The sequence below is a fragment of the Nyctibius grandis genome, chromosome 8, assembly GCF_013368605.1.
Source record: "Nyctibius grandis isolate bNycGra1 chromosome 8, bNycGra1.pri, whole genome shotgun sequence".
NCBI classification, from domain to species: Eukaryota; Metazoa; Chordata; class Aves; order Nyctibiiformes; family Nyctibiidae; genus Nyctibius; species Nyctibius grandis.
The window spans coordinates 27,822,065-28,110,422 of record NC_090665.1 but is presented as its reverse complement, the minus strand read 5'-3'; the positions used below and the strand labels follow the sequence as shown (position 1 = coordinate 28,110,422).

Below are 288,358 nucleotides of genomic sequence, written 5' to 3'. Positions count from 1 at the left end.
TAAAAGGAATGGTGACATTCTCTGATTTTTATCTCAGCAGCAATGTGAACACTGAGCATTTCTAGCAATTGTGTTCTTTATGTGACAGGTCTATGGACTGAACTAGCCAATTAAGCAGGGAGGTGTTTTTAGTTGATTTTTTTTCTTTGCATGAATGCAATTTAAAAAATACAATGGTTTTCCAAATGTCAGTTCCTGATTAGTGCCCTGTTGTATTAACATCACTGTGGCATGTACTTGCTCTTTCTATTGAATACAAATATATTAAGACTCAATAAAATGGCAACTGTTTTATAGCAACTCAGTAAATGTATGCATTGTGAAAAATGCAGTTTGTTGCATGGTAGAAGTGAAACTGTAGACACAGGTAGTATGAAATATATAATTAAATAGATTGTGCCATATTAAATTCAAACATTAAATACAGTAAGAATGATAACAGGAAGAAAAATAGTATGTGTAATAGTTCTTATCGCAGAACTAAGATACTAAAGCTAAACTTGAGGACCTGTGTGTATGATTGCTTTTCAGCATAGCAGATCAGTATGAGGATCCTTAGCTGGCACACTTTCATGCAGCTCAGATGTCAGTGATTGTCACAGCTTTCATATCACTTTGCAGAAGCTACAGTAACTTTTATATTTTATTTCTTAAATGGTTTATCAGTGTTCATAATCCAATTAACTGAAACTACACTAGTATTTCATTCAATAACATCTTTCTGGTAATTAAATTTTTAATTTTATATCAGAATGACTGAAAGGAATTTTAGTAATTTTCAGTTTATTTCTGCTTTCCTGGAGTCTAACAACAAAGATGAAAGCTTTACCCTTTTCATCTAAAAACCACTAGTTTACAATTAAAGGCCTTTTACAGTTCAACACAGTTTAATTGACTTGCTGTATTAATATCAAAGCTGAAAACCAAAGTATTTAAAAAAATCTGAAACTTAATTATTTATCTATTAAGGATTAAATAAGGAAACCAAGGAATATAGAGAATAAATTTTTTTTACTATTTTCATAACAACATTATCCATTTTAAGAAAGAGAAAAAGCTGATTAAAACCTATATTGTAAATCCTGAAATGTCAACAAAATTAACCTCTTTGGTCATCTTATTAAGACTAAAAATGAAAAACCTACTCCTTAAATCTGAAGACTGATGTGGTCTCTACCTAGAGAGCTTCAAAAGGAGGCAGCTCTTATATATCTGAGCCTTGCTTGTAGTTTAGTTTTTCATTTGTTTATGATTCTTCTAAATAACAAAGATTTGCTGGGGGAAAAAAAGTCTCCTAAGGGATTTGGAACTATTCTCCTAGGATATATCAACATGCGTCTTTGTTGTAATTTTTCAAAATGTATTGTTGTATACAAATTGTAGAATAATAATCCTTTCCTTTTCTGCAGTGTCTTTTAGAGATTTCAGAGCGTGTTGCGATTAAGCCACAGCACATTCCTTTAAAGCAGTTGGTGTTATGTGTATTTTAGAGATAAGTTTCATAAGAAGGGAGCGGGAGGATGAGAAATAAAGACACAGGTTTCTTCTGCACTTCCGCTCTTTTGGGCACAGGAGAGGTTTGGGGAAACCAGGAAGAGGTCACGGAGTGTATGCTGGTTCCTGGGGGAGGTTTGAAACAATATCATGAAGCTTGGCAGTTTCTGAGGCTTCTGTATAAACTGTATGGTAATGAACAGTTCAGAACAGTTAGTGGCCAGTTAAGCAATAGGAAGTGTCTGGTTGCTTGTCCACTTTCCTCCTGTAGTTAAAGGAGAGAAATACAGCCCTGTTATTTGGTGAGGCTTCTGCTGAAAATCACAGAATCTCTGATGTTGAATGTTGAAGTGGCCCTTTGAGGAATTCAGCTATAGCAGTGTAACTGACGTGACTTTATAATACAAAGTACACAGGATTAGAGATGAGCCATGCTCACATCAGGACTATTTTGTGAAACTGGTGACTCTCTGGTGTATAAAGAGAAACAAGATTTTAATTACTATTTTTATTAATTTTTTGGAAAGTGCCTTGTATCAAAGGTACCCTAAGCTAACTGCCTCCTATAAGACTTCCATTATGGCTTGGTATAAAAAATAAAGAAGGTAGAGAATTGTAAGAACTTCCAGACCAAGCCAGAGTTTGGCAAAGGTAAATCCAAAAGTCATGATGTAACAGAATACAAACAAGTTGTTCTTCTTGGCTTTCAGAGTACCAGCTCCCAGATCTGAGCCTGGACAATTTCTTGTCATTGTATTAGTTTTAGATTTTGTAGGCAGATCACTTGGATGTAATTGTCTTTTAGTATGTCCCAGAATATAGTCTAAGTCCTTATTTTGAATTTAAAATACTGGCTTCTTAAACTTCTTCTGTAGCTTCAATACACCTAATACTGGAATCTCATTATAATCTTTCTGGTTTGCTAAGGAACACTTAAAGAGTTTCATTTGCAGAATTTGCAACAGTATGTGCAGCTCTGTGGACCGTAGAGCCAATGGTACAGGCATAACCTTGTATGCCTTGTTCATGTGAGTACTCCCCCCAAAAATATCACTGTAATTATTTGCATGAGAAGGAATGAAGTGTAAGTACAGGGTTACAAAGCAGAGACTTCAGGCCAGATAATCTTTAAGTTTCCACAGATGTGGACTGACAGCTAATGGGAATTTCAGAAGAACTTTGGCAACTAAAATCACCCTTGAAATTCTAAGCACCCAAATGCCTTTGTAAATTGTCCTTTTTTGGTCCATACGTGATGTGCTATACTGGATGCTGCATGTATTCTACCTTGCTTATTTAAAAGAGGAACAACATATGTATTCAAAGCTATATTCATTGGTTCAATTTTTGTCTTTAAATTCTTCCAGAATTGTCCAAAAAATTGGGTAATGTTTTTACCACAACAGTAGCAATAGCCTTTTACTCAGTCTCTAAATTAAGGAGGGTCACATTAAATTTCACATGTGCTGTACATTATTAATTAAAAATAAAGGTCCATTTGTTAGAATGAAAGGTCATTAATGTGATCATTCTGGGTCCTGATTAAACAAATGCAAATAGCTGGATCAGTAACTACAGATGCCAAAAGAATTAATACTGAAGGAAATAGTCACCAAATTGCTTGATACTCCACTGTGCAATTACATGACATGAAAGAGGTCACTGAGCTCTTTCAAAAGAGGCAAGGTATCCATCACAGAAAAAGCATGAAAAAATCGCAAGGGCTAGAAGGCTCAAAATTTTTCCACTGAATTCTGTGTGAACCATAAAATAAACTTAGACGTTTTCTTTATGTTTAAAGAACATAACAGATGAGGAGTGCATAAAGGTCAGTAATTCAGTGTGCATCAGGAAAAAGAATATCTCACCAAGGCAGAGTCAGAGGTCACTGCTAGGAGCAGTTGTATCTTTTTCATGTATGAAATGCATGAACAATTAATTTTCCTAGGTATGCAAGGTTTACAGGATATTGTGCTGAACTTACATGGGTAATGACAATATAGTTTAACATCTTGATGCCAGGATATATGAGATTTTCATGCAAATTCATATTAAACATATATGAGGCATAGATACAGGACAGGAGCTGATATTTCCTTCAGGTATTTGTAACAGGAGTTGCTATGGTATCATTCTGCTACTGTTATATAGAAGTTGGTATCTTAAGCCATTTTCAGTGTTAAGGGTGCTGAATGTCTTTAGATTGGTGGCAGTGAATACCTGGAGTAATGCTACAGACGTTAGTGGCTCTTCACTGATGGAAGAGGAGAGTCTGGATATGATTTTGAACAGTTTTGCTTTATAGTGAAATTTGCAATCTGTCTTCTGAATTGTTATCACTCAATTAGAGTAACAGTGCTACTTTGTCTCATGTTATTCATCACCACACAGTGTGGGAAAATGAACTATATATACGGATAAGAGAGAGACATGGAAGGGAACCTGTGCAGTTCTTAAAATTCTCAAATATTCTACACTGAAATGTCTCATTGCTTCTCTGTTTAATAACAGTCACTTTTGCCCTTGCTGCTCACTTCATGTGGGTTCCTATACTGCTGTTCATGAAAGAAGATGATAACAAATATAGAACTGTGAGATAGAAGTGCAAAAATCCTCAAATATTTTTGTTCTCCTTTTCAGTCTAAAATAACAAGCTATAGAAGAGGAGGGAATTTAACTTGGCTGCTTTTCCTATTCTCCCTTTAATGTCATTAACCCATGTATATCACATTAATTTAATGTAAGAGTTTTATCACTTAACTTCCCCTTCCTACCAGCTGGGCATCGAGACAGAACTAAGTGCCTAGGAGAGCCTCTGAGGTTGTGAGTAGTGTAAGGTGGTACGGTACCAACCTGGGGTGCCTGTCACAGGAAGAATGTATTATTGCCTGGAGGTACTTCTCCCCACTGGTTGTAGTGGGAACCTGCATAGCTGGGCTGGACTAGCTCCTGATTGCTTGGTGGCTAATTTTAGATGAGATTAATTTTACCTGTGGAGCTAAAGTGAAGTCTTTAGTCAACCTGTTGTTTATAACTGCTCTTTATACCTGAAAACGCTATCCAGCAAGCTACTGAAGTAGACACTTTACTTTAGGCATATACATATGCCTTACTTATTTTACTGATGGACTTGGAAATTCCAGAAATTTCTCATGGATTTCTTTATTGGGACCAATTATATTCCTGACATGGTAATCGGTATTTCCATTGTAGTCATAGGACCATGTTGTCTTGAATATCAATGCATAGCTATTCGTCCCACCCAATAATTTTCATGCTTTTAGTATGAAAATGTAATGTAGTAGAAGACTGCAAGTGTTACAAGTGTCTCTACCTTATTTTGGGGGAACAAAGAAAAAAAAAAGCTACTGTGGTTTACAAGATTGGAAGTCCCCCTGGAATGTGCAGCACAGCTGATTCCTTCTTTGTAGTGCAAAATATTTCATTATAAAGTTGAAGTATATTGAAATGGAAACTTCTGCATAAAAGGATCAATTTAAATGAAACTGATGTAATAATCTGCTTGCCAACCCTTTTGGTCTCAGTTTATGTTTTTCCATATAAATTTGTAATCTGTTTTCTTATTTTCCCCACCACCAGATAATATTTTGTGCCAATGCATGTTAGGGCTTTTCTCTTTTAAGCCATGGCATTTGAAAAAAAAAAAACAAACCAACCCTAAAACATGTCCTGTTTCAGAACTATGTGGTTTTTGTGGTGGTTTTTTTTTGGTTTGTTTGTTTTTTTTTTTTTCCAGGGAAGACTGAGTTATTTTGAAATTTTTCTTTTCTCTCTTAAAGGGATAAAAAAAAGTATCAGTAAAATCAACCTTAAATGTTTTTGTCAATGTTAAAATCCTGAGTATTTCCCAGAATATAAAAGAAAAAAAAAAAAGGAGTTTGTAGAGTTTGTGAAATCTTTTCGTGGCTGTAGGGATGTTGAACTAACAGATAACGGGAAAAGATTTTAACTTTTATGATCCCAGCTTTAAAGCAAGACATGCTCGTTAGTGGTGATAGTTAGGTAATACGAATTTTGCAGCTTTCCTAAGGGAAGGGAAGAATTGCTTTCAAAAAATTGAAAAAGCAAACTTTATCATTTGGGAATTGTTTCAGAGAGGTAAAGGGGAGAGGTTGATGGTTAGATATGTTTGGATGCTTGAGAAATAACCTTTACTCATCTTGGATTACTGTATTATGTGTAAGGTGGTAAGTTTTGTGCTTTAGTAGGTGGGAGATTAATTTTAAACTCTTATTTTTTTGTTAATTTATTATTTTTCCTGTTTCCTAGTTTTTTGAAGTTTGAATTTTATTAAAAGCAAGAGAAAAAATAAACTGCTATATATTTTTTTCCTGAAGAATTAAAGATAGTTTTTGAACTTTTTTGACTCGCAGAGAACTGCAGTAGCTACACAACAATGGATGGTTGCATAATAGCTAGCATACAATTTTCTGATGAAAATATTTTATGTGGGAGTTTTTCAAACTGCAGGATGAGAGCTAATATATATTCTATATGTATACCTGCACACAAACACACATGTATGTATGTATTTATATAAATTCAGTTAAAAAGGATAATTTAAAACTATTTGGAAATACTTTAATGAGACTGAATTTTGTATGCTTTGTATGAGTGTAGCCATCCTGTCTGAAGCAGCAAAATCTAAAAATCTAATAGACTTTTAGGAGGAACCCTTCTTTTCTTGCTTTCCCCCTGCCACTTGCTTTCCTAGCAATGTACCAGTATTCTCTCCACGACAAGCAGGTGTAGCTCACTCAGCATCTTCCCAACAATGACAGCATCCCTGACTGCTTTATGACCTCGGAAACTGACACTTCCTAAAACCAGTTTTATCTTCTCTTGAATGAAGTTCCCACATCTTTGTTCAGATACAGTCTTCTGACATGTAATGACCTTTTCATTTTCCCATGAGTGAAGTCGGACTATTAAGATGATTCTTTCTATTGTTAGAGAGATTTTATTATTATTTATGCTTTTTGCTGAAACAGCTTTGTGTTCTGTTTGGAGAAATTACTGTCCATCAGACACAAAGGTATAACAGGTATTTGATATTTATACTTTTGTATAAATTTTGTATAAATTTTGTATAAGTTTTGTATAAATTCCAGGAAACAATGAGACTAAGCTACGTAAGTTCAAAAAGGAGCTGTAGTCCTGCTTCTGACACAGAAATCTAGTGCTGTCAGTGAAATTCTGACAGTGGGTGTGTGAGTGGGAATTTAGTAGAGCTGAAATGTTCAATGCCCAAGGGCTTCTGAAATACAGATTATGCAAGCAAGATTTTGAAAATGTACGTGACATTGCTTCTTCCTGTCACACCATCCACATACATCTCTTTTCTCTCTTCCACTTCTACAAATCAGTTTGATGAGACTGCCTCTAGTTTGAGCCTAGCATGGTTTCAAGAATGGAACTTCATCTGTGATAGGGGAAAAATCTCTCTCCATAGAAAAGGCCCTGATGAGAAATCTAATGATAGCGTATTCCCTGAGGAAAGCTGCCGCTTTAGACTGTGTCCCCACAGGAGAGAAAGTGAACAACTGCAACATTCCTTGTATAAAATGTGTGTGTGCATGTGTGTGGTGACATGACACGATGCTTTGTGACAGCTCATTTTATTCTGGGTCCTTCACATGACAGATAAAATGATTTCTGTAATTATTCTTAGTTATAAGACCCAAAGTCAGTTATGTTAGTGCATGTACTTGGACTCTTTGGCATAAAATGCATCTAGATATCTCATTTAAACACCCCTCTGGAAAAAACCTCTGGAAATCAGAAGTGATTGAGTGGATGAGCTGCAACTGTATTGCTTCTTGGCCCAGGAAAAAGGCAACTATGACTGGCTGATTTTCATTTCAAATGTTTCATTTGAGGTGAAATTTCATCCTAAGGCTTACTCACCCAGACTTACTTTTCTTGTAGCTAAATTAGCTCTTGTTTTACTTCTAAGTTAAATTAAGATCATTGCCATTTTATTATAAGGAGTAGGGGAAAATCTAAATATATACTTGCTTTGGAACAGAAATGTACATGAACCATACCAGTGATAAAATACTACTTGTCATTACAAGTCTTTATCACTGCCTGTGATTAGAAATATATGAATTATATAATTAGACATACTGCTAAGGAAGTTATTGTATATATAACTATGCCTTATTTTAAAATAATTAGGTTTATAATTTGATAGGAATATAGAGTATTTTTAAAAATGCCTAATATAATTAGTAAATTAAGTAAGAAAAAATATATGTAGCCTCCTAAAGCTTGAAGGGGCTTTGTTGTGTCTGTATTTGTTGTGTAGCGATAATGAAGTATTTATTATCCGTTTAGAGAACATTCTGCTCAACTATGGTGATTTTTTTTTTTCCTCTTTCTGAGCATTCAGTGTGACTTTTGGCATCCATTTTTAGGTTTCCAGCTGGGCTGGTTTGCTTTCATTCCAGTGGTGAAATCAGCTGGTGTGTTTCCAGGATTACTGAATGGTTGAAGCTACCTCAATGATATATAAGGTCTACAGAAAAACAGTTTTGCAACTTATATGCTTAAGAGAGAGGGAATAGGTCCAAAAAAATTCACTAAGTCATCTATCAAAGGTGCCAGCACAGCCAGTGGCTTTATTTCTCAGGAAAGCAGAGAGACATGGAAGTGCGTGAGGGGAAATCTTTATATTTTTTTGTTTGCTTTCTGGGAAAATTATTCTATGAGCTACTTTTGAGAAGAATGTAATTAGCCTGAGGGACAGCAGGAATAGTATGAAAAGCACTGGGAAAAATGCATTCCTGATTTAATTTAGTATAAAATGATGCAGTTCTATCAGAACCAGAACTCTATCACAAGCTCCACAAGTATCACTAGAGATGGATGTGACTTGATGTGTTTGAAAATGTTACAGGTAACTCTTGAAAGATTTACTGAAGGAAAAACTGGAAATGAGGAGGGAGGGAGATTTTTACTTCTCAATGAGCTGTTCGTGTAATAACAAAGAAGTTATCATTTTTGCTCTGGCCTGTCTTTGCTCAGGCATACCTTGTACTAGCTTGCCAGAATGATGGATGGCATTAGACATAATCCATGTGCTTGAGACTAAAAGAGTACAGAGGCTTGGAGTTAGCACATGTGTTGCAGAAATCTGGACCCTTCAGAAGAACTAGATATATTTCATTGTCACTGTTATCAGGAGGAACTCTTGAGAACCTTAAAAAATGCCAAGCCTTGGTAGTTATATTTGTCTGGTATACACTATGTCATTACTCCTGACTCCTGTGTTGTCTGTCCATCTGAACACTCGTGAATACACAGAGCTTTTGAAAAATTCAAACAAGCTTAAAGCTTACAAGCAAAGGTAAGGCATAGGTAAGATCAAATCCAGATAAGACTGAACACTCGGGGAGAGCTATGAAGGTGTCAGTCAATAGTATACTTAGAAATTTCTCTTGCCTATAGCTTATTTTGGGAAGAGTAGGGTAGGCTTTCTTATAGAAAGATCTAGTTTGTTTAAAGTATGTCATTATTAAGGTAAGTGCTGTAACATGAGTTACATATTTTTAATGCAAATTTATATTTTGAAACGTGGTTGATGCTGCATTTGACCATTTGCTGCTTTGTTTTAAGGTGGTCACATTCAAATAGTCCACACGGATACACTGGGCTTTGCAAAACTCAGGTAAAATGGAGCTTAAATTCGTAGTATCCTGTTTTGGTTTGGAAATCAGCAGCTTGATAGATGAAATATTGCAAAAGCATATATTTACAAAAATTCCCTCCTTTCCAATATTTGGTTAATATTGGCGTGTTTTGCTATTTAAAATCTTCAAATAAGGTGAGTACTTTTAAGATGTGCCAGTTTTCGAGCTGAACATTAGCAGCCCTGGGGCTGTGACCACAGCAGGGATATGGTAGCAAAGAAAATATTGTGTTCCTTCCCCTATATAATGCTGTAGAGGCTCTCCAGTTCCAAAAGATCTCCATTTACTATGGCTGTTGGACAGGTATTGATTCTTTATTAATGAATATGACAGATATGACAGCTAGGATCAATTATGATAACATATTTGAGATGTGAAAACACTCTTCATAACTGGACTGAGAATATTAATTCATTACACATATAGAACCAGACAGCCATGGATTTAACAGTATGGTTGATCTGTTTCTTATTGTGTGGGCCAAATCAGAAATGATGACTGAGGGAAAGTGTGCTGGGTCTTAATTCTGCATAAGGTACATTTTAACTGCACAGGGATGTAAACAACACTTATTTCTTAGCATTATTTCTTTAGTATTGTTCTGTGTGGTTTCTCTGGCATTAAGTATTCATCAGTAGTTTGCTATCAGTAGTGACTATAAAGTATCAAGAATTTGACTTTTATAAATATTGTAATTCCCTTGTGTCTTTTATTCTATTTTCACTTACAGCTTCAAACAGAATTTCACACGAAGAATAATACACTTAGTGTCAGAGAAGAAAATTCTGTAGAATCCAAAAAGAATTTTCTTTGGAATGGGAGAAGAGGCCAACTGAGTGAAACCATGACTAAGTGTTGTACGTGAGAACCCTGTCTGAGACATCAACAATGGTCTGAGAAAACAAAGGAAGACAGACAATTTGAAGCTGGTAATAAGAAACAGTAAGCTATCCTTATTGTTATCCACTTGCTATATTCTCCATCTAATTAAAGGTTTTAAAACTGGATGAATAAGGACGTTTAGTCTTGTTTACTATAGACAAAGTTTCATCTGAGGCAACAGACTCTCAGAAAGCTTAGCTTTTTAAAAATTCTTCGGCTCAGTTGCTCTATTTACAGCAACCTAAAGTTTTTCAGAGGGAATTGCCGCTGTCTAAACTTCTTCCCGAGTCACTTTAGGCTTTAAAACATCTTGAGCCTGATCAGTCAGTGTAAGTTGATGAATTATCAATGGAGACAAGCAGATACAGTGCAGAAGAGAACTAGGCCCTGAAGTTATTTAATCTGTGTAAGTGTATTTACAAGTCTGTCCTGTATGGTAAATGCTGACTTCATAACTTTTAAAAGACAAAAATTTGCATCATCAGTAGAAGACCGCAGGAGGTCATAAAGATATTGATGCTTTTATTCTGTCCAGCTAATTTAGACTAAAATTTTACATATGTAAATAAATAATTGTGGGAGGTAATGCACTGACTGCTTTCTTTCCCATCTATGTGATCAAAGCCTTGAAAATCTACTAGTGCACATCTCATGATACCTTTAACCTGCACCATTATGTTGCCTAATCTAAGATCTGATGCCAAATGCAATTATCTATCTTAAACTTGAAACTGGGAGTTGATCAACTGTTATCAATTTTTCCACATCAAATTCTCTGGATATGGTTCCCAATTCCTTCTATCCATGATTCGGATATAGGCTCATCTCCTGCAAGTTAAAGAAGTTTTTTTTAAAAAAAAAAAAACCAAAAAAAAAAAAAAAAAAAAAACCAACCAAAAAAACCCCAAACAAACAAACAAAAAAAAACCAAACAAAAAAACCCCTCAGTTTACCAATTATTATATTCTTTTCTATGGATCTGTTTAATAATTATCATTGTTCATTATTATAAAAAAATCTGATCAGTGAATTGAACTTGAGAATTGAACTGTATATAAATGTTTTGTGGAGGATTTGTCTCTTGTATTTAAGGAAGTAAAAACAATTCACTACTCCTGCATGTGACAAGTGAAAGGTCTAAAATCTGCTGAAATTAGATGTCACACTCAGTTACTATCAATCCTCATTGCTCACTGTCACACTGCAGAAGAACATCATTACATTTTCTGGATTACAGAGTCTTACTCCATAGCTATACACTGACATCATTTCACACTGACATTAATGCACAATATTTGTAAAACAATCTTGTTGCTGGAAAATACTGCTTCAGTAGTCAAAGTGATGGAGTCATGTTCTGAATTTAATTTTGATGCACTGCATGCTTTCTTAAAGTAATTGCAGACTGTATACATATTTTTGTGTTCAAAATTCATGAATGTATTTACAAAAGGTGAATTGTTTTATCTTCCTCCAGACTAAGAAGAGAAACATATAATTTGAAGATTCACAAAGACAGCAATCAACGAGCTAGCTGAATTATAGATTAAGAACTGTTCTGTGGTGAGTAAACAGGCTTTCATAGGTTGAGCTTCTTATGTGAAGTGAAGATTCTGTGGCACATTCCTTCAGACAAGTGGAAATTACAAAGTTGCAGTAATTGAATGAAACCTCAAAGAATTAATCTTGCAAACATAGTATTAAAAATGAAATACTTATTACTATTTCACTACTTTCGCTAAAGTATTCCATTCTAGTGCAGACCATTTTTTTTCCGGTTTGATCAACATTCTTACATTTTACTGTCACTTTGTGACATCTAATGCTGTATATTGTAGTTGTATCATCAAACAGTATCTGTAACTGATACCATGAAGCACTTTTGCTTGCTAAAAAATCTCTTATTCTTTGACAAGCTTGTATCTGAATACTACTGAGTGTCACTTTAGGCATTGATTATGTGATGGTCTTGATCTATTCCAGTCACATTCAGCAAAGAGATAAAGCCTGTTCTTGCTGAAATTAGATCAGTTCTCACAGGAGACTGTAATGTGGCTGGCAGTGAGGATGCTCCTTGATGCATCCCATGGCCAAACAGCTGAGAAGAAGTGCTGCAGGCAGAATGGAATTCTTCCCACAGGGCTCAGTCTCTCAGTGACAGCTGGTAATGCAAGGTGCTTCCTAAATTGAATGTAGGAGTTCTAAACACTCCTCCTTTTCTCTTCTGACATGCATATTCCCTAGGACTTTTCTAGAAAAGCAAAACCTGAGCATCTAAGTGAACCTAAGTGAATGTGAAAACACTGAGCTTTGTTCCTATGAATTTAGTCTTTTTTTGGGCAAACTGTGCAGAGGAAGAAATAAAAAGGAAACTGATAATTAGGAACTTTTTTGCAAAATTGTCTTCATAGACTGCTTTACTGGGGCCTTGTGCCTGTATCCATTCAGCACAATTAGATAACATGAAGCTGTAAGAAACTGATTTTCAGGGGCATGATTCAGCCTGTATTCAAGGAAAGGGGGAATTTTCACCTGACATGGAAGACATTCAGCTGACAGTAAGTAATGCAATTTCTTCACTGTGTCATGGAATAAGGTAATATATCTAGCAAATGCATCTTGAAAACTTCTGCCTTCTCTGCTTTCCAAAATTGTGACCCTACAATTATTTGAAAGCAAGCAATTTTTACTGGAAAACAAACTAAAATAAATAGTTTTAGGGAACAGGTTTTATGGAATACAAGGAAAACTTCCTAGCTGAAAAAGATAGTTCTGTAAATCTCTTCAGGTTATTGAGATGTGTATTTGGAGAAATGTACATTCAGTAAGCTTGGAGAGAAGCAAGAATTGTAAGAATAGGCAACGTAATTTTTTTCTTTAAGTTCTACTAATATAGTTAGGAAAAATTGACAGACTTTTAAAGAAGCTCTTTTGTGGCTATCGTGGCTTCAGGAGCACTGAAAATACCTACTGGAAGACTGAATCACTGAGGCTCTTGTTTTTGGTTGGTTTTTGTTTGTTTGTTTGGTTGTTTTTTTGTTTGTTTTTTTTTTTGCTAGCCATCCTTTGAGTTACATCAAGTGTGCCCCTATCAGCTGCAAAACTTCTCAAATAGTGACCTTCAGGACAGATCTGGAATTCCAGTTAAATACTTTTGATCCTAACACTCTGTAGAATCTTTCCATAGATTTAACCTTTTAGGTGTATAGTAAAGAAAGATATTACCTACAAGTAGATGACATTAGAGACAAAGGTATAATCTAAGATTATCAGAATCATTTTAAGAGAGCTCTGAAGCATATGTGCCTTAACTTGAAAACAGGTTAAATAAAGCTAGTAGGAAAGACTGTTAGATATATCTATAGAGAGGAATAGCTGTCTCATAGGATAGAGCAAGAGGTCCATAAGGTCTTCCTTTTGTACAGAAATGTAAATACGTAAATGAAATAAAAAACCTAGGGAATGGATAGAAAACTTATAACTACATTACTAGGGAAGTGATAAATAAGTATAGGTAAACTCACATGTTTAATGCATACTGTACATGAGTAAAGGTTGTATTACCAGAAGTTTTTATCTTTGATTTTATGACTGCCCAGCATAGCAAAATTACTGGTCACTTCCATGTACAAGTCTGCTTTGATACAGCTTGTAAAACTATTAGACCTGGAGAAACTATTCAGTCACATATTTTGTGTTTAAAGTTATTTTATTATAGAAGTTTTTAATGGTGGCAAACTTCTGTAGTATTATGCCACTTGTAAGGAATAGAAAAATATTTTCAGAATCAGTGCTAGTGAAATAGTTGTCTATTTTTACTTAACAACACAAAGAAAACCCTGTGAACAGAACTTTTTGCTACCTCTGTATCTGCTCATGGATGGCTGACAGTTCATTAAAGAAATCTGATAGGTAAATCACACTTTATCTTTTATATCTATACTTTGATTCTTGCAGGAATAAATGTAACTTTTCTGCTAACACACTTTACAATGACAGCTCTAAAATTTAGAAGTATGCCCTGAGTGTTGTAGGGTATGTATCCTGAGGCAGGACTATGTTGCTTTGGGTTATCTACTGGGAGCACTGCCAGGAAGAAGCAGTGGGGGCAGGCCTGGGTGAAGGGGATGGAGCAGCAGTGAGCAGATTCTAGTCAGGGCAGGGATCTGCAACAGGGAACTGCACAGCTGCCGTTCAGTCCTTCGCCATTGTTACCTTCACATGGCAATACCTGAGAGTGGGGCAGGTGTTTACTGCCAAAGCTGGGGTAGTCTTCTGTTGAGTGTACTGTGGTCATTCATTTGGCCATTGCCTTCTTACCACTGCTTCCAACTTCACCTACAAGCTTAGTCCTACCACTCTTCCTTCCTTTCTTCCCAGGGGCTCCCTACTGACGTGCCCCTCTGCAGAGATACGTTCCACCTCAGTCCTTTTCTGCCCGTACCTCCCCACTCTTGAGAACTGTGCTTTTGTAGGCCATGTCTGTCGGATGCTGAAGCAGGCTTACTAAAAAAGTGATGTTGGAGGGGCTGCTGTTCCACCTAAACAATTCCATACAGTTAAACGTATTGATATAGATGAGTGAAAAATCACCCTGGATCAGATTTCTGTGCAGGCTAAAATTCCAGAAGGTAACTAGGCTGATTTTTTTTTAGTGGAATAAAGGGAAATGCATTCATCTGAAAATTATTTGGCATGCCTGATAACAGATTTTATAGCTGACAAAATATTTTGAGGTTCTCTTGATACTTGCACAGAAAGAACACAAAATCCAGTGAGGTTTCCCTGCTTAAATAATTCTGAAATAATATACTTGTGGGTAGCAAGAAAAATAAACCAATATTGTGATGTGCTTGCGTAACACTTTCAGACTAGTCCAATATATCCTAGGGAACTCCCTAGAGATATTATTGAAACACGGATTGAGGAGAAGTAATGATTGAGACTAATTTCCTTATAGTATTTAAAAGGAATAAGTTTGTCATATCAGAGAAAAGGAAAAATACAAGAAAAAAAGAAAATCAAAACAGTAGAACAAACGTCCTTACTGACTGGAATGGTTTTGTTTTCTGTGTAATGCCAGTACACACTATTTGTTTGGCCATAGGATTTGCTGGTTTCCATGGGATTCAAATCTGACAAAATAGTCTACTCTCCCTGCATGGCTTAATTTTAAGTCTTCACTGAAGTCTCTGGGCACCTTAGTAAAACGTTACCTGTGTCCACATTGCTATGCATAAAATTAAGCCCACATTGCCCCAGATTAATATATCTGAAGCACAAAAGAGGATGCTCTGTCAATAAAGAGCACAAAGGGGGAAAGATATCTAGGGCAAGCTGTAAATACCACACAGGATAATCTCCTTAAGAGGAAGGCCCATTTCCATTTTCTGGTAAGCATTTTCAAGCTGTAGGTGTAATGATGGCTGGAAAAATTGTTGCCCAGGTGAAAACATTTTCCTAATTCTCCTTGAAGAAAGACTCAAGGTTGGAGCTGCAATGGTTTTCTAGAACATACAGAACTCGTCTTAATGGATTTGCTCTTAATAAGAGCCGTACTGTATTGTGTGGCTTTTTTCCCTTGTAACTGCAGGAAAATGTGTTTTGCAGAAGCATTGAGCAACTCACCCCTGCCCAGCACCCCCACAAAAAACCAAACCAAACCAAAACAAAAAAAACCCAAACAAACCAAAAAAACCCGACTTTCTAGCATAGTAAGTTTTGTTGCTCACCAGCTGTTGTAGTGGACCACAGGGAGGCTGTCAGTAACAATTATGTATATATATATTTTATGCACATGTTTTGTTATTATATGTGTATGTATAGTATTTATGCTATACATATGTATATACTTAGTACATGCATGTGTATTTATATTATATATACGTACAGTTATATAGATATATATGCACATGTGTGTTAGAGAAGTCAGAAGGTGGTTTTCAAGCTCTATGGAAGAAATATAAGGTAGTGCTTTTATTTCCAATATGTGTCCCTTGGGAAATATCGTTAAGCATTATTGTTGTCTAGTAATGACCCTTTTCAATGTTTGCTCACTTCTTCAAGCAAAGGCATGACATTTGTTAGAGCTATTAAATTATTTCGTCTGTTCTTTAGTTTCTCCCTGATGTGTTGTCCCATCCAGATAGCTTTTAACTGGTACTTTCTGAATGCATTCACACTGTCAGTTCAAATTTTTTGTATTTTCTGGCAGAGATGCCTAAAATGAAAAGATCCCAGCACCTTGTGATTGAGCATGCTGCCAGCATAACAGATGGATGTGACTGTTGGCAACCAAGAAGCCTTATGAAACATCGATATCAAATGGTTAGAGACAGCATTTTTAATTCAAAAATATATGTTAGATGCTCTGGGTTTATGCACATGGTGGAGCATAATCTAATCAAGTTGATTGAGTTATTTTAAATTTTAAACTGCAATTCTGAGTGTATAGTTTGAGTATTATTTGCATAACCTTGAGCTGTTGTATTTTTATACCTTCAAGATTTATGTTTAGTTTGCGCTGAAAAAAAAAATGCATTTTAGGGAATAAGGTCAAACTGACCTACTGTTCTTTTTCCCTCTTTTTCTGCCCCACATGGAGAGAAAATATTTACACGTAGAAAACAGTGACAGTTAGGTATTTAGAAGACCCCACTGGATGCTTATCTGTATTTCTTAGTTCATAATTACCTTGCAAACAAGGCACTAAATAACTCTAGTTAAAACCATACTGATTTCATTAGGGTTTTGTGATCCTAAATCAGATAAGTGCTTTAAAATATTTACTCTCAGAAATGAACAATAGATTTCCTTTTTTTGAAAATGGTTGTTGGATATCTCATTGAATACAAAATACAAGACCAAAATACTCCGGATCTTCCGGTCATTATACCTGCTCAGCATAATCCCACTAAACCAAGTTCCTTGCGCTTTGTTATTAACATGTTATGCCTTTCTCTTAATTTAGTTCTAAGAGGGCTTGCTGTATCAGAAGGTGGGGGTTGCGATGATATGTGGAAACTTGTGGTTGTGTAATTTATCTTCACACAGTGTTCACATCCAGATAAATGAAAAGGGAATGTTTTCTTCAGGAAATAGAAAGCAAGGTGTTCTGGAAAGAAAAATTTGCAGCTTATAAATCACTGTGATATCTGTTAATTAGCACATTAAATCCGATCCCATTAATCATTTGTAAGCTAAAAACAAATAGTTCTACTTATAGTTAAAATTAGTGTCTGAGAATAATTTTTTTTAATCCTGAGATTAGTTTTCATTTCAGACTTCATAATGTCCATATTATCTTTCAATTCAGACATTTCATATTATCCTCTGAAATCTGATGTACTATTAATAGAGACAGGCAGGCCAGTAGATAGCAAGTAGAAGCATCATTCAAAGCAGGCAGTTTTGCATTCTTGTCATAAATGTGCTGAAATGACAATAGAGAATGTGCATGAGGAATTTAATGGAATTTCCTGGTGAATTCTTAGTGACCTTGGTCTTAAGGTTCAAGAAGGCTTCTGAGTTTGCATTTATTCTAGTTTTCAAGCATACTTAAGGATGCATGGAGATGAAAAATCACAAATCCTTAAGACTACATGAATATAAAGTAAAGAGAGAGAGGATCATTTATAATGCAGTGTCAGTGTTTCTGATTTTAAAACACCATCATGTCAGTTTTTCCTTCATATTAATAAGAAAAGCCATATATTACTCCATGAGAGAGGTTTACTTTAATTCAGGTTTCATATCATGCTTTGTTTATTCCGAAGCTACCTAGATGTCTTCACACCAGATACAATAATTAAATTATATTCTGGATGACAATGTATACTCAGCATTTAAAAAAATCATAATATATATATTTTATAGCCATCCAAAGTGGCAGATTCTAAGATGGCATAGTAGCAAAACTTCAATGTCCATGTAGGCATGCAGATTTGTAATATTCTTGCGTAGGCTATAAAGTCAGTCCAAATCTAGGATATTTTTTATATTAGACTTGAACCAGAATGAAATCACATAATTATTAATCATATTTTGGTTACTAGAAGCCCAGCCTGTCCCTCTTCAAATACAGAGAGAATTAGAATACGGTCTGGGGACAGAGGAGTCACCCTCAAACTGAGGAATTAATGACAATACATATCAGTGTACACATCTATACCCTATCGACACTGGAAGCAAGGGAGAGGAATTACTGGGAAGAAAATTCAGCCTTTGCATTTCCAGGGCTGACAACAATTAATAAGCATAGGCACTTGCACTCAGAACTGGGATTAGGTATTGGGCAGCTCTACAAGTCAGGAAAATCTGTGACTGCAGACTCTAGGAGCAGTATACGTGCTGTTGTAATTGTAGGTATCTTTCAGGAAATCAAGGAAAGGCTTTCAGACTTGTCCCTTGGCAAATGCCTTATGAATGAGTTTTTGCAGCAAAACACATCCGCTGCATTTCAGTTGTTACTCTCTCCAGTGCTGGCCAATGTACACAATGTACACAGACGTACTGTGACAGCATATACTCCCTCTCTTTCTTGAAATCAGCAAAGCAGCAGAAAAGGGCAGGTTGAAATGGTGTTCCTGTTTGGAAGTGGCAGAGCAATATGTCAGTGTTTTGTAGGATTCTGTGTCTCAAATGAAAGTAAAAGAGTTTGTTTTGCCCCACCCCCTGTAATAAAACACAGCTCTTTTAAATTAGAAAATAATTTGGATAAGTTTATGATTTTTTTTTTGGATGAGCTACACTGCTACTTTTAGGTGGAGGGTCAAAAAGTGCTAATTCTAGGGGAAAGGTTGAGGCTGCATCAGCAGAGGTTAAAATGCTCAGATGCATCTTTTAATTCAAGGCAATGTGCTCACAGATGAAGTGAAGTAAAGAAGTGCTGGTGTAAAGCAGTGCAGGGCACTCTGTGGGATACGGGTGTAATTCAGAGTAAGCCATAGATTGAAAAGGTGCTGCCAGGCCAAGCTAAGGACTGATGCTGACAGGTACCTGCCAGCACTTAGGTCTGTGACTTCAACAGCTGGGTAGAGTACAGCAAAGGGAAGAAGAGATTCAGGCTAGCGGAGAGTGAGGTACAGTTCCAGAAGTGCTGGTAAAGGCCAAGTTTTGTTACTAAAGTGTCTGGAGTAGATTTAAGATTTGAACATTGGACTTGCAGATACAAATGGGCTAGAATAAAGTGTGAACTCAGAAAGGGGCTATTACACTAACCTAAGACCCGAGGCTGGCATGTGCCTGTTGACAACAGCCTTTTAGGTTTGAGGTGAGAAAATATGACTAAACTAAAGATAAGAGTTTAGAGCTGGGGTTGGTGTTAAGGTTCAGGTAGCAGGGTCATCAAGTTGGAGAAATTCTTATTCAAATGGTTTGCCTATGCTTGGTATTGATGATGAAGGGTCATTGGCTGCTGGTGGGACTGGGGCCTTGTATGGGGCAAAGGATGACATGTTCAGAATGGGCTGCTTGCCTAGCTTGATCATTGAAGCTGGTAGTAGTACTAGCTACAGACTTCTGATGAGGCATGTTACAGGTGTAGGACACAGGAAAGGCTACAAGATATTTTGCTTCTTTTTGCAGTCATTCATAAAGGTGATGAATAAGTGTGTTGCACAGGGTTGTATATTCTTTCTTAAATGGAGATATGACTGCTAAGACACACACACTCTTATCCATGCATAACAGCTGTTTTCACAGTTATAGAAATTAAACATTTTCAACTGTGTTTCCCTACATGTAATATTAAGTTCATCCCTTTTTTTAATCAGTAGGTTTGCAAAAGAAAATAGCATATAAGGCTGTCTCCTTGTTATTCAGCATATATGCCATGGGTGCTGTTACAAAAGGAGATTGTGAAAGTAAAGAAAACTTAACGAAATGAGGGAAGGAGAGAGAGAGTAGAGATGACTGGATTTATGCCTTTTGATTTGAAACTGCTTGCTTTTTAAGGCTCCAGTTTTGTAAATCATGTTAGCATCTGCTTAACCTTAATCACAGTAATAGTCCCTTTGATTTCAGTGTATTTACATGAGTAAAGTTAAGGATGTGCAAGAATGTGCAAAAGTAAGATAAAGGTAGGCATGATGCTAATATATTTATACTCTCTCACCCAGTTATATCCTAATGCTGCATGTCCAAATCCAAATGAAATAACACACAGGAACAGCATGTTAGTGATAACTATTTCTAATTTTTAGTTTCTCACTAGGATTTAAATTAAAATCTATTTTGCAGATAGCCAGGCTACATTCTGAAGGCATTCATTGGAAAATCTGTCACATATTCAGTAGTTTTTCTGTGACTTACTAACTCCTTTTATATACTACTATTTTAATTATTACTACGTACTTTTTTCAGCAAAGGCTGTATCTTCCCTTCTGGTCATGCCTGCACTTCCAGCTACCATCAGTGGAAGGTCTGCCCTGTATTACAGATTTCCTCTGCTTCAGGGCTTACCAAAAGCTTGACAGCAGTAGCATTTCAGCAGGAGAGATCACTGCTTAGCATGCTCTCTAGTATTATCTCACCACTTTTGTGTGTTCCTGCATCTGTTTCTCTCAGCCTTTCTTGTTTCTGTTGAGACTTATTCCTAAAAAAAAGACAGTCACTGGAATGTGGGGTGTTGTAACACCTCACTTTTAGGTATAGTGAGAGGCACATCAGCTCCCTGAACAGACCGTAGTTGAGCTAATGCCTTAAAGTGGGGTAAAAAAATCACTGGTAGGACACTTCTGTGTGAGAGCTCTTGGGAGACACTGCTTGCACTGGGAAACTGATACAAAAGAGAATTTAACACACGCATCTGGACACATTTTTAATGCTTAAGATTTAACCTTAAATTTTAGATTTCTTGTGAAGATTTCCTTGGACGTACATGTGCTAAGGAAACTAAATTCCTGCTGCCTTCGAAGAGTTTTGGGATGCTCTTCTATGAGAGTTTTGGGACTCACTTATGCCTACGTCCTTCTCTTGTGAAATATTGTATCACAGCTGGGCTGGTCAGAAGGTGATGTCCCGGTTAGGTTTAGTTAAACCAGCTGAACAGCAAAATACGCATCTGTCGCATACATTTCTTTACCTTGTGTAATTTCATTGTGTGGGATTAACGTTGATTAATCTGTTATATAGTGTTTCTTATTTATATTAAGATGTGTTTTTTTTTCTAAATGTATCTTAAAGGAATGCCTGTATGTTCTAGTTTAATTAAAAGAAAAATAATTCTCTGAAGTAGGAAATACTCCTATTGAAAGATCAAACTATTTTACTACTTCTTAAGAGAGCTGCTCTGAAACATACTGAATTTAGCATATTCTTCTCAGGAGAACAGCACAGTTAAGTGTGCAGATTCTTATTATCTTGACTATCTATATTCAAAATGTTTGGAAGCCTGTCAAGAATTAGTGGCTCAGGGACTATATACTTGAAACCTTTGAATCTTCAGTATGACTCACAATATGTCATATATGGCATAAGTTGGTAATATGGTAATATTTCTCTGACTGCTGTTTAGATGTTTCCATTAAGTGAATGGATATCTAATTCTAACTCTTGATAACATTGTTCACTCGTGATTTAGTGCTGCAAGATGTGGAGAACAAGCTGATTTATGCAGGGAGAGCCCTGTGGGATAAAGTATGTCTTAAACAGAGCGTAGGCCTTGTGTTGGACCTCAGTGTGTGAGTGGATGTCATATTGAATGAACATTATGATCACAAAAAAAAGAACCTTTTTCATCTTAGAAAGTCTTTAATCAAATCACTAGCTCTTAATTTATTATGACTTCATCTAGAAGAAAAATTACTAAGGCTCTGGAGGTTAGGGAACTTTTCCAGAAGATGAAGAGTTGGTGGATGAACAAATATTTTATAACATGTGTATTGAAAAATTTTTTAGTTTGGAGACCTGCAATAATTATAGCAGGCATTTGGTGCTATACAGTTCAGGAAAGTCAGCCTTTGAGATTTGGTTGGTATATACCAATTGTTTAACAATTTCTTCTGTAGTTTGTAAGCTTAATGCTGTATTAGAAAACGAATTCTATTATTCCTCTTGGAAGTGTGGCACCGTGTGTGCCATTTTAAGGAGAACTCATATCCATGTGATCACATGGGAGAAAAACAGAAGGTGATCAGACAATGGTATGCTGAATATGAGAGAGGTAGTAGCAAGCTTTATATATGCCTGCTTGCAGCAGCCAGATGAATAGAACACAATTATAATGCGCCAGATACAGAGAGTTCTTTCTTGTCACTTCCTTTGGGATTTCTTGTCTTCTAGAGTGCCTGTGGTTTAAACAAAGGCTTCTGCCAGTCTGTTTGCCTCTTGCTATGCTGATTCAGGGCACCTACTAAGAGTTGTTTACTACTCATTAGGATAAATCATCATGGTGTAGTAACTGGCAGCCAAATAAATGCTGGGAGCCTGAAAGGTGAAGCTGACATTTTCTTAAGTTCATTTGATTTTTTTTTTTTATGTAGCAAACTACATGCAGATAATATAAGTCTTTAAAGGGGTATTACCCCTATAGCCATTTTCATCTCTCTGACCTTATTAGATCCATAGTATCTCTGACCCTAGCCAGTGACCTGTCAGTGCACGTCTGGGGGATGCAGAGTTAGTGTTCCTTGCTATTAGCCCTTCAGTGCGTCAGAAGCCTGTAGGGAATGAGGCTGAGAAAGTCACAGCTTCATTTCGCTCTAGTTTAATGAGGTTAGTGATAGACTTTGAAAGAGATCACTTGATTGATCTCTTGGCAAGGAGCCATTGCAGAATTCCTCATTAGGATGTCTCTTTCAATCTCTTCTAAATTATGGTGATCAAACAGTCCAGGACTGAAAAGAAAAGAAATAAACTTTTAAATTTGTTTAGGACAGAATAAAATGAACAGTTTAGAAAAGGGCTGGAATACTTACTTCATTTCTATCTAGAAACTGGTAGTTCTTATTCACGTATTGTTTAGGTCCATGGTTTTTGTTGCTGCATGTACTGTCCAGCAAACTTAAATATTGGGTTTTTTTTTTTAAAAAAAAAGTGGGGGAAGAGATTTGGTAAAGTTACACAGGATAGGATAGAATCAGACTCAGACAAAATCTCTGCTTGTATTAGGTCTTTCTCTCTTTCTCCTCATTTTACATTAAAATGGATACATATTATAATAAATAAAGTATACATGGGCAATTTCAGTTATTTTCATTCTCCTGAATCCTTCGAATCTCACCATAATACTGACACCTAAGAGATGAAAATGCTATCTGTGGTGTAAGTCCTCTACTAGCCAGTTAAGAACATATATCTGTGAAAATTGGGACTTCTCAGCTATTTGAAAGTTTGCAAGGTGTACAAATATTACTCTAGCTCTCATTGCTTGCTTCTGAGCAATTTGTTGAAGTTGCATGTGGTTGATTGTCTAGTTAGTTCAAATGGAATGTTTCTCTGTGGGGATGCAAAACTGCCAGCACCAGATTTATAATATGAATGCTCACAAGAATATTGTAAACTCTTTGCCATAGCCACTTTCTGTTCCACTGCATTTGTCCACCACTTAGACGGGAGAAGGGGAATCCTGAGGTAAAGTAATTCTAAATAAACTTTTGCAAATAATTTCTATGTTAATTTAAAATTTCTTGGACTGCTGCTCTTGTCCACAGGCTGAGTGGCTACCAAAATATAGAAAGGTCATACAAGAAGAATTCAATCATCAGCGTATACCTGTCATACTCTTCCCTAAGGGTACCTACCTTCTTCATCTGCCTATCGGTAAAAACAAAGCGCTAGGCTGAATGTATCTGTAGTTCTTACTGATATTGCGTTCCAAAAGTAAATGGCAAGTACCTGTGGGCTTTATTACAACTGCAGCTCCACATGCTTCATGAATATTCATTAAAAGAGCAAGAATATTCATGGAAAGTCAACATAGACAAGAGATCAACTTAATATAAAAATCAAAACACACAGGTGTTATTTCAATGTCATCACCATCAAAAATACCATGGAAACTATCTTACTGTATTTTTAAAGTATTTTTACTTTCTTTAAGCAACGATTTTCATCATTGTTTCCTTTTTCAGTTAAAATTGTTCTGTTTTCTAAAGGCAGATTTTTTTAGGAGATATATAAAGCATTTGGTTGGAAGACCATTTGGGGCTGATAGAGAAGAATTGAAGATTGTGTATAGTGACCTTTTAGACTACTTTTCCACTACAAACAATTCCCAGTGAAAAGTAAAGACATTTAAATAGGGTGATGTTTTTTTTTTTTTGTTCTCTTGGTGGTTCTTTCTCAGAAGGTATCATTTAACTGAGCTGTTTGATTTTCATATAAAGAGTAGCAAAAAATATCAAAAGAAGAATGTCATCATGTGTATCTCTAAAAAGGATATAGTAGAAAAAAGGCAGAGTTATCTTGTATTAAGAGAAATAGATTGCCTGCTATTTTTCTGGTGTATCTTTCTAAACCTGTTACATCTCTAGCTATTGATTCACCCAAAGGACAATAGAATTTCTCGGTTGCTCTGAAACCCCTAACAAGAAAGCAAATATCTGAGTCAGGGATAATTGGTTTCTGACTTATGATTCATGGCTTACACTAACCTGCTTTTCAAATGCCATTGTTTAAATACCCAGTAGGGGAACAAGAGTCACTGTATTAGGTAAACATACTTTATGGAAAGATGCAGGTTTTTATATTTTTGAGCTTTTTGTTGTTTTCCTTGAGTTTCTTGCTGTTCTTTTATACCTATCTAAAATCATGATAAAATATGGCAGTTACTATTAGTATAAAATGGTCAGGCTAATGGTGTTTTTGCAAATACATAATATACTGTATTTGAAATTAATCTTGTAAAAATATACACTAAAGCATTACTTAGATATTTTCTGCTTTGTTTCCCTTTATTTAACAACCAAGTCTCTCTTGTGTTCAAGGAGCCAGCCCTGCTGAACTACTGAAAGTGCACTGTTGTCAGACAGCTTTTCAGCTTTTTAGTTCTTTTAAGGCTTTTTTTTTGTAGTCCTAGGTATGTTATCTCCTTTTTTTGTTTTTAGATAGAAAATCAAGCTCATTTACCTACATATACCCAGTCTGTCCTACAACCTGACTTAGTTTTCCACATTTTAGGAGAATGATTTGTAATGCAAGCAAAGGGGTTAAGATTCTCGAGCAGGGTCAACTTTTGTCTGCTGAATGATTCCCCAGTTGGAGATGCATGACTCATTGCTGTTCTTGGGGATATTTTGAATTTTATAGCAACTTTGTAGGTTCTTTACGTATGTGTTTGTGTAGGTATTCTGTTAATTTTCAAGCTAATACATTATCCAAAGCGTAGCAGAGCGTATACATTCACATAAGTTACAGTGATAAAAGCATCATGTGATAAAAACCATTGTAATGGAATAATGCAGGTTGAGGTGACAAAGGAAGCCTGGTCATCATTAGTAGGCTTCCAGGAACATCCAGCTGTACTCCTTACAACTATGATGTTCCTTAATACAATTTTTAAAAGAATAACTATCCCTACTATTTATTTTTTAATGAAGCACTGCCTAATTACACAGCTAGACTGTTTTAGAGACTGCACAAGTACACATTATATAAAAGTTCTGAACCACAGATTTTAAAATCCGCCAACCTTCCCCCCCCAGTTTTATATTATTACAGTAGTGGTCAAACATCTGTCAAAATTAATGACAAAGCTACACTTCTATTGAATTTGAAGCTCAGTATTTGGTCCAAACCATGACTAAAGATTTTCCTTGCATAATCTGTGTTGTCATTCTACATATTTTGAAATTCTGATTACGTATCCTGTTTGTATGAGGCTACTTTAGTCAGAACAGATGCTAATAGGAAAATTAATTTTTTATATTCTTTACATATTATTTTGTGAGAGTCTGAAATTAAATGTACTATTATTAACTTCACGTGAAGGGAAAAATATTTCAATATCATATTCTGGATATATTTTCTTGACAGAAGGATTTTACTCAAAATGTTACTTCTGGAAAGATGCATTTTCTCTCACCGCGTTGTGCATATTGTCTGGTCTCTTAAGTTTGTTTTAGACAGGAAGGCATATCAGAAGGTCAATGCTTGCTTCTTCCATGCTTCAGGTACTCCCTTAGTGCAGCTGTTTAAAGGCACCTAAAGCAACCTAGCACACAGTATTTCACTTTGTGGTGAGTTGACCCAGCCTGGATGCCAGGTGCCCACCAAAGCTGCTCTATCACTCCCCTCTTCAGCTGGATGGGAGACAGAAAATACAACAAAAGGCTGGTGGGTCAAGATGAGGACAGGCAGAGATCACTCACCAATTACTGTCATGGGCAAAACAGACTCGACTTGGGGAAATTTAATTTATTACCAATCAAATCAGAGTAGGATAATGAAAAATAAAACTAAATCTTAAAAAACCTTCCCCCCACTCCTCCCTGGGCTTAACTTTACTCTCAAATTCTCTACCTCCTCCCTCCAAGTGGCACAAGGGGGTGGGGAATGGGGGTTGCGATCAGTTCATCACACGTTGTCTCTGACGCTCCTTCCTCCTCATGGGGAGGAATCCTTGGCACTCTTACACTGCTCCAGCGTGGGGTCCCTCCCACGGGAGACAGTCCTCCACGAACTTCTTTAATGTGAGTCCTTCCCACGGGCTGCAGTTCTTCACAAACTGCTCCAGCGTGGGTCCCCCGTGGGGTCACAAGTCCTGCCAGCAAACTGGGTGGTTGAGGGCTAAAGAGACCTTGAACTGAGAGAAACACTGTGCTGAGCTGTAGCAATTAAAGCAGCCTATTGAATTATTAGCAAGACTACAATCTTGCAGTAACATGAACTACTTAACTATTAGCGCTAATTCCACAGCAAGAATATTAGCTATGCATTTGTATATCACTGCTTTTATGCTCTGTTTGGCATACAGTGTCAGGAGCTGTTGATTAAAGATTTCATAACTCTTGCAATCCTAGAAAGAGTTATCTGCAGGATGCCTTTCACTGACAATTTTTTAACTAAGGTTTGCATTGATATAGTTGAATTGTAGTGTCAGATGTAAAAATGAACCTAACACCACCTTTACTCAGTTATACTTTTTAAATTCCTTAAGGACTTTGATCGTGGCTTGTGCAAATCAACTCAAACCTATCTAGGGCAGACGTAAATTTGAACCTTGTATAGTAAAGAAAATCTGGCAAAATATTTTTCCCTAGGAAAGCCTCCTTTAGCTGGTCTCTTTTTCATGAATAGTAAATTACTAGAAATGTTATAATTACTATGTTATTCTTCAGTTTCACAACGCACTTAACTGCACCTTATATTATAGTAAATTGGAATGTTTGCTTAAGGTTTGGTATTAGAACTGCTTATATATCCTGTTGCAGGTTTATTGCTGTTAGACTTTTGATCATATAATTTAGTCCTTGCACAACCTCTTTCTGAAGTTTCAATACTTAGTGGAGTAACATGAAAATTAAAGTTAAGGGGCAGCACTTTTTCAACATGATGTTCCTCTCATATCAGTTTCTGAATTCAGTAATAAATTTCAGACAATTTATTCCACAACCAAACTGATTGTCTTCACATCCCTCAGAGTTTGTAAGTGAGTACAAATGAAACTGTCAGACTACCTATCTAATTAGGTATTTATTGTCAGCCTGGTGTTCTTGAAAGCCAACTCATCAATATACTCTACGGAAGCAAAGCTACTATATTTCCATTCCTTTTAACTGCATAATAATGGAGGATCCTTTAATATCAAAGAGATTTTTAATTGCATGATTCTAGACAGCTCTCTTTGATTTTCACAGTATCTCATGCAAAGACCCACAAACCCCAAATGTTTAAAATTAAATAATTCAGCAGAACTTTATTTGATTTTCCTTGGGAATTATTTTCAAACTGAGAAATAACATTCACCAGAAGGTTGGAGACTGAGCCATATGCTCTTATCTGCTCACACAGTGCAGAGGCAAACTGAACAGCTCTTACTGTATGTATGAGAGTAGGGGATTGCTACTTGAGGGGAAAAAAAACCAGCTCCTTGTTCTTTGATTGCCTCTTCAACATGCACGTTCTGTGCATGTGCTGTCCTAAGCAAAACATTGATTTCTCAGGAATATGGCAGAATTCAGAGTGTAGTAATTTAATAAGTGTACTTCAGAAAAGAAAGGGCATATATGTTGGATTGGTATTTTTTGATAATGCCAGTAAGAATAAAGATCTAGCGTTTGGTCACTGGAAGGAACTGCCTGTAGAGACTGTCCTTTACAAGAATTTCTATATATTGCTAACACTTTAATTTTAAACTAAAAATCCAGTCCTCTCCAGAAGTATAATTTGAGATTCCTCTTTTTTAGAGGGAGAGGAAGGAAGAAATAACTTGACTCCTCAGCACAGAATGTAAAGAGAAGTTCAATGCCACTTTTCTCAGAGAATTTAGGCAGTACAGAACAGCTGTTTTCTACTTGTTACTTTTTCCCTCCCTTCTGTTGTTGCTTTCATTGCCCTGAAGCTATGCTTTAACTAAACATTAGTCAGATATTAGGACACCAGAAGTATTTTACTCGAAATCCTCAAATTATTAGTTCTGTTATGATAACAGAAAAAAATGGAGTTTGTGTTGCTTAGAGGGCATAGTATGTGGTTCTGAAGTATCTGAGGGATCTCAGACATCTTTTTCCCACTAAGTATCTCTTGTCCCACATTTCCAAATTGTTAAAGGGCCATGCCTTTCAGCAGCTAACGTGGCTGTTACCTCAACAGCTAAAAATATACCCACCTCTGAAGGGTTTAAAAGCCACACTGAAATACAATTAATGCTGCAGAGCTCTGTTGTATTTTTATCGTCACAGATTAAAGCCAGGGAAAAAAAACCAACTATGAAAAAGAGAATTTCAAATGCTACAAAGCAAGAGAGCACAGCTCTCCTCTGACATTGACCCCATTTTGGTAAAAGTGGCCCAGCAGACCTCAGGAAAGCTGAGAGGGTCCATCCGCTCTGTTTTGTAGCATTGGGTGCTGAATGTACTTTACAGCATGTAATGCCCTTTACTGCTAATAAGAGAAAATGCACTGGATTAGAAGTTATGGTTATAGCCTTATCTGTAGGCTGGATATGTTCAGGACTAGAAAGTTGGTCGAATGGGACTTTAAAAATTGTTTAGGTTTTGAGAATGTAGGGCATTTCAGTAACAACTGAATTTAGCATAAACTCATCTCTTTCTTCCCTCCCAGTTGTAAGCTTTGAGGCCATAAGCCATCCTTTTATTCTGTTTTACTAACAAAAAAGTTCCTGATCCATAGCTTATGACCCTCATCTCTATCCTAGTACACCTCAGTAGAGAAGTGGTGTTTCTTTAATAACGAACAGATTACTTTATCTGACAGTGTTTGGTGTTGGTTTTTGGTTTTGTGTTTCGGGGTTTTTTTTGTTTGTTTGGTGTGGTTTTTTTTTTTTTCAAACAACTCTTAAACATACAGGCTCAAAGACAAGCTTTTTCTTACTAATCCCTCCCATTTGAAATTGAACTGTTTAAAGTGTTACTGCAGTGGTACTTTATAACAAATCAGTATGAGCATGTTTTGAAACCAGCATTTTCTTATCTATATTAATCTTTGTTCATCCACCACCTGCTAATATGTGATAGGCTTATGCTAAATGAATCTTCATATTTTCTCCTAGTAGTATAAACTAGACAACTCAATTTTGGTTTTGTCAGTCTCTTGCATAACCTCAACCATTTGTTCTACTGTTTTGAAGTACTTATTTTTCTCTGTGACATTCAAGAACAAAAGATAGGTCTTTCCATGCTTCACTGCACAGCTTTTAGGTTTATCTTCATACTTTTGAGGGACAATTACTGTATTTTATTGATTCATTCTTCATGTCTATCTTCAACTATACAGAGTACATGGAACTGGAATACTTTGTCCTCTAAAATAGAAAATTTAATTTTAGAAGTTATTTTTCCAGTACATTTACAGAAGTGTAATTTTTTAATGTAAGTGTATTCTTTATATTTTTAGTGAAAATGAAACAAGTCTTTGCTACACCATTGTTTTTATTCAGTAGAGAAACAAGCTGTCGCTAGAGAGTTGTTAAATAGTGGTTTCTGGCTGACTGTGATGCGAGAAAGATTGAGATAACCAGCCTGTCTTGCAGTGGTGTTAATTTCTGTTTTGATTCTGATCAAAAAATCTAAATATTGGCATTGTTAGAAACTTTCATACTCAAAGGAGCTAGTCATCCTACCCCTCTGTAACTGGGCATATACTGCATGTCCTGACTGTGAACGACTGTGCCAAAACCTAATTAGAAGAACACTGAGCAGCAGAACTGCTGGAATTTCTCTTTCAGGTGGGGAACAGGACAGAGTTTCTGTTTACTTTTAGAAAACAGAAACAGGCATTTTAGTAATTTTGCTGCAAGCCACAGCATTTAAATGGTTTTCTTCATTTGCTACTATGTCACCACTGTTTTGTCCTATAAAAATACCTTATGAACATTCTGTTAAGTGACTGAGTGCAAAATCCATCCCTTTTACGTTTCTATATATTCACCTCTGCACATTCCGGTTTTTTTGTTTGTTCAGAATATTTGCAAGAAGACATATAAGCATCACTTGCTTCCTTTTCAAAATATGAGCCTTAATGATTCTAATTTATTCACAATTGCAAGCCATAAAACAAAGACATTTCCATGGTTTAAGGAGAAGTCTATGACAATGTAGGTTTCCTCTTCAGAAATCTCTCTTTGCACTGATCTTTTGTAACAAGACAAAGCAAAGCAATATATTCTCCTTTGTGTCAATCACCAGTTTGCTATTCTTAAAATAAATCACTCTTGTTTACTTTAGGTTTAATTCCTTCTGTTTATGGCCTGTCTTTTCTAATGTTCATTCTCAAGTGTAACTAAAAAAATAAATGAGACAAACGGAAGTAAAGATGGAGTGAGATACTATAACTATGTGATGATTCCTAATTGCAGTTTTCATTATGCTAATAGTAATTATTCATGTCAAATCACATGGTACATAGATAACTTCATCCTCACTATTAATATAGTGAGCTTTCTGTTTTGCAAGTCATTCTGAACAATTAACAATACTTATTTTTGTTAAAATGAAATTTAGAAAAATAAATAACTCTAATGTGCTTCTCTGCAGATAATTAATTCCACTGAAACAATGTCACTAAGTACAAGCTGTTTGTTTTGGTTTTTTTTGGGTTTGGAGGGGTTTTTTTTTAATGGAATTAAAGGCAAAATTAATATTAATCTATTAAATTCTGAAAGGGAGAAATTGCTAAAGAGCTACCACTTTTTAAAAATGAAAATAAGTGTACATCTTTTTTTTTAAATGGTTAGTAGTCATTTTAACACTAAAAGGCACTCTAATTTGGTGGAGAAAACCACTCTCATATTGTTATAACAGCACTATGAGTCTGTCATATGTAACAAACATTTCCTGATCCAGTTCTGAATAGCATAGATATTTCTGTTCTGTATCATGACAATGGTTTAAAGAAACACATTAGAATTGATGCTTCTCCATCTGAAATAACAAAGCCAATCAATTAATACATAGTCTAGCAAGCTGACTTTCTCTGTGGCCGGTACAAATGCGAGAGCATCCCACCAAAAAAATTTTTTTTTTTCCATAGATGCATAGAAATAATAAGGGTTTTGTCCGAGGCTTGTCTGGATGCATTTGCTATCACTTATAAAAATAAATACACAATAAAACTCTTATCTTTATGAAATAATTTTCCCTATATTTCTGCTTTTTCTCAAAATATCACTTGATGAGTTGTGTAAATATATGTACTTTGGTGGATGCTCTGGAAGAGTACAGACTATTGTTTTGGATATGGGGAAGTTTGTGAAGAGCTGTATCAGCACGCTTACTTTATGAGCCGGAAGACCCATACTGGCCAAGAGTATGTCAAGTGGAGGGGAGGGAAGAGTTTCTTGCTCACCCTTAGTGTTTATTAGTTACTTATCTGTCTTGGCAGCTAATAGTACAAATGTTAGGGGACAGCAATAGAAAGGTCTGACTTTCTAAGCTGTTCAATATTGGGTTCATACTGTTGGTACTGAAATTACTAGGGAAATATCCTGCAGTTTTCTTTGGGATTAGAATTCATCTGTTTTTGAAAGCTTGGGATAAATGTAACAAAATAGTGGGTGTCTCCAGGTAATAAGTGTGATAGAGCTGTTAACAGAACTCTACTTCACACCCAAACTCTTTGATGGAGGAACTAACTGTGTATTTATGTAGCTAACGTAGGGGGATCCTGCAAGGTTGGCTGCAACTGTAACTGTGTGGAGTCCAAAAGGTTATTTAGTCCCACTGATAAGTCTGGTTTGGGGGCCTTGGACTATGCCTAGCCCTGTATGTGCGCGATATAAATAAGAAATCATCAGGTAAGAGAGCTATTCATCATGGCCTTCTCATTTGTCTGCCTGTCTTTTCATTTTCTCTGGATCTCCCTTGCCCCTGCCAGGCTTTATTGCTTATGTTGTTCAATCAATACATCAAATATTAAAGGTATAGACTGACATAAATAAAAATCGTCCATGCTATTTTTGGTGGCTTGGCATCAACAGCCAGCTAAAGACTACTATTCTGAGAACTTACTAACAGCAGTTGATGAAACTTATGTGTGCACTAGGGCCTTGACATGGTAGATTGCCGTATGTGAGGTGAAGGATTTTTGATTTGGGGAGCCAGAAAGAGTCACACCAATTTCAACTCCAGTTAAAACAAGAAAAACCTCTCTTTTGGAGAAATAGAAAAGGACAAGATCAGAAAGAAAAGGCAGGAACACTTAAGAGCTGATCCCAGGACATTGCATTTTAAACACCAAGTGAATATTATGGAAATTGTGCAAACTCTTAACATAATCTGATTAGATGCTTTAGGTCTATTCAGATCACAGTGAACAAACTGAGAAATTAAGAGGACAAATTAAAATGGATTGTTCTTTAATAAAAGTAGTATGCTTAGCTTGAAGTAAAAACTAAAAATGCAGTTTAAAAAGCTGAGCCATACATTAAAAAATTCAAAATTTCTTGAGATTACTTTTGTTATAGTAATTTAAAAATAGCCTTAGTCTGTGGCTCCATGTTCATCAGTGAATCTGTGTGCAGTCATGAAGTAGCAGTACAGATTTGCATCTAGGCAAAATATGAGCATTTTGGTCAGTTTGGCCCTTCTCCTGGCAGCAGGAAGCAGTTTATCAAAACTTGCAGGGCTTCAGAAAGAAGCTCTAATGTGTCCAGGGAGACTGCTGGAGAAGTTTAAGTAAAGGGGTTTAGCTCAGTAAGATACTGTTAGTCTTCTGCCTAAAAGTGATCCCTGGAATGGAGAACTAGGTGAGAAGGGCAGCACAAAAGCTTGTGAACAGAGAGCAGCCTCAAGGATGACCTAAAATTTATCTTTTTCTAATTCTTCTTTTACACTGGTGGTATGATGCACACAACATAATAAACAGTGTTTGTATGATGGTACAGATGACTATATTCTGGAAAACTAACTGGACCTTGCTTTCCTGGATTATTGGGGAAAGTTGCATATGTTCTCATGACAGTGGCTCTGTGTGCATGTTTGGGTACACAGTGCATGGTATAATGTATAGATATATTTAATATATAAATATTAAGTAATACTTTAAATGTGTTCATATTATGAAAAATGGTGCATTTTTCTTACTACAACTAGTGGATATTACATATTAAGTGCTGTACTCTTACTTTCACCAGTTTTGTTCATAAAAGAACCAATTTTCCCACATGCACATGGCTTTCTGAATTCCACATCATTAGTTTTCATTTGCTGTTTCTGAACTGTTGGAGCATTAAGTGCACATAAATTTTGTTTTGAAGAAGTTTGACCAACTGAAAAAAAATATACAGAAGAAGTCTATGAAAATAGTCAGAGTATGTACCTGTGCTTGTGTGCTCAAGCGTCCACATTTTGGTTCAACAAATACTTGTGAATATTTTAGGCAGCTGGCCATAGCATTCACAGCAGTCCCTGCAGTTTAAGAGATTTAGTGAATCTGTTTTCCCGTCATTAAACTTACTGTGAACCCATAGGCAAGACTGAAGCTGGATTTTTTGTGAGGTGGTGGTTGTTGTTTTGGTTTGGGGTTTTTTTGGCACAAGTTAGCAGGGGTTTTTCAGACAGTTGTTACATTGGAAGTCACGTGACCTTTTCCAGCTATGAAACTGGAATGGCAGTAGCAAAGAGACAGACAGAAACTGTTTACAAATATCTAGCCAGGGCAAAAACTTTCACATCCAGCTTTGAGAAAATTCAGGTAAATCTTTGCTTGTTCTCAAACACAGATCAAACTTCAGCCAGGATGTTTGTGTGCTTGCATTTTTTGTTCCAGTAAGAATGTCTTCCATCAGTTTTGGATGAACGTTAAGTGTTTCCTCAGGGTTTGTTTGAATGATCATGTTTTAAGATTTTATTTTTTTAGTCAAAGCAATTGATTAAGACTGTGATGTTTTCAGCAGGTATGATGTACTTCTACAAATATACATACTGCAAACTCAAGACTTGGAAGAAAATTCTGGAGACAATACAAATGCAAAATGCAGAAATGCTTAAACCTTGAAGTATTATTAAATGGGATGTCAGTGGTATTTGTATGGTGCTAACAGAGAGATCTTCAACAAGGATTTATGGATTTTCACATCATTATCGTTGCTGTGGATTCTTTTTTCCCTCTATTTAGTGCAGCTTTTTTATTTCTTTCATCATATCTAAGATTCCTCCTCTGAACATGGTTTGGTGGGTCATTGTATATTATGTTTCAATCAGAAAACAAGGCATGCTAAGAAGAAAAAAAAAACAAAGGATTTGAAAACCAAATTCTTGTAATCAAGATTTTTCCACTTTTGCAATAAGAACAAACAAGAGTAGTTTGGAAATAAATGCTCTTGCATATGTTTGTGTTTGAAGATCATCATAATCAATATGAATTTTGGACCATATAATTGATGATCAGAAATAATCAACAAGATGACTGGGTTTTAATTGTCTGTTTTTAAAATAAGGTGTTGCAGACAGCTGATCCCAAGCCCAGATAGACAGACTTGTATTAGTTTCTTTTCTTCCTTTCTGCTAGGGTAGATGTTTTTGTGCTGGTTTTATAGGGATATTCTGCTTTGAATTGTAAGATAATTTAATGTTAAGGATGGGCCAAAGAAAAGTCCATAACCAATTTTATTTACGAGTAGAGATGTACCCTTTATCTCTTGCCCTTCCTATCTGGTGGTATAATACCTTGATTGCCCTTCCTGGTTATTTAACGTTCTTTTATACTACTATCCCAACACTCCTAACAGTGATGACTTGGTTGGTATCTTAATTGGAACCATTTGGTTCTTATAATCTTAACAGTATACAACATTTTGGCATGCAAGTCCTTCCTTCAGCACCTCTTTATTTCAAACAACAAGCATGCAGCACATGCAGTTCTTGCTGTACCAGAGAGTTCCTGCTTTGCAGTAATCTATGTAAGCATCCAGATCTCTGCTTCACTGATAACTGCTGGGAGACAGAAATGAGATGTGTATGTTTTCTTAGTTCTGCCTTGGTTTTATGCTATGATCAATTTCTAGGGGCTTTTAATCTTTTCATTAGCACCCCTGTATATGTATACATGTATTTTCCTCTCAAGTGGATCGCTTTTGCTGTGCTAGGGTTTTTTCCTTCGGGTTTGTCACTACACAAAGAACCTTGGTTGTCTTAAATATTCTAAATCTGGTAATACATAATCTGTTCAAGTCAATTTATTAAATCCTATCCTAATTACAATTATATGCTTTTGTCACTTCCAATTTGGTTTGTAAGAAATCTTTCAAGGACTCTATAAACAATTCAGAAGATTGTTGTTTTATCCTTTTTTTTCAATGTGTAATCTGCCTTTCCATTTAATCTGTAAGTAGCCCATTTTTAAATAGTTAATACTTTCCAGCTACTCTGTGTTTGAGGGCCCTAACATGTATTTCTTTTTCAGCATGGGCTGAAATTTTGCCAATGGTTTGCAATTTTTTGTAGTGGATACTGTGCAGAGTCATTACAGAAGTGCCGCAGTGTGCTTGAATATGCAATATATACAAACTCCTACTGGGATTTGTAAATTATTGCTATAGAAAAATTGCGAGATGCAGGACAAATGGTAGAAAAAGAAAAGCTAAGATCAGGGTAATTGGAAGAAAAGGGTGCTGTGGAGACCCTAATACTACTTTCTACCACATCACCTGTATTTTAGAAGCTCACCAAATGCCTTGTAAATCCTATGAGGGAGTGTGTGTACGTGGTACATGCAAGTGATCTACATTACCACTACAATCCATTACTGGTGACATCCCTGTGAGGTAGATAAAATGTGTTTAATTAAGGTATTTATATACCCCAGATGGTATATACCAGATGGTATATCCCTGATGACAGGTATCTTAAAAATACCCAGTTCAGAAAGATGGGCAAAACATCAGTGACAGTGTTAGAAAGACAGAATGCCCCTGAGCAAATGTTCCTATACTGTGTGTGTCAGTGTATCTTGGTTTGAATCTTATCAGAGAACTTGTAAAAGTCAATTAAGTTTCCTCAAATTTCTTCCAGAAGTGAAATCTCCTATATGGTAAAGTAAGAGGGTAGACAACTTCAAGCATGTAACCAGCCTTACTGACTTCGGTACTTTAAAATTACACACAGGTTCAATTACCTCAGTAATTTAGGACATTTGATTGTTCAACCACCAGGGAAACCTTTCCAACATTTATGTATCTTGTGCTAGACTAGGTGAAGTGATAGTGCTGTGCACAGATGAAGTCAAGATAGTAAGGTTCACAAAAAGCACCACTAAATCATTAGACTCTTTACAAAGTAATAATTACCTTAAGTGGTAAAACTAAATGCTTAAGTGTCCTTGGACGTTGTGATTGATATTGCCAAAAACAACTGTTTCTTCAGGTTGCTTAAATATCATGCCACAGCTGTGGTCCTTGGTGCAAAATTGAAACAAATACTATATTCCACAAAAAGAAGAGAAAGCTGGAAAGATACAGAATTCTTGAAAATAATTTTTTTTTTTTTTTGCCTTACGTTTATGAAAAATCCAGTTAATTCTCATTGCGACCAACTCATTATCAGCTTTCAAAAATTTGTAAGCAATGATAAAGATGGAAGGACTGAGTAAATAGATGTTTAACCACCTCTGCAACAGTTCTACATTAAAAGTTTTGAAGGGAAGGAGGAAGGAGAGTTGAAGAGATATGGATGTTCACATCCAAACAAACTTTACTACTATGTTCTGGGGGATTTGCAGCCACGACTTCTTATTACATGTCATTGAGTAGCTTTGCTGCAGAGGTGAACACTTCATCTGAACAGAGTCTTTGGTATTTGCTGAGCTGTGCATTAGCTTTCAACATCTGAAATTCTCAGCGTGGAGCCCCTAGTAGAACAAGACCGCAGCTATATAAATTCCTCCAGTATTTGTTAGTGTGACCTGTTTACCCATCATTTTCTTCTTCCCATTTCATTTAGAAGTGACCGTCCCTCTTCTTCCTTAAGTTTTAATTTAATTATTTTTTGTCAGCATTAAATGCATGCCCAGTCAACCCTACAAGCGTAACATAATACTAACCATTAAAAATTAAACTCCTTTTCTGTTTTGGCTTTTCTAATTCCTGCAGACACTTGAAGTTTCAAACTATATTGATTATGCTTACGCTAATTGCATCAAAGCTGCACATTTTTCTGACATTGCTTGAATTCTCTCAATATTGAAGCTCCCTCACTTAAGCTTTCCCAGATAATTTAAGAAATGTTGGATTAGAATATCAGTGTGTTTTTTTCTTATTATTATTTAGGATTGCTCAGGAATGATTTGGCTATGCTAGAGAGTGATTTTGTCAATATTAATTGTCCCCCAAGAACTTTTTCCCACCAAGAAATGTGTGACCTCAATGCAATTTACAGTGTTTTTGCGATGTGAATCAGGGGATATTATCTTCGTGAATTCATCTTCCATTTTTATTATTGTGGAGTCCACAGTACAACTTTCGAGGCTTCCTTAGTGCAGCTGTTCATACGGTGGACTAGCTTCCAATGAGAAGAGGTCAATACAACATCTGTCTTCTTTCTTATGTTGCCTGCACAGTAATGCACACCATTCTGCTACTTCAGGAATCTCTGGAGTATAACACAAACTGAGATTTAATGACTTGGAACCTGCTGTTTCAACTGATATTTTGGCAAACTGCTAGCCTGCTGTAGCTTATGCAAGAATTTTTTGGTTTTTTTTATAATCCTTCACAGAGAATGGCTATGTTGGCAGCAGATTTTACATGCCAGTTTAACATATTTTCCGAAGTGAACGTTCCAAGAGGAAAAAATGGTGAGATGTCCACAACTGAGAAAGTCTTGAGTACCTGACAAGAAAGTAGCCATCTAGTTGTTTGTTTATTGTATTATCACAGACACAAAGTGTTTCTTAATGTGAACTAGGATGATAAAAAGCATAAAGGTCAGCTGAATAGGAGTGTTTATAACATGCTTCTATTGTCTTTGCTAGATGTATAGACACAGCCTTCCAAAACCATTGGATTTAATAGAAATCATAATATCACTGATGATGTGAACATTATTTGTATGTTTCTAACTACAGGTGGTCTAGAGGATATTGCAGACTGTATGATATCCCTACAACATTTTTAATCACTGGTGGCAAGCTTCAGGGTAAAACTAATGGCTACAGCAATTCCTTGAAATAAAAGACGGACCAGAGTTTAAGCTCTCCTGTTAAAGTGTGTCTCAGTGTTTTAGTTAATGCTGCTTTCAGCTCCTCCTAGGTTTCACTGGGTATCTGGGAGGCATTTCTCTTCCCATGTTGATTATTAATGTTTCATCAGGGCAAAAGCGTGACATGCATTGGGAAGAACAATTGATTTTGTAACTGAAGTCATAAAGCATGTCCTATGGCTCAATGAGTTACAAGGAGCAGAAAATGAGAAGTTGCCATGAATGTCAGTACATCAGAGCCTGATCTTGTTTATGTGGGTCTAATCACTGATATGCCCGTGTGAACTATATGAAATTACTCTGATATTACCCTGCTTTTACTGAGATCTGGATGTCATGGCTTTTTCTATAAGTGCATGGTGTCCTTGAGTAAGGGTATGCTTCTCTGTTAGTGTAGTTCAGCTAAATGCTTTTTAAAAAAATCAGTTTCCCTGCTGGGTAAAAACAGCGCACAGGCTAGATGTAATCAAGGAAAACGCAGGACAGCCTTCCCTCTTTGCATTGCAGTTCTCCTTTCTGTTCTCTTTTTATCATGAGAAATGTATGTATCCAGCGGCTGTTGGATAGTGAAGTGTATGCTGTGGGTAGGAAATATTGATGTTTGGACTGGAAGGCAATGCTGTGTGCTCTGACCAGGTCTCTGTCATGAATGGAAGAGCAGAATCTGACTGCTCACTTGATTGGCATCTGCCAGTCAGTCTGGGTGTGATGCCTTTATGCCACATTAGCACAGAGCTGTTTTGGGTATGACAGAAGTGTGGGTTTTCTCTGTCAGAATAGTGTTGTAACCAGTGATTCCTGGGCGAACAATGTGGGAACAGTAACTGGAGTAAATTGTCAGAGGAAATATATGAAAAAAAGCACTTTATGTTACTGTTTTGGAAATCAGCTGTATTGTCAGAGTATGTTTTTGGGTTTATTTTTAGAGAACTAATAGAGAAAGAAACTTGACTTTAAAGACTAATTGATAAATTGGTCTCTGCTTTCCTCAGGAACCAGCAAAATTGATGTGGCTCTTGCTACTTCTGCTATAGACCGTAGCGGTAGCTCCAGATTACTATAAACAAATTATTCAGTCCTGAACTAAGGGATTCCTTACTTACCATTTCAGTTATGATTAAAGATGGTGGGAAATACAATGCATACAGGAGTTCTAAGTCCCAGGTTCCTTCAGAAATAGTGACAGGATTTCAAGTTTCTTAAACATATTGGGTTTACTTTGTTCTTTCTGTTCTGGAACATTTAAATCAGTAGAAAAGTTCTGCTTTAAAAGAGATCTTATGGTCTTTTTAGTAGAGAAGATTCTGGATTTGAATGTTAATGTAATAGTTAAAATGAATACATTAAAGAAGCATGGTCAAACCATTGTATCTGGCTTTATACGTTCAACTAATTAGTCTATCAATTAAAAAATTATTTATTTTGGTTTTAATGCAGGGCACTTAACATATTTGTCTTTTCCTAGTAATTTGCTAGTCAGGTACCTTCTCTTTGTTTATAGTTCATTAAATAAATTCCAATGCAAGTGGATTACTTCAGAAATAAAAAAGACACATTCCCCCTCAGAGCACTTTTCTGCAGGAACTAAATGTTCGCTTCTATTCTGGAAAGTCTGTGACTGCCAAAACCAGTCATGGGTTTGGATTTCTCACCTGACCAAACTAAGACTGTCTGTAAAATGGAGCAGCATCTGCAGGTGCCTTTCACAGACTGTCTCTGGAAATTTGACTTAAAATTAGTCTCTCCGTGTCTGGTGTTCTTGGACAAAATCGAGATGCCACAAATTACAAGCATAAAAGTCACAGTATTTTTTCTTTTTGAATTATAAAGCTCAAGGCCAGAATAATTCTGCTTTTCTCAAATATATAGAAATGCCTATATCTGGTTGAGAAAAACAGTGGTGTTTTTTAAATCCAAACTTCCATATGCAACCACTATGATTTTAAAAATCTTTTCAACTTGTTGTCAAATAAAATGGGAAGGTTACATCAAATTTGATTCTGACATGAACAGTTTTAAAGCTGACATAATCAGAGTACTGGGTAATAATAATAATCACTTGCTACCTAGTTTCTGCTCTGGACCCTTTCTTTGAGACATCCATATGCAGATAGACTTTGCTGCAAACAGGAGGATTTGAGAGAGGCTAGACTGAGATAAAGTGTCTGTCTGTTTCATTTTGCTATGTGATACTGCTTTACCAATGTGGTGAAAAAGTGACATTTTGTCACTAATAGAGTATTTTTTTCAGAAGCAGAAGTATTAGTGGTATCTCCTTAGAAATATAAATAGAGACTCAGGGGGCACTGTTGCAAGTTTCCCTTTGTGGTTAGATTGCTGGCTTTTTCATCAGACGTCCTGGTTATAGAATCTCGTCCAGAATTAGTGCGTGAAAGCTAGTTCAGGTATTTTTATGTCCTACTTCAGTGCAATCTCTACAAGGTATATGACTAGGCATAATCAATACAGAATTTCATTATAATGTTTCCATAGTCTCAAATTAAAAATGGGGTTTAATAGTACTCTTGAGCATAACGTTGAGGAGATGTTACCACGCTTCAGTCGTGGATTCCTTTCCTTTGCACTGAGTCTACTGATCACATGCCTTTAAGTTGAATCTGTTCAGTTTGTATATTTGCTAGAAAACTATTAAATTTTATCTGTGGATTTCTGTCAGATGTGTGAGCTGAACCAAGTCACATTGTTGGCTGCATGATCATTAATTAGATCCAGTGCAAGAAAAACAGAGGGAGAGCAAGGCCAGGGATAAGTAAACTGAAATTCCTTTTTTTGGAAGGAAACCTCAATTATCTTAGATTAGCGGTAATATGAAACTGTAAGATTTTTTTGTGATTTTTTTTTTTCTAGGTAACTGCATAGTCCAGCATGGCTACTCATGCTGATTTGTCATTATTCCCCTTTTAAAAATAAGAACATCAACTTGCAGGTAATCTTCCTATTGAATATAAACTGAAAAAACTCTTGTCTTTGTTTTTTGGGGGGAATTTCTTTGTCACTCGGGCTCTAACAAAGAAGGCCAAGCATTCTATAAACAGTATTGCTAGTGTCTGATTTATAGCAGTGTGCGATGCAGGTCTATAATTAATGTAAAACAATGTAATGGGGTTATAATATAATCATTTATGTTTGTGTGATTGATCAAACCTTTCTATTAATTTATTTCTGGGAATCTGGTAAGAAGCCGATGTGATATTTTTAACACCGTTTATTATGACAAATAGTTGAAACTTGAAATGTGAACTGAATTCCATTGTCACTTGTAATCTGCTCAGGAACCTGTAACAACAGTTTTAACACTTTGTGATGGTTCTGATCTAGCTGAGCTCACACAGAATACTACTATTAATAGGATGAATAATGACTGTAGCACAAAACCTATGCTGCCTGAACTATAGTATATTGGAACTTACTGCAAGTACCCAAATGAACAGTGACCACGTTTTTCTTAAGATTTATGGAAGATCCAGTACTACTAATAATGTATTATTCAAATAAGCTTGGAGTCTTGGCAAAAATAAATATTTTTGCTTATATTCTACAATACTACATTTAAAAAAAACTTTCAAGAATCTTTCAAATGATCTAAAAATGCATTTTAATAGTATGTGCTGTAGCTGTTATATTGATGATGTGAACCAACTATGTCCTAAAATAGTCCTCCCATAAATCACTGTCAACTATCACGTGTAGGTTCTGTTCTCTACCTTAATCTGTAAGCTCAAGAATAAGTAGTATCTATTTTAGTAAACATGTCCCTTTTTATTGTACTTGACATTCCAGATAGGTTTCAGCAAGGTTGATGTTGAGGAAATGCTTCTACCAGGTAATAAGGCAGATGAAACCTTTATTCTGGGGAAAAAAAAATGGAGATTTGGATGCCTTTCTGGTTAATGTAATCTCTAAATTACCCTGGATCCAGAGAATCTATTGCTTTTTTCATTATTCACATTTCAGGGGCTTCACCAGTCATTGCAGTTAATTTTGGAATATAATTTCAAAGGACTGAAAATTTGCAACTTTTGCCTCTAGTTTTGATTGTAACCATAAAAGATACCAGACACTGTAAAATCTAGGCATTGCAAAATCTAAACCAATTTTTGTTTCATATGTCCTCAGACTGTAATTCTATCCTGGCAGCGCTTATATGACCTTTGCCAAAATTTCAGCCATTTTTTGTTTTGGAAAGAAGTTAACAAATGTGGTAAGTCTCCAGACACACAGTGATTTGCCAGTGCAACTGAATCCTTCTCTTACTAGGTTAACACACCACTGCTGCTTCCCAGTGCAGGGGTTTACAATACTGTATCACCTCCACCATGAAATCGTGTAGGGGAACAAAGATTTTTCTGACCATACTCCATACGCTTTGAATTACTCTTGCAGTTTCCCTTTCTGGAGCTGTTCTGTGATAACCCAGCTTCCAAATATCAAGCTCCATGGGAGATGACTTATTCCATTTTGCTCCTTCTGACAATCCAAATGATAAAATTACCTTCCAAATTAGATAGTTATAGAATCATCCTAGCAATCTCCTTGGTGTCCATATTAGTCCAAACATGCTGATGAATCTAAAATGTACTCTGGTATTTTTCCAAAGCTTTTGATTTTTCACTGACCTGGAAATTCCATGTGTATGCTCAAATTTCTTGTAGTTTTTCTTTGACACAAAAGACATTGGCATTTTTAGACTGTTTCTTATAGTGAAAATGCACTATGAATATTGTCCTTGATGTCCTTTCTGGCTGATCCCAGCTTGTTTCTTCTACAGATTATCTAATTTTGTTGCAACTGTGAAACATGCGCTAAACTTGCTCATTCAGTGAACATGCCAGAAAATTGCATTTCCTTGTCAGGCTGTGTTGCTTCAATCTGTGTAGCACATATAAACCAATTTCCCTGCATCATTTTAACCCTTGCCAAGTCAAGTCCATTAAGATTTTTTGATGCAGCTCATATGCAGGAAATGATTCGCTTCCTCTTTCCATCCGTAAAAGTAGAAGTCCTCTGCAAGCACCACTGACTTTGGGGATAGGTGACTGTGTAGAATTTTCACAGTGTCAGCAAGTGTTTTCTTCATTCTTTGTAGGATCTGTAAGTCTATACAGTAGGTTTATACCTGCTATGCCTTTATTAATCTCCATTCTATTACATAAAACTGCCGTCATTTTCATAACAGATAGTATGATGGTGATGTTGGTTTGAGGAATATTTGAGGAAAGGTTTTTCAGAGACGCTGGAATGGAGATTTTTGCACTTTGCAATCTGAGCCACTTACTGATAGGCTGGGGTTGTAGCTTCACTTTTTATGGCTTTCATAGAATCATTTAGGTTGGCAAAGACCCTTAAGATCATCGAGTCCAACTGTTAACCTGGCACTGCCGAGTGCACCAAGACTTTGCAAAGCTTTTGCAACATTTCTGCATTAGAACTATGATTTGATCTTTGCAGCGGGCTCATAGTACCTGGCTTACACACACTGTAAATGTGCAGAAGTGGATTTTCACTGGTTTGAAATAATTTGTGAAGAAGCTACACTCTAGCAGAGACCTAAAATGTCAAATTTATGCCTCAGATGAGTTATTAAATCTGTACTGCTAGCCACTAGAAACCTAGAGTTTCAAGGGAAATAGGGAAAGTATGAATAAGCAAATAAACAAAATACTTTTTTAAAAATAAATTACCACCCAAAACTGTTCTCCTTTCTTTTTCCTACTCCCTACAAGACACTACTGACTGCCACAAGTCAAGTTACTTCTGATTTCTCTATCTGTTAAAAGACAAAAAAGATTTTCTCCTGCAAACCAACCATATAACCAAGAGTTTGTTTGTTTGTTTGTTTGGTTTGTTTTTGTTTGTTTGCTTTTTTCCCATTCTAGTCCAAAAAAGCCTGAGGTTCATTTTTCCTAACTCAGCAAGCAGAGGTCAGGTGCACCTTTGTAAAAACTCCATGCGTGCAGGGATGTATTTAACATGATCCTGTCATTTAAATGACGATTAGAGCTCTTTTACACAAAGAAAGTCGGAGAATTATTTAAAGAACTATTAAACTTTTCTGTCTAAGCCCATTACTCTTTGTGGTAGTTTACGATGTTCTGATAAATATTGAAATAGGAAAACATTCACTCATAGCTTAAGGGAGAAGAAAGTCAGAGATTCTTGTGATTAAACAGATTAACAAAAGTGTGATCAGGTTGTTGATACGTAGAACAAATAATTTAATCATCAATGATATTCTCTTTTTGAGGGACTAATTCTGATTTAAAAATTCCAAAGCCCTCAATTGCAACTACTGTGCCTTCACCGTACTGGTCATCTTTGTGTGTGCTAACAATAATTAGGAGTGCTCAGAGTGGGACTGAAATTCTAGTTTGCTCAGCAAAAATAATAGAGCTGATTGAAAATTATGGAAAATGTGCTAATTAGAAAATTTCAGTAGGACCTAAGGAAACATTTTAATTTACGCCTGTATTAGTAAAATGTTGTTCTGATTATGGTCAGATTTAATAATAGGCTTATATGTGTTGAAAATTCAGGGCCTGGAAGTCGTGTTGTTCTTTAATATACTAAAGCTGTATTTACATGATACAATCTAATATGGTCACTTTGAAGAATGGCACATTCTCAGCCTTCTTTCTTAGTGATCTCAGAACCTCATTGCGCTCAGCAAGTTAAAGAGAAAATAGTTACACTTAAATTCCTTCCTAAGCATTGTACGCTTTTTCTATAACAATAATAAACAACGTAACTGGAAAACAGGATGCATTTCCTTCAAAGGTTTTTAGGAATATTTCTAAAGATAAATATATAGCAAGTCATCTCAAACAAGGCAAAATTTCCAAGGGAGTCTTTATGCTTTCTCTTCTGCAACAGATGCTGTTTAATTTGCATCCTTCTTCTAATAGCTCAAGCTGTTCATTGAGCAGAATGTAACCTAGTATCATAGCACATATCTTTTATAAGCATGTCCTCTCAGCCAAAATAACTTTCAGTTGCGTGATAGTGTTTTCTATACATTCTGGAATATTGAATTTAACACAGACAAAAGAACAGGTAAAAGCAGCTATGTATAGCCTTCTTACTTGAAATATACATATGTTAATGAGTAATTCAGTTAATCATAATCAACCCCTATAGGGTTTATTTAGCATTTTCCCATGTAGTATCACATAATCACCTATATAAGTTACTGCGAAGTGTGAAAGAAGGCAATTTGTTCATTCCTTGTGTCTCAAACAGAAGGAGATGCTATATTGCCTCAACTTTTGGGAGTCAATAAATTCATGACTAGCCAAGGGCATTTCAAGTCACATTTGCAAGTGGTTATTCGCTCTTGCTGAAGAGAGTGAAAGGGGAAAATAGTCTGTATGGTGTGATGGGAAGTGACTACAGCAGGTAAGAGCACAGGGTAGGGCTCTTGGATTCTAATTTAAAGCAATGACATTTCTGACTGGCTTGTGCATGCTTTTCATTTAGCTCTGGTATAATAGATACATTGGGGTCCTACAACATATGTCAGCACCCTGCTGCACATTCACTTATTCCCTTTTCCCCATGTTTCCTTAGTATCAGCCCCAGTTACTGCTGGGGTGGTGAAAGAAAAGTCTGAGCAGTACAACAGTGAAAAAGAGATTACATTGCAGGATAGAAGAAATTTTGTTCACTCATATTTCAATGATGGTTCATACTGGAGTACTTGTTGCACATTTCCAACTGTTTCTGGTATACATTGGACTCTGTAGTTTTGTAAGCTTTTGTTACAGCAATTAAATCAACCTAGAAATAGTATGGCTCAGTCAAGTTCTCTTTGTATGGTCTATAAAGTGTGTGAATTAATACAAGCATGTCTATGAAGTTCTAGAGTCTTTTTATTCTTTTACTATTATAAGCTAGTTCCTATGGGTTTAGTAACAGAAAGTAAACACTTAGTATTCACTTACAGTATTACAAAGTCCTTTACAAAAGTAATTAATTTATACTTCATTAGTTAAATACTTTTAAGACAGACTGAATGATCCTTTAGGCACAGCACAGTCTAAAATATTTTCATTTTCTACAGCACAATATCTGTACTAATGTAGTTAAGCATGAATGTAAACACCATGTTTTCAGCCCATTCCTTGCTGCTGCAAGCATGCATTTGCCTAATCATACATTTTTTGTTTAAATGAAGTCTGTAGGACTACTTATTAAATGAGGAATATGTCTTAAGATCAATATTACAAGCAGTAACTGAAACATAAGTAATGTGATCTAATGCAGCTCCAGCATAATTTTCATACCTAAGATACAGAATTTAGCTCATAGTACATGTATAGGCTTCTTTGTTTTTCCCAATTCAGCTAGAATTGAGAGAATGGTCATGCTGAATGAGATCCGGAGACCATAAAGTTGCAGTATCCAGTTCCCAGGAGTTGCCAGCCACAGATGCTTTAGTAGAACTTTCAACATAATAATTAGGACAATCTGCTTGGTTTCCCCTGATACCTAATAAGTAGCAATTGTCTTTCGCCTCAAAGGAACCAATGTTTAGATTGTTTTTACATCCACCCTAAATCTTTGCCTGCACTACTATAACTGAACATTCTGGTAATTCATGCAAATTCTAATCCTTTTTGAATATTTTAATAGTCTTGTGTTCAATGGCAATGCTTCTTAAAGTCTCTTTCTGTGTTTTACTATTATCTTTGATCAGTCTACAATTAGCTTGCTTCCAGTTTTGAGTGTTGTCTTGTTTTTACCTTGTAAGATGAAGAGAACAGAAGTTTAATCTATCTTCATTGTTTATACTTAGTGTCTCCTTTGTGATTTATCTTTTTTCAAAATAAACTGTCCCTACATGATATTACCCTAGTCCTTGTTTACCCATTAAGCAGATTCTTTTTTTTTTTTTTGAGATCAAGTGACTAATAATGAGGTAAGTTTAATGACAATCATATTGCCATGTTTTTAGACGTCTATCTGAATTTGAAATGGTTGTTCCCCAAAAAGTCAGAGGGTTATACTGAAGACACAAATTAGATGCTCGGGATCCATTGTGCTAACAGGAGAGAGAATAATGATTTCTTTAATGGCATGTAAATATATTCCCATATTACTCTTTACCCCATTCCTTTTGATTTTTGGATTGCAGACCCATATTTTCCAAGGGACTTTATTTAGGCATCTATAATGAAGCCCAGATAAGTAGCAGGAACGTCGTATCATGCTATAGGTTTTTGTAAGGAAGAAAATAGATACATTTTTTTAAAACATATATTTGTTGGAAACATGACTTAATTTTCTTATTAAAAAAAGAGAATTTTCTTTTTGCTTAAACATTGCTGGGCAAATTGTACTGTAGGCTGTTTCTACTACATAGAGCATATTTACTAACGTTTTGAATGAGAACATTTAAATTAAATGCTCTTTTCTTTATTACACTATTTTAACTGAATGTTATTAAAATTTATATAAAAGTCACATGCCACTTTGAATAATGGAAAACCCTTGATTTCAACAGCAAGGTATCACATATCCTATTTATGCCACTGTTGTAGTAAAAATATCCTGGATTTTTTAATTTGCTCAGTTAATATACATCAATCATCCCTGCTAAAGAGCATAATTTCTTTCACACAAAAGATTCATTAAAACTTAAAAATCAGTTGCCCATGACCCAGAATGATACTGTGTCTCAGCTGGCATGATAAACACTATGGTTCGCAAACCATATTTTCTTTTTTTAATCTTTGTAACATCAACTGTTACTGATTAAAACTGGCTAGCCCTGCCAACTATCATATAGTGTAGTGCAACAGCAGAGAATCATCAGGAACATCGTTAGTCCTCAGCAATCAAACACACAAGCATATAAATTTACACCACTGTCTCTTAAAACACAGTTAATTTGTTCATGTTTTCCTAAGAGCAATTAACAGCAGGCAGGAGTTTCAATGAAATAAGGTGGTGATTCCCGCAGGGACTATTTGTAATGAACATCACTGAGTAGCAACAGCTTCAAAGTGTTTACATTAAGACCTGATTAATAACAAAGCTGTTAAGCTACACATTAGGCAAAATACAGACCCAAATTAAGGGATATTCCTAATTAAGTAATCATATTCATTGGTATATTCCCTGCCTAAGTATATTTTTAGGGAGGGAGGTGGTATTTAGGGGGTGGTGGGACTTAGCTCTTAAATTTTTTCCTGCAGAATCAACAGAATTCAGGTTATTTCTTGCACAAATGTAATTTTCAACAATGTAATGGTCTAGTGAAGTGGGATTGTACCGAAACATTTAGAAATTTCAGTTAGAGTGTCTATTTATGACAGTTACTTGGAGCTGTACAAATCAGCTCTTAAGGGAATTAATTAACTTTCTGTTAGGGTTAAACAGGACTGTTAAACATGCCAGTGGAAATTAAGTTTTGGGAGCCTATTATGAAATCTGCCAAAAGTTTAATAATCAGATTCTTAATTTCTGCATGACTGAGTATTGAATCAAACATGCTCATTTAAAAAAAAAAAAGGGAAATTTAACTGATAATTATAATTTTTTTCAAATACAGAATGTCTGATTTTAGTTTTGCTGTGTAACACTTTATTCCAGGTTTCTATGAGTTAAATAAAACCCTTGAGATAACAGCTTTAGGATTTTTCACTGTTTAGACATCTAGTATGTTTAGATTTCAAAGAGTAATATGTAATGTAAATCATGTTATTTTGCACAAGTGAAAACAACTGCGCTGGCAGCTGTTACAAAAGTGAGGTTAAAAAATCTTCAGGAGCTCTTTAGGTGAAATAATTATCCAAAACATGAGAAGCATATTTAAGAAACTTAAGTGAGATTTTTAGAAGCACCTAAGTGATTTAGAAGCAAAACCACCACTTGAAATCAATAAGATTCATGCTTCTGAGGAATGTAACTCCTTAAGAAAATCTATGACATGATGAAATAAGTGCCTGGATTTTTAAAGATGGAGTATCATTGTTCCACTAGACTCTCGCATGTTCTCTAATTGTAGTGTGATATAATTTCATAATTATTGGTATCACTGAACTCAAACTAGTATTTGACTTGGCTTACTTTGAAATAACAATGCAATTAAAATTGTCTTACTTAAGTTTTAGTAACCTGAGTTGTGAACGTCAGCCTTTTCAGTGAGGAGGGTGCCTTGATGTTTTAGCAGGTTCCTTGCAATGCCATTCAGAGCACAGTGTCTTTAATCCGATTCACTTACTCCCTGTGGCAAGTTTTAAATCAGAAGCAGTTGTGCTTGTAACTCCTGACTAAACTAAATCTGCTGTTTTGATTGCATTGTCTTGCTGCAGTCCTTTAAAAGTGTGACACTTTAAGCAAGAAATGTACTGCTTTCATTATGAATCCCCTCAAATCAACATAATCAAATAGTAATTAACATTTACATAAGGTTACTTCCTTATTTTGGATTTACAGTTTTTTCTTTACAGAATGCTTAAGCATCGCATGTACGTGAGGAAAATCAGTATAATGATACTTGGTGGTGTTTCTCTTGAATGCTTTATGTATTCACTTGCTTTTAGGACAGGAGTGCTAACAGGGACCATTAGTCAGTGCAGAGACCAAGCAAGGTAGCGCAAATGAAAAGTAGAAGTGAAGCAGTATTTGTGCTCTGCAATGGAGCTATGAAGACCAAGTAAATAATTTGGCCAGGATGCAATAATACATTGTATTAATGTAGACATACTAATGTATGTACTAATACATAATCAGTGCAGTTTACTAATTGCCACTGATTTCTAGTTAAATGAACTTAAAGCTATGCATATGCGTACATTTACCACACTAGTGCTTTTTCCACTGAATTTACTGATTGCTGTGTTCTCTACGCTACTTCAGACAAATAAAAAGCTACATTTATAAAAAGACATGAGATCATTTATCTTTACAAAAATTTATTGATTCTGATACTGGAGCTAAAATCTTGATCTGATTTTTTCATAGAAATACGGACATAATCTTTGTGTTGGTAGACAAGCCCCTAATTTTAGATTATCTTGGGGGAAGATGGATGGTTCCCTCTACTAGGACAGGTTAGCTGAAGAAGGGGCCTGAATGCATTAGATGATCTAGTCTCTTAATTAACCCTTGAGATTTGGAATTGTTTCAAATATCTATTCAAATGACTCATATGAAGATTTTCTCTGCTTCCTTAAAGATCCTGTATTTTCTTCTCGTTATGGTACTTACACACACTAGTCAAGTTCCTTCTCAAGCTTTTGACAAGATAAATATACCAATTCCCCTGTAAGGCACTTTTAAAAACATGATTCATGTTGGAGGCTACCTTCTTCTTTCTAATGTTCTCTGTTGTCTAATAATTGTTTTGCTAAAACAATTGTAAGGGAGATTTTGCTCCTTCCAAATAAATCCAGCTGAATAATTGCTGTTCTCTAGCCTTGAGTTAAGCATTAATTCCAAAGCTGTTGTAATAGCTGCTATAAAAAGCACCATTAAAAATTTTTATCATACGACTCAAGTTTTATGATGTAAACATTTGTACCTAATGGGCAAGATTATAAGTTGGGAAAATATTTTGTAAATAGAATAAAATATACTAAATATGAAGATTTTTAGAAAATACTATCAATCTGAAAATTCATTCTATTTCAGTTTATGCCCTGGTGAATATAGTACCAAAGCAATTCACAGTGTCTCTTTCTGTGTCTATTCTATAGGTCACATCTGTTAAGGAAATAATGAAAAAATGGTTTCCCATGTAATCAAGTACAGCAATTGTTTTCATAGAAGACAAAGTATCATAAGATAAACGTGTATCTGATGTGATAGACTCAAGGGCTCCTTTGAGTTAGGTTTTGGCCACAGCATTCAGATAAGTAATACACGATTCCGTCTGCATTTCCAAAGCGGTGTTAGGGTGCCACAGTCAACAAAACATTCATTCTAGCATCTTATGTGGACAGTACAACACCAGTTACTGTTTCATTAAGCACAAGTGTCTGTAAGCATAAGGACTGTTCCAGCCACAGAAATGCAATGATCTTTGATATTTCATTGCCATAAAATTAAAGCAAACAAAAATCCCCACAACATTTCCATGTAGTTGGTTATATACTAGAAATAAAGGGCAGTTCTGGAAGAGCCTGTGTTAAGCTGGGGACATTAACATTTCTAAATCTAGTAAATCATTTAAAACAGCCATTATAACAAACCAATGCCAATGTAATTAAGTATAAAGACTCTGCAAGTTATACATTAATTCTTCTTTTTAATTTTCAGCATCATTTTATCAAAAAAACCCTCAGCACATCTGTTGATATATTTTAAACTTGCTATTTATAAAATTTTGGAAAACTACTTGTCTCTGATTGCCCCATTTCCATTATATACATATTCAGATGCGTAATCATAGCAATTCAAAACCAGTCTGTATGGTGCAGTATTAAATACAAGAAAGTTTTTAATTAGAAATAGAAATGCAGGTATTGCAGGTTTAAAATATCTTTTTTGTGTTACTACTTTTTGGAGTTATGATAAAACCTGACTTTCAAAGTTGTTTCATTTATACAGAAACCAATGTTTCTGGAAGCAATATGGTAGCATGGGTCATAAGAATTGCAACCCTACTGTAGGTGAACTTTTAATATCTGAAAATGAAAATGCAGTAATTCTGGTTAAAAACGTTTGGGTATTGAAAAGTTCTCTAGTCATGCTTGTGGAACCTGGAAATTGCATTGGCATTTTTCTTTTCTTTTAAATTCTTCCAATTTATTTCAACGGTTCAAGTTGAGGAAAAAACGTTTAAAAATTAAATTTATTTCCATTTTATAGATTTAAAACAGAACGATTCTTAGTTCTTCCAAATACTATAGATAAATAAATGCATATATAGGTCTTGAGTTTAAATAAAATCACATTGAAAATTGGAAGTATTTTCTTTCTGTTTTTTTTTTAATGCTTCTAACAATAAACACTGATAACCAGTTCTTTTAATTTTCGTTTTTCTGTGTATGTATCTTTATTTTTTAATTTTTGGAGAAGAAAAATGCAAATAAGCAAAAACGGAAAAAAAAGCTATGAAGGTTTAACACTGACATTCCAAAAATCTGTAAGTGTTGGTCTTGGTGTGTTTTGTTGTCGCTGTTGAACCATGTACGTTCCTACGGGTGTGTGCATTGGTATGGCTTGGGCTCTTACACTCTTAAGCTTAGCCTTAGCTCGGGAAAATTATATGTCTGTTCCAGGGGAATTGACTTCCTAATGTTGAATAGAAAGGGAGTTACTGTTTTTTATAGCTATTTGAGGGACTATCAGCAGACAAACTGAGACTGAAGATTTCAGGGTGATTTACCATGTGTAAGTATTTGACTCAGTTTGGGAAGGAATAGAAAAGTTTGTTGAATCAAAACAAAAACATGCTTAAGTTCTGTTATTAGAAGCATTGATAATCAGCAAGAGCACAAGTACTACTGTTTTATTGTATGGAAATAACAGTAAAAATTTTTACTTGTTTTGTGTCATTAAATTGATAAGAAAATACTCGTTACTAACTGGTATATTTTTTAGGCTCCTTGAACAAAACCCAATACGTTTCTAATAAAGGAATATATACTTTCTGGATATCAAGTAAATATAGAGTGCTTTGAAGATTGTCCAGCAAGCGTGGAAAACAAACAGCAAACTCTGACTTTCTGAATACCAGATCGAATCAGGTTTGAAATGTGTGTGTGAAGGAACTTTTGGAATACCTTTCACTTCAGCTTTTGAGAAGAGGCATTTTTTGAGGTAAGATTTACCAAAAACAAACAAATGTGACTCAAAATAGGTATACCTAGGTTTGGTTAGTTACCTAAATTTGTAAAGAAATCTACAAATATGAACAGAACATTCTTTGCCATAGGGCTGGAGTTCACCTCCCTTATCTTTATTTGCCTAAAAAGCACGTATCTAGTCTAAGCCAGTTAGCCAGGACAGCTCTCCTGGGAAAGGAGATGTTGTGCATACAAGGCAAACATAGGATACAAGAATCACCATCTTGAAGAATCATCATCTTACTCAGTTGATTACAGAGGTAGCCAAGATGACTAGCCTTTAACAGATAACTCTGTGTGGTTCTTGAATCCCTCCCTCTCCAAATATTGAATATATTTTAAACAGGTGTATTTCTTTTGGACAGAATTGCACTAGTGAAATCCACCTTCCTAGCTCGAGGGTCATATACATTCAGATAGATAGTTTTACAATACTTTTATTATATTTCAGAGACACAAAATCAGTTTATAAAATATTAGTGCATGTGTTTTCCATGTAATACATAATTATTAAGTTATAGTGCATTATTATAAAACAATAAGTAGTTTATGAATTATGCATAGATGGTAACACAGAAGGAGAAACTGAATTCATGCCTATTCCTTCACCTGCTTCTTTTAACTATTTTTTTGTAATAATCCCTGTCACTTCTTGATCTGTTTCCATATAATTATATTGAAATTATCTTCCAGATCATTCAGGCTTCTTTTCCAGAAATCTCAGCTGTTCACAGTCTTTTCTGAGGCCAGGTTCTTTTCAGTTCCTGGCCATCTATCGAAGGACTTGGCCAGAACTTCTCCACAGTTAGCCAATACAGATTTTTTTTTTTAGGGCGTTGAATTGTTAAGCTAATCACTGACCTTAATGGCAATTCTGAGCCTGACAAGGACTCCTGTCACCATCATTCATGTTCTTTATCCAATATATCATACTCAGAACTCTTACTAGAAAATAGAATTTTACATCTTTAAGCTACTATGTTCAGAATATTAAGCTAATAAAGTGTAAATATTTCAAGATGTGAGTAAAACATATTAGGCTTTGACTGGAAACTATTGAAGATGTTATTGACACTTCTTACTTTATATTAAAATTTCTGCTCATTGTAGGTGGATGAACATATATGCATTTATTGACGATCTAGGCCAATATAGATAGAGTAGATTTTCTAAAGTGTATTTCTAATTTTTACTTCTATTGTCTATTCTCTATTTTTATATATTTCTGTTTCTAGGGATCTTTTTACTGAAGAGTTATTGTATATTCAGTACTCGTTAAGTTCTAATTTTATATGTACCCCAGTCCTTCTCCTGCATCTGACCAGAGGAAATCCATGTTTCCTTTTGCCTTCTTAGTAGTTTTTTTTTCTGCTTGTCCACATCTCTCTGTGTTAAATTTCATTTGTTCTGCCTGTTGCTCTGTCTCTTCATAAAGCTTTATCATTTTTTCTGAAATTTTTTAGTTTTCTGTAATATTTATTAGCTTAAGGAACAATCTTTGTTCTGTGTAAGCTATTCTTAAGGTGGCTTTGATTTAGGTATTGATACTTTGACCTGTAATGTTCGGTAGCATGTTAGGCACAAATAATTGAGCTTGTTCCTCATAGTTCGCAAATACCTCATCCCTTAAATATCTCAATGAATCATGTTTAAATAATAAAATATTTTAATAGCATGCACTTGTTTTTTTGTTTTGTTTTTGTTTGTTTGTTTTTTTATATATATAGCTCTCTATCTTTCTTCAGTGGCCTGTATGTAATTCATCCACTTGGAAATGAAGAACTGTAGTTGTGCTGTGTACGCTCAGAAAAATTATAGCAGAACAAAACTCTCCTAGTGGAATATATCTGCTTCTGAAATTTTGGGTTCCAGTGTGACAAAGGAGTGCTTATTCCCTAAATAAACATAATCCTGTGCAGAGAGCTTTTCCCTTTGAACTTGTGTGAGTTGACTAAAGCTTTGTTACAAGTCTCTCTGGAGAGGACTGACACTCAGGTTGCTGACAGAAGAACCCTGCAGATAGCTCGGGGGGATTTCTGCATCACTTCAGCTGCAGCTATAATCAGGTTTTTAAAGTTTTCCTTGACGATGGGCTGTAACAGTTCGAAAGGCAAACAATTCTGGAAGCTTCTGTGGAAGGGGGTGAGGAACACAAACAAAACACCCCAAAACTAACTCCCAACAGCTAATAACTTCTCTAGAGGACAAAAGGTGAAGTATGACAATCACACGGAAAAAAACTACCTGGATCTTTGGTGAAAAATCCTGTAAGGTGAGATTTTTACATTGTTAATTGCGTGTATGTTCTGAGATAGTACTGTCACTGCAGAAAGAAGAGCATAGCTTCAGCTGTGCTTTCTGTTGAGAAATTTGGACAGCAAAAACAGAAAAAGAAGGGATTTGGAAAAATATTTGTAAAGATTGGTCAGCACTGTACAAACGACAGGTCTTGAGTTGTTAAGTGGGACTCCTTCATGCACAAAAAGTTAGTTCAGTGGTCATCTCTTAAGGAATTTTAAATTCTTTTGAAATACCTGCTGAAAATGCTAATTTAATTTTCTACCTTTTTTTTTAATTTTGCATTTTATATAACTGTCAAATCCTTTTAAAATATTATTTTATGGTTTTACCCCAAACTCATCAAATACGTGTTCACAGCTTTTTTTTTTTTTTTTTTTTTTTGAAACGACTTCCAAAATTTCTGTTCTCTCTCTCTCTCCCCTCCTCCCCCCAACTTGTTCATGAATAAATACAATAATGTCCTGTATTGGATAATTTATGTTTTCTGAGAGGCTTCATTGTACAATAATGACTCTGATTATCTGTCGGCCCCAGATTATCCATCATAGTACAAATGGCTGTGCTTGAGAAAAGTTATTAACAGCTAAACAAATAAGTTTTATCATCTAAAGCTACTAAACTACTAGAGTACTCTTGTGCACGACTAGCCCTGAGTTCTGATTATTAACTTCAGTATTGGTTAGATGCATGCCAAGCTAAAATTAACAACAACCTAAGGAGGAAATTCTTAAACCTAGGTCCTAATGTAATGTTGGTTTAGCTGTTGCTAATATAGTTGCATGTCTGAGATTATGTAGATTGATACTAGCTCCTTCTTACAGTCAGTCATACCCTAGGAAATCCATGTTGTGATCTGAAGAATGGATACAACTCTGCCCATTCCTGCTCTTTTCATGCCAAAATGATTCACAAACATACACCTTCCATGGAAAGGAAAGGTTTTTCCCTTACAAACTAGTTGAAAATCAGGACTTATCTACCTGGGCAGTCTACTGTCCAACCCACCCTAAGTGGGACTATTATTTTTGTTAACTGTCAGCAGTAACTGCAGAGTGCAGTTGATAATGAAACAGAGATGCTGTCTTTCCTCTGCTTTCAGTTGTGCCATGCAGATCTTCCCTGACTTTATACTGAAGGAAGATGAGCAGAATCTGCTGGGGCCATGAAGAGAAAGAGTTTGGATGGGGAAATTTGGAGGAAAGAGATTAGGTCTCAGTGGAGAGGAAAGCCCAGCTATAAGTAATAGGTGACGAGGTGATGAACAGAGTGGCTAAGGAAGTTTGAAACTGCAGAAACACAAAGAACAGGAACAAAAAAGCAGTGATACAAAGCAGGTTTTAATAAGGAAATAGAACTGGGCCTGTGCCCACCATAAAAATCTGATTTTCCTGAGCCCAGAACAAAACCAAAGTTTCTCAGCTTTCTCTACCTCTATGCTTGTTAGCAAATTCCTGGGAAGTCCAGTGATTGCCCTATGTAGCTCTGGTTTTCATCTATGTTAGTGAAAGTATGAGAGATTATCCCATAGTTGTGGAAAACTGCAGCAGAAAACTGTGAGGGGTTCAAAGATTTCAGCATTGCTTATTACTTATATCAGTCATGTAATGGGATTTCTGTTTAGGTTTTGTTGGGTTTTTTTTCTCCCCTAAAAGTCTGAAAGCAATTTTGCTTGTAAATATTTTGGATATATATATCTTGGTGTCAGCCCAGGCATTTTATAATCCCGTAAACACTTCAGTTCCCAAGAAAGTACTATTCTACTTTAAAACAATATGTCAGTTTCTCATAAAGTGCCTGAACGTGTTATTCTGTGTAGTATGTTTTTGTCACAGTGTTACCAAGTTTCTCTTTTGAGAGAAGAGGAGGAAAACAAAATAAAACTTCTTCAGGGAGAAGGAAGCCATCTGCTCCTGTGCCAAAGAACACCAAGGGGATTTCATCCCTTTTCTGTTTTTTTTTTTAACCAATGACAGATTGTGCTAAGTCAGGCACCCAGTAATTTAAGAAATGCTAGTGTTTCTGATTCATGAAGCTTTCTGAAAATTGACTTGAGTGAATAACTGCTGGCTCACATTATTTTTGAAAACAAGTTCAGTGGATCTTTCCAAAGCAAACCATATGGATGTTTTAGCTGATCAGATATGAATCAAAAATAAACATTTGGGCAGCACATTTTAAAGGCGGTGTGCACAAATTAATATGGAGATAATTATTGCTAATTACTAGGCCTGGTCAAGAATGGAATTTTATCTTTTGGAAGAAAAATCTGTGTTTTCTGCAGTTTTCCAAAACCGAATAACAATACATTTTACAGAATGAAGTGAAACCCAGAATTGCGCAAAATCTTTCCACTCGATACACAAAAAGAATTCTACTTTGTTTTGTACTTCTTTGATTTTTCCAATTATACTGATTTTTATATTCAATATGATATTGATATTTATAAATACTTATTTCCGATATACTATTTTTATATTTGGTATAATATTTATACCAAAAATTACTTTTTCCATGTTGGAGAAGTTAGCCTAGGTGGCTTAGAGCTTCCACACAAAGATTTTCCCCAATGTTCTTCCCCAATTTCCTTTCTGAAAATGAAGCATTGCTGAAATTGAGCTATCCTACTAAACTTTTTCCTTTTGTGGCGTAGCCCATTTAAAAATATTCCATCATAAACCTCCCCCAAAACCCTGAATTTGCTGATAAGTTTGATGACTTTTTTTTTTTTTTAGTCTAACCTGGACCTGTTAGCAGATACTTATTTTACAGTGCATAGGAACTGCTTTTTGTGATTAGCTGTATTGTATTAATCTCAGTTTCTTTCCTGTATTTAAAGGACCGGTATTCAGATACATATACTAAGGAAGACTGAATGAAACAAAAATTATTGTCCATTTTGTGTACATATCCATGTATCATAGCATATATTTTCTGGACAGTGAAATATCATCCATATTGAAGTCATAAAGAATTTTGCCATTATCTTTAGTGGTACAACGCTTTCACCCTTGGGATGTTGTTTTAGATTTAGCTAATATGCAGAAATCTTTATTGTTGCCTCATTTAGCCCAGTTATTATCCATAGGAACCGTACGCTCAAGCAGTTCAAAGTTTTAATATTGCAGAGGAAATACCCTACTAAGTTCACTTTGCTGTAGGTTCTACTTAAATGGCAGCTGGTTGTAAAATAGGTTTTCTTTAAAGTATTCAACAAAAAATATAGGAAATTTTTTAAAAAAAAGGTTTTCTAATATTCCATTCTAGTCTATTGCCCCTGGTAAAACTTTTAAATTTTTTTATTTTGCTAAAGCAAATTAAAAAATTACTTCACTGCATCAGAGCATTTCAGGAAGGAAAAGGAATGAATTTGAATCACAAGGCAGACAATACATTTTTCAAGGGAACTTCTTATTGGAATGTTTGTCTACAGAAGTGTAAAGTAATTGGAGTTTCTTAAGACTGTTTTGAAATACTTACTTATAGATATTTTTGAAAACAAGTGAAAGCACAGCTGCATCTTAAACACATACAGGGTTAGGTTTCCAGTATTGAAGTTCATTGTTTCAGTGGAAGAGTCCTAAAAATTCTGCTACCAGAGTTCAAGTTAGAAAACAAGCATTCATAGTCTAAGTGAAAGCTCAGATGGAAGTGAAAGCCAAGCAAAATCCTTTCCTTTTCATGCATTATCACCATCCATAAATATTCTGTAAGCTCAATTGGACTCTAAGCTCTGCCTGTAGAAATTCATTCTGCAGTGAGGTGGCATAACTATAATTAAGGACAGAAATGACTCTGCAATTTGCAATCCAGTTCAGGTCCTCAGCGGGTATAAATCATCAGACGTTACCAGCTTCAGTGGAGCTGTTCTTATTTATTCTTAGTGCCTGCCACACAGTTCATAAGCCTGCCAATACTTGTTAAGAGAAAAGAAAACTTAACTCACTTTCTCATGGGCTCTTAAGGCTAATGCAATTAAAAAAATGTATTGTTTTGCCATTGAAGTAAAGAGATGAGACTCGGAATACAAAGCAGAGAGCGGAAGAGCTGAGTAGGAAGGTGACATTTGAACAAGATCCTTTGTTCTAGTGGTTCTGTATTTGTAAATTATGATGTATTATGATTTAAAGTAGATGGCTAAAGTTATAACTGTGGGATGAATTCTGTACTGCTATTGTCAGAGTAATTATTTATCTGCCAACAAGGTGCTGTAACAGGATATCAACTCTAGTTACTGTCTGCAGTAGCTGCTATTTCTGTTTGTCATTTTTGTGTATTTTGTATAACCACTAATTCTGTTGTCCTTCCGCTTAGCTGAATTTTTGTCGTTGGTTTAGCATAGCTGCATTTCACAGAGTACAGGCAATCTTGCACTTTTAGATATGCTATATATTTGAAAGAGTATATGCTGCAAAGAGATTATCCCATGAAAATAGATTTGACTCTATAGAACAAATCCAACAATGAGAGTTGGTGGACGATAGCAGTATGTACAACCTGTATTATAAAAGCACAGCCAGAGCCATTGTATGCTAATTTAATACCAGGGCACCCTTTCCTACCTGTGAGCATGTCTCCCTCCTTAGGCTTCCATTCAGCTGACAAGGGGTCCCTCATGCCCATGCTACCTCCTTTCTCCTATGTCACTATGAACCTGAATCCTTTGTTTCTGGGTGGCAGCAGGAACCATCTGTAAAATCCAGAGGGTTTGTTTTTTTTCTGTAGCCTGTGTTCCTTAAGTGGACACTCAGAGGAGATGCCCTGCTTACCCTGGCCTTTGCATGGTTCTGCTGAATCTATTGCATGGGTCTGGTATGCTTGAAACATTTTAGGGTGCAATATTTTTTCCCAGATTATAACATCCCCTGTCAAACAATGAAGAACAATGCTTAATCTCAGTTTGATTTTGTTTTTTAGGATGCTTAATAATATGAGTAAAAAGATCTGTTAAGGAAAAATATCCAGTAACCTGTGGGAAAGAGCTAAATCAGAGTCTGACTTTAAGCATGTTGTATCTGCAGCAGTAAAAAATTACGGAAATCAGAGAATAAATAATCACAAAGTACAAAAAAAAGTATTTGCACATTGCTTTTGCTTTTTAGATAAAGCAATGATATAGGATTTAGGATTCTAGGTCTTGAAATTGATAAATACAAAACAGCTTTCACTAGGTCAAACGGCATCCAAACCAACACATTCTTAGCACAGAATCTTCCAAAAATGACACTGCATGACAATACTTCTTTAAAAGATACAGTAAGCTCTATAAGTTTCCTTGAAATATGCTTCAGCAATGAAAAATCATACATAAATTATGTATATAATTACATTTTTTTAAATCTAGGCACATTAATTTAGGAAATGAGGCTTAGAAATATCATCAGAAGAGGAAAACAAAGTCGAATTTGAAGTTTCATAATCATTTTTTTGGTTCTCAATTAGAATCATAGAAAGGTTTGGGTTGGAAGGAACCTTAAAGACCATCTAGAACCAACTCCCATGCCACGGGCAGGGACACCTTCCACTAGACCAGGTTGCTCAGAGCACCATCCAACCTGGCCTTGAATACTGCCAGGGAGGGGGCAGCCATAGCTTCTCTGGGCAACCTGGGCCAGTGTCTCACCACCCTCACAGTAAAGAATTTCTTCCTAATATCTAATCTAAATCTCCCCTCTTTCAGTTTAAAACCATTACCCCTCATCCTATCACTACATGCCCTTGTAAAAAGTCCCTCTCCATCTTTCCTGTAAGGCCCCCTTCGAATAATATTAGCATTTGCTTTTCCCTCAGCTCTTTTGTGTTTGTTCAGTTTATTGTTGAAAATTTGATATCACTGCTGATAGTTATGAAAATTTGTTTCTTGCTTGTTCTAAAACATAACGGAATCTTTTGGTTTTGTTTTAAATATAGCTTGCTTTATTTTTAGAGGATTCACAGTCTTAAAGTATATCTCTGCTCTGAAAAAATCAGATTGTGTTTATTTGACACTTCGAGGCAATATAAAAAGAAAAGTCTGGATCTGAGATACTTTGAAATGAAAGCTTCTCCATGCATACACATCAGTTACACTAGATTCCAGGATCTGAGCTTCATGTGGTCTGAATGCCTAACAACTATTCCTGAGCTTCAGTAACTATGACTAAGCAATAGAATGACTATGCACTCTGCATGGAAAACAGGTTCTTACATGTGTGTTAAAGGAATAGAAAGGCATCTATAGAACAGTGCGTCAGAATAGTAATTGAGATATTTACTAGTTAAACTTTATCTTCCTAAGGGGTATTGCAAGACTCAGGTTGGCTTCTAGTTTTCATCAAGTCCAAGGAAATGAGTTGATCACTTCCTGGAAAGGTTTATCACACAAGTCATTAATACTTCCTTTCATCATGAGGGGGAAAACCAAACATAAATAATTTCTCCTGTTAAATATTTTCCCGTTATCATTCAAGACCCTTCAAATCGCTGGAAAGTAAAAGCTCTGTGGTTTGTTTTTTTTTTTTTTTTCCCAGAGGAACAAGTACAATATGGACAGCTGCCATGTAAGATTTTGTGAGAACTATAAGACTAATTTTAGAGGAAGCAATATGTTCAATAATTTTCTGTTTGCTTTTTTGCTCCATAGCAATCCTAAGAAAATGCACAGACCAGACCCTTCTGTGAAGCCAGCAGGAAAACTCCCAGTGAATGAAGAGGAGGGAAGATCAGACCCCTGTCAAAGTAAAGGTACAGAGGAAGGAAAAAAATTAATTTAAAGATTAAATCTTCTTAACAGAGCTAGTCTAAGAGACAAGGAGTATTTTACATGTGGTTTCACCTCTATGAACGAGTTGCAGAATAAAATAATGATGACACTGAAAAGTAGCTCTCCAGCTTCGGATTCAAAGATATTCATCAAGGTGCAGATGACAGAAAACTATCTTGGACATGTAACACAACAGGTACAACACAAGTAGCAAGAAGACACTGTAACTGTGTTATTCGGAACTGTGACTCGGCTTTAACAAAATAAAAGTTATAATATTCACATTTTATTGATGGAAGCATTAAAAGAAGAACAGGAAGATGTAGAATAGTAAGTTTTAGGGGTATTATTAGTCACAAAGATAGCTATGATAAAAGCAAATATGATACAAAAATGGATAGAATTAAGGCGTTTGCAGGAATGAGAGTGCTTTTTATAAAAGCTCAGCATTAAATATGAAGAGCTTGAAGATAACATTGGCACAAGAACAAATAGCTATTACCTGGCCACAAACAACTTTAGCCTGCAAATGAAAAAATGTAATGTGTGACAGGGATTTATGGCAGAAGAATATCCTTGGATCTTTCTGGAAAAGTAATCAAAAGCTGGATGTTTCTGGGTTTTTTACTTTTATTCTTTCCACGATAGGTGTGAAACCTACAGAGCAGAAGCACTGGTTTCTTAGTGAAGTTTTGTTTGCTCAAAGAACTTGTTTGCAGAGTTGTTATCTTAGCATTGAACAAACTGAATGGGCCACACTGCTTGGTCTCCAAGAATATAACTCAATCACACCAAAATAAGGCAAAGTTTACGCTGATATCGTCATACAAAAAAATCTACTTTATCATTTTCTTCAAAATGGCTTTGTGCCCTGAAGTTCCTACATGATCAGAAAGGAAAGAGCAGTGCCTGCTTCTGAGCCTGGTCAAAAGTTGGAGCATTAGCCTTCATTGCTCACACAGATGCTAAGTGCCAAGCTATGCAAAGACCTAGTACAAGTCGCCACCTGGCACCAGACACTTGTTGACGCTGCAGACCTGAGCTGGAACTAGAGGAGCCAGTTCCAGAAAAAAGCAAGTACTTGATTTTAAGAAACTTTATTGAAAATGAACCACAACCAAATGGTGCACTATAAGTATTTCATGAAAAGATATACATAAGTAGTATAATTTTATGTTCCATTAGGAAAGAAAAGATACTTACTGCTGAAATCCCAATAAACCTTACGATGTGAAGAAATACTAAAATGTGGCACAGCCTAGTAGGGCTAAATTATGCTTGTGCTTTAGATGTTTGATTGAGAGGGAATGCATGTCTTTGTGTGTCTTTTCTGAAGGTAGGTCCTTCAGCAAAAACGCGAGTGTTCCTGTTATTTATTACGTACTCACTAGCATAAAGCATCATTTTACAAATACGTTAAGTGGATGCACTTAATTCACCATCCTGTTTCTAAGGAGAGGAGTCTGCTCTTTAACCTTGTTTATATTCTATGGTTACATAAAAGAGTCTGATCATGTCTTGCCACTGGTTCTAGGTACATAATTTCTTAAATATCACCATTTTGGTTGATTCTTCTGTGCTTGACTTCTCTTTTTGACCTGACTAAAGCTGAAAACCTTAGCTTATGAAGCACTCTGCAAAGAGATCTGCATTCTTCCTTTCTGTTTCGTACTAACTCTCTACAGTAGGAGAAGTCTTATTCTCTTCTTACAGCAAGGTACATAACACAGTTTGGTCTGTGACTAGGGCTCCCAGTTGCTGCTGAAAGTCTGTATGCTCAGTCATGTTCTTATCAGCTAGCTCTGGGATAGTTTGGCCATATTTTTCTTTCTAGCAAATCAACCTGCGTATTTATCACTAACAATGATACTAGTAATAATGAGTCACGATAACTTTTCTCTGAACCTTTCTTTGTTGGAGAAAATATAAAGAATTCTTGAAAGTTTTAGAGTCATACTATTAGAAATATATTATTTGCTCTATTTTTTTGGCTAAAAACATGAAGATATTTTGAAAATATGACAAACTTTCCCTGCAGAGATGAAAGTTGGTATCAGGTGGTAAATTTTTAATTGCAATAATAAAATGCTTTGGCCTAGAAAATAAGTTTTATTCAGTAGTAAAAGCCCATAAAATGTATTAACTAAAACACTTGTGAATAAAATGCCTTGGGTTTTCTTGACAAAAGAACATTTTCAACACAATTTTAGAATTCCAAAATAAAAATACAATTTTGGATAGTGATAGTAAATGAACAAGACTTTTAAGGTAATGGACAACTGCTGCAAGATACCTTTTCTGGTAATTTTAATATTTTAAGATAGTAATTTTTAAAAATGTGCGCTCTCACAAAAATAATTTTCCTGCTATCTGGAAGAATTAAAAGAAATCATACTAAATCTAACTGTTTCCATGATAATTTCCTTCCATCTCAGAATCTGACTCTGTTTAGTCAAAGGTTTTTTTAACTGACATTATCTAGTATTCAGGGTTGTCTGCAGTGAACAATTTTTCTTGAATCCATCTTCCCTCTGTGTGAAAAGGCTCATAATACTGTTCAGTCCTCTTGAACAAAAATGCTTATTGACAACTATTTGAAAGAAATGAAAAACACCAGATAAGACATTTTAAAATTTCCAGTAGCTGTCTAGAACAGGCTTTCTGGTGTTTAGATGGTGGGCAGGTACTGTTTCCAGAATAGTACAATAGGATAGATGTACTAAAAGAACAGGCCTTGCAGAAAGAAGCATGAGAATTTATCTAGGCAGTGGCTCAAACGAATTGTGCAAAGAATTTTATATATCTATAGTGGTGTTTGAACTTGAGATTTCAGATGTTGTGTAGATAGCATACCATAATCATGGGTGGACTAGAAAATCAGTACGAACAAGGCATTTTCTTAAATCTCCCACCAGAAGTATCAGGGCTGTTCTCCATGCATGTGAACAGATAGAGAAGGACTGGGAGAAACTGGTCAACAAAATATCTTTATATTCCAGCCATTCTATTCTGGCCAGCATTAACCCAGGCTACTGCTGTACTTGAACATCAAATAGATGTTCTTCTTATGTCTGTGTATCACCTGCTGCTTAGAAATGGTACTCTGAAAACTAACCAACCAAAGCTCTGGAGAAAGATGAGAAGGGAATGGGAGAAAACAACTGGCAGCATGTTCTGGGGAGAAATCTATCAAACAGTACCATGTCCAAATATAGAGGAACATGTAAGTTATTATACAGATGACAAGTGGTGACTACTAAGGGGTCCTAAGCACATGTGGGACTTCTTTGTTAGCACTCTCTAGTCATATTATAATATAAAAATAATATTAAAAGTCCTATTATAAGAATTAAGGAATCAGAGAATTATGGAGATGGGAAAGACCATGTGTTCATCTTGTGCACCACTATGCCAACGTAGGGTTGCCCTCTCTTATGCACATTATCTGTATTCTTTCTTACCTAAATGGTTATGCAGCAGTCATCTGAGTTTCCGATATTGCTTAGGAGGAAACCATTCTGTTCTAAGAAGGGTAAAAAGTATTCTGATTTTTGTCATGGTCTCTGTTTTGATAAGTCGTTTATATTGACCCCATTGTCATAGCAAGTACTTCCTCATATTTCTCTGAATTATATTCTTGTGTTTGTTTCATAAATCATAGATGTATGTGTGTATTCTAATCGCCTGTGAGATCTTGGTGCTGAATGGACTGCAGGAAATTATGAGGCTTGGGATGAATCTAAAAATCACTTTTCAAAATTTATTGGAACGTTCAGACGCTGTTTTTATTGCACAGAAAAGACAACAAGGAAGACAGGTATCTGCATTACTCTTTCTGTTTAATGCTGTAAATGTAAAATGGGGGCTTAGTCAAAGATCCAGGTGAATTGCTGGTCCAAAATGCATTCAAACATAAAGTCTGTCCCTTGTTATGTGTCTCTAAAGCAGAAAATCATTTTAATGTAGCACACTGTAAAGAAAGGTAGGCTTTTTTTTCAAAATGCACAGGCTTTATTGTGAACCTGGTAGAACAATCAATAGACTAGTGTTTTTATTTGAAAAGAAAATACAGTTACAAAATTGGCTCCCAATAAAGTAGGATCATATATGTTTATTGCTGCTGATTTGACTACACGGGTTTTAATCTTTTCCAGTAAGATTCAGTATTCTAACTGGTGTATTCTGAAGTAGTCTATTTACATATGGGAAGAGCTACTTTTATGATAAGTTCTCTTTTCATAGTATGAAATAAAGTAGCATTGGGGTTTACGGTGTATTACAATAATCTCCCTCTTGTGTTTCAATATTTTTGAAGCATTTGGATTAAAGAAAGTACAATCAAGAAAAGAACCTTTAATACAAAAGAAAAGTGTGAGATGCAAAGAAAGGTCAAATGAAATTGTTTACCAGTTACTTGTTTTTTTTTATTGCAGCAGAATACCTGAGATTTAAGAGAATATCTTTAAAGATCTACAGGCTTCTGCACTTTCCTGATGAGAGAGGAGCAAATTAATACTTTGTTATTATAGTACTTGAATATCTGTATTAGAAGAGGACTCATTGCTCTACTTGTTGTGCAAGGCATTACAACACAAAGTTCGCTGTCTATGGAGCCATAAGAAGTAATGGAGTAGGGAGGACTGCACACAAAATGATTTGCCTGGATTCATTTAATAAGGCAGTCACCTATCCAGGGGATTATACTACAGCTCAAATCTGAGTTAATGTGTAGGAACTGGGACAGAAGAAAAATGTAGCTATCTTTCCTGCTCTTACTACGCTAAGCTCCTTCAGAGTGGAAGCACAGCATGTAAGTGCAGCTGTGTATGGGACATATTGCAGTGGATGGAAGATGAATTTCACACCAAGGTTTGCAGTATACTTGAATACTGAAGATATCATCACTGAAACTGTTGTGTGCCATATTTTGCATATCCCTGTGTGGGTAATTGTGATAAGGATCCATAGACTACTAAGCAAAACAAAGCAGGACAGCTAGGAATATGGTATAAATACTGGGTTTTGGCATCTGGGATAGGATTCAGCTTACTCTGTATTAAAGGGATTCACCTTTCCCAAATTTTGGTGCCTAAAATGTAGTTTTTATCTGATTTACATGTCTGGGTTCCTGTAACAGTCAGTAAAAATTCAATTAGTTCACTCAGTGGAGTTTAGACAGTTTCCAAGCTAACCAGAGGTACAAGCTTATTTTCAAGGGATGATAAATCACCCTCTAAACTCCACAGATGGGAGCCTAGACTCGTTTGTCGCCAAAATGCAGTTAGATGAGCTGAATCTCATACTTGGAGTCCATACTATGAGCAGTCTCTCAAATCTTGCTATCTCTTGCCCATTCATGTAGATCCTTGAATAAACTGCTTGAGCTGCACAACGTGAGGGAGGGACAGAGCAGGAAACTGCAGCTTTTAATATCTATTACTGTCTTTCATGAGAGTCTGGAGAATCTAAATTACAGTGACTATGCCCTTTTTAAAAAAAAGATTGCAGAAGTCTAGACCTGGGATTTTTTTTGCAAGAACTCCTACTGAGGTATATAGGCATTTTGACTAACTAGATACTGCTCTCTTACACGGCGAGATATCTCAGACTACCCACAGCCAGCAAGAATATCCAGTTACTATGAAGAAAAGGGACTATAGAAAAGTATGGAAAAATAAAATCACTAAATTATTTGTCTTTGTTATTTTTACAGATTTAATCACTTAGGCAATTTTGAATGAAAGTGTTGAGCTGTATATCTATATATGGATTAACAGCTTAAAATGTGTATTCAAGATCATGCAGAATCTTTTAGACACTTGCTCCACGGGGTTATAAAAAGAAAAAAATCAAGAACTGATGAACTTTTGCATTACAGAAACATTGTCCTTGGAAATTTTCCAAAGATTTATTTCAAGGGACTGAAGGCAATATTAGAGGAAGTGAATTTCCACTGAGTCATGATGACACAATTATAATTTTGCTCCTGAAAAAAAGAGAGACCTGAATGATATCAGGAATTTGCACAAGGCATTTCTTTGCTTTCCATAAAATAAGTAATTTGACATGGAGATCTAGCAAAGCCTATGAAAGCCGTAATTTGCTGATCATTTCTCTTTGCCCTATTACAGTTCCACTTCTGAGGTTTTGTTTTAATATAAGGGTTTCTACAACACTATACATTTATTGTTTTGATAATTATTTGATTCTTTCAGATCAAGAGAAATGACTCATTACATTAGTAATAAAATACTTTTCAGAATGTATGTTTAAGGGGAAACTTACACTGAATTGAAATACATTTAATAGCAACATATGAGCAACTGGGGCAGTTACATCGCTGGCCATATTGGGATGATTCATAGATTGATATTATCTTGGGGTTTTTTTAAATGTTAATGAATTTTGAAAGATTTTATTTTCTAGGACGTTAATACCTGAATGATTTAGATGTACAATCTGACAGACGTAGGCAGTTTTTCCATAGTGCAGAAAAACTAAAAGCAGTACCAGCAATATCTATAACCCACTAAGCCTTCAATAAAATAGAAAGACCTGTCTACGTCATGGTATATAAAAAGAAGCAAAGAGGGATGTTATTAACTGTTTGTGACTAAGAGTTATAATGTTACAACTATTTTGAAAAAATATCAAAAACAAAGTCTGAGTGACCAATATTACTTGCCGGATGTCTGCTGGAAATACAACATGGCAGAGAGGAAGCAATCTAGGAGGTTCCTTGAATGTGTGGAGGAAAACTTCCTCATGCAAGTGGTAAATGAGCCCACTAGAGGAAGAGCCCTGCTTGACCTGTTGTTTGTGAACAGAGAAGGACTAGGGGGAGATGTGAGGGTCGGTGGCTGTCTTGGGAATAGTGACCATGAAATGTTTTCGATATTGGGGGAAGAAAGGAGGGGCAAGAGCAGAACTTCTGCCTTAGATTTCCGGCAGGCTGACTTTAGCCTGTTTAAGAGGCTGGTGGACAGAGTCCCTTGGGAGTCGGTCCTGAAGGGCAAAGGAGTCCAGGAAGGCTGGACATGCTTCAAAGGGGAATTGCTAAATATTCAGGAGCAGGCTGTCCCGGCGTGTAGGAAGACAAGCCGTCGGGGAAAAAGACCGGCCTGGTTAAACAGAGAACTTAGGCTAGAACTTAAAGAAAAAAAGAGAGCCTACTTGCTCTGGAAGAAGGGTCGGGTAACTGGGGAGGTCTATAGGGACGTGGCCAGGTCGTGTAGGGAGAAGATTAGAAGGGCCAAAGCTCAATTAGAGCTTGATTTGGCTGCTACAGTCAAAGATAACAAAAAAAGTTTCTACAAATACATTAACAGCAAAAGGAGGGTCAAGGAGAGACTCCACCACTTGCTGAATGAGGAGGGTAGTGTAGTGTCAGGGGATGAGGAAAAGGCAGAGGTGCTCAATGCCTTCTTTGCCTCGGTCTTTAATGTCAAGACAGGTTGTCCTCAGGACACTCGGCCCCCAGAGCCTGAAGCTAGGGGCAGGGTGCTGTATGAACCCCCCGTAATCCAGGAGGAGACGGGTAGTGATGTGCTGTGCCAGTTGGACACCCACAAGGCTATGGGCCCGGATGGGATTCACCCCTGAGTAATGAAGGAACTGGCAGATGAACTTGCCAAACCACTCTCTATTATCTACCGGCAGTCCTGGTTAACTGGAGAAGTTCCAGCTGACTGGAAATTAGCAAATGTAACGCCCATCTACAAGAAGGGTCGGAAGGACGATCCAGGGAACTATAGGCCTGTCAGCCTGACCTCGGTGCCAGGCAAGGTGATGGAACAGATCATCCTGAGTGCCATTACACGGCACATGCAGGACAATCGGGGCATCGGGGCCAGCCAACATGGATTCATGAAAGGCAGGTCCTGCTTGACCAACCTGGTCTCCTTCTATGACCAAGTGACCGGCTTAGTAGATGAGGGCAGGGCTGTGGATGTAGTCTATCTAGACTTCAGTAAGGCATTTGACACTGTCTCCCACAGCATCCTCCTAGACAAACTGGCTGCCCGGGGCTTGGACGGGTGGACTCTTCAATGGGTTAAAAACTGGCTGGATGGCCGAGCCCAGAGAGTGGTGGTGAATGGGGCAAAGGCCAACTGGCGGCCGGTCACTACCGGTGTTCCCCAGGGCTCAGTTCTGGGGCCGGTGCTGTTCAATATCTTTATAGATGATCTAGATGTAGGGATTGAATGCACCCTCAGCAAATTTGCAGATGACACCAAGCTGGGTGGGAGTGTCGATCTGCTGGAGGGTAGGAAGGCCCTACAGAGGGATCTGGACAGGTTAGATAGATGGGCCGAGACCAACAGCATGAGGTTCAACAAGAACAAGTGCCAGGTCTTACACTTCGGCCACAACAACCCCATGCAGCGCTACAGGCTGGGGGAAGCGGGGTTAGAAAGCGGCCCAGCGGAAAGAGACCTGGGGGTGCTGATGGACAGCCAGCTAAACATGAGCCAGCAGTGTGCCCAGGTGGCCAAGAAGGCCAATGGCATCCTGGCCTCTATTAGGAACAGTGTAGCCAGCCGGTCTAGGGAAGTGATCGTCCCTCTGTACTCAGCACTGGTGAGGCCGCACCTTGAATACTGTGTCCAGTTCTGGGCCCCGCACTTCAAGAAAGATGTTGAGGTGTTGGAGCGAGTCCAGAGGAGGGCGACCAAGCTGGTGAAGGGTCTGGAGCGTCTGACCTACGAGGAATGGCTGAGGGAGCTGGGGTTGTTTAGCCTGGAGAAGAGGAGGCTCAGAGGTGACCTTATTGCAGTCTACAACTACCTGAAGGGAGGTTGTAGTGAAGTGGGAGTTGGCCTCTTCTCCCGGGCAACTAGCGATAGGACAAGAGGACACAGCCTCAAGCTTTGCCAGGGGAGGTTCAGGTTGGACATTAGGAAGAATTTCTTTTCAGAAAGGGTTATTAGACATTGGAATGGGCTGCCCAGGGAGGTGGTGGGGTCACCATCTCTGGATGTGTTTAAGAAAAGAGTGGAAATGGCACTTAGTGCCATGGTCTAGTTGACATGGTGGTGTCAGGGTAACGGTTGGACTCGATGATCCCAGAGGTCTCTTCCAACCTGATTGATTCTGTGATTCTGATTCTGTAATATTTGGCTGTGTGACTTAGTGCATTTCTCAGCAGGCTTATTTTAATTAATGTTTAAAACTCTGGAAACAGATCAATGTAAGTTGCTTCTCATGAGCTGAACTGCAGGTGCTCTCTATGCTACATCTCAGGGTACTACTGCCTGGCTTTCTACATGGTAGAAATTTTCAGTGCATGCAGCAGGTTTCATTTTGTCTGTGTAGCCAGACTCCTTCCTTTTCTGCAGTTCCAGGTGCATGTGGAAGAGAGGGCTTGGTTGGTAGCTGTGTCTCACTTTGGCAGTGAGCCTGTATTCTGCCTCAGAGTTGCTGAGATTAGTTGTAACTATGGATAGCTAGGAAGAAAATGTTATCAAGAAACCAGGTAACATTCTCTTTGTAGCAATTCAGCTGTATTTATGTCTTCGCTAGTATCAACAGTTATGAATAACAGAACTAGAGAACCATGTAAATATTTTCATTGGACAGTTACAGCACATGTAACTAGGATGGTAAAGGATGTCAAGAAGAGACAGTCCCATATTTCCTAGCAGAATGGTTTTCAAGCCTGAAGCAGCCTTAGAAGAGAGCTACGTACAGGAAATTCTTAGAAATATGAAGCAGTCACAGTACTCTCATGGTGTTTCAAGTATGTTTGAACACTGCAGTCAAGGACCAAACATTCACACTTGGTGCCCGGTGGCAACTCATTTGATCCAAAGGAGAAGAATAGAATTCTGTTACCACTCTTCTCTTTTGTTGAGGAGTACACAAAAGTTGGAGTCTGAAAGCATGTTATAAAAGACACATATGCAAATAGCTTAAGTCAACATTTGCAAATATGGGAGCCCAATTTTAGTGACTCAGATCCATATTTTAGCTTCTCAACTGGATGACCTGACTTTGAGAGCTGCTGTGCCATCCACAAGTCTGACAGCAGTTCAGTCGGATAATCGGGAACTGATTGTGATTCCAAATCAAACTGGCTGATTTGAAATGCATGTTTGAAAATACTTGTATGAATGTATTTTTATGTCCGTTTCCTCTTTAAAAGACTTATGTAAGATTTCACTGTTCAATTTTTCTATTTCCTTTCACTTCATTACCTTTTGGATCATGTCCCCTGTCCGCTTCCTTTTGGCTTGTTCTTGTGAGTATCAATGTAATCAGTGGATATTTACAGTCTTAAATCTCTTTTGAACAAAATCCTACACCTGTGGCACATAATATAATGCTGTTTGTAATGAGCAAACATTTAACATGCCCTGGGATCAGAGTCTCTAACTATCATTCAGTTTTCACTCAAGCAACTACAATATGACTGCCTTGAAAACTCCCTGACTCATAGGATACCTGACCCTGAAGTGCAGATATGTTCCACTCTCTGAATTGCAGGCTGAGTGTGGCCTGGTCATTGCTACCCAGATTTCTAATGGCAATGTAGGAATTTCAGAGGACGTCACAAAGATGAATTGTTATAAGAGAAACAAGTTTCCCAGGTGCCATTTTTAACTGGAGGCTCCTTCGCTGACTTACCAAGGACAGGTCTGCATCACGAGGCACGTCTTCTGGCACTAACTTTATCAAAGTGTCCAGCCCAGAATTCTGGACACCATTAATTTTGGAGCCATAAAGACCTTCCCAAAGGACCCCTGTTGTAGTGAATAGTTGGAGGATGAAAAGGACAGTGTGGGTCTAGGTATTACTCTATTTCTGATTCTTTTCTCATATGTACAGTTTCAACTACTATATGTGTCTTAGATTGAAAACCTAATTAATTTTAATTACTGAAAGGAGCAGAGATCAGTATCTGCCAGTTTATCCTTCTATTATAAGATTATCCAACTGCTGCGTAAGTTATTTAGAGGCAGCACTGGGGGGGAATCTGACCTAAATTAATTCACATAAGAACGGGCCTTAACTAAATTATGCCAGAACTGTATGAGGAATAAGTAAGAGAGAAGGTGACAGAGCTGAAAATAATCATCCTTACTTGCAATGGGATGAGCAGCTTTAAACAAGTAAAAGAGTGTATTTTGAAAAGCAATAATAAAGGCAGAATGTTTGGAAGAAGTCCCTATGGAGTCTGCAGCCTGTGTATTTTAGTTAGGTTTTTTCCTCTCTTTTTCTTTTAGAAAAGACATGCTGTCTGGATAAAAATGCCAACCTCCCAGACCTGTAGCCAACTTCAGTATTATTTTATGAATTAGTCTCCTAACATCTAAATTAGCTTCTTTATGCTTTATTTTTGTGTTGTGGAATGGAATACTAAATATGCTAAATCTTCACTTAAATTATTTTTTTCTATAACTCATCATAAACCTTCGGAAATACCTTCAGTATAGTAAACTGTGCTTAAGAATTATTTGACGGGAGACATTTTGATTCAAGGCAGGAACTCCCTCTAATGCCTTTAAAATAACGTATCTAAAATAAGTCTCATTTATGTTTTTTAACGAGACACTGTTAAGGCTTTGTGCAACTTTTGCAATATTAAGAATTTATTCTTACATCAGTAGTTAGATTGATCTCAATGGGAGTACATGTATGGGTAAATGCTAATCAGAAAGCACTGGAGTTGTTTAATTTGCCCTTAATTAAAGTAATAGGGGGAAAAAAAGCCCAGTATAAGTAAGACAAAATTGCTGTGCAGTCTGTAATTTTGGAATTTGCCAATTCTTGCTGTTCATTTTTTCTCATTCTTTTTGCATCTAATTAAGCTATTCCACTATTTTATTTAAAAATGAAGTAGCTTAGTATCTTCCTTGAATTTTCTTGAAAAGTAATTTATTCAAATTTACCTGATCTTTAAGAGTCTGAGATATATTTACAGAAGAAATCTATTTGATAAAAACACATTCAAAGTAGGGTACTGCAATGCCATAGTTTAAATTTTCCTTTTTTAAAATTTATGGTGAATATGTCAAAGGCCCAAAGGTACACAGTTCTGTTTTTCCATATACTCAGATGGTATAAATACATACACAAAAAATGAGCTTAGCGCTCTCTCCAATTAACATACACATATGACGCAGTGATACTGTCAGCTGGTTGAATTGTCAGTTTCCCAGTATAGACTGGATATTGATGGGGAGGAGGGTGAGAATGCTTAATTGCTCTAAATCTTTGAAACTAGTGATGGACCATTGCTTTTGATCACCATGTGGCCACTCTGAAGTTTCTATTGTGAGGTCTTTGATAATGGAAGAGGAAAGTAATTTCTTGATGGGAGCCAAAAAGAGCTATTCTTATCAGATCCTTCTCATTCTTGATGATCTCCAGGTGGGTACTTATAATTGGCATGTGGGGTGTCTATTTGTATTCCAAGTTGAATAGAGTAGTGTGCTCGGTTTAATGGTTTAATTGACTTATAAGTTCCTGTCAGGAACAATGTGATTATGTGATAATAGCCATGAATCTGCATGGACATGACCCTGACTGGGTTTAAATACAGTTGCTATAGCAGGCAACTACAGCAACAAAGAAAAAAGAGAGAAAAAGAGAGAAGACAAAAGTTTAAAACTGTTTCAGGCTGCCAATTTGTCATTTGGAACTTCAGCGCTTAAAATGTGTAATTTTATCAAACAGCTGTTGTGCTTTATCAGCAGATCCTTTGAATCATAAATACTTGTTTAACAGCAAGAATATAATTCCCTGAGAATTTTGTGTGTGGACGGAGGTGATTACAAATGTTTCCCAAAAGTGGTGGGAGTAAAAAAATAATTCTATTTGAGAATTTTGATCATCAAGAATTTTAAAACTTGTTGTAAAGGTAATGCTTTGGTATTTAAAGACAACAGTGAACATCTCTGTCATTTCACTGTTAAAAAAGGACTTGAGGAATTATTTAAAATGTATTGATTTATTTCTTGAAAACTTATTTCTGAAGACTGTAGCAGCATATTTACCATTTTTACTTTGAAATTGCTTAAGTAAAACTACCTTTTTGATGACTGCAGAAGTATGTGTGCACAGATACATTAAATCCAGCATAGCAATGTATACCACAGTAAGTAAAGATTCCTTGTTGTCCTAGAAGTCAGTAGGCCTACATAGCACCTTTTGAAGAAACTAGGAACATGAATGGTAAAGAACTTAGCAAAATCTGTGAAGGAATATCAATAAAATATGTGTATTTTTCAAAGTCTTCAAATACTTCTTCCAAACACTTAACAGATTTTGCTTTTTTTTAGAAAGCGCTTTTGTTGTTGTAATCAAACTACTACTGTGAATTCAATGCAGTTTTTGACCCAGATGAAACACAATGAAATTGGGTAAGAAACAACTTCCATAATGGAATCATCTCACAAACATATTGAAAGAGTACAGGAAAAATTGGTTGGTATGTATGTATTAGGCAATTACTATAAGCAAACAATTCTGTAGGAGGGAAGGAATAAACAATTTTTCCCAGTCAACCTAGATAACACATTTATACTATCTACTTAGAAACATTTGTTTTCTATTGCCTATAAAATTCTTCTTTCTTGAAGTAACGTGCATCAACACTGACACCCAGTGGCCAGAGACACTTATCTCATGTTACAGCTCACTTTTTTGTGTCTCGTTTTAACATATTAAGGCCATGAATTTAACCTAATATCGATATAATTATGCTTACATGCATGCAGGCACACAGGTCTAGGCAGACAGAGATTTGCAACTTAAAATATGGATATTAACAAATTGAGATCTTTTCAGTAGCACAAAATGACATTTGGACGTCCGCCTTCTTTTGACATTCAATAGGAATTGGTCCTTGGGCTGACATTTATGCTAGTGAAAAATCTTCTCTTACACCCTGTCCTTGTCTGGTTGCAGTAAGTAAAGAAACATGTTCATACCAGTCAAACAGAATTACTTCCCACTAGAACTAAAAAGTCCATAAAAACTGCAAGTGCCATGTCAAAAGCACAAGGCCAAAGTATTTTATCCTCTTATTTTACATAGTTCTCATGTCAGCATGTACAGAGTTGACGTGAACAATAGTCTCCTAAGATTTTTCTTCTTTAAGCCAACATTGTTGAATGAAAACTGTAGACAGATATGTCTGCAAGAAGTGGGGCAATGCTGTAAAATAGAGGAAGAATTTAAGGACTGAGGAGACAAAAATAGAATGATAGCACTTTGCACAGATGTGATAGGAGTCATCAGGCAGTGCAAGAGAACAAGGTGGCAGGCTTCCCTTTGTGAGAACACTGGAATATGAACACGAGTTGTAGCACTGCAATGGCAAGAAAATAGATTCTGGTAATTTTTTGGAAAAAAAAAAAACCAAACCAAACAACCTTTTATGTTTCCCTAAGATTGTACACTTTTCTTATGCTACTTACTTCAAAGGGCCTATTTTCCTAGAAGATGACTAGTGTAGTCGACACTACAGAAAATATTCAGAGCATAAAGCAGGGCAAGCCTGTAAGAACAATATTTGGTTCACAAGCCAGAGGCTAAGTACTTTAGATCTCAGGGCAATTAAGTACAAAATAACTAGACTTTATGAAGTGATTTGAGAAGCAGGAGGAGAATGGAAACTAAGAAAAACGCCATTTTTTATTATGACATAGGACTCTGAATAGTAACTTGTTTGAATGAGGCAGAATTTGTCATCTTGGTTCGATTTGAGACATCCCTCATCTCTTTCAGAAGAGCTAGCTGACCTGGATTGTTGGCTTCTCAATAAACTTTTGTCTCTTTATTGCAAAGTCTCATAATGGAGAGCAAAGCCCTGCCTCCTGGATTGAATATTCTGTCCACATTTCCTTTACATTTCAAAGTATTGTTCTAAATTTCTGAGAATAATGGGAGTTTTTTTGTGGAAAAATTAAAAATTAATTGGGGACTGAAAGTAAATAGATTCATGCAGAATGTAGATCTTTATGGATGTATTACTGTGGAGACAGAGAGGAGGACAAAATGGGGTAAGAAAATATGGCGACCATCAGCAACAGAAATGCAGAGGTAATTTCTTTGGTAATAAAGTAAGAATAAAGTAACATAACGAATGGCAATTCTTTTCAATAAGTACAAGAGCGACAAGCCTACTGGTTGTTGAGAGACCATCCACTGTCTCCTCGCAAGACTAAGTTGTACTAATAGATGTATTATACTAGTAGGTATCTCAGAAAGAGGAAGAGAAGCACAATAATGGAAGTTCTATTATACAGGTAGCTGAAATTAGAGTTCTTCAATTTACTTCTTGTTGTCCAAGTCTTACTGTACCTTTGACCTTAAAAGCCCTCTGCTTTGCTCTCTGATACAACTAATCCCCATGCAGATATTCCAGCAGGTACAGGCAATGAAAAAGGCAGTACTATCTTGTGCCATAAAGAATTTTTAGGCAAGGTTTGTAAGCAGTCGCAATGCCACCTAATAGGTGAAGCATCTGAAGGGTTTGTTTTGAATAATAAACTCTCAGCATATGAGCATTCCTTCATGTCTTCCAGTGGTGGGTCTAAAAACTCATGTGTTATTTCCAGGTGTGTTAGTTGCTATAGTCAAATGTACACCTCTCCCTGTAGGCTTTGTCTTTTATATAGCTTTAAGCTACTAAGGCTACAATAGCAATAAAAGCATATAATATTTTCAATAAAAGCATATAATATAAGCATTCAATATCTGATCAACTCCATGCTGAAGGACAATTTTGATAAAAGACTTTAAATTATTAGTAAAGCAAATAAATTTGTTAATTTATTACAAGTTTGCAATTTGTATTAGGTTCAGCTGGAAAAGGACAACTGAAAAAAAGAGGAGCCAAAGACAAGTTTGCATTTCCAAAACGAAAAAAGATCATTAAAGGCTAAAATAAGAAAAAGATGTTAATTCATATCCTATAACTATGAACAGATGTGATCCTAGAGACAGTGGTTTGTGACAGCATGATGACAGTACTGCTGAAAAAAAATGATATATGCATGTGTGTATGTATATAATGCCTATAGTTGCTTGGCCACTTCTGCAAGTAATTCCAACCAATGAAATGTATATTTTGACACATGGACATGACTTCAAACACTTGGCAGACTTTGCTTATGTTGTGCATCAAATGTGTTTGTTGAATGCATTACTGCCATCTAAGAACATTATAGCATCTAGTCAAGAGGATGTGTCATTAGTGATTGTGTTCTAGCTGCATTGATTTTGAAAAATAAGAAGTGTCTCCTGAATATTTTGTCCTAACTGTCTTGAAGAATGTTAGATAAGTTGCACAATTATTCTCATTAATTGAAGAATTAAATGACTGAAGAGTCATTGTTGTAGATTCATCTCTGCATGAGGCTGTTCTAGAATAGGCCAACAATAAATCTTGTAGCCTTGCTGATCTTACTAGTAACAGATCAGCCATTGGCAAGGAAATGCATGTAGATTAGATCCCTGAAATAGTAAATGAGGATAGTGGATACTTCAAGTGACATATTCATGGATTACCTGCTTAACATTAATACAATAACCTATATGTTTTCAGTGTTGGAAAAAATATGTTATATTCAGCAATTAATCATTATTCTTCAAAATCTAATGAGCCCTTAGGAAAGACATTACAGTAGACAGCATAAGCTGACTAAAAAATGCTTAGAGTGAGTGTTACTTATTATCTTTTAAGCCAAATGAAGTATAACTACTTATTAATGTGTTCCAAATGAAGTATAACTACTTATTAATGTGTTCCTGCAGTAAGAGAGAAATTGAGCTTGCCTGTATTGTGAACTTACCATTGTAAAAAAAGTGAAATGAAAAAATGAAGTTATGTTAAGGAAATATAAATGAATGCAGAGAGGAACTGGAGTTTCAAGACCTGGTTCCATATTCCTCTGCATTCCAAGACCACAATATTGTTGTTAAAAAGCAACATATTTTCAGTGTTAATCATGAGAGAAATGAAAATAAACATTCAATTACAAATAGAGTTTTAAGTGTTCCTTATAACGCTATTAGCAGGCATACCTAGGAGGTATATTTGTTACTGCTTATAGTTAAACAAAGCAGCTAAAATTAGCCAATGAGTGGTGATAAGCAGGAGCCACAGGAAGAATGATCAAGAAAGGAAGTGAAAATGCATATGACAAAGAATAGAAGAAGGTTGGTTGTGTCCTTCCCATTCATGGATCAAACTATGTGAAGTGATAATGGTTAACTAATACCCATAAAATGCTCATGTTTTATAATTCATATGTGAACATAAGTTTAGCATGTATTACTGCCATTGGAAATGTATCACAAAGGTGTCTCAGTTGGGTTTTTTGTTTGTGGTTTGTTTTTTTTTTTTTTGTATCCCTGAGAACTATGACTCAATATCAACCGAAGGGAAAGAGAATTTCATTTCCTTAATTGTAAAACTTATGCATTTCTTTAAAATGGTTCAACTTTGAAGATGATTGCAGAGTTTCAATCTGCCTGCTCTCTGAGCTAAAAAAATAGGATACCAGCCAAATGAAACAGGGCAATTTTCTTGAGTTTTCCTATGGCTGTAGAGTTTTATAGTATCTGAATTCTATCCTCGGAGGGAAAGGCAGACGCAATTTGACTGAAGTGTAGTAAAATTTGTGAGGATATTCCTGTATCTGCACTTTAATGTCAATTTCAATGCCTTTGTTTCAGCCTCTCTACAGAACTTCAGTTTTGCCCTTGAGCCATCATGGACAGGGAACCAAGGAGTCACCTTTCATTATTTTTCTTCAGTGCTTCAAAACCGTTGTGTTCAAAATATACAGAAATATTCACCAGTAGTCATGATTTTTTCTGTAAAACACGAATGAGAAGGATGACTTGGTAGTGATGAGCATTTTTATCATTTTCAACACTTGTCTTGGGAATCTTCCCTGTGGCTTTTCTTCTTTTTAACCTGTCCCAGGAATCGTTACAACTTTTGTAATGTGTGTGGTACCCCTCTTGTGGGTGGGATGCTTTGTGGGTGGTACCCCTTGCCCCCACACACTATTCCAAAAGTCTGATACAGAATTCTTGGATCAAAAATACAAGATTTCCAGTAGTGGAAATACAACAGTAACCATTTCTAAGCCAATACCAGGCCACTCAGTACAATTGCATAAAAATACAGTCAAAATACTAGTGCAGGGCAATATTGCCTGAAGGAGCAGTAACATTTCACTGATAGTGCAAGTACATTCAGCAGTCATGGGGACCCTGCCTCTTTCTGCCTACTTAAGTAGCTGTGGAAGAAAAAATGATCTCTTGAAAGCTACTGCTTCTGTTTTCAGTGCTTCCTGCACTAAATGTCACTGTCAGTTTCTGAAACTTTGTCTTCAATATATTTTGAAAAATTCTTCCGACATTGTATCAATGAACACAAATACTATGATGCACAGTGCTTATAGTCATAACACCTGTTAGTCTTTCATTCACTGGTATCTTGAAACATATTTTTTTTCTCTCATATTTAGGTGAGATCTCTCTTTTGGCAGAAATTAATTAATCTCACAACTTGAAAACTGACAATGACGCATTGTAATAATTTTGTCTAAGTATTACAATGACACTGGAAATAACAGCAACTACTTTAAAACAGAAAAAAATCACAGCATGCTGTTGCTGGGCTTGCTCGTGAAGGTCAGAGATTTAAATGACCTTTTTCAAGGCAAAAATGCACACTATATTTTCCACATGAGCAGCCTATTTTCAAGTGTGACCATGCTACCTCCTCTTGGAATTAGAAAGCAGTTTTATTTTCATGATTATTAAATTCTTTCGCTTTTCATGCTACCTGTTCCATAATATAATTAGGACCATATCTAATAGTAGCAAGATGGGTCTGCAAACCCTGTTGTGCCAAATACACAGAATTGAGCGCTGCATAGGAAGTGTAATTACTGAGCACTCTATAGAGCACTTACTGCTTGACTCCAAACTGGGAGGGGCTGCAAGCAAATTAGAAGACAAGAGTAGAATTGAAAATTATCTGGACAAGTAGGAAAAAAAAAACTGAAAAAAATTGAAGGCGATTCTGTGAAGACAAGTGCAAAGTATCATGCTTTTCATGATAGGAATCATCAGCTGCAAAGTAGATGATGAGGTATGCCTGGCTTGGCAGTAGTTTCATTGAATCTGTCATTCTTTTGCAAAGAGGAAGAAGAAAAGCAGCAAACTGTAATGGGTATGGTATAGTTTATACTTTTTTAAATATAAGCTTAACAGAAGTTTCACTATTATCTTGAGTTGTGGGTACCAGGCTGCAATATAGAGAGGAAGTTTTTAGTTTGGAGAAGGGAAACGGGAATGAGTAGGTTAGAAAACAAGATCTTTGAGAAACAATTACAAACCTTAGGTTGTTTTATTTAGACAAGTTAATTTATAGCTGCTGAAACCAGCAGAACTATTTCCTGTCAGCTAACTCACGAAAGCTGTGAGATTGCTTTCATCCTGCCCCACTTGCAAAAGCCCCTGCTTCTGGCTTAGGCTGGTTTCATGTAGTTTCCTTCACAGCGATGGCGGGGAAAGAACAGGGGAGTTATCCAAGGTGAGTTGATGGGTGGGATAAACATATGACCTGGGATAAATTTACTATTTTTTTTCAGTGGATGCACCTTGAGAAGAGACATAGTAAAAGTTTTCACATGGTAAAGATTAGGGCAAAGAGGAAGAGAATACATTAACCTCCATATTCATTCTCTATAAATGAAAAAAGGAAAGGGCATCAAGTACTGCATGAAAAATGTAGGTTAGACATTAAGAAAAGAATTCCTTTCCCAACTGTAAGGATTGTTAAACACTGCAGTGGATTTCCTAGGAAGGCTGTATAATCTCCATCAGTGGGGATAGTTAAGAGTACACTAGGGAAGTATCTGTCAAGAATTGTTTAGATGTAGTTGATCTTGCCATGAGGATTTTTTCTGCATTGTCTCCATTACTGTGGTTTTGTTTGCAAGGAGCTGTGGGATTAGACTGCCAGAGGAAGTCTACACTAGAAAGAGCTACATGTTTTTTGTCTGCCTGTTTGTCACACAAAAAAAACCCCCGCTTACTTTTGTTTTAGATCAGTGACAATGAAAACCTAAACAGTAAAATTTCAACAATAAAATTTCATATATATGTTCTAAGACAGAAAATGGCTACTGGCATCTGATCACATGTGAATTCTTTTAAATTAAATGTACTGACAATATAGGCAAGGCAGTTACATACCTAGTGATGCAAGCTATCTCAACTTCTAAAGCTTAAAGCTGGCTTTGTTAAAAGCATCAAGGACTGTCTGAAGTAAGTGTTGTTCTGTTTTGCTTTTAAAAGTAAGTTTACTCTCTGATACATATAGAACAAGGCAAAAGAGTCTCCTGCAAAACTAGCCATAGATTACTGTTTTCCTGTTGGTATATTTTTCTACAATGCCTTTGAAAAAAAAATCATATTTAGTTTCCTTCATATTTATTTTACCAGAGTAACTTTAAAAAAGACATTTAGTCAATCAATCACTGGTGTATTCTGACAAACAGACAGCTAGATAAAATGATACCAGATAATAAGAAACTCACATTTTTCAAAACATTCAGCTACACCAAAACGAAGTACTATCAATCTTTGCCTGGTATATAAATCTTCCTAGGAACATACCCTAACAGAGTAGTTTCAAATGGAACCTGCTAATTTCTCTTTTCTACCACTTGAATGCTTTTATTGCCATGACAACTAGCAAGTTTTAACTCTAGACAAGGTTGAATGGGAAAAAACAATGTTTTGTAACTAGCTGATGTGCTTCCAAAATGACATGAAGGGGAAGTTTTTCTGTCTTGTTAATGGTGCATATTCAGTACATAATTTTTAGCAATGCTAGTCAATGAAAGAATGAATATCCACAGATTAAATATCAGAGTGAGTAATTATTCATGTAAATCTGTAGGTTTATTATGAGAGATTTACTATACTACTGAAAAACCTGTGCCTGAGTAGGGAGACAAAAGTGGAAAGAAATGGCTCAATCTCACTCAAGCTAGCACATGCAGCTCAAAAAAGTGAGAAGTTTGGGCTGGTTATAAGTCAAGGTGGGCAACAGGCAACTGATTTAGTGCATCAAAACTGGTAGCTCCAGAACCATCAAGGCCTAGATCATAAAGTTACTCAAGTGCCTACGCATGCAGTAAAACTGGTATTTTGGTGCAACTGGGTGGAAAAAACACCACTTAATATGTTTCTAAACCCAGGGATGCCTTGATTTCCTTTCTGGGAAATGAAGTTCCTACGGGGGTGGGCTGAAGACTCTGTTTTGAATTAAGCGCTCCTACAATTGAACATGAGGGCCCACCGGATGGTCAGGCTGTTAATCTATCTATCACACTTTGGTGGCATTCTCTGTCATTTGTTTTTTACAGTAGAGACATGGATATAGGCACCTAGCTGCCAGCTATAGTACTTCCTGCCCTTTTCCCAGTATTTAATATGTAGCTGCAAGATCAGGTGTGTCTGTAGTTTAGGAATGCTGTGCCTTTCTCAGAAAAGAACCCTGAAAACTTAGCACCTATCTTGTGTATTAGATGTGGATTCCACTAGACAGCTGAATTTATAAGCATTGTTGAGTGTGAGGACTCAAATCTTGATCTTCTGCCACTGACACTAACGGGAATTTAGTGATTCCTTTCAAGTACATAGAAACTTAAATCCTTGGTCTCTTTCGTATAACAAGTTGTGAAGAAGGATAGCAATGAAAACTAAATCTGAAGACTGGTCTTTCTTTGAGGACACAAGGATTCAGAAAAAACATACTTATTAGGTTCTTTGGAAATCCTGACCCTTTTGTAGAGGAGGGGGGAGAGAAGAACAGAAAATCCAGCATAATGGTAGATGGCAATGTTTGTTGTTTCATAAAAAACCCTTGGAGTGTCAGTTCCCATTTCTCTCCCCAAAACCCCACTTTCTGTCAAGCAGAATGGTTAGGACTAATTTTGGGTTTTTTTTCCAGCTAAGAAGCTAAAGGACTGAGGAGGATGGGATGGCAGATGAATTGTCTTGTCTCATTAAGAGAAATTTGTGGAGTTAGCAGAGCTTGCAGGGTCCATAAGAGAAATGGAGTGAAACACAAATTGTAACAAGCTCAAAATCACACGCGAACTACTATTGAACCAGAACAAGAAAGACTGCAGACAAGATGTATAGAATCTGAAATCTGCGCTATCTGAATTTGTCACCCAAATTAACTCCCTGTGTTTCTCTGGACTCTCAGACAGAAGAAATTATTATAGCTGCTAGACCTAAATCACAGCTGCTTAAAACACTGTGACCTTGCAAAGGAAAGGAAGGTAGTATTTTTAACCTAAGCAACAGACTTGCTTAGAAATACAAGTTAGAAGTGACTTGTGTCTTGCAAAGGTGCACAGAGCTTTCACGGTGGTCTGACAAGCCTGGAGAGGGCTTGTGTACCTACTGGTGTACCTGATCAGTGCCAGGCCACCTCCTGCAATTCTCTGCTCAGTTCCCTCTACAGCTTCACCACAACTTTTCTCAGGCAGGGGGGGTGGAGAGGAGAATGGATGAGAAATAGAAGACTGTGTGTAGGAGGGAATTGAAGACAAGGGAAGGAAATGGGGAATCCGCCATATCGGAAATATACCTTTCACTTACCTGCTTAAGTCTCAGCAGACATAAGAAAGAATTAGATTGCTTAACCTAGGTCAGGAAAGGTGGAAAGGAACTGAAAAGGAAAAGAAAAAAAAGAGAAGGAGGGAGGAAGCATGTCCTGAGGGTTTGTTTGTTTCTGAGAAGATTGAAATTTACTGTCTCCTGGACAGTGTATTAATTCCCTGGGTCTGTGAACTTGAGTGGTTTCTGAAGGCTGAAAAATGTGACTTAAAGGTGAACTTTTCCCTTTGCTCAGGATAAAGGACGAGATTTCTATGAGCTTAGTTTGACCCACTTACAGAGTAATATAATCAAAGATGCACCTCTGCTTTAATGATACTTTTGCCTTTCAGGTTACAGGTGTATCAGTTGTCTTGGGAAGTTGGCAGAAGAGGGGTTAACTGCCTCTTTGTGACAAGAAGCAATACCTACAGCTGTCTGCTCTTGGGACACAGATTTTCAGGCTAGCAGGGTTAGGCCAGCTGTGAAGAATTAATTAATTTCCCCAGTTCAGTAAAAGGGTAAAGTGCTAGAGAGTATTTATTTATTTTTGTGTGAGTAGTTTTTTGTAGAAGTGGGGTAGAGTAGTTCTTGTTGTTTGATTAGGCTCACCTCTTCTCTGCATTTTAAACTATTTTCTTCTATCTAAACATCATCCTGTACTGCTAGTAGTTTGTATAGAGCAAGAGAGAACAACAGGATTTCTGATGCTTTTTCTTTTCTTGTGAAGGAATCATGTATATGTAGATTTGGATCTTGTTTTGCAGTCAGAATGCTACAGGGCATACCCTGTTAAGTAGGGCAACAAAATGCTATAGACAAACTTGACAATTTAGGGGGCTGCACAGCAAGCTTACTTGTGGGGCTAGGCATATAATTTCATGTACTGCTTCTCTTTGGAGTCGTCACAGATTTACTTTTAATGTATTATATTATTTCTTCTGGAAGTGCTATTTTTTGTGTCATACTTTCAGTCCATTTTAAAGGCCGATTTTTAACTTGAATAGACTGGAAAGAAAAATGGATGAGGGAACAAGGATATAAGTTCCTTTTTTTTTTTTCTGAAAGATGAAATCTTTGAAATCCCACTAACCAAACATGATTAATAAAGACTAAGGATAGCTACAGAGTGTGGATGAATGAAAAAAATGAGATAAAGACTGTTCAGGTGGGAGAAAAAAGTATCTCGCAACAGCTGATTGAGGGCAAACATTAAGAATCACCTTTTCTGACAGAAGAAATAGGACATTTAATTTAGTAATGGAGGAAAAAAATTGCTGAGAGCTATTGTCACGTTATTTCTAACAAACAGGGAAAAGAAGTAATAGTCAATTTTGTCAGGATTAGAATGCGAAACACATACATTTGCTCCCTGCAGCTGAACAACAGGCTAGTAGATTCAAACCAAAGAAATAATAAAGGGATAGCTGCCAAAGGAAGAGATTATATGGAGAAGTATGACGAACTTCAAAATCAATGACAAATGTCTTTAAAGGCTGAAAGAATAGAGAATGCTTTCTAATTATAAATTAGAAATGCAAAGATTCGTTTATGTCTAAACTAAAGTTTATAATTTCTAGTTATTTGGGTAAATAACACAATTCATCCAGCTATTTAACAGCTTCCTAGGGTGAATTAGTGATGAGTGCAGGGTGCAGCTCAGCTTGCCTGCATTTTCAGAGTTTCCTCAATAAGGTTTACACAGCCAGCTTATTCCAGAAACTGAGAATAAGATTCTAATATGAAAATGAAGAAATCAAAATCATTAGGCTCAGCATGTAATCTACAAATTAGTAATTGTCACAAAAGGTAGTTCTAAATCCAGAAGAAGGAAATTAGTCATTTTATAACATGACTAAACAGAAATCTTGTTCAAATGAAGATGTGTTGAATACATGCTATGGCAAGAGATGGATTGAGCCAGGAAGCCACTGCTCTGGAAGTGGCAGAATACCGTACTTGAAGCAAAAGAGCATTGTCTTGAAAAGAGATGCTGAGGACCGATTGAGAAGCATATTTTTGCCAAGAAAGCCAATTTCCAGTCTTTCTGTGCTTTGAATACTTCCAATTCTTTTATTGATTTGCAAGGAGAGAAGGGGAAAATGAATAACGAGTTTTGTCTGACAAAATTTCTTTGAGGAGTATTAAAGTACAATTAAAGTGGTTTTGCTGTAGTCCTACCTCACATTTTAGTCATTATATACATCAATTGGAGAAATGGAAGGAATAAAAGAGAAGTTTTACAGGAAAATGTGTGTTTCAATAGACTTTGCATACTGAACTGTATTTGTACTATTCTGAACTTAGAAAGGATGGGCTTTTGCAGGTATTAGTAAGCTTTTAGTTTTACTGAGTGATTATTCTTTTTGGGAAGCTTTTTTTTTGTGCTGGTAAGAACCAGTTACATTAATTGGAACATAAACTCATTTCTTGGGGAGGGATGGGAGACAGGACATTTATCAGGCTATGGTCTTGGTAGCAAAAATATAACAGCTAACAAAATTCCATAGCAGCCAGTTAATACATAATACTAAAACAAGTCCACAAATAATTAATTTTGTAATAGTTGCTGTAGTCTTACTCTGGTATATTAATCTAATAGCTGATTTGTACACTGAAGTAATTACAATACTTTAGTAAAGGAGAAGAAATAATTCATAACAATAGCAGTAGTAGCAAATTGTCTACATAAACCTAATAAAATCAATCCTGGTAGCTGAGCATGTTCTTAACTAACTGTATCCCAGTTTCCCAAAATGCAAAAGAAGAAAGGGGAAAAATGCTGACTTAAAGCCTAGTGAATACCATGTGAAATGAAGCAAAAGGTGAGAAAAGATATTAAGAACCAGTGCATCTGGCTTGTAATACATTCCCCAAAGCAATATCCTGGAATATTAATTGTCTGGCATTGTGTTTCAGGCCTAATATTAAATTTCTGTGGAGGACATGGGAACCCGAAGTGTGGCTTTGCTTTTCCAAAGCCCTGTGAAACTTGAAAAATTGGTAGGGGAAATAAACCTCTTTGAAGAACAATGATAAATGAGAGACTTCACCTTTTTGCTAGATGTGGCTGATTGGCAATGGTGGGAGGTGCAAAAGATCTTTTCTTTGCACAGTCCGAGTCTTGGTTTTTGGCTTCCTGGACACACAAAGTGTTTAGGCTGCTTAACACCAGGAATGCAAATGTAGGCTTTTTTTTTGCAGGAGTTATCCGGGAGTGGGTAGTGGCAAATCCAAATTTGTTAGGGAATTGAAGTGAGGTCCAGGACATGAAAATTTCTGCAAAAGATTGGTGATGCCTGTGCAAATACATTCACTTCCACACTTTTCCTGGAAGGTCTTTTGGAAGGTGGCTGGGAACATGGCAATGTACTCTGTGTAGCCTCTCTTGTACTGACTCCCCTGAAGAATTAGCCAAGCTGCCAAATGCCTTTGAGCCTCTTATCTTCCTCTTATGACTTCTCACTCTGAAGGCCAAGCTAGATAAGGAGGCACATCCTCTGTTTTTTCCTTTGGGGAAATCTTGGTGCCAAGTCTATAATTAGCAAGAAATTATGGAATTGTGACTACTGTTGTCCAAAATGCCTCACAGCCTGTCTCCTCAGTTCTTTGAGTACTGCATTTGTATCAAACTACAATGTATTCTATCCTTAATGAAGGTTGGTTGGTAGAAGAAATATTTGGTTGATTTTTTTTTTAATGACTTGAAGGTCACTTAGAGAAAATTTTAAAGACCTCAAATACAATCTGCAGGAATATTTTGGCCCAGAAGACAATGTTTTATACAGAAAACTAATCTGATGATAACTTGTTTGTTCCTTGGGTTCATTATTTAATGTTTTCTGATAATAACTGTAACATGCTCTGGTAACAGAAATCACTATTACTATCCCAGTGGCAATGGTTTGATGGAAAATGTGACCATGATATCATTCTGTATGAAAGACAAACTGTGAGTGTTTGATCAGTGTACAACAAAGGAGAAGAAGAAATATTTTTAGGATCATAGAATCATTTTGGTTGGAAAGGACCTTTAAGATCATTGAGTCCAGCCATTAACCCAGCACTGCCAAGGCCACCACTAACCCATGGCCCTCAGCACCACATCTCCACGGCTTTTAAATCCCTCCAGGGATGGGGACTCCACCACTGGCCTGGGCAGCCTGTTCCAGTGCTTGACAACCCTTTCGGGGAAGACATTGTCCCTGATCTCCAATCTAAACCTCCCCTGGCACAACTTGAGGCCATTTTCTCTCGTCCTATTGCGTGTGACTTGGGAGAAGAAACCAACCCCCCCCTCTCTACACCCTCCTTTCAGGCAGTTGTAGAGAGCGAGAAGGTCTCCCCTCAGCCTCCTTTTCTCCAGGCTAAACACCCCCAGGTCCCTCAGCCGCTCCTCATCACACTTGTGCTCCAGACCCTTCCCCAGCTTTGTTGCCCTTCTCTGGACTCACTCCAGCACCTCAAGGTCTTTTTTGTCATGAGGGGCCCCAAAACTGCACCCAGAATTCGAGGTGCAGCCATATGAGGGAATAAAAAATAAAACCTGGAAGGAGGGAGAAATGAAAAGCTAAAACATGCAGAAGGAGGCTGGTATAACATGTCAGGGAAAGAGGACTTCTTCCTCATCCTCTTTTTTTTTCTGCCCACTGAGGCTCGTTCGCTATCTAGTCCTGAATATTCATCTGCTGGAATCGAGTGTCATTTGTGCAAGTTAAGTAATATATCCATCAGCAGGATTTTTTTTTTAAATAGGTAATTTACTGTGTGATTGAAACATAAAAATATAAGAAGAACATGTAAGGCATAAAAGGATAGAAATCTGGAGTATATTAGATATGCCTACTGAATTCAGAAAATTAGGGTCTAGCCCCAGATACTAGCCTGAATAAACTCTGAATTCACTGACTTGAACAGCTCTGATGTGAAAGAAGTGACCCTGTCAACATGATATATATCAGGCTGCAGAGCCTATATACATCGGGGTGAAATTCAATGCTGTTCTTCAAAGAGCTGCAGCTTGTAACTCACATCTATGGAGTGGCCCATGGCATAATTTTGAAAGCCCCAAGGAGCTATCTAAATTAGCACAATCTGTCTCTGCCTACAGGCCAGCAGCGCTACCTGGTTCTCTGCAGCTCTACTTAGAACAGTCCTGTTTTTAAAAAACTTGTCCCATTTTCAGGCATGTCTCGGGCATATCCCTTTATGCAGGCACTCGTTAGAGGCTCACTTGTGACTTACCAGTACTTTCTGCCAAATCAGTTATTTTACTTAGCTGACAGTGACGAACAAAAACCTCACCCCAGGAGAACAGTATTGATGGCTTCAGATATGCAAGATAGAACTGTCTGTGTCATTGAATGATACTGGTCTATTATTACTACAAAGAAGAATTGATTCTCAATAATCCATCCCATAACATATAAATACTTAAAATTACAACTGTGTAGTGTAAAGATGAGAATAGCAGAACGGTTCATGTTGCAAGACTAGAAACCATGACAGTGCCTATTTAAGCTGTTGAAGAATCTGTACACGAATGATTTGCTGTGGTCATACATATTATGCAGCAGACTTAGATCTCTCAGGTATCTGCAGTAAAGTTAAGAAGTCTATAAATCAAGGTGTGCGGATTCTAAAATGTAAATACAAATGATTGTTTTGTACATGTTTGAGTAATTTGGGATCAAATTTTGAAGAACTGTCATGAAATTAGAGCTATTAGAATGGCTGGAAGCCATTAAATTGTGAGTCTCTGAACACACAGAAAATAATGATTCAGAACCATACTATTAGCGTAAAATTGTACTAAGTCGTCACTCAGATGATGAAGGATTAGGCTTTTAGTAAAGCCTTTGACATCATTTCCCACAGCATTCTCCTGGAGAAACTGACTGCTCATGGCTTGGTCGGGCATACTCTTTGTTGCGGAGAAAACGGGCTGGATGGCCGAGCCCAAAGAGTTGTGGTGAATACGGTTAAATACAGTTGACAGCCGATCACAACTGATGTTCCCCAGGCCTCAGTGTTGGGCTCAGTTCTCTTTAATATCTTTATCAATGATCTGGACAAGGGAATCAAGTGCACCCTCAGTAAGTTTGCAGATGACACCAAGTTGGGCAGGAGTGTTGATCTGCTTGAGGGTAGGAAGGCCCTACAGAGGGATCTGGACAGGCTGCATAGATGGGCTGAGGGCAATTGCATGAGGTTCAACAAGGCTAACTGCTGGGTCTTGCACTTGGGTCACAATAACCCCATGTACCACTACAGAGTTGGGGAAGAGTGGCTGGAAAGCTGCCTGGTGGAAAAGGACCTGGGTGTTTTGGTTGACAGCTGGCTGAATGTGAGCCAGCAGTGTGCCCAGGTGGCCAAGAAGGCCAACGGCATCCTGGCTTGTATCAGAAACAGCAAGTCCAGCAGGACTAGGGAAGTGATCATTCCCCTGTACTCAGCACTGGTGAGGCCACACCTTGAATACTGTGTCCAGTTTTGGGCCCCTCACTACAAAACAGACATTGAGGTGCTGGAGCAAGTCCAAAGAAGGGCAATGAATCTGGTGAAGGGTCTAGAGCACAAGTCTTATGAGGGGCACCTGAGGGAACTGGGGTTGTTTAGTCTGGAGAAAAGGAGGCTCAGGGGAGACCTTACTGCTGTCTACAAGTACCTGAAAGGAGGTTGTAGCGAGGTGGGTGTTGGTCTCTTCTCCCAAGTAGCAAGTGATAGGATGAGAGGAAACAGCCTCAAGTTGCACCAGGGGAGTTTAGATTGGATATTGGGAAAAATTTCTTCACTGAAAGTGTTATCAAACATTGGAACAGGCTGCCCAGGGAGTGGTGGAGTCACCATCCCTGGAGGTATTTAAAAGACATGTAGATGTGGTGCTTAGGGACATGGTTTAGTGATGGACTTGGCAGTGTTAGGTTTATGGTTGGACTCGATCTTAAAGGTCATTTCCAACCTAAATGATTCTATCATCTTCAGCTTGTAGACTTGCAAAGCATACTGGTTTCAGTGAAGCCGCATCAGTTTATACCACCTGACAAATTGGCTTTAAGGTTGTTGAATAGAAGCTAAGCTATTTGCTGTGCTCTGGGAGCCAAGGTCTTGCCTACTCTTGTTCATGTCTGTCTTAGTAAGGATACAATGTGCTAACTGAGACCTTACCACAACAGTAAGTACATAGGAATAATTATATTACAGACTGTAAGATCGCTAACTTCCTTCTTTCCACACACCTTTTAAGTATTGATTCTTTCACACCTTTTTTAGGAGGTTGTCGTTGTTGACTTATTTTCAGGCTTGTGATTCACTGTCTCCTGTATTTTCTGTAGTACTGTTACCTAAGCAGCTGTTCTCTCTTGTGTCTTGGTCACATGGTTTTTCCTCCTCCTCTTATTTCCTTTGAAACTGCTTTGAAAATTAAAGTCTGACCTCTTAAAATGCTTTCCATCTCACCATTTTTGGTATCAGTCACCATTCCTTCAACTTTTCTAAATATAATTTAAATGCCCTATTAAAAAAGTTGCATAGAAAATATAATTACAAAAGCAAACCCTAGGGTAAGTCTGTATGTCACAGACAACTGAGTTCATAGTTGATATAATATTCCTGCAGGAAAAAAAAGGTATGTTTTGTTTTCTGTGGATCAAATGTTAAAGCAAACAATGAAACCTTTATTATTTTCACTGATTAAATATTTCAAAAGTTTTCTTGGAAGCCTCCACTGTGTACACTCCTGTATTAATGCCATTCAAAGCAATAATAGAAGGTAAGACAAAACTTAATGACTAGTAAAGCAGCTCACAGCTAACTGAGGTTAGAGTGAGCTTGGCAAGGAAGGGAAGCCAGGCTTCCAAACTCCCAGGTTCAGTATCAGTTTGTAATACAAACCTGCTTATTCATCTTCTTTTTAGCACTCAGTGGAACTGAACTGATTGGCACACACTGTTTTCTGGATGGCTTTAGATGAAGCGGCAATGTCCCTAGAGACAGACGTTTTCTCTTCCATTGAAGGTAAGCTCTTCTCTCTACTGCTTTTCCTCAGAAGTTAAAACAGAGCTTTATGCTTACTTGGCAGTGTAAAAATAGCACTGCTGAATCTGCTTTTAACTCCTTAAATCTGCTTCAAACGGTAAGTTTTTTTGATCCATAACGTTACCACTGCTGTGGAGTGCTATTCTCAAAATTCACTGCAACTCTGGGAAGAGAAAGTGATCATTGTGAGAGACTTTGATTTCAATGACCTGTGAGCTGTAGAATCCATTGGGGTCTTGTTAAGCATCTCTTTTCCAGGCTATCAAGATAGATATCAATACTTTCTGGAAAGAAGGCTTTCTGTAGTGTGATACGGGCAGCATGGGCTTAGCAAATCAGGCTATAAGCAACATGCTGGTTACAAATATCCACTATTTTGAGAAATCCTTTTTGGAAGAAAAATTAAATTTAAAATTTTTTTAAAATTATCCATTCCAGTGATGGAATAACTTGCCTGCTGTCCAAAAAGAAATATTTCTTAAAAAAAAATTAAAATTAAGAAAATTCTGTAATTTCTGCTAACAGCTGTGAGGTGCTAGGAGAGACGAATCAATATTTGAAAGATGATATCATTCAGGACTGTTAAGTAATATATTTTCTTGTATGTATATTTTTCCTACCCGACAAAAACTTGTTTTCCCCAGTTTAAGAAGGTAGTTCTTCAACATAGAATCATAGAATCATGCATAGCATTAAGCACTTGAGTAGTCCTTTGGACTACAGGAGGCTGAGGAATGTATAGGAAAAGCAGCTACTGCAGTCTTCATTTTGGGTCTCAAACATTCAAATTGCTGTTCCTATGAGTGGTTACTAAATACTGCATGAGTGATCTTGAGGTAATGTAGTATTGTGTCATCCCAGCGTAGGAAGCAAATACCCAGATCAAAGATTATCTCAAAGATTATCTCAATTAGTTCTAAGACATAAGCCCTAAGTATGATAATTAAGAGAGAAATACTGAACATCTGGTATCTTGTGATAATGGTATCGTCAGATATGAAAATTACATGAGGGTATTATAAAATAATAGCATCAAAAATATTGAACTTTTAAAAGACAAACTTTGAAGGAATAAATAAAGGATGGAAAGAGATTGATTAGAACCACCTGCTGTTTACTGTGGGATGTTAGAGGTGATTATGATACAAGGAGAAAAAAAAAATCACACTTATTTCAATAAAAATAAGGATAAAAATTAAATCTGACATGGCTAGAAAGGAATATAAGAGCTGTTAACAGTGATAAAATGAAGCATCTAAAAGCTGCAAAGTATTTAGTCCAGATCAGGGTAGGGCAGAATATTACATAGCTGCAAATATGGAAAAACAGCATATGAGCAAACAGTACTACTCTTTTTTATCATCAGTAAGTAGCTTTAGGCATAAATGTTGTCCTCTTAAAATAATCTAGCAAGAAAAGTGATATTCCAAAGGTGGAGGTGCTAAGCCCATTTTATCTGTTAGCTGGAAAGAAGTGAGTAACAGTACAATGAACAAAATACGCATGTATGCAAACTGGGTAACAGAACAAATACAAAACTCCAGTCATATCAAGAGGAATTAAGATAATTTAACTTTTCTAGTTCCTTTATGCCAAACAATTATTTTGCTGTGTGTCCCAAATATTCAAGCTGAAGTTTGGCTAGGTTTCAGAAATTGATTTCTCTGTATTTTATCAAGCTTTCAGATCTCTTTGATGACAGCTTCTTAGATCAAAGTCAGTTGGACTCCTATGACTGTCTAAAATAAGATGGTAGCCAACATGATTTTCACAGACATAACCATTGCTGCCAATTGTCTTTCAGTGACTATCTGTCACTAGTTTGTCATACTTTTTATTAAGATTTCCACTTATAACATAGACCACCTTATTTTCATTTATAAAGTACTTGGATATGTCCTATATATTTACAAGGCATCAGCCACTATATGAAAATGTGGTAGCATCAGAAAAGTAAAGAAATATCAGTCATGAATGCTAAATTGCTTCTTTAAAGCATGAGGTATCTAGCCTACACATCAGTATAATTTTTTGATTTTTCAAGAATGAGGATGAAAAGCTTTTCATCTCCGAAGATGATTAAGTACCAGTAGTGTATTACAGGGTTGATTGAAAAAAAAATCCTTCAAAAATTGCCCTGTCTTTGAAACACAGCTGCGTCACAGCAACAAAAAAAAAAAGTGGACTTTCTTAAAGATGCTCACACTTTCAAATGTTATCTCAGATTACACTGGCTGTGCTAGGCACCTTTTCCTTATCAAAGGCATTTCTTTGTTTATATGTGCTAATATGTATCAGATAAAGAATTAACTACATTTTAAATTGTATTCTTTAGAACAGTTCTGATTTGAGAGCAGTCTTGATTTGAGGGGGAAAAAAATAAAACCTCAGTGTGTCATTGTTGCCAAGGCCAGTGACAATTCCTATTCAGAGAAGTGCTGTCACCTGTACAGTCCTTGTGTGCTGTCATGTACCTACCTGTCCTGAGACATTGGGATCTGGGGATCTATTTCAATATTTATAAGCCTCTTTTTACTCTGGTTACAAGTAAGGGAAGTTCTGTGTTTCACACCTGCACGCTATTAGAGCTGTCTCCACACAAACAGCAAGGGAGGTCAGGCAGGCCAATGGTCTAACAGACTTCAAGCGGACTATCATTCAAAACAGATCTGTGTGAATTATAGGAGCTTTAAAGTACTGGCGGTGGTCTGCACTTTGTGTCCTTAACACTTGGCAATTTCTGGCCTATTATGTTCCTAGAGTCAGGCATTTCTGGCTTATTACATGAAAGCTGGCAGCTTTTAATGAGCACTCCAATCAGAATGGCAGCTGCTACTCAGCACTTGGGGCTCCTGCATTGTCCAGCTGGGTATATTATGTTTTTTTAATGCTCCTCAAGGTACTGTGTTTGCTTGAATGAATTCACCTTGCTGAATTTCCCTGCCAGAACCCATGTGTCATGACAAAGATTCTAGTCCCCGGCATTATGGTTTCTCAGAAAAGTTAAGTTTTAAAGCTAAGGTTGAATATCTGATCATGGGAATACAAGAGAGATGATCCACATACTGCATCATGCTGAAAAGAGGGAATAAGTGGTTAAAATGAAAGGTTAATTATTCCATTTCCATATGATGTTATAGAACTCTCCAAAACCAGTGACAGTGGGAAAACATCATTGAGTCACTTGCTGAGTGGTAATGGCAATTCCAGATTTTTCAGCACTTTTGGAATAAAGCTAAAATGATTTGCTAATTACTAGTATGGGGAGTGTCTGAAGGGCATCAAAATCAACATCAACAGAGAATTTTGTCTCTGTAGGTATGTAGTGAAACTAAGATGTGGCCCTAGCCCAAGAGAGGGGAGGGACAAAGAAAAGGAATCACTTTCCTGTTCAACACATGGAGAAATAGAGCAAAAAGAACTCAAAGCTTTGTTAAACACAGAACAAAAAAGGTGTGGCAAGACTAGAAAATGAGCTCCTTATTTTACGCAAGATGTTTTAGACAGTGTCCCTTCTTAGGTAAGGAGTGCTCCTTGTCAAGCTCAGAACTCTCTATTGTGCCAAGATAAATTGTCAGAGTCCTTGAAGTCCTGCATATGCTTCTATAGGGATCACACTTGGATAGAATATCTTCATTGATGGAAGCTCTGCACATGTGAATCAAGCCTGTACCTTACTGAAATCTATTTCCTAGCACGCTGTTAAGTACAAATGCAGTTTGATGTGACAACTCCAAATCCTCATTGTCTACAGTCATTGAAGTTCCCATTATATATTTACTGAACCGTAAGCCATACATTCTAGTGTATGAAATTTTCAGCTGGATTCCCTTCATTTTATAATATGTTTCTCGTACGTATACTAGAGATCATGTGAACTGAAGTTAAAAAGAAAAAAAGAGAAAAGGTAATTTTTGACCTGTCTTTGTCTAGTGAAAGACTGAAAGGTTATTCCCTAGGAAATGTTGAGGTAATTTGTTATCTTGTTTTATGAGTGTGCTGTTAAACAGCTGATATGTTTCCAATGAGAGGTGGCTGCAGTGGTGAAGGGAAATCAATTGCTTTGGTGAAATAATCCCCAGAGCTTGATAATGAATTACATTTTATTTTAGGTTTGCATTTTCATTTTCTTTGCAATCAAAGGCAAGAGAGTTAGAAGGTTGCTTGTATTTATTAGTGAGGATTTTTTAGCACTGAAACTGTCCAAAAGCAAAGCAGAAGTTGAGAGAGAGAGAAATGCAGACAAATGAAAAGTCTCTCTCCACCCCTCCCTTTCTCTCTCCTTTTCCTTTGGCAATAACAGTTAATTCTCTTGGTCCAGGAAATTAAAAAAGGAAGGGGGAAAGTGAGTGCAGGCTGAAGTAATTAACTAGATGAAGATAAACCAAACAAATCTCTATCATTGCTTCCTTTTTAGGTGATATTTGTTTTAGGTGCAGCCTGATCCTAGGGACAGCACAGAATGGAGAAAAAGAACTAATATTAGCATAGTAAAATAGGTTCTAGTGGAGGATTAATAAAATCTCTGTACCTACCTCCAGACCTCACCTCTGAGACAGGATTAGTTTAAACATTACATATTAGCACTGCTAGTTACTTGAGGACAACAATATCAGATGTCTCCAGAGACAATATTGTAGTGGAACCAGTTGTTTTCATTTATCTTTTGATTTTATTAACTGCTTTTTTTCCACAGAGGAGCTCACATGAGTTTCTCTAACCAGTTCTCATTTACAGATGGTTTGGCATTCTTTGAAGTAGTAGAACATAGCAAAGTATATCCAGTGCTGATGTGGTTTCCTTTGTTTTACTTATAGACATGAGACAGACAGCAGCATGAAAACTACTATGTCTTTAGTAATTAACTTGGGCTGCCTAATTAGGAAATCTCTCCCAGAACACTGCTGCTAATACTTTGTATTGTAGCATTTTAGAGCCTAGAAATTACCAGTAAGATTATAAAGTTGTTCAAATTCTTCAGTCTACCCAAAGGGCAGCTGAGGTAAACATACTCACCAGAGCAATAATGCATAGGCACACACACAAAGCCCTTGCCTTTAATTTGCTGCCTAGCATTTCAGCTCCATATATTCTAATGCAGGCAGTCAAATTTTCAGGGAAATAAAACTTGATTTTCGAAATATTACCTGGTTGCTTGGCATGTCAATACACTATTACTAGGTTTTTTTAATTCTTACTAAAACATTCACATTTAGAGTGTCCGTTGATTAACATTGCATCTGTATTCACCACAGCTTTATTTTTCTCCAGGGTTTGCTTAGCTTGAAGAGGCAATTGTTATAAAAAATGCCAATAAAGTATTATGATACACCCATCTGCAAGAATTCCTAAGCTGCTGGTATAAGAACAATTAGAATAGCTCAGATGAGCAGCTCTGCATTGTTTCTTGGCTTATGTACATGAAGGACTTTACACATTTATACAAAAACCAGCATCATTATTGAAGAGCTGTGAGATGATCCCTAGACTCAAACTTAGGCAAGAAAGATCCTTCAAGCTCAGAAATATCCTTAGATTTTGTTCTCAAGAGGAGAACACTCATTCTGTGCACTTTTCTCGCAGGGCATCTGAAAGAGGGAATCTAGTATTCCAAATAAAGAGTAGAAATGTACCTTTCCTCCTCTTTTTTGAGGGAAAAAATACAAGTACTTAATAGGTGTTTTTATCTCACAAATCCCTCCTTTTGAATGTAAGAGTAATTTCCAGATGGAAGATTCAAGATCAGAATGGGAGGATTAGAATGATAATGCCAGACTTACTTAGCATCAAGCTTTATCTTAACTTTTGAAATTGTGACCCACTACAGAGTGAAAAAATTTAAAATCAAGTGCTTTAAGTAGATCTGGATAAAACCTTTTCATTGATAAGGATATTCTAGGCAACGATATTTTGTAATTGCCTTTAAGACATGTAAATAACTGTGCCAGCTACAAGATGGTACATAATTGCTCCCCAGATATGAGATCTGTGCCATCAGCCAGCAGAGCCACCATATGTGGATGAGATGAGCAGCCAAGCAGTAATTTGGAAGACACAAATTAAAAATATGTGGATAGTGGTATATGAGGGAGAAGGATTTAAAGCTAAAGGGGAGCAAACAGGGAGGCACAGGAAGACGATGTTAGTATTGCTTGTGGACAAGTGGAGCAGATGGTCACTTGTTTCATGTAAGGAATTGGTATCACTGAATTCTGAGTCCAGTTAATATAGATCCCATTTTCTTGTTTCACAGTGAAATCACCATGATTCAAACATCATTCTGTTTGAGGTTCCAGTCCAAAACCATGGGAAAATCCCTGTGCAAGAACAAGATTATTGCTACATATGTAATGCCTTTGATATTGGCCAGTACACAAGTTGAACCATAAATCTCCAGCTTTTAAAAATATGAACAGTTGCAGCCTGAGCCAATTCTTCCTCTTACACTGAAACTAAGTCCCTTGGAATTGCTGTAGCTGAAACTGTAGTGGACTCATGATCTATTTATTTGTTAAAGAAATAGAACATGCTTATAAGCTGGTTGCACATGTGCTTATGAGGGAGGAAAGCTGGGTTCTCTCTGTAGCTTGTCTACATTAAGGTGTGCTCTCAAGCTGATAGAGTGAAGTATCAGTTTCTTGGCCTGTTGGGAGTACACTGACCCAAGTATTAGAAAAGAATTTAACATATTTTAAAATTTTACCTGCAGAACAGGCAGCCTATCCAACTGGTTACAAACCCTGTCAGCTTCAAGAGTTGATTTGAATGTCTTTAATATAAAGGGTGCTGGAATACAGGAAATAAAATGAAATTTCTTGTTATAAGATAAAGACTTGAGGGTGAAATTTTGGGGAGGAAAATCTCAAATGGAGAAAAGTATGTTAAAGTGATAATACTTATCCTCAAAGGAATCCTATTATATAAAACTACATGATTATTTTCAAAATGCAGATGATAGTTGATGTGGGTACCTTTTATTTAATACTTAATCTGTGCACAGACTTTTGCTGTGATCAGGTAAATGTATTTGATTTCTGTTAAGGTGACTTGCAAGGAAAAAAAGCATGTGGGTCCTTTCTTTGCTTCCATTTAGTACATACAATTCAATGGAAATACTGAAATTATAAAGTAGCTTTGAGGATTGCATATATTTCCTTATTTGAATCTTCTATTTTTGCATTAGCATTTCAGTATTTGGGTTTATTTCTATATTTGGGGGGTTTTACCATATTTAACTTTTTTACTAAGACACTATAATATCTTTTCTTGGATGATTCTTGGGTAATTTCAATAATTGCAGCAGGAGGTCACCAATCACAGAACTATTGAACTATTGATTGGAAGGGACTTCTGGGAGTCATCTGCTCCAGGCCCCTGCTTGAAGTGGTACTATTATTAGAACTTGGTCCAGCCAGCCCTGGCTTTGTTTTGCTGAGTCTTGAACACCTCCAAGGTGTTCTCGCTGAGCAACCTGTCCCTGTGCAGCATTACCTTCCTTGATAAAAAGATTTTTTCCTGATGTCTATGTGACTCTGCTTCAACTTGTTTTTCTGTTATCAATTTCATATTAATCTTGAGCTTTTGGAGGGGAAAAAAGCCTTTACTGCTTACATTTCAGTTCTGTTGCCCTGTCACCAAAAAGCTGACAAAATCCTGTGGTGGTTTTTTTTTTTTTCCTTTCAGTGAATCTTGCAGTATAATCAGGGAAGAAAAAATGAGTTAATTCTAAGAAGTCTTTCTTTTATACAGACCACAAACTTTTTTAAGGAGTAAACAAGCAGAAAAAGGAAAACAAACAGATTTTCAGGCTCCTTTCTAAATGGAAAACAAGCTTTTCTTTACATGCAAGGGATATAGTGAAAACATATTTTGTGTTTTCAAGTAATAGATGCAATAACTAAATAGTTGCCAAAAATAACTTACAAACTGGTCTGAATATCTATTTATCACTTTATATTTAGAGTAAGATAGTTGGAAATGGTAATGCAGAAATCCTAGTGTAACGGATAATCTGGTACCAATTAGCTCTTTGAAATCTTTTTACATCTTCAAAGTGCAGTTCATTAACTAATCCTAACTGCATCTTGTGGGTACAGTATTCTTATGGGAACTAATTACTGGTGGCCTAAGGACACCTCCTCACAGCATGTGTTCTTTCCCAAAACTTATGTTCTTCAACAAAAGAGTGTATCTGGCTGACTTATTTTCTGACAATGAATGCAAGCCTATTAAGGCATACAAATGACTTCAGAAACCCACTCCTTACGTGTCTTCACAAGAAGGTAATCTAAATGACATTTATGGCTTTGAAAGGTACTCTGGGTTTAAAATAATTCCTTTTGTTAGAATCCTGACCATCTGAACATGTAGTTTAAGAGAATTTTTTACAATTTCTTAAACATTCTATATCCATAAAGACAAATTAGGAGAAGCTTTCAGTCAAGACTCTCTTTTAACACATCATTAGAACCAAAATTGACTTCACCAAGCAGTGGCAAACCACTTGGCTGCGTGTTTTGCAGTTCAGTTATAAAGTCTGTGCCCAGAAGCTTCTGTCTCCGGTTTACATTTTTGTTGGAGCTGAGACCTCCTGTGATCTGAGATCTCCTATGATCTTCCTACACACAGAACACAATGGTCATTAATCTGTAATGCCAACTCTGTGTCCTCCAGGAAACACTGTAAACAGTTGATCTCAGTATGTGAAGGCTGTAAAATCCTAATAACTATTTACATGATTGAATGACATATATAAAACCAAATCAGCTTCCCACCTAAAAATGTGTTACTTCATTTTACTTTGTTATGAATACTCTAGTCTGCCTTTGAGAAATGAAGATATTATGCATGCAAGCAGCTTAGAAACTCGCAGTTCTTTAAAAAAACAAAGATAATTTTGAGAACAGGTACATTGCAAGCTGGCTGCACATATCTTACTTTCTGTTGTTATCGGAGAGTTCTTATCATAACAAATATTCTATTTGACTGTTGAAATAGAATGAGAAATACAGGCCTGGATAATACTTTGATCTAGTCTGTCAAGCTGAGAGCTGATTTGAAGGTCAGTCATATATCCTTTTTCCATGTATCTATAAAATGATTATAATGATATGTGTGTAATCTAACTTGGGAAGAACAAAAAGGGTTTTCAGATTTCTGATTAAAATTCTGTTTAAAGTTTCAAAATAAATGTGGGATTTTTTAATTGAAAAAAAGTTTTATATGTTAGTGTCCTTGTACCATTAGTATCAGAGCCAGCCCCATTTTTGCTTTAAGTGTAAATGCTGACAGAATCAGAGCATGCTGTCCTGAATGAACTTGTTCCTGATTTGGTGAGATTGCAAGGGTAGGGAGATGTCAGGCTGATACTTTTCCTCTCTCCTCAGAGAGCAGAATAGGCCAAGATACTCAAGACATGTAGCTCCAGTGCCAATACTGGCGTGAGCCATTGGTAACATTCATTGGTCAGGGAATCTAAAAAGGCAGATACCTATAGACATAAATAAAAAAAAAATAGTTTAGCAGTTAGCAATTTAGCAGATTGGATTTGATTTATGTAGTCCCATCTTGGGCTCAAAACAGCAAATATGAATACTTGGGAATATATTTCTGGAAAAGGGGCGTGGAGGGGCGGGCAGGGAAGAGTTGAGAAGCTCTTGGAAGAGCTGGTTCCAAAGCTGGCCGTATCAAAAAAGCTAGGAAAAAGGTCTGTTAGCATCAGAAACATAGACTATAAGAGCTTAGTTACCATACAAGGACATAGATATATCATCCACTGAACAATGTTGCTTCCTCACAAAATCACAATTTGTGGTGGTTGTAGCTGGGAGTAGTCTCTCTTGTGGATTGGGAACTAGTAGTGATTTGACCCAGGTAATGGCTTGAGGCATTCTGAGTTTGGGTAGCATCACTCTTGTTACTCTCAGCACTGTATCTGCGATCATTTCCATGTACAGATATGTGACTGCTATGCCAGTGAGAGATAAGTAATTTCTTCTAGCCTACCCGCTGCTTATGCATGTTCTCATGAAGTTCACTTTGAGCACCGTATTAACTCCCCTGTGGCTAATGCAGGAGGAGAGTAAGGCATACAGAAAGTAGAGGAGTGCATATAGGCATCCATCCTTAATGAAGATGTTTCTTATCCTACAGATGTTTTTACTGTTAAATGTGTTTCAGAGAAAATGAAAATGACTTGTGTTTCTAACACACACCTGCATCTGATCTGATCTCATCAGGTCCTTTGATTCCTCAAGCCCATCTGCTGCTGCACAGGGACAAACCACTTTGCTTCCAAAAGAGCATTAACCTTGTTATCTATGCACAGACCCCATGAATTCATTGTATATGAGAACTGAGGAGCAAACCTGATATGCTGATAAACGTTGATTCTTTAGTGAAGTGAGGAATATTCAGTCAAATTAACGTATTTCCTTGAGTGTGCATTTTTAAAGTTATTAAGCTTAGTGCTGTACAAGGCAAAACTATCCTCTCTCATTCATACTCTTAGGCCTCAGTGGTCACATTTCTTCTATTACCAAAGGTTGGAAGCCAAAGATTGATGGTGAAAGACAACTATAATGTCAAAAGCAGCACTGGAAATGTTGAGCATGATAAGTACTGGGGACAAATTCAACATACAGACTTTGTAATGCTGTGTGGGATTAGTCTAGTGTAGGATCTTAACTGCTCAATGAATAGCACAAGCTGATTCAGAGGATAAAGCCAGCAGCTGGTACTTATATGAGACGGTATCTTCAAGAAAAGCTTTCCTTTTTAGGCACAGTAGCTAGAGATTGTAGAGGTGCTTCAAATGGCCTTGTGTTTAAAGGCTCTGTTGCATCTTTCCAAGAACTGAATATCTTGAACATCTGCTAGATATTCAGAAGTGATTCAGATGTGGTCTTTAAAGAGGAAAAGTAGCAAGGTTTTATAAATATGATCAGCTCCTGCAATAATAACTGAACATCAGTGCCAGCATTAACGAGAAAAACTAAGTGTTAAAAAGAGCTAGAAAGCTTTTAGTCCTATTAGTCTCTCTGCCAAATGAACAGCTTTAATAAGCAAGGTTTTAGGACACTCATGCAGTTAACCCAGTATGTTTTATAATGCTTGTCTTGTCAGTGAAAGATAAAGATTTCATTATAATAGAATCACTTTTAGTGAAAATACCTGCTATTTCCTGATTGATTAACAATTCTGATTCTTCTGATTTTCAATCCCATAACAAGAATTACAAGTGAAGGAGGATTCCTATGCAGTTGTTTCAGAAATTGTCTGCAGTGGCACATTTGTTTTCTATCTAAGTGTTCGCTTAAATTGCATTTCATCCCTCATATTTCTCATCTACATGATAATGTTGTGCATGCTGATGCAGTTTCTCTTGCTATCATCCACATGACTCTTCCTGATTTTATTTGACGCTGTATTAAGGTAGACCACATTCTTGTTAACAGTAATAAGCACGAAGGTGGTTGAGTGCTGCTTTGAATGAAGATGAATGGAGGGAAATGTAATGACTATACACACTGCAAAGGAAAAAGGCTGTCTTAATGGCCTGAAATCAGCTTATGAGGATAAAATGACTTCAGTAACATACAGTTGAGAGGGACTTGACTGATTCTGCCAACAGCTTGCTTAAGGTACCATATTATTACCATATCACTAAGATCTACACGGTAAAGGGTTCCCTGAGTCTGATAGCTCTGGTAGCACTCATGCCTGTAAAATCTAATTTTACTCCTGGGTAGGTACTTAAGTCTAATTTATTTCACTAACACGTGCTTATTGCAGAGAATATATTTCGGCATAACGTTTGTTCCTTAAGTGCTTTGGAGGAAAAAAAAAAAAACAAATGCACAACCCAAAGCTACCAGAATGTCCTATAAGAACAGATGTCACAAAGAGAGTGGCCAGTTCAGAGAATTGTTTTAAATGAAACTGGCTGTGAAATCACAGTAAGATTTTCTGTAGTCTAATCTTTATGCATTGCATAACTTAAACTGTTAGCTGCTAGATGGCACAATATACTTCTAGTTGCAATAAGCATTCATACAAACATTATATTATGCACAAAGAAAAAAATAATGATAATGATTTTATCATGGTTAATGGAGCAGTAGAGTTCAACATGGTGGTACAGCATGTCTGCAGACTGAGTTTAAGCCCTACTTGCTGTGGTTGGATAGCATCCACTGAGATTGAAAGAAATATCCTCTTTGACCTTAGTGGACATTCAAACCTTAGAGGAAAGAAAGCATCACTAGCTAATAGACACAAGTATTTTTGAAATTGGGGAACTTGCTGCAAGTTATATTAATGCCAATATGCAACCAGCAGTACAGAGAAAACCTGTACATGCATGTACAACACTCAAACACAGAGACTAAAAATTCTAGCCCTGAGAATGCCTTTTAATTGCTCTGTTCTTACTTTCAAAGATTAGACAGCAACATTCTACATTGACAAAGGACAAATATGGTCCAAGCAAAGCTTTAAAAGACTTTCTTGATGAATGAAAATATTATGTTAGCTTCCATTGCAGAGAGAAAAATATATATGCAGTCTTAATCCTGGTAGAAAGCAACTGGATCTGACATGTTGACAGAACAATGGCCACAGATACAGCCTGTACTAATGAGTGAACACTGGTCAGACTGTGAATAACAAATAAGCATGACAAGCTCTAGGCCACTGAGGACTTCACAGCGATTGTCACTGTGCTGCACGACATGGGCAACAAACTTCACAGGCAGTGGGAAAAGAGCTCGTTTCCCCACCCCCATAAGGCTTGAACTGCTGCAGCACTGCTGCATCGGCACTCATCCTGGTAGCGTGTGAGCCCCTGCCCTAGGATTAGAAGGAAAATGTCTGGTTAAATGCAGAGATGCAGGCAATTCTCTGTCCATTCTCTCAGCATAGGCCTGCGATACAATGACATAAATTTCTACCCTGAAAATTGCTGTTAAGGTATTTGGAGAACCTCTGTCTTCCCTCTCAATATCCCTATTAACACCCTTTGCTCACACCCTCAGATGTGCCCCTCGCTACCAGGCAGAACAGACTAAATGTGTGGAGAGAGGGAGAAGAGGAGAAAGGCCCCTGCATGACAAAATGGATCTGCTAAAGGAGACAGAAATCTCTATAAAACCAGCGTTGCTAGGCCCCAAAATTGAGTCCCAGCAGCCTCTTCAGATCTGAGATTTTGGACTTTGTCCATCTTTTTTTCTGACCTTCTCTGTAGTTCATTTCTTCAGATATTTTTTCCCATGTATTCTGAGGTATCGCCTACTTTTCAAGCCCTCCATAAAAATGAGAAAAGTAAGCTCGCATAGGTGACATTTCCTTAGAAAGAACAATAAAATGTGCATTTTTTTGGCTGTAAAAGCAATCACAGCGCTAATCTGAAAATCAGAATCTCTGGAAACCTTTACAGGTTTGATTCTCTAACAGAAGATAACTCATATCATAAATTAATTTATTGTAGCAACAATTTTTGAAAAATACTTTCACCATTTCTGTCAAGTTGTGTTCTAATTTTTATTGACCCTTATTTACATAAGTCTAGTAGAAAAGTTTCAGCCACCAATGAGGAAATTTTCATAGGAAATTCTTGTTGTTTTAATCAGAAGTAATAAACTTCTGATTAGCTATATTTCATGGCTAACACCATATGTACTGCAACTTATTGATAAGCTGATCAAAAGAAAATCAATAGTAGCTAGATAGGGACATACAATTTAATGAAGAGTTTGCATACTTGTCAATAAATGGAGGACTGTCCCGTCACATTCAGATAGTTTTTCTCACTTATGTAGATTTAAGAGTGCACAATCAGTACTGATTTGTGTCACAGTAAAAATAAGTGAGCTTTGAAAAAAGAAATTTCAAATACATTTTGATATTTTCATTGCGTTTATTCATCATATGCTGCTGCAAATGCATTAAAAAAATGGTCCAGGTAATATATTACATTGAGTCTTATCGATAAAGTAATTGCCACACTATTTCAAACTTTCCTAATATTCCCCTTCCTGCTACTAATTCCAAGCAAGCAGGCTGGTTTCCCCAGAGAATAACCGTGAGAGACCATACTATCAATGCTCCTTTGCTGTTTACGATTTGAAATTTTTTTTCCCTATGACCACAGGCTTTGAAAAGTTATTCTCCTTAGTTTATTTTCAAATCCCTAAATAAAACAGGCAAAGTGAGGAGCTGCCATCTGATTCTCCTGTAGTGCATAGTATTCCTTTGTGTGCTGAACACATCTGAAATGCTGACCTACTATTTTGGAACTTACTTTTTTTTAGCAGACTTCTCCAAAATCTCAGGCCAATAGTGAGCAAGCACTGGAGTAAATAAGTAGGTACTTGACTAGCCAGAAATTGCAGCTACTGGCTTGTTTGCTAGGGATGATTTTACGTTTCCCACCTGTCTCTGTTTAGCCCCCACCCAGGGCTAAACAACAATCAGTTGTTCTATCACCCAGTCTCCCCTCCCCAACCGAGGAAGGGAATTAGGAAAAGGAGGGAGACTTGTGGGTTGAAATTTAAACAGACTTAATAAGAAAATCAATATCAATACTAATACAAAAGACACAAAATTATACTTAGCTCATAGAGTGGTGGCAAGTCCCTCCAGGGATAGTCACCATTGAGAAGAGAAGGAGAGAGTGAAGAGCACAGCAAAGAGCCATGCCCCTCCCCAGCAGCTTTCCCATTTATAGTGAACCTGACATTTATGTTATAGAATACAGCTGTGGGCCAGCCTGGGTCAGCTGCCCTGGCTTTCACTGCTAATGGCCTTGATCACCACACCACAGCTGGCCACAAACTGAAACAAAATGTAATAGAAAATTGATTCTATAAATTTCATCCCTGCAAAACCAGGACGCCAGCATAGGTCAATTTTGAAAGTTATTGAGGGGAATTTGGACTTCCAGGCCACTGCAGAATGATGACTGAACGGTCATTTGCTGGAGACCATCACTATTATTATGGCCCTGATTCCACATCCTTTGAAGGCATTGAAGGATTAGTATTGATTTTGCAGTAGCAGTTGTAAAGGGCCTGTGCACCTGACAGCACTGGACCATATCATTAGGCTAAGGGATTTTTCATCAAATATATTTCTAAAGGTAACAGTAATAGAAGAACTCTTAACCTCTGAATCAGAAAATAGATGTGTAAGAGGGGTTAGTATTTTAGAAGAACGAACTTCAAGAGAACAGCTGGTAAAAGACTGAAGTTAAGGATCACAAACTAATGCTCTAATTTATGAAGGCAGCACAGTAACAGTTTTCTAATTAATTGATCTGATTGTTCTCAAAGGTGTTGGATTCTTAATATTCACAGGAGTCAATGAATAGCAAAAACCTATTTCTTGGCTCCAAAACAAAGTGGACCCTCAGAAAAAAAGAAAGTAACAGCTGCTTGGCCACACTCATTGCACACATGGCAGCTGATAACGCAGCATGTCAAATCCCATGCTCACGGACTGACTCACCCAACCTTCTCCTCTGACATAGTCCTTCATCTGTTGTATCTGATTTTAAACATGCCCAGAACAGCTCTGAAGCATCCTGGCTCTGATGACACTGGGAACTCAAGGCCACAGGTAGAGGGAAGTACCCCTCCCACGAGCAATGCTGCAGCTGGGGCTGTGTGTGTGACCCTTTCCCATCAGGTAGTGTGGAAAACACTGTTTTGCTTTAGGCGAACATATCTGAATGTGTTGCAGAACAATTCCTAGGATTTTGTAATAGGATCAGATTGAGTTAACTGAGCTTTAGGTGAGATTACAGTAAATTTCTCCTCTAGTTAGTTGAGCACTGATAGCACCTCAGCCAGGGAGTCTGTCGCTATTTTGCTAGCAAGAACAGATTTCCACACCCAAGTTACAAATAAAATTTTAAAAGGTTAACTTGGAAACAATGGTATCTATATCTGCCAAGCAAAGAGTAAAATGTATTTACTGCAAGGAGCTAGAATTTAAAAAATCAAATTGATACTCTTTTTCTAAATTCCTAAATTTTTAAAAAAATCAAGTACACTCGTTCAGCTTTGTCTTTTGTCTTTGATTAGTTTTAATCTCAGGTTCTCATGCAACCTAACACTGTTGCAATAAATAGAATCCAACCAGGAATGCTAGTTTTTTGAAAAGAAAATACATATTTCCAGGGTTCTACACTCAGAATCAAGTGAAAACATGAGGAATTTAGTCTTCAGTTTTAGGACTTTCCTTTCTTACTACACTCTGGTAACTATTTTGACCACCTTCTTAGCTATTTAGTTTACCTAAATACTGGTCAGGTATTATGGTAATTGTTACTGACTAAATGCTTATGAATAGCTTCCAAATTTGTGAAATTTATTAGTAAGTCAGAAATATGAACTTGAGAAAGCCAACAAATTTTTATCTTTATGAGTCTGGAAATGCCTGAAGAAGTTTGGCTTTAACAAGTCAGAAAGTTTTTGAAAATATTTACTTAAAACACAAAACTTTGTGTTTTGCTTGTAAATAAAGGATAACGTAGTGCAGAAGAAGCTTATTTAAACTGTACATACAAATATGCATGAATGCTAATTGGATTCAATTTATCCTGACTTAATTTGAATTAACTTGATGGGGTTTTTGACACAAGCTGTACTAATTGTTGCTTATTTGGGTGCACTATATCAGTGAGCATGGCAATCAAAAGCTCAGCCAGATGTTCATATTTTCTTTGATTGCCTACAGCCTCAGGTTTGAAGAAAAGTCAATCAGCAAAATTATTCTTCTTAGCATCTGTCAAGGTACTGATCGCATTACTGTAATAGCAGTCAGAAGCAGCAGGATGGCTCTGATTCCCCTTTCACCTACCCTGGTATCGGCCTTCAGATGATCTCTGCAGTCTTGGTTTGGTACCATCACAAAACATGGAAATGATGTGAAATTAGACCTAAAGTCTTTATAAGTAGTTGATATCACCACAGTGAAGAGTGAATCTATTTTTACCTTCGTATGAACTTACATTAATGTGAGTCACTTCTATAAAAGTATCTTTTATCTGTTTTACACTGGCGTATGTTTATGATGAGTTATTGACTTGAAGGGATATTTTTTCCAAGCATCAGCTAAAAGCTTTTAATAAGCTGAAAAATGAAATGTATTGCACCTGTGTGTAAGAAACCTAAGCCTATTGAAATGTTTCTTTGCATTTACTTTAAAACTTTTGGAGACCTGTAAGATACATTAAGCTTTATATTTACTGCACAAGCAATGTTTTTCACTTCAACAGTGTTTTCATGAAAGCATACACAGAAAATTAAGGGTGTTTTTTTCCTTTCTGTGTATTTTTTTTTCAGATGTTCTGAAAGCATCTAACAGAGAATTTGCATTTATTTTTATGAGGGATACAGCTCAAAACTATCTTAACCTTTCTCTCCTTTCATCCCTAGGTGTTTCAAATGTGTCCTTGCATTCCCTGCATAACTGGATCCTAGCTCATTAAGGGTAAGACTTTTTTTTGCAATCCAGATAGGAACAGTGGTAACAAGGAGGATGCATGGTTTGCAACTGTGTTAATTTAAGAATTACCATGGTCTGGAGTTCTACCCTGCTCAGGAATGTTTTAATTTACAATCCCCACCTGCCTGTCTGGCAGCCGAATACTTTGAGCAAGAATTATCATCCCATTTCTTTGCCTAGGACACCCTCAGTCCAAGGCAATTCATAGCTAAGGAGAACTGAGAGCCCAGGCTAGAACACAACTGTTAATTTGCTGCTTGTCGATGTGTAGGAGTGGTGCAGGTGTCTTTCTTTGTTGTATGTGTTACATAGAAACATCCTAGAACTGTGAACATAGAAGAATCCTTGCTATGGTCCTTAAAGGTGATGGACTGTGGACAAGATTTTCATTTATTTTCAACTGTTTATCTTAAAAGTTGTGATGAAATGTCATTTGACTTCAGTCAGTGCAAAAGCAGACCTGAGGACAGTAACTGCACTGCGTGCTGCTTCTCCCTTTTGAGTAATGAAGCTCGTACTTCTCTTTTACACTATTTAATGGGTGTCATGTCAAAAAGATGAATTTAACCTGACAGATAAAGATAATAGGGGAAAGATTCTGGAAACATTAATGTGAGTGATGAGCTCCAGCAGCAATTAATTCAGGAATGAGTTTACTGAAGGAAGCTCCCAGGCTCAACCATAAAACCCTGAATGTGGCTTAGTTTTCAATCAAAGCTTTCAGAGGAAGACATTACATGAAAGAGGAGCTACCACATCTGCCACAAAGCTGCTTAATATGACTCATGTCTCAATGGAAGAGTTTTTAGTGAAAAAACTCTTTAAATGGTGTTTCAAAACTAATGACACAAATCCCTAGTTAGTTTATAGAGTTGTTTAAATATTGTTAGTGTTTGCATACCTGCTGTCAGAAGTCCCACAGCTACTCAGGTTTTGTAGAACTGTGCAGGCCTTTCTGCCACAGAAACACCTAGGTGAAGAAAACAAATGACCCCTTTTTATTCCCTTTACTCTTTGAAAAGGTTTCTCGCCTTAGGTTGTGTACATCCAGCTCTTCAGAGAATAACCCTCGGATCGGTGCTAACTCATGGGAAGTACTTGCATGGCATGACAGGGGAGAAAACACAAGTGAGTGGGAGGTGGCACTGACCTCTGTACACCATTGACGGGGATGTCAATGGAATGGATTCGTGTGTTGAAGCAGGAGCTGGCAAGTTTCGTATTTTGTGGGGTTTTTGTTGTGGTTTTTTTTTTTGCTTACCTTACGCCTCTGCAGAGGTAGTAACTAAACTTGAACCCACATCTTCTACATGCAGAGACATAAAAATCTGTGGCTCAGCGACTGGTACATTCTTAATGGGATGTTTTTAGGAGAAATTATAATTGAGAGGAGAAAGAAACTGACAAAAAAAATAGCAGGATTTTTTGGCTAGAGATAAGCAGAGGTACATCTCTCTCACGCACACAGGCGGGCTCAGAAGTCACCTTACAAGCTTTAAAGCAGCCGCCCCCGCGCTGAGCTCAGCCCCCTCCCATGAAGCGGCGGGAAACACGACGGGCCCACGCGCCCCCTCACGGGCACACAGGTGCGGCGGCTGACGGCCCTCACAGCCCCCCCTGCAGCTGCCGGGCCTCGCGCCGCCGTCCTGCGCCTGCGCAGCGCCCCGGCCCGCCCGGCCCTGAGGGGCGCGGAGGGCGAAGGGGGCTCGAGGAGCCCGCGCTGCGCTCGCGCCGCCCTCGGCTGCCGGGGGAAGAGGGCGCTGGTTGGGCTCGGGAGGTACTCCACGTACAGAGAATTCTGCAGGCGTTTCACCCCGGTCCCTTGGGGCTTGCTGTTCTCTCGGCTGCGGGCTGGTCAGACCGCTCTGCGCACCTTGAGCGGTGCCGAGCTCTAGGCTGAGGTGCGGGCGGCTCTTCCCAGCGCCTGGGCCGCCCCGCGCCCCACCGCCCCGTCCCGGGGCACAGCCCCTTGCGGGCGGCGGCGGGCCAGCCCAGGCCGCCAGCCTTGGCGCTGCCTGTGCCCTCCTGCCGGAGCCGGGCCAAGGCAGCCGGCTGCTTAGCCCACCACGAACCCTTCCTGCCAGTTTCAACCCAAACTCCATCCTGGTGGAGGCTCAGAAAAACCATCTAAATAAGTGTCCTTACTGCCACCTGTTAAAAGAGGGCCTTAGTGTAAATATTTCCTCAGCTGTACTCGGTCATCTCTTTCATTGTAATCCTCTTTTGTTATGTGCATAGTGCTCGCAGGCTCTGAGCTTCACCCTTTTCTGCTCTTTGACTTTTACAGCCCCGTCCTCTGTGTCAGCCCGCATTTCTTCACAGCGATTTCAAAGCGTGCATCAAGCTCTGTATTCCTTCATTGTGTTTAAACAGAAAAGGGCTGAATGCTATCTGGCTGTCACTCCTTACATAATGAAAATATCCCAGTGTTGCAAGAGAGACCTGAAGTACTTTGGTGTTTTTGCTTCCGCTGAGTTATGTGTCTCATTAGAGTTAAATGTATCATTTCATACACCATCACAGCTGAGTTCCACTTGGGTAACATGCATCCAAATTTGTTGCATATCTATATGAAGTATTTATCGTTATGCATATTAAGAGGGTATTAACTAACTGTGCTTGCATATGTTTCAGCCCTTAGTTGGCTTTCAAATTTGTGATTTCACTTTCATCTTAGTTTTATAGTAGATAATTCTAACCTACTCATTAAATTTAATGAGTAATCACACTGGCTAGCTGCTCTTTCTGCATGGTACACTTGTGCATACAGTCATCAGGAAGATTATGTGAAACGTGAGAAATGAATGCACACATGCAAAACTGCATAATGTCTTGAAATAGTCGGGAATCATTTAATCAGGAAATTCTTCAGGTAGCATCAGTTCATGTGTACTGTCCTTTTTTTTAGTTTCTTCATTTCTTTCTCCAGGAAAATTGTTATGGAAAGATGTGACAGTAGTTCAAATGCGGTTTCTCAAGATATTATGGCTTTGTTTTGATGTTAATGTGTTTAGAAAATGGAATAGACCAACTTTAATGTGCCAAGGGAGGTTTCACGTGGTCATCAGTGTGAACTCATCTCCCTATTGTTTTGAACTGACTTTTGTTGCAGAGACAGTCCTCAGAAGGGCTATAGTGCTGCCTGACCCATATGCTGCTCTGTGGTAGGAAAAGGGCACAGGAATTGAGCAGCCCTTGTTATTGCCTATTGCTAATCTGGATGCCTGGATGGCCTAGACAGGCTGTATGTTTTGTGAGTCTGGCAGTATGTTAGTGTGGCTATGTATTGATTTTCCAGCCTACTCACCCTCCCCCATTGTCCTTTCTGTCTCCTTCAAGTACCTGACCTTAAAAGTTAAGCCTCTCGTCCCTCTTTTCAGATGTCCTGTACTTTTTAGTGCCACAATAAAATGTGGCTGCTCCATGAGAATAGAGCTCCTGCAGAGGAAGCAACTTCAGGAATGTCTGTTTAAGACAGAGGGGTCCTTGGGAAAGGAGGGGAGGGAGAGCAAGGGACGGGGACATGACTGCAGCCAGTGCTGCAGGTATTAGTGGCGCTGTGTTTTCCACAGAGGCTGCAGTCTTCGGTACTCTTTTTAGGGGTGGTTTTTATAAGCCAGTTTTGCTGCTGCTTCCTAACTAGGGGGCTGGTGCACCCCCCCCAACTTTGCAATGACTGTGAGAAGCAAATCTTGACCACTGCTGTATACTAGCGATCACATGGGATGCTCCCAGACTGGGCCATAAAGATTTCTCACCCTCCTGCCCTGGGCTGAGGAGAAAAGGGAGCAAAGTTTTGCTCCTATCATCCTTTTCCCACGTATTTCCCCACTGCTTCCTTGTTTCCTTTTTTCCCCCACATTTTTCTCCTTTCTGTTGTACACTGAGAGCTATTTCTGTTTGGTTTCATTGTGCATTTCTTTTATACAGATGCCTTTATTCAACTGTCAGTATTGTTCTCATCTCCTGTCCCCCAGCACACGGGGAAACATTCTCAGTGTGGATACTAGTGGAGATTTCCTCCTACAAATCAAATATTTTCAGTCAGTTTGAAGAAAAACACTTTATGAGTTCAAATGGAAACACCACAATTATAAAAAAGGGGAAAGGTGGGCAGGTGAAACATTGTTCTGTTCAGAAATGGGAGTCCTGCGGAAATTTTTTACAAATTAAAATTCCATTTTTGGCCCTTTCTGACAGTAAACAGCTTTGATCTTAGTATCTATGCATTGAGCAAGTTTAGAGGCCTAGAGCAAAGTGGGTATTTGTAAAATCTTTCTGAGGAATAATAAAGGGATAAGTGAACCCTACACATCCAAATCAGAAAGTTACTGAACAGTGAATGTTAAGAAGGTCATATATTTATGCATTCTCCAGAGCTTCAGCCTTCACTTTGTGCTGTGTGATCTGGTGAGCCTATTTGGGCAACAGGACCACAAAGCAGAACTGCTTTCTCACCTGAGCTACCATTGGGTTGATAGTCTAGTAAAAAATGGTATAGGCTTGAGAGACGGTATGAATAGAATATTTTGTGTTAATATTTGACAGAAAGAAGCTTTTATGTCGATAAAAATAACTTGATTCTAAATCTCTCCACTTCTTATTCACCTAACATACTTTACGTGCTGTAATGAACAGCGTGTGCTCTAGAAGTCATTCAGATCAGTGATAATATACCCTAGCTGACTTCTCTGGGCTTTCTGTCTAAGACACTGAGTAAACTAAGAAATAACAAATTAGTATCTCTGTTTCAGAAACACTAATTGTATTGGAATGTTGTTATTGTTACTAGTCAGATCCTGAGTTCAGTTCACAATTTCAACATTTAATATTTTCCATTTATAAACAGGTTTATGGCTCTGCTCTAGCTATGTGTACTTTTTACTTGTGCTAGGGAACTGCAGAGCTTGCAGGCTGGGTATCTGCAGGCTGCACAACACTATGGCCTAGTGTTGCTGCAGCACATGGTGTGCTGTGGCCTTTTTCAAGTTCTCTAGCTATAAGATATTTCAGGGTGAGATGAGAACTGAGCGGGAGGCTTCTGTGTTCATTCCTGGTCATTAGGATGACCTTGGGACTCTGAACAACCTTGTTGTCCCAGCCCTGTGCACTCTGGGATATTCTTTTAATTACCCGTTACATCCCCACTATAGTGAAAACACAGCAGAAGATCCAGTTTAGAGAACTTCGGGGGCTAGAGAAGAATTAATTTGGTTTTCTTCTTGCAAATAATTTTACTGACCACCATTTAAGTCATAAAGCAAACACCAGAGCCCAAAATTAGAAGATGGCTTTGCAAGCTCTGACAGGTACTTACATCCAGTCTTCTTTAATGTACACAGGAGGAGAAATGATGACAAATGAGCCATCAGCTCTTCTGCTTACTGTATCATTTGGAAAGTGATTAATTTCCCATTTTCTTGGTATCTGTTGAGGGCTTATTGACACTGTTTGTGGCAGATGCTTTTTGTTTAAAAGTCATGAAGGAGGTTGAGTGATTATCCTTGCTGGGCCTTTTGTTGCTCTGAAAATGCCAGCTGAGTATGAGAAAAGCAATAACGTGAGTCACTTGGGGGTAGAATGGCTGACAATCAGAAAATTGAAAACTACTACTGCTATTAGATTGTAATAGCTCATGAAATGAATACTACACATTGAAAGCCAAACAAGTAGTCAGCATCGCCCACCAAAATGCAAATTACCAAACAATGGTGAAAGGAAATCAGATAACAGACTCAAGGTTTTTCCTAGAGAGTAAACTCTGGACTTGAACAGAACAACTGGTACCATCAAGAAAGGGAAGAGAAAACAGACGCATTGGCTTCTTATTTGTGGATTTTATTGTAAAAAAAACTGACTGGCCCTTGATCACTTGGTCATTTCCTATTTATATAGATGATGTTTTAGTAGTGTGTAATGTAATGGCAGCATATTGGATGGACTGAATTTTAATTTTCCTCTGCATTTTAATCACTGTGCTAGCTAGAGTTGTTTTACGCGTCAGCAAGATTTAGCAAAAATGTCTTTTTGATATTAAAAAAGATTCTTAGATCATACCAGGGAGCAGAGAAGACACATCCCAGTGCTGCTGCTGAATTCTTAACAACTCCTGTCTGTCTTACTGAAGTTAGATGCGTTCTGGCGGAGATCACATCTCCACCCTTAAGAAACTGGAAACAAAGTCAAGGTTTGGCAAAGCTCCGGAGAGAACCTAGACAAAACATTTCCATGGTAGCATTTTAGGCTTTGGCTCCATCCTCTCTTGTTAGAGCAGAGCCTTCATTCACATAGCTGAGAAAAAAACAAGCACAATTTTGGCTAGAGCAGCATGTCTGAATATCTGTATGCTTTCAGCCTTCTTCACTGTAATAATCTTCAATGTCACTGAAAACAAAATGAATGAATAGCTTTAGAGCAGTCTACTCCTTTGCAATAATCTTGGCATTGCTTTTTACCGAATTAATAATGAGCCTCTCTGAAAATTTATGTGCCTAGAAAAGGAACACAAAGCACCTTTTCAGGTAAATATAATAGACATGACGTTTAATATCCTGTCTTTGTCGTTTTCAAGTTATTTTTGGTGTATGTACAATAGATGATGTTCATTCACAGAAAAATGAGTGTGCTTGTAATAGAAAATCAATTGCTATTAAGGCATCTCCTACTAGTCATTAGCATGTGAAGCTTCATTTTAAAATTAACACAGCTGTTTCCAAGGGGAAGAATGTTAAGCAAATAACTGTGCTTATTTTTTGAAACAGATGGTGGCTTTTTATGTCACAAGGTGACTTCTAATGTTAGCCATAATGACTGCCCACTTGGACTGAAAAAAGTATCTTCGTCAGATTTCATGAAGTTTTTCAAGAGATGTGCTAGTCATGATGAGTTGATATTGTTCTGTCCTGGATTAGAAAGAGGAAAAGGGGGAGAGAGAGGAGAAGAAACTCTACACCTGCACACAGGACAGTTCATACCTCTATTTAAATCTCTATCATATGTCCGTCTTATTCTGGACAGAACATTGCCTCAATCTGTAATATTTGTTGGCTTGTGTTTGCTGTGTGCCTACTTAACTTCATTTGCATGCAACATGACAGCAACAGCTGTATTTGCAGTGAAGAAACCCGATACCATCTCCAGTATGGCTTTTCTCTGTTTAGAGGAGGCTCGAAGGAAACTTTCAGTTTGCTCTGAGGTAGAGTGAAACCTCAAGATCACAGAACATCCAAGTTCTGTTTTGTCAGTTTCTAGAGGTAAACCCCAGCTGTCATATAGCAATTGCAATCTTTTTGTGATTACACAGGTTTTTAATTTGTGGTGTGAGAAATATTGATCCTTGTTTTCTTATCGGCTTAGTTGAGTAAGGAATTTAGCTTGCATATTTTGGAGTGGGTATTTTTTTTTAATAACAGCATATGATGAATCTGAGGTTTTATGTTTTTATGGCTGGTAGGATTTGACTACAGAGTCTGGAGTTTATTTCATAGAAAGACTAACATGTGACTTTTGATGTGAAATTTCTTTCTGTTCTGAAGAGTGCTCTTTCTGTTCGTTTGTTTTTTAAGCACTGCTAATATGAGATGTCCGTTGAGGGAAAAACAAATAGCATAATTTTTGCTTGAAGACAAGAATATATAGCAGCAATTTTTCCCCTTTAATCAGAAACTTTGAGAGAACAAGAACAGCACAATGACACCGAACGGACAGAGAGGAGTTAGAATAACTAGCGGTGGCGAGTTGCTTTCATGACAAGGATAAATAGTAAGGTACCTGGCTAAGGCCTTAAGAAGGGCTGAAGAATAGAACTGATAGGTCCTTGCCTGAGAAGTGTAGAAGACTCACGTTCATTTCCTCCTTTGGGATGTTGTTAAGATGAACCTTGTCAAGATACTTTGACTAATTCTGGAAAAGATTTGGGTTTGTTTGCTTCTTGCATACACCATTGCACTCTTAGAAACACTGTTCTCCTGACTGCCAAATCACAACCATCTTTATTTTTTTACTCAGATCACCCTAAAGCACCTGACCCAGAAGCATGTTTTTTTTTAGATAGGGTTGAACAGCTCAGCACCTAACTTAACCTAGCCCAATTGAGCAGCAGAAAGTAGCTGCTCCTCTGCCAAACTTATTGGAGCTGCTTTCACAGCTATCATGGACATAACCAGAGTTCATAAAGAACGGTTAGCAGATTAAAAAATATAAACCGTTTTGGAGGAGGCCCCAGGTGACATATGTCATGTCTCTAGCTTGGACCCATCACCAGTTCTGGTTCCACTATCTGAAACAAGGTAGTAGAAATTTTGTGTTCCAGTAGTTTCTAGGTCTTGGCATAGTTCTTGTCTTCCAATTTCCATCAATCAATAGGGTCATTTGCCTACCTTGTGGGATCCTACGAGTCTAAGCACGAGATTGTGAAGCACCCAGACATTGTTGGTTGTAAGAGAGTGGCGCTGGGGAAAGAGTATCGGGTTTGTTTTGGGTTTGATAGTGGTATGTGGACTGCTGCAGCTACAAATCCATACAAACTGAATGTGAACTTATCAGCCTTGCTGCATACTGCCAATGGCCAGATCAGCATCTTTTCTGTTAACACTTTCCTTCCCAGTGCTGTTGCCCAGTGCTTGCCAGGACATGTAGTAAGATTACTTTTTTTTGAGACTGGATGGTCTGGAAGCAGAGTGAAGTTACAGTAATAACAGTGGGTGAGTTTTAGACATTGAAAAAAGAGAATGACCAATCCAGGTAGACAAGACTTGATTTTATTAATAAAAATTGTATTTTCCTCTTTGAGGTGACAGTTACAAACTTTGGTTCAAAAATAAAATATGAACAGTAAGAGGTTGACTTTTGAAATCTCACTTTTACATGTATAACGTGCATAAGAAAATACCAGTTGGAAATGAGCCAGCAGAAACTAGTACTATTTAATTTAACAATTTATAAGAAATAGAAACAAACATTTCTTTTCAAGTCTTACATATATTATGAAAAATAATTACAAAAGGATTTGTGTTGTAAAGCTAAAATGTAATTTCTACTTCCAACTACCTGAATAAAATGTTCAGAGGGAAGGCCAAACCAGCTTGGTTTTGGTGAGATTTGAATAGCCAATAGTAACAGTTTGGGTGAAAGACAGCTCTGTAGGAAGCAGTCCCCTCCTATGTTGCTTAGCAACTATGTAGAATCACATGACCTAGACATATTGCATCCCTGGCCGTCAGGTGAAGTAACAGGAAAAAATAATTCTATTAATGGGATGGGCAAATATTGTATAGGACCACCCGGTGGAACTTTTAGTGTCCAGTTCAGGAAGTAAACGTCCATCTTTGCTTACATAAAAGTTTAAGTAAACACTGCAAAAACCCATAAATAACTGTTTAGAATCCAGTTTTAATATTTATGCAGACCAAATAAGACAATGGAAACAAATTCAGATGAGATTAAAAAAAAAAAGGAAAGCTACATGACTAATGTATTTCACACAGATTTTTAACAGATCTCTTGCACAGAAGTTGTTTTTTTTTCTTACATATTTTCCCCACCCAAAAATATAAACTTGTTTATTTTAGGTATATACAGGTATCTTATGAAATTGTGGAATTAGAAAAGAAAATAAAAAGTCTGAGGTATAGCACCATGGAACACAGCACCTTTGAAGGTGCTTTCATTATTGAAATTCATCATCACAGAGTGATACCAGCAGAAAAGAGTTGTTTGAGTGTGCTGCTCGCGATCTTCCAGTTTTGCCACCTTAAGTTTTGTTGGCGACTTCAAATAACAAAGCTCTTCAACAACAATATATACAAAGAGATTTTATTATTAATCAGAAATAGAATTGGCTTCACTGGCAATTACAGCTTTATTTTTTCAGAATACATACACAGTATTGACAATGTAGTTTTGTAATTATAAAATAAGAGCCAGATGCAATTCAGAGACACATGCAAGTTTTGGAAATGGACAGAGAAATAACAGTATAGTACTGTACATAGAATAATTACAGTTCATTAAACACTTTCTTAACACCTCTTTGTTGTAATGGAAGGAGCACCATGTTGTTCGTTTTTTTTACAGCACCAAAGGAATCCAAAGGGGGGTGTTCCTAAAATGAGCCCTATGTTGTCTGTCTGTGCCACAGCACCTTTGCAAAATAAGTTTAAGTCATGTGATTCTGGCCCTACAAGGGCAACAATTACTTTCTAGGTAAGACATACATACACAGCAAGACATATTTTCTATGCCATCCTTATTCAAAACTTGCATGTGGCATGAAGTGGGTTGGTAGCACCAAAGTGCAGAATTTTGTTGATCTGATTTTGTCTTAAGCTTAACCAAGGAAGCAGACAGGACCGACCTCAAATCCAAACTTCTGGTTCTGATCACCAAAGTCATTGATCATTACATCAACTATAGGCACTTGGTCTATTTTGGGTGTGTTGATTTCGATCACCGTCTTTGCATAGCCCTTTCTTGTCTGTTAAAAAAGAAGCAAAAAAAAAAAGCAAACATGGTTACAGAGCAGTAAGCGTGTGCTGTAGATCTTCATAGGTTGTCTCTGAAGTGTAGAATTTTTAAATTATTGCCCCCTCATGCACCAGATATTACAAGTTCTAAAGTTTATGTTTTCTTAGGATTTCATTTTAAATATGTGACATGGAATGGTTTTGATTTTAGAAAGAGATAGGCCCATAGCTTTTTGACTTACTAAAATAGGCCTACAAATGAAAAATTACCTAATACATTTAATGTTTCTTAGAGAATTCTGAGTTCACATCTATGCTATTTAATAAATAGTAATGGCGTTCTCATAGCAGTGTGCATGTCTTCCTTGTGAAGAAATCACTAATTAGTTCTGAAAGACAGAAGAAAGATTCACTTCTAAGAAGAAACACTGTAACCATCTCACAAAATATTACAGCAGCTTTTTGGACGTGTAATTGAATAGTAGTCTGACAGGGGACTGCCAGCTGATGCACTTAGAAACCAGGTTTGAAGGCACACCCTTACTTCCTAACAAAGGCTCTCTACCTCCTCTAAATATCATCCAGCCAAGTCATCATGTTAGTTATCAGGACTGCACTTCATTCAGATGGTCTCTTATATCTTGCTGAGACCCCTTTCAGCTATGCCAGGGTCTTGAGTTTAGATGAGCATCCAAGTTGGTAGATCTGAGTGTTCTCAGTTTAGTGATGGAGTTACACCCTAAATCGCTTCCAGCTCTCTGGAGCTCTACACTCACACACTGTGGATAACAAAAGCAAAATAAATATACAGGACATACAGAAAGGCTGACATGAAGCAGTTATGTATTAGAATTGCATTACTGAGGGGAGGAGACTCTGCATCCACCTGAGCTGCCTCTGTCTCAGAGCCAGGTGTGTGTCCTGGCACTTTCAGATCTCTGATTCTCTGTTACTGACTTCTCAGGAACTGCCTACAAAATGCTCCCATATCAAAACCCCAAATAATTAATGAGGCTTCAACTGTCACTTGCTCCTTTGATGTCTTTGTTTCAAAGTGTTCAGTACAAACCATTCTGTTTCTGAAAAGAGGTAACTTGCTATGTCTACAAAGACCCTGCTGGAGAGGTGGTCAGAGAGCTGATGCATGTTTTGACAGCTCCAGGGATTTTAGCCAAGCTAAGAGAGGATTCTGAAAGGTGCAATCCGCAAGCTTTGCCTGGCTTTGACGACCAAAAAATGAGAAAAGGAAATACAAAGTCATATATCAAACTATGCAATTAATTCACTATGTTTGGGTACATACATGTGGCTTAGTTCATATGTGTTTTTACTGTATTTACTAAATATTCTGTCTGTGTATGCCTTGATTTTGAGTATAAATATATCCTGCTGATGGGCTGCCTCCCCTGATTATGCTTTTGGGCTTCTGTTCTCCTGTACTGTGCTCATACTAGCAGATAGTCTAGTTTCAGCACATTGGTGCTGACAGCCTGTATCCATGCCAGGTTTGTTCCATTTCTGTTGCTTGGCTTATGGTTTGGCGGTTTGTTTTTTTTTGTTTGTTTGGGTTTTTTTTATTTTTTTTTTTGCACATATATGAAAATTAAATAAGGGACTAGTGTACTGTAGTTAAAAATCTACGGAAAAGCAGTCTATTAAAAATAAAGTGTTTAGAAAGCTTTTCTCAGAAGAAAGCTGTGAAAAAATAAATTTGATTTCTACTTTAATTGAAGGGTTGGTTTCATAAAGACTCTTCTGAGCCTCTACTTACTGCACAGCCGTCGTGAAGAGCTTTGATGTAAGGATTGTTGTCATAAGACATTTCTTCATCATTTGATCCTAAGAACCTTAGCGCTTTGTCATAGCTGTCAGATGATGCATCATGCCAAGCTACGGACTGATGACAGTTGTAAGTGAAATTTTGTCTGGCAGAGGCACTCAGTAGTTTAAGGAATGTCATTTGGACCATATTAATGGAATTGCCTTCAACATCCAAATAGGAAAGCTGGAAAATATAAGTAGTTAAGTGAATATTTATATTTCCTTTGTTAAAATGCAAACCAAAATTATTGTTGACAAAAGAACCACATAACTGTCCTTAATAAAAAATCAGCCAACATGTAACATTTTATGGAGTTTTAAAGTTCAATAAAGCTATGACTCAGTAAATAGATTTTCATGTTGTAGCAATATATTTAAGATGAAAAGCTACACATTTTAGCTTCATTCTAATGGGAAAGACAGAGAATTACTCCTACCATATAGTGTAAAACAGCAGAATCTCTTTGGGAATCTGTTTTTAGTTAATTATAAAGTTATGTCACTTTATAATTAATCAGAAAGCGAATGTCACTCCAGTCTTCAAAAAGGGCAAGAAGGAGGACCCGGGTAACTATAGACCAGTCAGCCTCACCTCCATCCCCGGAAAGGTGATGGAACAACTTGTCCTTGGTGCTGTCTCTAGGCACATCAAGGATAGGGGGATCATTAGGGGCACTCAGCATGGCTTCACCAACGGGAAGTCTTGCTCAACCAACTTGATAGCCTTTTATGAGGATGTTACCCGGTGGATAGATGATGGTAAAGCTGTGGATGTGGTCTATCTCGATTTCAGTAAAGCGTTTGACACGGTCTCCCACAGCATCCTCGCAGCTAAACTGGGGAAGTGTGGTCTGGATGATCGGGTAGTGAGGTGGATTGTGAACTGGCTGAAGGAAAGAAGCCAGAGAGTGGTGGTCAACGGGACTGAGTCCAGTTGGAGGTCTGTGTCTAGCGGAGTCCCGCAAGGGTCGGTACTGGGACCAGTTCTATTCAATATATTCATTAATGACTTGGATGAGGGAATAGAGTGCGCTGTCAGCAAGTTCGCTGATGACACAAAACTGGGAGGAGTGGCTGATGTGCCGGAAGGCTGCGCAGCCATTCAGAGAGACCTGGACAGGCTGGAGAGTTGGGCGGGGAGAAATTTAATGAAATATAACAAGGGCAAGTGTAGAGTCCTGCATCTGGGCAAGAACAACCCCATGTAGCAGTACAAGTTGGGGACAGAGCTGTTGGAGACCAGCGTAGGGGAAAGGGACCTGGGGGTCCTAGTGGACAACAGGATGACCATGAGCCAGCAGTGTGCCCTTGTGGCCAAGAAGGCCAACGGCATCCTGGGGTGTATTAGAAGGGGTGTGGTCAGCAGGTCAAGAGAGGTTCTCCTCCCCCTCTACTCTGCCCTGCTGAGGCCGCATCTGGAGTATTGTGTCCAGTTCTGGGCCCCTCAGTTCAAGAAGGACAGGGAACTGCTAGAGAGAGTCCAGCGCAGAGCCACGAAGATGATTAAGGGAGTGGAACATCTCCCTTATGAGGAGAGGCTGAGGGAGCTGGGTCTCTTTAGCTTGGAGAAGAGGAGACTGAGGGGTGACCTCATTAATGTTTTTAAATATGTAAAGGGCAAGTGTCAAGAGGATGGAGCCAGGCTCTTCTCAGTGACATCCCTTGACAGGACAAGGGGCAATGGGTGCAAGCTGGAACACAGGAGGTTCCACTTAAATATGAGGAAAAACTTCTTTACGGTGAGGGTGACCGAACACTGGAACGGGCTGCCCAGAGAGGTTGTGGAGTCTCCTTCTCTGGAGACATTCAAAACCCGCCTGGACGCGTTCCTGTGTGATATGGTCTAGGCAATCCTGCTCCGGCAGGGGGATTGGACTAGATGATCTTTCGAGGTCCCTTCCAATCCCTAACATTCTCTGATTCTGTGATTCTGTGATATGTCAGCCTGCAGTCTCATCTTTGCATACTCAGTGTATTTCCAGTTACCTAGAATGGGTCAGGGGATCTGTGCTCCAGCTGCTTTACTAAGGTTCAGTGGTGATGTGTGGTCTGTGAGAAGCCAGATCTCACCATCAGCTGTGCAGGTGACCATTGGGATCATTGTGGGATAATTCAGAGCAGGCTCCTGCTGTCTAGTGGCAAGAGGCCATGTAGCTGCTCTGATATTTAGGTCAAAAAGGCTGGGGCTTGAGAAGTCTTTTCATTATCTAAATCTTTATAAAATTCCTCAGGACCTGTTGATCGCTGATAACACGTACTTGATTTGTGAATAACTGTTATGTTGCAGTGACAACTTACAAGTTTGCCTCGCTTAAATTCACTAAACCAAGATCCTGGATTCTCCTTTGGCCATGATGAAATTCTAACCTGTGTGGTAAAACAGCAGAGACAGAAGTATTTAAAACATGTGTTAACAGATATGAAGGTTTTACATTACCTGGGACAAATCTCACATCAGATAGTAAAGAATGGTTCTTCTCTCCGAGATCTCAGCCTCTTTATAGCTCTAAAATAGGATGTTTTTCTTGTATAGAATGCCTTCAAATTAGTGACTTTAAATGCAATCCAAGGTGATAGCTTATAAAGAGAGCTAGTTCTATTTAAGGGAGACTGTTGTCATCTGTAAGATTCAGGTAAACTGCTGGTATAAATTGTTCCTGTGAAGAGTGTCTAAATTAGAGTTTTCACTGGTGTTGATGCTGATAGATCTCTCTCATTTAGGCAAGCTTTTAGAAAGCCTTCCTCTACACCATATGCCCCATCAGAGGTAATTTATAACAATGAGTGAGGACACTATTAATACTTAGTATTTTACATCTACTCTGCATAGGTATAAATGAATAGATATAAATGAACCCACAAGAGAAACACAGTAAGAGTTTAGCTTTTAGGTGACAAATGCTACATTATGCACTTTAACTGGCTGCACAGCTATGTTGCATTCTGAAATGCAGTGGAAGGTTAGCAAGCAGGTGCATAGATTCCCTATCTAAGCAAAAGAGTGAAAATGCTGTTTGTTAATCAGCAAGACAGATGTATGGAAATATGACAGTGTAATTATCCTGTTTAGTTCAACATTGCAACAGCGTAGTAGGATCTGTCAACAGCCAACTGAAAACACAGCTTGGTACTTACTCCTTCAGATTTCTTATCTGGGTAGATGCAAGTTTCCCCACCTGCTGTGAAATTGCAGTATACTTTGAAAGAGTCTCCAGAACAGCCCTGGTTAGGATCAATCCAATATTCCCCTAAAACAAGTGAGAAAATATTTGCCTTATATAGTAGAAATGGTATTTGGAAGATCCAGGTTTTACTACTACCTAATGGTCCCCCAAAGTTTGTAGCAAAGTTATTTTATCCAAATGATGAGACAGCAACTTTTTTTTGCCTTGTGATTTGTTGCTATTGTTGTTGTTTATGAAAGATAACACCAGGATCAAAGTCTATTTTCATCTGCGTCCTTTTGTTTTTGTCTAATTTTACTTCAAACCATGACTCTCTTGCAGGATACTGCAGAGGTTTTGGAGGAACTGCAGAGACCTCAGTCTAGAGGAGGAAGGACATTATGTGTGAAGCATACATCACAGGTCTCAACAATTTGGCCATTTCAGTATTTCAGCTAGAAGAATAATTTGTGCCTGTGGTGATGGCACTCTCAAAACCAGAGCAGAGGCAGCCTTAGGCAGAAATAAGCTATAGTTTAGGACAGAGAGCAAAATCTGGAGCAATTTTGCATACCTATCTACATAAAAGGGTGGTCTCACAGAGCTTGGTGAAGTTGTAGCTGGCACAAGTACCTAAAGCTTCCATTGAGAGATAAACCTCCAGAAAAGATGTTTTTTACTACTGGGTTATGAAGCTGCAACACTAGTGAAACTTCAGGCTGCTTTAGTTGATAAAAAGACCTTAACCAATGCTTGGTTAGGGGACATAGTGGTAAAGACAGTTAAAAAACTTGCATGAGGCTTCCCATAGTTTCATCAGTCCTACGGGACTGGCATGACTGAGAATTCAGGCCCTACAATGCTAGGGTGAATGAAGGCTGAGGATGAAAGAGAGCCGCAGTCAATCCAAGGTCCATTAAAAATCAGTGCTTTTAAAAAATCTACCATTCTAATTATAATGATGTTTTCTGTGATGTGGGTCCGTATCTCCAGCTAATTTCACAGCAGGACAGCAAATGATTTTTTGACACCACTGTTCTAATCTAATCCAGTTTCAAGCAAATAGTGGAGGTTTCGAAGAGGCATGACAAATCCTTTCACCAGTTCTGTCTTCTGAATACAGGGCATAGACAAAGCATTTATGGTGTTTTAAAATTCTGCTGATTCAGGCTGTATTTATTGAAAACAGTCTTTCCTACCTGTAAGTCTTGTCCCTGGGGAAGTCTATATTTTAATGAATGCATTTACATTTATTTTAACCAAAATAAGATTACTTTGATATGAAGAAAGCTCCAAATAATAAGCAAACACTGGTAAGTGACGAAGGTGAATGTGTTCTATAAAAAAACATTCATTAATATGGAGGTACTGAATCGTAAAATATGTACTTTTCATATAGCACATACACTGCTTAACTGCTCCTCAAGGCAACCATCTGTTTTTATCTATCTAGAGTGAAAGCAATAAAATATTATTAACTGTCAAAATCTATTTTTCCTCCAATTTAAAACTAGAAAAATATTGCTTTGAACTGGGAAAAATATCCATTGCAACTGAAAAAAAATATGAAAGGATGAAAACTCAGTGAAGGTTGGCTTTCATTTAAACCTTTTCAGAGGGGTAAACTCAATTATAAAATAAAGAAGAAAACAACAAAGAATAATTAAATCGAGGCAGTTCTTCAGAACACAGTGTCTTGTTCATGCTACTCTGCATTTTATTAAGCTAGTACTTAGTAGCATTAAATGGTATCAGAGAAACATGCAAGTCTATTTGCTGAATGGTATATAACAGTGGTCATGCAGTAGAACAAATTATTGTTTCTAAGGGTAAAAGAATAGTAAATTTTTTGAGAGTCATAATCAATAATAAATCTCTTTTTAAATTTTTTATTATTATGCTAAGCTGAAGTATACACCTACTAAAATAATTCTCGTTTCTTTTAAAAGAAGCTATTAGCTATCCCAACATGCTGACATTTGTGATTTTACTTTCCATTGATCTACATAGCATCAGTCTTCCATCCCTCTCCTGTCTGGATAGTTCTGGAAATGCAAGGCCCACTTTTCAAAACAATAACTGTTTTTTATTTAGCACTTTTAAATCTAAAATCAGATCAGGTTATGTATTTAAAGAATTTGGGTTTTTACCGAGACAATATCTCTTGTTTACATTTTATAAACTTTTATACCTGCAAAAATGGATTTAATGAGACTGTATTTATTGAGCAATGATATTAACCACCTACCAATAATTAATTATTCTGCCAAAATATCTTAGCAGATCATAACTTCAGCCTTGTTTGTCTTTGTCATGCAATATTAACATACCATCTGGGAAGTCTGGGTGGCAGAGCTGCAAGTCTTTGCAAGTTCGGGCTGGGTTATTCTGAGTGCCCATTGGATACTTCATATGCTCAATGTCTTGCTTCAGCGAATTCAATGAACCAAAGATCTCTTCCATGCCATCGGAATAATCCAGAATATTATCACCAGCATCAGATAACATATAATCAGGAGATCTTCTTGTCTTTTTGGGTGCCTGGATTGGCAGCGGCTGGATTACCTCACCTGGAGGACCCTGAGTGGAAAACAACATATCTGGTTACCTTTTCTGTTTGTTTTTCAGTTGGATACTACACAGAGGAAGACCACAGAATGTGGCTTGGAGATGCTTTGAATAGGCTTTCTTCAAATTCTTTATTTCACTTATTCTTCAGATTTACGCCTATATGCTTTGATTTACTTGCAGAAAAAGATGATTGTAGAAGGCCAGACTATTGTGCTCTAAATTCTTCGCACTACATTGCTGTTTGGGGAAGAGTGTGCTGCCCTCACGTAAGTTAAGTGTGCAGAACTGACTTGCAATTGTCTCTTTATCCCTGGCAATTCCATCAAGAACAGGCATAGGCTATGACAAATGAAAACTGTGGATGTATCCTATGATAAAACTTTAAAATTCCACTTGGGGTCTATAAAGCAATGTTTCATTTCAAGAAATTGAAACACTTCATTCAGTTTTGGACTGTTTTCATTTTAGACTGTTATGATATGAAAAAGACATAGCAGAAACAGAAGAGTATTAACAGGGGGAAACCAAAATAATTCAGTTTCCTGTGCTTCAATATAACACATTAAATAATTATTTCAAGGGGCTTTTTTTTGTTTGTTTCTTTGTTGGGGTTTTTGTGCTTTTTTTTTTTAAGTTTCTAATGGCTTTTTCAGTGCAGACAATGTATTTCTGTGTCTGGTGGATGTGTGTTTGCTGCAAAATGAATTTTCAAACAATCATTAATATTTTCTTCATCTGCAAGCTCACAAATGTTGTTTTCTACCCTTGTCAAAACAGAGTCATCATGTCAGTGTAATGTGCATGCAAGTCAAATAAGAGTTCTTACTTACTGGAGGACCAGGTGGACCAGGTAACCCGCTGTCACCCTTTTGACCAGCAGGACCCTATAAAGCAAAGAAAGAAATGCAGTGTTGACCGTGCTACACAATGTTAAAAAAATAACACACAAAAAAGTTAAGTAAAAGACCAAAAAATATGGAGGGGAATTACTCACGCTGGATCCTTTGGAACCTTTTGGACCTTGGGGACCCTACAGGCAAGAACATAAAACTACAGTTGGAGTATATTCCACACAACATAGGAGTGTTTTGAATAGGAGGACTGGATGAAATTACTTACAGGTAAACCAGGAGGACCAGGGGGGCCAAGTGGACCAGCAGGACCGGAAATTCCCTAAGAAAGAATAAAAGAGTAAGCACAGAACTAAAGTATTCTACATACTGGTCTGGATTAAAAAATGCATATCTATGAAAAAGTTAGTCCTACTAAGCATCCAACCCTGACAAGTTTTTATTTAGGCCATTTGCTATGGTCCAAAATATTCTGTAAGTTTAAAATATTATCTGACAGTTTGAGTTGCTTCTAGTTTTTCTTATGCTGCAGTACTTATAGGCATGATTGTGTTCCCCTTCAGATCGGCTTGGAAACCTCACTTTTTACATAGTGCCTTAAAACATGGCTTAATAACTAGGAGAAAGGAAGCTACTTTGGGTAGTGCAGTTAATAAACTTGATGAGATTGGCGCTGATAATTTTATCTCATCCCCAACTTAGGTGTATGTGTTTCTTTCATCTTCTGAAACACTCTATGATCTCGTTTTAAGCTGTTTAACTTCACTGTGTTTGTACAATTCCTGGGAAAGTTTTAACCTCTAGCAGGAGGCTCTGGGTGTTAAATGTTTATAGCAACTTTATGTCTCTCAAAAGAAAGACTGGAATATGTACTCTCTGCTTGCACAGAACTTGAATGAAAACACAAGTATGTTTTACTCACTGCATCACCCTTGGCTCCAGGAGATCCCTGTGGGCCAGGAAGACCCCTGTCACCCTTTTCACCCTGTTCTCCTGGAGGTCCAATCAGGCCAATCAAACCAGGATGTCCCTAAACAAGGTAGAAGAAAATATAGTTAAGATTCAATATATATATAAAGTGAATGTCCTTTGCAAACACACAAATTAGAGCTTTCAAATTTCATCACTGTTGCTAGACAATTAACCTGAAAACAAATTATTCTGAAAGCATATTCATTGTTGTTAGTTGGCCGTTAGACGTGAAGATTATTTGCAAGTTGTGACCACTTATTCAGTGAAAGAGATCTGAGTGCAACATAGTCCTTACTGAAACTGATACAGAAATAACAATACTTGTGGGTACAAATTTCATACCAACTTCCACATTTAGATGCTATAAGCATATTACAGAGCTGCACATTTTTTCCCACATGTAATATAGCTGTATAAACGGCTGATCCAAGCACATAAGCAAAACCTGAAATTCACAAGATATAAATCATATTCATATCCCTTTCTCTATACAGTTTTTCTCTAATAAACAAGCAATCAATAAATTTTTGGGACTCCATTAGAAAATGCTATCCTGGATGTCTCAAGCCATTATTTCAAAATAAAGTATTATAGCTGTTAAATATTTACATTTTGTTGTTTTAAAATAAAAATCTCAAATACTTTTTATTTCTACTTACTTTGTTTTTGTAAAACCAACAGTTCTGCTTACTTCAACGTCTTTGGGATTTTCATTGCAAGGAAGAATCACATGGGCAATAGGTTACCACACAGGCAGTAATCTTTTTTTTCTGTGTATCTCCAGGATATCAGATGTGGCTTAAAACTTCATGGTTACTATTAAGGCTATGGGAAGCTGATGGATCAGACACGGTAAGTTGTCTTGCTTTCTGATACAAAAACCCTGGTGTTTCTTTCTGCTAGTTTTATACAGACTTGTAGGCTGGATCAAAATTACAAAGGCACGAACAATGAATAACGTGTACCTTCTCTCCTTTGGAACCTGGGTCTCCTTTCAGGCCAGGCAAGCCAGGTGGACCCTAAATAAACCAAGGGAAGTAATGTTAAAATAAGTTTTAACATACTGCACAGATCATGTTTTCTTGAAATGTTATTAAAGGCAGTGTAAGTCAAAGTACAGAGTCCTTCAGTGGTTGATGGTTGTGATTGATGGCATGTGAGTTAGGGCCCAAGATAAAGTTAAAATGTATGTTTAAAAAGGCATAATGATGCTACTGTAACATTTAAATTACTTTATAGTTAGACATCTATAAAGGATCGTATTATTAGAAATCTATGAAGCTGAGGGTCAACTAAATTCTTGAAAAGCACTGAAAGCATCCAGTGAAGCAAGTGATATTTAAAAAAATATTCAAATACTTTTTTGTTGATTAGCCTAATTTTGCTTGTGGTTACATTACATGCTTTCAATTGTTACTTCCACCTTAATTGCTGTACCTTATTTTAGTTGCTTATTTTAGCTCTTTCTTTCATAAGACAGTGGAAAGTATCCTCTTAATTTGTTTTCTGCCAGTTTACTACAGCTCAGTAAGATTTTGCGGAATATAAATCAGGTTGCTGATAATAACTGCTCCTCAATATTGTTTTGTTGGAGAACTACCTCGTGTTTTGTTTCAGCACTTGGGATGTTGTCTTGCAATTATGATTTCCTTGACTTGCCACCTGAAATTCTTGTGTGACCACAAATAATGCGTTTAAATCTGTATTTTCTAAATATTCAAGCCTCTTCTACTCCACATTGCTAGCTTACTTAATGTGATCTAGGTGTGCTAGCTCCACTGACATGTACAAGCTTATGTTCCTGTGTCACTTTCGCGAATGTGATTAGTTACATGAATTACTTACGTTTTGCAATATTAGTCTGGGCAATCCTAAATGCTTTTAGGAACTGCCTCAGTCTCTTTGGGCCTCCACTCCTCATTTGCTGGACAGTGATAATACCCCTGCCTTACAGAGGTGTTAAACTGATACCTTTTTTTAGGTACATGGTTCACAGCATATAAGCAGCTTACAATTTTTAATTTGTATTTACAAGCCATCCTTTCTGCACCACAGTAAAGACATGTTACTTTATGTAACTGAATTCAAAATGCTCTTTATTCTAAGTTTTATTTCAATTATCCCTAAACGTTATTCCATGCAGCTAGATTCCTGTAAATCTATGCTGGGGTAGGAGAGAGCTGCGGACAACCAACATAGGGTCAACAAAACCATTCTACAAGCCCTTCCATATTTTTGGGGTGGGTGTGGGGAGGGGACCCAAAACACTCATTTTTTTTTCAGTTGGTTCCAATGTAAGATGATGCTTAGAGAACTATTGGAAAACTCTATTGCAGTCTTGCTACCTGGGAAACTGCTGCGAAGGATAAATACATTCATATGGATAGGTCTTACTTTCTGCACATCCCTTGCAAAAAACACTGAATAATCTTCTTGTAACTTGACACAAGCTTCTTTTCCCTGACAGTGCTTTTTTAATCTTTACTGGCGTCATAAGAGCAATCCATTAAATATACTGTTTTACCAATAGTCAAAAATGTACCTGGATAAATGGCAGAGAAAAAGATTATACATGAAGCTTGTTAAAATCTGCTTGTTTTTTTTTTTTTTCTCTAGCTTTATTTTTTTTTTAATTATTTTAAACCTTATTTATAATTTTAGAAGAATTTTGAGAGATTTGAGAAATCTTGTTCATAGGAATGGCAGTGCTGGTTTTGTGTAATTTGCACAGAATGAGGTGAAAAATTTAGGTCATGCAGCGCATATGCAAGCATAGAAAAGGCATTAATTTCTCAGAGGCTATTAATCTCACACAGAACACGTATGCATTAAGCATAGAGTGCTAGACTAAGTCAGTATCTCATCTCTACTAGTCTCCTGCTGGCAGTGGACAGCTGTGAAGTGATGATATGGATAGCAGTAATAAGTGACCTTTTCAACCTGGCACAGATTCAAAAGTGCCATAACACTTCATGTACAAAATATTATTCTGTGCGTATCCTTTCCATCTCTACTTCAGGATACCATTAGATGCAAAAACCTAGGCAAATACATAATTCATGACTGAAAAGGGAAATTTTTAAGCTTTTGGAATACAGAATCAGACATTTTCACCTGCAGTGTGTTGTGCTCTACTGCAAATCTGCTTTCATATTCTTCTCCTGATAGCAATCTACTACAGAGGGAGACCTAACCTCAGCAACTTTTACATATCAACTTTACTTTCTTAAAATCCAAAATAAAGTTTAAGTTGCAGCAGTGCAGTTCTTGTTGAGCTGACAGGAAGCCTGGGCATTTGGGAGTATCTAGTTCATTAATACACTCAGCTTCCGATTTGCATTGAATATTTAAGCTCAAATGTTGGAAGAGAGATCTTTTGATTATGTATTTGGAGGCTTCTAGTGACTGACGTGGGAAAAGGATGCTTGTTATCGCTGAATAATTTTTCATTGGCTTTTAGATTTCGGCACAGAATTGTAACTGAGGAGATCAGTTTTCAGTTCCCTGATTTGTCCCTCATGCATTTTATTTGTAAATTAGGCACATCATTTAAAAACTATGGTGGTGGCCCCATCATAAACCCTTTGGAGAGAAGAGGTTTTTATTATGGGCTTAGCACAGGGGAGTCCTTTTCATTGCAGCTTCTCATTCATTGTTCCCAACCTCTGACTTACAAGCAATATGTTATCCATGAGACTTCAGACAAAATTAGAATGTTAAAATGACGGGCAACAAAGAGCTATAGTGTAAGGTTTCCTCAGCACATTATTTGCTCATTATGGTTTTCTAAAGGACAGAGAAAAATGAAATTAAATGTAGGTGCTATTGCAATACCATCTATAATTATATACGCAGAAGTGATCGGCAGATACACCTATGCACCAGACCACTGTTCATTGGAAAAAGTGTGTGAGGCATAAAAATATATGTTTTGAAACTCTTCGCTTCTAGGTTAAGTAGCATGTTTGGAACATTTTTGGAAATGTAAATAGTTACCCAAATACTTTCACCCATGAAAATCTTTCAGTCAATGAAAGAAAAAGCAATTGCTCATGTTCACATATGCACATGAATGTGAAAGATTGGTTTAGGGTAAAAGTCTTAATTTATGCAGCATTTCAGTTTAAATTCCCCATTTTTTCCACTTTCATTTTTATATACTGGAAAAGTCTAATATGGAAATTTTATAGCTGATGTTCAGACCATGAGTTCTCACTGGGGAGGCAGGAATGCTCTTAGGAAAGATTCTGAGGTCACGTATATAGCTTAAGCACAAAAAATTTCAGTATTAAGGCTACCTGAGGACCTTTATCCTTTGTATCCTCTAAGTCCATATAAGAAAAGGAACAGGATTTCCTTCACACTTCCTACTCACAGCCTTCCTTTTGTCCTTTAAGAACCACATAATTTCTGAAGTAGAGGATAGCTCCTTATTGCCCTGTTCTCCTAAAGGGAGATCTGATTGTATATGTTGGCATAGTTAATTTCTGGCCAAAATAAGAGTGGCTTTTACTTAGGAAGTGATAACACTGCTTGCAAACTGTAAAATACCTTGAGTGTAACACTTGTTTATTTTTTTCCACCAAACTATAACCGTTCATGTTTTGTTTCGAAGCTTTTTATTCCCAGTGTGTCGCTCAACTGTGATAATAGAGGTGAACTCTACTTCAGTGAGTTTGCAGAGCAAGAGATATGAGATCTTTCCACTAAATTGGATCACCTTTGCTTGACATGGGAAGAATTAACCTGCTGGCCGTATAGTTTAGATTTGAATTTCTGCTCATAATGCTGAATAGGAATGCCAAGATTGTGTAATTTGTGCTTTTTCAGCTTGTTAGAAAAAATGCACTAAAATAGCAAGTGTAAATAGAAGAAATGATACAATTTGATAATATGTCATCTATAAGCTTCCCTTGCTTTAATTGTATTATTAACACAGAGCATAACTGTGGTATGCCCTAGATGCCCTAAAAACTGGGAGCGTGGTTCATTCAGACCCTTTTAAACACTTTAGTCATGGATTATATTTCCTGGGACTGCCAGAATGAACAACAGACATGATGCTGCTGTTCATTTTTATAAAACTAGCGCATTTTCTTCTTTGGTAGAAGTCCCCATTTGGCCCTACTTCTGATTTAATTTTTTCTTTCTCTAAAGAATAGATATGATCTAAACTTTTACCTTGTGAATAATGTTTTCCTAAACTAGCAGTTATTAAAATCAATGGATTTACCACTGCTAAGGAAACAAAATGATTTAGGGTATTAATCTTTGTTGATATGGGGACAGAAGTAGATTTTTTGATTGTAAGCTTCATTCATTTTATTTTTATTTTAAATTCTATGCAGAGGATTTCAAAAATTTGGTTTTACACTGCCTTATTCCACTTTTTACATGGTATAACTCTGCAGCGCTCAGCACAGCTGCCTACTAAAGTAGAGCAGTAAAATGAAGGCAGTCGTGTATCAGATTTTACCAGCACAGAAAAAAAGTGACTTTGTGCTAAGAACTGACTTGTAAATTCATTTTTATGTAAATGCACAGACATCCTAATGGTATATTTTAGAGGGTGCTTTTTCTATTTTGGCACTGAAAGGAAGGGTACTCACCAAAGGCCCAGGAGGGCCATCCTGACCTGGCGCTCCAGGTAGACCTTGTTCTCCCTATAAAAAAAACATAAAAGTTTGCTTTACCAGAGGATATACAAGAAATGCAACATTTAAAATATTATTATATGTTCTGCTTACTTACCACAGGGCCAGGAATGCCCCGGAGACCCTCTGGGCCAGGTTTTCCTGCAGGACCCTGTGGACCAACTGGACCTGTTTTTCCAGGAGCCCCTTCTGCACCAGGTTCACCCTAGGAAGAACATAAGCACCAGGTCAGAGAGGAAGAGCTGACTGAGCTTGGCACTGTAGGGATATACAAGCTGCAAAGTGAGAGCAAAGTTTCCTCACTCCGTTTTTTAAAAGCTATTCTTAAACAATGTTCTGCACAGGACGGTTTTCTAAACAAAATTTTGATAGCTTCATATAAAGATATGGTGGCAGCAAAGCATGCTCATCTTGCTTTTCTGCAGGGGTGAGCTAAATTGGGCCTGCACTGGTGAGAGTCCACCATGTACTCCGTTATGTATTGCTACTAATTCTGGGTCTTAATTTGGATTTTACGGTTTACTTATTATTACTTTGATAGGTTTCACACTCGGTGCATAATGAACAATTTACTTTTCATTTATATATAGTTTACATTTCCATGCTTCTGAAAAAAAGTCTTGAATGTATTACCTTTGCACCTTTTTCACCTTGTCTGCCTTCAGCACCAGTTGCTCCAGGAGGTCCCTGTAAAAGATGGAGACTAACATCTTAGTTTTCTAAAATATTACCAGTGAAAAAATTCTGAGAGTGCAATTTCCACTGTATTAATAAGTAAGAAATGCTAACAAAAGAAAATTAAATTTCTTTCTTGACATTTTATTCACAGGATAAAAATCCCAATCTGTCATATCAGCTCTTTTTCCCTTTATAAAATTTTTGGGGATTTTAGAATATCTACAAGAATATATATTACCTAACACCTCTGATGTGATGAGGTTAAAAAGAAATAGCTTGGAAAAAATCAAAACAGGATATAAAAGGAAAAGGAAAAGAACAATACTAATTTACATATACAATAACAGTTTTAAACTTGCTTTGCATTGACTTCTATCTATTCACTGTGGTTTATCCACTGATTCCAAAAGGGTCTGTCGTTCTACAGCGCACAGAATGGCATATACTTCTTTATTGTCTGAGTCAGGGATGGGCTCAGTAAGCCTTTTGATTACATTTGGACAGGCAAAAATTGATACATGCCTCAATGTTATCCAGTAAATATGAAAGGAAAAAAAAATCACATGACTAGAGGTTGTAAGTAATGAAATAAAGACACTGACTACAAATAGCTCTTGGTGTCGGGTTTCCTGCTGTTGGTCTACAAAAGCTCTGTTTGACTAAGAAAACAGAACTCAGTACTGCAGGAGGATGTAGAGATGGGATAAGGTTCAGGAGAAGGCCACAAAACAGGACTCACAGTTGTCTGGCAGCACTGTGACTACCTATTGCTGATGTCACCCATCTTTCATTTTCTTAACATTTCAGTGAAAAATAAAAAGACATTTTTCTCCTTCAAAATATCAAGGGCTTATTTTCAAGTTAGGGAATTAGTATTCATAGCTTCAGTTATGAACAGAAGCAGTATCTAGAATCTAATGTACTCTTTGAAAATGGTTATCTTCTATATACTTAGTTTAGAAAAGAAGCACTCAAGATAATGGACCAACTGTTTTCCTACAAGGTTAATTTTTAGCCTGGGAAATGTCTTTATTACAAGTAGCTGTTTCTTGCCAACCTATGAGCAGCTTAAAGCAAAAGGAGAGTGACTATGATCAAATACAAGGTGATTTTCTGAATCTATAAAACTTACTCCCTAAGGCTCATCTGTTTGTTAAGGCAAGAAGCAGTTTGTCATGTAGAAATTAAAAAAAAAAGTACTAAGGGCCAGCGACAGGAAAAATTCAATCACTTCCATTTATTAACTGCTTTTTACTTAATAACAATAGACGAAAAAAAATGCAGGCCCCTGAAAATAAATCACTAAAACACATTCTTAATTTTACAGACAAGAACTGTTCTTCCAGTCAAGCATCTACCTGTATGCTCTGTGAGCTCAGGGCTCTAGACCAGAGTTTGACCTAATAGCAATTTTTTATACTAGAGCTGAACTTAGCCCAAACTTTTTATAGCCTGGTACTTTTCACCATTCTCTACTATTGGCACATACCATGAGCAACTCCACCAGTTTTAATTTAATTCCTGGAAGTTTACATTCATTTTATTACTATTTACATAGAATTCTATTAAGATCATTCATTTGCTTCTGAAATTAAGCTTTCTCCAGGGTGGAACTGAATATCTGTAGTACTGTATGTACCTTTTGGCCAACAGAGATAGTTCAGGCTTTCCATCAAAGGTAATGCAAAATGAATTAAATTACCCACAGTGGACTTTGGTCATTTGTTGTGGGTATCAACAGGTTGTTCTCTTTGGTATTTTTAAGAGCTGTAAGAGGTAAAGAACTTAGTTTTATCTCTTCAAAATACAGAGAAGCTAAAAAGCCCTGGGCAGTGTAGTCCAATTGCTAACTCATTAAAGCAGGGAGAATAATTTAAATCGCTACTATTCCAATAATAATCTCTGATCCATATACCCCTTTGTGTAGGTTGTAATTGGTTGGGTGGATCGCAGTTCACAGCAATAACAAGAAAAATGATTAGCAGGTACATAAATAAACTCAGGAACATTTTAGAAACAGGACTTTTTTTTCTTACATGAATTAATTTACATGCCCATTGTCTTTACTGCTTGAAAATTCCTTTCACTGAAGTTCCCTCATGGATGATAATCTACCCTACCTAAGAAACTGAAAAGGGTTGAGTGTGGTAGTTTGTATTTGAGAAATATGGTCTCTGCATAATCTAGAAATGCAGCTGCAACATGAATTAGCAGGGCTAAAAACACTGTGATCGCTAAATTACAAATACAATGAAACATGATTGCTACACAAAGGGGGTGCATTCATTATCAAACCGTGCCAGTGCTGCACCAAGCGCAAAGCAGCTAAATGAACTGCTCTTTCTAACAGGCCGTGATTGCTGCCATGGCACAGATGGTGCTTCTACAGAGAAAGGCTGCTAATTATTATTTATCTTACCTTCCTGCACTTGAGTTGTTGGAGTGTCTGGTAAATTTTAACTGACAGAAAAGATCTCAATAACAATAATTTCAAATTAATGCAGGGCTCCTCACCCTCACCACCCCAGCTACCATGGTGATTTTTATGATCATTATACTTCAAGTTTGGACATATTACCTGATACATTTCATGCAGAACTGAGAAGACAAAAGAACTCACACAGAAACAAACTTGTCCTCAATTTTTGTTATGTGAACCTATGGGACATTTTTCTCTGCTCTTCTATGTTTCATAATTTCATTAAAATAATTTAAACTGTTGTTTATAGCTGTTTGCCATCTGACCAAAACCATGATTTCCAACACAGAAAACCATTACCACATTTCATCAGGCTGTTAAGATAGGAGCCTGGCGTATTGTTAGGTGTTCTGTGTATTTTCAAAGAAGAGAGAAAATCAGCTTAATTTTTAAGTGGTATGTTCACCCTGCTGAGGCAGCATGATGCTGTAGACAAAATGGAAAAAATCCCCTTCCTAGAAACCCTTCCTTTTTTTTCTAAGTTATTGAACTTTGTATATAAAGGCAAGTAACCAAATAAACTTTTGCTTCCCAAAATTTAGGGCTGGCTTTGTTGCAGTATTGTCATCTGTTCTTTTATTGAAGGCAGACAGTATGCCCTCCAGTTTAGAAAAAAAATGTATTTTAGTCTTGCACTTTAAATTCTAACATTTTCAGATTGATATATGGAGCCTTATGTGTATGTGATCTAGACATCTGATTGACTCTAATAAATAAAACAGCCAAACAGCAGAAAACACAGCTAAAGAGCATAGCACATGGTAGGGTCAAGAGGAACATAAGCAAGAAGTACTATCTGTGTTGGTTTTCATTGATGGTATATGTTGTTTTAAGAATGAATGTTGTTTGATAGTATCTTTTCCTCATGCTATTTTTAACATTTCTGAGATAGAAATCAATCAATTCAAACTAGAGATATTACTCAGTACTCTATGGCAAAACAAAAAAAAAGTCCCAAAAATATGTGCAAAGAATTAAGTCTCAGAAAAAAATAGTAACAACATAACTGTAGAGTGATTCAGTCTTTGTATCTACATCTCCAAATAAGCAGGCATTGGATCAGGAGGCCTTTGAGATGTTCCACTTCTCATTGATCACAACTCACTTATCTACTACATTAGAAGGAGAAGCTGTAAAACATCACACATCTTCAGAAACACAGTCTTCACACAGTATGCTGTTGGTCAACCCTGATGCTGTTATGAGCAACAGGAAAGCTGTACAGCTGAGAACTCTCACTGAGAAGCCCATAGCAACATGTGAACTCCTTGGTTGTCTTAAGATTGCTCCAACAATAAAGTTAACTTTATAATGCAGTTTTTGTCTTCAACATTAAAGAACATTTCAGAAGCCACATCCTTCTGTGAGGTGGCAAGTTTCATTCTTCTCTTTTTGCAGATAGAGCAATTCAGGAGGCGATATTACAAAGGTTTAACACACATATAATGGGGAAAGGATTAGAAAAGGGGTTCCTATTCCCAAAGCTGTACTAGAGTATTTGTCTCTTCAGCTTGGAATGTAATATACATTCATGTAATGCCTCAAGTTTTCTAGAGAATCTGAGCTGATTTCCATCAGTGGAGACCTTGTCAAGGGATTTGATGATGGAAAGCCCACAGTGAGAGGAAGAAGTCCTGATGAAGAGCAGCCATTCTCAAATCAGACAGAACTGGTAAGGCTAGAGTTGGGTCCTGGATAGCTAAGAAGTCAAGTCAGCGATCTGCTGTGGGCTACCTCTAATAAAAAGCCTGTAGTGCTGTATATTTTTATAAATGTAAAGTAAATATGACAGCCAATGAAGTGGTAGCCTCTGAGGTCTTGATTTGGCAAGATGCTTAAATGGGCACTGAAATCTGTAAACTGAAACAAGTGCATGTTTCCTAGCGAGCTTGTACGCTATGTTGAATCAGGAATACTAGGAAAGTTGATCAATTTTTCAAGTAGCTATAACAGATTTCTTGAAATATTATAAGTTTACTTTAAAAGTTCTTTCATTTGCATCATAAGGCTTTGATGGTTTAACATAAAAATATAAGTTTTGGAAACACTGTATTTGACTGCTGCTGAGCATTCTCCAGAAAGAGGATACAAAACTGTTAGCACTGGCTGGCTAGAATGCTAAGTTTAGCACTAAAATATTGTAGGTTCTGCTCAGGTTTTCCCAGCTATAGTTATGAAAGAACACACACACATATATATATATATATATAAAAATATATATATATTATGCAATTGATAACTTCATTTTCTGTTTGACTTCAATAACAGTTACGACATGCTTTTACTTCAACACTATTCTCATTCACATTCTATGATCAGTATTCCATTAGCTGACTATTTCTGCCTAAGAAAGAGTAGCAAATGCTTCTGAGTACACTCCTTTTATTTTAGAACTATATCCTTTTGGGGGGTTATCGAGTATAAAAAAACTTTTTCAAACCAAGGGAAATATGTTTTCCCCAAATACTTTCAACATTTACTCCTGTATTTTTATTGTTAGTATCTTCTCTTATTAAAAGTTATAAACCAAGATAGAATTTATACAGAATAAAAACCTGTCTTGACTATCCGAGTAAAGCAAGGTGTGTATATATATATTATTGCGTACAGGAAATATTGAGCATAGTCTTTTACTTCATTGACAAGATACTCTTTAAAAGAATTACTTTTTTTAAATTCATTACACGGCATTTTATCATTAAATTCAAAACCAGAGTTTAGTCAATACTAAACTAGTCCCTGAAAGGCTGATCCAATGAATACGTATTTTTAAATCAGTTGGTGTTTTGGGCCTAAATCCTCTCTTGCATTGAACTAGAGAATCTGGCCTTCCATTTGTTAATGATAAAATCACTTCAGCTATATGTTTCCCTTGACAGATTTCATAGCTCTAATTTTCTAAACAGTATGTGCACAAATCCATGCTAGATTTGCACTCACAATTACTATGATTACTTGCACTGTAGCTACATAGATGTATAAAGGCTTCTGAGCATGTATTTATCTGATCTGGTACATGCACAGATAATAATTTCAGAAGTCAGGATCTGTAAAATATTAATTATGATCTAATGAAAATTAAAAAAAAATTAAGACTCTATGTAATCACTTTGAGAAACTTTATCAATGACTGTCACAAAGTTTGCCCTTCATAGATTATGTTTTTGGCCTAGAAATCTACATATTTAATCTAGTAATTCATCTGAATATAGGACTTTGTTCTGAAGATACTTTGTTTTATAAGAGAGAGACCAGTGCATCTGTGTTATTAGGACTTTCTGAAAGGCAGTGGTGGAAATATTTTTTGGAAGAGCAATTGTTAGGTCTGAAAAGTAATATATTAATTAGGGTACACATTTTGTGGATGCTCTAATGATCCATTTTTGTTTCTTACATAGATTTCACAGAATCACAGAATCACAGAATGTTAGGGATTGGAAGGGACCTCGAAAGATCATCTAGTCCAATCCCCCTGCCGGGGCAGGATTGCCTAGACCATATCACACAGGAACGCGCCCAGGCGGGTTTTGAATGTCTCCAGAGAAGGAGACTCCACAACCTCTCTGGGCAGCCTGTTCCAGTGTTCGGTCACCCTCACCGTAAAGAAGTTTTTCCTCATATTTAAGTGGAACCTCCTGTGTTCCAGCTTGCACCCATTGCCCCTTGTCCTGTCAGGGGGTGTCACTGAGAAGAGCCTGGCTCCATCCTCATGACACTTGCCCTTTACATATTTATAAACATTAATGAGGTCACCCCTCAGTCTCCTCTTCTCTAAGCTAAAGAGACCCAGCTCCCTCAGCCTCTCCTCATAAGGGAGATGTTCCACTCCCTTAATCATCTTCGTGGCTCTGCGCTGGACTCTCTCTAGCAGTTCCCTGTCCTTCTTGAACTGAGGGGCCCAGAGCTGGACACAATACTCCAGATGCGGCCTCACCAGGGCAGAGTAGAGGGGGAGGAGAACCTCTCTCGACCTGCTGACCACACCCCTTCTAATACAGCCCAGGATGCCATTGGCCTTCTTGGCCACAAGGGCACACTTCTGGCTCATGGTCATCCTGTTGTCCACTAGGACCCCCAGGTCCCTTTCCCCTACGCTGCTCTCCAACAGCTCTGTCCCCAACTTGTACTGGTACATGGGGTTGTTCTTGCCCAGATGCAGGACTCTACACTTGCCCTTGTTATATTTCATTAAATTTCTCCCCGCCCAACTCTCCAGCCTGTCCAGGTCTCTCTGAATGGCTGCGCAGCCTTCCGGCATCTCAGCCACTCCTCCCAGTTTTGTGTCATCAGCGAACTTGCTGACAGTGCACTCTAATCCCTCATCCAAGTCATTAATAAATATATTGAATAGAACTGGTCCCAGAACCGACCCTTGCGGAACTCCGCTAGACACAGACCTCCAACTGGACTCTGTCCCGCTGACCACTATTCTCTGGCTTCTTTCCTTCAGCCAGTTCACAATCCACCTCACTACCCGATCATCCAGACCACACTTCCCCAGTTTAGCTGCGAGGATGCTGTGGGAGACCGTGTCAAACGCCTTACTGAAATCGAGATAGACCACATCCACAGCTTTACCATCATCTATCCACCGGGTAACATCCTCATAAAAGGCTATCAAGTTGGTTGAGCAAGACTTCCCGTTGGTGAAGCCATGCTGAGTGCCCCTAATGATCCCCCTATCCTTGATGTGCCTAGAGACAGCACCAAGAACAAGTTGCTCCATCACCTTTCCAGGGATGGAGGTGAGGCTGACAGGTCTATAGTTACCCGGGTCCTCCTTCCTGCCCTTTTTGAAGACTGGAGTGACATTCGCTTTCCTCCAGTCCTCAGGCACCTCTCCCGTTGCCCATGAATTAGCAAAGATGATGGAGAGTGGCCTATCAATGACTTCCGCCAGCTCCCTCAGTACCCGCGGGTGCATCCCATCAGGGCCCATGGATTTATGGACATCCAGGTTGCTTAATTGGTCCCTGACCCAGCCCTCATCAACCAAGACAGATTCCTCCTCTATCCTGACTTCTTCTGAGGCCGCAGGGGTCCAGGGCTCCTCAGGACAGCCTCCAACAGTATAGACAGAGGCAAAGAAGGCATTCAGTAACTCCGCCTTCTTTTTATCCTCTGTCTCCAGGACCCCCACCTCATTCATCAGTGGGCCTACATTGCCTCTAGTGTTGGCTTTACCTGCAATGTATTTGAAGAAGCCCTTTCTGTTGTCCTTGACCTCTCTTGCAAGGTTTAATTCCAAGGAGGCCTTAGCTTTCCTAGTTGCCTCCCTACATCCTCTGACAACAGACTTCTATTCCTCCCAAGTGGCCAGCCCCTCCTTCCACGATCTGTACACCTTCTTCTTCCACTTGAGTTTGCCCAGCAGTTCCCTGTTCAACCATGCAGGTCTCCTGGTACCCTTCCTTGACTTCCTACATGTTGGGATGCTCTGATCTTGAGCTCGGAAGAAGCAGTCCTTGAACGCTAACCAACTATCTTGGGCCCCCTTACCTTCTAGTACCCTGTCCCATGGGATTTCCCCTAGCAATTGCTTGAAAAGGCCAAAGTTGGCCCTCCTGAAGTTCAGGGTTGTGATTCTGCTAGCTATTCTGTTCCTGCCACATGAGATCCTGAACTCTACCATCTCATGGTCGCTACAACCAAGGCTGCCCTCAACCTTCACCTCTTCCACCAGACCCTCCTTGTTAGTGAGGATCAGATCCAGCAGCGCTCCTCTCCTAGTTGGCTCATCCACCATTTGCATCAGAAAGTTATCATCAATGCACTGGAGGAACCTCCTGGACTGGGGATGGCTGGCTGAGTAGGCCTCCCAGCAAATATCAGGGTAGTTGAAATCCCCCACAACAACCAGGCCCTGTAATTGAGAGACTGCTCTCAGCTGCCTGTAGAAGGCCTCATCACCCTCCTCATCCTGATCCGGTGGCCTGTAATAGACACCCACAACAGTATCACCCCTGCCAGCCTGCCCCTTAATTCGCACCCACAAACTCTCAACTCGCTCCTGATCTGCCCCTGGACAGAACTCAATACATTCTAGCTGCTCACTCACATAAAGAGCAACTCCACCACCTCTCCTTAGCGGCCTGTCTTTCCTGAACAGGACATAGCCATCCATGACCACATTCCAGTCATGCGAGGAGTCCCACCAAGTCTCTGTAATTGCCACTAGATCATAGCCCCCCGACCGAACACGGATTTCTAACTCCTCTTGTTTATTCCCCATGCTGCGTGCATTGGTGTACAGGCATTTCAGGGAGCGAGCTGGGCACACCGATTTCATCCCAGATTCACCCCCTGATTTCACCCCAGGGGGATGGGGGGCCTCCTGGTCTACCTCAACACTAGAGCGTTGCCCCAGTGGTGCAAGCCCAGCTACCACCCCATCCCCCTTCGAATCTAGTTTAAAGCTCTCCGAATGAGCCCTGCTAATTCCTGTCCCAGAACCCTTTTGCCCCTACGACATAAACCTTTCCCATGTATCACTGTCACGCCTGTTGTCTTATAAAACCAGCCATTATCAAAGAACCCAAAGCCCTGCCTGTAGCACCAGTCTCGTAGCCAGGTGTTAATAGAGAGAATCCTACTATTCCATCCCATGTCATCACCTGAAAATGGAAGGAGGGAGGAGAAAACAACTTGTGCCCCAGACTCTTTCACCAACCGTCCTAGGGCCTTGTAGTCTTTCTTCATCCCCCTCAGACTATGGGATGCAGCTTCTTCCCCACCTGTCTGGAAGATCAGCAGGGGGTAGTAGTCTGTGGCCTTCACCAGGTTGGGGAGTTGCCTGGTGATATCCCTGATTCGGGCTCCAGGCAGGCTGCAGACCTCCCTGTGATGGGGGTCAGCTCTGCATATTGGGCCCTCAGATCCCTTTAGGAAGGAGTCTCCAACCACTAAAACTCTTCTCTTCTTCCTTGTGGAGGAGGTAGCTATACGCCCGTCAGGATTTTCTGACTGTGGTGGGACCTCTGATATAGGTTGCCTCTCCACCACATCCCCGTTGGACCGGCTGTATTCCACTAGGGCTTCATATCTATTGCTCAGAGGCACCTGTGGAGGCAAGGTAGGCAAGGAGGGCACTCGCCTTTTGCCACGGCCATAGACTTGCCTCCACTCACTCTTCTCCTCTAGGTTATTGTTTTCCACCTGAGAGGGGCAGAGTACATTTAACCTTTTATTTTGATTTAGACTTGAGTTAAGTGGTCATTAGCATGCTAGTCAATTTTACCTCTTCAAAGAAGGAATCTGGAACAGGCTTATTGTTCTGATGTGTATTTTCTAAGTGGTATTTCTTAAAAGATATTCATCATACTGCTTGTCCATGAGACCCTTGCTCAGTCTGCAATGCTCTGGTACTTATTGTCAAAGCCTTTAGAGCACCACAGTAAAACAGTTTTGGTATTTGCTTATCTCACCAACTAATAGTAATCCTATTACTGTTACCCATCAATAACTAGGAAAAACAGTTTATTCTTGGCCTTCACTTGATGGTTGAATGTCACTGTAAGTATGTATATGTAGCTGAAGTCTCTTAGATACAATGGGAAAACTCTGTTTATGTCCATGTTTTTCACTAGAATTTGCTTCCCAGGGAAAGCTGGGGGAATCCCTTTGTAACTGGCAGTACTAGACACAGATTGCTCAAAACTCTGAAACCTGGTAATAAACATAATTTCATAAGACCAGGCAGTGAAACTGAGTTCAGGTCAGTTCCAAAATACAGGGGAAAAAAGGAATGAAAATGAGTAACAGAATAAATAAGGAGACTGTACAGTTGAGGAGTTCAAGGGAGTAGATTTAGAAGTATGAATCCTGAGCTCTGCCCGCTTGCTGTTTCAGAGACAGAAAAACAAAAAATGGGGTGGAATGTTGCTTTCTAGAAGTACAGCCAGAGCTGTACCCCCATAGACAGTGGTATTACTAGTGAAATGGTGTGTCCTTCTTAATCTGGATGAAAGGACACTTGTTAGGGCTTTTTGTTGAAATTGATTCTACCCTAAAAAATGCTCTTCACTAGTTTTCATCAGTTGTATGTTCATTCTGCCAGCAAAATATGAAGATTTCAATCCTTCACTGTTTCTCTCTAGTATAATATCAGTACAATATGGACTCTTTACAAGCTTGAAACATTCAGGTAATGTAGAATCTGATTCTACAAAATCTTTTCTTCAGAATTCAGGAATGGGACTGCTTGGCAATATTTAGCCATATATTTTCCCTAAATTGGAAATGTATCAAACCACAGGTCACACGATATTTGTGTTTCTAAAGTGTTTTTTTGTCTAGGTACAATCAGGTGCAATATATCCAATCTGTTAGGAATGAGCTACTGCCTTTCTGTACAATAAAGTAGGAAGTTCTAATCTGATGTCGAACAAACATACTAATTGCTAATATACAATCGAGCCCTATTTCAGTTCTAGTGATAAGGTTGCTAATGCTACCATAATCATTTACAGTATTATAAATGTTTTGCAAGTTGGTGGAGCAAATAGATTATTGTGTAAAATAGATAAAACTAATTAGGCATGTCAGTTCACTCAAGCCTATTAAATAGAGCAATTTAACACATTTTGTTAAATAGCTCTCAGCTTACATTTAATGATCCCCCCTCCCTTGTTTTTTAAAGTGTAAAAACTGCACCTAATTGCTCTCTGAAGCAGACCTCAAGGTTGATGCATCTACTACAGTTCTGTAAGTGTAACATTATTTACTGTTTTTGATTAGCTATATTTGTAAAGCCTGTGAAGCTTCAAAGACTTCAGAAATAATGGAATGGCTTCATAAGTTACAGAAATGTCTGCTTGTTAATTTTGTATGCAGAGGGGATGACATAGGTTTGCACAAAAGCTGCATTGAAATTATTTTATTTCAGAGGCTAAAGACACCAAAGCAGACACATTCTTCCTGCTCCCTGCCAGCAGTCATGTGCCTAAGGATGATGTCTTGTATTACTCTCATAATCATTCGTTCCTATTAGCAGACACTGAATTCTTACCCTAGTAGACACTGAATTCACTTGGGTGAAAAGAAAAAGCACATCTATAGATAAGGAATACATTCTTCCCTATGTATTTTTGTTCCCATGTTCCATGTAACCAATGTTAAAGGGTTTTCTCTGCTGTTTCTATTTTTGCATCTCTCCCCTTACATTACTTAAAAGAAACTTCAAACATCATATATGAGTGTCACAATGTGGAAAACAAGTAGCTGAAATTCTCTAGAACATAGTGTCTCAGAAAGACAAATGTACAAGAGAAAATGAGAAATTACTTACTCTTTTTCCAGGTGGACCAGGTGGGCCAGCTTCACCTGAAGGACCTGGTGGACCCTGCAATGGAAAATGATAAGCTCAGTCGTAACAAAGGATAAAGTTATCTTTATTAAATGCAACAAACAGCTGCAATATGTTGTTCCCTTTCGATGGACAGAAAGTAAGAACCATAAATACACACAGACAAGTATACCTGCTTGTTCAACAAATCCTTTCTTAGGGAGGTCTTTTGAAATTAACAGCTTTTGTTACTGTACAAAATGCAATCATTCTTTTTTTCTCTTCCTGTTTGCAACAAAACATTTCAGACCAGAAAGTGGCTGCACAGAAGTAACATATGCTCTTAGCCTAACGCCATTAAGAATTTTCTTGCTTTCTCAGGTGCTGAAGTTGTTACTTTTGCTAAAATTTTTCACTTATGTCTGTGAGTTAGCTGCCCCATGGGTGGCTTTCTCTTGAAAAGTCTTTTGTGCACTGATAGCCATTTGGCTACTCCATCCTGGCAAGCTGCGATACTCTTAAATATTTCAGGTTGCTGAACAGTTTGATAAGCTTTTCTCCAGGAACACAACTAAAAGTACTTACTGTTAAGTAAGACATACAGATACTAATTGCATGGAGTTTGCAGGTAAACCCCAGTTTATAATGTACTGCTAACCATATGTTTAATGTACTAGCATTTATTATTTTCAAACTGTACTGTATAGGATAATTGCCTGATAAGCAGAACTTCCAGAGCTAGAAAGAGACTTTTCAAAATGGAAACCCTATCTTTTTGCAATAAAAAATTAAATTCATGATGTTTTAATATGGGAATTACAGAAATATATGAACTTTGATGCTTAATATGGGTATTGCTTAGATAGCTCTTAACTTTCTTAAAGCAGAAATGTCAAGGTTTTGCTTCATTTCATCAGATTAGCTAATGAAGATTATTTGGCTGCAGTATTCCTTTCTTATGCTCAGAGTTGCTCTATTTGTAGTGCTCCTCAGCAGCTCCTGCACAAATCCTTAGCACATCATTTGTTTCTGCTTCTAAAAGAAATTGAACTCTTACTTCTGATTGTGACTGTAATATGGGCAGTTCTGTCTCCACAAGGAAATAAATAGATTTTTTTTCAGTATAATAGAAAAAGCATCCACACAGAAAATATTTTTAAGAGTATGAATGTATAGAAACCAGATTCAGCAAAAAATACTTTCTTAGCATAGGAGAGAACATGCAGCTGAAATAAAATGACAGAAACAACTCACAGGTTGACCAGGATCACCATCTTCACCCTTCTCTCCACCAACACCATCTTGACCCTACAGAATTCATGGGAAAATAAACAAAATAAAAAATTCAGCTAAATTAAGTAACTTAGTTTCAGAAACGAATACAAGAGCACTATTTTTCTACAGAGCATTTTCCTAAGGATACTGTTTTCAAAACTTTTTAAAGATTGCTAAACCTTTTTTAAGCCTTAAGAAATATATGAACAGAAAAGCAGATCTTACAGGCAAGACCTCATCCCCAGACAAGGAAGAGGCAGGGTTAACTAGAATCCTTATAGCAGCTTTCCAGTACCTGAAGGGGGCCTAGAGGAAAGCTGGGGAGAGACTTTTTACAAGGGCATGTAGTGATAGGACAAAGGGTAATGGTTTTAAACTGAAAGAGTGGAGATTTTGATTAGATATTAGGAAGAAATTCTTTACAGTGAAGGTGGGGAGAGACTGGAACAAGTTGCCCAGAGACGTTGTGGCTGCCCCCTCCCTGTCAGTGTTCAAGGCCAGGTTGGATGGGGCTCTGAGCAACCTGGTCTAGAGGAAAGGTGTCCCTGCCCATGGCAGGGGGATTGGAACTAGATGATGTTTAAGATCCCTTCCAACCCAAACCATTCTATGATTCTATGAATTTAGTGCAAACTAATACTAGGACCTAAAACTGTTTTTTTAAGTATACTTACAGCTGGACCAGGTTCCCCAGGGGGACCAGGATCTCCAGGAAAACCAACTGGGCCCTAGATAAATCAGGAAAAAAACCAAGGAATGTGTCATCCATTGGCAAGCAGGTAGCAATCATCACAAATATTTTACGAAGCATATAATGAATTTAGCTCAAATACAGAAAATTACATACAATTCTACATGTAGCACAACTTCAGCAGTGCTTTGTGTTAAAATTATTAAGCTCACTTACTGGGTTACCCTTAGGCCCGTCATCACCTGGAGGTCCTTTAGCACCTGGTGGTCCAGCTGCTCCAGGTGGACCAGCCTCGCCTTTTTCTCCCCTTTCACCTTTTGGACCCTGTAGAAAACATATGAACACAAAAACATCATCTGGAAATTGAATGGCTAAAAAAAGATTACAATGGCAAAACTGTTTTCCAGGCCTGGGCAATATTACTCATCAATAAATGCTGGCATGTGAATGGGAAATTAGGACCTTAGCCTCAGACTGGAGAACCTGTGAATCTCAGGTCGAGTGCCAACACCTGTGCCCAGTTTGCATCAATGAACTGTCTTCAGAGAGAAAAACATACATGTCAAAGTTAATACTTTTGGAAGAAAAAATAGGTACTCTCTTAGGAAGTCATACCATAATAAAGGTTAATAATAAGACAAACCCAAAATACTCACAGATGTTCCAGATTCTCCAGGAGGTCCAGGGTTACCAGCTTCTCCAGGTTCACCCTGTAAATGGGTGAGTAAAAATAAAAATTGATGAGTCATTAGGGAGAATATTTCTATGAATTGACTTCTGTTATTACGTATTCTTCTCATGCTTATTCATGTGAACAGCTTACAGGTACTGTCTTTTATTTGGTCTACCTAAAGGGTAGTATGGGTACATATGGTTTTGCAGAACTGAAATCTGAAATTTTAGAGAGAATATATCAAACTAAGCTTTTAGTGAGCCAGGGAGGTTAATCTTCCCTTTGGGCTTTGGAAGATCTTCCCCTTTATTATCCCATATATTGTAAATTTCCTGTTTGTTATCTTTCTTTCTAGTCACAGAAAAGGCAAAGTAGTATATTGCCCGTGTATGGTTTTTTCTCTAGAAGATACATTTTGCCTGGAAACAGGTTTCTACAAATAAGAGAATACTAATTGGAAATGAATGTCAATGGAGTGAAGATATTATTGCTATAGCTACTGTTAGAATAAAAAATGATATACAGAAAAACATAAGGATAAAATGATAGCATAACAGTAAAACTTTCACCACAGGCCACAAAGGTGTAAACTATGTACTTGTGATGGAAATTGTTTAGTAAAGCAGATGGCTTTGAGGATGACACCATATGAAAAAAATCTGTGCAAGTCAAATATTATACACTATTAAGTGAATGTTTAAGTTAATTCAGTCTCTTTTTGAGCTAATACACAGTATTGGTTCAAAAACTATCTTTGTGATTGTTCATTTTAAAGATCATTATGACTTATTATTTTCTAGCTCAGTGGTCTGATAAATAAACCTTTACAGAAAACTACTCTGTTAGTAGAATATTTAGCTATTAGTATCACAGACACACAAAACTGTGAAAGGATAACAGAATCTGCTTTGTGATTGTCATGGAGTGCTGAGGTAAGAACTATATATTTTTATTCCAAAGGATTTCTCAATGTAACTGCTAATGGGGGGGATTTTTTTCCCCCATATATTTTTTTTTTTCCAAACAAAATTAACCTTGCCAATTATTACGTCTATAAACAAGAGTAGTTCAGTGCTAAAAATGCATTTCATCCAATTCCCTCTACTGAACCCCCAAACACAGTTTTGGAATAAATTTGTGTATCCTTCATATCCTGTATGACCTGCATGCCCCTCTTCGTTCTATAACAATTCAATTAATACAACGTGCATGTCTGTCATTTCCATGTGGGCAGTATAAAAGTATAAATCATAAAATATGAATTCTAAGCAAATCTTATGGTGTAGATACTGAACTATTTTTCATAGAAGCTAATGGCAGCACCTCACTGGGTCCAGAATTTGGCTCAACGTAAATACTACATTAGATGAATGGAAGAAGATCTGAGTACCCAACTGAATTCCAGAATAGGATAATTAACAGATTACCACAATTTTAGGAGCAATATTAAAATGTCCTTTAGAAAGGGTACTTTTAAAGGGTGAATTTGCCTTTAGAAACTGTGGTATGTTTTATTAGACACACTTAGATTTGCGATAATCTTAAAAAATAATGATCCCTCTTAGTACTTAATATTGATTTGCTTCTGTGATACAGCATTCATTATTTAAAGAAAAGTCTAGTGGATACTTCAGGTCAATAAGCATTAACTCTGTTTTCTAGGAAAATTCATAATCTTCATTTCCCTATCCTCTGCACAGGGTTTACTGAATCTGCAGCATCATTAGTATTGTTTTTTTGTCCTTGCCTACTATCAATCAAATTAGATTTACGTAGCAACACAGAATGAGGTCTGGAATTAGCAAACAAATTAACGTTATTCAAGTTAGTAGATATATTATATCTACCAGAGTCCACAATATAGACCCCTTCAACAGGTCTCCCCATTGCAGGACTGAGTGACTAACTAATTGTGCCAAGTCTTGCCTGACAAGCACCTGTGCCAGTGTAATCCCCTTCTAAGTTTCTCAGAGTAAGTTCTTTTTCTGCCTTTCTGCCAAATGATATTGTAATTTATGATGATTCACATTTGATTTGCAATCCACTCTTTACCCTTCCTGTTGACAAACACATCTTCATTTATGATATTGTGCAACAAGAGAAAAGATGGGCTTTCTCTGACATATTGACCTATATTTGGGGACAATGGGGAACACTGTGCTCCTGGGATCTCAGGGGCCATGCCATAGCACGCATGTTGAAATTGGCAGATGCAGGCAGCCTCTATGAGCTCTGTGCCTAGTAACTCCCCAATAAGCAGCAGTGTGGAAGACAGCAAAATTGGAAGGGCTAGAAAATGTCAAGATGTTCCCCTTAAAGGGCATCTGTGAAAGATGAGACCAGTTAAAGTTTCATCTCACCTTAATACTTCTAAATCATTGCTCTATTAAAAAAAAGTGATGCTTCACTGTATGCAGTCCTTGTTTTTTCTGACACTGATTTTTATATTCCAAATATTAGGTACTGTGGAAGGTTGTACTTGTTTTAGACAGCTGTTAAGGGAGTTAAGCAATGTTTTGATAGAGAAGATTGTAGCTGATATATATTTAGAGAGTGCATGTTTATAGCTACTAAAAACTGTGCAATCTGTTAGGTTATTGTTTGCCCTTGTCTTTCTTTGCATTTTTTGTAAAGATGATATTAATTCAGAATCCTGTGCACCTTCTCCATGGGAAATATCTCATGTTCTTTTGGGAAATAGATTTTATGATCTAATAATAGATTATTTTATACCTCTGGAATTTTTTCCTCTTTTGTTATCAGGTCAGATCTTTTAAAAGTTATTGTGGGCTTTCTTAGGCAAAGGCAAAGCCTTCCTCTGACAGAATTTCAACAAGCAAAGACAGAAATTCTAAACTACAAAGAGTCATGTCATTACATGGACATGTTTAATTCTGAAAACCACCTTGGATTAAGCAAGCAGAATGATTTGTATCAGGCTAAGGACAGTAGTTTAAAGGTCCTTTGTTTTCCTTATTATGACCAGTTCTAGAGAACTGTCCATACAAAGCACAGAGGCAGAGAGAGTGCATGGAAGGCTGCCACCTTTTGGTTAAATTCTGGGATGTGGTGATTTATTTTGTAAGAATGAGAGGCAACTTTGCAACTGACTGGGTTGGGAAAAGGATTCAGTTACACTTTTGCTCCTTTTTGCCATCCTCACAAAATAGAAAAAAAAAAAGAGAAAAAGTGACTCTAGAAGACAATCCCTTTTTACATAAGTGTGCATATGTGACTGTGTTATATATATTATGGCTCTGTGGAGAGATAAATTTAATCAAGAGAGAAATTCTAAAGCTGTGCTGTATTTTCTGGGAGGGCTTATGTTTACAAGCATGTTGGAGAAATGGAGAAGGATGAGAAGAGATCATAGAGAGTCACGTGAAGTTATTAAAAGTAATTTGTTAGGACAGATATTCAGGTAGCATAAACAGTCATAGATACATCTTGATTAAGTACCTTAGCAATTGTCTGTACACAGACGTGTGAAAAAATTATATGCACACATAAAGATGTCCATGCAAACTTATCAGACATGATTTTAAACTTAGGGCCAGAATACTCAATGGATTTTGTCCTCTCACTTCCATCTGCAGTATAAATCAATGACTGATTAAGCATGTAAACTATTGATTTCACTTGTTTACTGTGTTGGGACTCCTTAATAGTGTACTATTTTAAAAATTATTTTAGAATGATATAATAGGAAGGAGTATGAACCCAGATGAGTGTAGTGGTTTTCTAACATCAGACTTTTTCATTTAGTAAAACAGATTTAATTCTGAGAGGCTACAGAAAGAATGCTTAGGGTCTGCAAACATTCATTTTGCATTACTCATTGACTCTGCCAGTTTAACACATGCTGTGGAAGGGAGAACGGGTGGAAGAATGGCACAGTACTCAGTACAGATATCACAGATTAGCCTAAATTATAAGGCAAATTTATTTTATTAAGCTTTATGGAAGAGAAGTATGAGGTCAATGCCACTTGTTCTGTTTCCTCTCTGTGTTGTAAATTCTTAGCTGTTGTCTAAGGCCCAGTTTTGTGAAGTCATGAACAACTTGCTGGGTATTTAGAATATCTGCATGTTAGGGCTTTGATATCAAATTAGAGATAAGCATGTGTTGGTACATTTTGGTTTTCCGCTTTTTCTTAATTATAAGCACAACAAAGGGAATGATCTCTGGGTGGAGGCTGGATTTAAGTGCTTCTGGTTGAGTGTAAATCTCAAGACTTCTAGACCGCTCCATGGAAGCTACAGGCATTAATAATGCAAGGCTACACGCACATTGTACTGCAGATGTCTTTGAACGTTTAGGCCTGTGTGTACAGCAGAGGAAACAACAAGCTAGTTAAAAATTCATGGCACTGTGACAAAAGGGTTTATTATTTGCCAGAAGATAAGGAGGCTTTGAAACCCCAGTATTAATGACAAAATATCTCCTAGTCTAACTATTCAAATATGAAAGTGAGCAAATCTATTTCACTCCCCAACAGTGACAGCAAGTATGCCGAAATGTTTTTCCACACTCTACAATCAGCGCTGGATTGTATTATCTGTAGTATGGTACATCCTTCCTGACAGGGACGCAAAGGCCAAAGCATGCTGACATAATAAGAAAAACATTGGGGCAAAAATATGGGGAAAGAAAAGGAAAAGAAAAATGCACGTTTTCTTTAAAAGTGTGAACTATTCTCCCATTGCAGGAACTCCTCCTGACAAAGCAACTCTTTATGATTTCTAAGCTTGCAGAACTCATTAAATGAGACTGAAATTAAGATGGAAGGTGTCCTAAGTAGGAGAGAAAATGGCATGTACTAAAACTTGAGAAGGAGGAGGAAAGTAATTAGGAGAAATAAAAACTTCCAAAATAATGTACTTGGAAGCTTCTCTGTGTGAATGCAGAGAATATGGGAAATAAGCAAGAGGAAATAAAAATGACAACCGGTGATAAACAGTCTGAATTTCATGTTTTTGAATTAAATTTGGTGGGCTGATTATAACAAATAGGGATTCTAAATCACATAGAGGAGTCACAGGGAGAAACAAAGGAGTAAGGAATTCAATATAAGTCAATGTTTTTACAAAATGACTGGAATATAATTTGATCATGAAACAGTAAACATTAAAAAGGTGATTGAAACCAATGGCAAAATTCCTATTGACTTCAATTGGCCACAATATTATACAAGGTGGGTTTTTTTGAAGCAGTGACTATAATGGGTGCTACCCTGGATGTAGTATTCTCATAATAAACATTTTTCTCAGTACCCTAGTGGTCACAGGAAGAATTTTTCTTTCCACAGTGCCCATTTTTTTTCTGTATTCCACTGACATACAGACTCTCTTTTTCCAATAACTTTTTTTGCCATCTCTACCAGCTCTTACATTCAGACACATTTTTGGTACTTTTCCCAGAGAGAAAAAACAAATCCTGCAGCTCTTTATGAGGCCAAGCTCTCTTTTAAGATAGGCTGGAGGAGCAACCTCACAAAACTGGAGGATTAGAGGGAATATCCTTGTTAATAACGCAGCCAAGCAGGAGGGCATCATGTTTTTTATGTCTTATGCAATTATGGGTAAAAAAGATTGAAGACACAAGAACACCACTGCTACCAAGAGGTGTGTTGATGCTCAGAGCAACATCCTAAGAAACAGGGAATGCAATGAAGCACTGTCATCTTAAAACATGACAGTTCTACCACGAAAAACCTACAGTATAAAGTTAGTATTTTCATCTGCTTGGGCTTCAGTACCCTTTGATCTCAAAAGACAAAGAAGGGAGACGAAGCAGGATGTCTTTCCATCCAGCCATGTACTATATTACATTATTCTAGTACTTTCTTCATCACATCCCAGAGCACTGGTAACTGATTTATTTGATGGGCATGTAGGATAAAATCAGGAAACATCTCAAGATTCTCTTAAAAGACTAGTTTGGTCATACTGATAAGAAGTTGGTGATTCCTTTTGACACAGCCCTAATATAAGTGAAGGGTTATTTCCCTTATAAAGAAGTTATAAAGAGGTTATAAAGAAAAGACATTTTAGTGAAAGAAACAGACACAAACCAAAACTTTATGGTGGATATCAACAATATTGAAGAGCATCATAAGAAAGATCTTTTGTTAACGCAGAGGAACAAGAAGCTTGTGAGACACTGTAGGATGAACTGCAGATTTTCATTATTTTTTTAATGATTAGTCATACAAATGATCCTGGGAAAACAATGGCAACTTTCTTATCTTGTGAAAAGACAGAATACCTAAAAGGTCTGTGAAGCAGAGTGACATGCTTTTGGACAGTGGTCAAGAAGAGGATCATGACAAATGTAAGTAATTTTGATTGACCTGGTACTTGAGTTTTTATTTGAAATTCATAGATCTGATGGATTTGTACAATACTGGTACACCGTGTCAAAGAGAATATGTGGATAAATGAAAGGGAGCAGGAGTTAAGACTTCTGAATTGCTGAAGTTCGGTAATGGTGTATGAGGAAGGTGAGGAAAAACGTACTTGTGCCTTTAATTATCTGGTGGGACAGGAAGAAAAAAGGGAAAACTTGATTCACGTTCTGAAAAGTTATTAATAGTGTGAGCTTTCTGAAAAACTACCAATACTGACATTCCTAGGGATGTCTTTTCTAGAAGTCATTGACATCAGCGTTTCATTGAACACATACAATATTCTGTGGCAAATATTTAAATACTCAACAGCAATTTACATTGTTTCTCAATAAGTTATTTATACAGGGGCCTGTAATATATTTCTATTCTGTTTCCTTCACCTTATGATTCTTTCAAAATCTTATTTCCAAATCCAAAGTTAAAGAAAAAATTCATATTAAATCTGTACTATTACAGCAAAATGCTTTTAGGCTTACATGCATGATATGGCTGAGGTCATCTAAATAGGAATTTCAAGAGACTCTCTTTTGAATTTTGTATTTGCTCAGCATTTGATAGTAGTTAATACTGGTGATTCAAATAAATCACACAAAAAAAGCCATTATGTCCATTGCATACAATATTTTTCCTTTAAGAAAAAGGAAGATATCTGACGTGTTCTTTGGGTAAGATATGAAATTAAAAAAAAAAATAACCACCCCATATACTGGTAGGATATTTTCTGAATAGATAACTGAAAATAGCAATGAAAATAATTTTGATGAATGAATGTCATACAGCATCAGTCTTAAGTCAGGTTTTCAACCAGCACAAATAATCCTCAAACCTTTGACTTTATTGGAACTATGTCTGTATGAGGAACAGATACATATTGATACTTCAGGTCTGTTTCACCTCACAGATATGTTTACCACTGATACATTAGATAATAGCTTATATTCTTAACGTTCCAGATAGAGGGCTATATGAAATTCTAAGCTACACCAGTATAAATTGAAAAACACTTGAATCCAATAATGTTACTGTAGGCATCAAACTATGTATAGTTAATGAAATCACCGTAACCTTACTTTAATCCTTTACCTGAAAACTCTCTTCTGCTACAAAGCTCTTTCCTCTGATTGTTAAATATTTTTGTGATGTAAAACATGAAATAAAAAGACCAACCATGGTAAGTGAGCCATTAGGAGTATAGGTAGGTCACTATTAACACTTACTAGGTCAATGAAGGATATTTGGGAACTGTAATATATCTATATGGCTCTGAAGAAGAATCAAAATGTATATTCCTATTCCTATTCCAATGCTGTCTCTTTCTCGGAGGATATTATCAACACTCACCTTTTCACCAACACCTCCAACAGAGCCGATTGAGCCTGGGGGGCCTTGTGGACCCTACAATGATAAAACATGTTAGTTATCCCAAATATAGTTATCCCAAATGTAGTGCTTATTACTGAATCACTGAGAGAAAAAAAATAGGTTAATTCTTACATCAGCTCCATTAGGACCCTGGGGACCTCTTGGACCTGGAGGGCCAGGTGGACCCTGTATCAAAGAGACAATTTGATATAGTTACAATCATAAAGAATAAGTCCAGTGGAGCTTTTTTGGCCAATGAAAAATAATATACTCAATCTGTAGAGGACTTTTAAACTTCACAGTGCTACAGAAACAGCAGGGCCAGATTGCTGCCCATTGCATGAGTTCACAAGGTGACAGGGGATCCAGGCTATGTTATGCAGTACCTGAGCTGGAAATGATCTGATGCTTAGGACTCACAAGGATTGGTTTCCTGCACTGTATTTTCCTTGCAGGTTACCCGCATACCCTTTCCACTGTGCAAAGACCCTGGAGTAGCTTATCTGACTGGTAACAGCCATGTGACAGTACTGCACCATGGTGCCTACAGATGAGCAATAATAAAGCATCCAGGCTTGGCACAGGGTGTTGGTGGCAAATGTATACTGTAGGTAGCTTGTATTCCAGTCAGGACCAGCCCAGAAGGCATTCTGTCAACAGTATAAACAGTTGGAAAATGTAGTCTCAAGATTACCCAGAGAAACAGAGAGAACATAGCCAAATTGTGTTTACCATCTTCTGGCCTGCAATTACCTGAAGCTAAGGTACAATGTCCTGAATTTCAGAAAAGCAGCTCCAAACCCTCTGGTGCAGTGGTCTCTCCTTTTTCTCTTTCTTTCCTGAACTTGCTTGCCACTGTCCTGTCTCAGACACACATAGCATCCGCTTTGCTACCTACTCTTCAGAGTATTGTCTTAAGTTACATAAATATTTATATTAAAGATGACAAAATAGATGTGGGAAAGCAAAGTAAAGCCCAGAGAGAGTTTATGTTACACAAAATGTTTCATACTCGGGTATCAAATTCGGGAGTAGCTTAACAAATTCTGAGCTACAAAGACAGTAATACACAGATGATATTTACGGCCCCCAGAGTGACCAATGGGGAAGAAGTCTTACCATTGGGCCCACATCACCATTTTCACCCTTTTCACCTGGTGGGCCAGGCAGACCCTAAAACACATAGAAGAGTAAAGAAAACTGTTAGTAGGGTACCTGGAATGCTGAGTTATAAATCGATATGAAACAATATAAATCAGATCTATACGTGAAACTTGGAAACTGGGGCGGGGGTAACAAGAAAAGAAAACCTATTTGCATTAAAACAAAAAATAAATAAAGGAGTTTTTTATATTACAGCAAATGTATAGGTAATCCTAGGATGTTTAAACCAGGTGAGGCAGGAAAAAAAAAAAACCCAAAACCCAAACACAGAAATGCTAGTGTAGCTGACTTCAAAAACACTGCCATCATTACCCAGATGCCAGGTGGGCATTTGGGTAATTTGGTTTATGCTGTGATACATATATATGTGAAGAAAACATGATCAGTGCAGCACAATGAAGTGGTATGCAAAGATGTCTAAGCTACTACTGGAAGCTGTATAACTGCTTTAATAAGGTGTCCAGTGGAGGTAGTAAGTCCTGCTGAGAGGCATTGCATTGGGTTATGCAAACATATCCTTAGAAGCAAAGTGCCCAAGTTTGACTAGTAACAAACACCAAGAGAAGGAAGCTGTAGCTGATGCTAATACTGATATCTAGTATAATGTTACCCTGGCTAGAAGCACTATCACCACTAAGCTGGGCATTCCTAAATGTAGGATCAAAGCAGACAAAAAGCAGATCCCCTGGATCTGGAGTCAATAGCATGATAATGATTTACATTACATTAAGATCTGGTTCTAAGTTTCACCTCCTGGGTTCTGCTACTTTCAAAGTACGTATCAAACTATAGCTAACCAGATTGGAAAGCACAATTTGCCGTCTGCTACAAAGCTGTATAAAAAAGTATGAAGTACAAACTTAGCCAATCCATTCCTCAGCTGCCCTGCCACTTTGACACAATCTGAACAGTAGAAAGAATTGTCAAAATTCAGAGATATACCTTTTCTAAAAATGATGTATGTCTCTGTTGTCTGCTACTGTGAAAACTTGGCTGACCTGTCAGTGCATTGTGGTTGTTGTGAAAGCCTGTTTACTATCAGATAATCAGCATGAAAAAAGCCAGCTTTAGTTCATGGGGTGACACAGTGGTTTTTCTATATAATCCTTCCTTATTTTAAAAGATACTAGACTGTATTCTATTAAAATGGAAGCCCATAGCTGATAATACTATCTTCAGTAACATGTATTGATTACAGTACATGCTGAGTAGTAATGCCAGGGTTATTTTAACAGATAGTTTTATTACTTTCTAACTTTCTTCATGTATACTTTTGGTAACCTTGTAATAGTTCAATGAATGAAATTTGAATTGACTTTAACTTTTTTCTTCACTGTGAAGAGTTTTAAATAACATTTTTGTAGCTAATTGTTCTAAAGAGTGATTAGAGCAGAAGCCTAGACTTGGACTAGATGACTGGTCTTTAGAGAGATGAATCCCATGTCAAATAAACCAGATCTTCCAGTTGCCAACAGACCACTAAGTTCTAGCCCATGAACGTAAAAAGACATTCAGCTTAAAAAGTTGAATGCTTTATCCATTATGATTCATGGTCATGATAAACCTAAACAGCTCATTCAGCTGCTTGCAGATGAGGTATTTATGAAGCTTCAAAGGCAATTAAACATTTACTTGATGTTTCTGTCTTTGAAAAGCCTTTCCAAAGCCATTCGGTGAACACCTGTTGCAACACTGAAAAGCTCCAATCGATTTCACTGAATCAGTATTTCATGCATTATTGGACATGGTATTTTGGGAGTCCTTTCAGTTCCTTTCAGCAAGAAGTAATTGAGGCATTAGTCATTTAGTATTTCAAAATTTAGGTAAAATTGCCATAAATTGACTATAAGATAACCTAGATAGGCCCGCAGAATTTTACAGATTTTCTTTACTTTCAACTCCTTTTGTTAGAGACTTCCTTATTTTCAAAAATACTACCAATATTAAATAGCAAGAAAATTCACAATTAAGGTAAAAAATATTCGAAATTACCAATGTTCACTTTTATGAACAAAAATACTTTTTAATGTCCAATGTAAGTAATAATTTAACTGGAGTAAATGTGATATAGTTACCATGGAATATTATATATAAGACAGAGAAAGTTGTTACTCCCCAACAGTTCATATTACCATGAGAACTGCATTACTGAATAAAAGAAACTCCAGATTTTTCAATGGTACTTCAATACCATTAGCATATATGGGATCTCAGTCCATGGACGAACATACTAAAATTAAAATCTTAATCAGAGAAATAAAATTCCTCATTTGAAATATTTCATTTGCCTAAGTCTCAACCTAATTGCTCATTGAATTTAAAATGTGAAGATGGACTTTATTGAAAATCATCAATTGAAACAGTATCCTAGATCTGAGAATAATAACAAGGATAATATTATTTCGCTCTCTTTAAAATAGGAAAAAACTTAACAATTCATAATAAAATTTAGGAATATTTTTTTTCTGAGTTATTATTTCTGAAAATAAAGATGTTCTCAATTTCAAAGGCAACATGAATCTACACAAGACGTATGTGTTAGTGCATCAATGAATTGTTTATCTTCCATGAAGGTTTGCAATATTTTATAAACTTCATTGTAAGTTTTGTGAGCTGCATTATGTAATAGAACTTAAAAAATTATAGGTACAGGTTAAGGTTCATCTTACCAAAAGAGATGAGTCAGTTCACGCATAGTGGATAGAAGGGAGACATACTGTTTAATATATTCAAACACTATTGCTATGATTTTCTATGTTTTAAAAAGAGTATATATGATTCATATTACAGCCTAATGCATGGATTAGAAATAGCTTCAATGTGCTCTGTCTTCTAATGTTAATTACATGGAAATTAATCATAAATCCTAAATGTCTTGTTCTTTGTTTTGCTATATTTAAACAAATTAAATTTTTGAAAAAGCAGGCTTTTTCAACTGTACTTTTCTGGATGCAGCAGTGAGAAGCCTACATTTTACTGTATGCTTGCTTTGTGTTTTTTGACTCATAAAGTAATAATTTTAAGAGGAGGAAACATGAAACTATAGAACCTGCCAATGATGGCAGCAGTGTATAAGCATCATGGAGTTCTGCTGATCTTTCAGAACATTGGTAGTGTCTGTGATGGTATCACTGAGAAACACATTATGTTGCCAAAACCTATTGTGAAAATACAGTAAATGACTAGGACATGTTAAATACTCCTCCAGGTTGAACCTTGTATTTAAAATGTGTATCTCCAGTAAAAAGAAGTGCTCTTGTTACAACAGAAATTATTGGACTCTATAAATGAATGAGTTAATGAAATTCTAAAACCTATGGTAGCCAGGAGTTCTGTTTCAAAGCATCTTACCAGTTTCCTTCAGCATTAAATTTGCTATTTATGCATGAACTCTATGAATATGGAATCTTTCAGTTCTTATTAACTGATGCTATCTTTTATTTAATAGAAGACAATACTCATTCAGTTTCTGACACAGAAATCAGGGTTCTTACAGGTGGAGGGTAAAATAATAAAGGAATTTACCTGTAAGCCAATAGGACCTGGAGGGCCAGGGAAGCCTCGAGGACCTTCATCACCTTTTTGCCCAAACATCCCTTGCTGGCCTCTTGGGCCTGGCTCCCCATCACCTCCCTATTTGGAAACAGCAAAAAGCAAAAATATCACAGGTCTGATAATAACAGAAAAAGCTCCACTGAAATCACTGGAAAACAACTAGAAGAGGGCTCAGAATCACTCCTAATGTCTTTATATAATAATACTGCATATCTGACAAAAAATTTCCCTAAATTTTTTGTGAAAGACCTTTTCTTTCACATCTGCATAAACATTCTAGCTGTTCAATTCCTACATATTAGTAAATATGAGTAGCATATAGTTCTAGCAATCTTCATGGTAGAATTCAAAGCCTTCCAAATAAAATAAAAATCAATCCACCTGGTATCAGGTGGATTGTAAAAAGAGATGCTCTCTTTTAAATGCATCTGGTACTGAGCTGATTTTACTAATTACTGTCATACAAACCATCAAACAAGTTCACTGAAAGGATAAGCCCTACTCGCTATTTACGCTAGTTAATTTTTAAAAATTTCTTCAAATTATTGCCCTGCTGTAAATCTGAAATAACATCTATGCAGGCTTGTTTACAATAAACAACTGCATGTAAGAGGACAATGATAGAACTGTTCATAGTGATTTGAAATATATTCCTGAGTAAGGAGCATGCAGTTCAAAGAACTTCTAAGTATCAGATGAGTTATGGCAAGATGGGGGTTTGCTCTGGGTAAGCTACTTACAGCTATACCAGGGGCACCGACAGGGCCCTGGAGACCTGGTGGACCTGGAGGACCCTGCAACAAACAAACATCCAAAAGGAAAAGTTAGTGATTATGGAATCTGGAATGAGATTAAAAACAAATATAGAGAAAACCCTATTTGCATGATCAAGGTCTATTAAGCATTTCTACATTTCTCCATAGAGAATGTAGCATTATTCACACATCTTTTCCATTCAGTACAAACAATCATTATTTGTTTATCTCTCAGACTGACTCAGATTTGCAGATCTATAATAGACTTAATACTGGCATTTATTGAAAGCACATTTGTAATGTTTCAGAATATTTAAAATAGATTCCCATGCAAAAATGAATCAAAATAAAACCTTTTTTTTCACAATTAAAAATATCAGACCTTTCAATGAGATTTGTACAGAAAAAATCAACCTTTAAAGCATCATCTAACAATCTGTCTTTAAATGGAATGTTTATTATTTGGAATAGTTTTTACGAAATTGCAAATGGTTTTTGCAATAGCACAAAGTTTATTTTGACCTCTAAAAGTCTAAGTTCTTGTTAGGCACTGGGAGTCACATTCTCTTTGATATTATGTCTCTTTTCAACAGAATGGCAAAAAATATGTCTCTGGGAGGAACTTCTTAATTTTTTCAGTCTCCTTACAGAATAATAACTTTCTGAGTTATATTATGCATAATTTAGAAGACAGTTATGCAGATGTGCTGTAATGACGGTATCTAACACTGAGAGTATGGGAATGCAAGGTAATAGTTTATGATGGGGTTAAAATTATGTGCTAGGTTGAATCTCATTTTTGTACCAGCTAGAGAAATTAGACTGATAAAGAGTGAAGCTAAGAAAGCATAAAACTTTACACCTGGCAATCGCTGAATTCTAGTCTATTTCAGATGACAAAGAAGTTATCTGCAGTTTCTAGGCTGGGAATTCTAATTTAGTGCAGAATAATGCTTGGATTTAAAGACCTTGCTAGGGCTAAAAATAGATTATTCTGCTCTTTATAGAGAGATTAGGAAAAGGGACTACTTGAGTCTTGTAGTCTATTTCTTTCTTTGGGTTCTATGTATATTTTAGAGTATCTTATTTTCTAGGGAGTTTGAAGTGTCAAGGTATGTATTTCTTCTCTTTTATAATTTTCTTTTTGTCACATATGTGATGGCAATAGGTGAAGCAAAGCTTTCTAGCCTCTATGGTGACATATCTAACTGAAAGGACTCCTAGGAATATGCTCCTGTTGACTGGGAGGGTTATCATGAGAAAGGGAATTAGCATGCATGAATTTAAAAAAAAAATCATACTGGAATGGATTGCTTCTACACTCTGCAAGATGCTTCTACCCGCTCCTTAATTTTACAGGGCCCAGAACGAGATCTACACATTTTTAATCTCATTTAAATACTCATTTTGATATAAAGTATTGTTGGAAGGTACTTTGCAATTGATTAATGAGAAGTTATCTGGGCACATGGCCAGACTCTTTTTTTTTCCATTGCTCTGGAGGGCAAATGGAGAGAGACTGATCAGAATCATCAGGAGAGAATCGTTAATAAAGGCACCTGTGGTAGCAGTGGAGGTTTTGAAGCTCAAGAGGGGATGTACATCAGCAATAAAATTGTGCTGTCCCTAGCTAGGATATGCAACATAGTATCTTTTGTTAGGCGCTGTATAGTTATACCTGCAAACATAAATCCTTGTTAGTTTCAAGTGGGAAATGAAGATGTTTCCAGCTGTTCTTAAACAGCAAAGAGGGATCAGTTCTTTGCTCAGCATCCTGCTGCGATGAGGCTCTAAATGCCCACCAAGGCTTTTCTGGGTGTCTAGGTATTGTGAATATCTATTCTATATGTCCTGTGATTTCAGAACTAGGTATTACCTACCAACAAAGCTTTTCCTCCCTGCCCCAATATACATCTGTCAGCATGTTGAAAGGAAAGCAGATTTGAAATAAACACATTCTGAAATTGTCAGGTTGGAATGACTGCAACTAAGCGCTAATAGGATTGCTTCAAATGGGGCAGCATTTGCTTCAACTAAGCAGGCCTGAACACTGAATCCTGTATTTCAAGGAAAATTTATTACATTCCTAAATGCCTTAAACCTTGAGACTGAGAGTCAGGATACATTCTCAAATGATTATGCTGCAGACACTTTAATTGTAAAGCAGGTCTGCTGGAACACGCCCAAATACATTAGTACTCACTGTGGGAACTGTGGTCACAGTCTAATGCTCAGCATTAACTAGCTATGCTAAAATGGTCTGAAATAGAAATGTGCTGCATGTGTTTTTTCTGAATTTCTCTGATGCAGAAGCATCTCTAACAAAGAGGCATGTCAAAGGGGAAAACAGAAGGAAATGCATGTGATCACTTGCAAAGTCTGGAGTGGAACTGGACTATGACCTGCTTCATGTGCTTCTTCTGCCCTTTCCTTTAAACGCCAGATTTTTCTGTGTACACAGGGCCCGTACTGTAATGAACCTCTCTAGGTGGCCAAAGAGGACTTGCATATATCTCTATGTATCCCACAGCTGGTTTACAATTGCAACAGCAAATAGATTAAGATTGATTTTCAGTGAACTGGGAACAAGTCCGTATTTTAAAACTGACTTTTAAAAAAAGTTTTAATTTGGTAAGTTAATTTTACCTAGTTAACCAAAGTATTCAGCTCAGATTATGCAAAAGTAATTTTAGTCTGAAGCAGAATTTGTTTACAACTTGGTTACATGTATGTTTCTTGGAAAAATGGTGTTTATAATAGAAGTGCTCTCTCATCCATATGTATAATATTACATTCCTTGTGTTAACAGGGCATTACAAATAGTTTATTATAGCACTTGTGATTTGATTTATTAAAATAGGATTGTAAAAAGTATGTGTTTTCTGCACTGGAAACTGCAGAAATCCTTCTCATAAATAATTGAAAAGGACAAGCTTATCCTTAAAAACAAAACAAAAAACCCTTGTCATTTTGTTGCACATTTTATCTCCACATTTTTTTCTATTAAATTATCATAAAACTGTGATTTGCTTGAGTTTGTATGTACCCTCCTATAAAACATCATCTGATTATGTGTAAGCCATATATTTGGTGCAATTTTTAGAAGCAATCTACTTTTATGATGTTCTATTAGTTGTTAATCATAATAAGGACACAGTGTTTTCAAGAGAGCAAATATGTTTAGTTATGAATACCCCTATGTTGAGTTCTGAACTTCGCTAACTGTGAATATTAATGAAATATAATAATAAAAAAAAATCTTTCTGTAATTACTTTTCCATTTTTTCTTAAGGAAAATTATTTTTTCTTAAGGAAAAACAAACCTTTTCTGAATTTTTGGGAAAGAAACCAAGATAAAACAGGGAAAAAAATGCTAGTTTTATTCTTTCTAGCTTCAAATTTTACAGTGGAAAAAAGCTTATTTTTGTATTTCTGGCCTCGATCAAAAGAGAAAGCGCATGAACTTTAGAAATAATTTTGAAGACAAAAACATTTCAAATTAAATCGGTAGAAGCCTGATTAGTCCTAAGTTCACTAATAGGCCTAGTGATAATATTTGAAAACTCGTATAAGTTATTTCATCTGAGGTCTTCGCTGTTCTGAAATGTTGCAATCAGTTAAGTGTGCTCTCCAAGAATTAGATATTCTTTAAAAATTTTAAAACTGTATTAGTAAATTTCTCTGCTGAGTCTTCATATTCTTCACAATTATGACTAAGAAGCTAAAGGTAGGTATGTTCACACAATCCAGTCAGTGAAGTTAATTTAAACACAATAAGAGAATCTATGTATATTCTTGGTCTCTCCCGGTTCAAATGTAGAATGGATGAATTAAAATGATATGGGAAGGGTGCTTAGGAAGGTAGTTTACCTATCTATTTTTTAGTGATACTGTAAGCTCAAGAAATACGAGAAATACTAAATACATACATGGCTCTCTAAGTACAAACCTCTAGTGTTGTGTTAAAACTCAACATTATTTTGAAGAAATATTTTTGAAGTGTGTCTTTGTTTCTGTTCATTGATATAGCAAGGCTACCTGCATATTTCATGCATGAATACTTCTTATTTATGAAGAATGTAATGGACAAAGGATTTTGCTACTCACGTTTTCTCCCTTGTCACCTTTACTACCTTTCTGACCCGGTTCACCAATTTCACCCTGTAATTGAAAGTTAAAAGTTAAACTTCTTGTTTAAAATGGTCTCCTTCACACTTAGCTGAAGTCAATATCACAGTATGTTTAAACGTTCTCTTTGATATGATTGCTCTGTGTTTTATGCTGCTGCATCAAGTGTGAAGGCCTAAAGGGGGCAATTCTGCATCGATCAATAGTATGTCATATTAATCCAGATATTGATTGCTATACTGCAAAGGGCAACAAGACCTGGCTTTGAAGTATATAGTGCAGCTGAGCTCTAAATAAAGGAAATTGTGTTCCTCATGTCACCTTCAATATGAATTTATAATGAAAGCACCCTGATTTACAGACTCATCTAACTGTATGTGACTGAACAACTGCTTCTCACTGTAGTGTACAATATTTCAAAACTTCAGAATTATTCAAATCACCGGGAAAGCATGTCAGAAAAAAATATTTTCTTTATACAATAATAAAAGACAATTAAATTAAATGACAGCAAATACTTTCTGTGTGATAAATAACACTCATGCATCAAAAAAATTAAGCTCAAAGTCTTTACCTTTATCCTATGCTAACTAACAGAACAGTGCTGGATCAATCAAACATGCAAGATGATCCTGAAAGAGGCCGTGTCCTAAATTCTGCCAGAAGTCAACAGAATATCTCTGCTGTGAACATATTATTTTGACACCCTCAACCTATCAACAGTAGTTCCAAATCACTACATATTACTGAGAAAATTTTATCTTAGTCATTCAGCAAACCAAATTTCTAAAACAGGCAAAAATCAATTTTGACATCATCTGCCTTGATTTATTTTGCCACATTTTCATCCTTGTTACTTTGCCAGGATAAATGTTAGTCTACTAGTTCTTGAACACAAATCCCAATGTCCCACGGCATTCATCCTCAGGCATCCGATTATAGAAGGGTTTTTAGTTTTCTTGCAGTGTGTAGAGGGAGTTTGGGGGAGGCAAACTGTATTTGTCACTGTATTTATTGTGAGGAAAGCTACAACCAGAGAACTGTACTGACAGACGTTCTCACAGATGCACTCATACCAATAATAATGATTTACCTTGTCACCATCTTCTCCAGGAGAACCACTAGGACCAGCAGGACCAGGAAGTCCTACAGGACCCTGTACTCCATCACGTCCAGCTGGACCTTGAGGACCTTTTTCACCCTGGTTTCAAAGAAAAGGAAGTGATCCACATTATCACAGGAGACTAATGAAGATTTCAGTACAGGGAGACACATTTCCAATACAAAATTAAAAAAACAAAAACAAAAACAAAACACCAAACAGAAAGGAAACCATAAAGGGGAAGATTATGTATCAGAAAATTATACTAAGTAATAATGGAAGCTGGTGACAAATACACTTGTACTCTAATGCACAGTGGCTGGGTACAAAGTTTTAATGAAACACTGATTTGACAAACTTTTTTATTATATTCACTCCCTGCTGTGACAATAACAACTTTAACCCTTCTTGAGTGTTAGAGGGTATGACAATAAATGTTTTACTATTTACTTAATTGTAAATATAAAAGTAGTATGTCAGGTATTCTGAGGATATGTTTAATAGACAAATACCAGAGTGGGAAAAAGAAACATTCTGGAATGAAAAGTCTGTGCTGTGATAATTTTATGTGACTCTGTGTTTACTTACAGGAGCACCCTTCTCCCCTGCAGGGCCTGGAGGACCCTGAGGTCCAGGACGACCTGGTAGACCAATTGGGCCAGCAGTGCCTGCTGCTCCACGTTCCCCTGGTGAACCCTGGAAAGAAATAAAAAATAAAAGAGAATTTGGATATAGCCCTGATAACTGTTGGTGCTTTTCATAACCCAGGACAACAGAGGAGATACCTGTTATTCAGTGAGATTCCAGCTGGTAGAAGGGTACACATTCAGCATGTGTACAAGTAAAGAAAAAGGCTGAAAGAACTAACCTGAAGTTCACACTCAGTAGTTTGCATTCAATACTAATTTGAACTTTTTTTTTTTCATAAATACCTCTTCCTGTATTTGTTCATCATAACAGGAGTGTGCTTCAGCCTGTTTTCAAGAACTTTTTTTCCCCTCTGTGTTTCCAAAATACATTAACATACCACTTTGATGAAAGAATATTCACCACATTACAATACAGAACTAACTCACACCACAACCCAAATTTTTGGTTAAGTTTTGTGCTGTACATTGGTGTGTTGATCAGTATGTTTCTGCATTTCAATTAACCTGCGTAAAAATCTATTGAAGTATAATGACTAATTTGTTCTGTCATACAGAGGAGGCTTGGTCGTACAGGTATGTTTAGATAAGGACTGAAAAAGTTAAAAATCTAATATTGCAAATGAAAGGGGAAAAGACAGGTGCTGTATGTGGAAAAAAAAATGGAATTGTTTATTCTAGAATATATTTTTACAGAGAACAATAGCAGAGAGGAATACTTTTTACTCTAATATCAATAAGCCTCACTTTTAAATGAGTCATATAATTATCATTACTGTATTCCTTTAATTGTCTAAATAAGTTTGTTTTTTTTTTTCTATTTGAAACTAGCAAAGCATCCATAAGTGAAAATTTAGTTTCTAACTTTCCTGTCAGTTCTTTCTTTTGGAGCAGTGTAGGGCTTATGGCTGTTCCATAAAAAGCCAACCTTTCTTTTAAATAAGTCAATCTGCCACAGAGTCAAGCTACATAACCTTTCATAACTTGAGCTGTGCCTTTATGGTTTCTGCTGGATTGCGCTAATTAGACAAATGGAGACAATGACTAGGTATGTAAAAATCTGCAGTGCTCTAAAAACAAAGAGGTTCCTAGGGTGCACTGATTTTTTCCTGTCTTATTGCACTTTCTAAGAATTCAGATGGAGGATACTTTTAAGTAGTGCTGAAGGGGAAAAAGGAAAGGAAACGAGGTGTTCTGGTACTAAAAAACCTTCCTAAAAGAATACAACGGAACAGATAACAGTATCGATTAGAACTTTTACTCAAATAAATGGAATTTCAGAATCAAAATGTTACATTTTGATCTATCCATATTTGTTTATCATTTAGTCAAAAGCCACAATGTGGAGTACTGATTTTAAATCCTTTTTGCAAGCTGGGTTAATTTCCAAACAGTGATCTATAACCAAAGTTCTCTGTAACTCATAAGCAAAGAAATGTTTGGAAGCGCATCACAGCAAGAAATGACAGGGAGCAAAACACATTTACACACGAATTCCTAATATCTCCTTGATCACACGGGCAGATTCTGATGAAGTAGTATTCTGTATTTGTGAAATGGATTCATGATAGTACAGGGGAAAAACACAGGGAAATCCAGCTTTGCCAGGCCTGATACTTCCTGAGGATTCGAGGTACTGTACGTCCTTCCTGTGCCCTGTAGGTAGGGCAGCATGGGAACACAGACAACAGGGTATTCTGTTCCATTATATTCTACATATGAGCTAGTCTTATGCTTACAAGTCTAACGGGAAAAACTATTTCACCAAGAGCAACACAGTTAACCTTGACATTTGTATACTCACTGGAAACTGAGAAGCAGAGAGCTGTCCTCTCCCTCTAAATTTCTATATTTTCACACTTCTACAGCATCTTTGTTTTCTGTCTTTTAAATAATTTACAATTTTTGCATCAATAGAGCACTGTTAAAGGTTTGTTTGCTGTACAGTAATATTTCCCCAGCTTTTCAGCTTGACACCTTGTCCTGCTTTTGTGGGGATAAAATTTATAGAATCACTGTTCTGTTACATTTTCTTTCAGTTTGTGGCTAGCTGTGGTGTGGTGATCAAGGCCATTAGCAGTGAAAGCCAGGGCAGCTGACCCAGGCTGGCCCACAGGTGTAATCTATAACATAAACGTCAGGTTCACTATAAATGGGAAAGCTGCTGGGGGGGACTCTTCGCTCCGTTTTCTCCTCCCCTTCCTCCTTCTCAACGATTGCTAACCCTGGAGTGACTTGCCATAACTCTGTGGGCTAAGTGTAATTTTGTGTGTTTCGTATTAGCATTGATATTGGTTTCTTTATTTTATTAAATGTTTAAATTTTAACCCATGAGTCTCCTTCCTTTTCCCAATTCCCTTTCTCCGTCAGGGAAGGGACACTGGGTGATAGAACAACTGGTTATTGTTTAGCCCTGGGTGTGGGCTAAATAAAGACACACCTACAAGATAGTTTGTAACACTTTAAAGTTATTGACAATTTCACTTTTACAACTGCTATGCTGGAAGTGGGGTGATAGATCATGGAATGGATAAGTAACAGGTGGTGTAGCCTCAGGCCCTGAATAGCCTTTTTTTTTTTTTTTTTCCATGTTTAAGCAAGATCAAATTTGCTGGCTTTTGGAACATTGGAATTTTAAGATGTTTTCTCCTATGAGGGCCCAATTCTTTGCTTTTATTCATGGCATACTTTTCCTGGACTGATCCTGTTAGCATAACTGGTACTAATTCCATAATAAGGTGCTTTTCCCTCCACGTAACTGTGGCAGAAGAGAATCCTGAATGGTTGCTCCAAATATTTTTGCAAATTATCTCAGTAAGATCTAATTTTGCATGAGTGTTCAAAAGAAGTGTTTGTGCAGGAATCATAGATAACTTTATCCTTCCAGGTGCTGTGGTGGGTTTTTTTTTTTTTTGAAGTCTGGGTGAATGCCTAAGTTCCATTCCTATTTCTGTTATTTTACTTCCCAAGACTTCAGTGAATTCAACAAGAAAAATTCACTACCCTGCAGCCATACTACCATGGCCTTTGATCTTGTCAGCTCTCATAAGCTAAACAATTTTAGGTCATGTCATCAGTAGGGTGCAAGAATAGAGAGGAAAAGAAATCCAAATAACTCGTAGATCTTTCCTATATCAGACAGCAGACACTAACAGCGGCCATAACTTCTAGTAGCTCTTTTTACTCAGCCAACTTTTCATGTTTATCTTTGCATCATTTTTATTTGTTATACTTAAATTTCACATGAGTTATGAACACAAAGTACACTTTCTGTTTTCAAGGATTCTCTCATTTCTCTGTGAGAATGGCCTTTGATCAAAGCAGAACACATTAAATTACAGTCACAACTCAGAAAAGCATTTTAGGCAGCTTCTTAAGTCTGTTCTCTCTATGTTTATTATCTTTTTTTGTCACTCTGTCCCACTATGAAACAACACCCTTACATTACTCAACTCCTTGTTAACCTGTGGTCTTGCAGTGGTACTCACATCCTGGAATCTTTTCATTAATTTGTGGTGTTTTAAAAAACTTTTCTACAAAATGGAAGTGTCATGCTTTGTCTTGTACTTCTCTTATACAGACTATAAACTCATTAGTAACCTTGTTTTTGGCTCTCTTTCTGTGAAGATATGTAATTATAGCTGTCGTATACATTACATAGTAGTAGCAATATTTCTTACTGATGGTTAACAAAATGCTCAACAAGTGAAGAACCCCATGACTGAAAAATGTTATCAGATAGAGGAAGATAGCTTTAGATAGCTCAGTACTGATAACTGGGTAGCCTACAGCTGGCTTATTCTGAGTCCAATTTGGGCATCCTATTCCTAAATAAGCTAATGAAAAATGACTGATTGACATTTGGAAGAGCTTTCTCTCATCAGCATTCAGCATTCCACACAGTAGTATGAGAAGGGAAGAAAACAAACAGAAGATGAAGATAGTAGATAAGAGAACTGTTAAAAAAAACCCCCCAAAAACAAAACCCCACAACAACAACAAAAAAAAAAACCAGAAAAAACCCCTTGCTCTGGAGTGCATTCATGCATCTCTTTCTTTTGTCCAAATCCCTCTAAGCACAGTAATTGGCATGCACAGTATTTGGTGCAGTCATTTGTTTGATATGCTTGCAGATGTATGCACTAGCCAAATAAAGCTTATAATTGACTCTATATGCTAGTTAGAAGCAATTGGTATTGGCAAGGAATTGGAGGAAAATCATCCAGTGGCATGAATTCTCTTCCTATTATAAATGGCAAATGAAGGCTCCATTATAATTACACTTCTGTGTCTACCCTCTGCTGGCTAAAAATAGATGGGAAAATATTTTAGGACTGTTTGATGCTCATGGTCTGCTATGAGCTACTGTGAAAAAAAGCAAGCTATTGTGGTTTAATTGTGGTCCTTGCAGATACACAGAAACCCAGTATTAAGGGCACCTATGCATCTTTTTTCACTGAGAAACACTTTCAAGATAACAAGTTAGTAATGAAAGATGAAATAGAAAAAAATCCCACTGAGGACTTCTGGAATACTCTCAGGTCAGGTTGGTGCTCTTTGTGCCTCAAGTGGCCTGCTTGCACTACAGTGAACTCAAAGTATATTTAAAAAAAAAAATGTTTACCCTTCAAACTCTCTTTCCACTCTGCCTACAATTACTGTTACCACTACATCTGTTTCTCAAAGATCAGGAAAACAATATGCAAAAAATTCTGAGCTTGCTAAGTGATTCTTTCTATGACTACGTTTACCTTAGCAGGAAGTGTGGCCCCAACAGGAATGGATTTATAAAGTGAAGAAGCAGTTGGCACTGTGCTCCTGACACCCATACTCTGTATTTCTGGAGTATGCTTCACAATAATTCTAGTCTGGCACTGAACTCCCATTAGCTGGTGTGTATTAGAAGCGCTTGTGGAATTTCTCTTCCAATTTAGTTTCATATGAAAGAAATACCATTCATGAGCTCCAAGAGAGCTCCGTGATTTGAACCAAAGGATGGTAAATGGGCATGATTGAGACATTCACCTCAAAAAGGCTTTGATGTTTTGAAGTAAAACACTAATGTATGCACACCCTATAAGAATTAGAAAAACATGGATCATCTGAATTTAAATTCAAACACGTGTAATTCAGAATATGGACAACCATCACTAAACAAGAGATGTGCTTTTGCCTCACAACCTAACATGATGCATATTTATGAGAAATTAAGTAGTGGCACAGCTACTGTGTGGGCATCATGTCTGGGAAAGTGGGTGTGTTAAATGTCAGGTATGCTTGTGCTGTCTGTTTTGTGCATGCTCAGAAGAGTTCTGGTTCTTTGCACCTGAACTATTTGCTTGAGAGGTTAGTCCAGCCTTAGGGCCTTTTTTAACAAAAAATTAAGACATGACCTTTAGATTGAAGAGACTATTCTGGTCTATGGTTTCTTGCTTTTGACTTCTCTTTTCTTCTAACAGTTCAGGTTCTTCCCTTGGGGTGGGATAGTATCCCATTTGACTCTCCCTACTAGCTTCCATTCCATTCCCAGCTACCTTGTTTTGGTGCCTTTTGGGAATGCATATGTACTGCATCGTGTTAAGAACAATTGTAAATCACAAATGCAAGTTCTTGATTTAAAGAATAGAAGCTTAAAGGCACTAAGAATTCAATAATTAATTTTAAGAGTTCAAGTGCCAAGTATTAAGAAATCAAGAATTAAAGCTTAAAGCTGTGCTACAGCAGATCTTTTCCAATAATGTAGACATAATCCAAAAGCAAGAACCTTTATACTATGTAGTGTTTTTTTCTGCCCTGTTTAATGCGTTCTAATCTCAATATGAATTGCTGGGATATAAGAGAGCTTTATTGTTGAAATACACAGAATTTCAGCTCCTCTTACTTTTCTGTCTAACAGGAATAGCTGTGCTGATTTTTTTTTTTTACTTCAGTTGCACTGAATGAAAGAAATAAGTTGACAAGATGACTGTCAAAATCTACACAATTCACATTTGGGAATAACTGTACCACGCTTTGAATGCCAGTGCATCCTTGTAGAACTTCCTTGCATAAAAAATCGCAACAGAGAATAGGTAACTTTAAGCATATCCTACTTCAAATACCTTTCACTAGATAACTACCAGAAACTGAAGTAAAAGAGGCAGCAGAGGTATAAATAGTAGAAGTCCAAACATGAAACAAAAATCTAAATGTAAACAATTGTTGAGCACAGGACCATCTAGAAATAGCCTAGTCACACTACTCAAGGGAGAATAATTTACTATTTTTGAGGAATGAGTACATATCACTGCTTTTCTCTATCATAATCATAAAGAAAAGCAACTACAACAACACAAAAAGTTGGCAAAAACATTTTTATGCCTATGTTGAGCTTAAAATGTTGAAAAGAAATATTACTGCATGACATGATTTTACATTGCTGTTACTAGCCAAGCAAACATAATTTGTAACAGTTTCCCTGATCCTGTCTATAGGTATGATCCACACAAGAATAACAGTAAAGTCTTCAAAGCAATGGATGTTTTTTGGTCATCTTATCTTCTAAATTTCTTAAGTAATTGCATAATGCATCATTTCTTTACATATTCATAAAATGAATGGGACTGCACCCCATGGAAGAGACCGATGCTGGAGCAGTTTGTGAAGAACTGCAGCCCATGGGAAGGACTCGTGTTGGAGAAGTTCGTGGAGGACTATCTCCCATGGGAGGGACCCCACGCTAGAGCAGGGTAAGAGTGTGAGGAGAAAGCAGCGGCAGAGACAATGTGTGATGAACTGACCACAACCCCCATTCTCCATCCCCCTGTGTCGCTCCGGGGGGAAGAGGTAGAGAATTCAGGAGTAAAGTTGAGCCCAGGAAGAAAGGAGAGGTGGGGGGAAGATGTTTTAAGATCTGTTTTTTATTTCTCATTATCCTACTCTAATTTGATTGGTAATAAATTAAATTAATTTCCCCAAGTTGAGTCTGTTCTGCCTGTGATGGTAATTGGTGAGTGATATCCCTGTCCTTATCTTGACCCGTAAGATTTTTGTCGTATTTTTTCTCCCCCTGTCCAGTTGAGGTGGGGGGTGATAGAGCAGCTTGGTGGGCACCTGGCATCCAGCCAAGATCAATCCACCACAACAGCATAAGCCCACTATCCATAGATTTTCCACTATGAAAAGCCTCTTTCATCTCAACAATAACTTGTGTAAGTGGCAAGTATTGAGCAACAAGTAAATCTCATACCTACTGATAGCAGAAGGCTTCAGATATTCACAACCTTCCCATTCCTTGAATATTTATTAGTATGGAAAATAATTATTGATCACTTTGACTGACATACATCTGTCTGCTGTTTTACAGACTGTGTTGATGAAAACATCACAGCATGTAAAGAAGAAAAAAGGTTACTATGTAATACTGTTTATATTTCCATAAAATTATTATGTTTACTTACAAGTGGGCCAGGTGGGCCTTGTGGGCCTTCCCCTCCTTTCAGACCAGCTGGACCCTAAAAAAAAGAAAAAGAGGAAAAAAAAAAAGCTTATCTCTTACACTGGAAAGTTCAAGAGTTATTTTTGCAACATATGTAATAGGAAGAATGTAAAAATCCAAAGACAAAAAATGGATTAAATTCCTTTTTGCTTATATAGCCATGATATTTATCAATGTTGGATGCTTGGTGTTGGTTCTCCTATTGCATTCATTTTTAAGCACAGTAGAAGGTTCCATGAAATAAAACAGTTAATCCATTGTTTCTTGTATTTAGATATATCATGTCAATTGTTCTAGTGCTTATATCATACCTGAGCACCTGGAAGGCCTCTCTCTCCAGGGAAACCACGAAGACCTGCTGGTCCATCTTTCCCAGGAATGCCTTGAGGGCCCGGGTCACCCTTGGAAACATATTACATTTTGATTAAAAAAAAAAAAAGTTTAAAATGCTTATGTTAGTCATTAAATGAGTGATGAAAATAAAATACCAGATCCTAGTTATAGTAATGACAAAAAAAGATTATGTCCCCACCTATTCACCCACTAATTCTTTTAAGATTTCAGTAAAATAGTCTATCAATATGGTTAAATATATAACAGGCTTTGAGAAAATACAGTATTTGTTATAGAATATAAATAGTGAAACAAACAGCAAGCCATAAAAATATGTTTAAAGATACATTCACTAAAATTTACAATGCCCATTTAAAATGGAAGATTGAATAGAATTACATAGTAACTAGATAAGCAATATTTTTCTTGTGCCCCAATGGTGGCCAAAAAGTAAGCAAAGAGCTAAATTTGGTCAGTGAAATTCTGCCTTGTAGCCAGTACTACATGTCATACTTTAAATGCCAATGAACAATTTTCTGCCTTGGTGTGAACATGTAATTACTACCTCTTTCCATAGTGAACATGTGGTATGTTTTTTATTTCTTATTCCAAAAATACTAATTATTGGCTCAAGAGAATTCTCATTGTTTCAATGGAAGCAGATGCATCTCTAAAATTGGAATCTTCCAGTCTTCAAAATCCTTCTGGGTGAAACGTGCTAATTGTGATTTTGTATGTTCTGATTTTATTCTGCGTGTTCTGCATGATGATTTGAAATGTGAGACTGTCAGCAATTTATCTGTCCCTTCCAATTTGTTCCCCAAAGCCCATCATACCTTAGCACCTTCTTTTCCTGCAGCACCTGGGAGGCCTTGTTCACCTGGTGGGCCAGGAGGACCTGGATGACCTCTTTCACCAATTGGGCCAGTCTCACCAGTAGGACCCTAAGCACAAAAGTAAAACTTCAGTCACCTCAAGGTATCTAATGTCTTGGGGTGAGGGTGGGAAGAAGCAGATTATTAATATCAAGCTATTAACGAGTACTTGTTACAAAACAATACTGCCATTGGTTAGCATACATTCCTCACCTTCTCTCCAGGCAAAGCTGACTTACAAATTATCTTTGTCCTATAAAATAAATCTTGCATTGCATTCTGCCTGCAGACATGTCTGTACAGCTCCCAAAGAGTGAAATCCTGACCTTGCTCCTCAAGCAACGAAGCTTTAAACACAGTGCACACCCACGTATGGGAGGAGGTTACAAAAAGGACATGGGAGGGAAATCCATGTACTATGCTTGTCTTGAAACACTGTCTGTACTGTTGTTTATCTGAATAATATGAATTGGAAGGTAGGATAGTTGAAAGGGATCTCTTCAGATTCACTAGCAGAAAATTTTCACTGAGGGAATTACCTAAAAAAGCTCATGCAATCCAAAAGCTTGATTTTGTTGCACATAAGTAAGATTAGATCAAATGAAATTTTGATAGGAATCTCTCCACAGTCTAAAAGTGACTGAAATTTGGCCTCTGACAAGAAAGTCACGTGTTGTATTGTTCTTTTTAAGCTATTTCATGGTAGAGAACTCTGCCTTCTTGACTTCTGTAAACCACTAACTTCATAAACACATGAAGAAAACACACAAAAAAGGAAGTGGAAAGGTAACTTCAACATTTGCATATCTTATGGAATCACTAATAATTACTAAGTACACCTTTCTAAAATGGTTATGCATAATTTGTTACAAAAGCTAATATAACCATCAATATGGTCCTTTTAATACAGCAAAAGCAACTGCCTTAGCCATAATATAACCATTAAACATTGGTCTTATGAAGTTAACTATGAAATCAAATTATGTACCTGAGGGCCAACAACACCACCAGGACCAGGAGGACCAGTTTTTCCTTGAAATCCCTGTGAAATAATTATAGAAAACTATGTTACCCAGGATAAGATATAGAAGAGCGAAATTCATATCTGTGCTGAAGAGGAGAAAGAGAAATTCCATGTCACCCATTCCTTCTCTTCAGGAAATAAAAATGAGAAATTCTTTTTTCCTGTGTATACTTAGAAGTTAAATACTGATTAATCTTTCTTATCTCTATCAGTTCCAGTCTCTCTGAGGTGGTACAGCAGTAAAAATTCCAGTCAATTTTACAGCTCTCTCTAAGTGAACTTGATTAGGTGAGTCTGAATGCATAAGCGATGCAGCTAAAAGACACCTAAAAAATACATTTTTACGTATATATACATTATGAATCACAAAGACAGACAGACAAATGCTTTTTAAAGAAAGACACAGATGGTAGATTAAGTTGGAGGGGCATTAAAGATAAAGGGGAGATTAGACAGAAAGGAAATGAAAAGAAATATATATCCAGGGAAGATGAAGGTTATATAGCAATGGTAAAAAAGGCAGCATGAGTGCCACAAAAAGAATGAAGTTAATGAGAAATTGATATGATGACAAAAACTGGGAAACAGAGAATAGAAAGGAAATGTTTTTGGGACATTTTTTCAGAACACTGCCAAATTTTACAGAATTTTCATTTTCTAATCAGTGGCCCCAGACTTCCATCCAAAATTAGTCAATAAGCTGAATGACAACGTCACTTTATAGTAGCACTGTTTAATGTATCTTTGAAATGTGCTAAATTATTTCTTTCAAATATTGGAAGTGTGTTGCTGAATAAAGTTAGGAGAGTGCATTCACTGCTGTATCACATCTAGGGTTCCACATATCCCCTGCCTAACAGCCTACATCTGCCTCCTACCCTGCTCACCTGTGTGAAAACAAAGGTGTCATCTGGCCTGTATTTCTTATAAATGTTGGGCCCTGCTCAGCATTCCTCTGGGCACAGTCTCACTAACAGTTGCCCCATTCCATCAGATCTGGTTTAAGCTTTTTTTTACCTTCCTCAATCTGATTCTCTTTTTGCTGCCAGCCAGATGTTATCATGGTTCAGTTTGGCCCATAACTGTTTAGGCACTCTCTTTCAGACTTCTGAAATGATCCAGATTAAAAACAAACACAAAAGTACCCCTTTGCTCTAATGACTGAAATCAGAACTGCTACAGATGGAATCAATCATGTGTCCCTTCCTTTACAGAGTCCAAGCTTCTTCTGAAGCCTATTGTAAGGAAAGACAAAGGAATGTTGAATATTACCCATTTCCTGAAAGTACCTTGAGAAGACCTGCTCTTCCCAGGTTTGCAGAATGCATTGATACTTTGCAGTATATTCAATGATTCTTGATGCTTATGATGGTTTACTACTCTGCTTTCTCTCTTATGTCACCAGCTTATCTGTTCCTACAGATTCAGATTTGTAAAAGAATAAGCAAAGGACATTTCAGCAGCAAATACTCAAGATGACCTGAACATCCCTTGGGTCCATATAAAATATTCAGTATTAAATAAATTTACGCTAATGTCTCATGCTTGTTTTTCTAAGTGCCTAATTAGCCTCCATTTTTTTTCTTATTTTCTGTGAAAGACAATTTAATAATTTATTGCAGTAAGAAGGTGGTCCTTGATTAGTTCTAATATATGAAACAGCTAGTGTATTTCTATTTTATCCTTTCACAGGCATGAAATACTAAATTCTTGCATAACACTAGACAATCTAACAGTCTCTGCAGCTGATACCCCCTGCCAATCTGAGATTGATATAACTGAAATTGATAATCAGTTCTTAGGAGGAACTAGCTTAATAGTGGCTTTCAGTATCTAGTTTATTCCTATATTTATATTCCAAATTACTTATACTGATATTATTGTTCCTATGTCTAGAATTTCAGCAAACAATGGCAGTTCTTCAAAGTGCATATGGCTTACTGGGGAAAGAAGCTGTGGCCTTTTCTCCACTAATATGTACCTCAGTTGCTGTCGACATATGCTTATTATTCCATAAGCAAGCTGCAGAGTGCAGTCTGGGAATCTGGCTCCCTAATTTGTTAAGCTTCAGTATGTCTCTTAGCCTAATTCCCTAATTGTTGTAATGCCCACATGCACCACTGAACTTTAATGAGATATATGCCTAAATAAGAAACAGAATTCTTAAGACCCTGATTTACTAGTGAGTGCAATGAAAGTTTTCTGATTTATATGTTTTTAAAAATCTGAAATGGAAATGTTCATCAGGAAAAAAAAAAAAAGTCAACAAGTCTACTATTTGTTTTTTAAAAAAATCTGTTTTTCTACAAAAACATATACATGAGAACCCATGGGGGGAAAATATTTTTAAAATAATTCTGGCCCAAGTATACATATATACACAGGGCAGAAAACAATGCTAATGAAAAGCTGCATTTGCTCCTAAGTTACTCAAGTTTCATACCAGTCTAACCCTACTAAACCCAAAGGAGATACAAAATTAGAGAACCATGATATTCATTGAACCCAGAGGGACCTGGTCCAAACATCACACAGTAGCAGAGTCCATAGTTTCATTGTATTTTGCATCTTTCATTTCTAGTCATGAGTGAAATCAAGAAATCATAGAATTAGAATGGTTGACCAGTATTTACTCATTGTGATTCTTAGGGGGTTTACATAGGATGTAGTTTCAAAATTTAAGATTTTTTTTTCACAGGTTGAATCATTCCTGATCCTACTTTCCAAAGGTGTTGGCTTTTGAGTTTCCTAGCTGCTTACCATTAATAAGACTTTTTATTATGTTATTATTTATGTTACATGGCATTCAGTGAGAAAGAACTGTATAGTAATTACCTGACAAATCTTTATTAAAATTGAGATCTGAGTATTAATTTCTTTTGCTTCTATTGCCTGTTTAAGCTCATTTTGATGTTACTAATCAGGCATAGCAAAGAAGAACCTCACTTTGGTAGCATGGAAACAAAATAAAGCTTTCTTATGCCTAACCTACCAACCATAAGAAAACTACAGTTATATAACCTCTTAGTCCCAGCCTCTTCCCCTTTTCTCTGTTGTCTCTGTTTCTTTAGTTTTGATCACACAATCGTGGCCTTTGGAGGTTTAGAACACTAACACAGTGGAGTACATTTACTTACAGTCTCACCCCTCTGTCCTGGGTGCCCAGGCAAGCCATCTTTTCCAGGTGGCCCCTGTAAAATACATAAATCAAAGCATTTCTTAGCCATCCTTAATTCTGAAAAAAAAGTGTGCAGTTAGCTGTAAGAATCTCTGATCTCTTTGTTTTTTCTAGACTAGTCTTCAGTACAGCTTAACTGCTCTTATATCAACTATGCATTTTCCTGTGTCGTCCCTGATGTGTATTAGCAGTTGCTTGGAGAGTGATTGTTAGGTTGTCAAATGCATGCATGTTCAAAATGGATTACTGTAAATTCAGAAATCATTGGAAGTCTCTATACTTCCCTTCCATTTTTCTTTGCTTAATGACACAGTTAACAAAAAACTAAGCATTACAGGAGTACTTGATGAAATTTCAGGTTTTGGCATTGGAAATAAAAATAACAAATGCATGGATGAAAAAAATCACAGGTGGTTTGATGCTTTTGTACTTACTCTACATAAGCACAAACATACTAAAAGAGCAGTATAACTAGTTCAGGCTGCAGCTCAAATGTGCTATTACTTCTATACATTTCTACTACTAGTGAATGTCTCCTTCCTTTTTATTTTTTCCTCAACCAATCAATTGTTAAAAGAAAATATACACCAGAAAAGTAATATTTTGCCTAAACTCAGTCTGTTACGTGGACATTGGCATCAACATACCAGAAGATTTGCAGTTTAGTATATTATGCTGAATGTCATGAGCTGCACCAATGATCTGTTTGAATATGTGAGTTCTTGTCTTAGCCTTAAAGCTCAATAAGCATATTTGTAATCTATACATAAACCATCCCTTAAATAAATCTTCAAATACTAACTTCAGAAACATTGTATGAAAAATAACATTCCTGTTGTTACACATACTTAATTAGAAAGATACTTACTGGAGGTCCCTTTGGTCCGGGGAATCCAACAGGTCCCTGAGGCCCTTGTGGTCCCTAGTATAAAGGCAACCAAACATGTAGTTTTATTCTAGCTGCCATGACACTGGATTGAAAAGTTTGCTTCAATTATAAAATATATGAACTTCATTATAAATTATATGAACATCAATTATAAAATATGTGAACTCTGCAGATAATGTCTGATTATAAGTATAAAACCTCAGCTCCACTGCCATAAATATTGGTAGCAACAATTCACATTTCCTGAAACCAATACTGTGTGTGTAGGTATGCAGTAAGAAAAAAGAGAAACTATTTATATAAGTATGTCTGTGTCTGACCCCTGAAACTGCATAATAAAGTAGGAATCAACTGTGAGTAAGAAACATTGTTTCCTGTGTTGCATAAAACATGAGAATTAATTAATAGTTTGGTGGTCTTTTTAACTTTTAATGTTTGAGTCCAACGTTCATCTTTGGCAGTTCTTACACTCCGACAATGTTTTGAGCCAGTACAACAGTACAAACTGCCAAACAGAATAAGCTTTCCGGCATTACCAGGGACTAAGTACGACATTCTTGTTATAATGAAAAATAGTTGAGAAAACTGAAAAAGACCCATGATGCATGAACATTTTATTTATATAGTTTTGTATATACACATTTATATGGAGAGAGAAAATTTTTGTGCAGATGCTTTTACAAATTTAGTTAAAGATGATCATGTGAGCTACTGCATTCTGTATGTTTGTGTACAAGTATATATATACACACACATGCGTACATACATGTATTCCACATACATCTATATGCATAGATATTTACACAAAGTACTAGGTTACATGACTGTTTCTAAAGTTGTCACCAAACAAAACGGAGGCCAGCTTTTAAAACTTATTGCTGAAAGGGACTATGTCAGCTTATTAAAAGAGCTTTTCCTGTTTAGTTTTTAGTGTGCTAAGTCAAAGAGTAGCAACCTGAAAAACCTTATTTATTCTACATGGTCCCACAGCAGAGCCATGTACCCTAGTCATACAGTGCAAGACTTTATCCTATTCTACTTGGTATATGATGTCTGGTTTTGCTAAGATTTCAGCTGTCAAAATATGTTAGAAATGTTGGTTTGAAGTTTGATGCAAAAGACTTGAAGCAGGAGGCCCCATCTCCCAAATTTTGCCACCCTTTTGCTCCTCTGATAAAGCGCCAACCGTTTCTGAGTTCCATAAGCTTCATTCATTAAAGCCCAGGCTCACTTCCAGAGCATGGCTGCCTCCTGCAGCAGGCAAAGCAGTGTGCAAATGTAGCTGTGGAGAGGATCCCTTGTGCCCAACATAGGAGAATTTGCCCTTAAGTGAATCTCATTCCAGGGTAGACCTTGATTATACTGTAATACTAAATCTGAGTCAACTAAGTAGTGCTAGGTAAAGGAAGAAATCTTTATGATCTTACTGCACTATCCGTCATTTTTATTTTCTCTTCCAAAGGTGTAAGGTTGTTTCTGAAACCTCCATAACGCACAAATACATTCCATATGAGGGTTTGTTGTTTTCTTTTCATTCTGCTGTCTCTGTGAACAAATGACCTTTCCTCATTTGCTTCTGGGTATAACATAAAGCATAAAGTTTCCCCAAAAACTATTAAAATTGACTCAGCTACTGTACAAAATATATGAAAGAAATTGGTTCCTCTCAGGAGTTGTTATAAGAGCACAACTCAAAGTTTTACTGTTAGTTGCACCTTTCTCACAAATTCTCACTGTATTTTGATTTCGCATCTTGAGGCTTTTTAGGGAAAGAAGATTTGCATTTTTTTTATTCACAATATGGCTTGCAGATTTCAAGCCACTTGACTGATGGATTATATGAGAAAAAGCACTAGAATACTAACAGCGTGTTACAAAAATTACATTTTCTTTTTTGTTATTAAATTTAATTTTAACAGTAGCTACACAGGACAGATTATTTAATGTTTACATGTCTGGTACCTGAAATAGTCTGAGCGGAGTAGAAATGACAGTTTTATTTTTTGGCTGAAATTCACCCCTATTGGGAAGCGAATAGATAACTCACACTTATATTACACAAGTGATAGAGATGTGGTGCTCTGCAATTCTTCACCTCTTTGCTCTAATCAATTTCTCTCCAGGGGTGCCTTCATCTTGGATTGATCTGCTCATTGTTTTCAGTCCCCCCACAGCTTCTCTTCTCATAACCTCTTGGAGCTATCTGCAAACTCCTCCTTCACAAGGCTCTGCTATTCACCTTCTGGTAGTCTGCCTCCTATGTTCCCCCTCAGTGTAAAACAACCTACAGTTCCTTTCTTGGACTATGCCTAGTTCTCTACATCCAACATCCTAGTTAACTCATTCCTCTCTTGAATCCCAGCTTCCTGCCCCTGTGTCTCTCTCTTACTTGCCACATCATTCCTGTTTCACCCAAACTTTCCACTTATTCCTGCCGTCCATGTTCTGCTTGGTACATTGTCTTTTGCTTGATATAGGGGTACTTTCAACATCTTACTGCAGCCTCCCTTGGAGTGTTGCCTTCTATATGTACTGGCTACAGTCTAGTCCTCCAGTACTCGACTTTCCTTCTGTTCTATCCTACTTCTCCTCCTTACTGCAAGGACCACTGTCCTGCTCCCCTAACCAGTCTCTCAGACAGTTAAGTAGTATTCCGCTTCAGAAATGAAAGAGCTAAAGTGAGGAGTATGAAAGGTTTTTAGTAAACTAAAAATTTTGTTTCAAGTATACTTGGTATTAACTTTTTTTGGCACATGCTTTAATGGCTTTCAGTCAAAAGGGAAGGAATCCTTTTCTTAAGCAGAAAAATGTGATATTAGATATGCAGGCGTGTGCATACGTGTGTATAGCAGCCAGGTGTTTATTAATACTCTACCTGATACTGCTAAGGATAAACCAAACAAAATTAACCTTAATTGCTTTCTGCAGACACGCAAACTGAAAATTTGAGTTTTCTAGAACACACTCACGCCATGCTCTTGTTATCATTAGTTTTATTGGTGTCCTTATCTCCAGTCATCAACTCGATCAAACCACGTGGTCTGATCCTATGGCCTTTTTCCTTTTTCAGTTTGCTTATTCATTCTAGCAAAAGCAGTTTGCTCTTATTGTGCCAGTATTGTTACACCAAGTGTGCATGTATTCAGCAAGGAAATAGTGTAACAAAGTGACGTTATAGAATGGAGGAAAATGCACAAGGAACTCCCTCCTGAGGAATAAGACTTCTGGAGGTCACTGGGATTTGGGAGTGGGTACTGTGAAAGGATTTATAGATTCTCTATGTGAAAAAGCTTAGCAGTGTAATGAAATACAACTATGAAAGAAAAGTTTGTTCTTACGCTTTGCAAAAATACTTTGGCAGAGAGCATGTCCTCTTAAACTATGTGAGTTGGTTTTTAAGTGCTGCTATTACAAATTTGATCTATTAATAATGGTTTTCTGTATACTGCTGTGTAATGGGCTGACTGTGTATTGATTGGTAATATAATAGCAAGCAGAAAATTTTATTTTAGCAAGCACAATAGGATTTCTCAAGCAGGTTGAAGGGAATTCTTAGCTGATCAGAACAAAAAAAAACAGAACAAAAAAAAATCAGCTGCTTCAACAAAGAAGCTTCTGGAGATGGCTTGAGTGATATGTAAATACCATAAATAAGCAGTACGCTGCAGTAAATGGGGCATTCTTAAGAGCATAGACTGGTAAGTACAACTGTAATTCACATGGATATATACAAAGTGTATGTATTCTCTGTGTCCTATTTGTACAAAACTGAGCTACAGATGGAAGAAGCTTTCAGCAAACTTCAGCTACTCCATTCATAACTTTGTGAAAAGCATCATTGGGATTGAAGTTTTGTTAGTTCTGATTACTCTGGTCGAAGAAGGGCAAAGACATGAGAGGGAGAACTGAAAATAAAACAACCTTCCCACCCACAAATCACACTCATACATAGTGAGAAAAACAACATATACATAAATAGCTTTCACATACCCTTTCACCTGGTGGGCCAGGAGGACCATCATTGCCTGCAGTACCCTAGAAAAGACAGACAGTATGTTCAAAGATTAGACCTCTATTTTATTTAAAAGAAACAGCCTGTAGCCAGTCTAAACAGTGTGCTTGACAATTACCTTTGGACCTGGTTTGCCAGTGGGACCTCTGGGACCTCTAGAGCCTCTTGGACCCTGTCAATTTAACACAGATGCACTTGAGGATAATTATTGGATACTATAATCAAATCAAAATAATTCTTCACAGTATAGTGGAGGCAATTAATATAGGAAAGCCTCTAAATTGCAAAGCAAAAGTACATACTGTTGGTCCTCGCTGTCCTCTGGGGCCTGGTTTGCCATGTAATCCCTGTAGAGAAAAGTTCACAGAAATCATCTTAGCAGACACTGTATTTGCGAGATAAAGTTTTTTTTACTGAAGTGGGGGCAGAGTGCAACTCCCTTAGGTTTAAATGTTATCTCTAAGTATCTACTTTGCATTCCTATTTACAGAAACATAGTCCTTGATAAAATTGATTATCTTTCTGAGTTCACTGGGACTTGTAGATAAATGTGCTAAATTTGCCTGAGTCAGATTCTGTCATAGGCATTAGAACATTTTAAACTACTTTTAAATATTAGTGAAGATGGCACACAACAAGCAGAGTCCCTCTGCAGTAGCTTAAAGGACTTGGCATCATTTCTAATGTAATAATAGCCTTGAAGATAAAGTTCCCAGGTTCCCATAGACAGCTCCACAGGTTAACAGAGCAAAGAAAGGGCAAGACTCTCTATTTTTTATAACAGAAATAGGGACTGTAATAACTACCAGGATTCTGCACACTTGCAGAGAGATACAGACCTTGCTGGAATACTAGCCCTTAATTTTTTGCTTCAATATATCTCCTAATCATACTCAAGAGATTTCTTTCCTTAGCGTCAGCAGTGGTATTGCTGTGCATTCTAATGCAAATAAGCTTAAAATTCAATGGAGTATACTTCATGTAGAAAAAGGAATCTGATGACTGGTATTTTCTAATCTCTCTCTAAACACAACAGCAACAGAAAATCAGCAGAGATGTGTTAGCATAAAGCTTGCTTTTATTGGAAACCAATTAAATGCACACACCTGTTTTCTTGAGGGTTTTCTTGTGTGTTTTTTTAATATTGATTTTATTTCACTTATCAAAATAAAAATTATGTGTTGTTCTTAAAGTGCTCACAGCTTGTGAACTTCTCAGGGACAATGACTGTCTTTTCTAATACCAGTGTGTGTGGTAGCATAAAACACAATGTATCCCGTTAGGCAAGATTAATAATAACACCTGATTCACATTACAAAACTAGCAGTTATTGTCTCATTGATGATCGGCGTAATACTTCAGTATGCGTGCAGTTTGATGGTATTAATTACATGGAGTCCTGCTTTTGTGGGGATAAAATTATAGAATCAATTTTCTGTTACATTTTGGTTTAGTTTGTGGCCAGCTGTGGTATTGTGATTAAGGCCATCAGCAGTGAAAGCCAGGGCAGCTGACCCAGGCTGGCCCACAGGTGTGTTCTATAACAGTAACATCAGGTTCACTATAAATTGGAAAGCTTAGAGGGGCTCTTTCCTTTGGTCTTCTCTTCTCTCCCTCCCTCCCTCCATGGTTGCCATCCCTGGAGAGTTTCACCACTACTATATGGGCTAAGTATAACTTTCTGTCTTTTGTATTAGCATTAGTATCAATGTTGGTTTTCTTATTTCATTAAATCTGTTTAAATTTCAACCTGTGAGTCTCCCTCCTTTTCCTAATTCCTTTTGTTGGCTGTTGTTTAGCCCTGTGTGTGGGCTAAATGGAGACATGTGACTAGTATCCTAGCTGAATTGAGAGCTTTATGAAGGCCTGATAATTGATCAATATAATGAGATTTTCACAATTTTAAATCTGCTCTTTTATGTTATTATTTTGCTTGTTTTTTTAATCTGATATCCTGATTAGCAGTCATGTCTCATTTTTCTCAACAAGGATGAACTGAACATTGTTTATTGCTTGTATCTGTACAACATATCTTCACTAAAAAACACAAAACCAATTTAAACCATACAGAAACAATGCAAATGCAGTTGGATTTCATATATTTCATCTTAAAATCATGAATTTCTGCTTGTTTTTGTGCTGCAAATTAAAATGCATTCTTAAGAACAATGATATACATTACTTCAGTTTGATTTAAGGTTGCTATCATCTATGAATTCTGACTAATCCTCTTAATTTCATCATCTTTCTAACATGTTCTGCCATGTTCAATTGAGCTTTAGAGACAACAGTACAGTGACCTTCTTTCTAACCTATATCTCATTTTTATAGTTTGAAGAATATGCATAACAGATTTTCCCTCACCTGCTTCAAGTAAACAAAGCAGCAAAAGCTGTCATTTTACATCTATTTTTTAATATGTGTAATAGTACATGTTCTTCATCTTGTCTGGTATATTTTGCGTTTTCAAAGCTCAGCCTATAAAAAAGCTTAAAGAATACTTATGAAATACAAGTTGAATTTCCTTGAGGGTAAATTGCATGGTAGCAGGATAATTCATGGGATACAGGAAAATAGTCCTTTCCAACTCGCTCAGGTATACTGTCAAAAAAGATGCTTCAGTAAAGGTGATTTCTTGTCTCTCAAATATATGATCGTGGTAGCATATGCAGTGAGAAAGTGTCAGAGTTCCTGTATATTTAGATTAATACCTTCAAGAATGAGAACTAGTGTCTCAGTATGTCCTGTTTTACATAACTGTAGAGGTTCATCTTAAGTGTGAAAAGCCTGTTTGTGTAGTTCTTTAGATAGTAGCTTGTATCCTTACATTTCAATGACTTCCCAAAGCATTGAGTTCCAAAAGTTAATTAAGTGTCATGCAAGCATGAATTATCATACCCTTGCACCTTTCTCTCCATTGGCACCTGGAAATCCTGGGAAACCAGTTGAGCCCTATATAAGAAACCAATGCAAATATCAGAGGATATCAATAGCAAAACAGTAGTATAGCCAACACTTAATTTATACGTAAAGCACACCTCCAAAGTCATGTACATTGTACACATCAAACTTGCAAGTGTGACAGCTCTGATGAATAGCTCTAAATTAACTTACCATAATGCCTCAAGTCCAGAATGCATTAAAAAAAAATCAATGTATAGAATGGACATTATTTGTCATCTTATTAGACAATAAAATATTCATTAAATCTGCGCCATTTTTAACAGTAGGAAAGAAATTATCAGTAATAGCCCACTAGAAATAACCGTATCATAACGAAGAGGAACAAACAAGGCCTTGTTGCCTCACAGTATAATAGTTCTTTTACAAAATAACTTCAATCAAAATAATGGTAAGGTGTTGCCACATCTGAAGACTGGCCCTCTATTCACTTTACTGAGCTGTAAATTACTTCAGGTGCTTTATTCACTGTAGGCTGACCACTGGCCAGTTTCATTTAACTGATACGTGCAATTTGTGCATGTGCTTTTTTCTCCCCTTTCCTCCTGCTAACTGCCCAGTCTAATCTGAACAGTACTATTTTCTTCTTTATTTCTGGTATACAGGGCCAGAGGGACAGCAGACTTGTTACCTGCCAAGGTGTTAATTTGTCATAAAGGACTTGGGGTCAAGGAGGTGATAGACTGGATAAAATATGCTTTTAAGTGACTGGAGATGAAAATCAAAGCAGTTTGGTTTGGTCAGACACTAAAATTACTGGCCAGACTCCCTGCTGTGATAATGCATCTGTATCTGTGTAGCTTGCTATTAGTATTTTAGTGGCAAATGAAATGCATATAACAAAAATTTAAAATAGAATTTCTTGGTGCTCTTTGAAAATTGATAAGTATTTTTTCCTTTTTTCTCCTTTTCTTACTTATGTTTTCCTTTTAATGAATCTTGTTTCACACAATCTTTCCAATTATCCATTAATGACTTAGGGGCAGTACAATGTCACTGACACTGAGCCTAATGAAAACCTGACTGATATTCACTGGTGGCAGAAAAGTAAGAGATTTTCTTTTCTTTTCTTTCTTCCTTTCTTTTTAATTCTTCACCAGTTATAACTTAAAATGTGAATAAAACTGTGAAAATTCTACTTTGTGAAGCCCAAGCATGCTCCTTATAATCAAAAGGAAAAAACCAGACTCTAATGATTGGGCATTACTAGGCATGCCTTAGTTGTAAATATCATATATACAATACTTTTTGTAATTGTGTTAATTGAGAAGGGATTGGACAGGAGAAAAACATATAGTGAAAATTATCAGATAATGACAGTACTCTAAGAACAATTCTCAGAAGAAAAATAATGACAAGCAAGTAAGTGACAACAAAAAGAACGGTGTGAACCTTCTTGACAATACTTGACAAGATTTCTTATTTACTTTACACAGCTAATATGTTTTTCTACTGCTGCTTTTTTTCTCTTTCCCTTTTGTTAATTTGAACCGGACTGCAAATAAGTTTCAAAACAAGTCTCTAGTGAGTTGATGTGTTGTAGCTGTTATTACTCTTCCTTGGAAGTTTAAGTGACAAATTAGAAGAGCAAACAGTGAATTCATCTTGAGAACTATTTTCAATTTTAATGTGATAAAAATTTAATGTAATGAAATTCTTGATCAAGTTTTTGCTGAAAAAAGAATCAATTTTTATTTGAAGTGTTACATCATTTTTGTTCTTGGAACTGAATAATGTAAAACCTCTTTGATCTTAGACTTCTCAAAAGACAGTTCTAAAGGAGAACAAAAAGACTGAAATCTCAGACATTTGAGTTCAGAAGCAGAACCAAAAAACCCATGTAGCTCAAGGTGAATAGTTTTCATGAATACTTTCTCTAGATGGTTTTGATATTTTTTCACTAACAGAGTGTTCAGTGAATAAGCATTCTTCAGATAGTTCATTCACTTGACTGCAAAGGGCCAAAGTATAAGCCAGAGTCAGAAAAACACTTTGCTTAGCCAGCCAGGAGGTTGTATTTCTTCAAAAAAAATCATAATTTAAAATTTGAAAATAAAAATAGATCCCAAAGTAGAGCAAAGTTGAGGATTTTGCAGCAGGTTGACTGTTCAGTTGTGTAGAAGGGGTAAGGGATTCTTATACTTGTGATATTTCCCTAGATGAGTCATCTTTGAGACAGTCTGCAGATGCTATGTCTCCCTAATGACCTCTTCTACACTGGGAAATATCTGTAGAATTCCATTTTTATTTCTTGCTAATCTCAGAAAAGATAGTTTGCAATTAATTTAGTGTGCCCATTTCCTAAAGCTGTGTTAGGATGACCTTTTTAAAAATATATTTCATAAAAATGTTTTTAAAATATAAGCCTTAGTTAAACCAGAAGCAACCTATATGGTTTTCTGTTGCAATCAAAACATAAAAGATAGCTGAAGAACAGATGTAGGCACATAAATCAACTAAGGGTTGGGTATTGTCGTGTTTGCCTTAACAGCAGCAAAAGGAAAACATGATGAAAATTGTAAATTATAGGTTTGAAAGAAACATGGCTTATTCTATGGAAGAAGCAATAATGACACAAATGGAATCCTTGTACCACACAGAAAATTCCTATCACTATCAGCATCCATTTAGTGGTCAATATAGTGCTCATTCTCTTTCAAGCATATCAGCAGTTCCTTTGTTTTCAAGTAGTTTAATGCATGCCAGTCTGATGCCTGCACAAAAACACAACTCATGAGAGGATGGCAAAGGTTTGAAGGTAGTAGAGTTAAGAAGAGGAAAGATAGTGCTCCTTAAAAAGCTTGCCTTAGGGATCCAATGTTTTTAAAGATTTTACTTCAGAACATGATTGTCAAGAAAGAAAATGTGAAAAATAGCCCTTGCTTTAATGCCCACACCCTGCTTCCCAAACACACAAATAACTGCCATCGTGACTAATGTCAAGGCACAAGATATACAGCTCATTTACCGCTCACCTTTGGACCTTGTCTTCCTGGATATCCTGGCAATCCAGGTACACCAAGCTTACCCTGCAATAAGAAGGTAGTGTTAAATTTTATTTTATCCTCCTTAGTGGTTCAGCAAACTTCTATAAAAAATATTTTTTCTGCAACTTAGAGTGATGATACTTCATTGAATACAACATTCAATTAAATAAATTTCTCATTTTAACTATTAATCACCAGTGGGCTTAGTTCCTTAAACTTGAATAAAAATCCCACTCCAATGAATGAGTTCAGCAAAGCCAATACCTCAGTGTCTTCTTTTTTCCCCCATGAAGTGCTGTGTAGAGATGTGGGGCTGAGGTCATTAAAGAAATCAGGGTGTTAATAGGTTTAATTTAAAAGAATTTGTTTTCCACAGATTTTTCATGAATAGGCATTTAAAGAATCAACATTTTCCCTGAATATTTCTAAACTGTTTGAGACTATGACAAATCATACCCCACTATTTGCTGACATAGATTTGTCAACAGATATTACCACCTTGCTATCCTGTTCAGAAAAGACAACAGGATGAGCAGTCTGATCATCACTGACATTAACCATTCCTAGAAATGAAATACAGCACCCTACCCCATTGAGTTGGTCTCTTCAGACCTCTAGAGGATGAGTGATGGTTTTTCACTTTCAAAGGCAAGGGAAAGCAGTTTCAGTCTTTGAAAGATGGGAATGCTGCAGAAGAATTTGCCTATTCTAAACACAGTCAATGTTCCAGACTATCACATTTTGGAGAAGATCTCAATGGAAATGAGATACTCTGGGGAGATCTAGGAGTTCACAAAGATTATTCTAGTCTTTGTGTTAAAATAAATATCACAGGACCAACACCATAGAATTCTCTTCTGACCACTCCATTCGGGCCAAGTATCCACAAAATATCCACAGAAGGTGTTTGACTTTCAATGGGTAAGAAAAGGTATAAATATTTGCAGAAAAGTGAAAACTTTGGGTCTACAATTCCAAGCCCAGCTAACAGTGTTATTAACACCAATATTTTTTTCAAATATCTTCTGATATTTAGGGCTTCAGATTCTGGACTTGCAAGACTGAGAGTCCCATATATGTCATAATGAAGAAGAAATGCTTGAAAACTTGAACCTATATTCACGTTGAGTAATTTGAATAAGAATTAACAATAACTCAAATTCATATTTAAAAATTAACAACTATAAAGTAAAGTTTGGTTTACATTGTTTTTTTTACTTATGTTATAAAGACTTGAGAAAGATGGACTATTTTGTAGATGTCCTTAGTCAATTAATTATTCTGCAGATGTCATGACAACCATACAAATTTTTGTAAGATTCACAGAATCACAGAATGTTAGGGATTGGAAGGGACCTCGAAAGATCATCTAGTCCAATCCCCCTGCCGGAGCAGGATTACCTAGACCATATCACACAGGAACGCGTCCAGGCGGGTTTTGAATGTCTCCAGAGAAGGAGACTCCACAACCTCTCTGGGCAGCCTGTTCCAGTGTTCAGTCACCCTCACCGTAAAGAAGTTTTTCCTCATATATATGTGGAACCTCCTGTGTTCCAGCTTGCACCCATTGCCCCTTGTCCTGTCAAGGGATGTCACTGAGAAGAGCCTGGCTCCATCCTCATGACACTTGCCCTTTACGTATTTATAAACATTCATGAGGTCACCCCTCAGTCTCCTCTTCTCCAAGCTAAAGAGACCCAGCTCCCTCAGCCTCTCCTCATAAGGGAGATGTTCCACTCCCTTAATCATCTTCGTGGCTCTGCGCTGGACTCTCTCTAGCAGTTCCCTGTCCTTCTTGAACTGAGGGGCCCAGAACTGGACACAAAATTCCAGATGTGGCCTCACCAGGGCAGAGTAGAGGGGGAGGAGAACCTATCTTGACCTACTAACCACACCCCTTCTAATACACCCCAGGATGCCATTGGCCTTCTTGGCCACAAGGGCACACTGCTGGCTCATGGTCATCCTGTTGTCCACTAGGACCCCCAGGTCCCTTTCCCCTATGCTGGTCTCCAACAGCTCTGTCCCCAACTTGTACTGGTACATGGGGTTGTTCTTGCCCAGATGCAGGACTCTACACTTGCCCTTGTTATATTTCATTAAATTTCTCCCCGCCCAACTCTCCAGCCTGTCCAGGTCTCTCTGAATGGCTGCGCAGCCTTCCGTTGTGTCAGCCACTCCTCCCAGTTTTGTGTCATCAGCGAACTTGCTGACAGTGCACTCTATTCCCTCATCCAAGTCATTAATGAATATATTGAATAGTACTGGTCCCAGTACCGACCCTTGAGGGACTCCGCTAGACACAGGCCTCCAACTGGACTCTGTCCCATTGACCACCACTCTCTGGCTTCTTTCCTTCAGCCAGTTCACAATCCACCTCAGTACCCGATCATCCAGACCACACTTCCTCAGTTTAGCTGCGAGGATGCTGTGGGAGACCGTGTCAAACGCTTTACTGAAATCGAGATAGACCACATCCACAGCTTTACCATCATCTATCCACCGGGTTACATCCTCATAAAAGGCTATCAAGTTGGTTAAGCATGACTTCCCCTTGGTGACGCCATGCTGAGTGCCCCTAATGATCCCCCTATCCTTGATGTGCCTAGAGACAGCACCAAGGACAAGTTGTTCCATCACCTTTCCGGGGATGGAGGTGAGGCTGACCGGTCTATAGTTACATATATATGTAAGAATATATTCCTAATATTCTTACATTTTTGTCAGGTCAGTGATACTGAAAACAACCATTGCCATGAAACATACAGTTCTTTCTGGAGAATGCAAATATATTGTAGGTGAAGATAATATGACCCTTATTATACCAGATTGTTTTGCTGATCTAGTTAAAACTGAGTACACTGGCTTTCTGCTGTGAACTCAGTTTGCATCCATGTAGGAGAATAGTTCCGAGTTTCTTTTTTTATATGTTCTTTCATTCATGACCTAATGAATCAATTCAATGACCTAATAGCTGGTGAGATATCTTGCAAAATTGTGGAGAACATTAATTAATAAATGCTTCCCAATAGTTAAGTAAACCTGAAAATAAATCTTTCTTGTAATGAGTGAACTGCGTTTTTGGATATATATACTTTTCTAAGAGTTTAGGAATGACATTAGGCTCAAATTATAACTCTAACATCTTTCTGAACTTCTACTAATGACATACGTGCAAAAAGTAGCAACTTTTGATGAAGAGAGAGTTTGTTCCCAGGTTTGCTGAATATGTTTTTTTTCTTCCTGGCAAAACTCTTAGCTGTGAACCTTGCTACCTTTTTAGTAGTACCACATACTTATTAAGATTTCAATGTATACTTTCAAAGACTGTATAGAGATAAAAAGACAGATAGAATAATTAATCATGATGTCAGATGGGATGTTGCTGGAAAATACTGTTTCTATTTTAAAGTCAGTGAAAGTGAGAAAGAAGTGTAAAATGCACCTTCTGTCCTAGTCTTTTCAAGACAGAACTAGCATTAAAACCACAGTTACCAAAAAATTTAAAGGGAAATATTTTCACCAGCATCTTCTCACTTTTGTGAAAGATAGTATATGCATTTCTGAACCACCAACTTTGTTTTATTTTATCATTCTTTCCCAGTTATCCAAAATGCCACTGCTGAAATCACCTTCTTTTCTGATGTTCTCACCCAGTGAAATATGGTACCCACACAAGCATTTCTCGACCTCCTTTCCTCCTCTATATCAATCTCGAGTTTTTTTGTTGAGGTCAGGATTCTGCAGAGATTTTTGCTTATCTTTGTCCTTGTTCTCTCCTGTATTTCATACCATCTTCCTTTTTTTCAGTCCTCCCTTTTAATAGCCCCTTTCACTTTTGCCAACCCTATTTTGGATTTTTATTCAGGATACGATTTCTGTTTAAAACAATCTTCATGTCACAATTTGTCATAATATGACTGTGAATATTAATTCACTCTCCAGCAGCACCTTTATCCTCCTTTGTGTCCAACTCTTTTCTTTGCATCACATTTTCCTTAGCTGGCATACACTGTATGTAATTTGGGATAAGAATTTAGCTGCCTTACATGCTGATGAAGTATTATAATGTCTTTTTGTATACTCAAAGAATGATTCCCAATACTTGTTCAAATGTGAACTCCAGTGGTCTGCTGTAGTAGTCTCTCATAAAAGCTACTGTTAGGTAACTAAAGATTTTGCAGATCTGGCAGCTTGTTTTTTCAGTGATGAAGATCATGGGCTCCATCTATGTTATGAGGCAATGACATGTTTATGCAGTTATCTGGCTACTGACCTTTTCCCCAGCTGGACCAGCAGCACCTGGGTCCCCAGACGGACCTGCTCGACCTTTTGGACCTTCTGGACCATCTTCTCCTCGGGGACCTAGCTGACCAACTTCTCCCTAAAATACACCACTTTATAAATATGGAACAATTGCCTTTATGCATATATTAGAGAGACTACCTACAATTACTTGAAAATAAGTTTTCAGTAAATGTAAATAGAGATTAGAATCATAGAATGGTTTGGGTTGGAAGGGACCTTTAAAGGTCGTCTAGTCCAACTCCCCTGCAATGTGCAGGGATATCTTCAACTATATCAGGTTGCTCAAAGCCCTGTCCAATTTACAATTAGGAAAATACCACTGCTTATGTTCATTATATAAATGCAAATACATATAAAGTAGACACTGAATATTACTTTCACAAGTGTAAGAGCCCAGTCACCTTGCCTGAAGAGAGCTGCATTTGGAAACTGTGTATGCTTATTTTTCCTTCCCTAAATTCTTGTGAAGGCACTCTGACAGTCCATAGAAAGAAAAATGTCTGTATCTAAGTACTTATGTGGATACCATCTTTACAGTTATTTATGTATACAGACAAGAGATATAGGCTAGGAGGCTCTTATGAGAAGACTTTTTAGAACTTCCACAACACTTCCTATGAAAGGAAGTAAGTGCCCATTGGGCTAAATAAACAACATTTTGGCAGAGATTTGCAAGATGCTAAGTTGGAATGGAAACATCTTTATCCTGGATAGATTCATTTTCCTCAGGCAAATACCTGGAGATCTTGGAATCTAGAAAAGGCGATTCCCTAAGAAGAAGCTTAGTGAAAAGGGTATCCAAGACTGACATTCTCTTCCTTTTTATAACTGCGCCATTGTTGATTCACAAGAACCAAATCACTGGCTGAAAAATGTGCATGCACAGGGACTAGAAATAATTTAAGCTACTAGCTTTTATTTTACTTTTGGTTTAAATTTATTTGTTTGCTTCAGTGATCCTTTCAAAATAATAACACTTAAACTTTTTAAGAACATACGGGCTATGAATAAATGCTTACCCGGTCGCCTTTAAGACCCATGTCCCCTTTAAATCCTGGAAAACCATCTTCACCCTAAAAAAGGTAGAAGTGCATGTAATGACTTTTAGTAATAAAAAAGATTTTTTTTTTTCCTGCAGACACAATAAGAAAATACATTCACTACAGAAGTGAGAACTTCAGACACCAGGAAATCTAATATGGCTATTGCTATTTTAGATCAGTGCACTATACAAAATAACTTTTTCGTTTGAAAGTTCCTAATAACAGCAGTTTAAAGCTGGTTAAAATATGTTTAGAGATAGAGACAATATAATTCTTCTGTTTTATTATGAATTATCTTGTAAAGTAATTTCTTAACTTGTAAGTTTTTTTGATTATCACTCTTTTTAATAAGGTCAGTCATTCAATTAACTTAAAAATCGGTGGCAAATTATTCAGTGTCATTCTTTTTGATAGCAGAACCTCCATTTTAATTAAATTTTCTTTGAAATTACAGTGTCTTGAAAGGAATTAAAGAATTGGCTGGTTGTGACATCTTAATAAAAAGAAAAAAGACATATATTAATGTTCCTAACCTAAAAGAAGAAGTAGTCATTTCTATATAGTAGTTTGATGTCAGGCAATAGTCAGCTCTGCCTACTCTCATTGGCTGATGTGATTGAAAGTAGTAGAAAAACCAATGGACGTTAAGATTGAATCCATATACTGTGGCAAGAGATGTACATTATTGTTGTTATTAGTGAGAATTACTTATTTACTGCCAAGTAAATTCTGGCATTTTAATAGTTCTCCTTGCTGAAGTACAAGTAGACAGGACTCAGAGAAATTTCATTTACACCTGTATGAGTTAGTTCAGATACAAACAGAAATCTCCAGAGTTGTTCAGTGGAGTTGTTCACGACTTGCTGTAGCATAACTGATCAGCTTTTGGTTCCCTTTTTCTTAATCTAACTCTTCATACAACTACTGTTCCAATATCCAGACAACAAAGCTTATTGAATGCATTTTTATCTGATGCTTTGTTACATCCTGGGAGAAAAGGTCTTTGTGATGAATGAACACATAGTAAAATGTTTTACTATGATGCTGTTAGGTTTTTTTATATGCTGAAGTAATATTGCTGACTTAGAATCTAAGTAATATTTGGACTGTCAATAAAGCCAGGAAAGAGTGATACTGTGCTCCACGTTACTGAAAAAAAAACAAGAAAGGTTTTTCTATTTCATTCTCACTTTGAAAAAGAAGTTTGCATTTTGCATTTCTGGGCCCACAAAAGTTTTATCTTCCGCCTGATCAGCAATTAAGACAGATGCAAGCCTAAAGCCATTTTGACTCTGATCAGAAGTAGTCATGCTTCATGCAACAAACCCTAGAAAAGGTGATAGAAATAGATTTACTAGTGGTAAACAGCTCAAAATAGGTGAGAAGACATTGAAATATAAAAAAAAAAAAAAAATCAAACAAGCGAATATAGCTTCTCAATAGTATGTGTTCATGTAAAAAAGGATGAGGTAACCCCTCGTGATTCATTGAAAAAAAAAATACTAAAAACTATTCTCAAAGCAAGTTTCTCTTGCTTTCTAGATGGTGAAACTAAGCTTTATACAGCCAGCTTATATTGCATAAATTAAAATTTCAAGGTGGTCTTTCTTAAAATTTAGAGAGAGGTGAAAAAAGTAGAGTAGAGAATACATGAAAAAAGCTTTAGTTGTAAAAGTTGCTCAGTTATGGCCATGGACAGTACTAATTATATGAGAATACTTTGCAATATATCAGCAAGGACCGACCATGTGCCAACTACTGACCAAATGGCTGCCAAATGGACTGAAACTCTTCAGCTTTCACAGTGAGGTTCCAGCTATTGAGATCTACAAGAGGCTGATTTATTCCATGTAGGAGGAGAGAGCTGAATGCTCTATTTCCTCTTCTGCTGCTAACAAAAAATAAAATAGCTAAAGAGTTCTAGTCACATTTACTGGTCAGTACAGAGATGGACCTCCTCTGATATCCCTTGGGACCCTTCCAGATCTACAGAGTCGTTCCTGAATGATGAGTTTATTGTCTCTTACAGTGCTTTCCTCCATGTAATAGCATCTGAATAATTTCAGTAAAAAAGGCCTGTGTAACAGACCTTTAACGCACTGTGAGGGCAATCTATGAAATATCTTTGTTTGACCTTTCAAGGTATTTGGTAGAGTTCAGTGTCTTAACTGCAACTGTGGGATCAATTTTTAGGGACACAGAAATATTGTGGAGATTATGCTAATCAGTATTCATTAATAATCACATATATATACACACACATATATTACACTTATTTATATGTGAGTCCTGTATTTTGTCCTAGCTGAATATGAATTGCTCAATAAGACACAAGAAAATCTGGTTTTTTGAACCATCCAGTCTCCACAGGTATTAAACACACTTTTTTTTTTTTTCAGCTTAGATTTAATGAGCAACTCTAAAATGAGTATGCAGACTAGACGAACTGTGGTTTAGGAAAGCCTGAAAATGTACAGCAGCTCTTGGCATCTGAGCCTGAAAGATAGATCTCAAGTGCTGAAATCCAGGCTTTTTGGCAAGAGTGAGTCTTCTGCTTTAGAAATAGCTATACTTATATACACAGTAGCCACCAAAGCCACAAGGCTGCATTTGCCTGTCTGGGCAGGATGTATGACTGATGGTGTTTGTTATCTGTCTCTCATTCTGAGTGCTGAGGAAAGTGGGAATTTAAACCAATACTGTCTGTAGTTTCAGCCACTGCAGACCATCAGAAGTCAGTAGAGATCACAGTAGTTGGTGTTTGCTCTAGTAAGAGCTCTACATACAGAATTAATGGTATCAGGGGGATGTAAAAGCTTTCTTCATGTTCATATATATGCATCTGACTGGGGCTGTCCATCACTTTGGCAAAGCCAAAGATTTGGGACAAAAATACCTGGAACCTAGAAAGCCACTGGAAGATGTACACAAAAAATACAAAATCTAGCCTACAGCACTATCAAAACAGATAAAATAATACTGTTATCACCACAAATCTTTCTGATGCACAGGCTCCTCAGTATCCACTATAGTATCTATTAACAAGAGAGGGGATGTCTAATTCTCTACTTAAGAGTACCTTAGAGAGAAGTTACTTAAACTGGTGTGAAAAGTATCCAAAACCATTCTAATAACTGAAGGTTTTATATTCACTTTCTACCAGTATAAAAAACCATGGAGGTCACTGATTTATTAATTGGGCTTGGCGTGTCCTTAGGGTAAGGCAAAAATAAACCCTTTACTGCAAGAGAAAACACTGCAGTGAAAGAGACAGAAGATATCGCAGTGAAATAAGGAACACACAAAAGAGAAAGGAATTAAATGCAGTGAGATTTACCTTTTCACCTTTGGATCCCTTGAGACCACGGACACCATCAGCTCCCTAAAGAAAGAATATAAAGAATTACCCGCATACCTATATTAAAAATGGGGTGGGAGGAGGAATCCAGTAATTAAATCTTACCTTTACACCACGAGGGCCTGGATAGCCAATGGGACCCTGAGGACCTGGAAGCCCCTAAAATATGTTGGAGTAAAGAACCATTGTTTGTACAGTATTTGGTTAGCAAGCAGTTCTCTTCTGAGTCTAATCCTTGTTCTTTCACTATAATGCAACAGTCTTGTGTGAGACATCAAAATAACACTGGGCTGCCTGCCACTAAGAAAAGTCATGGCATCACAAAGCACCCTTCAATATCACTATAAAACTATTAATAAAATTATGAACTTGGTTCTACTTGTATATTTGGGAAACATCTACCCACAATACAAATTATCTGAAACAATGGTAATTGGAAAGTGTAGCAAACAAACAAATGGAAAAGTTTTAAAACTCACCAATGCACCTTTATCTCCAGACTGACCCTCTTTGCCAGGATGACCCTGATTTAAGAGAAGTGTATCTGATTTGGAAAATACTAATTTTTCAGCAGTGACATTTTATTATAAAACCACAGTTATTTAAACACTTGAATTTCAGGTCACTAATCACCCTTCTTCTGCATTAGAACACACACAAAATTTTGAGGAAAGACTTTCCTTTCAATACTGATTTAATTTACATAACAAAGGAAAAGCTGGACAATAGTTATGTTGATGTTGATGTTTTTAGGGATATTCTGATCACCAATTCTGTTTAGGTAATGTTTCAGTAGTAAGAGGTTTTTAATACAAGACTCTCAAATTTGATTTTGAAACAAGGGTGATTAATATTACAGCATACAGACATTCCTAAAATTATTTAAAAGATCATGGAATTTATTGCAGAAGCCAATAGAAAGCTGATCTAGTTTTAACATTCTATGTCTTTGTTTTAAACTGTGATTTGCTTTTAAAACAAAATAGTTTATGTCTTTGTCTTTGTTCTATATCACTGATGTTAATACTGCAGCACTCAGAACATTAACCAATCCATTGTTTTTTAACTAAAGGTTAATAGAAGATTATTGTTTATGAGAATCAGTCAGGAATCCTTTTTCTATTGATGTTCATCAGTCTTATTAGAGGAGCATAGTAAATCTCTAGTTTTGCCAAGCATGTGATCCCACATAACCTGTAGTCGGTAACTAAAACCATTCATGTTTTGGTGTCGTTGACATCCCAAAATGTTTTCAGTATGTCAAATATGATATGACTTTGATGTGGCTGTTAATCTTATGTGACAAACCCCTGGTGTTTTGGCTGTTGCTGTACAATGCTTGTACAGTGTGGATGTTTTCTCTTTGTCCCATTCTAACCCCCAGTGAGAAGGCTGGGGGTGAGCAAGAAGCTGGGAGGGGACACAGCTGGGATAGCTGTCCCAAATTGATCAGAGGGATGTTCCATACCATATGATGTCATACTTAGCAATAAAAGCTCAGGGAAAGGAGAAGGAAGGAGGGGACATTCATGGTTATGGTGTTTGTCTTCCCAAGTTACCCTTATGTGTGCTGAAGCCCAACTTTCCAGCAAGCAGCTAGCCATCTGCCTGCAGATTGGAAGTAGTGAATGAATTCCTTATTTTGCTTTGCTTGTGTGTGTAGCTTTGCTCCACTTATTAAGCTGTTGTTACCTCAACCCATGAGTTTTCTTGCTTTTGATCTTCTGATTCTCTCCCCCATCGCACTGTGGGAGGAGTGAGCGAGTGACTGGGTGGGTGCCTAGCTGCTGACTGGGGTCAACCCACCACAGTAGGGATGTATATCAGGTACAGACCTGTGCTAACACCTGATTGTCTCTCACATCATTTCTCCCCTGCTTTTAGGTTTAACAAGATGCAGATTTTAAAATAATGCTTATGTTTGGAAATTAATATTGTTCCCAGCATGCAGGTAAGGATCAGGGTGAAAATTCAAATGTTTAGACAATGATTCAAGATATACAATTCCAGCTGGACTATCATTGCATACTTAACATTCTCCGTGAAAATGGTACTTCAGTGGGTAAAAGAGATGTTGTGAGAGCCCTGGGTGCAATTCTGTATTTGCAATATAAGCATCTACACAGTGAAACCGCTGCAGCCAGTTCTGTTGTTCTTATCCTAGCAAAACCCTGCTGAGAGTCATGTTTAAGAAACACAGATTTAACCTAAAAAAAAAATTGTAAGGGAAAATGGCATGGGGAGGAGAGAGGTGGTCTGAGAAGTCACACTTACTGTCTAATGGCTCTTGGTGGTATAAAAAGATGATGTTTTTGATGCAAGAAAACTAGTGTATATGAATGCCATTATGAACAATGATTCCATTTAAGTTTAATGCCTGAACTGTAAGCAACGCTACTCAGGTGGTTACACTCTCTGTTCACATGAGTAAATGCATCCTCAGAGCTAAGCTGAATTCCTGAGCGATCACAAGATTCGAAAGTTTGCCTTAGGTCTGTCCCAGTGTAGACAATGAAAGAAGAAGCCCAAACATGTAATGTGCACCTTAGTTCAGGAAGCAGAGAAAGATCTAATCTGTTCTATGTTTCCTCAGAAAAGAAGTGGTGAGCATTTTTACAAATTATTTGCTTTGCCACACTGACGTAGTAGGACTACAGTGAAACAGTATCTGGCCCTGTGTGTGTCATTTAGGTTATTTACACATCCCTGCAGATGTTTCAGATGCATTTCATCATCTGGGACCATATTTTAAAAGCTGACAGCCATTTTTAGCAGCTGCTTAAAAAATGTAGTTCTCTTATTTTTAACAACTCAAATGATACAGGGGTTTTAGATGGATTTTATAATACTGTTGCCAACTAGGACTACCAGTGCTTTTACTCTCCATTTTTTTTTTTTGCAACACAGGTATCCAGAAATATTTATTACTTGGTAAAAGTATTTAAACATTCAAGGAATGAAATATTTGGTTACTTACAGGAGGCCCATCAGCACCAGGAAGGCCAGGAAGGCCAGGCTTGCCTTGAGGACCCTAAATGCAGTAACAGAGACACATCTTAAAAACAATAGTGAACATTCTGTCATTTGCTAGGATGATGGAGGATCATCCTTGCTGAGGACTGGTATGTCATAAACCAGCAAACTACCTTAAATCTTTTTAGTATTTTAATCTCTGTTAAAACAGCTGATGAACCCACCCCAGGTGTAGATTAGCTATAAGAAAAAAAAATAATTAAAAAAAAAAAAAAAGAAAAAGGAAAAAAACCCACCCATATCCAAAACATTTACCTCTAAGAGCTAAGGATATAAAATGTAGTTATACCTAACGCCCTTGATATGGATATCAAGGATAAACCGAAAATATAACAAAACTAAACCTAGAAAGATACTGTCATACAATATACAAGCACAAGGCCAGTTCTTACAATCTTTAGCCAACAGAAATCACTCATATTTTTCAATGAGGTGCTTGCCTGAGAAAAGGCTTCAGGAATTACGCTATGAACATGCACATACAACACAAGGTGGGGAAGAATTCTCCAGTGTACAAAATTAACTCTTGTTTAGAATTGCAAGAATAAATGGATTCACCATATGAAAGATACCAACAAGACTGAGACACAAAGAGTACAGGTTACAGAACCCCAGCGCTCATAGCTGAAAGGCATGGTACATCTTTGTGAAAGTCTCTGGAATGCGTATATGGTGGACCTAGCCCATTTTGCTAGAATAATACTTCTTAGGCTCACAGGCAGGTAAAAAGCATGTATATTGTTTCCTAAAATCTCCTCAATTTCTCCTAAAGTATATACTAAACATTGAAGGGGAGCAAAATCAGAGAAGAATCAATAAAGCAGGAATTCAGCAAAAAGGGGAGAAAAGTAAAATTAGTGTAAAATTCAATAGTGACATTTCTGAAATTAACAGAAAACATGTTTCAAACCACAAGATCATGTACAAACAGATCAGGAAAATACACCAAGTGACACTACAGTATGCCAATTACACTGCAGAGTTATGTCAAAACATAATCCTTGAAAAAAGAGAACAGAATCAGACTTGAGTAGGTAAAACTTATAAAAAAAGAGATTAATAAAAATAATTTTCACAGCTTGCTGTGAAATTAATAACATACAAGTACACTATTTAATACTGTAGATGGGATTCTGAAGCTAATAACAGAAAATTAATCCATAATAAAGGGAGGAAATTATGCTTGTGAAAAAATGTATATGAGAGGAAAGCCAAGCCTCCATTGGTTAATGATTTACTTGATTTCAGGAAGATCTGCTAATTTTTAGATCTTAGGTTACTATTCTGTAAAACATAGCAAAGCCCTTAAGCCCATAAGCAAGGCTGTTGCACAGAACTGACTGTGAAATACCAGAATAATGCTGTAACTTACTTTTTCACCAGGAGGTCCAATGGGACCTTGCGGACCAGGAAGCCCCTATTAAAAAGAAACCAGTGTGAGAAACCAGGGAGAACAATATACATACATTCACCCTACTAAAGGTCCCTCATTAATCTGTTTAAACACACTGGCAAATATAAGTGGCTTTTTTTTCCCCCTTATGAGTTAGATCAGGAGTTTTGTGTGAGCCTTTTGCACAAGCCACTGTTCTGGCAGTAGGTCTGTAACAAGATCCTATTCAGAACCCTCCTCCAGGTGTGGCCGTTCCTGCTGCATTCCAGGAACACTGAATGAGTCATTTTTCTCCTGAATGAAAAATCCCTCTGAAAGCTTCCTTGAAAACTCTGCTCCCACTGCCCTCGGCACACTTACAGCATTATTTATAAAATCCTTGAAACTTTATCAGTTTTGCACATGAAAAGCTAACCTATTAGTAATTTCCATTTATTAAACACTTGCTGCACATTACATCGTATTTCTTGAGAGTTACTTTACACTTACTTGTGGGCCTGGGATTCCTTGCTGACCAGGAGGTCCTGGTTCCCCTTGAGGACCCTACCATGCAAAAAAATACCAGGGCATTAGGTTTGCATTTCTGTACTACAGATCTTCATTGTCAGGACTAAAAGGAATACAAACTCATCTTTGTTCCTCCCTCTTTAAAGTCTACCACCAACTTTCTATCCAGTATGATATTTTTTCATGCTAATGAATATCATGGCCTTTTCTCTAACAGAGAATAACGGCCCACACATAGGACCGAAGCACTGGAGTCCATGGTGCTAAAGGAGCTTGAGGCAAAGCATGGTGAGGCCTCTTGGATGAAAACTAAGTATTAGAAGGCTTCTCTTTTGTATGTAAGATCATAATGAATCTGAATATTTTGACAGAAAAGTTTAATTAAACGGAAAGGACGGCATAGTGTCAGGGACAAGAGAATGTGGAAAGGATTCTTAGAATCCACTCCCTTTTTAATTCCCAGCTTGCTTACTCACCATGTTTCCTTTTGAGCCTGAAGGTCCATCAATACCTGCAATGCCCTACAACAAACAGTATGAACATGAGCAACTTTCAGTGGACTTCCATTTTTCTTCTGGAAAATGCAAATACAAAACAGTTCATACGTACAGGTTGTCCAGGGGGACCAGGTGAACCTCTGGGGCCCAGTAATCCCCGTGGACCCTGTAAGAGAGGAAACACTTATTAACATCTGCATGATTTTTTTCTGAACAGAGGCCCAGGAGCAGGACTGGGCAAGGAATGTCATAAGGAGTAGGAAGGATGAGGGGAAAGCAGCATGGGGGTTGAGGGAGAAAGAACGAAAGGAAAAAATTCACTGATAACAGATTCTCCTGAAGGTCACCATATGTCTGAACAGGATGTCAGTGGAAGGGCAAGCTTTGATTTAGCTGCTGTATAGTCATTTCAGAGAACGGTAGGAGATAACTATTTATATTTCCTGGTGCAGAACATTGGCACAGCATCTTCCACTAAACTTTCAGCTGTGTCTTGGCCTGAAGGTCTGACCTGAATAGTAGCATACATGTTTGTATTCCTGTCTTTAGAAAACATGATGGTCTGTCATACTCTATACTACTATTCTGTGTAAAACAGTGCTTTTATATGTAGTAAAGAATTACAAATTACTAATAATTTTATTATAATAAATGCAAGGCATTCTGGAAACCAAAATCAGATTTGTTCCTCTTACCCCTAAAAAATTCCACAAAAGACCAAGGGCTTTCTCCTAAATAAGGTGTCTTTATACTATGTAAATGAATATTAGTTTTCATCATTTGTGTCATCATTCATGTCATGCTGCTAAAGTAGGCAGGACTGAGTCTCCAGTCTCCTCATGTATGATATAGTCACGAATCACTAACACTCTGACTCTGTAGCGACTTCTTCCTACTTTGCGAGTAGGCAGCAGTATATCATACATTTAGGGTAAGATTCCCCTTTCTAAGGCTTGATTTCTTGCCTGCAATGCAGAACTCTGCTCTGCAGTGACAGCACCTGCAGAATTCCAACTGACAGCTGTGGAAATTCTGTATGTGAAACAAGTGTAAAAATACACAATGAAGCACAGTAGTGTGAAAAAAGAGGAGAAGCCAGGCCCTAATTTCTAATAAATAGATATTTGGAAAACATTTTCAAAGCAACAGGGGCTCGGTTATATTCTCGTGTATCAAGGACTGCAGTGACTGATTTTACACAATAGGATGGGAAATGGCCTTTGTGATTCTGGAAGTCGTGTATACTTGGCCAGATATATCCCTGACTTCTAATTCTAAGTAGTGTTTTACTCCTAACAAAACTCTTAATTTGTTTGCTTTTCAGCCAGAATCAGTACTCTTTATATACACACATATGCAGTTATTCAGAACAGTTCAATGAAAAGGAAAAAAATCTGAGAGTGACTTTTGTTTGTAACAGAAACAGAAGAATAAGAAAGCATTGCTTACAGCTTCACCTGGGAGACCTCTTGGTCCAACTTCTCCATCTTCTCCCTGGTTTTGTACAAAGGGAATAGAAGTTTTAGAAAAACAGAACATGTATCATGACTATATTCCCATTGCATGAGGATTCACTCTAGATTTTACTGTGTAAATAGCAACTTACTCTTGATCCATCTTCACCAGGTAAGCCAGGAGGTCCCTGTGGGCCACGGTCTCCCTGTAGAATAAGGAAAGTCATTCAAATAATACATCTTTTGCTGGAAACAGTAATGAATGGGAGGGGAAATGAAAACAAATGTGTTAGCTGAAGTCCGATGTGTCAAAACATGTCTTGACACAATGATACAAATCTGTAGGTTATCGTACTCAGTAAAGTCTTTTATTACATTAGTATAAAACAAATGAACATTATTGAAACAATGAACTATTTGTGTTTGTAGAATTTATCTTTGTAACTATTCTTGGCCCCAGAATATACACAAACTACTGCTACAAAAGGCAGTATTACCCACATTTTTCTTTGTCTTATTGGCACCTTCCCCCTCCCTCTACACAATGTATTACTGCCAGTAAAATAAGGCATGTGTACATGGGTCAGAAGTTAATAAACCAATTGCTGGGCCCTGGAATATACACGGTGAAGTGCACTGACCACCTTTCAGAACCACGTGCCCTGGCACCAGTCATTGAGAGCCTTGCGACTGATTTGTCTGAGGCTTTGGAAGGCAGCCAGACTTCCACCCTTCCTCTCAGAGGCTGGGGCTTTTCAAGTCTATATAGGCACAGCCTCAGTGGATTCTGGACCATATTTTTAGGATTTATTTTTCTTTCCCCATTTCTAAAGAGAACTAGTGTGCTGCATAGCTCAAACACCACTGACTGACCTCTTTCTGGGCAGTGGGTTTTTAGACTGTGATTTCCTTCTGGTATTGGACAACAACCAAATATTCATGCTGTTTTCCTTAATTTTATCAGTGTCTCCAAGGAGCCTGACCACTGCTGTGGATCCTAGCAGAGATATATGGAGTCACTCTTTATTGGCTCCATTCTTTACTCTTTCAAACTTCCCTAGGAAATTTTAGGTAACTTGCTGCTGGTTTACCCCAGAGCTATCTAGTATTAGGGATGTCCAAAAGCAAGGTCCTGCACCTGGGTCAGGGCAATCCCTGGTATCAATACAGGCTGGGAGATGAAGGGATTGAGAGCAGCCCTGCAGAGAAGGAGTTTGGGTACTGGTGGATGAAAAGCTAGACATAAGCCAGTAATGTGCACTTGCAGCCAAGAAGGCCAACCATATCCTGGGCTGCATCAAAAGCAGCGTGGCCAGCAGGTCGAGGGAGGTGATTCTGCCCCTCTACTCCACTCTGGTGAGACCCCACCTGCAGTACTGCATCCAGCTCTGGAGTCCTCAGCACAGGAAAGACATGGACCTGCTGGAGCGGGTCCGGAGGGGGGCCACAAAAATCATGCAGTAAGAACAAAACTTCCTGTCATTCTCAGCATTCTCAGTTCTTCAATTCTCTAATACTTTCCTTCAAATCTTCTGTTAAAGCCTGAATTTCTTTTTCCTTAGACATTTTCTTCTAGCATATAATGTCTTTCTTTTATACTGGAGATGGGTTATGCATCTAGTAAATCTAAATACGAAAAGTTCAGTCATAGATATTGAGGCTAAAAGGAATATTGTATTGTGTGGTCTGATCTCCCCTACACTGGAAGTCAGAGAATCTCATCCAGTGTCTCCTGTCTGACAACTTGTGTTTGACAGAGGCCTAATCTCAGAGAGACATCCAATTTTCAACTCATAGTTCAAATATGACTAATTCTAAAAGTCGTCCTAAAACTTCTGCTCTAAAGTTATGGGTTTTCAACATCAATTCTCTTACAGCTGAAACAGAACTACAACAGAAAAAGTGTTTCTCTTGTCTTTCTTTCAGTGCTCTTTATTGCAAGCCAAAGAGAACTGAGTATTTGCATATATGCTGTCAGTATATATGAATCCAAAGAGCTACAGCTATCTGATCTTACTTTGAATCGAGCTGCTTTCAGAAAATCGTAGTTTGTACTTTTACAGAAGATTTCCATAGAAACAGGAGAATGCAGAGATTTTTAAATAGCGGGATGAAAGAAATGATGAAAAGAAGTCACATTTTTATTACTATTTTGCAAATTTCAACCCAAACTTATCCTTCTATTTAATTTTTTTTATTTGTTTAGGAAATATGAAACAAACAGAATATTTGCCAAAAAAATTAATTTCTTTATGACTTGGAAGGTCCCACAGACAGACAATTCTAGTATTCCAGGTTGGAAAGCAGACACACGTTCCCTGACTCTGAACCAATTTCTGCTCAGCCTTCAGAGTGAAGTAGTGGCAAGAGCTTAATGCCTAGCCCCCTCTGCCGGTCCCCTGCTGATCAAGCTGGATTTCAATTAAGTGATGCACAGATTGCTTTACACTCTTTAAGTAAAAGGAAATGACGATAGAGGATCAAGACATTTCTATATAACACTATAAGTTCTTTTGCCATTGCAAATAGAACTCAAGAGAGTACCCTTAGATGCTATTACAAAGAACTACATTACGGGCCAGTAGCCAACACAGTTGAGATTTTCTGGGAAGTGCAGCAACTGTGCTAACCCATTGAAGGGTGAGAGCTATAATCATTCTTTGGCCATCAAGCTTTAGCACATATGGGAATGGTTCTGTTGACATTCCCACTCACTGTTTCTTTTATGGTGCATTGCATTTACCAGGGCAACAGTAAAGGGGGTACATTCAGTAGAGTATGTTGTTACTAGAATCTAACTTAGGGGTATAATTTGAAGAAGAAATCCCCTGCTGTGATTATTCTTAGACTTTGTATGGAAAGAGACAGTCTTATCCTACAGATTGGTCTGAGATAAGAAGCAAGTACATTAGTTGTTTTAAATATTACTTCAAGTTTTCCTAACTTATCAGACCTGACTCTGATCTTTCTTTAAGCTGCAGTTGTTGGAATAAGCCACAATAAACAATTCAGTTTGCAATTCAAAAATTCAAATGCATTTTTTTGAGCAAGCTAAGAAAAATTAGAGTGAAACCTAGGTGAAGATGTGATCTGAATCCTTAAAATATATTTAAATAATTTATATATTTATATGAATTGTTGTCTATTGATTGATATTACTAAAATGTTTCATGAGGAATACATTACCTGACAATGTAGATATTATTCTGTAGTGTGAAAAACTGACATTCTGTTTTAACTTTCCCCATAGGCCTTAGTGCATTACTGTATTATTTCTGTGATGTTATCAATTTGTTGTTCTATAAATATCCATGTTTTTCTTACCCTGTTACCTTTGTCACCAGGGAGGCCAGGAAGACCATCAAATCCTCTGTCACCCTAGGAAATAAGAAATCACAGCTTTAGCAGATGACTATTACATTCTATATTGCTCCGAATAAATTGTGCGTTCGCTCTAGAAGTTAATGCCTACCTTTGGATACGGGCACACTTTTGTTATTGAATAAAACACGTGGAGGGGAGCACATAGATGAAACTCAGAAAATTTGCTTCTATACATTGAAGGAAGAGAAGATGCCACACCAATTTTTTCATTGTGCTGTTATTATGCTACTTATAAAAAGAAGTCTACATTGAAATGAAAAGCTTGATTCCAGCTGCATTTTGCAGCTGCAAAACTGACTTTACTATTTTTGATACTCTGTAACTAGAAACTGATTCAGAGGGGTAAGAATCATGCCCCAAGAATCAAGTTACTTAAAGGTCAGACTACTAACCATTACCATTAATTACCATATTTTAAATGGATGGTTCATTCCCAGCTTTTGCACCTGACCTAGCTATCGGAAACCTCAGTATTTTCACTTGAGAGAAGAATTTTGGGTTGGCCTGGAAGAAACGGTGGTACCTACATAAAATCTGTCTAACCCATTCCAAGACTGAAATAAAGCCTCAGGTCTCATTATTATTTACCTTTGCACCAGGTTCTCCTGGCATTCCTCTGGCACCATCAGCTCCAGGACGTCCCTGCAAAAACCCAGATGGGCAACCATTTGAAAATGCAGTGGAATCAGTCAATATTTAAATATATTTAAATAGAAACTATTTACCCAGAGCAGGATTGATCTATATACTACCTACCCTTTTGCCAGCTTTTCCACTTGGACCAGGGGCACCTTGAACACCACGAGGACCCTGAATTTAAGAGTGCAATTCTTGAATCATATTCATGTCAGCAAAACACTCATTAAACATCTCACCTCAAGAACAAGATAAGATTTTTTTTTATACACAAAGCTGCATTTTTTTCCAGGAGATGAATTCTGGTTTCCAAATTCCCATTAGTTTTAATAGAACATGGGCATCCAAACTGGCCTTAGCACCACCACTTTTAACACTAGTTTTCATGAGATGGCACTGTATACGGCATAATTAGTCCTTTAACATAGAAGTTTCTTACATTCTTTTCATGGCTTTGAAGATCTCAGTCCTGTGGTTTGAAAACCTTTCTTCCTCTCATGCCAAAATTATTTTAGTCACATAGTAATTATTTGATGAAAACTAAAAAGGGCTTATTTCAGATCCCTAACTCATACACAAACATGAGTTGTGCTGGTAAACAGCTCACATGCTGTCTTAGCTTTACACAGCACAGTTTTAACTAGAGGGAGACGAAATTACCCCAGACTGAAAAACCTAATTCCACTTTTCAAACACATGTAACTTTCATTGATGACTGTGTGGGTATATGTTTCTGTTTTCTCATCTCCTATCCAAATATGTCTTCTTCAGGTACAAATAGCAATGGTAAGGACTAGCCATCCAAAAATACTGAATAGGAAGAGAAAAAATACTAAAAATGTAAATAAGCAAACTGGAAGACTGACCAGCTGTTCAGAGTATTTTTCGTTTAATTACTTTATTTTTCTTCTGCATATATCCATGTGGAGTTTTAAGACAGGCACTTAATAATGTAGCAAATACATGCTACTACTTGAGATCTGGCAAAAGCATTGTTCTAGAGACTCCTATCATGATTTCTTTAAGAACCCCCTATTACTTTTAGGTTTAAGCTGAAAGATTTCAATGTGTTTCAGTGCTCTTTAACATCACTGCACAGGAGCTGATATAATAGTAAGTTGAGAAGAAAAGCATGCACTGATTCCTAAAGACTTATTCTTGCTATGTCACGCCTTTCTTGAAAATACTCTATAATTGCCAACTAAATACAACTTTGCTCACCTTATGAGATCTGATAAGTTGATAGAGCCCAAGGTGATAAAATTGCAGACTGAAATATGATTATTTAACAGAGAAAAGAGCCTGAAGTGACAATATCAAAACAGGTTTTCAAGTGATGACACTCTACCTGTGATAATTGCTCTTTGTTATATAAAGATTGTTACTTTCATATTTCAAAATGAACAATCAAGCTATTGCATTTAATTAGGATAGTATTGTAAAAGCTATTTTTCTTCAATTGCATGCGGAAAGCATATCATTGATTGATTTCTTCTACACGATATGAATGCATTTTCTTAAAGATAAACAAGCTTAAACATAACAGGCAATATTATGGTACCTGGGGACCTGGTTCACCACTTTCACCCTTAGCACCTGCTGCTCCAGGTCCACCCTTGATGAAAAAAGTAAAACAGATTGTATAAATACAGAAAAACCCCTTTAAATGAATGTTACTTTCTATTTCTATACATTACTTATAGGGAGAAAAAACAAACAATCCCCTGTTCATTAGGAGGTGTGAATTCACCATTTGAATCTGCAGGTACACCCTGATATATCATTGTCTAGACACCAGGCCTAACCGGGCCAAAAAACTTTTCTGTTACCAAAGAAAACTCCCATTGATTTGAATGGGATCAAATGTAACCATTTGTTCTATATTAATATTTGAGAGCTAAATATGAGCACAGTAAGAACATAAGTCATGCAAAGAGAAGTGCATCCGCTGTAGGGAAGGCAACAGAAATGAAAGCCACCTCTTTTTACCTTTATCTATTTCTGTGTTGTACAGAAAATAACAGTCGTGGAGTTCAATCCAAAGGTCACTATAATCAATGAAAAACACCCTGTCTAATCTTGTCATGAACTTCAGTTACTTTTTAATCGTCTTTCTGCATCTGGCCCTGAAGAAGTGGAAAATCTATATAACTGCAACTCTTTGCTACCATTAAAAGTTGATACAGATTTTCAAAGTAGATTTTACTCATAAACAGACCTAAAATAGATCCTCATCCAGGGTAAGAGACTCTACATGGAACCAGGGGCAGAACTAGTGTCCTGGTTTCACTGGGATTTGGTTTCAGTTTGTGGCCAGCCATGGTGATCAAGACCCTTAGCAGTTAAATCCAGGGCAGCTGACCCAGGCTGGCCCACAGGTGTATTCTATAGCATTAACATCAAGTTCACTATAAAGGGGAGGGCTTGCTGGGCAGAGGTGGGACTCTTTTTGTTCTCCTCTCTTTTTCTCCTTGTTTCCAACTATTGTGATTCCTGGAGCAACTTGCCAGTGCTCTGTAGATAAGTATAGTTTTGTCTCGTTTGTGTTGTTGTTTATATTGATTTCTTTATTTCATTAAATCTGTTCAACTTCAACTCCAAGTCTCCCTTCTTTTCCCAATTCCCTTCCTCATTTGGGAAAGGGGCACTGGGTGATAGGAAAACTGTTTATTGTTTAGCCCTGGAGGACAACTAGTCAAAGTAAGTTTGTGTTTTCTTAATAGTGGTCTCACAAAAATAGACAAAACAAAAAATCTCAACATGCTCACATAGAATACAGGCTCAGGGAAGGAACATACTGGAGTTTACTATTATGGGCAAAAGAATTTTTGCATTTTTGACTTCTGAAAGTGGTCGTGACCAAATGTATGTATTTAATATGGTTGGACTCGATGATCCCAGAGGTCTCTTCCAACCTGATTGATTCTGTAATATGAAATGAATCTTGCAGACCTTGGAAAATTGATAATCCTCCTATATTCACCATAGTGACCATTCAAAGAAAGAAGTGGTCTCATGGCTTGGCTTAGTGCTGAGTCTACCATCCTGGAGTGGAAAGATTCCCATGGACCTTGCAGGTATTGAATCAAGTCTTAAGCAAATTGAAAATCAGATCCTGAGCTTGTACTGGCAGTGGAGAGAACAGTGGCTTTGGTAGGTGGTGACTGTTTGGGTTTCCCTGATGTATGCTCTGCTTTTAATTAATATAATTGATTACATTTAATATCTGGTGCCGTAGGTGGGATTTTGGGTTCTTTGACGACGGGACAGCTTTCATGGCACCGGGCCTGCTTATGCTGGGTGGGGAACAGCTGAGTCAGAAGGGGAAAAGGTTTATGGCCCAGAAGTTGGCAGGGCTGATCAAGAGGTCTTTAAACTAGGTTAGATGGGGGAGGGGGATAAGACCAGGGCAACTGCAAATGAAACTAGGGGCGACAGGCCTGTGTTGGGGGCAAGGCCGCTAGCCCAGCTGAAGTGCATTTACACCAATGCACGCAGTATGGGCAGCAAACAGGAAGAGCTAGAAGCCACTGTACAGCAGGAAGGTTATGATGTGGTTACCATCACAGAAACGTGGTGGGATGACTTTCATGACTGGAGTGCTGCTATGGATGGCTATAAGCTCTTTAAGAGGGACAGGCGAAGCAGGAGAGGCGGTGGGGTAGTGTTGTATGTTAGGGAGTGCTTGGACTGTGTGGAAATTGAGGAAGATGGTGAGGATGACAAGGTTGAATGTCTATGGGTAAAGATCAGGGGGAAGGTCGGCAGGGCAGACATTACGGTGGGAGTCTGTTATAGACCACCCAACGAGGATGAGCAGGCGGACGAGGTGTTTTACAAGCGGCTGTCAGAAGCTGCCCGGTCACCAACCCTTGTACTTGTGGGCGACTTCAACTTGCCGGATGTCTGCTGGAAATACAACATGGCAGAGAGGAAGCAATCTAGGAGGTTCCTCAAATGTGTGGAGGACAACTTCCTCATGCAAGTGGTAAATGAGCCCCTTAGAGGAGGGGCCCTGCTTGACCTGTTGTTTGTGAACAGGGAGGGACTAGTGGGAGATGTGAGGGTCGGTGGCTGTCTTGGGAATAGTGACCATGAAATGTTAGAGTTTTCGATAGTGGGGGAAGTAAGGAGGGGCAAGAGCAGAACTTCTGCCTTAGATTTCCGGCAGGCTGACTTTAGTCTGTTTAAGAGGTTGGTGGATAGAATCCCTTGGGAGTTGGTCCTGAAGGGCAAAGGAGTCCAGGAAGGCTGGATGTGCTTTAAAATGGAATTGCTAAATATTCAGGAGCAGGCTGTCCCGGCGTGTAGGAAGACAAGCCGTCGGGGAAAAAGACCGGCCTGGTTAAACAGAGAACTTAGGCTAGAACTTAAGGAAAAAAAGAGAGCCTACTTGCTCTGGAAGAAGGGTTGGGTAACTTGGGAGGTCTATAGGAATGTTGCCAGGTCGTGTAGGGAGAAGATTAGAAGGGCCAAAGCTCAAGTAGAGCTTAATTTGGCTGCTACAGTCAAAGATAACAAAAAAAGCTTCTACAAATACATTAACAGCGAAAGAAGGGTCAAGGAGAGCCTCCGCCACTTCCTGAATGAGGAGGGCAGTGTAGAGTCAGGGGATGAGGAAAAGGCAGAGGTGCTCAATGTCTTCTTTGCCTCTGTCTTTAATGTCAAGACCGGTTGTCCTCAGGACACTCGGCCCCCAGAGCCTGAAGCTAGGGGCAGGGTGCTGTATGAACCCCCCGTAATCCAGGAGGAGACGGGTAGTGATGTGCTGTGCCAGTTGGACACCCACAAGGCTATGGGCCAGGATGGGATTCACCCCTGAGTAATGAAGGAACTGGCAAATGAACTTGCCAAACCACTCTCCATTATCTACCGGCAGTCCTGGTTAACTGGAGAAGTTCCAGCTGACTGGAAATTAGCAAATGTAACGCCCATCTACAAGAAGGGCCGGAAGGATGATCGAGGGAACTACAGGCCTGTCAGCCTGACCTTGGTGCCAGGCAAGGTGATGGAACAGATCATCCTGAGTGCCATTACACGGCACATGCAGGACAATCGGGGCATCGGGGCCAGCCAACATGGATTCATGAAAGGCAGGTCCTGCTTGACCAACCTGGTCTCCTTCTATGACCAAGTGACCGGCTTAGTAGATGAGGGCAGGGCTGTGGATGTAGTCTATCTAGACTTCAGTAAGGCATTTGACACTGTCTCCCACAGCATCCTCCTAGACAAACTAGCTGCCCGGGGCTTGGATGGGTGGACTCTTCAATGGGTTAAAAACTGTCTGGATGGCCGAGCCCAGAGAGTGGTGGTGAATGGGGCAAAGTCCAACTGGCGGCCGGTCACTACCGGTGTTCCCCAGGGCCCAGTTCTGGGGCCGGTGCTGTTCAGTATCTTTATAGATGATCTAGATGTAGGGATTGAATGCACCCTCAGCAAATTTGCAGATGACACCAAGCTGGGTGGGAGTGTCGATCTGCTGGAGGGTAGGAAGGCCCTACAGAGGGATCTGGACAGGTTAGATAGATGGGCCAAGACCAACGGCATGAGGTTCAACAAGAACAAGTGCCAGGTCTTACACTTCGGCCACAACAACCCCATGCAGCGCTACAGGCTGGGGGAAGAGGGGTTAGAAAGCGGCCCGGCGGAAAGAGACCTGGGGGTGCTGATGGACAGCCAGCTAAACATGAGCCAGCAGTGTGCCCAGGTGGCCAAGAAGGCCAATGGCATCCTGGCCTCTATTAGGAATAGTGTAGCCAGCTGGTCTAGGGAAGTGATCCTCCTTCTGTACTCGGCACTGGTGAGGCCGCACCTTGAATCCTGTGTCCAGTTCTGGGCCACGCACTTCAAGAAAGATGTTGAGGTGTTGGAGTGAGTCCAGAGGAGGGTGACCAAGCTGGTGAAGGGTCTAGAGGGTCTGACCTACGAGGAACGGCTGAGGGAGCTGGGGTTGTTTAGCCTGGAGAAGAGGAGGCTCCGAGGTGACCTTATTGCCGTCTACAACTACCTGAAGAGAGGTTGTAGTGAAGTGGGAGTTGGCCTCTTCTCCCGGGCAACTAGCGATAGGACAAGAGGACACAGCCTCAAGCTTTGCCAGGGGAGGTTCAGGTTGGACATTAGGAAGAATTTCTTTTCAGAAAGGGTTATTAGACATTGGAATGGGCTGCCCAGGGAGGTGGTGGAGTCACCATCTCTGGATGTGTTTAAGAAAAGACTGGACATGGCACTTAGTGCCATGGTCTAGTCGACAGGGTGGTGTCAGGGCAATGGTTGGACTCAATGATCCCAGAGGTCTCTTCCAACCTGGTTGATTCTGTGATTCTGTGATTCTTATTGCAGTCTACAACTACCTGAAGGGAGGTTATAGTGAAGTGGGAGTCGGACTCTTCTCCCAGGCAACTAGTGATAGGACAAGGGGACATAGCCTCAAGCTTTGCCAGGGGAGGTTCATGTTGGACATTAGGAAGAATTTCTTCTCAGAAAGGGTCATTAGATATTGGAATGGGCTGCCCAGGGAGGTGGTGGAGTCACCGTCTCTGGATGTGTTTAAAAAAAGACTGGACATAGCACTTAGTGCCATGGTCTAGTTGACATGGTGGTGTCAGGGCAATGGTTGGGCTCCATGATCCCAGAGGTCTCTTCCAACCTGATTGATTCTGTAATCTGTAGGCAGAAATTTATTTTGTATTCTATGTTAATTAAGCATGTGAACTCCAGACTCAGTTGAAGCTAGGCTACGACTTTGAGAGTGCTATGTTTAAGACTCTTAATAACTGATATATTTCTAAATGTATCTTATTGGCTACTAATAATTTAACAAAATACAATTCATATTAAGAGTAAAAGCTCCAACTATTTCATTCTTAAAATAAGCTGGGCACACAAACAATTGACAGACCAAGAATCTGCAGTTGCTTCTGGAACTGTAGGTCAAAAATGTTGCCAGATCAAAGAGTTGGATTTCTAGAGCCTCCTGGTGGCTTAGAAGCAAAACAACTATTAATATTATTCATTTGTTGAGCTTTGCATACAGAAATTAATGAAGGCATTTAAAAAATGAAAACATGACTGTGAGGCCAGGTTATACCTCAGCTAAAGGTATACAACCCACCATCAATATAATACCAGTCTTTATAAATGAATTCCGTGCTTACAGCAGTTCTATAGTTATTTTGTCTGTGTAGACTGAATGTTTTCCTGCAGGCTTCTTGATTTAAACACACTGCTGGAAATAGTGTATTAGATTGTTAAATAGACCCAACATGTCTGACTATTTCTAAGTACTGCATATCTAATCATGATCAATCAGGAGTCTGTGAGCCAAATTCTCTACTTGGTAGCAACTATTTACTTGGAAGAATCACTCTAGAAAACAACTGCTCTTGTACAGATCTTCTTAAAAATATAACTAAAGTCCAGTGATTTCAGTTTCTGGGGACCAAGTGAGATTCTGGTGGAATATTTAGCTAAAATTTATTTGAATACAGTAAATTTCGGCTAGGTAGACACACTGCGTTCATGAGACTGGTCAACTTGGTGCACAGCATGATCTGGAACCGATTTTTTGATGCTATATGAAGATGAGGCAAAACACTACCAAGCCAACTGAGAGTACAACTTACAACAGTTTTAGTATCATGTAGCTTTCAAGGATCACTGAAGAGAATGTTAAGCTGCTGGGATCAGGGAAAAACATGATCCAGAGTATTCCTTATGTTCCCTAAAATACTGCCTCAACAGTATGTAATTACCTTATATCCCCCTGGGTTTTCTTTGTTAGTAAAAGTGGTCACTGGAGGGAAGAGCAGCAAGAGCCGCTGAGGCAACCTTTCAGTTGCATTGTGCTTCTGTAACTATACAAAATGAGATGGAAATAACCTGGCCAGTATTTTCTGTTAGTAGTAGTAGGATGCTATATTCATGTTTGTCCATCTGCCTCTCCTGTTTTCAAACTAACAGACTCTATACATTAAGGAGGGTGAGGATGAGAGAGAAAAAGTGGAGTTTGAAAGGGGAGGGCTTGATTGGTAGTGTTCAGCTATGGGCTGTTGCTGAAGCATCACTTTGAAGAAGGAAAGAAGTGTAAAAGAAGGGAAAGGAACCATATTTTTTATACTGCAGTCTTACCACTTCTAAGTTATAACCAAATCTCCACAACTGGAATGAGTGGAAGGAAACTACTTTGGAGGAAAATGCTATTGGATTCTGAGGCAAGGAGAAAACCAGGTGGCCTCTAGCAACTTCTGTTGCTGTCTTCTGTGTATGCTGCTGTAGTTGTGACTGGCATATCTCTGCAGTCACTTTTTCTTCACGCAATATACCAATAGGAACTTGCTTCACCTTTTTCTCTTGGTTACCCACTTGATCACTTGTTTTCATTTCTCAATAGCACGATATTACTCTTGTCTGTGTTTTACAACTAGGTGCTTGTCTGATCTAATGACAACTGGTAACATTACTCTTTGCGTCCATCACAATAATGACAATATAAATAAAAATTACAGCAGACACAGATAAAAATTCAAGAGGCCAAATATTTGCCAAACTATCTGTGCCATTACAGCAGACAATAGTTTCTAAATTAAGTGGATCTTTCACATATGGATGCTGTAGTAACCGTAGAAGAGAATTTCACTCTACATCAGAGGATAAATACAGTCACTTGGGAGAAATTTAGAAAAGACTAGTCTTCTACAAAGCTTATGATCTTGGCTGCAGCATTTGTTATTTTATATCATGATACAGAAGCTTTATAATAGCTTTTTGAAAGATGGTAAACGCTAAATTATGCCATTTAGTGGACTATTGAGTCTGAAAAGCGTCCATTTCCTAAAAAAGGAGATCGCATTGCAAGATTGATCAGGGGGTTTTGGCTTGCTGAGCTGCCTACCTGGTTTTGTTCTTTCATTGAGTATTGTCCTTTTAGACTGTTTGTAGGGATTACAGAGGCAAACCTATTTGTGATCAAAAAGTTGTTTTGCCTGTCATCAGAAAAACTGTTGTGTTCCATGTATAGACTTTGTTCAAATATTAAGCTTTTTCAACATCCACAAGGCCATTTTCCAGATCATTCGGGATTATCAATCAAGCCAAATTTAGGACTGAAGTAAAAAAGTACAATTCTTTTAGAAATCTGTATGGTTTTTAACTGATTTAGTATTCAGGTTGCATTTCAGACCTTGAATAAGAATACAAACTATGGCTTTAATTATATCAGTTTCTTTTCAAATAAAATAAGTACAAATATAGAGGTGTAGGCAAGGCCAGAATGAGATTCATGGACTCGTGTTACTGTGCTCTTAAACCTGTGCCTCTATTTTCTTTACATACCACAGGACCTGGTCTTCCAGTGAGTCCCATGGGACCAGGTGGACCTCTCATAGCAATCTGAGAAAACAAACAACAAAAAACATGTATCAAGAAAACGCTGCTAGCCAGCATACAAATTCTATATTAATATGACTTCATAATGCATTAGCAAATAGCCCCCATCATTGACTCAGTTGTTAATAACGATAACTACTGTGATGAGATGATGCTTAGAGGTCTTTACTTCACATCTTGCACGGTAAAAAATGGAAATTTTTTTGGAGCTGTAGCCTTGTGGCAGTTTTGTTTGCAGGCTCCTTGTGCTCACCCTAGCTTGCTGAAGAATAGCTTGTGCTTGAGCTTCCTGTACTGAGATTGCTGGGCCTTTCTCACCATCTCCACCAAAGCGGAACTGCAAGTATCAAAACAAGAAAAGGATTCAGAATTTATCAAATTAAAACCATACTTGTTATTCACTGCAACTGTGTAAACCACTTCAAAGACACAGGGTCTCAGTCTTTAGTTCATTCCTAACTTCAGAAGACTGCTGCATTGAGGCCACTGGATCCAGCACGAATATTAAGTCATCGGTAATAATTTAGAACTGAAGTACAAATCTAATTCCTCATGAGCAGACATTTTATTGATTTCCTAGGATTTTGCTATTCATTTTGCTAGTTTGTTTGAAAAAGAGGATAAAATAGACTGATTATCTGCAAAACCTCATTAAAAAGATGTATCAAAATTAATTAATTCTCTGGACATTGGTAGCTACTCACACAAAAATGCAATTCAATTTAAGGCAGACTTCAATTTGTAAAATGTTTAGTATCTAAATTGAAACAGTTTTTTTCTAATTTCAGATAATTTCAAAATAAATTACAGAATAAAATTTAAGTACTCATTGCTGCCCTCCTGGACTGTTATTGCTTATGAAACTGCTAACAGAAGCTTTGCAATCTTGCAGAGACACTAAGCTGCAACAAGCAGCATGGCTTTCCAAAGGTATGGCATAGGCACACTGGATATCAGGGCCGTGAGTCTTCCACTGCCCACAACAGTTTGTTCAGTTTGCCTACACCCAACGTTGGCATGGTAACTGAGTTCTTTCTCCTGCAGTCATGTTATTATCAGAATGGAAGGATTTTTTTGGAAAGTGATGGAAAACTTATTGCTTTAAGCCCCCACAAAAGGGCACCTGACTTTTTCTAAAATGAGAAGAGAACTACCAAGCTTTGTCATCTGAAAGGAGGCCAGGTGGTTTGTAGGGATTCACATAATGTGGAATCAACCACATTTTCAAAATATTTTTCCAAGCAAAAGTGCCTAAATTCATTGCCTTACATCCCTTGAGAAGGTGAACCCATTTTGATAAATTCAAGCCCCACACAAGATGATGAAGAGCCACAAATCCCACAAAAGGGGTCTCACACATGTTACTTGGCGTTTTGAATGTATCTGTGACAAGGCAGTCTGCCACTGCTATATTCAGTTCCACCTGTTTATTCCTTTATACCAGGATGGATCTCAAGCTAGTGAGCAGGTCATCTGTTATAAAAGGAGAGTAGCTTCTCAGTGGGGGTTATAAATGTCAAAAAGAATTCTGGATGGTGGTTAAGCTACTAGGCTGGAATTTGGGAGACCTGAAGCCAGTTTCTTCCTTCCTGAGAAATTTCTGGTTTGACTTGGTAAATCACTTGTATTGAGACTTGTTATAAATAAAGCTAGTGAGATTTTCCACTGTGACTGATAGGTTAAATATTAGTCCACACTTACTACCTTTAATGGAGCAAACTGATACAGCAATTAGAAGAATGGTTTGGCAATAATTCCGCTGAGGAGTAGTGGCATTTTTCCATCAACTAATTTTTTCTAAACAAATATTTCTGTTACACAGCCAACTGCGATAACAGAACTTGGTGCAAGCATGAGGTCAAACATTAGGTTATTTTTAATAAACTTCCATTGATTGTTTCATAAATAGAAAATAAACTTTATAAAAGCATCCTTTCCTCATTGATACTGATGGAATCCTTCCTCCTGTAGCAGAAGTGCAGCAACTACAGCTCTGAGACTTTTTACTTATTTTGCTTTACTTACCAAAAATACTGTGCCTTCACTTACAGTTGGTTTATCAATTCTCTGGGATGGTAGTACTCATCAGAGCTTTCACATACACACATACACTTAGGAATAATGAATTCCATGCATATAGTACTTTTCATACCACAAAGCTGCAAGATATTTTAACAGCTTTGGGCTTGTTCCTCCACCTGCTGAAACAGATGGTGTTTTGCTTTGACTCCAGTGGGAGCAGAGCTGGCTATGTGCATATATTTCTATTCAAAGGATGCACTGACTCTTCAAAGAGGACACTGAAGTCCAATTTTAAGCATGGAATGCTTAAAATTCTCCATGTCAAGGAGACTTGAAAGCACATATGCCTGCTGGGAGTACATGCCCTTTGTGCAACAGCAAACTCCTTGTTTAGGTCATATAGTAGCAAATAACAGTTACTGTTGAAAACATAAGGAGGATTTTGGTGAGTGTAATACATTCATGTAGTAGGTTCCAATCTGGCAGCCATGCAGGCGCTAAAGCATATGTTTTGTTCGAGAGGGAAAAAGGTACCACATGATCTTCAAATGCTTACACCACACAAGAAACTCTGTATCATGTCTCATTCCAAAGACAAAAACAGATGAAAAAAGAAAACACCTGTACATTTCTTGAAACACGATTCCTCTTTTTGGACGCTGGCTACCCTGTAATCATGATACAACTTACCGGCAACATTAACATGGTACCTGGGGGACCTGCTAAACCATCAGCACCAGGGAGACCAGGGCGACCAGGTGGACCCTAAGAGAACAAAGTGATGAGAGAAAACAGGATGAGAACAAAAAGACAGTTATGGAAGAGAAACCTTTTGAGTCACTCACACACACACTTGTATTCATAATGACACACTTGGAGGTTTAATATTCTTTTTGCAAGTGGTTTGGGAATGTTATTCATTATCAGTGAGGTAATTAAAAAACTGAGTTTGGGGGAGACAGCCAGCAATAGGGAAGAAAGTTGTTCTCTTTAATTATTTTACTTACAAATTATATTAAAAAATGGAGTACGGAGTACCTAATTACAGAGACTCATGATTTCATAGGTTGGGCTGAGCTGAGATTTGCATTGTGTTCCCGCATTTGCTTTATTTGATATAGAGAACTGACACTGCTGATTCTCTTCAAACACTTTGGGTAGGCTTAATCTTTAAAGGCTATGTAAGTCCTGCAGCTATGACTTGAAATCTATTTTTTATGAAATCTAATTCTCTTTTACAGTTTAAAAAGAGCTAAACTTTTTGTGTAAGCTGGAGTTGAAGAAATGTACCAATGTGTGTACATGATGCTCATGATTATTGATCCAACATACTGCATAGATAAATATTGCTGTTGCGACAAGATTTATAATTGCACCTTTCCTCCCAGCACTTTGCATGCTGCATTTTTGCTAGCTGAAGCTGCGAAGGGCAGGAAGGACCTGCATCAGGAGTGCTCATTTGCCTGCTGCATGTCTGCCAAAGAAAGTATTCATTCACCAGAACAACTCTCTGCAGGGTTGCAATGACAGACCAATAAACATCAAACTGTCTTAACTGGTTCCTTCTGCTGCTCAGGAGTTGAGCAAAACAATGGGAAAGCTGATCCAAAAAATTTTGGTGTTTTTTCCCCTCTTCAAGAATTAAGATCAGTAGTCTGTTACTGAGTCTGTTTGAGCTCTTTTTTCAAAAAAGCCTGAAGCATCAAAAAATAAGTCCCAACTAATAACACACTACAGATAAATCTTAAATGGAGAATTATTACTCATTCAGATGTAAAATATTGAATAAAATGTTGTAATTGTTAAAAAGAACCATTACATATCCAGGCAATTTTGATTTAAGGTTAAAAATAGAAAAATAATTAAATGCACTGGCAAAGCGCCCAAAGAACCTTCACTCTGACATGCAGTGATTTTATGCCATATGATTATGAGTCTTTGTGAAGATTAGAACTGAAAGATTAGATCAGAAGTTGAAGATTAAATTCCCGAAGATGAAACTGAAGATTAGATTAGTTTTCACTTTCTTCTTCCATTGCACTGTTTTTTATAAGTGAAATCATTACTACAGTAAGTAAAAGTGGGACCACTTACGGTCCTCTCCAGAAGGGTATGTTCATTCATTTTTCAGTTGCCTTATACTCATCATTAGGATTAGAATGATATAATAATTTAGTGCAAAAGCTGAAGCACCATAGGCAACTATAAAAAATGGTGGATTTCTCAACTAATTGTTTTGTAGTTCTGTGCTTAAACATCATTCTCAATTATTCTAGGTATTAATGCAGGCTTTTTAAAATCAGTCAATGTGCTTTTCTTGAGTGGTAATTTTCTCAGAATGTGAGTTTTCTAAATTTTTTACCTAAGATGAAGAGTAGTCAGAATAGTTATAGCAAGAGCTAGAGCCTTTATTCATATACACTGATTGTTGTTTAAGTAAAAAACCTATGTTTAAAATTTGAAGTAAGACATGTTATTTCATTAGGATGGAATCTGACAGCAGAATCTGGTTGCAGAAATCTGTATTGTTCTCATGAGTTTGGTAACTCATTTCTACAACTATTTATTTGTGTAATGTGTCCTTTTTACACAAAACATGCAGTCTGTTCCATGACAGGCACATGATGTGTTTAGTCAAGAATTTCCTTATGATTAATTCAGTAAGCAGTTAGTTAAAAAAATTAGTACTATCAGTAGTTATTTCATTACAACATGTTAAAATTCCCATTTTATAAGTTCAAATTCAAAATATGTTGTTTAGTTAATCTACAGGAAGGAAATATGAAAGAAGTGTGGATGCTGACTTACTATCAAGGTGAAGCATTGTTGGGATTTTAACATTATCTCATTATTCAGTGAAGCAAAAGCATCTTCTCAACATCTTCTGTACACAAATACAGCATGAACATGCTAGACTCGTCAGTAAACTATCATTCATAAAACTCGGGAAAGTTTTTTTGTAGCATATTTTCCTCGAATAAATATATTTAGGCTGTTTCAAAATTGTGTTAGTTGTGGCAATAAGAAAAGGCTTGTGAGAACACAGACGAAAATAATAGCTTAGATTTCAATTAATGACTGGATAGGGTTCTCATGCAGTATGTTATTTAATATGGCAAATAAATCCTGCCTAGATCATCTAAATATTATCCATCACTTTCAATATTTCCATTTGTATTTTGATTCTGCAGAGCTTGTTTTTCTCTGTACCTCTACATGTTATAGCTGAGGTCATGCTGTTTTTTTTAAAACTCATTCAAATCCATATGAGATGTTTATACCTATTGCTTTGTAGTATCTGAAAATAATTCACATCAAACAGATGATGTGAAATATAGAAACAAAGAGAGAAATATAGACAAATAGGAACTTAACTTTTTTCCTATATTTACAGTACATATTTCTATCACTAAGGAAATGTTTGTCCAGATTCTCAGTTGATTTGCTCAGTTGAGTAAATCAGCTTCAGTTCCACTGAAGTTTCTTAACCTCTTTGTATGTATTTCAGATCAGGATCTAACCCACTTACTCTTGTAGCAATTAGTGCAAGACTGTCCTGGTTTTGCAGGAATAAAATTTGTAGAATCAATTTTCTGTTACATTTTGTTTCAGTTTGTGGCCAGCTGTGGTGTGGTGATCAAGGCCATTAGCAGTGAAAGCCAGGGCAGCTGACCCAGGCTGGCCCACAGGTGTATTCTGTAATATAAATCTCAGGTTCACTATAAATGGGAAAGCTGCTGGGGAGGGGGAGCTCTTTGATCTGCTCTCCACTCTCCTCTTCTCAATGTTGTGATCCTTGGAGGAACTTGCCACCACTCTATGGGTTAAGTATAAGTTTTTGTCTTTTGTATTAGTATTGATACTGGTTTTCTTATTTTATTGAATCTGTTTAAATTTTAACCCATGAGTCTCCCTCCTTTTCCCAATTCCCTTTCTCAGCTGGGGAGGGGTCTTGGGTGATAGAACAACTGGTTATTGTTTAGCCCTGAGTGTGGGCTAGATGTATAAAAAGACATACTATGAATACCCAGGATAATCTGTATGTTGACTTACCCTTTCACCAGGGTCACCTGGAGGACCAACAGGACCTTGTAGACCTGGGGGACCTGTAAGACCCTATGGAAAATGAATGACATTATTATGCTGAATGATGGCTTGCAGCATTTTTGAACTATTTTTTCTTCCGGAAAATTATGTTGAACATGTATTTGGATGAAATAATTCATAAGGTGGTATTCTTTTTGTCTTACAAAGATTTATAGTCAACATTCAAAGTTTGATTTTCATGTGCACTCAGCTTGTAGCATGCTGTCACTGAAAATGCTGGAGGTGACCCATTTTTACTCCTGTCTAAAAACACTAAGCCCAATACACCATTTGGGAACTATGAGAAGACCAGTATTAACTGTGTTAACTCATGAATACCAAAGCACAGTGGATAAATCACTGCAATAAAACCACAGCAATAAAAGGAAATTTTGATTCATCACTTACAGCAGGTCCTCTTGGTCCCGGTGGTCCCTCAATGAGCATACCCTAAGGGGAGATGAAAAAAGATACTAAATTGGTTGTGTCTTGGAGAAAAATATAAAACACTTTTTTAGCTGAACTACTAAAGTTAATATTTCTTAGTGTTTTGATGAACTTTTCTGGGGTTCTCCTCTCCACAGTTACTAGAATTGGAATCTGAATTGCTGTGACTTTATAAGTGAGAAAGACTTCTACACTGGAGAGATCTCATAGTACTTGATTAAAAATAATATTTTTTAATGCTGTTAAAGAATTTGATGTGAATAGCTCTGGCTATTTCTATGTTGTGAGTCTTACAGAACATCCTAGTTCCTGTTTTTGCGTGCAGACGCTACTCCGAATTCCAGGTCATGGTAAGACCTACGAATACATGATGCTCACTTGTACTTGGATTTTTATAGGAAGGAGGACCTGGACAAACAAGCTTGAAGCTAGCTGTAGTGAACTCCAACTATACTGGAGATTGAAAGTGGATACCTCTTCAGTATTATGGATGTAAGCTAAATGTATCTTGCAATGGTTTAAAAAAGCCATGTGTTTTATTAGTGAATACACTCTGAGATTCTTCACAGATCACGACTGAGAGGTCACAATCTTAACTTGTAACTTGTTCATTATTGTAGTCTAACTTTGGTGATCAGTAGATTAACTAAGTGCTAATTCTGGGATAGTAATATAGAATTAAAAGGGAGCTTTTGGATCACAGAATCCAGGCCTTTGATATTTAGGTAACAATGACACATCATAGTATTTTATCAGGCTTCAACTTAAGCTAATTTTTTTCCTTGATATTTCTGTATCTACTTTTCTATGAAATAAAAACCAGATTAAACTTTAATTTCTATTTGGGCCAAATACATATTTGAAATCGGTCCTTGAAAATTCTAGAAGAGAAAATCACACTGGCATTCAATTCCTGCTAGATATTAGAAAATTATTATTTTTCTATAATCTATGTCTTCTTTTAAATTCAGTTACATTTCAGTTTCTAACCATCAAGCACGATGCTACAGTATAACTTTGTCCTACTGTAAAAGCCACTTAGTTACAATACTACTATTTAAAGATGAGAAAAATTTCGTAAGCTACTGATCAATTACTGTGCTTATGACCAAGTTGTAACCTTGAATAAAGTATTTAATTCAACTTTTAGCAGTTTGATTGCACTAGCACAGATTAAATACACAAGCATTTATTTAACTTCTCAGAGGGACACCCTGTAGTTATGGTGATACCTGTGCCTAAGCTGGAAGCTATCTCTGTAGGTCTGTCCAAGCTGTAGTTACTAAATGGCCTGAAAGCAGATCTATGCTCTGCTTTCCCCTGCACAAGAAGATTCTCCTTGTTTTAAGGAACATGTGGTTAGTTCTTTGTGTAACTGAAAGAGAAGGCTGAACAGGCTACACCGTCCACACTGCAGGTGGTTGTTTCACCTTTTACACCATCCACACTGCAGGTGATTGTTTCACCTTTTACACCATCCACACTGCAGGTGATTGTTTCAGAGATCACAGATAAGGTTACTGTCATCCTATTATGAACAGTATGGTTTGATAATGATATATAACAAAGGAAAAACTCACTCATATCTGTACTTACAGGTTCAATCACAGCTGGTTCTCCCTTTTGGCCTTTTTCTCCATAAGCCCCATGTCCAGTCACCTGGCCAGCAAAAACAGCCCCAAAAATGAAAATAAGTAGAAGCTCTAAGGACCTGGTACAATAAAGAACTACAGCAACCTGTAACTGAAAGCTAAAGCTGGAATTGATTTGTGTTATGAAAAACACATCACAGACACAAACTATATCAATCAAAAATATTTTATTGGATATTGTCCATTTGTAGTTTTCCAATGAGATGCAATAATTTGTATCCCATGGTTTGCATTTGGAATTTGGACTAAGAATCTAAAACTTGTGTGCAAGTCACAAAGTTGTTTCTTTTCTTATTTGAATGGACATATTCTTGGCAATTAACAATGATTCTTCATGGCTTTCTGAGTTAAGCAAGTAAGCTGGAAAGAAAGATCCCTTGGTCCTATATGGACAGTACCCTTCAAGCTCCTAATTTTATTCATTAGACATCTGCAACATGTAAATTAGTCTGAGGAGAGTCTGTGACTTCATGGCATAAATGGGAAAGGAGTTAAGTGACATCGTAAACATTAAATAATATTTCATGGATAGCCAGTTATACCTCCTAACTGCATGAATTAGCATCAACTGCAAAATTTTTTTAGGATCAGCTCTATGGGAAGATTTGGGTTCAGGATTAAGATAACACAAGTACCTAAAACAACAGGTCAATAACACATGCTAAATGGCAGAACACAGATTCAAATTTCAAGCAAAGAAAAAGAAACTGATTTTTTTTTTTTCAAACCAGGAGATATGTATTTTTCTTCAGAAGTACCTCTCTTGATTACTAACATATCCACTGCAAACTAGAAATTCAATTCAGCTCTGATCAGATGAAAATTTGAAATGCTTTTTTTTAATTTCAGTAGAGTGATTCCATGTTTACACTAAAATAGCTGGGGGATTTGAAAATGTTAAGGATAATGTTACAGTATTTCAATATGAAATATTTTTGAAAAGAAAAACAGATATAGATTCATGACTTGTGCATTTTGTATTGATTTATAAAGGCACAGATCTCACTAGTAATGATGCGATAGTTCATAAAAATCAAGTAGAAAGGTATAGATAAATATGTTTTATTATATTAATGAAAATTGGTTATAAAAAATTACATCGGGTCTCCATCTTTGGCAATATTGCCCCTTTTTTGAAAGTCTCCAGGTACTCAGTACTTTTCATCTTGCAATTTTTATCAAAGGTAGAACTTCACTTGTTCCAAATACATCCATATGTCAAAGGAAAATGATATGATATCTCTGGTTCAGCCAATGAGAGTTGTAATAAAGCTGGCACAGGTCAGAGCCTGCGTTCTAATTGAAGCTTCCTGACTCCTTCAGTTTTGTAGCAAGGAATTTTAAGTTGAAATTTACACCAGGGGATAGTCTACACAGTCATTTGCTTAATGCAGGTACAAATGGTGCCTTATGGGCTCTTTGCTTTGCAGATAATCTGACCTTTTCTGTGTCATTCTGCCACAGTGTCCCCATCTGTACTAGAAGGAAAAAAGTAAGCTTATATCACATTGCATAGATAAGGATCATTAAAAAATACAATGACCCCAACAGTATTTAGAAAGGAGTGATAAATGAAATACAGAAGTATGGGTTTCAAGTTTGGCAGACAAAAGCAACCTCACAGCATTTGCTGTTATTTCTTGGATCCTTTGTAAACTGAAGTTTGGAGTTTGTGAGGAGAAAATAAAGATAAGACTGAGCAAATACTGCAAACAAAATTCTCCTTTCCTACTATATTCAGGGCCTTCCCAATTAAAAATACAAGTGGGAACTAATTTTGCTTCCAGTCTTAGTTATATTGGTTTTTTTTTTTGCAGCTTCCACAGTCTGGTAAACCGGTAAACGAGGATCTTGGCACAACTAAAGGAAAATTAAAGCCTTGCTGTTAAGCCTGTGATTAAGTCAGAGGGAAAGAGAGTGCTATAAAACACACAAAAAAGAGCATGATTCACAGGATCCACCATGTCATCCTATCTTCCTTTATGTATACTGACCTGTTAAATCACTCCTCAAGGTCATAAACCTGTCACCATTGACTAAGCTTATTTTCATGAAAGGCTTCAGACCTTCACCTTCCCACTCATGAATTTTCTCCTTGGAAAGTAGCAGAAGCCATAGGATTCTAGACACTTATATGTATTTCAACTTCTAAGGGTAATCATATAAAAATATTAATTACCGTACTTGCACCTGCATTAGAACTTACATTCTTTCCAGCTTTAGCTCTAGGTTAGAAAGATTTTTAAAACTCTTCATTTTATCATTTATTTTCGGAATTCCACCTCTTCTCTACTTTCCCTCCCATCTTCAAACCTCCCTTACTCCCTTCACCAAAAGAGACAAACCCCCTGCATTTCATAAAAATAGAAAGTTCAGGATTACCAAAACAAGAGGATAGGCTTGATCCAAAGCCTATCAAAAGTGAGAATATACCTAATATGTACAAGGAGCTCTGGATTAGGCTCTGTACAGTTCTGAGACTGTACAACTATAAAAGCATGGCTAAATCAAATTAATCTGCATTATGCCTTCAATCAACTTACGCTCGTTTCTGTGAAATCGGTCTCTGCAGGAACACCTGGACCAAACTCCTCATTAGTGGAATCAGTTGGTTTCTCTTCATATTCTTTATATTCATAAAAATCATATTCGCCTAAATCTCCATCTACCAGCAGATCAGATTCACTGAGGTCTACTCCTCTGCTTCCATATTCTGTTTCCTCAGTTTTTTTATCATAATCCTCTCCAGTTATGTATTCTTCAGCAAATACTTCTTCAACAGGATTTTGCTATTCATATCAGTAGTAAAGATTTGGGAATGGGAGGAATACGTGAGTTATTGTTAGTAAAGCAATGTAAGCATATGCTGATCCACTGTGATGACTTGTCAAAAGAAGAACAGAACTCCAGCATATTGTCTTTTAATTAGAGTCTGAAGGAATGGAAGTCCAGCCTTTCAGAGTAATTAAAAGATCTTTGTATAAGTAGTACAAAGAAGTAATGCTCTCATACTAATTTTTTTTATTTCCAAAAACATTGAATTCAACATATCCAGTATGCTATGTGTACTGCTTGCTTAGTGTTACTTTAGTGCCAAATATAGCTACATTTCCCTGCTTGGTTTCACACTTACAAGCATTCATGAATGAACATATGCACTGCAATAAGCAGTGAATAATTTCAGACCTTTTCACAATAACAATATGTACAGGACGTGCAAGCATCACTTTAGTTAAGCCCAGCCTTTACTATTTTGTGTCTGTAGATACCAATGCTGAGCTAAATGTTTCAACTTCTTTTCTCTTGTTAATGGTTGTGCAGCTTATTTATCACTCAAAAAGTCATGGTTCATATCTGTCATGGCAATTTATATTTCTTGGCTGAGTCAAATTCCACCTGCAAAACAGATTAATTTTAACATTTCTGAAATCTAAGCTTTTACCTTCAAGTATGTAAACTGTCAAACCAAGCAACCAACTTACAAGCACCAAAGCAGTTTAAAAGAATGCTATATCTGAGATGTACAAAACCATTTGTGAAAAGAAAAAAAAAAAAAAAAGAGGATTGCTTTATTCTGTTGCAGAGGTCTCTTGAAAGGATAATTTTGAAAGAAATAAAAGTTCAGATATTGCTAATATGAGACGGATATTCTAGATGGTCAGACAAGATGAACTAGTACGATCTTAAAAAATATATTAAGATGCTAGTCAACATCCAGAGTAATTAAAATTATCTTAATCTAACCATAATATTGGAATACCATTGCAATTAAAATAGATTCTGATATAACGGTTGCCTAATTCCATTAGTTACAGGACTATGACTTTTGCCTTACAGCTAGAGCACATGCAGATCTGAACCAATTCTAAGACAAATTTTACATTTATGCAGAACTGCTCTCACTAAGGAAAGCATTTAGCACTTTGGATCTACCTCGTAACAACTGTTATGTCCTGGTTTCATTGGGATTTGGTTTCAGTTCGTGGCCAGCCATGGTGATCAAGGCCCTTAGCAGTTAAACCCAGGGCAGCTGACCCAGGCTGGCCCACAGGTGTGTTCTATAGCATTAACATCAAGCTCACTATAAAAGGGAGGGCTTGCTGGGAAGAGGTGGAGCTAGTTTTGCTTTCCTCTGTTCTCTCTTCCCTTTTCCTCATTCCTGGGGCAACCTGCAAGTGCTCTATAGATAAGTATAATTTTGTGTGTTTTGTATTGTTATTGGTTTCTTTATTTTATTAAATCTGTTTAACTTCTAACCCATGAGTCTTCTTTTTTCCCAATTCCCTTTCTTGTTTGGGGAAGGGACACTGGGTGATAGAAAAATTGTTTATTGTTTAGCCCTAGGTGGAGGCTAAAGGGAGACACTGTACTATTGTACAGTTGGCCTATAATTGCCTAAGAAACAGAATGATTTAAATATGCTTGTTGATCAACTTGTGAGAAGTAAACATGAGATTTAACACAAGAACAGTTTACAGTAGAGTAAAATATATCTTAATTCACCTTCCAAAATACATAGGAAGAAAACCAAAGAGCAAATGAGGACTTTTTCTCTTTTCAAATGTTTGGGGGGAGGGGGGTGGGCAGTTTTGTACATCTTTTAAGCAACATATCTTCATTTTGAAAGGAAATTGTAAAATAAAACTGAAAACAATATTTCTTATAATCAGCCATCATTTTTCTAAAACTAGCATTAATTAATATGCAGACATATTAATCAACACTGGCTTTAGGTGTAGCAATCTTAACAAAATAATGTTTAGGCTTGTCTTTGTGGTTTTCTAGAAACATGGTTTCTAACATAAGTCAAAATAATAATTTTATCTTTTTTGACAGTTCAAAATACAAAGTTTTATAGAACCTCAGTAAAAAGCAAATAATTTGGTTTTGTTAGCTGAAAAACTATTAAAAGGAAATGATGGCTTCTGATTTGACTTCAATATGCTGCTACGGTTGCAGCCGTTCTTTGTCCTGTGTTAGGCTCGTTTTATGCTGCATCTTAAAAGTTACAAGAAAAATTAGAGACTCTGCTTCCTCTTAGATTAGGAGGACTATGTCTAGTATTTAACCTAGTTTATACTAGACATAGTTCCATTCATATCCACACTGAATGCAACAACCTTGCATTTCTACAACATATATCACTGAATGATTTCCAGAATAATAAACTCTGCAGTCTAAAGATTCAGCAGCTCTCTACAGAATTAATGAGTTCTGCCCAAGAAAATAGTAGGTTCTGATATGGGCTGAGAAAGCACAAAATTGCATTAATTGCTGTTATGTATAGACACATATTTACACAGATGGACATTCATCCTTTTAAAATGTGTATTTTTCAATCGTTGACACTTGATGGGCAAGTATTTTTGCCTGTCATTTTCTCAAGAGTCCTTATTACCTCATTTGCTTCAGTAGTTCTGGAGGGAGCTTCTGTCTGGGGCCCATAGTCGTTTTCAGCTATGCTATACTCTTGAAATCCATCAATAATGTTTGCCTAATATTAAAGAAAAGGTACATTATTAAAAAAAATCCTGTAGGAAAAAATCAAGAGGTATCACTTTTATTCAGGTTATGGTATTAGCCAGGTGTATTCATCTAGTGGGGTTAGGTATATTTTTTTCTTATTATCAGAGATCTTCCAGTCTTGGCATGGGAAAGATCTTGATTATTTATTGGCTACCTTTACCCCTAGTTTGTCTTTTGTTGCTGCTTGATAACTTTTCTTCTTCTTGGATGCATATTTTTCAGATATTTTTGTTGTGGCCTTTTGGGGTTTGTCCTTTGAGCTAGCGGCCACTGTCCTCCTCTTCTTTTTGACCATGGCTTTCTTTTTCTGCAAACGTTATGAAAGATGGAATGGGAAAACATAAATAAAATGGAAAGAAAACTGAGAAAGCGTGAATGAAAGAAGGGTAACCAAATGTGAGATGAATGCTGTCAGCTGTGAGACCTTCCATCTCTAACTGAAAGCAAGTGTCACAGCTACAGAGTGAAGAAATGAGTGAAAGAAAAACATTAAGCTTATATATAGAAGACACAAATTGACAAACCATGTGGTAGAGGACAGCTGGACACCACAGAACAAACAGATCAGATTCTGTTACCTCTGTTTGTGCTATTGTCTCTTCAAACAGTGGGGGTCCCTCTGTTACAGAATCAGTTTCTTTATAATCTGCATCCCCATACTCATAGTCATATTCGATAAAATCTTCTGGTGTGTACTACATTGCAAATGGAAAAATATCAGGCATTCCCATGTTAGTGGTAGCAAACTAGATTAGCAATACTGGAAAGCATCTTAACCTTTACTTAGGAGTAAAGCTTAAGAAAATTAAGGTAGTATGAACAATTCAGTACAGTTATTCATTTGGGAGAAAAATACAATTTCTTATTTCTTTCAAAGCACAATACAAAAGTAATAAAAAAGCAAGTAGCAGTGCCAGGAAAAAACTCTCTTTTATTGGACTGCACAGAAGAATCAACTATGATTTGGATTACTGGGAGCACAAACTGACCTTTGGGAAATCATATATTTATTTAATCTTTAAATTGCAAACAATGCCTCTTTTTACCTATACTCTTTTACCAGTGGTTTTTTTTTTCAGGTGACCAGAAGAGCGGAGAGATGCCAATATCTGACATGAATAGGGTAAATAATTTCAGATACAGGAAAGAGACCACAACTCACAAATAACCATGGCTAACCTCCTCTTGTTTGCTGGAGAGTTCTCAAAATTAGGGCAGTTCCATGGTACACATTGCCTAAGCAAATGCTTCACTGGTATAATTTCATTTAAATGTCAGATCCTCAGCTGCTGTAAATTGCTCCATAGCTCTGTATCTATAATAACTAGTATCAAATGAAGATTTGGCCCGTAAAACTTTTACAAGAGAAAATGGGTTTAGAATTGGCTTGTGTAATGTTGTGAACATGATCTAGGCAGCCAGGAACTCCTGAGCTGTAATCTTGGCTGTGCCATGAAGATACTGGTCTAGATACTATGTGCACCAAGTACTACTCATCACAGCTAAGAAGAAGGGGCAGCTTTAAACTATCTTACCACTCCTGTCATGCTTGGAGCTACAGGAACTGGTTGGTCCTGTAAATTAAAGCAGTCTCATGGCTGCTACCAATTCTCTGTATGTTCCTAGGGAGCCAAAGGAAGGTGAAATTGTAGCCAGAATCTGGCCAAGTGTCTGCTTTCCCTTTTTTTAGGAAGAAATATTCTAATGTGCCTGATGCGAGCTAGCCACTTCTGAAATCTCCTCTCTCCTGTTATAAGTTAGCATTGTTGTCTGTAAAATTAAGACAATATCTGTTCGTTTCGTTAGATTGCTGAGAGGATTAGTATATTACACTTCCAAATGACTCTGAGGATTCATAGAAATTGTAAATATCATCAGCATCAGAAAGAGATGGACATTTTAGAAGAAATTATAAATGAGATTAAAACGGATCTCCATATTCCAAAATATATTCTATGTGACCAAATTACTGATTTAACTGTTTTCTCTGGCAAAGTCTTTTGATACAATTCTTGTACTTATTATTTTAGTGCGCAGAAAATATGGAGAAGTTGATTTCCTCAGGAAGTATGAGACTAACACTCATATCACTTAAAAATCCCTTTATGTGGGTTTCTGTTACTTCACTCCTGTGACTCCTCAAGAGTCTTACTATGACCAAGAGCTTTTCTTAAAAAGATACAGATTTTTTTAAGAAGTCAGATGCTTTTTATTTGATTGTCCTTTTGATTATTTCTACACACATGCACATAAACTTTGTTAGTCATGAGATTTGATAAAGATATAGAAAGAATGTAATATACTTTTGTTAATTGTCTAAAACTATATTGCGCATTAATAAGAGAACATCAAACTTCACTTAAATAACAAAACATTTATAGTCTTAGGTGGAGCATATCCTCTCTGTGAAGTATATTGGCGCTTTATATCTGCCTATTATATAAAGTAAGCAATGCTTTGATTTCACCAGTAGTATCATTTGCATTACAGAAATAAGACGATTCTATTTATACTTTTCAAAACCAGCAGCATTTTAGACTTAAACCTGATAAGTAATATGTGATTATTCTCTTCCTGTTCAGTAAATTAAGATTTAGTCCTAATCCCAGTGAAGTCAATGAAACATCTTTGACTTGTAAGTGGTATTGTTCAAGGGCCTCATGGGCAGTGATGATACATTTTTGCAGATGTGTAAATGTATAAAAAATTTTCTGGCTTGAGCAGTTCTGGAAATACAACTCAATGCAACTTGTTTCTAGTGAAGTATGTCACTGACATCTAGAAAAGAAAACACAGTGACAAGTTTCTAGGAGACCATAAGCAGCTACATAAAGGAAGTAAAGAAAAAAAAAATAACTATGTGGGTAACAACAGCCATTTTGAAATAGTTACAGAATAACATTGAAATTGTTGTATTTCTTTGGAAATTATAAAAATGTGTGCAAATCCATAAAATCTGATTTGCTTATCTTCTGGCAAGAATTCTACGCAAACTAGGTTGATCTACAAGAAAAAAAAAAAGTCTTCAGTTGAACAGACCTCTTCAAATTCAGTCATTCCACCCTACCACTGACAACCCATTACATACTTTTAAATGCTTCCTCAGCTAAACAACACGAATACCAAAACAATAGACACTACCCATGTTAAATATTACTGAGTATTTTAAGGGAAAAGTGGAGGAACATTTTGGGGAGACTTACTGCTTCATTAGCTGGATTTAAATATAAATATGTTGTTAGGAGTTTGTTTTAATAACTTCCAGACACAGAGGTTCCTTTTTAGTAAGCATTGTAGACATATTCTGAAACTGAAAGCATTCACTCCAGCATTCATTTTGACCAATTAGCAATTAAAATATAACTGTGTTGCTCAGTATTATAACTGTTTTTCAAATCTCAGTAGTATGGCTTCCCTCAAGGTAAGCTGAATGGCTGTGCTGAATTGTGCCAACTACGTGACTAATAAAATTACAACAGTGGGTTACAAAAAGTTCTTCAGAGGCCATAAACTAAACAGAAAAGTTGACTGGAAAAAAAAAAAAAAGAAAGGAAAAATATCTGTGCCAAATATGTTAGTATTAAAAAAGAAAGTGGTGAATAAATGGATATTTATGCTAAGATCTGCCAGAGGCATAGTTTGGAAAGCCAGACTTTTATGAATGAGAACTAGAAAATGCTCCTACAAAACAGCGTATGTGGAGAGATCTATTGCATCATGAATAATCACACAGAAAATACTTTAGTTTTGGGTATTGTGCTTCACTAATTTCTATTAAAGAAAATGAAACTTTCTTGACATACGCAAAATATTATCACAAATACAGTGGTACCTTTGGGTTGCAATGATATGCAGGCACGCAGACAAAAAGAACAGGAATGGATGAGAAGTGGGGAATGCCAGTTTCCATGCTGGAATCAGATTACTGCCAAGCAAGTGAAGATCTTCTCCATGGACTTTTTTCCTTCCTTTTTAAGAGTACAGTATCAGAGGGGTATTATGAAAATTCTTGAACCTAAAAGCTAGGACATGTGGCCACCATGCTGAAACCATATTCAAGTAGTTTCTAATTGGCAGTACTTTGTAGTCCCCCTGGTACAAGGGGGACAAGTGGGAATATGCAGTAGCCCTAAACTTCCTGCACAGAAAGACCTTATTCTTAGCAATCCTTCCTTTCCAGATGTGTATTTCTGAAAGACCAGCAACCCTAGTCTTTCACACCGATCAATAAACAGAGAGAATATATTTTGTACTGTACTGCACAGGTTCTGTTGCAGCTAGTGAAGTATAGATGCAAAATCTTCCAGGTGTATTTCCTGAGGCACATTCTGTCCAGATGGAGGAATGCATCTCTACACCCCTAACTGGTGTAAAGATGTAATTCAGAAATATGATTTACTTCACAGCATGATTTTATCAGCTCAACCTGATAAAGGCTATTCCCCATTTTTAAGATGAGACAACAGGACTGGTGAAGGACTGGCCAGTTAAATGAGGGCTAAATTGACAGACACCAGGAACAGATTTAATGGAGTGGATAATGGGGCTTTAGTCACCTGCTGTGAAGCTGGCAGCTCACACTTACCCTGCCATGAACAGTCAAGATTGGATATGTGGCACATATCCCTTCTTCTTCTGGAGCTACACAACTACAAGGTCACCTTTATCAGATGACCAGAGACAGAAGTATGACCCACTCAGTTTGAGGCCTCAACAACCCTTGAGAAAAGTGCCTTCCCATTTTGGATGCTAACATTTCTGAGTGCAAAACCCATGCTATCTCAGGTCTTGCTATTAGTTCACAGAAGTTGGGGAGTTCACAGAAATCTATTATGGTTGCACTGCTAACCAAAGGAAAGAGAATAAGTAGACCCCTGAAAATATAGGAGAAAGCATCTAGAATTTCAAAATTAATTAATGCAAATGGAAAGTATCTTCTGCCACTTTCTAAATTTAGTCAAGACTACTAACTCTAGCAAGAAATCAAAGCAGGGAATGAAAGCAAGTATGACAGAGATGAACAGTGTAGTTGAAGAGAGCATCATTTGTTTTGTTAGCTATATACCAAAGGAAGATACTACTGGCCAGGAATGCAGACAGAGAATCAAGAAGCTGGAATGGGATATAAGGGGGGGATTCAGCTTGTGGATCATTCTAATGATCCTTCTATGGGTACAGACTTAGCCAAGTGCAAAATATACCTACCACAGATGTGCAGCATTACTTCAATCCTGCTCAAGAGATCTGTTTATGAAAGTTTACCTAAACCCTAATACTGCTAGATAATAGGATGGTTACAGATTTGAGACAACAGATATGAGATTCATTCACCATGTGCTCATAGTAATAGCAAAGTATATACAACTGTATTAACTTTCCCAGTGATTTCACATGAATATCAAAAAGATTGACTCAAAATTATATCTTCAACTTGACCAATAGCTGGAACTTAATGAGGGATTTCAGCTAAGAGACATCAGGTAACACATACTTCAAATGTGATGCAATTTTCTGTTGTTTTTCTTTCTTCTCCTGTAAGACCACCAATAGTTACAGAACAGCCATTGTTGTAATGGATATTGCATATGACTGTTTTCTTACAAATGAAAGGAAGAATAAAACCTGCTGTTTCTTGATGGGACAAAATCTTTCCATTATGACCTCATGCTTTCTTTACCAGAGTGATTATATTACACTAGCAGATCATCATGCAATTCCAATTAAAGAGATGAACTGTTTTCTTCATCAAATGACTTTTAGAAGCAGATCAGCAGTATGCAAGGCTTGTTTCAACTGTGGAATGATTTAAATATTCTGAAGACAGCCTTATTTTGAAAATGGATTCTTCTGCTATCCATACTCTAAAAAAGTACCCCCCCCATTCCAAGATGTAGATTTTGGCAATTTTTGCTTTACCTTTCCAAATTACAAGGAACTAACATCCTAAATCCTAAACCAAAGAACTGTTATAAGCTCAATTTTTCCATTGCCTGAAGATTATAGAATCAATTTTCTATTACATTTTCGTTTAGTTCGTGGCCAGCCATGGTATGCGGGTTTCCATGGTGATCAAGACCCTCAGCAGTTTTGAGTTAGCCAGGTGCTTAAACTATGAGGAGCGAAAGCCAGGGCAGCTGACCCAGGCTGGCCCACAGGTGTATTCTGTAACATTAACATCACATTCACTATAAATTGGAAAGTTTGCTGGGGATGGCTTCACTCTTTGCTCTCTGTTCTTCCTTCTGTTGTCTCCCTCTCCCCCTCTCTTCAATGGTCACCATCCCTCAAGGGTTTCACCACTGCTACATGAGCTAAGTATAACTTTGTGTTTTTTGTATTAGTGTTAATATTGATACTGGTTTTCATATTTTATTAAATCTGTTTCAATGTCAACCCATGATTCTCCCTCCTTTTCCCAATTCCCTTTCTTGGCTGGGGAGGGGTCATTGAGTAATAAAACAACTGGTTATTTTTCAGGCCTGGATGTGGGCTAAATGGAGACAGGCGGCTAGACTCGAAGCTGTTTATCAGGTATGCTATCTTTGCCATACAAGGCTTTTTTTTTTTTTCATTCAAATATCATATGTTGACACATCAGAAGCTTTATGACTGTCTAAGTCTATAAATTCTATCAGATATCATTGTCAAACTTATAGTCTCCTCAAAACATGCAATCAGGCATTTTGAAATAGTTGTTGCCCATATAGACTGGCTGTAATTACATTTTTATCTTTTAATACCTTATTTAATTTTGCAATCAACTGTTTAAAAAAAAAAATCAGCATTGCTATCTTCTGTAACTTATTCTAGTACCTAAATAAGACTTGTTTCATTCATTTCCTTAAAATGAGTCATCTATGTGATTTGATAGGCTGCATCTCAAAAGACAACAAAGTAGCCTGCTTTAACAAGCTGCTTTTTTATCATTTAGCAGACAGTTCTATAATTCTGGGAAATTCAGTCTATCATTTATTCTATTGTATATTCATCACACTGGTAATATTGCTGATGTGATTATTTCGATTACTATTAAACAACATGTTAAAGAGATCCATTGACTTCACTGGGAATATTCATATGAAGTTACACATATAAACTCACAGATAGCAACAAGGAAATTGTGTCTTAGTTCAGAATGATTCAGTCACCACTCTGAGCAATAAATGGAAGCAAACAAATGGCAGTTCTCCACTTTTTTAATCTTTTAGCTCTTTCAAATTTTTTCAAGTTCATTTTAAAATGTTACATTACAAATAAAGATATTTGATTTTACTATTTTCTCTGTAGGTGCTCCCAAAAACTGTGTTATCCCAGGGCAAAAAAAAATTGGCCTTAGAAAAACACATAAAAAGCTATTAACCCCAAGAGCATTTTTGCAATGGCTGCTGAATTTAATGATAAGATATTTGCTGACTCCAGTGGCAGCTGCATTAGGCTACAGATGATCTCTACTCAGGATGCTCAAGGAGAACAGGGCCAACTGTTTGATTTTTATGGTTCCCTTTGGTGCTCACAGACTGTTTTCAATAGATGTGTGGTATATAACTGGGAATTCTATATGATAAGCATATAGTTATGTATGTGTACATAGTTTTTATAATTATGGTGAGGCTTATTTTTCTTTTGATCTACAAATGAGTGCTCTCAACTGATGCTAGTGTTAAACAGATTTGATATAGTATAAACATGCTATTTGACAGCATGAGATCTAGCTAGTCTTCCATTATGGAAGGAATGTAATCCTTGGGCTATTTTATTCATATTCTACATCCTTTAGAATTATTGAATTACATTCTAATAATTCACCAATAGTCATTGTTAATAATCAAGAACAAGTATTTATTCTTCATCTTGAATAGATTTTGAATCTACAGTCCGATCCCAAATAATTTCTGTGGACTCCAAGCCTTGTCCACATGCATTACCCTAGAGGACAGGAGCTATCATTGCCATCAGTGGTGGCCAGAGCAAACAAATATTTGCAATGTCTCTAAGCCATGTTAACTCCTGCTTAGGAGTTTATGTGAGTTTGGAGGTGAGAGGGCTCCCAACTTAGTTAAAGCATTTTAAGTATTTAGATATATTTGTCTCCAAGAAATAGACCAAGGGATGATTTTAACAACCTTTTCCCACAAAGATCAGTTTATTAGATTGATTACTCTTCAGTCTTATTTCAAAGTAGAAAAGCACAAGCCTATTCAAACCTTCCAGGTCTTCACACAGGAAATAGAAAAAGAATCAGAGTGCTAAGTTACATACCAGCAAAGCCCAGGAAAGTTCCCAAGCAAAACTTCAAATTTCTTTGAATTTAAATAATGAGAAAAAATTAATTTGATTTTGCATCTTTTATTTTCTTCCCATAAAATGTCATCAATATGCTTTCAGTCTGTTCTGTTTTGGACTATAGTGCATGGAGATCTCTGTAGCCAGGCACACAGACAGAAGGTCCTAGAGGGTCCTTGTGAAGAGACCAGACTCCAGACACTGTAATATAGTGTAAAGGTGCCTGTCTATGTGTAATTGACTTGACACATCCTGAACTATACCTCTGATGCAATGAATGTGGGAGTCCCTTTGAAGTAAGTTCTGGGCCCTATGGACCTTAGTCACTTGACATAATTTTCAGTGAGATAGAATAAATAGTATCAACAAATAAAATTATCATGTATTTAGGAAAAGTTCTGTCTGAAAATTGGCTCAAAGAAGGCATCTGAGAACAATTCAGCAATTTTTTAATGGTGATCTCTTGAGCAATCAGTAGCAATAACCAGTCAGATCACACACAGCTGAGTGCATAGTAATTGTCCACGGCCAAGTTCAATTAAGACTAGTTACATTTTGCAAAAGCTTTCCACTTTACAGTGTTTGATGCAAATATTTAGAATGTGTACAACACCACATACAACTGCTGACCCTCAGAGGTCTAATCTGAGGAACTGCCTTGCCCTCAATGAATTACACAGTTCATGTCTGTGAGAACTGTCTACAGTGACAAATGGTTTCTGTAAACATTTTTTGTGTTTCTGGGAAAAATTCAAACTCTGTTTTGTCCCTGTTGATATTTACCTGCTACAAGTGGAGCTGGCTGAAAGAACTTTGTGTGTACATGCATCTGTACACTGGACACAGCTCATTAGAATACATGGCATTTCTAGCAGAAGTTGTTTACAATTGCAGAATACTCATAGCTCCTATATCTTTCAGATGTGGCATTTGATGGTACTTGGCATCAGTGAAATCATAAATATACACAGGAATAACAAATAGGTACAACTAAACAAAGTCATATTGCTATCATTTTTTAGGGAATTACAGTTTAACTTCATTGAGCATGCTGGTTATTCAAATACAAGTGTGATAGGTTCCTTCAAATGCTTGACATAAATGAGTGGATAGCGAAAATAAATGCACTTCTGCAACCTTCCCCCCCTCAATTCTAGAACAATGCATGCCATTTAGCTGTAAGTGCTCCTTGGGTAACTTGTATCCAGCACAACCACTAATGTGCAATAAATGTAGTAATACATGACTGATTACTCACCTCATCAACTTGAGGATGTTGAGCCTGAGCAGCATTGGGCACTGGGGAATCACAGTCTGGGCTATAATGCTCACAGTAGTCATATGCAGCTCTGGGGTCAGCTATAATCAACAGCTGCTGGATCTCGCCCTGCAGGAAAGCATACGCAGATTAAATAACAAAAACAAAGATTGTCTACAGTTCATCAGAAGTACAGAGTTTTCATTCAGAAAGCAAAACTAGGCACGTAATACTTATATTAGACATTATATTAACATCTGTAGTTATAAAATATCTACCTAATTTTTGCTGCTATTCTGGAAAACATCCTAACTATTGTTCACATGACAAACCAATGTAAATTAATACTGAATGGGCTAGGTGCAAAATTCTGGCTTAAAATGCTGTCTGGTTTGGAAAGGAAAGGGTGGGAAGGTATAACTCCTGCTCCACCATTTTCATGCTGTTTGTTTACTTCTTCACTGGGAACCAGTCTAAATTCCTAAGATTTAATTCAGGGCACTTCCTATTACCAGCATGCAGCTCAGCATGCAAGTGATAAACAGTGTAATTCTAACAGTTTATATCACATCTGTACTCTCAAATAAGGGAGAAAATAACATAAAAAAGACTGTACCAGAGACACTGTTATTGGAATAAAAAATAATTAAGCAAGCACTGTGTAAATACACACTATAGAATATGTTGAAATAAAAATTTTAACAGCTAACAAATGTTATTTTCATCTCTATTCCCACATATCATGTGTAAAACCAACATCACAGTAAAGAGACGCACTATTCTGGATAATAAAAATGGCTCTGCTGAGATCCCCCACAGAGACCTAGTATGTTTATCATTTTCCACAGAAAGCTGTCTGGTATCCAGTGCATTTCTTAACATAGTGGTACCATTTAAAAGGGGTTAGGTAAATTTCTGCCAACATTTCCACTATAAATTTCCTCACTCAGGAGCTTCTTACGCTGTCATAAAATTAAGGTTGTTGAAAATTTGCACATGTTCTTGGTCAAAACCCATTAACTTCAATCTCTAACTATTTTCCCAGAAGCGGGGATTTTTAAGCTTATATATACTTCTAATGTAATTTTATTTTGTTTTTACCAAAAATGAGGGCAAAAGAATAACTTTGTTAGTATACCTGTGCATGTTTTGCTTTACATTGCTCAGAACAGTAGCCTTTAACAAATCAACAAAATTGGAGAATATTTTAAAATAGTAAAGATGACTAAATCACTTTGGAGTCTTAATATTTAGTTTGGATCATAAATACTTTATTGAAATAGGCACTAAGTTGTTGTCAAAGCCAACATATAACTCACAAAGTCAATGCATAGTTGAGTAATTCATCTCAATATGGAATAAAAGTAGTTAAAGTCTATGAACATTTTAATTCCTCTCTATTTTGGGAATGTGTTCATAATTAAAATCAGAGGCTTTTGAATCAGCCTCATGGTTATATGAAAAAAGTTGCCTGAGAATCATAAAATATCTTGCACACCAGTTATGCCTAGCATGAAAAGATGGTACGGAAGGATTACTTCTATAGCATTGTCCTAAAAGGTACTCTACCAAATAAGCTACTCTTCGCAGAATCCTCCAAGACTATTAAAAGGAGTTTTTTGCTTCTTTGTGGTGTGCCACAGCAAATGTGGAGAACCAGGCTACAGTGCTACAAGGAGAATATGTTCAAATCAGTTGATAACCTGCCTATTGGAACAGCTGTACAGACATTCGCTCTAATTAACTGTTCTACAAGGAATGGCCCAGCTAAGAATGAGAAGTGTGTGGTGAATTCAATCATTGAAAATTCCTCTGTGAATTTCACAGACATTCCACAGTGACATTCTAGAATAAGAAAGTTTTTGTGTATGTACGCTTCCAGGATTTGTTGGAAAACATGCCTCACTAAGTAGTAATGCACAACGTGGAGTATCTGCACTGAAAACTTGATATGAAAACAGTTTGCAACACTGAAAAAATAGTGTTGACTAACAAAAAAAGAAAATGGAGACCCAAATTGCAGGAAAGCAGTAGACTACCAAGTTCTCTTTCCAATTTTACTGACTTTCTCTTGATGTAATTATTGTTTTAGTTAGCCTCATGGTAGTAATTGCTATATTTGATTCCACCTTTTTTAGAGCCTTTGTTAGATTCCACAGCAGAAATTGGAATAAGGAAAATCTCCAGTTAGATATAGTGTCAGATTATCTCAATTGTGTAAATCATTGAGGGACTGAGAAGTAAGGAATGAATTATTTTATCATTATAAGCAATAAATGTTAATGGCTGCTTATTATATTAATTATGACTTCATTAAAAGTCTTAGATATTATCTCTCCGTGAAACATTCTCTTTTCCTTTTCATTATGTAATCTTACAAATGCTTTCTAAATATGGTGTATCAGAGAAGTAAAACCATAGATTAGTCCATTTATAGTCTATTTATCAGCTAAAAGTTTCTATCTTTGATAAAAGACATCTCTACTATCACCTGCCAGCGTTGTTGAAAAAGGCAAAAGTATGAATTCTTACAAGGCTGTAAGGGCACTAAATGAAGGAATTGGTGCCGAAATTACTGTTTTTTCCAGTTTTTCCATTTTAAAATTTTATGGTCTAGTTCCCTAGTTCTACAAGAACCTCAAACAGTTCAGTTGTAGACAGATTTTGGAATATCTGTTTCACAAGAATCTTAATAAACTAACCCTGCCAGGTGAAAGTGACCTTTGTCCATGGAATAGGAGGCAAGCATTACTTGAGAAGCTCTGAAGGACCCTCTCCACAGAAGCAAACTTCATAAATTTTTCAAAACAACTCAGGAGAACACCAATATCTTTCAATATCTTTCATTTTCATATGATGCCTAAAGCCTAAGAATTACAGAATGGGCTCTTCAGTAAATCAGCAGAAACCCTAACCTGTGTATATGTGCCAACTTTCTCTAATTAGTTATGTGACAGTACAACTATAGACTCCAAAGAACAAAAGTCTAGACAGCCTGGATATTATTACTGTAGAATATAGAAAAACCTGCTGCAGAATTCATTTAATCTTCCTGCAAAGACTTGAGGGATTGAGGAATTCCAGGGGCCTTTAATATAATGTTCCATAACCCAGGCCCATTGCATAATATAGCTAGAGAAAGATATTTAGAGCCTGCCAGACTGAAGCACTGTAAAAGCAATAAATTGTGAAAGTAGAATCTGTACAGGTCAAAGTTTCCATAGAAATCAATGTCTTCCTGATTCTTTGAAACTCTATGGTTATAGTAGTATATACTCAGCTTGGTTAGGAAATAGGTTGATATACCAGTTATAACTTTTAACCTTCAAAACATAGCTGTTCACAGACCAAAGTCTACTGCAATTCTTGGCTGAGAGATTAGGTTTTATTACAATGCCTGTAGATATAGCATGTGTACATCACACACACACACAGACACATGTGTGACCAAAGACATCCTATTTTCTTGATAAAAGGCCTGCAAATCTGTTACATTGTCATTTATCTTTGAAACCTCATTTACAGCTGTCCTTTAAAACTTAAATGCATTATGCACAATATTAAATGAGGTGATAATAAATCTTATTTGTAAAATTTGTGGAGCTGATGTAACAGGCAGCATTTTTTGAGCCCAGGTTGTTAATTTTAAATGTAATTACAAACAGTTTAGTTAAATGACCATTCCTTTGTTTCTTGGGAATATTCCTTGAAAATGAACTTGAACTCCAACGAATTACCAGGGCTTTGCTTTCTCTTTCTCCCCCCTTCCTGCTTTCAAAAATAAGGAAGGGAAACAAGGCAAACAGAAAAATTTCTGTTCATCAAGCATAAGTTTGGAAATCCTATAAAAAAATTAACAAACACCAGTTCACCCTTCTTTCAGATTAAAAAAAAAGAAAAGCAAACCAAGCCAAACAGAAAGCTTTTGTAAAAAATGCGGGTTTTTTATTAGGTGCCTCTGAATTGGAAAAGTTGTTTGCTTTGCTTTTATTTTTTTCTTGTTGGTTTTTTCCCTCCCAATGCTGGAAGTTGGCCACTTCTCTGGTGTTGATAGCTAGAAGGTTGCTTCTAAATAATTTTGTCTGGAACCGATTGCATTTTTTGGTTTCTGTCCCATTTATGTTAAACATTACTTTAGTCTGACACTAAACATTTAGTGGGTCACTAGCAATTACTAAAGGTGATGTATAATGGGAATCATTTTGGCTATGTCTGCATTAGCTAGTAGTGCAGCTCAACAGAACAGTATGAAACAGAGGATACTGATGGCACATCATTTACACTACATGCCTTTGGAGGAGTTTTACTTTGGGCTAGCTTCCCTATTCTACCTCGGCCGTCCAGCAATTTTGGTCGGTCAGTAAAAGCTCTACCCATTCCGCTACTGCTACCTCCTTCATGGAGTATGCACACAGATGAATGGCCTTTCTGCACTTGCACCCTTGGATTTTCCATGCTTACAGATAGGTGAGGTATGGTTACTCATCTGAAGTGATCTGTAGGTTAAATCATATTGCTGTGAAGGTATTATCGCTCTATCTTCAACTGCTCACTCAGGCTGTTTAAAGAATCCTATGTTGTACATAAGTGTATGAATGCTTTTTTCATGAAAATGAGTTAATGCCTAGTATCAAAATCTAAACCCTTTATTAACAAGGATTACTGCAAGGATTTAATCTCATAAACTGTGTGCAGTTAAAGCTTTCATTGGCTTTAAATGAGAGTCTTATATGTATCAGGTTTTGTCTTGTTATACTCATTTACAGCACAGTGCCTAAAAATCATTCTGTTGGTCTGACGTGGGGAGTGTTGAAGGAAAATAGTCTCTATAGGGAAATATCTGCATAAGGACACTGTTAGTTATTAACTTATTACAAAATACCTTTTATAAAAAACTGTTGTATTGTTCACACCAACAGTACTAAATGAGGAGTGACAAATCCTTAAAGCTGGCAAAGAATAAAAGGATCCCTGCTATTTACCAAACATTTAGGCTACAAACATTTTTCAATGGATACAATTCAAAATTCTTTTACTAGATGCCATGTACCAGCATTTGACTAATTTCTTTTTTTTATTATTTTTGTATGCTATTGTAGGAATTCTCTTTGCAGCAAGCACTTACAAACCAGCCCTTCTTGCACTATAGATTGAAAACACAGAAGACATTAATTTCAAATGACACATGTAAAAGTTTGAGGTATACTGTGTCAGTCTTTCATAAACAAGCATCTACAAATTAGTCCCACTGATATTAGTAGATCCACTTCAGTGAGCAAGTGTTTAGCAGTGTAAATGAAGGTCTCACAATTTGGCAGTTAGTAATAATACAGTTTCTAGACAGCATAATTTTATTATTTTAAGACACATTTACAGTTTATAATTTGCTTCTCAAGTGTTTGTATGCACCTTATGCTTAATGCTTGCTTGTATTCAAAATTGTTTGTGGCATATTGATTTCCCTATTAATTGAGCACGATGTCGTAAAATCTCACATTAGCACTTACATTCAGGAATGAGCAGCAGGCAACTCCAAATTAGAATTTCTTCATATAAAACACACAAACTCCCCACAAGATTTGGAAAATACTTAAGATAATTTTTTTCTTGCTTTTAAAACTAAAACAGAAGATCTTTCTGACAGCACTACTAACAAAGGCCTCTCTGCTTTAGCACCAGTAGGTAAACTTACCAAAGAATATTGTTTGTTGAATATACAAAAATAGCCAATTAGGTAGTCATTTATCATGCTCTTAGGACACTAATCGGCCCTTTCCATCTTTCAGTGGTGATCTACCTGATCTCTGAAGAGCCAGTATGCTTTCTTACTCAGAAATTATTGATCATCAGCATAGAAAAGTTACATCAAAGCAGTCATGTCAAACTGATTAAAATGTATGCATTTAAAATTTCCCAGTGTACTATAACATATTGTTGTGTTAGCAATAGTCAGACTGTCAGAATCAGAACAAAGGTGGGAGAACTGCCTAGGAAACAGAAGTTAATATTAGAAACAGAAAAAAGAAAAGGAAATAGCCAAGAATTTAATTTCATTAAATTTTGTTGTATTACAAATTTAAAATAACACTGAAACAAAAAAGAGTATTTGATCCACTGTGAAGTAACATTGTTTTAAAATAAGTGTGAAATATTCCTCATAGGAGCAATATTTGTTCTGAGTATTCTCAATGAATGGTCCATGCAAATATATTAGAGCAATATGACTGAAGAAGTAATTCTTATTTCCAAAGATACAATCGAGTTGTCAGGAGGTCAGGATAATGTCATGTAATGATATCTATTTCTGACTCGTGTGTACGCAAGAATTCATAGAGGTTTAGATGAACTCTCTAAGGGAACAGGAACATATGATGTATCTAATTGTTTACAGCGCTGATTCTGACAGCTCTGAACTCTGCTTTCAATGGGAGATAATTACCGTAATGATGCAACTGTTTTTTGTGCAGTTGTGTTATGCTGTATGAATGGGTTCAGGACCAGAAGAAACCCTGGCATCTTCAACTAGTAGGTCACTGAACCCTAAGATTTTGTTATATTTATCTACAGGTTCATTATTTCCTCATTTTGAATTTCCATTCAGTTTGAGGAGACTGAAGAGTGCTCCACAGTTCCTGTGACCAAATTATTGGCTTACTATGACTAAAAACATCATTATTACCCAAGATAAAAGAGCCCTTGTGATGCATGGATACAATATGCTGTGAATTTCAATAGGTCACTACACACTTAGGTATAGTGACAACACAGAAATACTACCATAACCATCAAACATCACTCTGTGATTACCACAAATGAGATAAACAGAACATTTAAGACACAACCAGGAGATTCTCAAGTAGGAGACAAATTTCAGGGAACAGCCCCAAACTTTAGAAATTATAGCAGCAGTAGCTAAAGGATGGATAAAGTCTTGTTAATGAAACAAAAAGAATGCTGTTTAGAGAGTAGAAAAACATGAGACAAACTCAAAAAGAACTAGATTATGTTTTGCTTGGCTAGACTTTGAAGGACACATGTAATTAAAACTGTATATGTCACAGGACTTTGTTTAAACTTTGAGAGACATTCTAATTGCCTGTTTTCAACACACACATTTCTAGATAAAGATTCAAATAACTGAACATAGGTATCAATGTACCCATGGTGGCTGTACAGTAAAAGAGAAAGAAACCTATTCCAGAATAAAAGACTAAGCGTCTAAGAGACTTCAGACTAAATGTAAAGCGCCAGCAATTACAAGAATAGCCTTACAACAATGTAACTAATTTCTCTGAATAAAGCAAGAGAAAAGGGGTGCAATCAGTTAAGTAAGGAAACCTAATCACTGAAGGAATACAGAAATGTACAGTGATGTTATAAATGGTAGAAATGTTGCTGTTCTCAGTGCTGAATGTTAAGATTGAGCCTGTAAACTGACTTTACAGACAGTTGCACGATTTCTTGCATGTCCAAAGAAGGGCAACGAATCTGGTGAAGGGTCTAGAGCACAAGTCTTATAAGGAGAGGCTGAAGGAGCTGGGGTTGTTTAGTCTGAAGAAAAGGAGGCTCTGGGGAGACCTTATTGCTGTCTACAAGTACCTGAAAGGAGGTTGTAGCAAGGCGGCTGTTGGTCTCTTCTCTCAAGTAACAAGATAGAGGACAAGAGGAAATGGCCTCAAGTTGCACCAGAGGAGGTTTAGATTGGATATCAGGAAAAATTTCTTCACCGAAAGGGTTGTCAAGCATTGGAACAGGCTGCCCAGGGAAGCGGTGGAGTCACCATCCCTGGAGGTATTTGAAAGACGTGTAGATGCGATGCTTAGGGACATGGTTTAGTGGTGGACTTGGCAGTGTTTGGTTAATGGTTGGACTCGATGATCTTAAAGGTCCTTTCCAACCTAAATGATTATATGATTTTATTATTCTATTCTATGATTCTTTTGTGAGTCCAAAACCATCTTTCTTCTTAGTGGGTCTCAGCTGGAACTGAAGCACTGACTTGCCACATCAATGTAGGAGATATCAGTGAAAAATTTGACAGAGGATTGCTAGCTTCCTTTTTGATCCTTCAACACATGACAAAAACCCTCAGAGAAAAGTATTTGAGTCATTGTAGCAAATTCTGTTAAAGTTATATCCTCGTATCCATGTTTTCACATAAGTTTCACTTCAAGAAAAATGTAGGGTTATTTTTTGGGTTTCTTCAATTAATCTGCTAATTCTGATTTTTTTAAGTACCAATTTCAATTTGCTAAGTATGTCTTCATCCAACCTTACTGACTCTTCTAACAGTTGCTAACCAAAAAGTAATTGCATTCTACCACATCCCTTCCCATCTCTTCTTCCTCTATAGGGCTTTAAAGAGTGGAGGGAATTGTATATACAACTGCAAAAGGTACGGATGGAGGAAACTATCACTGAGGAGGAACTACTAGAGTAGGAATTATTTTGCTTTAAAATAGTTGCTCGTTTTCATGACTCAAAGTTTCATGTTTCTTTCTGAGCACCTAATAAACTTTGTGACAGAAGGATGACACAGCAGGAAATTTTCAGAACTATCATTTTATTTACCCCTTAGCCTATGCTCCTTCTGTATTCCCATGGGAATGGTCTTAATGTCTCTTTAACAAAATTTTTTTGGAGGATTTAGTATTTAAAACTATTTAAAATATAGAGGAGAGATATAGTATCATAATAGCCAACAACTTCAGAGATGAAGGGCCCCTAACACACCTCTTTTATTCAACGTTACTTAATGCAAATAATTAAAACAAATATCTCCATATGCATATCATCAACCACTGTGCTTATTTTCAAACAGCTATGTACAATCATTTCAGCACCTGTGAAACTTCAGACAGGTCTTTTTATTTAGCAATTGCACTGAGTAAAACAAACCAAACACCAATGTTTAGTTACTTGCACTTCCCTCATTGACAACTTTTAAAATGGTTACAAACTTTGCAAGCCCAAGCCAGGATCTGTTGCCTTAGTTTCTATTAGAATCTGAAATCACTTGTAAAACACTAACAAAATATCAGTTTATCTACTTTTACTGCATTTTTTTTCTGAATTCTTTTTACTTGTGTATATTAAGATTGCATATATTTTGACAATTTATTGCCAAATACACATATTGTGGGACTTGGTTTCTGACCTAAGAAAGAAATACAAATGAAAACTGAAAGTAATTATCCCATGTGGAGACCAAAAGTCCTTGTCCCACCCCAGATAAGGCACCTGTGGAATTAATCTTCAAATAGAAAATAATGTCCCTCAGATGTGCAAACTGCATTGGGGACTACAGGTGTATTAGGCTGTGAATACCAAACGTATCATACTGGTTGACCCATTAAATCATCCCAGAAATTTCCCCATTCAAAAGTCTCATGTTTTGTCATGTCCATGGAAATGAAAGATAACAGTGCCACACTGTTACACTCAAAATTCGTATTTCTTCTCGTGATACCTATGCAGCTTCTCAAGCATATGCTCTGCTTAAAGCCAGGATTGCAACTCCGGACATTTACGGAGCACAGATGTTCTGTATATGAAGTAAGTTAACTACTGATCTGTATTTTCTTATTTTTCAGTTTTAATTTAAATTTGACAGTTTTGACTGTTGTATAACAGTATTATAAAAGAAACTCAATAGTGTAGACTTAGAGAAGCTTCATTATTACCCTGTAAAAATAATCGTTGACATAAGGATTCTACCTAGAAAGGCCTCATGATTGGCAGTCACATACTTCTTTAGAGGCATTTTACCCTTCCTATATGTACTTCTTGGCCAGTAAATGATGGAAACATATATGTCCTTATTGCCAAAGTATGTTCCAGTTACTGGAAAGAGTAATAAGTGGGATAAACTAAGGGATTCAAATTACACAGAAAACTTTCCAGGTCCTTCTCCCTCTCTCTCAGTTAGCATGCACAAATATCTGTAAATGTTTAAGAGAGACAGAACTAAAATGGTTCAGTACCATACTACTCAACTCCCAGATTAATTCTCCTAAATATCTCAAGTATCTCCATATTAGGCAGAAAGACAAAAAAAGCAAGCCCCTTCCAGATACAACATAACCTAAAGAACAGAAAAATGCATTGTATCTTCCAACAATAGCGACACTTCCCTGCTCTACTTCTCTTTTATTTCAGCCTATTCTAACAGGTTCTATAAATCAAAGTTTCTGCATTATACCAGCTTTTGCCCTAAAAAATTTATTCTGATTTGCATTAAGCACTTCACTCAACACAAAATCACTCAATTTTTCAGTATTGATTCTTACCTCAAAAACTTCTTCATCCAGAATCCTGGTTCCAAAGACAGTGATGCCATTGGTGTCCACAACTGTTTTGTCACTTCTTTCAAGTGGTTTTGTAGTTTTTTTGTTACAGTCAACAATCATTGTAACACTTTTTTTCTCCACGCTAATAGCTACTCGATGCCACCTATTAAAAAAAAAAAACACACCATAATTCTACTGTAATTTATGTTTTTACAGCTAGGTCATTGTGTTCTTATAAAGACACTTTGTTGCAGATTGTGCACCAATCAAGTCACAGATAAGATTTTAAATGTCTCCATTTATTTCCTTCTTTCATATGTACACAATGTTTTGTCTATTCACTATATAACTTCTGTCCCTTAGTACAAAGGAATCGGACCCATAGCTCATTTTGAATATCCTATATAGGATGAATTTCAAGCTGACCTTCTCTGAAGGTAAACCCAAATTAGAAGCCAGTGCACTGTTTACATTTTATTAGAGTGAATGATCTGACAGCAGATTTTGTTTTTATGAATGTGTTTGATTTTTCCAAATTACTTAAGGAGTTACTCGTGCAAACACATTTAATCCAGCAGCTTATTCTTTGTTATTTACATTTTACTATTTGTTCTTGGTGATCAATCACCAAAATTTTTCCATATTCTTTTGCTTATTTGAATGTATCCCATAGCTATAGAGATTTTTCAAATATGTACACCAGTTCCAACATAGATGCTTTTCCAGACACATATACTTACAAATGCTTGCCAATATTCCTGCAACAATAACTTCGCCTATATAAATATTCACCAAAAAGTGAATGAAGTGATTCAGAATACTGGCAAATTATTATATTTTAAAGACATTTGAGAACAAAGTTTTGTACAATTTGCCCAACTATACTATGTTCTTTATGAGACTTTATTATCATGACAGACCACAATAATTTAGTGAGGCTTTCTGCTATGACAAGTCAAATATCTAAGATGAAGAGCAAGCCACTTTAATCTAACATGGAGCAAAACATCAAAGAATCTTTGATAAACCAGGGCAAAAAGTGTCAAAAAGTATATTAGTGACTGGTAAGAGGAAGGCTGGAATCAAATTATTTTAGTTGGCATTTGTGGCACTAAGGTTGTCTAAATTAGACAGCTTAGATAATTGCTACAAAGAGCTTCTGTATATCAAAAGGAACACCTCGAAGCTAATAGAACCTGACTGCTAAACAGTATCACTAAGCCACAACTCTAATTCCATGTTTTCTCTGGAATATGGTTGAACATTATCATTACAAAAGCAAACTGCCCATGCATCCTCAGGCACATTACCCTGTTTACACTTTTTAAATATATCTCACTTTGAGATGAAGATTGTTGTGCTAGATCCTTCATAAAACAGCTGAGTCAGAAGAAAATTGTCAGTTTATGTTTTGAAAGCATGTAGAAGCTGAAAGCATGAAAATATAGCTCACTGTGAATAGGATTGACTCCAGTTGATTTAGAAGTTTTATGGTCTCACTGGAGGAAATTGTACCAAACCAAGTTCATTTTGATTTCTTCATTTTTATCAGTTTCTCAACATTTTGGGAGAAATCCTGAAATCCATGTCAAAGCTTTGTTATTTAGAGGAAGTCAATGAAAAAAAAGTTTGCTGCTTTATTTTATCACTCTTCCTGTTAGGGAAATGCATCAGGTTTAGGTTTCATGGTATAATTCCATTCTCTGATAATACAAGGGCTAGAAGACAATTACTTTTTTCTTTTTTATCCTTTAGTGCTTTATAAACAGATTTCATTATAGTTGAATTTTTGCCCTTCCTTCTCCACTGATTTTTTTCTTTTGCTTTAATAAAATTTCATTCTATGTATTTCTGAAGACTGTGGCTGCTCTTCCTGGACTGCAGCACAATAAATAAAAAGCCTTTGAAAGAATTAATATCTGTTTACAAGCACTAGAATGACATTCCCAGAGAATGATTGCTTGTCTAGAAAGGGAAGTTAGGTACAAAAAATTAACTGCATTAATAATGCAATAGGTGTTTGAGATTAAATGCCTTTACTGAGGGTGCAGTATAAGTCCTTGCAGCACTTTAGATTAATTGTCCAGCTTATTCTTCCCTGATTTCCTTATATATAGACATGTCAAACCATATTATTTTTCTGCTATTTTGGTTCACCATAGGAGAAATTCTATGCTGTCTTGTCAACTTGTCTTCACTCTGCCTATCACCTTCAAATTGACATGACAGCCCTTCTAGTGAGACTATTCCTTGAGTCTTTTTGAAAACAGTTTATTTCTATATTGCACAGGAAGAATCTTCATAGGTTTAGTTTTGGTGGGTTTAACTTCTATGACTATTTCTTCACTCTTCATTTATAGAAATGGCAAGCAAGAAAGGTGGTTTGGCTTTATTTGTAGCTGTATACATCAATTGAAGCTGGAACTGTATTCTGCTGGAAAGGTTCTCTGATTTTGTACCACAGCAATCCAACTAGCCAGAAATTGTGTTACTGATTTACTTAAATATTTAAGATAACTGTTTGTAATGACCATAATCACCTATACAGTGGTCTGTGGTATTATTTTTCATCTTAAAATTTTACACTTACTTGCCATCAGCAATGTTGACAGTTCTGAAAAGAGGATAGTCTTCTGGGGCAGGTTTTCCATTTTGGTCTTCAAACAGAAAGACAGGGGATCTACCGACTTCAACACCTACTTGCTGAATTCCTTGCTCATTGTAGACAGACAGAAGGAAGGACTGGATACCCTTTTTAGGTTTTACTGTCATTAATATTGAAAAATCTTCTGGAAAATCTCCAACTGTAAAAAAAGTGATATATACAGTTACAAATTCAGAAAAGATGAAAGCATTCTTTAAAGGTTTACATTTTTCTATAAGCACAGAGGATCTTACATACAAACTGTTGGGGTTTTTTAATTCTCCAAAATGACTACATAAAAAATTTTCCTAGTCTAATTTTTTATCTCTTATTTTTCTTTCTGGTCTCTCTTTAATTCCTGAACAATATACCTTAATGGTTCTTAAAAACATGACTTGTAAATCTGTTGTGAATTTACGTTATAATACAATACATGCAAGAAGCATGACGGTTTCACATTCATTATTTTTTCTATTCATCTTTTTTTTTTAGCAATCTTCTAATTTAAAGGCGTGCACTACAATTTCACTCAACAAAATAAGTATCTGTATTATAGCAAATAAGTTCCCAGGCATTTCATCTCCCTTGATAACCACTTGTTTTAGTTTCTCTCTCAAAATATATATTTGAGTCTTTCTAGAATAATATTGTGCATAACCTTAAAAAAAATACATAACTAGTTTTATTTAACAGGAGCTTTAGGCAAAATCAAAGAACATTTAATTTTCATTTATTCCCTGATGCTTTCTCTTTGAAATAGAGATCATATATCAATCATTGTTTCAAACTTTAGAACTAAAAATAAAATTAAAAGTGAATATAGCTTGTTTATAAAGGAAGGACTGAGGTTTGTAATCAGTACTTCTCCTGTTGAATCTGGTGGTAAATCTGCAGTTCACTTGATGTGAAAGTCTATTAGGCTTAGTAACAAACGAAGTGCTGAGATTCTAAAATTGAGAATATACATTGGATCTGTGTGACTTCAGCTGCAATTTGACGTGCAAGAAATAGAGGGATTAGAACCTAATCATAATGTTGGCAATGAATATAACTGCAACTTTGTGTGCATGAGAGTGGGTAAAATGTTCTTAAACATTTTAATAATATAATACAACAATTTTTAATAAAATAATATCAGTTACATTTTTGTAACAAATAAAAGTATGTAAGACTTCAACAGCAAAAGCTGGTTTAGGAATCGCTTCTTCCAATGGAGAAAATACAAGACTGTTCCCAAGACAGGTCTTGTGGAAAAACTCTTTCAGGGTTCTACGGAGTCTTCCCTGAAGACAAGATATTGATAGCATTAACTCTTTAGTTACAATAAACTAAACAGGGCCCACTCCAGTTTAATATCTTTATTGATGATCTGGATGAGGGTATTGAGTGCACCCTCAGTAAATTCGCAGACGACACTAAGTTTGAGAGTGTTGATCTGCCTGAGGGTAGGAAGGCTCTGTAGAGGGATCTGGACAGGTTGGATAGATGGGCCAAGACCAATGGCATGAAGTTCAACAAGGCCAAGTGCCGGGTCCTACACTTTGGCCATAACAACCCCATATAGCGCTACAGGCTGGGGGAAGAGTGGTTGGAAAGCGGCCTGGTGGAAAAGGACCTGGGGGTATTGGTGGACAGACGGCTGAACATGAGCCAGCAGTGTGCCCAGGTGGCCAAGAAGGCCAACAGCATCCTGGCATGTATCAGGAATAGTGTGGCCAGCAGGACTAGGGAAGTAATTGTCCCCCTGTACTTGGCACTGGTGAGGCCACACCTTGAGTACTGTGTCCAGTTCTGGGCCCCTCACTTCAAGAAAGACATTGAGGTGCTGGAGTGAGTCCAGAGGAGGGCAACAAAGCTGGTAAACGGTCTGGAGGGTATGTCCTATGAGGAGTGGCTGGGGGAACTGGGATTGTTTAGCCTGGAGAAAAGGAGGCTGAGGGGAGACCTTATCGCTCTCTACAGCTACCTGAAAGGAGGTTGTAGTGGGGTGGGGGTTGGCCTCTTCTCCCAGGCAACTAACAACAGGACTAGAGGATACAGCCTCAAGCTTTGCCAGGGGAGGTTCAGGTTAGATATTAGGAAAAATTTCTTCACAAAAAGTGTTATTAGGCATTGGAATGGGCTACCCAGGGAGCTGGTGGAGTCACCATCCCTGGAGGTGTTTAAGAAAAGACTAGATGTGGCACTTAGTGCCATGGTCTAGTTGACACAGTGGTGTTAGGTCAAAGGTTGGACTCGATGATCCCAGAGGTCTCTTCCAACCTGGTTCATTCTGTGATTCTGTGAATATGAAAACAAAATGCATAAAATATTCATTGTTCTTTAACTGACATACTACTTTTCTAAAACAGAAAATCCCTAGTCTTTCACTTATATTATCTGCTGCAATGTTGTTTTATGTGCCTTCTACCATCTTTTTAACTTTTTTTTGTAGAAGGTTGTTGAAACACTATAGTAATATAGACCACTTTAGGGCTTGTTTTGACATGTTATTTTGAAGGGATCAAAGCTCAATAAACAGGAAGGATTTCGTTTACTCTGGTGAGCCTTTGGTCAAGCTTTTTAATGACAAAGCAAAGCTGCTAGTTTACAGGTTAAATTAAACTGTACCTTATACCTTTTAATGTCAGAGTAAACAGGTGACTAAGAAAAGGAAAAGAAAGAGAAAAGATGACAGTCAACAAAGGCCGAAGAAATTATTTGAAAAACACTGAACTCTTGTCCAGTCTGCACTGTTAATCTGCAAGATGTGTTGAAACTCCTTAAGGCAAGTGACACTAATTCAGCTAGTCTGGGCATGTGCTCTTCAAACAGATAACATCCTATGAAAAAAAACCTGGGAGCTTTTTAAGAAAGGCAACTGAAATGAGTCATGTGCCTCAGTTCAGTAGTTTCCTTTATCGCTGCTATGACATAATATTCCCAAACGGTTTATCTTGCACCTACATTGTGTAAGTATAAGTAAATTTCCTCCAAACATAGTTATGATTTTAAAAGTCAAAAAATGAATGACATTTAAACATGGAAATCTTTATGTATTGCGATGTATATATAGTTCTTAGACACATATCTGGAATAGTTATCAAAGTCTTCTCAACTACTTTTAAATTTCTTGTTTATTGGTATTGTTCTATTTGAACAATAACCAAAAATAACAATAACAATTGGAGGGAAAATTGCTAGAAAAATCTTTGTATGTAGCTGGGTTGCCATTCCTGTCATTCCTATATGCTTTTGTAAAAGCGCATATAAACAAACAGTACAACAAAAAGCTAAGCAATTATCTTTACAATTATATAATGCCTTCCAGACAGTGAAATAAATGCCTATTATATTACACAGAATCACAGAATGTTAGGGATTGGAAGGGACCTCGAAAGATCATCTAGTCCAATCCCCCTGCCGGAGCAGGGATTCTGGGAAGTTGGTAAATATTATTAGATCCATTTTTAAAAGACAGATACATCGATGCTCTCAGCTTTTGCCATTCATAGCTCCCTTTGAGCTACAGTAGCTAAAAGATACCTATACTTCCTGATGAGTTATAGGAGTTAGATGAAAGCAAGCATAGGATACATTACAACTTGTATTGTTTAGCTAAAATGTCTCACAACTCAATCTTGTCTCAGATATCTTCTGTAGTCTTTCCACTACTATAGAGCACTAAGAAAAAGGGACATGATCGCTCAAATGTCTTTAAAATAATCTCTGAAAAAGAAGAATTTCTCATGGTGGGGAGAGGATGCCTGGTCTGCAAGATTCAAAAGGAAGCAATCACCATAATCACCTCCAAAAAATTGTTTCTAGGTTCTTTACTGAAGTAGAGGACATCATGACATCTTTCTGTATTAAGCAAAGATTTGTGGTGGCTTCTTTTTATATTGCAAGTGGGCAATGCTTTTTATTTGTCTCCTGAACACAGAAGTGTTGCAACAGATTGGCAAAATCAAGCAAACTCATTCAAGTTGTAAAGCAGAAACTGAAAGCATTAATAAGAAGAGTACCTAAATTAAGGCAGTCAAAGGCTATAGAAATTTAGATGTCAGCCAACAACACGAGGTACATATTTGTTCTGGCATTCAAGAATCATATGAACAATTATTACTGCAGCTGCTGGATCTCTTCTTTATGCTATGATTTGATTCATGAATAAGTGCAAGTCAGCCCAAGCTCTCAGACATCCAGCTCTAGGCTTTCAGGCTTTGATTCAGCAGAAGGTGCTCATACTGTTCTAAACCTCAAAAAATATCAGTGATTCCGAGTCAGTTTAATCTTCTGTCAAGCTGTATTTGAATGCTCGTTTAAAGTTTGTTGTTGTACCGCTTGGTTTCAATGACACACATTGTAAAACTCAGAATATAAAGGTGCCAACTTATTACACTGTGCAATTTGTGCAGTTTTTCAATACAATGGATCATTTTTGCATTTTTTAAAGAAAGAGCAGCCCATATTCTGCTAACCTTACTTCAGTGAAGTAATTAATTACACACATAGTCACACTAATATCAGTAAGACATTGTAGGCTGTAATGTGCCATTCAGTGAATAATAGGTCTGTTAACTATACGTAACTTAGTTGAGAGGATGTATTAAAAACTGAAGAACTGTGTTAAAAAATAATATAAATATTATATCTGTAGTGAATTTTGCTTTGGTCTTCTTCCATGAATAAAAAAATAAACTGATGAGTTAAGTGAACATGTAAGTTATACTTGAACTGTGTAGAGCTGTTTTCCATGTTGCTCTGGGAACCCAGTATTACTACAAAATAATGTATGTTTCCCCCTTTTACAGATCTTGGATGATATCTATATGATTGCTACCTTGAAAGATAAAAAAGAAAGTATTTTTCTTTGCCAACATCTAATCTGTATGTTTATAGACAGAGTTATTCAAACTCTGCATAACGTATCAAAGCAAAAAAAATGTTCCACGATTTTGTTTTTTAATGTTCTTGTTATAATTTTCCTCAGCAGTTTGGCTCAGGTGACAAGTGACAGCAAATAATGGAATAAAAGTCTCTCCTCAACATCCAAAGAATCTTTTCAAAAATGTGATTATTTCATTTTAGAGAAATTTGAGAGAAGATGGAATCACATTACCTGCTATCCACAACTAGCCTTGTTTAGTCCCCAAATACCCAGATACTCTTAGGTAATTCTTAACAGATGGTACTTCTGAGAATGATTTTGCAATGGCTAACTCATTTCTACCACTGCAGCATTACTCCAGGAAGTACTGCTTTTAAATGGACTACTGAAACTGGAGGAAACTTGCCAAAGCCACCAAATAAGCTTTCCATCAGATAGCATCATGAAAGAACAGGTAATATGACTTACAGACCAATTCTGCCAGTGACACAGAACTTGATGAAGAGCTTTATAACTGAAGCCAAAAAAACCTGACTCATTCAGTGGATAAAAAGCATGTCCTGTCATTAGTATGCAGGCCCAACTCTAGGGATAACAGAAGTGTTCTGTGGTACTGATGACGGACTACATGCTGTTCTTTAGATACCATAAAAGCATAGGCAGTAAAATAATTTACCAAAGAAATAGCTTCCTGACAATCTTACCTGGGTACAGCTGCTTTGTTGGAGCACTCAGCTGTGCAGTTTTTGAAACTCTGTAGGCGACATCTGATCCTTTTGAATCCCTTCTGTTTGTGCAAAATCCTGCTGTTCTTGATACTCCTTCTGGTGAATTGTGAAATTCTAATGCTTTTAGCACATCAACGGGTTCAGCTGACGAAAAAAAAACAACAAAAACTTACTCATCTTGCATCTCTACAGTATGAAGCCTCTAAAAAGGATGTTAATTTCATTGCAAAAGCATATGTGTAATCATAGCAGTAGCTGCATCTTATTCTGATTTATTGCAGATTACTCCTATGCCAGAATATTATTTTAACAGGATTATTCATTTTTAAATATATGAGTTCGTCCCATCCAATGTAATTGCTATGATCAGATTTTCAAACTACTTGACTACACACTGAAAATCACTGTTTCCCAAACGCAGAGAATCTTGGTGATTGAAACTTACAACACATTCTTCTAATGAGTGATTTCTAAGAAGTGGAACTGATTTTAAAAGTTTGCACAAAAGTTTCAGAAGCATTCGGCTGCTAATAATCTGCTATCAAAACTCGTCTATTGCTAACATTAAAATATATTCTGATTAAATATGACTGCTTTCTCAGACACAAAGCGATAAGGAAGCAGCTAATCTTGTTTCTCATCCAGTTAGAGAAAGAAAAATGTACTTGCTTTGCCTGCAAGGAGTGAATGGACTGAATCACAGTCTTTCATTATTTCCAGGTTAAAATCAAATGGACCTGTTTTGTACTTTAGAGCCCAAGTACAATCAGGTTGCATTTATGCTCAGTGTCTAACAATTTAAAGGTGAAATCCAGAACTGCTACTGCACTGATATTGATAAAAATTATTTTAAAATATATATAGATATATATAAAAAAAACAACAACAAAACTCTAATCTATAAAAGTTCACCATGGCAAAAGGGCCAAGTATGGAATGGACAAGCACTTCAACAGAGGCAGTGAGAGAACATAGTTTGCCTACTGCATATCTTTTCTCTTATAAAAAAACGTGTTCATTCTCATACTCCCTATAGATCATGGCTTCACTAATTTATTTTTTTGAGCGGAAACAGAATTTCGACAGATCATTTTTCACTACGACTATTCTGCAGTTTTTATGTTGGCAAACTCATAGCCACTTTATCTGGAAAGACAAGGTTTTACATGGCTTTCACTGTTAAAGCTGAGAAATGCGTTTGGTAAATCTGACCCTTCTTCATGTCTTTGAACTGCACTGTGGCATTAACTATAGCTTTATTCTCTGTTATTATTCATTTTATGTGTCAACAAATATCAACTTAAGGCCCAAAATTCACTGTCTGCAAACATTCAACTATTTGAACAACTCCTTGCAAACAACAAGTGAAAGAGTGTAAAAACATAGGCAAAGTGATATTCTAATTAGAGTCACTGACAGAAACATCTGTACCTTCTTTACTTACTATTTGTACAGTTTTAGGCAGTGCTACTATTTTTTTTGTCACTGTAGTATCTCAGAAGTCACTTTAGTATATTCGCTACCAATAACAGATATGAATAAAGTTAAGTTTAACTAGCGCATCCTATTCATCTGCTGGCACTGCCAAGTATTAAGAACTCAAGTTTGTGGTTAAACCTACCTTTGGATAACACCAAAAGTATATTCTTTAAAAACAAAAATCTGAGGTTTTCTCAATCAGCCTAGAATGCACATAACTTCTTGTGTCTTAAAATCTATTCACAAGAAAATACTTGTGAGCAGCTTTAATTTTTTTACACATCATGCAACTTCTCATTTCCTTTTTCCATCAGGTCGTGTTATCAAATATAAAACCAATAGCCAATGTTTGTTGCAAGCTGATACATTTTGAATGAATGCTACAGTATACACTTGAATTTACTGAAAATCTACATATCCTGCAGATTCAAGAAATTATATTTAAACATTCTCAAAAGAAATGTTTCAATAGTGTGCAAATTCTGAAACATTAGTCTTACTTCTCTGTTAAGTACTGACTAAATAATTTTAATGGATATAATGTATTTTCTATAGGTATTCCACATAATTCTAAAGTTACTACCATATTGAAGGAAGTGCCACACTTTTTTTCTGGTAACCAAGGGCTATTTTTGCAGTACCTAAAATAATTTGAACCAGTAAAGTAATGTAGAACCCGTCACTGGAAATATTAATAAAAATTCCAAGTCACTGTACAAGTCAACCACTGCTACATTCCTTTTCTCTTTGCTCTTTTCTATAATTTGTACCAGATTCTTCATTATTTTTTAGAAAAATGGCTGTTCTTTGCCTGGCTGACTGGGAGAGTATTCATCCATAAACAAGATTATTCATTACTCCCCACTATTTCTGCTGCTAAAAAATTTCCAGACAAGAAAAAGAATAATAATAGAAGAAAATAATCTTCAAACCACAATTTCCAAATAATTAGAACAAACACTTGGTTAATAGTCCATACATAACATTTATTTCCACAAACTGTGATTCACAAAATGTAAATTGCAAAAATACTAGTCAGTTTACAAGGATTTCTAGAAATATAGCTTGTCACAGAAATGACAAGTTATATGAAATAACTTACACAAAAAAGGTCATTAGTCTATCTCCAATGATAACATGGCTGACTTACTAAATACTTATAGATCACACGTAACAGAAACTGCTTCCCTAATTTATATAAAAGATTTCAGATAGCCACTTTGACCAATAGTTAAAAAGTAAAGAAGTTCTTTAGAAGTCTTTAGATAAACCAGGCAGGAATGTATAAGATTTAATATGCTTCTTTACAAAAACTTGCTTTTGATAGAAACCTACATTCATTCAGTCTGTGAATTAACAGACTAAGTATTTGCCTCTTCTTCATAAATGTTTTTTCACCATTCTTCTGTGTGTCATTATTTAACCTGGGCTTGAGTCTCATCAAATGCCCAGATTAGGATGCAACCAATCCTGTATTTCAGCTGGGAGGTAACAGGCCTGGAAGTCTCCTCACAGCTGTTATTGCCATCTCCCAGCTGAAAACAGAGCTCACTCTGTAAAACATTTCTCCCCTACACTCAGCCCCATGCATAGGGCTACCATATATTGGAGTTTCTGTAGAAACGCTCTCTTTTTGCTAGTGGAAATTTTGACTTGATGAATTTCATGATTTTTTTACATTTTCTGGAACTATGGCAACCTAGTTGGAGCAAGTGTTCAGTAGCCCTGACCGGGTTGCCATGACATCAGTCTCAAAATTCTGATGAGCTCACCGTTCATGTTCAGATGATCCATTCAATTCCTCTACAGAAAGCACTAGACACAGTTGCTCTCAATATGCCACAGAGCACTTGCATGTAGGAATCCAGTCAAGAATAAACAGCTCTTGAAAAACAGCAGCGCTTAGATCCTAACTGGTGAGAGGTAACCTGTTTGAAGTATAAAGGACAATGAGAAGTCCTTGCACAGCCAACACTGGCCTGCTTAAGAGACCAGGGCAGAGAGGTAGGAAGACAACTCACAGAGTCAGGGAAGAGCATAGTTTGGAAGCTATCAGCTGAAACTGTGGCTTCTCTCTGCCAGTTTCTGTAGGTTCTGCAGTGCTCAGTGTCACTGTATCCTGGGAGCTTCAGCTCTTCCTGAAAACTGCCTCTTCTCTAGCATTCACACACGATTTCTAGGAATGGTAAGAAATAGCCAGAAACAGCACCAGTTCTAAAGCTGTACAGTTCTCCTCTGTTTGCATGGTCCACAAATTAAGATTACAGCTTGCATTTATATGGGGCAACATTAATGTAACCCATATATTGGCAGATCTAGGGTCTCTCACGAGAACTTCCTTACTGTGCATAAAGCAGCTTGCCTAAATGATTTTACCTTCTAGTCTAATTTCCTTGGATAGTTTTCTCATAAGAGAAGAAAACTGCAAATTAATGATATATGATGTAATGCTTTTGCAATTCTTCCAATTTGGTGCTAAGATTTAATACGGCAAGGAAACAACCAACAAATAAGCATCATGCAGATAGCTCTGTTCCCCAGTTCTTGGGATGCAGTTAATTCTCCTTATGAAACTTAGACATCAGCTTTGAAAACTCAACTCTGTTTGCTGTGGCAAATTTGACAAAATACAAGATCCAGACCCTGAAAATGGGTCACTTCATGCAGATGTTAATGGCCACACTGCACTGCAGCTTGAAGACCACCTCCTGCAGGCAAGCCAGACAAAGCCACAAGACAACCCTTTGAAAAGAAGCTTGTGTTCATTAGGGCAAGCCTGCATTTTTCAGATTAAGCTCTCCTGAGTTTCAGACGGCAATCAAAAAGCAAGTTTCCACCATGCTACTTTTCCACCGATAGAGAACCAACTGCAGGGGGTCATTCTTCTCACTAAACATTATAGTACAAAGTTCAACAGCGTATGTCCTTGATTCAAAAAAGTTCGGAGAGACATGTGCAACTTTTACTGCCACTAACAGACTATACAGTAGTAGCCAGAGGAGAAATGTTTAAAAATGCTGGGATTTCTGGAATGGCAAAGGAGAATTCTTCAAAAATCCCTTTTTAGAAGACAGAATTGTGTGAGATTGGGAACCTGAGTGTCCTAGTATCTTTCAAGATACCAGACTGTTAATCATTTAGCTCCAGCATAAGTTCCTGGTTTTCAAAAATAAAGAAGGTAAAGTACAAAAAAAAAAATCAGTGGTGTAACATCTCAAGACCTGAAATAACTTGTAACTTGCAATATTTAAAATTGTAGAGCCAAATTCTGGTCTTCATTACTGTGACATGACTGAAGTACCTCCACTCACTCAATAAGCTTTCCGTATTTATAGTGGTATGGATAAGAACATTTGGTCCCAAGTATTTAATACTAAATATAACTCCAAAGCCATATTTAATCTTCCTTTGCTTTCTCTTTAGCTTTCTTCCATAGGAACTAAATAGGAAACTTATGGGAAAAAAAGGACAGATTGACAGAAATACAAAATCTAAGCTACTTTAAATGGTACTAAAATATGTGTAAAAGCATGTTAACTAAAAAGAAGAAAGAAAAAAAAATCCTTCTGTCAGCATATCTCTGCTGTAAATTAAAAAGGATTCAGTGGAGTTAAATAGTTGTAAACTGGATACTAGATCACACTTTTACACTGCCAGGTCAGAACAGAATATCAGGAGTGAATTACATCAGGGAAACTTCATGTGTTTTCTAGTTGTTTGGAGAGGAGGAAAATGCATATAAAACCTGACTTCAAATTTTGACTAGCATTTTCACGCCTGACTTCCTATATATACAATGATACATTTATTTTAAAGGCTATGACAATGCATTCTATTCAATGAATTAATAACCACATCTTTTTTTATAGATTGAAAAGAACCTCTGTAAAAATCTAGACTACATTTTGATCATATATTCACAATTATAAATATCATAGCTTTCATTTCATTCCACAATCTCTAAATTGAAATAAAATCTGTGATATATCATTTCTATTAATACTGATATTTATATTACACATACAGATCAAATTCTGATGCCTTAATATTGCATTATAACTACTGCCATTGTTCAATGTGATTTCTTTTGGAGTTAAGCAGAAGCTGATGAAAACAGCAGATTCATTTCTGATATGTTATAATGTCATAAATATAAACAGCACCTACTATACAAGATCAGAGGACTTGCTTCCTTCACTTTGACTTCCTGATACATTTGAGCTGGAATCTATTACTGTCCTGGTTTCGTGGAGATAAAATTATAGAATCACTTTTCTGTTACATTTTCTTTCAGTTTGTGGCCAGTTGTGGTGTGGTGATCAAGGCCATTAGCAGTGAAAGCCAGGGCAGCTGACCCAGGCTGGCCCACAGCTGTATTATATAATATAAATGTCAGGTTCACTATAAATGGGAAAGCTGCTGGGGAGGGGTGGTGTTTTTTGTTCTGTTATCTTTGTTCTATTTGCCTTTTCAATGGTTACTATCCCTGGAGAGACTTGCCACCACTCTACGAGCTAAGTATAATTTTTTGTCTTTTGTATTAGTATTGATATTAGTTTTCTTATTTTATTAAATCTGTTTAAATTTCAACCCTGAGTCTCACTCCTTTTCCCAGTTCCCTTCCTTGGTCGGGAAGGGGATATTGGGTGACAGAACAACTGGTTATTGTTTAGCCCTGGGTGCGGGCTAAACGGTGACAGTTATGTAATATGGCTCTCCCTTTCTCTTGGTGGAAACTGTCCATGGAGGAGATTCCCAAGTACTATAACAATACAGGTGATGATATCAGAGAAATGAGGGGCTGAGAAACTCTACAACAATGCAGAAACTGAAGTCCTTTGGATACACAGTCTGTGCTGATGACTTATTCAATATGTGAGATCAAGTCTCCTTGTCTTAAGGATGACCTCAGTTTTCAGAAGAAATGCTTAGCATTTCTACATCTCTCTCTGGGAATGCTTCTTGTAGGTGACCATGTAATCCTAGGTAAAAGGATATCCATTACAAGACAGGGACAAGTTGTATCAGATGCAAGAAAACTTGCATTGGAATGGTCAGGTCTGGTTCATAACACTTGGATTTACGTAAATGCAGATGGTAATTAAATGAATGGTCTTTAATCATATCTTCTTATAAAATCTTTATAAAATATGTATCCTGCCTGTAACTGAGATCATGGCAAACTTAATATCTTAGAGATAGGCAAAAAAATTTCTTGTTCGTGCTTCAGCAGCCACCATTAAAATTCTACATTGTGATAAAGCCCATCTGACCCTGCAAAGGCAAACTGTACAGAACACAAAAAAGATGGATCAACAATACATCTAATGGCAGCAAGGTCATCTTTGGAATTACACCAACAGCAATCATTTTGGATAAAAGGGTAAAATCTATACATATTATCTTGCTAGCTACAATCATGTTGTAAGGTTAATTATCTTTATTTTAATGACTTTGCATTTATGAAAATGTTTTAATTTACAACAGATGCTTTTTTACAATTTTCTAGCTACTGACCAACTGCAGCAATGATCCAAAACCAAAAGATCATCTCCATGTAGGCTTACTCAAATCGCATAGGTTTACTCAAATCAATTATATTAATGTAAATGCTAGGTATGTAAATATTAGGCCATTAACACACTGAAAATAGAGCTATATTATTTCATGTAAGTAGAATGTTCTGTCCTGTATCACTCTAAGCAGCTAATGTGTATGTGTCAATAAATTTACACTTAAGCTTACGAAACACTTTGAGCTCCTGTTTCTTAGCATACGTATCAGTTTCCACTCACAGTATCTTACTAGTAATTTAAGTCTGTTGTTGTCACAAATCAATTGACAACTTCTGTGTTGGATTCATTTCATTGATAGAAAATGACCTGGACACTGTATTACTAGAAATGCTTTTATTTGTAGAAGAAAAAATTTTCTGCATACTTTTGAGTGCTTCCTCAGAAATTCTTTTTGACCTATATAGGCTAATTGGTTATCAGACAGGTTTCTAACCATCCTTTCCTACATGAAGCTGTATTGAGAAGCAGTTTATGGGTCAATTCCATGAGTGGCTGCAATTCCCCACTACTGTGGATCTTGCTCAGTATTTCATGTCTTACTGAGATCTTAAGAGGTCAAACATCTAGAGTGATCCTATCACAGATGCATGCAGTGGTCCTCAGTAGACTTGGAATATGTGCAGATCAGCAATATGTTATTCATTGAATTGAAAGTTCTTTTGAGTGAATGTGATTATTCCTTAAGAGATAACCAAGGAAGTCAGAATGGACAGCTGTCCTTATCTAGAAGGTCCCACACCTTGAGTTTTCTTCTATTCTACACATAATGCTGCAAGCCACTTAAAAGCTGCAGTGAGATAGGCTATACAAACTTGACATCTGTTCTCTTTCCGTGAACTGTACAGCAAAGCATTTTCAGCTGCAGTTATAGGTGCTGGTGACTAAGGACCAAACAGTTCAAGACAGACTTTAATAAGATAGGGTATGCAGAGGAAACAATCACCTGCGTTTTCAGAAGGAAGGATTATTAGGAAGAATTTCTTTTCAGAAAGGGTCATTAGACATTGGAATGGGCTGCCCAGGGAGGTGGTGGAGTCACCATCTCTGGATGTGTTTAAGAAAAGACTGGACATGGCACTTAGTGCCATGGTCTAGTTGACAGGGTGGTGTCAGGGCAATGGTTGGACTCGATGATCCTAGAGGTCTCTTCCAACCTGGTTGATTCTGTGATTCTGTGATTTCGCTGTCAGGCCTCAAAGTGAAACTCTCCAGGGCTGACAGGAAAGTGACTGTGGTGGCAACTTTCTGGCTACAAAATTAATTCCCACAAGAAATTGTTCAGGTGATGACTCATTTAGACTAAAGTATTTTTCCTTCTGTTCAAATGCCTAATAAAGCACAGAAGCTAAAATTCTATTATATTTAGATTTTGGTCTGGTAACTCCTGGGTCTTAGTCTCTTAATTTTATGAGAGAGCTGAGGCACAATGATCCTTCCCAATTTAAAGGCTATGTTCACCTACATAATTTACAAGATGCTCCCAGATTGCATGCTGGGGGACATACTTTAAATGCGAATAATAACAAAACTCAAGGGAAGAAAAGAGACAGTATTCTTTACCTTACAGATATACCTTACCAAACTGAGTGTGCAACTGTTTGCTACACTGGTAATAACTTGGTAACTGGCTTTTCCTTTTTCAGATGATAATAATAAACAGTATTTTTATAATAAACAGTATTATATATTTTTCAGATATAATAAACAGATAACTTCGAGTTTTTATAATTCTTCAGCAGTGCTCTTATTTTGACTAACGTGAAATTGAAAATTATCAGTGATGACTCCACAATTAGCCTGTAAGAGTTACAATCAATAACTCGTTAATTGGTGAGATACAACCCTGGAGCAGAAAAGAGCTTAATTTTCCCCAGTAAAAAGAATTATCTGAGAAATTTAGGAGACCCATGTTTCTAAATTACTATTATTTCACTTCATATTTTTCCATGGAAATATGTTTCATTCTGCCAGTAATCTGTTCCAATGGAACCACCACAAAACTAAAACTTAAGAGTGTTGAAACATTAATCTTCAATTCTAAATGGAGTGGTTTTTTTAAGTTTAGTCCAGTTTCATTTCACTGTGACAGATCATTTCAAGAGTAGAAGCTATTATAGCCTGGTAGGCTAAAATATGCATATTTGGTGGGTACTGATGAAGGGATTCTTTATATTTGTGGACAAGACTTCCAAAATAGGCTACCTATGGTTAGACTTCTAGGTATGTATTTAGGAACTTAAATAGAAGGTACTGGCTGCTCCACAGTTTTTTTTGAAACTATGCTACCTATGAAAGGCATAATAGCCTACAGTTATTTAGTTTATTTTTTTTAAATTTTGAACTTCATAACTAAGTTCTCATTCTAAGGACTCTCCATGTATACTATAGGTGGGTAAAGATTAAAAACTACTATGATGAAGGTTTCTAACTGACACTCATTAGATGGTCTTAATGAATGGCACTCATTAGGCTTAATGAATGTAAGAGGTGAAAATATTTTCATGAATAAGAAGAACTCATATGAAGAGGCAACTAGTCTTCAGTTTCTGCTGTTGACAGCTCAGAACAGTGCTGTCAGGCCAGAAAAAGGGAGAAATGTTTTTCTTTTAAAAACAGTCTTAAATACAGATTGTGTCAAAATTGTTCTACATCGATTTATTTTAGATACCATTTGTCAAGCTGTTTCAGCAGTTGTCCTACTGTGAAACCTGACAACTTTTCCCCTCCTTGCATTCCTTCTCCCAGATTATTAGTCCAGTTTCTGATTCTATCAACAATTAGCAAGCAGTTTAGTTTACCCGCTAGACCTAAGTTTGCTAGAGCAGAAAGAGTAAAAATGCTACTGCTTTGGCGAGTTTTCAATAAGGAAGTCTTTACTAGCATATTAGAATCTGGGTTTGTTAAACTGTTAGTCTGTTGACCTTTAGGATACAGTACAAGACCCATCTATTGCTAGAAATATGTGGTGTTTCTAATGTGGTAGGAATATTTTTGTTGTTATTTTTACCCTTATACACCTTTACTTATTGTGGGCAGGTATGATGGATATCTTTTAAAAACAGAAATACATATAATAATTATTATCTGTACTTATTAATTTACTGTGTTCTTCATCTGTTAAGCATTAATACAGGAGTAAACATCCAAGAGCAGGAATTTAAAAGTGTGTTATGCCCAAAATGCTTCACTGAGCTTCCTAGTTCTTAGAAAGGACTCAATTATCTTCCCACTGCAGGCTCTAGTCTCTGTATCCCAAGCAATGATTCCTGCAGTTCTGCCATAGGCGTCTAAGCACCAGAAAAGGATCAGACACACTTCTGTCCTTAGCATTTCCTACTGGCTGGCTCTGGGCAGATCTGCGCTTCCTCACAGGCTTTTGGGATTGGCAGTCTGAGAATCGCCTGTCTCCCAACTCTCTACTGAGAGCCCAGACATGTAACAGAAGACTGTTCTGGGAGCAAGCATCAAAAGCATTGGTTCTGCAGTGGCCTTTGTGAAGGTTCCAATACTTTTCACAGATGTCAACCAAGGGACTTCACAGAACTGGATAATATGAACTCTCTGTTTTGTGGGCTGCAAAACTGAGTTACAGAGCATCTTCCAGGTACAAAAATTAAACCAATTAAGCTGCCTAAAGTAATTACATAGTGCTTCTGAAAATAAAGCTTTTTTTTTTCTAGGTACCTAAATATAAATTTATGAGATAAATTCAATATATATTGCCCATGTATATATTTCTGGAGACATACTTCAAGGTTGTTTTACCTGTTAAAAATTTTCCTACATGTTAGCTTTTAGATGAATTATGTAATTGAGATCTTGGCTGGTGATATTTTTAGAAGAAGGTGTTATTGCTCTGCTTTCATATTTAATGATTACAAAAAATAGAGATTATCCAGATGCATATGGGAATGCTTTAAATGGCCTATGATTGACTGTTTCACCAACGAGGGCTTGTGTGAAACTGGTCAGAACTAGCTACTTCTGTTTCCAAACCAGTTATTTGGAAATTTTTCATTGACTTCCTATGCTGCAAAATCTACTAAATACATAACAGTATTTCAAAGACATTAAAGACAGTCTATGCGTATATGGGATGCATTTTTGATACCAGCTACTAACTATATCTCTTTTTAAAGACCAATCTCTTAATACTCGGATAGTAAAAAAGAAAAATAAACACCAGAAAACCACTTAAATCCCTTATTGAAACCAGTGGAAAACTTGCCTACATACAACTACGCACTCGGGTCTTTAATAAGGTTAGCGTGCAGGCTTATTTATTACCAGAAATATTCAGCAAAAAATAAGAATAGTTATTTCTGGGTTTTGTTACATTGCGCAATTCTGGAGTGTAACCTAGATTTTGAGACTGATATTTCATATTTACTTTATATATTTCACCATAAAATGTGACTCTCTTTTTTTGTTACTTTGAATCTTGAGACTAGATAGGTTGTACTTTTATCACTTGTTTGGCAACATTGACTACAATCAAGCACTAAAAACCTGATCCTGATTCCACTTGTCACCCACAAAAGATTAGGCTAGTTCATCTGATGCAGAGCTGTATTGATCCATCAGTTCACAATATTTTAACATCTGTCTCAATACTTCTGTGGAGTTATTCCTATTTTACACCACAGCAGATTATATCAGAACTGCAGTCCAAGTGTCTAACTGTGTTGAGGCCTCTGCTAAAGATTCAGAAAGTTCTTTTTGTACAGACAGTGAAGATGGGATGTCCAGCTGTGAAAATCAGCAAAACAAATATTAAATTCTTGGACTATCCCGTTTCTATTACCATATCAAAAAAAAGACACAGTCTAAAAATGGTCACTCCTACAGGAAGAGACAAGGTATTCCCCTCGCAATTAAACATGAAAGAAATTAAGCCCACTTAAAAGCTTTGTCAATCAGGATATTTATTCAGAAATAATCCCAATAGACTTCAAAAATATATTCTAATAAATGGGAGTTTTCAAAAGTGGAATATTTGTACACTTTTCAGCTATAAGCATAGAAAAAAAAAAAAGCAAAACACAGCTAAGGACAAGATTTACAAATGGTGCCATTTTAAGTAACCCTATTTAATTTGATAGAGAAACACCTACATGATTTTTCTCAAATCGTACAACTAAAACTTTCATGATACTTTCACTGATGTCAAAGGTATTATCTCCCTTTTGAGAGCAATGCAAAGAAATCAGACCCAATTCCATACCCTACTGATATTAGCAGGAATTCCACTTAAGCAGACAGGAAGGTTGCAAAGCCTTGAATTTTATTTTGTTATAAACTATGAATGTTTGATAACCTACCAGATTACTATGATACTTTGAGTAAACACACAGGTAAGGGACAGAGTAGGTAAAACTTAAGACTACAGTAATACTTTAACAATGTGACCATAATTTGACTCATAACTAAGTTAATTCATAATATAGGCAAAGCTTAGCTGCCAGTGACGTTACTCATAGCAGGATTGGAATCTTTGTTTTTTTAATCATATTTTGTAATGCATCTTTCAATTTGCTTTGCAGCAAATGCTTTGCTTCCATAGTATCAACTGAGCCAAATAACTTTTATTTCACACACTGTATGCATTAACACTTCGACATACAGTGAAGTCCCAGACCTAGAATTTATTAAGGTTTTTACAACCCCTTTTGTGCGATAATGTGCTAAAAAGAATTTAAGTTCTGCCAGGTTCTACTGCTATTGTAATAACAGGGTCAACAATTAATCCTTACATTTACAGTCTGTAAACTTGGTATTTAATACTGAGTAGTACAGTTATAAGCCCTTGCGACAGGCATGTGTGTTCACCTAATTCCTTTTAAGCCACTGCTCTCTATTGTGTCCATCTAGAGGGCAAATCTTTATCACTGCATGAGACTTCACATTCTTAGAACATCAGAGATTTGTCCAAAGCTCTGCTTAATTTATTCCCCCTATTATCAACAAATACTTAGAACAACGATAAATTAACCAATGCTGGGAGGATTTCTTCTGAAAAGCAGCAGAGAGCTCTACAGAGAAAAGAAAAGCAACTTCTTAATCTTGCTGGCAGATGGAAACCCTACTGTTCACCACTGTACAAAACAAATCCGAGAGAGACATAATTGCTCCAGTGTGTTTTAGGTATAACTTCACTTCAGTAGTAATGTCATGGCTCCTTTATTATGCTGCAACAATGTTAGAATAAAGGGCCGTGTTTGGAGGAGACCAAATAACTTTGGGGCAAGACAATTGTAAAACTGAGTATCACAACTCCTTTGCTACTTTTACAACTGCTACAGACATCAATTTTACCAACAATATTTTTTTTAAGTAATCAGAAAACACCATAGCACCACAAAAGGTTTTGTATCAAAGATTATTTTTTCTAGTGACATTCCAATATTAGGTGCTAGGCACAGAGATTACTTCAAGACAAAAAACACTGAATATTTGTGGGTATTCTATATGTACTTATATACAATTACATTTGTTAAGATATACACAAAACTGAAGTTGAGAAACTTCTTTTCTGCAAAGCTAGTAAAAAGACATATCTTACTGCAGCCTGAATAGTCCTTTCTGGGATCCTTGTGAAGTCTCCTTCTAACTTAAAAGCAAAGATTCATGCTCTAGAGAATCTACAACACATACCAGTCATTTTTGTGTCAGATGTCTGCTGCTGAAGTTGAAATAATTATTTTACCTTAGAAACAATTAAAAAAATCTAAATTATACAGCAAAACAGACATATACATGCAGTTCTCTCTTGCACTACACTGGGAAGACTGGACCATTTCACCTGCTGATCCCTGGGACTCAGAAAAACTTCAGCTAGGACCACTAGCTGAATCTAGTGAAATCACCCTTTGATTTAATCACTTTTGCTCACTTTGTGAATATTTATCTGAGAAACCCCTGTATATCCTCTGTTTCTGAAGGCTAATGGCATTTTGTTAAACTAAAATTAACACACAGGATTATGTCACTATAAAATAAAGGAACAATTAAAATGTTTATATTTTTCTTCAACCTTAAAAGTTAATTGATCAGTTAAAATCAAAAGTGCTTTATATCACTAACCGTTCTTAGAAGAGATTCATACTTTTCTAGTTTAAAACACTTTATTGTACAGGTTTAGACTGGCCATGTATATTACATAGTTTTCATTCAAGAAACAGATCCACATCTTCCCAGTGTAACTTACTAAGCAATTACAAATAAGTAACAGTGTTAAGTGTGCATCCACAAAGAACTCTCCTTTTGCCATCATTAGTGGGCCTGGTTCTGCATTCCTTCTGCACCTAGAACTCCCACTACTTTCCAAGCCTGTGTGGGGGAAGCACAAGGAACCTTTGTATTTCCTAAGATGACTGTAAAAAGTATCTCTTCTATATTAGAAACAAATCTGCTTGTCACTTACACAGAAGGTCCAAAATGTATTTTCTATATATATATCTTCATAGCCCCGTTTTCAGTAAGGATTCTTAAATCTTTTTGCACTCAGATTAAGAACTGGATTTCCATTTGCTTGAAAAAGCTTATAAATCATTAAAAGACTGATTTTTCATTTCTTGCCCATGAAATTTAAATCAGCATCACAATAGTGCATTGATGCCAGGCCCTTACAAAAAATTTATAGTGTTGAAGCCTTGCCATTTTGACTAAATGAGTTTATTCATTCCAAACACATTACCAACAGATTTAGTATTAAAGGTGAGGAAGGGGAAAGGAAATCCAAGGATGTCTTTTAAATACTGAATTTTGTTTACTTTAGCCAAGTCATAAAGCAAAAATATTTTCTAAAATGAGCTGCTTAAGAGCTGGTGGGTACTGAGCTGACCAAATATGAGTCACTAGTTTTCCCATTCAGTTGCTTCTCACTTCTGTAACTTTTCTGTCTAAAGAATATCAGATCTTCACATCCCCCTTTCTTGGAACTATGAAAGACACCTCTCTCTCTTTTTTTGGTGTTAAATAAAGAAACTTGAAAAAAGGTCAAGAATTTTAGGAATCTTTTGAGGTTTCTCTACATGGAATTGATTCAGTTGTCTTAATAAGAAGTCACTGCTATATGATTAACACTTTATAAGAATACATCATGTAATTTTCTTTATATAGGCGTATTTTATGAAAAGACAATTGAAGAATATAGGATTTAGTTTAACAGAGTTTATAAGGGCAGTGATTCATATTTTACCCAGCATTTTCATTTAGTCATATTGTTTACCTGCTTTAGTATGCTATTTTATTTTATTCCTTGGTATTTTCCCTTTCCTACTCTCAAATATGAATCATTATTTTATCTTTTAGCTGCTTTAAATAAGATTAGAATACATAAAAGGCGATTCAGAAGTATCTCCTTTGTACTCCATTAGGGAAATTAGGTCAAATTCTACTCCCTCTGTACTCAATGGAAAAACTCTTCCTGACTTCAATAACAGATCAAGCCCTAAACACACAGCTCCCTGTAGTTTCTAAGCAAATGGCATACTCTATTTCAGAAAAGTTCAAGAACTAAGTTCTTTTCGGAATGCTTCTACAAACACAAGAAGCCTGTAGTTTTATGTTTCTGAAATGTCCTTTATACAGAAGACTAGAGGAAAAGATTTTTAATACAGCTTTTTAATAGTTACCAAAACCAAATTAGTCTGCCTAATGTTGCTGAATATATTTCAGTAAGCACCAGATGACTTCTGTTAATTTTTCCTGGGGTGCTTGGGTTTAGATTTTCTTTTAACTTTTCAATTGCATCCAACCCGTTATGTAAAGATAATCTACATAAATCCGACTTAATTCAGTCAGTTCTACTGTGAATGGTCACATGAAAAGCGGCATAAGAAATCTATCACGCCTTTGTGGACAGTATTGCTTCTTGAAGAAATTTAGTTTCGACCTAGTAATGAGGAGCCGAATCCTTGAAGATCTGCGAGGTGAATTCACCCTGGGTGTAACTCCCCTGGAGTCCGCGGAATTGCAACAGGGATGCAACTTGACCCTTCCGATCCCTGTCAGACCCGGGGCCAGCAGGGGGCAGAAGCCCTGATCGATCTGACACCGTCAAGGTTGTGCCCAGGTATAAAGGGCTTGACTGGAAACTGATCACCTTCCTGCGCTCCCTCTAGGACGCCAGTTGATTCAGCAAGTGGGAATTCAGATGGAGAAATACCTCGTTAAAATAGTAAATGCATAAAAATTAAACCTTTCTTTTCGGAGAGTTAAATCCCTTCATGGATGTCAGACCCGCAGAAAAATAAAAACCTCAATCCCAGCCAGACTGGCCCCTAGATGCGCCCGCGGCCCTCGGTTGGAGGGAGGAAGGGGCTGCATTTCCACCCCCGGTAGGAGAGGAAAGCGCTCCCGCCACCGCACATTACACACTGCAGCTCCGCGAACGTGCGAGCACATCTCAAAAAGCCGGAGCGCCCCGCCGGCGCCCAGATGGGACGGCGCGGCGGGCGGCCGAGGGCTGAGCCGTGCCGGGGAGCAGTGCGGAGGGGAGAAGTGCGGGGGACGAGAGGGGTGGTGCGGGGGCGGCGGCGGTTCCTTTCTGCTGAAGCTGCCGCGCTGCTGTCTGCTCTTGTTCCCGCTGCAAGTCCCCCGCAGGCTGCACCCTGCCCACCAGGTCCGCGGACACCTAAGGGACCACTCGATCCTGCCGGGGAGGCTGCAAAGCGGGGGAGAGGCTGGGGACGGCGCTCCGGCGCTGACACCGCCCCTGTGGAGCCCGGCGACCGTCAGGCCGAGCCCCCCGAGTCCCCCCCCGCCGCCCCGCCCGGGAATCTCCGGGCCCGGCGCTGGGCGCACCACCTGCGGGGCGCCGCTACGGCCGCGAGCTGCTCTCCTCAGCGTCTGGCACAGGGCCCCTTCAAATATATTTTCTCCTCCCCTCGCGTCTGGAAAACTGTGCCCACTGAAATCCTTTGCAAAGGGAAAAAAAAAAAAAAAAAAGAAAAAAAAAAAAGAAACGGAGAACGGAGAAAATCAGAGCTGGGAGCCTCCACCCCCCAGCCTTCCCTTTCCTCGACTCCGAGGAGAAGGCAGATACTTGCCACTCCATTTCAGCCACAGCTTGGTGAATTTCAGCAGAGTAACGATTCTGTAAGTTCAACAAAACTGAAAATCGTACACACACTCCACAAAACTGAGTTTAGAGCTGGAAGAGGAAAAATCACTCTGTTCAACAAGTATTTCTTTCACCTTCCCAACCCGCCAGTGCATCCCCTTTACGGCATTAAGACCATATCCAAAGTTAAACGCTGAGGCTGAAGGGGAGCCATCCCTCCGCGGCACCTGGGAGGGACGTGCCCTGCCCGTGCTGCCGGGGGCTCCCAGAGGGTCTCCGTGCCGCGAGCCGGCCCCAAGCGCCTCTCGCCTCCCCAGGCATCGGAAGCCGCTCTGACAGGTTTCCTCTGAAACGCGGCCGCAGCCGTGCCCTGGGCCCTTCTCCCCGAGAGGTGGAAAGAGGAGACCGGCCTCCCCGGCTCCCCTTTGCTTTCTTACCTCCTCTGACCTCGGCAGCCCGGAGAAGGGTAGCGAAGGTGATGAGCACAGTTACAGCCGAGTCCCAGGGCCACCTTCTCGTTTTCCACCTTGTGGACCATCTCTGCATCTCCATGCTGGGCACCCACAAGTGTGAATTAAACCCGGGCGACTTCAGTTTATACCAGCTCCGTCCTTTCCACTATATTCCCAGAGATGATTTCTCCTATAGAGCCATACGTGATAAACCAAGAGGGGTTTTCTCTCTCACACCCCTCCCTCTCTGCCCGGCCTTCCGCAGGCCCCTCCGACCCGTCCTCCCTGGTGCCCTGCCTTCAGACTGAAGGGAGATGAGGGGCTTTAATCAAAATGCAATAAGCGCCGCATCCCCCTAAAGGCTTCATCCCGTCAGAGGGCTGGGCGACAGGCTCCCGGGGCCACCCCTGGAGTCCAACTGACAAGCCAGCCGCCGGGCGGAGGCCAATCGCGCGGCTCCCCCGGCCGCCCACAGCACCGCCCTCCGCCTCGGCGGTGGCACACCGGCCGCTACGCGGCCGCCAGCCCCCCGCGGTACCGTCGGTCCCCGGGACGACGGAGAACGGCCCTCCCGAAGGCCCTTGGGGAACGGGGAACGGCAGGGCGGGAGCGAGCCGGGGTACGCCGCTGGGGTGTCCCGTCACCGGGCCACCGCTGCCCCCTCAGTCCCGCCGCCACCGCCCCCCGCCCGTCCCGCCAACGCGCCGCGAGCCCCGCGCGCCCGGGGCATGCGCAGTGCCGGCCGCGCCGGCCGCGGCTCCCCTCAAAGCGGGAGGCGGGCGGCGCGAAAGGGGGGGGCGGGAAGGGTGGGCAGGGGGGCGACACTGGGGACAAGCGAAAGTAGGGGGAGGGGGATGCCGCGTGGGGAGGGAATGTTTGAGGGGAGAAATGTGCGTGAGAGGAGCCGGGGCGCTGAGGTGAAGGCCTGCTGCGGGTGGTCCTTCGGGCACCCCGAAAGTCTGCTTGCTGGCGTTGGTGCGGCGGCAGGTCCGGCCCCGGCGGCCCGTGCCCCCTCACACCCGCTCCCAGGCGCAACTTGTTCTCACACGCCCTTGGGGGAACACCGGGGACATCGCTTTAAGGACAGTGCAAGACAGGAGGGAGCGAGGTGACGAAGGAAAAGCCCGCCACCAAGCAGCCGTCCCCATTCCCCGCCTCACCACGTCCTGGAAATCGGGGAGTGAGGTTTCACAGCTCCTCCCCGAGAAACCTCCCGTTCTCACTCGTGCCCCGCTGTCCCACCTGTGCGGCATCAGTGTCGGGGACCGACCTGCACGTAGTGGAAACCTCTGGCAAAGCAGGTTCGTGTGGCAGGTCCGGTGGGGATCCTCCGGAGGGATCAGGTTCTGCCCTGGCTCCTCTGCGAAACGAGAGAAAACTGTGGTCACAGTTTAGTATTGTAGAAGTGTGTATCAGTTATTTAAAATTTGCCTTCATTGAGATCTTTCTACTTTAATGCCTTACAGCAATTAATAACCGTATGGTTTATCCACAGAATGCATATTACTTTTATATGTCAAATTAAATTTCAGAAGTGTATTATTCTTTACTACAATAGCTTATGTTTTACCGCACTGTATTAATATACCTAGCTCTTTCTGTCCTTGATTTGCTGAAATAGTTGGTATTGTCATTAGATTTACAAATGAGGGGACTGAGGTGCATAGCACAGTTATGTCTAAGCTCCCTTAAATGCTGTGCATTGGGTGCCATTCTGTGAAGAGATACACAAGGTTATTCTGGCACTTGAAGTAGTTAGACATAGTACAGCTGGGGAGCACCAAAATGCCATGTCTATCCCACTTTCCTGTATCAAAGCTTGCTCCTTCAGAACTGGTCTTACAGTTGTCTGTCTTAAACTCTAACCACATACAGGTCCCCAAAAGTCAGGAACTGATAATTAGTACTATTATTGTTGCCCTACCAGTCTGTGTTGTTCTCAGTTGTTTACTAGATGCTTCCTAGAACAGATCAAGTTAATTCCTTGGTGTTTCTTCCTCCTTCGTTATGATGTCAGTAGGTAGTCCTAATGGCAATTTATTCTTTTTATTTAAAACTTTGTCATTGGAAAAATCTCATATGCTATGAAGTTTCAAGTTTCCTCTTGGTGCTTATAGATTACACATCTTTAGGTCACCAGCATTCTTGCTACTTCCAGTCTCTTATCACACGTTGCCTCTCTGACATTTTTTTTTTTTTTCAGCCTGCCGGTTAGCCTAAATGAATACACCTAAACTGTATCCTAATAAAAAGAAAAATTTCTGTCTCTGCCCAAGAGAAGAAACGGAAGCATTTCAGGTAGGTGGTGAAAAAGAACAGGTATTCTCACAGGGTAGAGAATAGTAATTTAAGGCAGTGCCGTTACAGTTATTTAAATTTTAGGAGATGTGGTTCAGCCCCCAAAGTGTCAGTGGAAAGATATCCACTGATTTTTGTGGTCCTGCATCAATCCGAAGCAGAACAAACAGGACAAAATGCTGAGTATTTGGCAGAATTTTAGATCCCCGCAAGGCATTAGAAGGAAAATATCAATCCAGGTGAGGTAGCATGCTCATATTAATATACAATTCTGTATAATTTGATATTAATTCTAGTACCAGAACCACATTTTTTTAGAGCTAGCTCAGTTATTTTTGCATGCCAGCATATCAAGCCACACAGGCATGTAATAAATTACCAGCAGATTCTGCAGTTACAAGAAAGAAGTTACATGCCATTTAGGTGAAGATCCACATCTTGCAGCCCATCAAATTCAGTATTTAAGGACTGTTGATTTTCATTTAACTCATTTTCTTAGTTATTGTTTGTAATCTTCTTAATTGTCATGATGGTGGTCCAGAGTGAAGTAATTGCAGCCTAGATGCAATTAAAATATGTCAAAGAATAGATAACAATTTAGAGCATAGATAAGCTTTATGAGCACCATAAAATTATTCTTAAAAGATTTTTGGTAGAAAATTTCAGTGCTTAGATGTAATTTCAGGAGAAATATGTTATTTTTTGAATCTGAAAGAGGATTAAAACATGAAAGTGTTTTCAGAGAAAAACAGAAGAGAAGTGAATAATGTTATGTTTTGAATCAATCGTGATCCACAGTGGTTTGTTCTTTCTGTCGGCTTTCTTGTTCATCATTACTCTTCAAGACAGTTTTAGTGAAAAGAAAGACTAAGCGCTGTGACATTCATTATGTTCTGTCCCTGATACATCAACGTTGGCAGATTAGTCCATGTTTAAATATTAGGAATTGCTCTCTTGTTTGTGCACAGATGGGTCATTGTTGTGTTTTGGGGCAGAGAGGGGGAAGGGTGAGGAACTATGGAGAAGAGAACATGTTGCCTTGGACCACTATAGCTTACAAGAAACTCACATCAGCAGTGCTCTCACATTCTTCAGACTATAGGCACCATAATGAAATGTAACTGTAAATGGGATGTTCTTTGGCTGTCTTGCAATCACACTGTTTTTTTCCTAGCATATTCCTTGACATTACCAAAAGCAAGAGACTTCTCTCTGTATATAAAGCGGTTGTTTCACTGGGAATAACTAATGCACTGTAAGGAAAAGTATGCTTTTATTGCTGGCTCCATGTATCTCAGGGACATTGGCTTAAACTACTTTGTTTCTAGCTTTGCACAGATGTTGGTGCCTTCTAAAACTTGAATTTCTTTCTCCAATTTTGTTCACAACACAGAAGTGAATATTGCAAAATAAATGGCTGTCTTAAAAGTCATCACCCACTGCCTTCTCTATGACTTTAATTCTTTTGATTTATGTAGGTGGTTATTTCATCCTTGTCTCATTTCTGGTGCAGATCTATGTTTTGTCGGAGTTTTCTGTTGTATGATTAATACTGGGAAGAAAAGTGAGTTACACTGCTTCACTGAAGTGAACCCTTGTGAAAAAAAAAAGATGTCTTACAAACAGATTAGTGGAATGATCTCTACTAGGTGGAATGCTAATGGGTTGCTTTTTGTAGTTTTAAAGCAAGCGAAATATATGAATGCATGCATATAGACAAAATAAATGACAGTATTTCTTTCCAAGACTCTATCTTTGAGGAGTGTAATAATCCTTTTGCTACTACTAGTAATAGCTTACAGCTTCACTGAACTCCCCCAGTTCCATTATCCAAGGTTTGGAAGGATAAAGCCAAGGCTTTCTCTGTGCCTCACCAAACTCTTTGGGCTAGGGAATGGCTCAGTGTCTATTGATTCTTTCTTTCAGATGCACAAGAATTAGGGAGAATAGATGATAGTAAAAGAAATTTGAAACAAAACAGCATAGCTCACTACTGATTAGCTCAGGTACCAAAAGACTAGAGAAGCATTAGCATTACTAATTTTTTTCTGTTGAGAATGTAAAGAAGCCTCTTCAGTTGACATAGGCAAAGCTAGAATGGCTGGATGCAGCTGCACTGTGCAACCTTACACAGCTCCAAAAGCAGGGCTGTGATGTGGCTGCAAATTGGATGCGTATTTGTTGCTGTATGGATATTGAAGGTTGAATTTGTACAGATTCTGGTGAAAAATTCCTTACATTTTTAAACTGAATATGCACTAATTGGAGTTGCTACCAGAAACACCAACATGAGAGATGAAAATTTCCAGGCCTGTGTAAGGAATAAAGGTAGTGTTAAGGTTAGAGTTAGGGATTTAAAGGATTAAATGACAAGTGCTGTTTGAAACAGGTGGTCTGCTGATTTGGGAAGGGGGCTACAGTTAGTAGGAGCTTATACCTCTCTTTTGCTGCAGGGGTTTATCCCCTTTTTTCTTAATATGGTTAACATTGAGAGTTAAAAACGTAAACTATCAAAATTGCATCCTGTTCTTCAGGATCATGAAGATAAGAACAAGTTTGGATAAAAGACAATAACCTGTGTTGTTATTTACTTTAGGGATGATCCCTCATAAATAAGTAAGTAAAATCCTTCTGCCAGAACTTGGTTGATAGAAACAAGGGATATTTTTGTATTTACGGGAGTTTGACAATAAAACAAAGGCTTAAGCCCTTACCTAGAAAACCAGGAAAATTAAACTTCTTTTGTGCTCTGAAAGTGACTTGCAGATAGGTACAAAGGAGAAAAACAGAATAATATATGACACAAAATTCCTAACTATAAACTTTCACAGTCTTCTCCAGTGAGGCACATTCTAGGCCAGTTGATTGCTTTCTCCTTTTGCAGTAACATGTAGTTTACAATATAGGATTATCAAATCTTTCTGTATAGCAAGGCCAGATTCAGGCAGCTACTGGTCCCATTTGGAGCTGCTTCTTTTCTGGTAGCTTCTTGTCTCTCTGCTCCCAGTAGCCATTCCTTCCTTTCCCATTGTCTGCTCCTACGTGCTCCTCCCTTTCTGCTTCTGGCATAACTTTCTGCTCCCCTCTAGAGTTCTCTAGGAGAGAATATAAAGGTGTATGGTGTTTTTCTTCAGATTTAGGACTGAGCTGCCAGGTTTCATAAAATTAGGGTTAGGATAGGGTTAAGTGAGGGTTTTGGAATACAAAGTGTAAAGATATTAGTTTATTGTAGGACATTAAAATAGGAGAGAGTTTGGAAACGAAATTATCAAGAATTCTAGTGTGGATCTGACAGTCCC

General features: G+C 37.3%; 1 protein-coding gene across 4 annotated transcripts; it reads right to left on the bottom strand.

The window, feature by feature from the left end:
• Nucleotides 1-121,280: 121,280 nt before the first annotated feature.
• COL11A1 (collagen type XI alpha 1 chain) lies at nt 121,281-282,861 on the bottom strand. Of its 4 annotated transcripts, none has more exons than XM_068405734.1 (67): nt 282,747-282,861; nt 265,165-265,332; nt 259,537-259,750; nt 256,947-257,109; nt 246,658-246,786; nt 237,695-237,811; nt 236,989-237,084; nt 234,134-234,379; nt 231,535-231,597; nt 229,900-229,941; nt 229,459-229,521; nt 226,096-226,170; nt 223,637-223,720; nt 223,330-223,386; nt 215,561-215,614; nt 214,120-214,173; nt 213,952-214,005; nt 213,304-213,357; nt 210,132-210,185; nt 209,975-210,019; nt 208,638-208,691; nt 208,505-208,549; nt 208,011-208,064; nt 207,501-207,545; nt 206,073-206,126; nt 203,575-203,619; nt 203,201-203,254; nt 203,075-203,119; nt 199,714-199,767; nt 198,663-198,770; nt 194,375-194,428; nt 191,337-191,390; nt 188,741-188,785; nt 188,557-188,610; nt 188,417-188,461; nt 184,406-184,459; nt 183,497-183,550; nt 180,324-180,377; nt 179,297-179,404; nt 178,439-178,528; nt 178,090-178,143; nt 170,592-170,699; nt 169,995-170,102; nt 168,881-168,934; nt 164,759-164,812; nt 163,989-164,096; nt 160,419-160,472; nt 159,432-159,485; nt 159,279-159,332; nt 151,512-151,565; nt 151,072-151,179; nt 150,839-150,892; nt 150,144-150,197; nt 148,893-148,946; nt 137,083-137,136; nt 136,547-136,654; nt 136,405-136,458; nt 131,761-131,814; nt 130,746-130,853; nt 130,092-130,145; nt 129,967-130,002; nt 129,803-129,856; nt 128,732-128,981; nt 126,373-126,485; nt 125,536-125,604; nt 123,188-123,421; nt 121,281-121,427 (listed from the first exon to the last, which is right to left on the bottom strand). In XM_068405734.1, exons 1-67 carry the CDS (start codon nt 282,859-282,861, stop codon nt 121,281-121,283), a joined length of 5,424 nt encoding a protein of 1,807 aa, XP_068261835.1. The 4 variants fall into 4 exon arrangements, with proteins under 4 accessions (XP_068261835.1, XP_068261834.1, XP_068261836.1 ...); XM_068405733.1 differs by lacking the exon at nt 237,695-237,811 and adding an exon at nt 237,271-237,423 and having other exon boundaries at nt 282,747-282,855; XM_068405735.1 differs by lacking the exon at nt 237,695-237,811 and having other exon boundaries at nt 282,747-282,855.
• Between the last annotated feature and the right edge of the window lie 5,497 nt (nt 282,862-288,358).

What these genes read in the sequence shown, in the direction of transcription:
- COL11A1 (XM_068405733.1), bottom strand. Translation starts at nt 282,855, where the DNA reads ATGCAGAGATGGTCCACAAGGTGGAAAACGAGAAGGTGGCCCTGGGAC. An exon ending in TGGATGAAGAAGTTTTTGAG is followed by an intron (nt 246,787 to 256,946) that starts GTAAGAATCAAT and finishes GCTTTCCTGCAG; the next exon opens with GGCGAGATCCAGCAGCTGTT. An exon ending in AACATCCTCAAGTTGATGAG is followed by an intron (nt 237,424 to 246,657) that starts GTGAGTAATCAG and finishes TAACGTTTGCAG; the next exon opens with AAAAAGAAAGCCATGGTCAA.